The 236613-nt window shown below is 49.5% G+C and overlaps 5 protein-coding genes and 1 long non-coding RNA gene across 11 annotated transcripts; 5 read left to right on the forward strand and 1 right to left on the reverse strand.

The window, feature by feature from the left end:
• Nucleotides 1–22566: 22566 nt before the first annotated feature.
• FLNC (filamin C) lies at nucleotides 22567–149242 on the forward strand. Of its 5 annotated transcripts, XM_060279264.1 has the most exons (48): nucleotides 22567–23538; nucleotides 56576–56824; nucleotides 63612–63709; nucleotides 63963–64113; nucleotides 65444–65562; nucleotides 66658–66735; nucleotides 68268–68430; nucleotides 69531–69731; nucleotides 76829–76966; nucleotides 77989–78115; nucleotides 79557–79693; nucleotides 82212–82405; nucleotides 83340–83453; nucleotides 84403–84546; nucleotides 85278–85401; nucleotides 87443–87603; nucleotides 88724–88814; nucleotides 91284–91453; nucleotides 92813–92930; nucleotides 94634–94896; nucleotides 95703–96300; nucleotides 98196–98369; nucleotides 99517–99679; nucleotides 106222–106382; nucleotides 107184–107351; nucleotides 108782–108905; nucleotides 110818–110974; nucleotides 112211–112400; nucleotides 112905–112928; nucleotides 114598–114845; nucleotides 116204–116302; nucleotides 117190–117289; nucleotides 120810–120950; nucleotides 122196–122324; nucleotides 123850–124023; nucleotides 128122–128283; nucleotides 129491–129694; nucleotides 131948–132100; nucleotides 133432–133554; nucleotides 135363–135608; nucleotides 137379–137648; nucleotides 139402–139539; nucleotides 140162–140277; nucleotides 141414–141546; nucleotides 142605–142781; nucleotides 144966–145184; nucleotides 146380–146604; nucleotides 147812–149242. In XM_060279264.1, the coding sequence occupies exons 1-48, from the start codon at nucleotides 23184–23186 to the stop codon at nucleotides 147997–147999; spliced, it is 8199 nt and encodes a 2732-aa protein (XP_060135247.1). In that variant the 5' UTR covers nucleotides 22567–23183; the 3' UTR covers nucleotides 148000–149242. The 5 variants fall into 5 exon arrangements, with proteins under 5 accessions (XP_060135247.1, XP_060135248.1, XP_034984429.1 ...); XM_060279265.1 differs by lacking the exon at nucleotides 135363–135608; XM_035128538.2 differs by lacking the exon at nucleotides 116204–116302.
• LOC132592707 (uncharacterized) lies at nucleotides 43376–44345 on the forward strand. Its single transcript, XR_009558235.1, has 2 exons — nucleotides 43376–44066; nucleotides 44312–44345. It is a non-coding gene; the product is annotated as an uncharacterized LOC132592707 (long non-coding RNA).
• A 1442-nt stretch (nucleotides 149243–150684) lies between the features above and the next one.
• ATP6V1F (ATPase H+ transporting V1 subunit F) lies at nucleotides 150685–158184 on the forward strand. The gene is made up of 2 exons (XM_035128510.2): nucleotides 150685–150919; nucleotides 157024–158184. Exons 1-2 carry the CDS (start codon nucleotides 150762–150764, stop codon nucleotides 157223–157225), a joined length of 360 nt encoding a protein of 119 aa, XP_034984401.1. The 5' UTR covers nucleotides 150685–150761; the 3' UTR covers nucleotides 157226–158184.
• An 813-nt stretch (nucleotides 158185–158997) lies between these two features.
• SPMIP1 (sperm microtubule inner protein 1) lies at nucleotides 158998–166935 on the forward strand. The gene is made up of 2 exons (XM_035128215.2): nucleotides 158998–161967; nucleotides 165138–166935. The coding sequence occupies exons 1-2, from the start codon at nucleotides 161505–161507 to the stop codon at nucleotides 165245–165247; spliced, it is 573 nt and encodes a 190-aa protein (XP_034984106.1). The 5' UTR covers nucleotides 158998–161504; the 3' UTR covers nucleotides 165248–166935.
• A 1738-nt stretch (nucleotides 166936–168673) lies between these two features.
• Nucleotides 168674–177039, forward strand: LOC118077724 (interferon-induced protein with tetratricopeptide repeats 5-like). Of its 2 annotated transcripts, none has more exons than XM_060279269.1 (2): nucleotides 168674–168704; nucleotides 175366–177039. In XM_060279269.1, the coding sequence occupies exon 2, from the start codon at nucleotides 175517–175519 to the stop codon at nucleotides 176708–176710; it is 1194 nt and encodes a 397-aa protein (XP_060135252.1). In that variant the 5' UTR covers nucleotides 168674–168704; nucleotides 175366–175516; the 3' UTR covers nucleotides 176711–177039. The 2 variants fall into 2 exon arrangements, with proteins under 2 accessions (XP_060135252.1, XP_060135251.1); XM_060279268.1 differs by lacking the exon at nucleotides 168674–168704 and adding an exon at nucleotides 168717–169016.
• Nucleotides 177040–224183: 47144 nt separating this feature from the next.
• On the reverse strand, nucleotides 224184–232775 carry LOC118077725 (interferon-induced protein with tetratricopeptide repeats 5-like). The gene is made up of 2 exons (XM_035101439.2): nucleotides 232606–232775; nucleotides 224184–228920 (listed from the first exon to the last, which is right to left on the reverse strand). The coding sequence occupies exons 1-2, from the start codon at nucleotides 232608–232610 to the stop codon at nucleotides 227591–227593; spliced, it is 1335 nt and encodes a 444-aa protein (XP_034957330.2). The 5' UTR covers nucleotides 232611–232775; the 3' UTR covers nucleotides 224184–227590.
• Between the last annotated feature and the right edge of the window lie 3838 nt (nucleotides 232776–236613).

The raw sequence follows: 236613 nt of genomic DNA on the forward strand, positions 1-236613 counted from the left end.
TGCCCCCCCCCGACTCGGCACGATATTAATAGATTCCCCCCCTCCCACGTTACCCCTGCGCTCGACCATTCAGGAATCCCTGGAGGCAGCTGCTGCCAGGATGCCTCCCGGTCTTGCCCATCACCCCACCCTCTTTTGCAGAGAGATCAGCCCGCAGCAGGGAGAGGGGCCTGATCCTTTGCCTCACGGGGCCCGATTTGGAGCGGACGCAGCCGTTCGGAAACGGTGGCAAGAGCTCCCGCAGAATTTACTGCCAGACGTTCCTCTCCAAAGTGAGGCCAAAGATTTGGAAAGTGGGGGCTACTGAAAGATTCAGGGCTGGGACGGAAGGTTCCTGGAAATTCATTCACTTCACATACCCTGAAGAAGAAAAAAGTAGAACATTTTGGACAGCCTTGGGAGGGATTTAATGAGAGGGAGAAAGAAAGAAAGAAAGAAAGAAAGAAAGAAAGAAAGAAAGAAAGAAAGAAAGAAAGAAAGAAAGAAAGAAAGAAAGGAGGAAAAGGCCCAGTTTTCTGATTTGACACAAGCGAAGTTCTCCGTTTGAAACAGGTAGCAGTCAAAACTTAGGCACCTCAAATAAAAATGCCGAAAAATGTTACACACACACACAGTAACGGTGGTTGTCTTGGTTCAAATAATAATAAGAGTTTTAAATCTCGAATCCGGATTAGGGCAATACCTTCATTTGGGCAACCAAAATATCACAAAGCCGTTGAGGGTTTTACACTTGAATTTGGCTGAGTAGCAAATTGGTGACCTGTGCCAATCCCTGAGCACAGGTGGGATGGGCTGACAAGGCCTCACTCCCGTCAGAAATTGTGCTGACATAGTAGCAAATTGGCAGCCGGCTGCAAAGGTTAAATTTGATTGGGAAGGCTTGCTCAACAAACCCACTTCCTCCCCCCGTCGATAAGAAAAGTGATGGGGAAATGTCAATAGCATGCCTCTGAGCATGCACAGAGTTGCTCTTCCTTAGCACTGGGAACCATCTCTATAAGCATGTGGATGTGTCAGGTCCATCTGAAGTTCCAATATTAACCACCACAAAAGAATGGCCAGGCTGCCCAAGTAAAGCAGTCAGTGACCATTATCAGGTACCCTGGCAAACAAGATTTCTGCTATAGACCGCCTCCTTCTGTGATGTATGTATGATGTTTCTGGGGGTGGTCTTGGGCTACAAGGTGGACAATTTCAAAAGCCTATATAAGGGCTTGCACACCATTGTTTAGGGTCCCTCCTCCCTCCTGCGTGTGGTGAGTTGGGGGGGGGGGGCTGTTGCGACAGTTCTTTGAATAAAGATCAGGCTTACTAGCCGCTTTGCTTCTCAGTATTCTCTGGTTGGCCTCTGTTATTTTCTCCTGCCGATAGAGAACCTCCTTAAGGACTCTATACAGGCTCTTGGATACCCCATAAGGGAAAAGGAGCAGGTTTTTTCTATATCAAAATCATCTACAGGGACCCTGCCGGCAATTCTATAATTCTATGAATAAAAAGGATGGAAACAAAGAAATCGGCTGGCACAGTTCCCTGGAGGGCGAAATATCTCTTGGCAGATTTGCAGAAGCACCTGAGTGCTAGGAGATCCTCTGCAAAAATCTCTTCTCTCTCCCGTTGCCACCCGGTGACCCTGCTCACCTGATGGGCTTGAGGGCATCCTGAGCAAGTTTGCAGACGACACCAAATTGGGAGGGGTGGCTAATACCCCAGAGAGGACAGGATCACACTTCAGAAGGTCCTTAACAGATTAGACAACTGGGCCAAAGCAAACAAGATGAATTTTAACAGGGAGAAATGTAAAGTACTACACTTGGGCAAAAAATAATAATGAAAGGCACAAATACAGGATGAGAGACACCTGGCTTGAGAGCAGTACATGTGAAAAGGATCTAGGAATCTTGGTAGTCCACAAACTTGACATGAGTCAGCAGTGTGATGCAGCAGCTAAAAAAGCCAATGTAATTCTGGGCTGTATCAATAGGAGTATAGCGCAGGGGTCTCCAGACTTACCGCGCGGCGGGCCGGTGCCCGCCGCGCCGACCGCGCGGTGGGCCGGAGGGCAGGGGAGTGCGCGCGCAGCGGGCCGGAGGGCGGGGGAGTGCGCGTCCGTGCGCACACGCACACGCACACGGGCGGGATTTCTGGTGCACTTCCGGGTCGGGGGAGGCCCATACGCATGCGCACAAGCGATTTTCGGCGATTTTTTTGCCGATTTTTTAGATCGTCGCTGCGCCGCGTGCCGTGAGAGCGGGCGGCGGCAGCGGGCGGCGGGGGTCGTCGCGGACCGGATTGGAAGGCCGATTGGGCCGCATCCGGCCCGGGGGCTGTAGTTTGGGGACCCCTGGTATAGCGTCTAGATCAAGGGAAGTAATCGTACCACTGTATTCTGCTCTGGTCAGACTTCACCTGGAGTACTGTGTCCAGTTCTGGGCACCACAGTTCAAGAAGGATACTGACAAGCTGGAACGTGTCCAGAAGAGGGCAACCAAAATGGTCAAAGGCCTGGAAACGATGCCTTATGAGGAACGGCTTAGGGAGCTGGGTATGTTTAGCCTGGAGAAGAGAAGGTTAAGGGGGGATATGATAGCCATGTTCAAATATATGAAAGGATGTCATATGGAGGAGGGAGAAAGGTTGTTTTCTGCTGCTCCAGAGAAGTGGACACGGAGTAATGGATTCAAACTACAAGAAAGAAGATTCCACCTAAACATTAGGAAGAGCTTCCTGACAGTAAGAGCTGTTCGGCAGTGGAATTTGCTACCAAGGAGTGTGGTGGAGTCTCCTTCTTTGGAGGTCTTTAAGCAGAGGCTTGACAGGCATATGCCAAGAATGCTTTGATGGTGTTTCCTGCTTGGCAGGGGGTTGGACTGGATGGCCCTTGTGGTCTCTTCCAACTCTATGATTCTATGATTCTAAGAGGACGGTTGATGTCAAAGGTCACCTAAGCGTCAGCCAAGAAGCGTAAGCTGAGGCTGAATGGCTGGCAATTAATCCACTCCTCTGGCCCAAGAAGGGACCTGAGAGCCTCTCTCTGCCCTGGGAAGCAAACCCAAAGTGACTATGTGACACTAGAGGGCGGCGGGGGGGGGGAATTGGGCTGGCCTGCTGGCATAGCATGCCCTCCTTATACCTGCTGTGTCAACGTAGGGACGGCCGAGGGAAGGATCGCAGAATCACAGGACTGTAGAGTTGGGAGGGAACCCTCAGGGTCATCTAGCTCAACCCCAGTGCAGCGCAGGGATCACAACTAAAGCACCTGTTATAAGAAAAACTTCTCCCTTTCTCTTACGGGTTATCCAAGAGCCCGTATAGAGTCCTTAAGTGGGTCCCCTATCGGTAGGAGAAAACAACAGAGGCCAGAAGCAAAGGACGCAGGATTTACGTATAAGCTAAACAGGCTATCGCTCAGGGCCCCACTCTCTTGGGGGCCCCCAAAAGATTTAAAGGAGGAACAAAACCTGGATGTACATTTCCAAAATATAAGATAAAAAAACAAATAAAATAAAACCTACACACAGCAAGAGTGTTTTGTGTTGTGTAGGCTCCTATGATGTACCGGTAAGTCATGGGCCCCGCCTGCTAGCCTCCTCCCTAAAATATCCCTGGTTTGCTCCTTTCTATATATAGGGTGCCTACATTCTGCATGGACGGCAACAGGTGCAAATGGCTTGAGGTCCATCAATTACCATATAGCATATATTCAACACAAAAAACCAGCGACCATTTGTTGTTGACAAAGGACAGCTGGACATATCAATGGCCCCATTACTTTCAGTAGCTGAGGGCCTCATCAAACCGAAATCCGGCCCTGCGCAGACATTTGAAGTTCCAGTATTAACCATCACAAAAGAATAGCCAGACTGCCCAGGTAAAGCAGTCAGTGACCATTGTCAGGTATCCTGGCAAACAGGATTGCTGTTCAAACAAAATTAAAAAAATTCCTACCAGTAGCACTGTCACGGTCCGGTCGGCGGGCGTCAGGACCAGAGGCAAGATGGTGGTGAAGAAGCAGGGTCGAAGGCAGAGGCGAAGGTCCACGGGGCACGAAGCAAGGCGAAGGCAAAGCGAGGGTCCAGGAACAAGAAGCAAGGCGAAGGTCCACGGGGCAGGAGCAAGGCGAAGGCGAAGCAATGGTCCAAGGAGCAAGGAGCAAGGCGAAGGATCCAGGAACAAGAAGCAAGGCGAAGGTCCACGGGGCAGGAGCAAGGCGAAGGCGAGGCAGGGGTCCAAGAAGCACGGCAGCAACAAGGCAAGGGTCCAAGGAACAGGAGGCCAGATGCAACCAGGCAGGGATAGCGTTGCTGTGGCAAAGAGCTGAAGGGAAATGCTGGGCTTTTATCCCTCCCAGCTCCTGCCACCAGGTGCAATGAGATCTCAAGTGGCCTCACCTGGGTGATTACTCCTTGCCTCTCCAGCACAAGCCGAGGACTTCACCTGTGTGGCCACGACTTGCTTCTCCAGCACAAGTTGAGGCATGCCCCAGTCCTGCAAAGCACTACAGGCCCCAGAGCCTGACTCCTGCCCATACTCCTGACAAGCACCTTAGAGACCAACTAGGTTTGTCATTGGTATGAGCTTTCATGTGCATGGACACTTCTTCAGATACCTTGCTTTCTGTTCAAATATGATTTCTGCTGTAGACCTGCCTCCTTCTGTGATGTACGTATGATGTTTTGGGGGGTGGTCTTGGGCGACAGGGTGGGTGAGCCCCTGAGAGTCGGCCATCCAATCCCTGCTTGGAAACCTCCGAGGTAGGAGAGCCCGCCACCATCCCCCTGTCAAACAGCTCTTGCCGTCGGAAAGTTGTTTAATGGGAATTTGCTTCCATGTCATTTGAAACCCCTGGTTCGAGTCCTCTCCTCCGGGGCAACAGGAAAGAGACTCTCTCCATCTTCCATTGGACAGCCCTTCAGACATTTGGAGATGGATCTCGCCAAAGACCCAGCGTTGTCGGAGGAGCTTTGCGACATCTGTTGCCTCCTTTCTCATCCAAAATCTCTGCAGGACGTTGTTCCCACCTCACCACAATTTTAAATTCAATTAATAAAAGACCTCATGCATGCATGCAAACTCTAAGGAACAATGCTAATATAAGTAAGAATATCAGATGATGTGACGTATCCTATAATAGAAACCTTTTCAACATTACTATGGTATGAATACAAAACCCGTAACGTCAAAGTTATGCATTTTTAAATAAACCATGAAACATATATTAAATATCGATCTATTTTTTCCTTAAATAAATATATGAGTTAGCTCTGAAAACTAAGTATCAAATACCTGCTTATAAAAGTATTAAATGATTATTAAATACCTGCTCATGAAAAATGTAAAAAAAATATTTCTTTTATAGCAGCAAACGATCTGACCATAAATCTGCTATGCCTAATTATTTATTTTTATATATATATATATATATATATATATATATATATATATATATATATATATTTCATCTGCTCATTTCCTCCAGGTCTCCAGGTCAGGGTTTCATATAGTAGCAGACCAGCTTTATTCACCCCCCCCTTTTTTTTTTACTAAAGAGCTTTGTGGCAGGCAGAAATTCAACAGGTGTAGCAGCTGGACTGAGTTTCTGCTTGCTGGCTGTTTTAGGTGATAAACGAAGAACATAAGAGCCTGCTGGATCAGGCCAATGGCCCATCTAGTCCAGCATTCTCACAGTGGGTTACCAGGTAGATGACTTTGGGAAACCCACAAGCAGGATTCGAACACAAGAGCCCTCTCTCCTCCTGTGCTTTCCAGCAACTGGGATTCAGAAGCATTTCTGCCTCCAACTGTGGTGACAGAACAGAGCCCTCCTGGCTAGGAGCCATCAATAGCCCTCCCTTCTATTAATTTGTCTAATTCCCTTTTAAAGCCATCCATGCCAACGACCCTCCCTGCCTCCTGTGGCAGGGAGTTCCACAGTTTAACTCTGCACTGCATGAAGAAGGGTTTTCTTTGCTCTGTCCTGAATCTTCCAACACTCGGCTTTCTTGGATGTCCGCAAAAGTGACCGAAGAGCAGGCGGTGAGGTTTTCTTCGACGCAAAATCGTCTCGCCTCCCCGCGAACAAATTAGAATGAAAGCCCATTGTTCGCGTTGTCTAATCTCCCTGAGAAACAAATCGGGGCGAGAATGTGATATGTGCCTGCATTTTTATTAAATTTTCTGTTTTACAGTTTAGAATATTCATTTAAACAACCTTAAAATGTCAGTGACTTCCCTTCCCTTCTTCTCTTTCCGTGGTTCGTTTTACATATCACAAATCCCTTCAGGATTCCATTGTCACATCCATCAAAACTTGATTACACGGTTGAATTTATCTTTATGCTGCCAGCATTTTCAGCTGTACACAATTATTTCAAGTGTACACAATTTCCCCCCATATATTCAATACACATTTTCCAATCTTCTTTAAATCTCCTTGTCCTCTTATACTATATGTTAGATGTGCAAGCTGCGCATATTCCATCAGTTTAAGTTTTCATTCTTCTTTTATTTGGGACCTCTCTTGTTTTCCATTTTTGGGCTAACAAAACACCGGCTGCAGTAGTGGCATACATAAATAACCTTTTTTGACACCTGGGAATTTCCATCTGAATTATCCCCAAAGGAGTCTGGTTTTTTTTGGGGGGGGGAAAGTACTTTTAAACATAAATCTCTATGTGGGACAAGAAGCTACATTTAGAACTGGATATGGAACAACTGACTGGTTCAAAATTGGGAAAGGAGTACCTATGGGGAGGCTGGACTGATTAACTCACACAGGAGAAAGAACATTTGTGAAACTTTGACATTTATCTCAGCAGCTGGGAAATAATCGGTTGAAAGAGGAAAACATCTATGTGACTGTAAGGGAAAGATCTGGATTATTATGAACTCGGAGAGACGATTTGAACTTTAGAAAAAAGACGGCAGTGGACGGTTGCGAGGAATCCCCAATTTCTTGAAGCATGGGAACCCCCCCCCCCAAAAATTCTAGATGATTTGGCATAACATTCGGTTTGATTGATATATATGTGTATAATTTGAAATAATGAATGTGATATAATTGGTTTTAATTGGAAAATTAATAAAAATATATTTAAAAAAAAACAAAATTGGGAAAGGAGTACGACAAGGTTGTATATTGTCTCCCTGCTTATTTAACTTATATGCAGAATTCATCATGCGAAAGGCTGGACTAGATGAATCCCAAGCCGGAATTAAGATTGCCGGAAGAAATATCAACAACCTCAGATATGCAGATGACACAACCTTGATGGCAGAAAGCGAGGAGGAATTAAAGAACCTTTTAATGAGGGTGAAAGAGGAGAGCGCAAAATATGGTCTGAAGCTCAACATCAAAAAAACCAAGATCATGGCCACTGGTCCCATCACCTCCTGGCAAATAGAAGGGGAAGAAATGGAGGCAGTGAGAGATTTTACTTTCTTGGGCTCCTTGATCACTGCAGATGGTGACAGCAGTCACGAAATTAAAAGATGCCTGCTTCTTGGGAGAAAAGCAATGACAAACCTAGACAGCATCTTAAAAAGCAGAGACATCACCTTGCCGACAAAGGTCCGTATAGTTAAAGCTATGGTTTTCCCAGTAGTGATGTATGGAAGTGAGAGTTGGACCATAAAGAAGGCTGATCGCCGAAGAATTGGTGCTTTTGAATTATGGTGCTGGAGGAGACTCTTGAGAGTCCCATGGACTGCAAGAAGATCAAATCTATCCATTCTTAAGGAAATCAGCCCTGAGTGCTCACTGGAAGGACAGATCCTGAAGCTGAGGCTCCAATACTTTGGCCACCTCATGAGAAGAGAAGGCTCCCTGGAAAAGACCCTGATGTTGGGAAAGATGGAGGGCACAAGGAGAAGGGGACGACAGAGGACGAGATGGTTGGACAGTGTTCTCGAAGCTACGAACATGAGTTTGACCAAACTGCGGGAGGCAGTGCAAGACAGGAGTGCCTGGCGTGCTATGGTCCGTGGGGTCACGAAGAGTCGAACACGACTAAACGACTAAACAACAACAACAACAACAACAACAACAACAACAACAACTAAACATTTTTTCCCAATTCCTTATGGATTACTTCCCAATACTCTTACCCTTTTACAGGTCCACCACATTTAAAAGGACCTTCCTTTGCTGGCGGTGCTTGCCTGCCCAAGTAAAGATTGTCATCGCCATCAATTTATTTGTAGGTTGCCTTTTCCTGGGAAAAGCCAAGCTGGAGGCTGCTTAGGGCATGAAAATCATTGGAAAGGTAAGTCATCAGCAATGAAGAAAGCATATCAAGATTGCACACAACAAAGCTCAACATCGGTTGTAAGATCTAGAACAGTGATGGGCAACCTTTTGAGCTTGGTGTGTCAAAATTCGCCAAAAAACCGAGCATAATTCGGGTGGTGTATCACTTCGAGAAAAAACCCCATAATTTCGCGATATTTATAGTTTTAATAACAAAAATGTATAATTGTAATATATAGATGTATTTAATAAACCAAAAACTAATTGTTTAACCTAATAATTAGGTTAAATTAAACCTAACAAATTAAACCTAATAAAAAAACCCTTATTTATCACAAAGTGCCCAGAGTTGTTGAGCTTTTTGGCAGGAGCTGCTGACCAAAGTTTTGGAGGTTTTTTGGGGGGGTGTAAAAGTTGCTTTGCTTTTTTGGGGGGGGGATGTCCCAAAGCTGCTGCGCTTTTTTGGGGGGGAAAGAGAACAGAAATAAATGACGAATAATACCTTCGCTGGAACTAACATGCAGCACTGACATAGTCTGCCAAAATGACAAAAAAACCCGGCACAGAACGGGTTAAAAAACGAACGCTATTACACCCAATCATAGTCTGCCAAAGCGCCAGAAAAACAGCACAGAAAGGGTTAAAAACCAATCTCTGGCTACCAGCAAGAACAACAACAACAAAGGATCCAGTTTTAACAGCTGTAGCGTGAGGAGGAGCGGGAGAACAAATGGGGGGGAAACAACAACAACAACAACAGCGTGAATGGGCCGTCATCACTGATCTAGAAAAACAAAGATGCTAATAATTGATATCAAGAGCAGCAACAACTCCCCTTAAACAATACCCTAGCCCAATATTTTATTTGTCTTTCTTTCATGGGAGTGCTTTATAGAAATACAGTGGTACCTTGGTTCTCAAACGCCTCGTTCACAAATGCCCAAAACCCGGAAGTAAGTGTTCCGGTTTCCGAACGTTTTTCGGAAGCCGGACATCCAATGCGGCTGTCAGCTACTGTTTCCGGGGCGCCTGCACCAATCAGAAGCTGCGCCTTGGTTTCTGAACATTTCAGAAGTCAAACAGACTTCCAGAACGGATTAAGCTTGGCGCTTTTGTTTTTGCTATTTATTTTGTGTGTTTGTTTTTGAGGCTTTTTTGGTTCATTTGTTTTTGTGACTGTGTGGAACCCAGTTTAGCTACTGATTGATTGATTGTGAAACTGTGGAAATGGATAAAAGGCCCCCATCCAAACAATGACTATCACCAGGGCAGGTAAGAAAAAATAATAATTGTAATTTCTATAATCTACAATACTGTCAATTTTGTCAATACTAAAATTGACAATACTGTCAATTTTATAGCGCAGTACATTGATGATTGCTTTCGTTTTATGGATCCATGGCCTCGTTAGATAGTAAAATTCATGCTAAATTGCTGTTTTAGGAGTTGTCTTTGAAAGTCTGGAACGGATTAATCCGTTTTGCATGACTTTCTATGGGAAAGCGCGCCTTGGTTTTGGAACGCTTTGGCTTTCGAGCGGACTTACAGAACGGATTAAGTTTGAGAACCACGGTACCACTGTAATATCAGCAATCCTTTCCAGTTCCTGTTTGTTTGAAACAGGAATTGCAAAGGGAATGTCTAGAGGCCAGAGAGCGGGGTGTCCCTCTGGTGTCCCTCTTCTCTCCGACAGAACGATGTGTGCAGGGATGGGTGCCCAGACACGGTGTCCTTTGTCCTTTGGAGAAAACGTGGTCTGATATTCTAGCCGGCTGTGATTCAGTCTGGACTGACCTAGTGGGTTATTTCTATATAGGAAAGCTCCCGACGAATGCTATGTGCTGCCTTTGGCATTCTCATGCCAGTTGGAGCGAGGGGCGGCTTCTAGCGGCCAGTCTCCCCCCACCTGCCCATCACACACATATTTATGCACAAACATGAGTCACGCATGTGTTGCCTATGGCTCCAAAGGGCCTCTCAGACCCTCCAAGTGGCCCTATTTTCCAGGGACTAGTCCCAGATTTAAGTACAGAAGCTGTCCCGGTTTCTGACTTGATCCCAGAATGTCCTGCTTCTTCTTAAAGGTAAAGGGGCCCCTGACCATCAGGTCCAGTTGTGTCTGCCTCTGGTCTTGCGGCGCTCCTCTCGCTCTATAGGCAGAGGGACCCGGCGTTTGTCCGCAGACAGCTTCCGGGTCATGTGGCCAGCATGACAAAGCTGCTTCTGGCGAACCAGAGCAGCGCATGGAAACGCCGTTTACCTTCCCGCTTGAGCGGTCCCTATTTATCTACTTGCACTTTGATGTGCTTTCGAACTGCTAAGTGGGCAGGAGCTGGGACCGAGCAACAGGAGCTCATCCCGTTGCAGGGATTCGAACCGCCGACCTTCTGATCAGCAAGCCCTAGACTCTGTGGTCTAACCCACAGCGCCACCTTCTCCTTAGGACGTCCCTATTTTCACTGGAGAAACATTGGAGGGTATGGAATTATGTGCCACCCCCCCGAGCCAAGGAGATAAGTAACTAGACAACCTTGAGAAAACATCTGAAGGCAGCCCAGCATTGGGAAGGTTTTTTTCCATGTTTAATGGTTTATTATGCTTTATAGGGACATCCTATTTAACAACAACAACAACAACAACAACAACAACAACAACAACAACAACAACAACAACAACATGTGTCTGTGGGAAGCAGGGCGTTTATTGTTTTGCTGTTTTGTTTTTAATTATTTACTCATTTTTATCCTGTACAGTATTTTTTTTGTGAACCGCCCTGAGATCTTATGAGAAAGGGAAGCATATAAAACTAAATCATCCTCGTCCTCATCAGTGCTTTTTTCTATTAAAAAAATATTTATGTGTACTCTCATTTTCCTACTCATATTGAAATACTGCCCCTCAATGAGGCCAAACTTAAATTCACAAAATATTCAGGGGTATGTGTACCCCTGCGTCCCCCCAGAGAAAAAGCACTGATGATGACGATGATGACGATGATAATTTTTATCATTTATACCCCGACCATCTGACTGGGTTGCCCCAGCCACTCCAACATATATAAAAACAGCTTCCAACATATATAAAAACACAGGACTGTCCCCTGCAAAATAGGGACACTTGGAGGGTCTGTTGTTGCAGGTTCCCCATTCCTGAATTAGACTCTGTTCTTTGGCCACGAAAACACTTTGAGAATAGGAGCCCTCCTCTTTCATTACTTTTTTTTTTTTTTGGCACAGCAGGGTTCTGGAAATTACTTCAAGGAGAGCTAATCGGCTGGCCGGCGTGTGTGAGTGTCTCCCCAGGCGCACCGTCAAGTGTTTCGCAGATAAAAATGGACATGTTGGTAACATCCCTATTTTCGTATGGAGCATCATTGCCTGACTGAAAGCCCCCCCACCACCAGGCTCTGAGCAGACATGTACTTTGGAAGGCTCTGTCTCCAACAGCCTGGCCCACGTTGTTGTAAAAGCCAAGAAGCTGTTGTGCATTAAAAAAAAAGGGGGGGGGAACCTTGGAAAATTGTCATTGTCCTGCAACCTGCTTTCCAAAGTTGGTGCCAAAGGGCTGTGGCTCAGAGTATGTTTGCAGGGAAATCTCTTCTTCTTTGGCGATCCCTCGTAGCCGAGTAAGATTGTCTTCCATAAACACGGTTTTAACAACGTAAGTGACTGTGGAGGCCAATTCTGGATCCACACATCCTTCCATAGTGGGAACATTGGTTTCTGGGCAGGAGTTGATCACGGTGTGGATTTGCCAAGCGTGCCTTCCTCTTAGCACCTTTCTCCAATTTCTCAATGGAATTTGCTGGCCACCCATGAAATTTTCAGAAGTCGAACGGTCTTCCAGAACGGATTACGTTTGGTGACTGAGGTTCCACTGTATAATGTTTTAAGGCAGGCATCCCCAGACTTCGGCCCTCCAGATGTTTTGGACTACAATTCCCACCTTCCCCGACCACTGGTCCTGTTAGTTAGGGATCATGGGAGTTGTAGGCCAAAACATCTGGAGGGCCGCAGTTTGGGGATGCCTGTTTTAAGGGCATTATACAAATGTGACACTACCGGTATATGGCAACCCCAGGTGTCACCACTGAGAGGGGTGACAAAATGTTGGGCGGCACTCACCGCGGGACCTGCAGCGCACCCAAGCCACACATCTTTCCTGGGAGTGACGCGGTGGCTTGGGTGCCCGCAGGCTCCACGCTGCCCCAAATGGTTCGCCCGCTGCCTCCCCCCGCCAGCTGTGGGGCGGCTGGGTGGGAGGAGGCAGGCAGACTCCTCGGAAGCCCTGCGGAGCATCCTGCCCCAGCTTGCCCCACCCCGCGGGCAGCTGGCTCCGCCCCTGGGCACAGGTTCTGCCCCAGGCGCCCAATCGGCTTGCTCCGCCGCTGTGTGGAACCCCCCCAGGAGTCTTACAGAGAGAGGGGGTGGCCCAAAAATTGTGGGAATGCTCAGGGATGCAGGAGAGGGTATATTATTTGATTATATCCTATTCCAACTTGTGTTAACAAGTTCCACAATTTTAGCAGAGTTGTTGTTGTTTAGTCGTTTAGTCGTGTCCGACTCTTCGTGACCCCATGAACCAGAGCACGCCAGGCACTCCTGTTTTGTACTGCCTCCCGCAGTTTGGTCAAACTCATGTTCGTAGCTTCGAGAACACTGTCCAACCATCTCGTCCTCTGTCATCCCCTTCTCCTAGTGCCCTCCATCTTTCCCAACATCAGGGTCTTTTCCAGGGATATTCTCTTCTCATGAGGTGGCCAAAGTCTTGGAGCATCAGCTTCAGGATCTGTCCTTCCAGTGAGCACTCAGGGCTGATTTCCTTCAGAATGGATAGGTTTGATCTTCTTGCAGTCCAAGGGACTCTCAAGAGTCTCCTCCAGCACCATAATTCAAAAGCATCAATTCTTCGGCGATCAGCCTTCTTTATGGTCCAGCTCTCACTTCCATACATCACTACTGGGAAAACCATAGCTTTAACTATATGGACCTTTGTCGACAAGGTGATGTCTTTGCTTTTTAAGATGCTGTCTAGGTTTGTCATTGCTTTTCTCCCAAGTTACATCCCCCCTTTTAAAGTCACACAGTGGATGCATTGTTCAGCTTCGCTAAAACTTCTATAATAATTGTCCTGGTATTTTCTCCTTTATTCCCTCCTAAAAGATAAGATAAGACACTCCTAAAAGATAAGATAAGATAAGACACAGCACAGTTTTCTATAAAAGTATAAAAAGAGTTTACTCACATCATTCTGTTCACAACAGGATCCCAGAAGGCAGACTTAGCTTGGCAAAGTAATATACAGTCATACCTTGGTTTAAGTACGCCTCGGTTTGAGTATTTTCAGTTTAAGTACTCCGCGGACCTGTCTGGAACGGATTAATCCACTTTCCATTACTTTCAATGGGAAAGTTCGCTTCAGGTTAAGTACGCTTCAGGTTAAGTACAGACTTCCGGAACCAATTACACTCATACCTCGGGTTAAGTATGTTGTTTATGTTATAATACATAACAAAGTACGCTTCAGGTTGAGTACTCCGCAGACCCGTCCGGAACAGATTAATCCACTTTCCATTACTTTCAATGGGAAAGTTCGCTTCAGGTTAAGTACGCTTCAGGTTAAGTACAGACTTCTGGAGAACCAATTGTGTTTGTAAACCGAGGTACCACTGTACCTGGAAACTATCCCATAAGGAGATAGTTCCTTTGTCCTCTCTTAGCTGGAAGCCAAGAGAGCATCTTTGGCTAGGCAGATGTAGCTTGCTTGAAGAACGAAGTCAAAGAGAGAGAGATGGCGGCCAGCCTATGCCTTTTGTTACCTGCACAGGTGAGGCCACGCCCACCTCTAGTCACATGCAGAGGAAGTCTGTCTCAGCCCAGGAGAAACAGGAAGTTCCGAGTGGCTGGTCCAGACACCCCCTTCTATGTCCACTCTAGGGATGTTGTACTTGTCTGCTCTTGTGTTTCACATCCCACACGAATTTTGCAACAATAGGTTCCCCCAGCTCCTGCTCTGCGATTCGATGAATCCCCGGGGAAAGCGGGTGAGCTGGAAGCGATGCAGGTTCTGTGTGGGACGATATTGCTAGCTAGCCCATTGGCCTTGCATCAGTTGTCACTCGCTGCTGGGGCCTGAAGGTTCTCTGGTGGCTAGCGCAGCGCCGTAGGGGGTGAGTGGATCAATGTCCCAGCGGCAGCCCTGATTGGCCGAGGAAATGGGCCACAAGGAGGTCAAAGTCACTTCGCCAAATAATTCGTCGCTAGGCAGCTGGGATGCAGCAGCTCTTGCCTGAATGAAGGGCCAGGGTAGGAACCGCATCCTCAGAGGACGGCCGTCGCCTGATCTGAGGACATTTCACCCCTGAAACCTGCCAAAATTTTTCACCCAGATTTGCTACCTGCAAATGACAGGAGACAAGATTTTGGCTCAGCCCTAAAAACACAGAGATGGGTTTGAAATGAAGAGAGCAGCCAGGAAGCACTCGGATGCGGTGCTCAAACCGGCCACAAAAATGGCTTCTGTATCTTCTGATTTTATGGCAAAATCTTAATAAAAAAAAGTTTTAGCTGGTATTTGCAAGGCTGAACTTGTTTGTAGAAGATTATGGGGTTAAACCTGGAAGTATATTTGAGCTCTGTCACTGGATCTCCTGAAGGTTTGAAATTTTTTGGTGCTTTTAAAAAAAAATGAATGCAAATATTCCGAGTGGAAAAGGGATGTCGGGGCAGGTTTTACTTTAACCCAGGGGTTCCCAAACTTTTCGGGCCGCTGGTACGAAAATCAGGAAACAGAATAAGTGACCCGAGACCCAAGGAGCAAGAAGGGCCGGGGAATAAAAACCAAGGGAGCTGCCTTAAATTGAGCGTCGTGGGATTAAGGCACTGGCTGGCAGCAACTGTTCAGGGGTTCAGACAGGGAGTCGCTCCCAGCCCTACCTTGAGGTGTCGTCAGGTGGGACATTCGGCATGTTCTACCTACTGAGCAACGCAGCCCTTGTGCTAGGACACCTGAGGCCCCGTGAGCTCTTGGCAAGAAGATTTTCCATAAAAGGAGCCCCTCTTCTTCTTCTTTTTATTATAATTTTTTATTATACCTCAAACATCAATTTACATAATATAATAATAATAATAATAATAATAATAATAATAATAATAATAATAATTTATTATTTATATCCCGCCCATCTGGCTGGGTTTCCCCAGCCACTCTGGGCGGCTTACAACAGAAAAATGAAATAAAACAATTAAACATTAAAAGCCTCCCTAAACAGGGCTGCCTTCAGATGTCTTCTAAAAATCTGGTAGCTGTTTTTCTCTTTGACATTTGATGGGAGGGCATTCCACAGGGTGGGCGCCACCACCGAGAAGGCCCTCTGCCTGGTTCCCTGCAACTTGGCTTCTTGCAACAAGGGAACCGCCAGAAGGCCCTCGGTACTGGACCTCAGTAAACATATACATTACAATAAAAACAATACATACAATAAATACAATACATACTCTACCTGCATACATACCCAACACAGATACCCCATAAGTGTTGACTCCTCTCATTGTGTTATTTTACAATTTTAATAATTGAAACGCATTTCATTTTGTTATTCTGATTTCCCATTTTTCCATACTAGTTTTGCTTTACATTTCCTCCATTTTCTAGATTCGTTCTATATCTGTCAGGAGATTTACCTTATCTATCTATTTCTCGAGATACTCCTTAAAAATGACCCATTCCTTCTTAACTTTTCCTCTTATTCTCCCTGTTAACTTTGCACAGTGCAGATATCCAATCATTTTCGCTAACCAGTCTGTTTTGGTGGAGATGTTATTACTTTTCCAATTCTTGGCTATTAGAATCCTTGCTGAAAAGGGGCCCCCTCTTCAGTGACCGAGAGCTTGCTTTGCATGCCGACGAACCCGGGTTCAATCCTTGGTGTCTTCAAAACCTAGAGAAACCCTGCCAGCCAGTGTAGACAGCACTGGGCTGGATGCACCAATGGCCTGACAGTATAAGCCAGCTTCCTGTGTTCCTGTTTAGGAAGATCCATAGCTCAGTAGAGTAGAGCACCAGGTCCCAGGTTCTATCTTCGACATCAATGACTTGGATGATGGGTTTGAGGGCATCCTGAGCAAGTTTGCAGATGACACTGAATTGGGAGGGGTGGCTAATACCCCAGAGGACAGGATCACACTTCAAAATGACCTTAACAGATTGGACAACTGGGCCAAAGCAAACAAGATGGATTTTAACAAGGAGAAATGTAAAGTACTACACTTGGGCCAAAAAAATAAATAAAAATGAAAGGCACAAATACAGGATGGGGGACACCTGGCTTGAGAGCAGTACATGTGAAAAGGATCTAGGAGTCTTGGTAGACCACAAACTTGACATGAGTCAACAGTGTGATGCAGCAGCTAAAAAAGCCAATGCAATTCTGGGCTGCATCAATAGGAGTATAGCATCTAGATCTAGGGAAGTAATAGTACCACTGTATTCCGCTCTGGTCAGATCTCACCTGGAGTACTGTGTCCAGTTCTGGGTACCACAGTTCAAGAAGGATACTGACAAGCTGGAACGTGTCCAGAGGAGGGCAACCAAAATGGTCAAAGGCCTGGAAACGATGCCTTAGGGAGCTGGGTATGTTTAGCCTGGAGAAGAGAAGGTTAAGGGGTGATATGATAGCCATGTTCAAATATATAAAAGGAAATCATATAGAGGAGGGAGAAAGCAGACACGGAGCAATGGATTCAAGCTACAAGAAAGAAGATTCCACCTAAACATTAGGAAGAACTTCCTGACAGTAAGAGCTGTTCGGCAGTGGAATTTGCTACCAAGGAGTGTGGTGGAGTCTCCTTCTTTGGAGGTCTTTAAGCAGAGGCTTGACAGGCATATGTCAAGAATGCTTTGATGGTGTTTCCTGCTTGGCAAAGGGTTGGACTGGATGGCCCTTGTGGTCTCTTCCAACGCTATGATTCTATGATCTCCTTGTAGGGCTAGCAGAGAGCTCTGTCCTACAGAGAGCTGCTGCCGGTCCGAGCAGACCATATGAGGTTAGTTGGGCCAATGGCTTGGCTTGGCATCAGGAAGCTTCCTGTGTTTGCCAACCAAAGGGGCAGGAAGGTCAAAGTGGGTCTTGTGCCAGCGTGGCCCAGGTCCCGGTCTCTGCTCACCAGCCAAATCTGTAACTTTGCAGGACCCTCTTGCTATCGGTTGCACGAGGCATGACTTTGCCCTTTGGAAATGGCTAACCCCTGACATGCAAAGTCTATCCGTGTGGCTCACAGTCCCGTTTCCCCCCTGTCGTTTTCAACCAGAATTCCTGGCACGGCTCTGATTCACAGACCTGTTGGGATCTTCTTTCTGCGGCCAAAGGCCTGGCTTTTTGGCACAAGGAACAGTTTGGTAGCAAAAGACTCAGGGGGCGGGGGGAACCCCACAAATCCCTCTGACCCCGACTTGTCTCCCACCTTCCCAGCCTCTTGGAGCCAAGAGAGAGATTTTGCGCCAACCTCCTCTCCCGACATTTTGTGATAAAGACGGTCGCTTAATGGAAGCCAGCCCTGTTTTTGTTAAAGAAGAACCTGATAGATCAGGCGAAAGGGGACCTATCTAGTCCAGCATCTTGTTCCCAACCAGAAGCCTCTGTTGGGAAACCCGCATGCAGGATTCGAACACAAGAGCCCTCTCCCCTCCTGTGGCTTCCAGAAACGGGCATTCAGAAGAATTGCTGCCTCCAAGAGTGAAGGCACTGCTTAGCCACAGAGACTAGCAGCCATTGATAGTCCTCTCCATCAATTTATCCAGTCCTCGTTGGTGGCCTTCACTGCCTCTTGTGGAAGTGAGTTCCGCAGTTTAACTCTGCGCTGCACAAAGACAGACTTTTTTTGATCTGTCCTGAATCTTCCCACATCCAGCTTCATATAAATGAGTTCTAGTGCTACCATAAGGGGGGGGGACTTCTCTGTCCACTTTCCCCATGGTCGTGCATAATGTTATAATGTTCTGTCAGGTCTCCTCACAGGGAGTCCCTCCATCCCCTCGATCAGTTCTTATTTTTAATATGAGGCCTTATCTCTCTGCCCATAATAGCGAAGGTGGTGCCTCTGAGCACATTCAGAGGTCAGTGCCTCCCTCTCTCAGCTGCATAAGCAGGATCAGACCCATGGATGTGCGGCCAGATGGCTCGGTCATGATGACTTCAAGATAAACATTGACGCCTGTCTCTTTCAGACCCTCCGGGTGTCCCTATTTACCGGGGACAGTCCCGGATTTACAGAAGCCGCCCTGGTTTCCGATCTGATCCTGGAATGTCCCGCTTTCCCTTAAAAGGTAAAGGGACCCCTGACCGTTAAGTCCAGTCGCGGACGACTCTGGGGTTGTGGCGCTCATCTCGCTTTACTGGCCGAGGGAGCTGGCGTACAGCTTCCAGGTCATGTGGCCAGCATGACTAAGCCACTTCTGGAAAACCAGGACAGCGCGCGGAAATGCCGTTTACCTTCCCGCCGGAGCGGTACCTATTTATCTACTTGCACTTTGACATGCTTTCAAACTGCTAGGTTGGCAGGAGCTGGGACCGAGCAACAAGAGCTCACCCCGTCACGGGGATTCGAACCGCCAACCTTCTGATCGGCAAGCCCTAGGCTCTGTGGTTTAACCTCCCTATTTTCATTGGAGAAATGTTGGTGGGTATGGAATTAGGTGACCCCCCGAGCCAAGGAGATAAGTTGCTACACAACCTTTAAAAGACATTTGAAGGCAGCCCTGCATAGGGAAGTTTTTTTTTAAAAAAAGTTTGATTATGTTTTGATATGTATGTTGGAAGCCGCCCAGAGTGGTTGGGGTAGCCCAGTGACATTGGCAGGGTACAAGTAGTAAAATAATAATGTTGTTGTTTAGTCATTTAGTCGTGTCCGACTCTTCGTGACCCCATGGACCATAGCACGCCAGGCACTCCTGTCTTCCACTGCCTCCCGCAGTTTGGTCAGACTCATGTTGGTAGCTTCGAGAACACTGTCCAACCATCTCATCCTCTGTTGTCCCCTTCTCCTAGTGCCCTCCATCTTTCCCAACATCAGGATCTTTTCCAGGGAGTCTTCTCTTCTCATGAGGTGGCCAAAGTATTGGAGCCTCAGCTTCAGGATCTGTCCTTCCAGTGAGCACTCAGGGCTGATTTCCTTCAGAATGGAGAGGTTTGATCTTCTTGCAGTTCATGGGACTCTCAAGAGTCTCCTCCAGCACCATAATTCAATAATAATAATAATAATTTCTTTGTACCCCACCCATCTGGCTGGGTTTCCCCAGCCACCTTGGGCTGCGTCCAACAAAGATTTAAAATACATTAAAATGTTAACAATACATTAAAATTATCATCATCATCATCATCACCATTGAGTCGGATGTCCCTATTTTCAGTGGAGAAATGTTGGAGGGCATGCTCTTTTGGCTTCGGATGTGAAGCCATGCCACTAGGCGGGTGTTTGCGCTTGGGGTCGAATGGCGATCAGTCAGTGCCTTTTCTTTCCTGGGACTTCCTGTCGGACTCTGCACCCCACCCCACCCCACCCCCAGAGAAAGCTGATGCCCCTAAGAGGTGGGCCCCTGGGACGGGCTGCAGCGTGGAAGCTCTCTTAGCCCAGTGGGTGCTGTTTACAAAGCAAATCCCTATTTGAGCTACCCGTCCGGTCCCCACCCCCTCCCGACACAGCACGGCAGGGTGACTGCAGAGCTCATGGGCTATTCTGGGTGGCAGGAGCATCATAAGACAAAAATGAAACAGGGCCCAGGCCTCCCTCCCTCTCTCTCTCTCTCTCCTGCAGCTGTGCGAGGAGTCAGCTTTCAACCGTTCCATGAGAAGGCACCTTTTTTGAGCCACAACAGAAGTGACACCACAGAAGAGGAGGAGAAAACTCCAGCAGCTTCCAGTCGGCGGAATCTCACCCGTAAAAAAAAAAACGGCACATGGAAGCACAGCTCAATGGGGTGATATCATTTGCACACGCCCCCCAGGCGAGGGAATCACTGATTCCCTCTCTCCGATCCCCCCACCAGCTCGCTCCCAGAACCACATGTACTGGTACATCATCGGCCAGGACCCAGGAAAGATGTCACCGACCTTCTTAGGGACACATGAAGAATTTACCATACCCCTGAGTCATACTCTTGCTCCTTCTGGCTCACTTTGGATATAAATAGTATATAATAATCTGCATTTAAATAGATTTGGTTTTTTTTTAAATTCTTATAATCCCATTGGAGTTTAATTGCTTTTTAAATGTGAGCGAGGGGCGGGGGGGGGGGGATGAAAGTAACGGGAGGAAAGGAAGACTTCAAAGTATTTTAAGTATTTGCCGTGCACAGTGTGGGAAGGGATGGAGGAGTTTGGATAGTTTTGTTCCTCATTCATGGGTGGCAATGGGCGAGCAATGTGTGTCCGAGCAACGCCTGGCGCCTTCATTATATATTTTTAGGTGCCAGGGCCCAGGCGGAAATCTACCTCTTTAATCAGGCCTTGAAGAGCTTTTAAATGTGTCTGTGGCAAGGGGGCCTTATTGTTCTGCTGTTTTGTTTTTAATAATTTACTTGTTTTTATCCTGTATTTTATTCTGTGAACCGCCCTGAGATCTTATGAGGAAGGGAATATATAAAACATAATAATAATAATAATAATAATAATAATAATAATAATAATAATGCTGCCTGTACTGAGACTTCACTCTTTGGAGTAAAAGCTATCCCGCAGGTTACACCTGTATACTGTAACCTCTGCAAAGAGGGCAAGTCAAAGTAGATCAAGAAAGGGTGTGTGTGAGCTTGAATGCGGAAGACTCGGGTTCAAATCTCGCCCGTGCTGTGGCCTCTGCTATGGGCAACTTCCATGCGGCTTGCTGCTTGAGTATCAAGGAGTCAACTGATGACAGCTGCGTTGCACAAACTGGGCCTGCTTGTTTCCCTGAGATGTGTGTGTGTGTGTGTGTGTGTGTGTGTCTAAAGATTTCCCACCCCTGCAAACCATACTTTTCAGAATTCTAAAACACTGGGCCTTTTTTAAAAACAACAACAACAACAACACGGCGCTGTTCCACTTCTTGCGCTGCCGTAACTGCATCCACAATTCTAGTTACAGGTAGGTAGCCGTGTTGGTCTGCCGTAGTCGAAACAAAATAAAAAAATTCCTTCCAGTAGCACCTTAGAGACCAACTAAGTTTGTCATAGGTATGAGCTTTCCTGTGCATGCACACTTCTTCACACATATAAAAGCTCACACCAATGACAAACTTAGTTGGTGTCTAAGGTGCTACTGGAAGGAATTTTTTAAATTTTGCATCCACAAGTCATGGGTACAAGATGCTCAGTCATTCTGAACCTCCTCTCTCTTCTCTCTCTCTCTCTCTCTGTGTGTGTGAATGCTCTTATTGGTTCCCCTGAATTTAATCAGGGGGGCTTTCAAAGGCATCCTATTCCCCATCTTCTAAGAACTTACATTTCTGCTCCCGCCCCCAACAAACATTTTGCCCCCTCCCAGCTCCCCCATTTAAACTCCCACCCTTTCTAGTAGCAGTCACAGTGGAACCTTGGTTTACGAACACCTCGGTTTACGAATTTTCGGTTTACGAACACCACGGACCCATCTGGAACGGATTAATTCACTTTCCATTACTTTCAATGGGAAAGTTCGCTTCAGTTTATGAACGCTTCAGTTTATGAACGGACTTCCGGAACCAATTACACCCATGCTTCGGGTTAAGTACGCTTCAGGTTGAGTACTCCGCGGACCCGTCTGGAACGGATTAATCCACTTTCCATTTCTTCCAATGGGAAAGTTCGCTTCAGTTTATGAACGCTTCAGTTTATGAACAGACTTCCAGAACCAATTGTGTTCATAAACCGAGGTACCACTGTACTGGATCCAAAGAACTGAGGCCAGAGGCAAGAGAAGACAAATCCTAACAATATCCAACCCCCCCCCCTTTTGTGGACGAGGGGGGATCTTAAAAATAGCAACTGATACATCCCTAACTTTCCAGCCTGGAGAAGTGGGTTGGGGAGGGGGGGGTAAGAGCAGAGTGGAGTTTGTAACGGGGGGAGGAAATCTGCTCCTGGCAGAGCCAATCCCTGCCCCTCTGCTATCCATAGCGCCCAATCCTCAGCTCCCGAATTATCTCAGGGGGGACTGGAAGCCTGTTACTCATCTCTTCGTTGTATATGGTCACAGCGCAGGCATTCCTGGGAGTCCTTCCTCCTGACGTGGAACAAGGGGGTGGCTGGTTGGTTGGTTGGTTGGGGGGCGAGGGGTGGGGTGGGGGAAAGCTTTTTTAAAACGCCTCCTTCGCCCCGGACCTTCCACTTTTGAATGATCTAGGGAAACTTGCAACACACGCCCTCTTTCTCTCTCTCTCTCTCAATCTCTCTCTCTCTCTCTCCGCTGTCCTCCCTGCCTGTCTTTTCTCTCCTCCTCTCTTCGCTCGCCTCCGAAATCCCAGCTGAAAGGAAGAAGGAATCAGAAAAGGGAAACGAAAGAAAAGAACAGCAGCAGCCCAACCCGCCTTTGTGGATTTATTTCCTCCACCCTCGCTGATCTGTTTTCTGGATACTGTTTTAACCCTCTTCGGGGCGAAGCGCCGCGCGCCTCTCTGGATTTTGGGAAGGAAAGTTGGAGACCCCAGGAAGAACCCCCCCCAATTTAAAACAAACGAGGTGGGTTTCGAGCCCTTTCTTCCTCCTCTTCAGTCCACTAAGGGCTGCTCAGTTTCACCCCCCTGCTAGTCGATCCCAACTCGCCGCGAGCAACTTTTTGCGCCGCTTGGATTTTGCCTCTCCTTCTTGTCCCTTTCGCTCGCGCTCCTTCGCTCCCTTTTCGGAGCTGCTCTCTTTGAACGGACAGACCCACACTTCCTCCTTCTCGATCCCTCCCTCCCCGCTCCGAAAAAAAAAAGAATAATTCAGGATGAATAGCAACAGTTACTACGACCAGGCCCCCCAAACTTATTACCAAGAGGATCAGGAGGAGATGCCGGCCACCGAGAAAGACCTGGCGGAGGACGCGCCCTGGAAGAAGATTCAGCAGAACACTTTTACGCGCTGGTGCAACGAGCACCTCAAATGCATGAACAAGCGCATCGGCGACTTGCAGAAGGACCTGAGCGACGGCCTGAAGCTCATCGGTCTCCTCGAGGTGCTGAGCCAGAAGAAGATGTACCGAAAGTACCACGCGCGCCCCAACTTCAGGCAGATGAAGCTGGAGAACGTCTCGGTGGCGCTGGAGTTTCTCGACAGGGAACACATCAAGCTGGTCTCCATCGGTGAGTTGCTGGAGGAGGGGGGACGCGCCCTGGCAGGACGGAAGAGGGGGGGCGAGGGTAGTAGGGGATTCCCCCCCGGGGGGTCCAGCCCCCATTTCTACGCGCGCCCCCCACTAGCGAGCGGAGGGTGTAGACCCGGGGGGAGGCGCGCGCGCGCAGGTTATGTGTGTGCCTGTTTTGGAGAAGGGTGTGTTTGTGGAAACGGTTGGGCAGAGGATGGGGGTTTGTGGCTGCGTCTTCCGGTGTCACACAGGTCTCTTGGTCTGCGAGAGAGCAGCGCTAGCTAGGGCAAGGGCAATAGGCGCCCTCTGTGCCAGCTTTCACACGCCTGCTGGAAACTTTTCTCCGCCTCCAGGCCTATGCAGGGAATTCAGAATTGACATCTGGTTGTTGTTGTTGTTTTTAAAAATAATTAATGGTCTTTATGGTGTGCTTTTCTGTTGTTATTGCTGCGAACCGCTTTGATATATATATTTTACGGCACAAATATTTTTTTTTTATAAACAGACAGGTATTCGCGTTGGCTTTTTACTGGCCAGTTTGTATGTTAGGTTTCTTGCAGAAAAGGACAGCTGGCAGCTTTTTTTTGGCGGGGGAGGCTACCCTCTGATTGGCCGCCAGCTTCCCAGGTTACACAGAGCGCTACTTAGTCCCGGCCGAGAGGGATTACACGGTTGCATATGCAGCTGCTGCTAGTCGGTCCCACAGAGAGGCGGAGCTTCAAAACACTCTTTCTCGGAGCAGCTTCAGATGGGATGGAAGCTCTCTGGGTTAGACAGGCTTTCTCTTGGCCGTGGGCAGGGGCGGCAATGCTTCTGGGTTCTGCAGGAGAGGAGAGTGTTGCTCTTTCGCTCGGATCCTGCTTGTGGGTCTTCTGATGTTCCGATGTTCATATGGATGTATTGAAAATACACTGCGGCACCTAGAGATTTTGTGGTTCTTTGCCCAAGACAATGCAGTAGTAGCACAGTCGACTCGCTTGCCCAATTGCAAGGCCAGGATCAAGATGTTACTAATAGTACATAAAGCCCTTAACAGCTTGGGACCAGCTGACTCAGTTTGATCTGTGGAACCAGCACCATTAAGGGTGCCACATAATATTCAGACCACAGTGGAAATAAATTGGTCTTTTAGCGTGTGGCGGCAGCCGCAGAACCTAACTTTGGAACTCCCTGGCTATTGACACCAGACAGACTGTACCTTTCGGCGCCAACTTAAAATGTTTTGGTTAGGCAAATCTACCCAAACATGTAGAATGCTTGTAATCTCCTTTTGCTTAGTGTTGATGTTAGTCCTTTTTTTGGTCATTGAGAATGTGAAGGTTTTATTTCATACTTCTGAAAACCACCTAGAGGTAGTTGCGCTTTTACTATCAAGCTCTAAGGTAAAGGTAAAGGGACCCCTGACCATTAGGTCCAGTCGTGACCGACTCTGGGGTTGCGCGCTCATCTCGCATTATTGGCCGAGGGAGCCGGTGTATAGCTTCCAGGTCATGTGGCCAGCATGACAAAGCCGCTTCTGGCAAACCAGAGCAGCACATGGAAACACCGTTTACCTTCCCGCTGTAGCGGTTCCTATTTATCTACTTGCATTTTGATGTGCTTTCGAACTGCTAGGTTGGCAGGAGCTGGGACCAAGCAACGGGAGCTCACCCCGTCACAGGGATTCGAACCGCCGACCTTCTGATCAGCAAGCCCTAGGCTCAGTGGTTTAGCCCACAGCGCCACTTGGGTCCCCTATCAAGCTCTATATGCTATTAAATAAAAAACAAAGTCTATCTACAACTACTACTGCCGATAATTGAGCTAGCCCTTTCTGTTCACAACAACCCTTTGGGGTAGGCTGCTGTTATTCTCCTATGGCAAGTGCCTGAGACGGGGTGCAGAATAGTTACTTACAGCTGGGGGCAAAGAGCCTTTCGAGGCTGCCGGACTACAACTTCCATCACCCCAACCCCCAGTCCCTGGAACCAAAGTCCAGCTGCACCCGGAGGATTCCTGCAGATTAGCTGTGATTCCTGCATTGCAGGGGGCTGGACTGGATGGCCTTTGGGGGTACCTCCCAACTCTACAATTCTGTGATTCTGTAGCAACGGGGTCTCTCCACCCTGGCTCAGAGTATAAGCTGGAAAGGCTTCCTTCAAGCCTTAGCCACAAGCTCACCAGGCAATCTGGGCTCCTTTGGAAGGAAGGATGGGTTAGATGAAGTTGGGGAAATAACTAAATAAGCGACGCCCTTGTAATTTCAGCAACAGGGGAGGGGTGATAAGAGCAGCCTACCTTTCAGGGTTATTCATAGAATCATAGAGTTGGAAGGGACCACAAGGGCCATCCAGTCCAACCCCCTGCACACATCCTATATCCTTTTAAACGTGTTTGTGGGAAGGGGGGTTATTGGTTTGTAGTTCTTGTTCTTGCTTTTGAGGAGGGATTTCATGTTTCTCTCTTGTATTTTTATGCTGTGAAAGTGCCCCGAGATCTTTGGTATACAAATCTAATTAAAAATAAGGAAAGATTCCTGCGCTGCAGGGGGCTGGACTGGGCAACCCTTGTGGTTCTGTGGTTCTATGATTATATATTGCATGAAATTATATATTGCATATATATTGATTATATATTGCATAGAGCTGCACTTGTCTAACAGCAAGAGGTACCTGCTCTCCCACACTGGGGAGACACATCTCCCAAGTCCCTTGGATATTGCAGTGTGGGACAGAAGAATTCAAAATACGAGGGGCTTCTGAATCCTGGGGCTGTGGCCTGTGGGGATGATGACTCCCTGCTCTCTCTTATTGCAACTGCAGGCTTCCCTTTGCCGATTCTGAGCCCCGTTGTCATGGTGAACCTCCCAAGGCTTAAGCCTTAAGCTTTTCCCCCTGGTGTAGTGGTTAGAGTGTCGGACGAAAACCTGGGTGAGACCGAGGTTCAAATCCCCGCTTGGCTGCATGAAGCGCCCTGCGGCGGCTTCGGGGGCCGGTCACTGCCTCTCAGCTTGAGCTACCTTGCAGGGCTGTTTTGGGGATTAGAAATGAAGGGAGAGGAGAAACCAGGTAGGCCACGTTGAGCTCCTGGGAGAATAAAGTGGGATATAAATGCAGTGAATCCTTTGCCCAGCAGAACTCAGGCTTATAGACCAAGCTAAGCCTCTCCCCCCCCCCCGGTAATTATGATTATTATTGCCACTGCTGTGCTTTTATTAGAGTTGAAAAAACCGAAGGCATTCCTCTGATCCGAGCAGCTTGCAGTTTAAATTTGCTATCGGATAGCACTGGATTTAGGATGTTGTGGGAAGTTTCCCCCCACAGAGTGCTGAGCCGAGGGGGCACAAAATGATGTTGATGGTGGTAATAATAATAATAATGATAATAATAATAATATTGTGGGGTGCCTCAGGGTTCCGTCCTCTCCCCCATGCTTTTTAACATCTACATGCAGCCGCTGGGAGAGATCATCAGGGGGTTTAGGCTGGGTGTCCATCAGTATGCGTATGACACCCAGCTCTACCTCTCTTTCAAATCAGAACCAGTGAAGGCAGTGAAGGTCCTGTGTGAGTGCATGGAGGCGGTTGGAGGATGGAAGGCGGCTAACAGATTGAGGTTGAATCCTGACAAGACAGAAGTACTGTTCTTGGGGGATATGAGGCGGGCGGGTGTGGAGGACTCCCTGGTCCTGAATGGGGCAACTGTGCCCCTGAAGAACCAGGTGCGCAGCCTGGGAGTCATTTTGGACTCACAGCTGTCCATGGAGGTGCAGGTCAGTTCTGTGTCCAGGGCAGCTGTTTATCAGCTCCATCTGGTACGCAGGCTGAGACCCTACCTGCCTGCAGACTGTCTAGCCAGAGTGGGGCATGCTCTAGTTATCTCCTGCTTGGACTACTGCAATGCGCTCTACGTGGGGCTACCTTTGAAGGTGACCCGGAAATTACAACTAATCCAGAATGCGGCAGCTAGACTGGTGACTGGGAGCGGCCGCCGGGACCACATAACACCGGTCTTGAAAGATCTACATTGGCTCCCAATACATTTCTGAGCACAATTCAAAGTGTTGGTGCTGACCTTTAAAGCCCTAAACGGCCTCGGTCCAGTATACCTGAAGGAGCGTATCCACCTCCATCCCTCTGTCCGGACACTGAGGTCCAGCGCCGAGGGCCTTCTGGCGGTTCCCTCGCTACGAGAAGCCAAGTTACAGGGGACCAGGCAGAGGGCCTTCTCGGTAGTGGCACCCACCCTGTGGAATGCCCTCCCACCAGAGGTCAAAGAGAACATCAGTTACCAGACCTTTAGAAGGCATCTTAAGGCAGCCCTGTTTAGGGAAGCTTTTAATGTTTGATGGATTTCTGTATTTTAGTATTTTGTTGGTATTCCCCCAGAGTGGCTGGGGGAACCCGGCCAGATGGGCGGGGTATAAATAATAAATTATTTTATTATTATCTGCTCTAGCCAGATGTTTAAGTGACAATTAATCACAGTAAGTCCATCATTTGGAAAAAAAAGACTTTAGAGCCTTCTTGCCCCCAAATGGCAACTAGACATTTTGTTTTGGCGACTGCAACCTTGGCTTTTGGAGCCATTTGGCTCCAACTTATATACCTGAGTTTCTAAGACTGCTTGTTGAGAGGCGTTGCCTGTCAACAAGCAGTCTTAGAAACTCAGGTGTATAAGGTATAAAGTGGAGGGGAGGGCATAGCCCTAGTGCCTTGTAGCCACTGACTGGCATATCGTCCAGAATTCATCTATTCCAGGGTCTGGAAAGGCTTACCAGGCACAAGCCGGATCACTCCCTCTGGAGATCCTCCGTGGGCTGGACCGGCACAGCGCGACACCAGAAATTGCACAAAATGATGTTGATGGTGGTAATAATAATAATAATAATTAATAATAATATTGTGGGGTGCCTCAGGGCTCTGTCCTCTCCCCCATGCTTTTTAACACCTACATGCAGCCACTGGGAGAGATCATCAGGGGGTTTAGGCTGGGTGTCCATCAGTATGCGGATGATACCCAGCTCTACCTCTCTTTCAAATCAGAACCGGTGAAGGCGGTGAAGGTCCTGTGTGAGTGCCTGGAGGCGGTTGGAGGATGGATGGTGGCTAACAGATTGAGGTTGAATCCTGACAAGACAGAAGTACTGTTTGTGGGGGACAGGAGGCGGGCAGGTGTGGAGGACTCCATGGTCCTGAATGGGGCAACTGTGCCCCTGAAAGACCAGGTGCGCAGCCTGAGAGTCATTTTGGACTCACAGCTGTCCATGGAGGCGCAGGTCAATTCTGTGTCCAGGGCAGCTGTCTATCAGCTCCATCTGGTACGCAGGCTGAGACCCTACCTGCCTGCAGACTGTCTCGCCGGAGTAGTGCATGCTCTAGTTATCTCCCACTTGGACTACTGCAATGTGCTCTACGTGGGGCTACCTTTGAAGGTGACCTGGAAATTACAAGTAATCAAGAATGCGGCAGCTAGACTGGTGACTGGGAGCAGCCGCCGTGACCACATAACACTAGTCTTGAAAGACCTACATTGGCTCCCAGTATGTTTCCGAGCACAATTCAAAGTGTTGGCGCTGACCTTTAAAGCCCTAAACGGCTTCGGTCCAGTATACCTGAAGGAGCGTCTCCACCTCCATCCCTCTGTCCGGACACTGAGGTCCAGCGCCGAGGGCCTTCTGGCGGTTCCCTCGCTACGAGAAGCCAAGTTACAGGGGACCAGGCAGAGGGCCTTCTCGGTAGTGGCACCCACCCTGTGGAATGCCCTCCCACCAGAGGTCAAAGAGAACATCAATTACCAGACCTTTAGAAGGCATCTTAAGGCAGCCCTGTTTAGGGAAGCTTTTAATGTTTGATGGATTTCTGTATTTTAGTATTTTGTTGGTATTCCCCCAGAGTGGCTGGGGGAACCCGGCCAGATGGGCGGGGTATAAATAATAAATTATTTTATTATTATCTGATCTAGCCAGATATTTAAGTGACAATTAATCACAGTAAGTCCATCATTTGGAAAAAAAAGACTTTAGAGCCTTCTTGCCCCCAAATGGCAACTAGACATTTTGTTTTGGCGACTGCAACCTTGGCTTTTGGAGCCATTTGGCTCCAACTTATATACCTGAGTTTCTAAGACTGCTTGTTGAGAGGCGTTGCCTGTCAACAAGCAGTCTTAGAAACTCAGGTGTATAAGGTATAAAGTGGAGGGGAGGGCATAGCCCTAGTGCCTTGTAGCCACTGACTGGCATATCGTCCAGAATTCATCTATTCCAGGGTCTGGAAAGGCTTACCAGGCACAAGCCGGATCACTCCCTCTGGAGATCCTCCGTGGGCTGGACCGGCACAGCGCGACACCAGAAATTGCGCCTGCGCATGTCCGCTGCACCGGAAATCGCTTCTGCACATGCCCAGGCACCGGAAATTGCGCCTGCGCAGAATGATTTTTGGCGTCTGGGCATGTGCAGACGCAATTTCCAGAGCCGCGGAAGGGAGTCCCTGCGCCGGTTTAGCGCAGCACGCGGGGACTCTATGAGCGGGTGGCACGGTTTGGGGGCGGCTTGTGGGCCGGTTAAACGGCCTCCGTGGGCCGCTTCCGGCCCGTGGGCCTTAGGTTGGCGACCCCTGATCAATTCCCTCTTTTCAAGCCATCCTTGTCCGCAGCCTTTGCTCCCACCATGTGATAAGCGAAGGGGAAGGCTGGCTGGGGTCAGGGTAGCACCACTCAGCAAGAAGGAAGGAACAGGAGAGGGGAGAGATGAATGGGCTATTTACACGACTCTGTGCCAAGTCCAGCAGCCTGAATAAATAACACAAGGAATCATGAAGTTTCTGCGCATATTTGGACTCCCTCAACAATTTATTTGGCTTGGCTTCAGCTTGTCACGGGGGGTGGGGGTGGGGGTCTGTGTATAAGCGGCTCTGCAGACAGACTATTGGGCCCCTGCAAAAAAAAATTAACTATCCTACTTTCTTCCTGGCTTCCGACTTTTGCAAGGCACCGTTCACAGGTTTGAATGCCCTCCTCCTGCAACCATGAGGGCTAGTAACTTAAAACAAGCAAACCCACACGCAACCTCATAAAAAGCTGATATTTCCAGGGTGACAGTTTCGGCTGCCAAATTTCCTTTGGCTCACAGAGGACAAGATTTCAGCGGCTACTATCCAGGATGTGTTTTCCGGATTTTACAAGAGTGTACAACCTTACAAGGGTATGCTTTCTCCAGAGGGCCGGTCAATGTCTGGTTTTCAGCATCGTGATGCAGTATATAGAGGCATTGGCTGGCTTCACAGTTTCCCCCACATTGTGATTTTTGCCTAGGGCAAACACACCCACCATGATTCGCGATATATTGCCGGGTTAAAAATTAAGAAACCGGGTGGAAAGATGAAACAGTTCCAACAAAAGAAGGTTGGCAACGGAATATGCAGAAATGGTGAAACTTACCGGGAGAATTAAGAAATCACGACGAGAGACTCTTTATGACTGAGTGGAGAAGGTTTATTGATTATTTGAAGACAAGTTGTAAACAACTTAAAACGTTAGCAGGGTTGACATAAACCAGTGCAGTGACAGATAAAACGTTAAAACATTATCCATAACCAGTGCAGTGACTTATCAGAGAATATAATGGGAGGTTAATAAATAGATTTAAGTTTGATATGCAGTAGTAAAAAGATATAAAATAAGTAACCTCAGAAAAGAGGGGAGGGAAGTTGAAGAAAATGTGGATTGATGTAAATATTGGTTTTTTATTATCATTCGGCAAATATGTCCCCGCTGTGGAAGGACATGTGGAGCCGGAATTGTCCTCCATGGTCACTTACGGACTCATTGTTAAAACCGTGTTTATGGAAGACAATCTTACTCGGATATGAGGGATCGCCAAAGAAGAAGATGTAAAACGGAAAAAATTATATACATGATATATATAAACATTAAGAAACTGATATGATATGGACTGGTTTTGGAAAATATATCCCCCAGTCCTATTCTCCCAGCGCATGCATGTGCAGAAAAATACGTGTTGGGGTTTGTGTGAGAGATTACGCCACAGTCTCCATGTAGTTCCTCCACTTTCCCCTTTGTGGACATCTCTTTCTGACCGGAAAAAAATGAGAGTGGTTTTGGAAGCGACCCACATCAGGGAGGATTGGCAATTAAACATGATAGGATATACAGAGTTAGCAGGTCTAACACGTAAGATAAGACAGCAAGAATTACCAAGTATGTAAAGAGGAGGGGAGTCTTTGGAAAACAATTGTAAACAAGTGAAAACGCTAGCAACATTAAGGTAAATTCGACAGCATAACAAAGGAAGAATAAGGGGAGAAAGGGATCTCAATGGATCTATAAGAAGATGCAGGAATATTAGATAATATTAGTTTTGAATTTGAAAAACAGTTGAAAATGCAGAGACATGAATGAGGACGATTATCTCTAGACATCTGGAACATGAGAAGTCCCCCCCCCCAAAAAAATCATTATAATTGGAATATATAACTGGTGGTATTGTTATTGTCGTAATTTGGACCGATTTGATTTGATTTGATTTGTCCTTAATTGGAAGATTGTTATGGAAAATGAATAAAATTTTAACAAAAAATAATAATGCAGGAATGGTGGGAAAATCCAAAGAACCAGGGAAGAAGGGGAGTTGTTGAATGTTTTTATTAAAAGAAAGATACAGTATTAAGGATGGAGAAGTATATTTGAATGTGATTTTTGAAATGGTAATAATAATGAAAATTGTGTGTGTGTGTGTGTGTGTGTGTGTGTGTGTAAGTGACTCACATCTGCACACCAGCAGACTCCCCCGAAGCAACAACCTCTTCACCTCTTCATCACTTTGCTCTGCTCAGTCTACTCTGCCAAAACATCCCTCTCTCCCTTTGAAAGGAAATGTGCTCGACTGTGCAGAACAGGATGGAAGGAAGCCAGCGTCTTGGTGGGCAGGGAGACCTCATAAGGCTGGACGCTTGTCAACAAGAATTGTTCCCCCATGTTTTCCTTGGCTGGCGGTGGGGGGGCATGCGGAGGGAGGGGTTTTTGGGTCTCGAGGGCCCCTCTGCTCCTGGCTTGGTTTCTGCTCAAGTTCAGGGGGGGGGGGCAGCTGTGCGGTGCCAGCCTTGGTGCGGTGCCCCCGCGCCAGCCAAGTGTGGGAATTTTTCTCTTGCTTTAAAAGCAGATTAGGGCCAGGCGCACAGCTGGCGCAACCGTCAACAACAAGCTGAGCCAGCCTGGATCCGGCCAGAGGCGGCCCGTTTCAAGCACAGCGGCGCCGATGCCAGTCAGGTGCAGAAGGAACCAGAAAGAACGGCCAAGAGGTCACAGCCGCCGTTATAAGGACGGGCGAAGGGGCTGCTGGATCAGGCCAGAGGGAGCACCTTCTTGTCCAGCAGCCTGTTCTCACAGCGGCCAACCCGACGCCCGTTATGGGAAACCTGCAAGCAGGATTCGAACACAAGATCTCTCTCTCGCCTCCTGTGGTTTCCAGGAAGCATTGGAGCAGAGCCGTCATGCCCAGTAGCCATCGATAGCCCTCTCCTCCTGCATGAATTTGTCTCATCCTGTTTTGAAAAGCCTTCCAGGTTGGTGGCCATTGCTGCCTCCTGCAGCAGGGAGTTCCACAGTTCAACTAAAAGTCGCTTCTTCCATGTGTCCCGAATCTTCCAACATTCAGCTTCATTGGATGCCCACAAGTTTTATGAGAGAGGGAGAGAAACATTTCTCCAGCCACCTTTTCCATGCCATGCATGATTTTTTTTAACGAAAATCTCATCTTGTCGCCTGTTACTTTCCTTTCCCCTAAACTAAAAAGCCGCAGAATTTCTAGTTGGAAGGGATCCCTTGGTGTCATCTAGTCTAACCCCTTGCAAGGCAGGAAGCCGGGGACTCCTTCACTCCACAGCCATTTGCCAGAGTGCTGCAGTTACATCCTGCGCTGGTGACCCGGGGCCGGCCAGCGGGTTGGGCTACATGACCTCTGCGGTGCCGGCAGCAGTGGCATTTGGGCTTAGCGCCGAGTCCCGTCTTTGGAGCAAAGCGTCAGCTGGGGGTGGGTGGGGATCAGCTCCTCTTTCAAGCCAAGCCAGGGCCTTGACCCTCTGCCAGGCGGCTCCTGACCAGCTCAGTCATTCCTGGCTTCGCTTGGGGGGAACGGTTGCCGGGTCTACAAAAGTCCTCCTCTGATAAGATCACATCCTAGGAAGCAATGACTGCATTGGTAGCCCATTCCAAACAGCTGTTCCCGATCTGAGCAAGCGCCAGGGGTGGGGGGAGGCGAGGGAGGGAGGGAGCCCAGGCCGTTTTGGAAGCCTGGACTTTTTGGCCTCTAGATATATATAGCAGATCCAGAGTCGAGAGCTCGACAAAAGACAGCGTCCCAGTGTGCCGCGGCTGTGAAAAAGGCAGATTCCATGCAAGGGATCGTTGGGAAAGGAACTGAAAACAAAACAGCCGCTGTCATAATCGCAGTTAGGCAAATCCGCATTCAGAGCCGTGTGTACAGTAATAATAATAATAATAATAATAATAATAATAATAATAATAATAAATTCCGGTTCCGGCTGCCTCGCCTCCGAAAAGGTTCAGCGGCGCCTTGGTTCTCAAATGCCTTGGTACTCAAACAACTTGAAGTGTGCATGCACACGAAAGCTCATACCAAAATAAAAACTTAGTTGGTCTTTAAGGTGCTACTGAAGGAATTTTTTTTATTTAACTTGGAACCCAAACACTGCAAACCCGGTAGTAAGTGTTCCGGTTTGCGGACTTTTTTTCGGAAGCCAAACGTGCTCCGTTTTGAGTGTTACCCTGAGGTCTGTCTGTTTTTGCTATTTATTTTGCGTTTTGGTCTTTGCGGCTCTTTTTCGTTTTGTTTTTGTGACTGTGTGGAACCCAGTTCAGCTCCTGATTGGATTGATTGTGTGACTGCAGTACACCGTTTATTGCTTTCGTTTTATGGATCAGTGGTCTCGTTAGATAGTAAAATCCATGTTAAGTTGCTGATTTAGGGGTTGTTTTTAAAAGCCTGGAACGGATTAATCCGTTTTGCATGACTTTCTGTGGGAAAGTGTGCCTTGGTTTTGGAACGCTTTGGTTTTGGAACGGACTTCCGGAAGGGATTAAGTTTGAGAATCAAGGTACTACAGTGGTACCTCGCTTTAAGTACACAATTGGTTCTGGAAGTCTGTACTTAACCTGAAGCAAACTTTCCCATTGAAAGTAATGGAAAGTGGATTAATCCGTTCCAGGCGGGTCCGCAGAGTACTCAACCTGAAGCGTACTTAACCCGAGGTATGACTGTAATTGATACAGAAGGTTAAGGGGTGATATGATAGCCATGTTCAAATATATAAAAGGATGTCATATAGAGGAGGGAGAAAGGTTGTTTTCTGCTGCTCCAGAGAAGAGGACACGGAGCAATGGATTCAAACTACAAGAGAGAAGATTCCACCTAAACATTAGGAAGAACTTCCTGACAGTAAGAGCTGTTCGGCAGTGGAATTTGCTACCAAGGAGTGTGGTGGAGTCTCCTTCTTTGGAGGTCTTTAAGCAGAGGCTTGACAGGCAGATGTCAAGAATGCTTTGATGGTGTTTCCTGCTCGGCAGGGGGTTGGACTGGATGGCCCTTGTGGTCTCTTCCAACTCTATGATTCTATGATTCTAATTGGTTCCGGAAGTCCGTACTTAACCTGAAGCGTACTTAACCTGAAGCAAACTTTCCCATTGAAAGTACAGTGGAACCTCGGTTTATGAACACCTCGGTTTACGAATTTTCGGTTTGCGAACGCCGCGGACCCATCTGGAACGGATTAATTCACTTTCCATTACTTTCAAGGGGAAATTTCGCTTCAGTTTATGAACAGACTTCCGGTACCAATTGTGTTCATAAACCGAGGTACCACTGTAATGGAAAGTGGATTAATCCGTTCCAGACAGGTCCGCGGAGTACTTAAACTGAAAGTACTCAAACCGAAGTGCACTTAAACCGAGGTATGACTGTACTGTAAATGGTAAAACTGGAGGTAGCTTTTAAGCAACATTGCGCAGGGACTACCACGTTCAAACCCAAGGTGTTTGAGAACCAAGGTGCCACAGTAGTCAAATTTTGACTTGGACATTGATTTGATAATTGGGTAGTTAAGATGCAAAGAGAATCAAACAGTTAAGATGCAAAGAGAATCTCTCTCCCCCCCATCTCTTTAAGAGAAGCACCCACCCACAGCTCTTGAGAATCCTTGTCCCACCTGCTGCTTGTGGAAAGAAGACCCCCCGCATAACAGGGGGTTGGACTAGATGACCGTTGGGTGCACCTCGAGAATTGTACAATCCAGCCCCTTTCCTCAGGAACCAGGCAGTTCCATACCAGCTCAGGGTGTATATATAGAGAGAGAGAAGGAGAGGAGCTGGTCTCACTCCGGGAGATGCCAGGCATTCCCGAGGCTCCACGGCAAAGGCATTTGCGCTCCATTGTCTATCTTTGGTAACAGAGTCTCCTCCCGGCCTTGGGGGAAGGGCGGCAACTTTGGCATTGCCTGGCTGGCACCCCAGAGGCCAAGAGACTGACCTGTCCGTCGGGAAGCCCCTCAAATTTTGGCTCTGCTGTGATGTGCCCATTATAGGAAAGCCTGCCCTCATACACGAGCTAGGGTTGCCATATTTCAAAAAGGTTTTTTTCTAGACAACCCCAAAGTTGTTGGGTTCCAGGTTTGAATCCTGCTAGCACCTCCAGGTAGGGCTGGGAGAGTGTGCCAGCTGAAATCCTGGAGAGCCTGTTCATTGTGGCCAATACTGAGCTCGATGAACCCAGTGGTCCGACTCTGTATAAGGCAGCTTCTTGTGTCAAGAGGAGCCTGCTGGATCAGGCCCGTGGCCCATCTAGTCCAGCATCCTGTTCTCACAGTGGCCAGCCCAGTGCCTCTTCTGGGAAACCAGCAAGCAGGATTCGAACCCAGCTCTCCCCTCCTGTAGTTTCCGGCAACTGGTACCCTCATGCACTGCTGCCTCCAAGGGCACAGTCACCAACGATGCTGTAAAGCATACAAAAAGTTAAAACGCTATAAAGCAGATTAAAATCCTCACAAACTTTCTAAGCATCTGTGCAGGCCCAGCTAAATAGCAGCAGCAGCATCAGCAGCTTCCAGCAAAATATAAAAACCTAATGTTTAGTTTGGAGAAGAGAAGGTTAAGGGGGTGATATGATAGCCATGTTCAAATATATAAAAGGATGTCATATAGAAGAGGGTGAAAGGTTGTTTTCTGCTGCTCCAGAGAAGCGGACACAGAACAATGGATTCAAACTACAAGAAAGAAGATTCCACCTAAACATTAGGAAGAACTTCCTGACAGTAAGAGCTGTTCGGCAGTGGAATTTGCTGCCAATGAGTGTGGTGGAGTCTCCTTCTTTGGAGGTCTTTAAGCAGAGGCTTGACAGCCATCTGTCAGGAATGCTTTGATGGTGTTTCCTGCTTGGCAGGGGGTTGGACTGGATGGCCCTTGTGGTCTCTTCCAACTCTATGATTCTATGATTAATGAAACGTCAAACACTTAAAACTTCTCAATACAGGGCTGCCTTCAGATGTCTTCTAAAAGTTGCGTAGTTCTTTGTCTCCTCGAATGTTTCTCGAAGGTGCTGGAAGGAATACAGCGAAGATGACTGCCTGGTATCCCTACGAGGGGAGTTCCAAAGTTCCAAGGTGCCGCTATGCCAAATGAATGAGTTTTTACCAAAGCAGAACGGGTATTACTTGCAGTAGTGCCAGTTCTGGCTGATCGGGGTAGGACGTCTAATGAGTAAAGGGCAGACTGCAGGGTAAAGAAAGAAAGAAATTCTATAAGCCTATACGGTGCTTATAGACCACAAACTAGACATGAGTCAGCAGTGTGATGCAGCAGTTAAAAAAGCCAATGCAATTCTTGGCTGCATCAATAGGAGTATAGCATCTAGATCTAGGGAAGTAATAGTACCACTGTATTCTGCTCTGGTCAGACCTCACCTGGAGTACTGTGTCCAGTTCTGAGCACCACAGTTCAAGAAGGATACTGACAAGCTGGAACGTGTCCAGAAGAGGGCAACCAAAATGGTCAAAGGTCTGGAAACGATGCCTTATGAGGAACGGCTTAGGGAGCTGGGTATGTTTAGCCTGGAGAAGAGAAGGTTAAGGGGTGATATGATAGCCATGTTCAAATATATAAAAGGATGTCATATAGAGGAGGGAGAAAGATTGTTTTCTGCTGCTCCAGAGAAGCGGACACGGAGCAATGGATTCAAACTTCAAGAAAGAAGATTCCACCTAAACATTAGGAGGAACTTCCTGACAGTAAGAGCTGTTCGGCAGTGGAATTTGCTACCAAGGAGTGTGGTGGAGTCTCCTTCTTTGGAGGTCTTTAAGCAGAGGCTTGACAGGCATATGTCAAGAATGCTTTGATGGAGTTCCCTGCTTGGCAGGGGGTTGGACTGGATGGCCCTTGTGGTCTCTTCCAAATCTATGATTCTATGATTCTATGCTTATAGGCTTATATAAGCCTATAAGGGACGCGGGTGGCGCTGTGGGTTAAACCACAGAGTCTAGGGCTTGCTGATCAGAAGGTCGGCAGTTCGAATCCCCGCGACGGGGTGAGCTCCCGTTGCTCGGTCCCAGCTCCTGCCAACCTAGCAGTTCGAAAGCACGTTAAAGTGCAAGTAGATAAATAGATAAATAGCGGGAAGGTAAACGGCGTTTCCGTGTTCTGCTCTGGTTCGCCAGAAGCGGCTTAGTCATGCTGGCCACATGACCCGGAAGCTGTACGCCGGCTCCCTTGGCCAGCAAAGCGAGATGAGCGCCGCAACCCCACAGTCGGTCACGACTGGACCTAATGGTCAGGGGTCCCTTTACCTTTACCTATAAGGTGCTAGAAAGTTTATGCACAAACGCAATAAATAAATGGCCAGAAAGCTGGTTGCTCAGCAGCAAAAGGTTGCCTTGTCCCTGCCTTGGGGCTGGGCATCTTTTAGGATTGTGCTGGAGTTTTCTAAGCGTGCAGCTGGCCTTGGGGTGGGGCGGCATTCCCACGAACCCCAGATTTGGAAGAGAAGGAGGTGCCCCCTTTGCCGGGTGTGTGTGTGTGTCTTCCTGGAATCCCAGGAATCTTCCACCAGCCGCTTCTTGCCCTCAGCTGTTGGTGGAAGCCCGATTCATCTTTGTCCTAGTGGAATGTGGGAGAGGACAGGTGTCTAGCTGCAAGGGGGCTCAGAGATAGTCCTATGGCAAAACACGCCCCCTTTAACTTGGGGTCCCTAAGAGTGACAGAAACCTTATGGTCTAGCTGCTGTGAGATGAGGCACTGGTTCAACAGACACTTACATTCTTAGTCCAGTTTTTGTTTTTTGGAAGGGGGGGGGAGAGCAGACTTGCCGTGCAAGAGCGCCAAAAACGTTTCAGATTTGCAACCTGAATTTGCTGTCATGCAGCCAAAATCCCACTTGCAAAACAGCAGCACTCAGAAATCGCTTCTAGGTTTTTTTTTTGTTTTTTGTTTTTTGGCAAGTATGGATGCACAAGCACTTATTTCACGTGCAAATGTTCCCAGGGTGAAAACGCAAACCAGAGCATGCATGGATGATGTGCTCGGGTGTTCAGACAGCCAAGGCAGCGGGCAAAGAAACACTGGGAGGAAGCTCACTCCTTTAAGACCCTGGGTTTACCAATATAGGTTCTGGCAACCAATCAGAAGCTGGGGGAGGCAAGGGATCAGCTGGTTGGCATCTGTATTTGGGAGAGGTTCTGGGCGAACGACCAGGACAGGAACAAGCCCCTTGTCACCCTTGCAAAGAGGGCTGGGGGGAGGGTGAGCCTGCTATTTTGGGATCCGTGACCAAGAATATCAGGTGCTGAAAGGGACAGGCCACCAGGGTTCTGCTGGGGGCAGGAGAAGGTGAGGAAAGCGTGGGAAAGGGAGAAGAAATAATCTTCGCAAAAGAGTTGGGGGAAAAGGTTCAAGCTGCCTGGCCGTGTGTCCCTAAGATCAGGAGCCGGAACTCCTCAAACCGTTACATTTTTGAGCTCTTGCAACTCAGGATGGAGAAAAGAAAGCCCTTATTCACACAGTTCACCTGTGGAACTCACACCCTCAGGAGGCAGGGATGGCTGCCAACTTGGATGTCATTAAGAGGGGAATAGTGATGGGATGCGGGTGTCACTGTGGTCTAAACCGTGACAGAGCCTAGGGCTTGCTGATCAGAAGGTTGGCGGTTCAAATCCCCGCGACGGGGTGAGCTCCTGTTGTTCGGTCCCAGCTCCTGCCAACCTAGCAGTTCGAAAGCATGTCAAAGTGCAAGTAGATAAATAGGTACCGCTCTGGTGGGAAGGTAAGCGGCGTTTCTGCGCGCTGTTCTGGTTTGCCAGAAGCGGCTTTGTCATGCTGGCCACATGACCTGGAAGCTGTACGCCGGCTCCCTCGGCCAATAATGCGAGATGAGTGCCGCAACCCCAGAGTTGGGCACAACTAGACCTAATGGTCAGGGGTCCCTTTTCCCTTTAGTGAGGGAGGGGAGGGCTGTATGACTACCGGTACTAGTCAGGATGGCTTTGCTGTGCCTCCACACTCAGAGGTGGTGATGTTTCTGAATCCCAGTTTCCGGAAACCACAGGAGGAGAGAGGGCTCTTGTGTTCGAATTCCGCTTGCAGATTTCCCATAATGGGCATCTGGTTAGCCACTGTGAGAACAGGATGTTGGACTAGATGGGCTCTCCTTTGAACCGATCCAATGAGTTCATCTGACGTTCTTATTTTGTCGGTTGATGCATAATGTGTGGGTGTGTGCCTTAAGGTCAGACTAGAGGATCTTTGGGGATCCCACCCAGGGCAGCAATTCTGCTTGAATGAATGAATGAATGAATGAATGAATCTTTATTTGCATCAGCCATTTGCCATAGCAATAAAACAGCAATACAATATACAAAGAACAGAAATAAAAAGTCCATCATATAAAATACACTTTAGGGTTTTGAATCAATGGTCAGATAGTGGATCTTATTCTGATTGCCCCGGCTAAAAACCTTGCGGCCTTTGCAGTCATCGGCTCATCTTGATCTGCCCAGAGAAAGGACACTGGGGCAGTGGTTGGGCGACCTGGAATGGACAATAAAAGAGGGGTGATAAACACATTCCTCAAGTCTTTATAAAGAGTGCAAGCCAGAAGGGCATGCGCCACCGATTCGGGACTGCTGTCTCCACAGGGACAGAAGCGTTTTTCGTGTGGAATCTGTTGGAATTGTCCCTCAAGTACAGCCGAGGGCAATACATTCAATCTTGCGAGGGTAAAAGTGCATCTATATTTTATAATTGCTAGGTTATGCAGATAGGGGGCCAGAGAGTCGAAATGGGTAGGTGGAAAATAGTCATACCATGGGCAAATTTTCCTTATTGTGGCCAAGTTGTTCTGATGCTCGATATTGTTTTGTTATTTGTTGTTTAGTCGTTTAGTCGTGTCCGACTCTTTGTGACCCCATGGACCAGAGCATGCCAGGCACTCCTGTCTTGCACTGCCTCCCGCAGTTTGGTCAGACTCATGCTCGTAGCTTTGAGAACACTGTCCAACCATCTCGTTCTCTGTCGTCCCCTTCTCCTTGTGCCCTCCATCTTTCCCAACATCAGGGTCTTTTCCAGGGAGTCTTCTCTTCTCATGAGGTGGCCAGAGTATTGGAGCCTCAGCTTCACGATCTGTCCTTCCAGTGAGCACTCAGGGCTGATTTCCTTCAGAATGGAGAGGTTTGATCTTCTTGCAGTCCATGGGACTCTCAAGAATCTCCTCCAGCACCATAATTCAAAAGCATCAATTCTTCGGCGATCAGCCTTCTTTATATTCCAGCTCTCACTTCCATACATCACTACTGGGAAAATACCATGGGCAAAATTGTGGCCAAGTTGTTCTGACGCTCATTATCGTTTAGGCACTGGCAAATTAGACTGTTTGCTTGACTAAAACCCAAAGTGAGTAGTTGTTGTGGTGATGAACCACAAGAGTGAAGTTTTTGATAGTCCAGGCGCTCTTGTGACAATCCTGCAGCACTAGGGGTATTGGACCGGTGTGTGTGTGTGTGTGTGTGTGTGTGTATTTCAGTTTAGGCGAAGCCAAGAGTTAAATGTCCTACGCCAGATCCGTAATTCTGCCGAGGGAAGATTGGCCTCTAGGCGCAACGATGCGTTTGGGACATAGGGTGGTACAGAGAAAATTTGCCAGCTGAATCCTGGCAAGGCCTGATGCGAATGCACCCCCCCCCCCCAATATCCAAGAATGACAGAGCCTGGGGTTTTGGCTCCCTCCTGCCTTTGGGCTGGGCTGGGCAGCTGCTGGGCCAGGGAGTGGGGGCTGTGGGAAGGGGGGGGGAGGGAGGCATTCTGGGACTAATCCCTCTGACATCGGGCCCAACTGGGAGAGCGTAGTCTCTGCTCCCAGAAGCAGCTGCCGGGAGCAGCTGATGGCCATTCTGAGTTTTTGGCCTTCCTGGTTAGAGCGCTGGGGGTTCAAATCCCCCGCTCAGCCAGGAAACTTACTGGGTGACCGTATAATAATAATAATAATAATAATAATAATAATAATAATAATAATTTATTATTTATGCCCCGCCCATCTGGCTGGGTTTCCCCAGCCACTCTGGGCGGCTTCCAATAGAAATATTAAAATACACTTAATTTCTTAAAGATTAAAAGCTTCCCTAAACAGGGCTGCCTTCTTCAGATGTCTTCTAAAAGTCTGCTAGTAGTTCTCTTTGACCTCTGGTGGGAGGGCGTTCCACAGGGCGGGTGCCACTACCGAGAAGGCCCTCTGCCTGGTTCCCTGTAACTCGGGCCAGGCACTCACTCTCAGCCCATCCTACCTCACAGGGTCATCGTGGGGATCAAACGGGGACGAGAACTACGTATGCTGGGGCATTCCAGTGTGACTGTATTATTATTATTATTATTATTATTCCACCTTGAGCTCCTTGGATTAAAAGGCAGGATATAAAGCAAAAGACAGATAGATAACAAACCCGCGGTGTTTTTCGAACGAGGAGAGCGATGGGAAGACATCCCATAACAACAACAACAACAACTCTGGGTGACTTCCAGCAAAGATTAAAATACAATAAAATGTATAGTGCAGGGTATATAAATGGCAGCAAATGCTCCATTAAATGGCCATCGCTGTCTAACATCCCTGAAAACAGATCAAGGCGGAGGCTCAGAACAGAAGGAGGTCTGGACTTGCCCCAGGATGGGAGGCAGGAATTGGAGAGCCCTGTAGGATTTTAGCAGAGATGCTGCCTCCCCCCCCCCCCCGGCATCTTACCAAGACTGAAAGCAAGTTGAAGCTTCTGGCTGATGCTGGGTTTTTTTTGGGGGGGGGGAAATAAGACTCTGAGTGCACCAAACATCTGCTTGCAGCTGGGCTGGCCCCCTCCCTCAGATTCCCACCCCCCATCCCCTGAGACATTCTGCTGCATTTCTGACAGCTTATTTCATTGTTTGTATCTTACCAGCTTGGCAGGCGTCGTGTCACAGACGCAGGGGCCACCCCATTCTCTCTCCCCCCCCCAAAAAAACCCCTTTCTCCCTGCCCCTGGAAAAGACCCAGTCCTTTCCTTCCAGCTGACGATTCAGGTTACCAAACCCGTAGCAAACATATTTGGTTTCTCTCAATTGGCGCTGTCCAATTATTGGACTGTACTGTAATTCAAAAGGGACCCAGGTGGCGCTGTGGGTTAAACCACAGAGCCTAGAGCTTGCCAATCAGAAGGTTGGCGGTTCGAATCCCTGCAACGGGGTGAGCTCCCGTTTCTCGGTCCCTGCTCCTGCCAACCTAGCAGTTCGAAAGCATGTCAAAGTGCAAGTAGATAAATAGGAACCGCTACAGCGGGAAGGTAAACAGCGTTTCTGTGCGCTGCTCTGGTTCGCCAGAAGCGGCTTTGTCATGCTGGCCACATGACCTGGAAGCTGTACGCCGGCTCCCTCGACCAATAATGCGAGATGAGCGCGCAACCCCAGAGTCAGTCACGACTGGACCTAATGGTCAGGGGTCCCTTTACCTTTACCCTTTACTGTAATTCAAAACTAATAAAAATTATTACTTTTTTAAAAAAATTGGGGCTAGCCAAGAGGGGGCAAGAGCAATGGGGGGAGGTTCAAGAAGAGGCTTTTTAGAGGCACAGAACTGGGGGTGGGTGGGATCCTGTGTTGCAAGGGGGTTGGACTGGATGACCCTTGGGGTCCCGTCCAACTCTCCAACTCTATGACCAGTCTTCCAAACTCCGAAAACTTTGCCAGAAGATTTAAGCACTGTTTCCACTCCTTATTGGCCTGAAGACATGTGCTCTATATGATACAATACATCACGGATCTTGACCAATTTTTATTATTGTTTTGGGGTTCATAGTTGATAGCTTGATGACACTAGTGACCCAGTGTGCCGCAGCTGTGGAAAAGGCAAATTCCATGCTAGGGATCTCTCGGAAAAGAATCGAAAACAAGGCTGCCAGTCTCATGATGCTGTTAGATAATCTATGGTGCCGCCACATTTGGAATACTGTGTACGGTTCTGGTTAAAGGTAAAGGTAAAGGGATCCCTGACCATTAGGTCCAGTCGTGACCGACTCTGGGGTTGCGCGCTCATCTCGCATTATTGGCCGAGGGAGCCGGCGTATAGCTTCCAGGTCATGTGGCCAGCATGACTAAGCCGCTTCTGGCGAACCAGAGCAGCACACAGAAACGCCGTTTACCTTCCCGCTGTAGCGGTTCCTATTTATCTACTTGCATTTTGACGTGCTTTCGAACTGCTAGGTTCTGGTTAGCTCACCTCAAAAAGGAGATTGTAGAGTTGGGAAAAGTTCAGGAAAGGGCCACGCAAATAATCAAGGAGGTGGAGGGGACTCCCCTTCGGAATGAAGGCTGAAGTGTTTGGCACTTTTGAGTTTAGAGAAAAGGCAAGTTAGAGAAAAGGCAACATGATTGAAATTTATAAAGTTTATAATTAGGACTGGACGATATCTAACTTTTTACTTTGTGATATATCACCAGCTGAACATCGTGATATAGAGTGGTACCTCAGTTTATGAACTTAATCCGTTCCGGAAGTCCATTCTTAAACCGAAACCATTCTTAAACCGAGGTGCGCTTTCCTGAATGAGGCCTCCCGTCACTGGTGCCCTTCCACTGTTTGGATTCCATTCTTAGACCGAGGTAAAGTTTGCAAACCGGGACACTACTTCTGGTTTTGCAGAGTTCGTAAACTGAATAGTTCGTAAACAGGGCTGTTCTTAAACCGAGGTACCACTATACTGATTTATCACAATATACTGATATATTAAAGGTAGAGGACCCCTGACAGTTAAGTCCAGTCGCGAACGACTCTGGGGTTGCAGTGCTCATCTCGCTTTATTGGCCGAGGGAGCCGACGTTTGTCTGCAGAGTTTTTCCGAGTCATGTGGCCAGCATGACAAAGCCGCTTCTGGCAAACCAGAGCAGCGCACGGAAATGCTGTTTACCTTCCCGACGATTTGTCTACTTGCACTTTGACGTGCTTTCGAACTGCTAGGTTGGCAGGAGCTGGGACCAAGCAATGGGAGCTCACCCCGTCATGGGGATTCAAACCGCCGACCTTCTGATCGGCAAGCCCAAGAGGCTCAGTGGTTTAGACCACGGTGCCACCTGCGTCCCTTACTGATATATTACAATGTCTGAAATAAGGATGGAGCTATGTAGAGGCATCAGCTGGCTTCACGGTCCCCCCCGCCTCGTGATTTTTGCATAGCACACAAATACATAGTGCCAGGTCAAAAACTATGAAACCGATATTACAATATGGACTTCAAACCGGCTTTGGGTAATATATCGAAATGTCACCCAGTCCTACTCATAGTGCTGGACCTCTGGAGCGTACGGGGAAGCTGAATACCGGAAGATTCAGGACAGATAAAATACTTTCAAACTGTGGAACTCCCTGCTGCAGGAGGCAAGGATGGCCACAAACATGGAAGAGGATTGGAGAAATTTGAGGAGGAGAGGGCTATCGATGGCAATGCTTCTGAATCCCAGTTGCTGGAACCCACAGGAAGGGAGGGTGGTCTTGTGTTCCGATCCTGCTTGTGGGTTTCCAATAATAATAATAATAATAATAATAATAATAATAATAATAATACTGTAATATATTTATACCCTGCCCATCTGGCTGGGTTTCCCCAGCCACTCTGGGTGGCTCCCAACCGAATATTGAAAACAAAATACAGCATCAAACCTTAAAAACTTCCCTAAGCAGGGCTGCCTTCAGATGTCTTCTAAAAGTTGTTTATTTCCTTGACGTCCGATGGGAGGGCGTTCCACAGGGAGGGTGCCACCACCGAGAAGGCCCTCTGCCTGGTTCCCTGTAACCTCACTTCTCACAGGGAGGGAACCGCCAGAAGGCCCTCGGAGCTGGACCTCAGATAGAATCATAGATTCCCAGAGTGGCTTAACCGCCAATCTTAGCGCTGGGAATTGTAGCTCTGTGAGGGGGGAACAGGCGTCTCCTAACAGCTCACAGCAACCTTAGAATCATAGAATCATAGAATCATAGAATCATAGAGTTGGAAGAGACCACAAGGGCCATCCAGTCCAACCCCCTGCCAAGCAGGAAACACCATCAAAGCATTCCTGACAGATGGCTGTCAAGCCTCTGCTTAAAGACCTCCAAAGAAGGAGACTCCACCACACTCCTTGGCAGCAAATTCCACTGCCGAACAGCTCTTACTGTCAGGAAGGTCTTCCTAATGTTTAGGTGGAATTTTCTTTCTTGTAGTTTGAATCCGTTGCTCCGTGTCCGCTTCTCTGGAGCAGCAGAAAACAACCTTTCTCCCTCCTCTATATGACATCCTTTTATATATTTGAACATGGTTATCATATCACCCCTTAACCTTCTCTTCTCCAGGCTAAACATACCCAGCTCTCTAAGCCGTTCCTCATAAGGCATCGTTTCCAGGCCTTTGACCATTTTGGTTGCCCTCTTCTGGACACGTTCCAGCTTATCAGTATCCTTCTTGAACTGTGGTGCCCAGAACTGGACACAGTACTCCAGGTGAGGTCTGACCAGAGCAGAATACAGTGGTACTATTACTTCCCTTGATCTAGATGCTATACTCCTATTGATGCAGCCCAGAATTGCATTGGCTTTTTTAGCTGCTGCATCACACTGCTGACTCATGTCAAGTTTGTGGTCTACCAAGACTCCTAGATCCTTTTCACATGTACTGCTCTCAAGCCAGGTGTCTCCTATCCTGTATTTGTGCCTTTCATTTTTTTTGCCCAAGTGTAGTACTTTACATTTCTCCTTGTTAAAATTCATCTTGTTTGCTTTGGCCCAGTTGTCTAATCTGTTAAGGTCATTCTGAAGTGTGATCCTGTCCTCTGGGGTGTTAGCCACCCCTCCCAATTTGGTGTCATCTGCAAACTTGCTCAGGATGCCCTCAAGCCCATCATCCAAGTCATTGATAAAGATGTTGAACAAGACTGGGCCCAAGACAGAACCCTGTGGCACCCCACTAGTCACTACTCTCCAGGATGAGGAGGAGCCATTGATGAGCACCCTTTGGGTTCGGTCAGTAAGCCAGTTACAAATCCACTGAATGGTAGCATTGTCTAGCCCACATTTTACCAGCTTCTTTACAAGAATATCATGGGGCACCTTGTCAAAGGCCTTGCTGAAATCAAGATAGGCTACATCCACAGCGTTCCCTTCATCTACCAGGTTTGTAATTCTGTCAAAAAATGAGATCAGATTAGTCTGACATGACTTATTTTTCAGGAACCCATGCTGACTTTTAGTGATCACAGAGTTTCTTTCTAGGTGCTCACAGACTGTTTGCTTAATGATCTGTTTGCTTAATGACCTTAACAAACTACAGCTCCCAGGGTGCTTTGAGCATTTAAAGCGGCATGATCTGCATGCATGTCTGGTGCAGATGTGGCCTTAAGGGTTGCTGGAAAGCTTCCAAGAGCTTGGATCTGGGTTTTCTCCGGAACCGGGAAATCTGGCTTCCTCTCCTCCGCCACTAACGCTCACACAAGCCTGACTCCCCTGCCCACCTCATAGCTGAAGCCTGAGGTCAACCAGCTGCAACTGGGATAGAAAACTCAGCCATCTCTCCCTGCCTCTGGAGGGATGAGCTCAGTTGCAAGCTGGAAGTGTGTGTGTGTGCGTGTGCGTGTGTGTTTAGACACAAACCACGGGCAGAAAAAATCCCCTCCTTGCTGAAAAAACCCCTGAAATACAAAATTGCTGAAATACAAAATCACATCTTTAGTACAAGACATGGAACATTTGGCTCCTCTTGCCCCCAAACTCTGGGTTTGACCCCTCCGAGGTCCCAGGATGCTTGGAAATGTGTGAAGGTCCCCTTAGGGGGTGATCAATAACTGCTGGGGAAGAGGAGGGAGGGGGAAGCAGTTGCCATGGCAGCAGAGCAGGGATGCAGGGCATCATGTTAACGCAAGCCTTGTGACGTAGAGTGACAAGGCATCTGAAACATGAGATCTGCAATCTTCTGCCTGTTGGATTTATTAAGCCCTCTCTCCCTGCATGTGCTCTGATCCAGGCCACACCATGAATTATTTCCCCCGCACATGGGAACTCTGGCTGGGCCAGGAATATGCACACCCACCCTACAAGAACGCAGCATGCAGGGACACCCAGAACCCCGTCGAGACATTCCGAGATCCTTCCAGATTTGCTGTGAGATTTCACGCTAGGAGATACATCTCAGCTCACCCGCTTAAGAGTTTGCTGGATCAGGCCAATGGCCCATTGAGTTCCATCATCCTCTTCTCACAGGGGCCAACCAGATACCCCAATGGGAAACCCACAAGCAGGATTCAAACACAAGAGCCCTCTCTCCCTTCCTGCAGTTTCCAGAAACTGGGATTCAGAATCATTGCTGCCTCCAATTGTGGCAAGAGAGCACAGTCGCCATGCCTCTCACGATTAGCTTTATCTTCTTTGGCGAGCCCTTGTAGCCGAGTAAGATTGTCTTCCATAAACACAGTTTTTAAAGGAGAGTCCAAACCAGCCTGGTCTCCAATCTCCCCTCCCTTTGATCCAATCAGCGCGAAAATCAAGAAAGAGAAGTTGAAATCTCACCTCTATTAGATTCCATCTGATCTTTCTTGATTGGTTAACGGGGAGGTAAACACTCCACAATCAGATCAGCCCTGTCAGTAATAATAATAATAATAATAATAATAATAATAATAATAATAATAATAATATTTTTATTTATACCCCACCCACTGGCTGGGTTTCCCAGCCACTCTGGGCAGCTTCCAGCAAAAGATTAAAAATACATTAAAACATCATTCATTAAAAACTTCCCTATACGGGGCTGCCTTCTAAATGTCATGTAGTTGTTTATTTCCTTGACAAGTGATGGGAGGGCGTTCCACAGGGCAGGCGCCACCACCAAGAAGGCCCTCTGCCTGGTTCCCTGTAACCTCACTTTTCAAAGGGAGGGAACATCCAGAAGGCCCTCAGTGCTGGACCTCAGTGTCTGGACAGAATGATGGGGGTGGAGACGCTCCTTCAGGTATACTGGGCCAAGGCCGTTTAGGGCTTTCAAGGTCAGCACCAACACTTTGAATTGTGCTCGGAAACGTACTGGGAGCCAATATAGGTCTTTCAGTAGTTGTTATAATGTCTTGGCGGCCACTCCCAGTCACCAGTCTAGCTGCTGCATTAGTTGTGGTTTCCGAGTCACCTTCAAAGGTAGCCCCACATAGAGCGTGTTGCAGTAGAATCATAGAATCGTAGAGTTGGAAGAGACCACAAGGGCCATCCAGTCCAACCCCCTGCCAAGCAGGAAACACCATCAAAGCATTCTTGACATATGCCTGTCAAGCCTCTGCTTAAAGACCTCCAAAGAAGGAGACTCCACCACACTCCTTGGTAGCAAATTCCACCGCCAAACAGCTCTTACTGTCAGGAAGTTCTTCCTAATGTTTAGGTGGAATCTTCTTTCTTATAGTTTGAATCCATTGCTCTGTGTCCGCTTCTCTGGGGCAGCAGAAAACAACCTTTCTCCCTCCTCTATATGACATCCTTTTATATATTTGAACATGGCTATCATATCACCCCTTAACCTTCTCTTCTCCAGGCTAAACATACCCAGCTCCCTAAGCCGTTCTTCATAAGGCATCGTTTCCAGGCCTTTGACCATTTTGGTTGCCCTCTTCTGGACACGTTCCAGCTTGTCAGTATCCTTCTTGAACTGTGGTGCCCAGAACTGGACACATCACTTTCTTCTCAATCACATTGCATGCATCCTGGAACCAGAAAGCCTGACTCCCTGGCTATAGGCCAGGCGATGCTTGATCACTCTTATGTTTCCAAGAACACACAGTCCTCCGGAGGTCACTCCTGTCACCTCCGCCCATCACCTCCAGGACTCTGCCCAGCCTTCATCTCCTCTGCCACCTTCAGCCGATGTGAGGGATGATAAGACAGCAATTGTGCGCTCTCTCTCTCTCTCTCTCTCTCTCTCTCTCTCTCTCTCTCTCTCTCTCTCTCTCTCTCTCTCTCTCTCTCCTCTCCCCCCAAGTCCCCGCAAGACCCCTGGAGGCAGCTGATCGTGTGGGGAGCCTGCTTCTCCACCATCTCCTGCTGCAAACATCTGCAGCCCATTTCCTCCCTGGGTGTGATCCAACCGTATTTTCCATGTCCATCACGCCGAGTGGCCTGGCGCCAGCTCCCTTTCCCTTTGCAAAGGGGGTGCGTGTGCGTCTCTTCTCCCCCTTTCAGAGGAAACAGGCAGACACCCCAGGGGTTTTTTTTGGGGGGGGAGGAGGGTTTGCACGTGCTAATTCATGTCAACGGTTGCCTTGTATTCACCCAATGAAGCTGAATGCTGGAGGATTCAGGACAAAGCCAAGGAAGTCTTTCTCCACGCGGCGCATAGTTAACCTGCGGAACTCACTGCCCTGGAGGGGGTGATGGCCACCAGCCCAGATGGCTTTAAAAGAGGACTGGACAGATTCATGGAGGAGGAGGAGGCTATCGATGGCCAATAGCTGCAAGGGCCATGCTTTGCCCTCCACAGTCGGAGGAAGCGACGCTTCTGAGTCCCAATTGCTGGACACCCCAGGAGGGGAGACCCTGCTTGTGGCTTCCCATAATGGGCACCTGAGAACAGGGTGCTGGGCTAGATGGACCCCTGGCCTGATCCGGCAGAATCCTGATGTTTCTAAGTTCTTTGGAGCTGACAATAAACAAACAAATTGCAGGACCTCATGGGCTCCTACCACCTCCGGTGACCAGAGACAGCAATTGTCCCCCCGGTCCCTGGCCTTCTGTTAAATCAGGGTTAAACCCTACTTGTAAAATCCTGCAGGAACAGGATCCAAAAAATCCTTGCAGTTGGATCAGGCCAAAGTGGGGCCCATCCGGTCCAAGATCCTGTTTCCACCAGGGCCAACTTCTTGCGTCTAGAAAGCTGATGAGCAGGATATGAGTTTCTTCTTCTTCTTCTTCTTCTTCTTCTTCTTCTTCTTCTTCTTCTTCTTCGATCCCTCGTAGCCGAGTAAGATTGTCTTCCATAAACATGGTTTTAAAAATGAGTCCGTAAGTGACTGTGGAGGCCAATTCTGGATCCACACGTCCTTCCACAGTGGGGACATACGTAGGTTTCTGTGCGGGAGTTGACCACAGTGTGGGTTTGCCAAGTGTGCCTTCCTCTTAGCATGTTTCTCCCTTGCGTCCTGAGTTCGAGTGTCTTCAAAGCCCATGACACGTTTGGTAAAGGCTTTCTCCAACTGGAGCGCTCGCAGGCCAGTGTTTCCCACTTGTCGGTGTTCATACTACATTTTCTTAGATTCACCTTGAGACAGTCTTTAAACCTCCTTTGTTGACCGCCAGCATCACGCTTTCCATTTTTAAGTTCGGAATAGAGTAGTTGCTTTGGAAGACGATCATCGGGCACCCTCACAACTTGACCACACCAGCGTTGTCCCCCTTGTGATTCCCAGAAACTAACTGCCTCTGAGATTGGAGGCAGAAGAGCGCAGCCATCATGTCTGGTAGTCACATAGTCTCCGTAAATTTGTCTAATCTTCTTTCAGGATCATTGCTGCCCCTTACGGGGGCAGGGGCAAACCTTGGGGGTCTCAAATTCCAGGGGTGTCCCACCCGAAGCCAAAATTCATTGCCCCCCTGCCTCTCACCTTCCATTCTATATCATAGCTGCGCCACCCCCTGTGCCCCCCCGGCTCTGCACCCGCTATGATCGAACCTTCCACTCTGCTAAATCCGCCTCGGGTAGGAGCAAGTTCCATCCTTAAAAAAGAGAACTTTCTCTTATCTGTCCTTGCAACATTCAGCTTTGTTCGATGTCTGCGAGTTCTGGTGTCACAAGAGAGGGAGGAAACTGTCCTCTGTTCGCCAGGTGTAATATTATACACCTCCACCATGCGCCTTTAATCGCCTTTCCCCCAAATGACATCAACTATTATTGTTAATGTATCAGGGGCTCATGCGTGCCAAGGAAAAGGACAAGAAAGGGTTCGTTTCGGTGTGCTGTTTAATTGGGGTATGTTTTGTTCTGCAGCTGCGGCGCTTGTGAGAATGAGTCAGCAAGCATGTGAGAATGACTCAGCGCCATCTGCAGTGCAATAATAATAATAATAATAATAATAATAATAATAATAATAATATTTAAATGTTGGTTTGTTTAAGACATAGTCTTTATGCTATAAGGCAGGCTTCCTCAACCTCGGCCCTCCAGATGTTTTGAGACTACAATTCCCATCATCCCTGACCACTGGTCCTGCTAGCTAGGGATCATGGGAGTTGTAGGCCAAAAACATCTGGAGGGCCGAGGTTGAGGAAGCCTGCTATAAGGAGACTGTGTCTGTAATTGCAAGCACCTGAAACTGCATAATACTCTCAGTAAAGCAACAGATTCTTCTCTGTTCTTTTGGCGCACTCTCCTGGCATGAGTTTGGGAACTCTGCACATGCCCCCAACTATTATTATTATTATTATTATTATTATTATTATTATTATTATCCCCTGTGTCATTTTCCAGTCCCCTCAAAAATCCGGTATTTTCATTCACGCCTAGAGGGATCTCCTCTCTATTTTTTTGAATTGGAAAACTGCTGACATTCAAAATAAATAAATGGTAGTTGTTTTCCTCTTTGACATCTATTGGGAGGGCGTTCCACAGGGTGGGTGCCACTACCAAGAAGGCCCTCTGCCTGGTTCCCTGCAACTTGGCTTATCGCAATGAGGGAACCGTCAGAAGGCCCTCGGTACTGGACCTCAGTGTCCGGGCAGAATGATGGAGGTGGAGACGCTCCTTCAGGTATACTGGACCGAGGCCATTTAGGGCTTTAAAGGTCAGAACCAACACTTTGAACTGTGCTTGGAAACGTACTGGGAGCCAATACAGGTCTTTCAAGATCGGTGTTATGTGGTCTCAGCGGCCGCTCCCAGTCACCAGTCTAGCTGTCGCATTCTGGTTTAGTTGTAGTTTCCGGGTCACCTTCAAAGGTAGCCCCACGTAGAGCGCATTGCAGTAGTCCAAGCGGGAGATAACCAGAGCATGCACCACTCTGGCTAGACAGTCTGCAGGCAGGTAGGGTCTTAGCCTGCGTACCAGATGGAGCTGGTAGACAATACAGTAGTACAAATTACAATAATTTCATGGACTAAGTCAAAGAGCAGGATTTATGTTGTGATGTTTGGGTGAAGCGAGTCATACAAATTTCATACCCTCCAACATTTCTCCAATGAAAATAGGGACGTGCTATTCAATAAAAAAACATTTAAAAACTCCTCACGCAGGGCTGTCTTCAGATGGCTCGGGAGTCGGATAACTCCAACATTCCTCCAATGAAAATAGGGACGTCCTAAGGAAAAGCAGGACATGCCGGGGTCAAATCAGAAACCAGAATGGCTTCTGTAAATCTGGGACCACCCCTGGAAAATGGGACACTTGGAGGGTCTGAAACAGGGAGGCAAAGCCTTGACATCGCTGCCCCCAATAAAGGATGGGTGAAATGGACTGTTTTATAGCAGATAGGAGTTGTGAAAGAGTCATTTGAACATTGCTCTTTGCTGGACAACTTCCCAGAGCGCTCCTTGTCCTTTGAAGCCCCGTTTCTAAAGACTTAGAAATAATTGCACGAGGATCTAAGTCAAGGGTAGGCAAACTAAGGCCCGGGGGCCAGATCCGGCCCAATCACCTTCTCAATCCGGCCCGCGGACGGTCCGTGAATCAGCGTGTTCTTACATGAGTAGAATGTGTCCTTTTATTTAAAATGCATCTCTGGGTTATTTGTGGTACATAGGAATTCATTCATTATTATTTTTATTCCAAAATATAGTCTGGCCCCCCACAAGGTCTGAGGGACAGTGGACCGGCCCCCTGCTGAAAAAGTTTGCTGACCCCGATCTAAGTTACCTGCAGTTTGCCAGGCAGATCGAGGGTGAATTGTAGGAGTCCCAGATTTGGTTGCCAGGAGAGTGTGCTGGAGAACAGAGCGTGCTAATTTTCATGTGCCTCCTTTCAAAAGGAGCGGGAGTCAATGGACACTTGAATTCTCATCCCTTAGACTTGAAGGTGGGGCCGGAAAGTGCGAAGGGCAGCTTCTCTTGGAGTTCGGAGGCAGATCAGACCTGGGGGCAGGAAGAGGGTTCCTTTGCCAGGTTCGCTCAGGCTGCTTGGAGTGTTGCAGGAGTAGGTCCTGCGGAAATAATATCCGCACAAAAGAAATACTGAATCTGGTGGCTGAACTAGGAAGTCTCCATCTGAAGGATATTAGGAGCGAAACCAAACCTTGAACAGATTTGAAATCTGGCAACAATGTTGCTGAACCTGAACTTGACATCTGAAAAAGAAGTTACTGGGTTTTTGTTTTGTTTAAAGAAACTAGTACAGTGGTACCTCTAGTTACGAATTTAATGCGTTCCGAACGCACATTCGTAAGTTGAAAAAAATTGTAAGTCGAATCCCATAGGAATAATAATAATCCAACTGCGGACACGGAGCAATGGATTCAAACTACAAGAAAGAAGATTCCACCTAAAGATTAGGAAGAACTTCCTGACAGTAAGAGCTGTTCGGCAGTGGAATTTGCTGCCAAGAAGTGTGGTGGAGTCTCCTTCTTTGGAGGTCTTTAAGCAGAGGCTTGACCGGCATATGTCAAGAATGCTTTGATGGTTTGCTTTGATGGTTGCCGCTTGCAGCTTTGCCATAATGGGCATCTGGTTAGCCACTGTGAGAACAGGAAGTTGGACTAGATGGGCTCTCCTTTGAACCGATCCAACGAGTTCATCTGACGTTCTTATTTTGTGGGTTGATGCATAATGTGTGGGTGTGTGCCTTAAGGTCACAGGGGCCGTGCAGACTAGAGGATCTTTGGGGATCCCACCCAGGGCAGCAATTCTGCTTGAATGAATGAACGAATCTTTATTTGCACCACCCATTTGCCATAGCAATAAAACAACAATACAATATACAAAGAACAGAAATAAAAAGAAAGAAGATTCCACCTAAACATTAGGAAGAACTTCCTGACAGTAAGAGCTGTTCGGCAGTGGAATTTGCTGCCAAGGAGTGTGGTGGAGTCTCCTTCCTTGGAGGTCTTTAAGCGGAGGCTTGACAGCCATATGTCAAGAATGCTTTGATGGTGTTTCCTGCTTGGCAGGGGGTTGGACTGGATGGCCCTTGTGGTCTCTTCCAACTCTAGGATTCTATGATCCACCTGAATGCGTCCATCGCAATGCATTGCCACAGCTTATGTTTGTTATGAAGCAGATGAGAGATTGCTAAGGAAATGGAAAGCTGCCTTGCCCTCCGTACTGAGTGTTTATGGAAAGACTGAGCTCGGAGGGAAAGGGTTCGGCACTGTATTGCATTGTTGATCCCAGGAACGGCTTGAAAATGTGTCAGAGATTCCTAGGGCGGGGGGGGGGGGGGCGGGATTTCCCTGTAACCTTTTCACACACACCCCAAACCTCGGCCTTCCTGCCGCACATAGCAACCCAACGCACACACGAAACCTGTTCCCAACCTTTCCTTCCTTAGGAACGTTAAGATCTGGAGGGCTTCCCAAAGGTCATCCGCTCCAGCCCCTGTCGTTAGGAAGAGCCAGGGAGCAATGCACTTCTCTCTGATTTAATTTGATTTGTAGAAGTGTCAGCCTGCCACAAATCCACGCCATATAGCAAGGCGGTGTCTACGTGATAAAACACAATACGCCACAGACGCAGTGGAAAGTGAGAATCAAAACAACACTTTTGTAAGCTTGTCTATAAGAGGGACACATTGCCAGCTTTGCAACATTCCGATTCTGGCCAGCAAAAGCTGTTTCCTTCCTTTTAACCTTTCCTCCCCCCCCCAAGTTCTGTGTAACTTGAAAACTCGCCTGCTGCATTTGGGGCCTCCTGGAGGCAATCCTAGAATAAGTGCTTTTTTTCTTTTAAAAAAATGTTTTGGGGGTACTCTCATTTTCCTACTCATATTGAAATGCTGCCCCTCAATGAGGCCAAACTTAGACTCACAAAATGTTTATGGGTATGCGTACCCCTGCGTATCCCCAGAAAAAGCACTGCCTAGAATTGTAGAGTTGGAAGGGACCCCAGGGGTCATCAAGTCCAACCCCCTGCAGTGCAGGAATCTCAGCTAAAGCATCCATGACGGAGGGCCATCCAAACTCAGCATAAAAACCTCCAAGGCAGGAGAGTCCACCACCTGTCGAGGGAGACTATTCCACTCTTGAACAGCTCTTACTGCCAGAAAGTTCTTCCTGATGTTGAGTCAGAATCTCCTTTCCTGTAACTTGAAGCCGTGGGTTCGAGTCCTGCTCTCTGAAGCAGGAGAAAACAAGTTCCATTATTATTGAGAATTATGGGTTCAGTATAGTCTGAAAGGAGTCAGATTTCATAGATCTGTAGAGTTGGAAGGGACCCCAAAAGTTATCGAGCCGAACTGTAGAATTACTCTACAGATATTAAAACAAACCACGCAGAGTGCTCCTTGCCTTGTTGCTAACCCTTTCCCTCTCTGCCTTTCCTCCCAACAGACAGCAAGGCCATCGTGGACGGGAACCTGAAGCTGATTTTGGGCTTGATTTGGACCCTGATCCTGCACTATTCCATCTCGATGCCCATGTGGGAAGACGAGGACGAGGAGGATGCCAAGAAGCAGACTCCTAAACAGCGGCTGCTGGGCTGGATCCAGAACAAGGTCCCTCAGCTGCCCATCACCAACTTCAACCGCGACTGGCAGGACGGCAAGGCATTGGGCGCCCTGGTGGACAACTGTGCTCCTGGTGAGTAGGAATAAACCGCCGGATGGGGACTCGGGCTGTTGGCGTTCCTCATGCCTGGGTCCCTGGGTGGACTACAAATCCCATCGTACTTGACCTGCGGTCTAAGCTGCGGCTGTGGATGATGGGAGTTGTAGTCCACCCACACCAGGGTGATTACTCAGGAGCAAAGAACGCTACTTACCTTGGTAATGTCTGTGTTGGCTGCCAGCAGCTCTCCAGGGGTTTCAGATAGGAGATGTTCCCAGCCCTGCCTGGAGATTGAGACTTCGGCATGCCAAGCAGGTGTTCTGTGCCCACCGAGCTGCAGCCCTTGCCCGCTGGCTGGAAACATGTGTACCGGTTCAGAAATGGCCCCCTTCTGCTTTCTCCCCTACATTGATGCAAATTACAGTGGTACCTTGGTTCTCAAACTTAATCCGTTCCAGAATTCCTCTCCAAAACCAAAGCGTTCCAAAACCAGGGCTCACTTTCCCATAGAAAGTAATGCAAACTGGATTAATCCGTTCCAGACTTTTAAAAACAATACATTGCAAAAGCAGACAGACCTCAGCATAACACTCAAAACGGAAGTGTGGCACTCAAACCAGAGCACATTCGACTTCCGAAAAAATGTTCGCCAACCAGAACACTTACTTTTGGGTTTGCAGTGTTTGGGTTCCAAGTTGTTTGAGTACCAAGGCGTTTGAGAACCAGGGTACCACTCTACTAGAGTCATAGGAAGGGAGCCCCAGGGGTCATCCAGTCCAACCCCCTGTGATTCAAGACTCTTGGCTAATGCACACCCATCTCTAACATGGTTACAGTGGGGCTGTGCTTTTAGTCCTGCTCCTGAGGTGCCACGTTGTCTGTGTCCCGCCCCCCCGCCCCCCGTGGAGTGAGGGTGGATGTCCTCCACCCTCACTCCACGGGTGGAGGGCGGACATTAGGAAGAACTTCCTGACAGTAAGAGCTGTTCGGCAGTGGAATTTGCTACCAAGGAGTGTGGTGGAGTCTCCTTCTTTGGAGGTCTTTAAGCAGAGGCTCGACAGGCATATGTCAAGAATGCATTGATGGTGTTTCCTGCTTGGCAGGGGGTTGGACTGGATGGCCCTTGTGGTCTCTTCGAACTCTATGATTCTATGATTCTACTAGTCTCATTCAGCCCGTTAAGAAAACGGGCGCTAGAGGTGTGATGGGGCCGCGGCCTTCCCTCCCTTTCTGCGCTCAGCCGTGGGGCGCGCCGGGAACGCAGTTAAACAAAGCGCTCTCCCGTCATGTCCCGCGCCGAGTGCAGAGAGGGAGGGAAGGCTGCAGCCCCGCCGCTCCTCCCACGGGCCACATAGGGTTGTCAGGAGGAGGAGGCGGCGGACCAAGATGGTGGCATCGGACTCCGGGGCCGCGGCCCGCGGCGGTGGGGGGAGCCAGACGGGCTCCCGCCGCCACGGCCCCGGAGCCCAATGCCGCCATCTTGGTCCGCCGCCGCAGGGGAACGGGAGGCAGAGCATTGGGGGGGGGGGGGAGAGCGTGTGTGTGTGTGTGTGTGTGTGTGTGTGTGTGTGTACGTCCCGCCTCTTCGTCCAGTCCCTGTGTCCGTGGGGCACATGTGCATTAGCGCGGACACAGGGACACAGGGACTGGACGCAGAGACACAAGGGCTTTATTATATAGGATGATTCTATGTCTGCATGTAGGTGCCCGGGGAGAAGTCACGTGACCTCAGAGGCGGGGCTAAAACCTTTGCACCAGGATTGCCGAATTAGGATTATTTATGTTGCGGTCTTGGAGTCCTCCAGCTGCCGAGCGCTGGCCGGCGACTGTTGGGAGTTGTAGTTCTGAAAAGCTGGAGGGCGCCCGGTTGAGAAAAATCCGCCTTCTCCCATGTCTCCTCTTGGGCTGGTTTTGCTGCCGAACTCACCTCCTCTTCCAGGACTCATCAGCCTAAACACACTCTCTCAGATTTATGGCTGGGGGGGGGGAGGGAATCTACCCTCGGCTCAGGAAAAGCAAGCCAAATTTGGGCAAACTCGGAGGCCTGGACGGATATGCTTGGCAGTGGGAGTCCTTGGCTTGTTTGTGGGTTACATATCTTGCTGTGTATGTGGGTCTGAAGTGGCCTGGAGCCTCCCTAATGTTCAGAATTTAAATCCCCCCTCCTTTTTTTTTAAAAAAAAGCATCTGTGGAATTAAGGCAAGATTTCTCCGCAGGCAAACCTTGCTTAGCATCACCGATGTGGTTTTTTTTGAGCCACAGATCTCATTGCCACAGATACGGCTTGCTCACGCTGCTCCCCCGCCATGCGCTGTCACGCCGTGGAGTTGTGGTGCAGCGCTGCACCCTAATAATGATGATGATAAAAAAAATGCTGCCTATCTGACTGGCTTGCCATAAACACATACAGCACACATTTAAAGTGCATGGTTTTGCCCAAAGAATCAGTTCAGTTCAGTTTTTATTACAGCAAAAGTCAGTGATACAGAATAACATCTAACTATAGACCAATTAGGGACCCAGGTGGCGCTGTGGGTTAAACCCCTGAGCCTAGGGCTTGCCGATCAGAAGGTCGGCGGTTCGAATCCCTGCAACGGGGCGAGCTCCCGTTGCTCGGTCCCAGCTCCTGCCAACCTAGCAGTTCGAAAGCACGTCAAAGTGCAAGAAGATAAATAGGGACCGCTCCGGCGGGAAGGTAAACGGCGTTTCCGTGCGCTGCTCTGGTTTGCCAGAAGCAGCTTTGTCATGCTGGCCACATGACCCGGAAGCTGTCTGCGGACAAACGCCGGCTCCCTCGGCCTATAGAGCGAGAGGAGCGCCGCAACCCCAGAGTCGGACACGACTGGACCTGATGGTTAGGGGTCCCTTTACCTTTATAGACCAATTAGTCTTCTGAATGTGATCTGCAAACTATATACAAAACATCTGTGCCTAAAATTGTGTGAATGGTTGGACCATAATGATTTACTAGAAATTGAACAAGCTAGCTTTACATCTGGACGTTCCACTATTGATCACTGCTTAGTGTTAGATTATTTTATCTATAAATACGTGAAACATTGGAAAAAGTCATTGTATGCAGCCTTTGTGGACCTAAAGGCAGCATTTGATTCTGTGTCTAGGGGTAGGCTTTGGGCTAAATTGGCCAACGTGGGTATTAACAGAAGGCTATTACTTCTGATGATTAAGCTTCATGAAAATAATACCCTTCAGATAAGAGTTGCACAGGATGGCAGACTTTCTAGAGAAATCCCAGTTCAAAGAGGGGTTAGACAAGGATGTTTACTAGCTCCTTTTTTATTCAACATCTATGTTAATTCTCTGATCACATGCTGTCATGAAATTGATACCCACCCTCCTGTGTTCTCTAGTGGTAGAAAAGTACCAATTCTAATGTATGCGGATGACGCTGTTCTTCTCTCTCCCAAAGAATCATGGGAGCTGTAGTTTGCTAAGGGTGCTTGGAGCCCTGTGGGGTAAAAACTACAGTTCCCATGATTCTTTTTTTGGGGGGGGGGAGTTATGTGCTTTCGACAGTGGGGTAGTGCTTAGCAGGCATGGCCAAACTTGGCCCTCCAGATGTTTGGGGACTACAATTCCCATCATCCCTGACCACTGGTCCTGTTAGCTAGGGATGATGGGAGTTGTAGTCCCAAAACATCTGGAGGGCCGAGTTTGGCCATGCCTGGCTGAGAGTGTCAGACCAGGACCTGGGAGACCGGGGTTCGGATCCATGCCCAGTCATGAAGTTCAGTGGGGGATCTTGGGCCAGTCCCTGCCTCTTCGCCCAGCCTACCTCGCAGGATTGTTGTAGGGATAAAATGAGGAGGGGGAGAACCACGCACGCCGCCTTGAGCTCCGTAGAGAAAAAGGTGGGCTACGAATGCCATAAAATGTATGTTGGACGCGCTTAAAATATGCGGCATGGATCTGACCCAGCGGGCAGTGAGCCTGCTGTCAAAGAAACTACAGGGCTTAAGTGGCTGTCTTGTGGAGGTCTACTCAGAAGTAAGCCCCGCTGAGTTCATGACAGTTTGGCCCCAAGTAAATGGGGAGCAGGATTGCGGCCAAGTTAGTGGGACTTACATCTGAGTAGACACTTCTAGGATTGTTGCATTCTCAAAGGAGAGGTGCCTTTGCCAGAGAGCGACTTCCCCCCTCTGACAGGCAAAGGGACTGATTACATTGATGCTTAAGGAAATGGCACTCCACACACGGGCAGAGGCACTCTTGTCCTGGACAGATTGTAGGGCCGAATCCTGCTGCCGTTAAAATATTGGCGGGGGTGGGTGCTTGTAAGGTGCAATGAGTCCAGGTTCGAATTAAATGGAGATGGGGTGGGGGATACCCACCTGTCCCGTCCCCCCCTGAAGGCCTTTAGAGTAGACCCCACTCCCAAGAGCTTTCATTTCCTGCCTTGCAGGGGGTTGGACTAGATGACCCCCAGGGGTTCCACCCTCCCACTTTGAGAATCATGTGGTTCCTTGGCACTCGCATCTTTGGCAAGGTGGGAGGGTCGAGTGATGGACAGCTGAGCGCTGGGGCTGCCTCCCCCCCCCGGTCTGGCTGCCAAGTCAAGTTGTGCCGGGGAGTTTACCTTAACAGAAGCCGCAGCAGCCAGGCCTTATATGTCGATAGCTTCCCTCTGGGTCTGCCCCCTTCCCTGCCGCCTCCCCCCCCACCTTAGTTCTTGGCATACTTTCTCTCCTTCTCTGGGGATCCCCCCAGGCAGGCGTTGCCGCTCGGCTCTTGCAAATGTTTGGCAAGCCATCTCAAGCATGAACCTCTCTGCGGTGCTCAAGAAAGCCTCCTCCTCTCAGGGCTAGTGGCAGAATTGCTGTGCCCGGCAACTGGCGGAATCGTAGAGTTGGGGGGGGACCCCCAGTGGTCATTCAGTCCAACCCCCGGCAATGGTGGCACTCTGCTGTTCAGCGCAGCTGCCGTGCGTCACTCCAGAAAAAGTCGTGTCAGGAGAAGCGGATATGTGTGTGTGTGTGTATAATTAAATTTTCTATTTTACAATTTAGAATATTCATTTAAACCTTCTTCTCTTTCCATAGTTCATTTTGCATAGCATAAATCCCCACATATTTTATATAAACTAGACCAGGGGCCAGCATTTTTTTCAGCAGGGGGCCAGTCCACTGTCCCTCAGACCTTGTGGGGGGCCGGACTATATTTTGAAGGGGAAAGAAGAACGAATTCCTATGCCCCACAAATAACCCAGAGATGCATTTTAAATAAAAGCACACATTCTACTCATGTGTAAACATGCTGATTCCCAGACTGTCCGCGGGCCGGATTGAGAAGGCGATTGGGCCGGATCCGGCCCCCGGGCCTTAGTTTGCCTACCCATGAACTAAACCATTAAATATTCCAATATTACTTCCCTCTAAACTTATCTACACTGTTGAATTTCTCTTAATGCTGTCCACGTTTTCAAGTGTACACAGTTTCCCCCCTATATTCAATAAACATTTTCCAATCTTCTTTAAATGAATGTTCTTCTTGTTAAGTCCGCAAGCTGCCGCATATTCCATCAGTTTAAGTTGCCATTCTTTGGGACTTTGCTCGTTTTCCCTTTTTAGAGGAGAAATGGTCTTAGACCAGGCCACACATCATGGGCACGCCTGGCCCAAATCTTCAGGGTGTCCGGAGGCTTTTAGCCCTTGCGTCAAGGAAGCGCCCTCATATGGACTAGGAACTTCAGACCGCCAGCAGCTCTCTAAGGCAGGCCAGGGAGCTGCTTTTGGCTTGAGGGCCGTGTTCCTACTTAAGCAACCTTTCGGGGGCCACGTGTAGGGGGGAGGGGGGGTCCGGAAGCAAAAGTGGAGCAGTGAGTGTGACTCTTCATTTTGTACCTTCTGCATTTCCACCTGTCTGCATCTCTCCGTCCAAACAAGCGAAAGGTGTGGTAGCACCTTGAGGGCCTATCCTGGCTGAGCAAAACCATTCCGAGAAGGGGCAGAGCAGGGTCATTAAGCCCGGGGGGGGCTGGGGAGAGTCCCAGGGCCAGAGAGAGAGAGAGCAGGCCTTTGGGGGACTAGATGGCCTTTGGGGGTCCCTCCTGTGACATCATTCCCGGGGTCTGTTCCACGAAGGCCGGCCTCTTGCTCCCTTCTCTGCTGCAGGAGGATGAGCCCCACAAGGGCAAACAGGGCACTGCCCCACCAGTCACAGAATCGTGGAATTGGAATTGGAAGGGACCCCCGGGGGTCATCTAGTCCAACCCCCTTCAATGCAGGAATCTCAACTAAAACATACATGGCAGGTGGCCATGCAACCCCTGCTTAACGCAGGCATCCCCAAACTGCGGCCCTCCAGATGTTTTGGCCTACAACTCCCATGATCCCTAGCTAACAGGACCAGTGGTCGGGGAAGATGGGAACTGTAGTCCAAAACATCTGGAGGGCCAAAGTTTGGGGGTGCCTGGCTTAAAGCCTGCCAGCTTCCTTCTCCTCCGTCTTGCCCTTGCGCAACTTAGCAGAGAAGAAGCGGGAGGCAATGCCAGGGTGTGTTGGCTCCGCCTTCGACTGGCTCTGGCTCTGCCCACTCTTGGACCCCAACCATGGGCACCTGCCGCTGAGTCTTATCCAGTTCCGTGTCTTATTTCTCCCCTTTGCACTCCTTTCCTCAATCCAGTTCCGGTTCTTCTCGGCTTGCAACAAACCCTGGAGTGGATCCAGTTCCTTTCCGGTTGGATCGGGCAAGCTGTGCCAAGGGTGGCCACAATGCCCCTATTGTCTCTGGCTCTCCTGGCAGGCGCCCCCAAGGCCGGCGCTGCCCGTCTGACCCTGTCTTTATCTCTCCTTCCCACAGGCCTGTGCCCGGACTGGGAGACTTGGGATCCTAACCAGCCCGTGGAGAATGCCCGCGAGGCGATGCAGCAGGCAGACGACTGGCTGGGTGTGCCCCAGGTACTAGCTTGGCCCAAAAACGGGGCTTCCGAAGGGCTGAGCTCTCTGGACCAAAGCCACCCTTTCCCCCTCTGCCTTTAAAACTTGTCCGGTGGGCCGGTAATCCAACCGGCGAAGCCTCTTTTCGTGCTTTGCCTGTTGGATTTCCGCCCGTTGCTCCACGTGGGAGGAAAACCGCTGGTGGGGAAAAAAGGGGTGTTATTCCTCTCCGGAGCCCCACCTATTAACGTGGCATTGCTCCTCCTCTTTGCAGGTGATCGCCCCCGAAGAGATCGTGGACCCCAATGTGGACGAGCACTCGGTGATGACGTACCTGTCTCAGTTCCCCAAAGCCAAGCTGAAGCCCGGGGCTCCCCTGCGCTCTAAGCTGCTGAACCCCAAGAAAGCCAAGGCCTACGGCCCAGGTAAGTAGCCCTGGCAGAAGAAGCAGAGGGGCCAAGCGGTCAAGAGGGCAATGGCCAAGGGAATTAATTGCTCTCCTCTCCACCCAGCTCCCACATGACCAGGAAAAGGCCTGCCTAATACACTGGTGCCTCGCTTAACGAATGCCCTGCTTAACGAAATTTCTGCGTAAGGAAAGGATTTTTCGAGCGGAGGTTGCCTCGCTAGACGAATGCGTTTTACGAAAAATTCGTCTAGCGAATCGCGGTTCCCCATAGGAATGCATTGAAATTCAATTAATGCGTTCCTATGGGCAAAAAAAAGTCAAAAAAAATTCAGTGCATTCCTATGGGATTCGCTAGACGAATTTTTCGCTATAAGAAAAGACCCGTGGAACGAATTAATTTCGTCTAGCGAGGCACCACTGTAATAATAATAATAATAATATATTATTATTATTATTATTATTATTATTATTATTATTATTATTATTATTATTATTATTTATACCCCACCCATCTCGCTGGGTTTTCCCAGCCACTCTGGGAGGCTTCCAACAAAATATTAAAATACAATAGTCTGTTAAACATTAAAAGCTTCCCTAAACAGGGTTGCCTTCAAATGTCTTCTTTAAGAAAGGGATCAATCCAGATCAATCCACTAGAGAAGCCTTCTGTGTTCTGGAGTCTTATTTCCATTTCATAGAATCATAGAATGGGACCCCCGAGGGTTATCCAAACCAACCTGCTGCAATGCAGGAGTCACAACTATAGAATCCCTGAAGGGAGTAATTCAGTCATGTACCAAGGCAGGGTTTACAAATGCAAAGTGAATTAAAGGGCTGTGTTGCCGGAAGGCAAACAAACAAACAAACAACCCCCCCCCCCCCGTTTTAAAATAAACATTAGATGGGGAAGTCCGTTGAAAAGCATGGGATGAGTGAATTGCTGAGGAAAGCGGTTAAAGAGCCCACAAGCTAATCTGGATCATAGAATTGCAGATTCGTAGAGTTAGGTGGGACCCCCCAAAGGTCCTGGAGTCCAACCCCCCCCCCGATGCAGGAATCTCAACTGAAGCATCTGAGCTGATGAACGCTCGCCGTCTGATTTGATAAGCAGATCCGGCAAAAGGCTTAACAGAGACCGGGCGGAATCAAAGTTCCGGGAGCTTTGCTCAAGCAGACTGGGATGGATTCTTGATCATTCGTGAAGGAGGGGGTTGGAACAGTTTTTACGATTCTATGAGCATTCAGAAAAGGGGAAAAATAATAATAATTATGAGAACTGGGGAACTGGAAAGGGACGTGTTCCATCTGCTGTATCTCGGCTAACTCCTCTCTGATGTTCCTCGCAGGGATCGAGCCCCACGGTAACACGGTGCTGAAACCAGCCCATTTCGCAGTGGAAACGATTGAGGCAGGATTGGGAGAGGTGCTGGTGTACATCGAAGACCCGGAAGGACACACAGAAGAGGTACTGGGCTCTGCAGCCTTCTGCCCTCCTGAAAGCCCCGAGTTTGGTGGGATCCTGCGCCTGATCAAACTGAAACGGGAGGCTCTACAGGCAAAAGACGCGGCTGGAAATCCAAGTCTCCCCACCTCCTGCATTACCAAGCAAGGATGGGGAGCATGCAGCCCTCCAGCTGTTTTTTTTATATATTAATTTTCCCATGAAAACAAAGAGTTAAACAGAGATAGATTAAAACATACATGAACATAAGCATGAACACATATCCAACTATCCACTTCTTGGGGATATCTTCCTAAGTAACAAAAATATTTGGCCTTTGTTCTGCCGAACTCAGCTTCCCCATCCCCCCTACTTTGGTTTTATTTATCAAATTCTTACATCTCTCGCTCTTCTAAGTCCAAACTTAATTTGCTTAAATATACTTCATCAGCATCCGAATAAACTCAGTTGTTACGGATGCATGTGTTACCACATATCTGTGAGTGTTTTTAAGGTTTTACAATACGTGTTAAGATATTACGAAAATTTACACCACTCCTTTTGGGTTTTCTGATCTTTTTGTTCTCTTACCCTTCCAGTTAACTTAGCCAAGTCTATATACCAGGCACCCCCAAACTTTGGCCCTCCAGATGTTTTGGACTACAATTCCCATCTTCCCTGACCACTGGTCCTGTTAGCTAGGGATCATGGGAGTTGTAGGCCAAAACATCTGGAGGGCCGCAGTTTGGGGATGCCTGCTATATACTGTACTCTATCATTTTGCGTCTCCAATCTTCAATTGATGGAATCTCTGGTGTCTTCCATCGCCGTGCCAGTAGCATTCTGGCTGCTGTGGTGGCATACATAAATATTCTTATGTCATCCTTTTTTTATTTCATTTCCAATTAAACCCAACAAGAATAACTCTGGCTTCTTCGGGAATGTATATTTTAGCAACTTTTTCAGGACTACAACCCCCATAATCCTTTGCCATTTCCCACGCCAGAGTCTAGCAACAAACGGAAGGCCCTGTATTGCGGGACACCGCAGTAGGGACAAGGGCGAGGGTGGGTCTTCCTAGGAAATAATGTCTCCTGCTTTCGTTCCTCATCCACCCAGGCCAAAGTGGTCGCCAACAACGACAAGAACCGGACGTATTCTGTCTCCTATGTGCCGAAAGTGGCTGGCTTGCATAAGGTGAGAGACCCTCCTCGTCTGTAAGCATGGAATCAGAGAAGTGTAGAGCTGGAAAGGACCCCCGGTAGAATAATAATAATAATAATAATAAATTATTATTATTATTTGACCCAGGTGGCACTGTGGTTAAACCACTGAGCCTAGGGCTTGCTGATCAGAAGGTCGGCGGTTCGAATCCCTGTGACGGGGTGAGCTCCCGTTGCTCGGTCCCAGCTCCTGCCAACCTAGCAGTTCGAAAGCACGTCAAAATGCAAGTAGATAAATAGGAACCGCTACAGCGGGAAGGTAAACGGCGTTTCCATGTGCTGTTCTGGCTTGCCAGAAGTGGCTTTGTCATGCTGGCCACATGACCTGGAAGCTGTACGCCGGCTCCCTCGGCCAATAATGCGAGATGAGCACGCAACCCCAGAGTCGGTCACGACTGGACCTAATGGTCAGGGGTCCCTTTACCTTTACCTAATATATTATTTATACCTCGCCCATCTGGCTGGGTTTCCCCAGGGCGGCTATCAACAGAATATTAAAAACAGAAATAAAACTTCAAACATTAAAAGCTTCCCTAAACAGGGCTGCCTTCAGATGTCTTCTAAAAGTCAGATAGTTGTTTCTTTCCTTGACATCTGATGGGAAGGCTTTCCACAGGGCAGGTGCCACCACCGAGAAGGCCCTCTGCCTGGTTCCCTGTAACCTCACTTCTCGCAGGGAGGGAACCGCCAGAAGGCCCTCGGAGCTGGACCTCAGTGTCCGGGCAGAACGATGGGGTGGAGATGCTCCTTCAGGTATACTGGACCGAGGCTGTTTAGGGCTTTAAAGGTCAGCACCAACACTTTGAATTGTGCTCGGAAACGTACTGGGAGCCAATGTAGGTCTTTCAGGACCGGTGTTAGGAGGTCTCGGCGGCCACTCCTAGTCACCAGTCTGGCTACCCCATTCTGGATTAGTTGTAGTTTCCGGGTCACCTTCAAAGGTAGCCCCATGTAGAGTGCATGGCAGTAGTCCAAGCGGGAGATAACCAGAGCATGCACCACTCTGGCAAGACAGTCCACGGGCAGATAGGGTCTCATCCTGCATTCCAGATGGAGCTGATAGACAGCCGTCCTGGACACAGAATTGACCTGCACCTCCATGGACAGCTGTGAGTCCAAAATGACTCTCAGGCTGCGCACCTGGTCCTTCAGGGGCACAGTTACCCCATTCAGGACCAGGGAATCCTCCACACCTGCCCGCCCCCTGTCCCCCCAAAACAGTACTTCTGTCTTGTCAGGATTCAACCTCAGTCTGTTAGCCGCCACCCATCCTCCAACAGCCTCCAGGCCACTCACACAGGACCTTCACTGCCTTCACTGGTTCTGATTTAAAAGAGATGTCCAACCCTTCGCAATGCAGGAATCTTCCCTCGCAGGAGCGTTGTTCCAACCTTTGATCATTCTGCCCCTTTCTGACCCTTTGCCAGGGTGTGCCAGTCCAGGCTGGTTCCCTCCCCATACCAAAAAAATCACCCTCTTCCCCCCACTGCTTTCCTGCTCTCCTAGGTCACGGTGCTCTTTGCCGGGCAGAATATCGACAAGAGCCCCTTCGAAGTCAACGTGGGCATGGCCCTGGGGGATGCCAACAAGGTGACGGCCCGGGGGCCAGGCCTGGAGCCCGTGGGCAACGTGGCTCACAAGCCCACCTACTTTGACATCTACACGGCAGGTAAGTGGCCAGGCAGATGCCCCTGAGCCCGACTGAGTGCCCCCAGCACCTGATACATCCAGGTAGACTGCCCCTGAACGTGGAAGCTCCATGGCTAATTGCCGTCAATGGGCATTTCCCCTGGGGGTTGCTAGACCTCCAACTCTTGACTTGGAAGTCTCCAAGCTTGCCTGCACGGTGCCCCCATTGCAGGAGGCAGGGAGAGCGCTTTGTCCTCCAGATGGGCGAGAGTGCCAATAATAATAATAATAATAATAATAATAATAATAATTATTATTATTATTATTATTATTAAAGAAGATTGTGTATGTAGCTTGCGAGCTTCAGCTCAGCAGGAAATGGCTGCAAAGCATAGCTTAGACCAGGCATAGACCAGACATCCCCAAACTTCGGCCCTCCAGATGTTTTGTCCTACAACTCCCATGATCCCTAGCTAACAGGACCAGTGGTCAGGGAAGATGGGAATTGTAGTCCAAAAGATCTAGAGGGCCGAAGTTTGGGGATGCCTGGCATAGACAAACTCGACCTTCCAGATGTTTTGGGACTACAACTCACATGATCCCTAGCTAACAGGGCCAGTGGTCAGGGATGATGGGAGTTGTAGTCCCATCGGGTCGAGTTTGCCTATGCCTGGCTTAGACTCTGCAGGTCTGAGCTCATCCGCTCCTCATTCCCAATTAACTTCCGTCTCCAGGGTCTTTCCCAGTGACATCACCAGGGGCGATCCATAGCTCTTAGTTCCAGGCTGTGAGATCTCAGAGTCTGGGAATCTCCTCACTTGGCAACCCCAATATCCCAGCAGGAACTTCTTCCACCCCTTCCCAAAGCCATTTGAAACACGGATCGTGGGCCTCCTCGGGGGAAACGGCCGGGAGGGCGCAGATGGGGCCGGCATCCATGGGAAGGGCGGGGCACCTGGCACACGATTCTTCCGATAGCCAGAGTCCTTGAACTGTCAAGTTGGAAGGTACCCCCAGAGGTCATCCAGCCCAACCCCCTGTGAGGACAGGGGTCAAACACTAGATGGAGTGGATGGTGTGTGTGTGGGGGGGGGGGTTTGGATCCTGAGCCATGCCCCTCATGCCGCCTCTGCCCCACAGGTGCGGGGACCGGAGACGTGGGAGTGGTGATCGTGGACCCCCAGGGCCGCCGCGACACCGTGGAGGTGGTACTGGAGGACAAGGGTGACAGCATCTTCCGCTGCACTTACCACCCCGTCTTGGAGGGTCCGCACACCCTCTACGTCACCTTTGCGGGGGCTCAGATCCCCAAAAGCCCCTTCACGGTCAACATCTCAGAAGGTAAGTCCGTCTGCCGCTTCTCTCCAGGGGAACCCCTTCCTGTTCCTTCCTTCCTTCCTTCCTTCCTTCCTTCCTTCCTTCCTTCCTTCCTTCCTTCCTTCCTTCCTCCCTCCCTCCCTCCCTCCCTCCCTCCCTCCCTCCCTCCCTCCCTCCCTCCCTCCCTCCCTCCCCCTCCACATCTCCATGCTTGTCTTTCACCTCCAAAATACCACCCTAATAATTTCCTTAACACTCAACCAGCAGAAAGAAGCCTTTGCCGTCCTGAGAGTGTCGAGGCAGTGTGGGGTAGTGGTTAGAGCGTCAGACTACTAGGACCTGGGAAAGACCAGGGTTCAAATCGTTCCCCCCCCTGGCCCTGAAGCTCACTGGGGGACCTGGGGGGGGGCAGTGCCTGCCTCTCAGCCTAAGCTACCTGCCTCACAGGGCTGTCGTGAAAGTTGAAAGGGGAGGAGGAGAATTGTGTGTGGGATGATAAATAAATGAATAAATTAAATCGTCGTCATCAAGGGGAGCCCATGTGGTATAGTTGGTAGAACTCTGGATCCAGGGAGACCTGGGTTCAAATCTCTATTTGGGCACAAAGGGAGGGCGACCCTGGGCTGTTGCAATATCCCAGCTGGACCCTACTTCACAGGGCTGTTGTGAGAAAGCAAACAGCATAACCTCATGGATGCTGCCCCAAGATCTTTGGAGAAAAAGTGGAAAATAATAATAATAATAATAATAATAATAATAATACGGTGGTATCTCGACTTATGAACTACTCGACAACCGAATTTTTTGACTTACAAGTGGGGCAAATGGCTGCACGCTTACAAATTTCTCGACATCCGAACGGAAACCGCGGCGGTTTTAGATAGGGTTTTTTTTTTTACTTACGAATTTTTAGATGGGGTTGATTCGACTTACAAATTTTTCCGTTTCCAATGCATTCCTATGGGAAATTGCGTTTCCAATGGCGCTTTTCGACTTAACGAATTTTTCGACCTACAAAGGTGCCTTCGGAACGGATTAAATCCACTGTAGTAGTAGTAGTAGTAGTAGTAGTAGTAGTAATAATAATAATAATAATAATAATAATAATAATAATAATTCCCTTTGTACCTTAATAGGGTAGGGCGTTCTCAACCTTTTTGGATCAAAGGGTTGACAGGTTTGGAAATATAAGAAACCATTGTGGTCACCATATACCCATTTCACAGAAGAAAAACCAGTGGTGTGCAGACCCCCCACTCCTCCCAAAACCTGTTATAACCCCTCAAACCCCACTGCAAGCAGATAAAAGACCCCAACCCCAAAATAAAACACTTGGAGAAGGGGCCATTTTGGGGACCCCAGTAAGAGGGAGTGGGGAGCCAGGTTGCCTCTGTTTCTCTCCAATATCGGGCTAACAGAGAGTATAGGGGCCCAGACCCTTGGGTGGGCGAGGGGTGCCCCTTCCTGGGGTCCAGACTCCATGGTACCCCAAACCGTTACCAAGCAATGAGGCTTGTCCAAAGAGAAGCCATTTTGCAACAGTGCGTCCTACCTTCTCCAGGTAGGAGTTTGGGGTCCCAGATGGGGCTACCAGCCCCCCCCCAGGCCCACAATGAGGGCAGGCAGGGCCCCCCAGAAGTGTGATTGGCACATCCATTCACCAAATTGAACTTTTTATCGGCAAACTCTGCGTTTTGAACGCAATAGGCTCTTTGTCAGCGATGGGAATTTTTCCTGGCCTCCTATAAAAGGATGTCATATAGAGGAGGGAGAAAGGTTGTTTTCTGCTGCTCCAGAGAAGCGGACACGGAGCAATGGATTCAAACTACAAGAAAGAAGATTCCACCTAAACATTAGGAAGAACTTCCTGACAGTAAGAGCTGTTCGGCAGTGGAATTTGCTGCCAAGGAGTGTGGTGGAGTCTCCTTCTTTGGAGGTCTTTAAGCAGAGGCTTGACAGCCATATGTCATGAATGCTTTGATGGTGTTTCCTGCTTGGCAGGGGGTTGGACTGGATGGCCCTTGTGGTCTCTTCCAACTCTATGATTCTATGATTCCTGCGTGATGAATTTATCTTTATTAATTTCCTTTTGGTTTCTGGGCTGAGATTGAAGCTGCCCTCCTTAATTTCCCCATTCAGGCCTCTGTGCCATCTTGGCGGGCATTGCTTCCGTCTCGGCCAAAGTGTCTCGCAAAATCCCTAGCCAATATAGTCCATATGCCCCCCTCCCTTGCATTTTGCATGTTCCTAGGAAACACGCCTGCAGAAAGGTCTGGAATCTCACAGCCAGCTCCCCTCTCTCCTTTGCAATGAAAAACAGGAATCTGTGACACACTAGAAGCTTCCTGACAACAGCATTCCCCTGGGCACGCAGCTGAGCTCTCCTCTCTAGCCTTAGTCCTCATTTTCTCACAAAAAAACCCCAACACTGTGTGTTTTAACCTGCAAAACCTTTGCCATTTTGTATCCTCTTTGGGACCACCGCACAACAGCCCTCCGAGGTCGGTTCTTAGGCTGCCGTCCTACTAGGGGCCTGAGTTCAACTGCCCTAAATGGGACCTACTTCTGAGCCTTATGGCTGCTGTGACCATTTTACAGGTCTGCAAACCGAGTCCGAAGCACAGTGACTTTCCCAAGGTCTCCCCGTGAGTTAGCAGGCTTGCAAACTCTTTCCCCTTAATCCCGGCTATTTGGGGATAGGTTGTGCTTCCTTCCTCGAAAGTGAACACACTCTGTGCGAGCTCAGAGGCTCAGAGTCTGACTGTTTTTTTGCAAGCAGATCCCAGGGTGGGGAACCAAGGGTGGGGAACTGGATCAGGCCAGTGGGCTGAATCCACAGCTGGCTCCACCTGTGGGGGGCCACGTTTGACTCAAAAGTGCCCACCTGACAATCACCTGATTTCAGGTGATTCAACTTTGGAGGAAGAATGGGGAGTGCACTTTTAGCATGCTCCGGGTTCCTCTTTTCCCACTTTTTTTTTAAAAAAATAATTTTTATTGAATTTTACATAGAGAGAAAAAGAAAAAGAAAAAAAAATTAAAAAAGAAATACAAAAATACAAAAAACAAAAATGTCAATGTTATCACATCTTATTTCTTCAAATTTCTTCCCTTCCCCTTCTTACAGTCCTTATTAATAATTAACTCTTACTATTTCCAAATCTTAGCTAGACACCATAAAATTACTTCTTGTGTCCCATTTCATAGCCTCATTCTTAAATAATTCTTATTCATTTTGTATAGAAGAGTGAAGGAAAGATAGAAAGAAAAAAACCCAAAATAAAAATAAAAAGACATAAGACATAATCTTATTTTCCAATTTCTAATCTAAATATTTCGGACTTCCTCATTTTCCACTTCTTGAGTTACTTATTAATCACTAATTATTGCAGTTTCCAAATCTAAAATTACCTTCTTTCTTCCAATTTACAACTTCTTTTAAACCATTTACCCTTCATACATCTCTTTACCTTTATTGCAGCCCGGTCTTGAATTAGGGTTGTGGCTGTGAGTTGACTTTACAGGTGGGTGTGGCTGGGGAAAAACAGCCTTGCAGGCCAAATTAGGATGCCCGAGGTTTCTTTCTTCTTTATTGAATTTTCTTTTTTGAGTTTATACACTGCCCTAGACCCGGAGGTCTCAGGGCGGTTCACGGGACAAAATCCAAATATTGAACCACAAGATGATTTCCCCGTGCCTGCCTTAGGTAAATGACTAGGAGATCAGCATTCCCATTACACAGATGGGCAAACTGAGGCCAAGAGCCCATTGCTTCCTCATCATGCCGGGTGCCAGTCTGTCTGCTTGGGGGGGGGGGAGGCTTCCAGCCGGGAATGGAGCTCTCCCTGCTTCACCACCCCATCAAACATCACTAACTCATCCTCTCCTCTCTCCTCGGACCCTCCAGCGCCGTTCCCCCCGCCTCCGCCCGGCGTCTCCCCCCTCCAGATCATCCCTCAGTCCGTCCGCACCCCGCCCGCCGACAAGGCCAAGAAAATCCCACCCCCCACCATGCCCAAGCCACGCAAACCAAGTTAGTAAGAGCAGGCCTGGCAAAGCCTCGCTTGTGCCCGCGCTTCCTGGCATGAGATGGCCCGTCAATGGCATGGAACGGGCAGAGCCACCGTGTCATCGTCCCCAACCCAGACTCCTGTTTCGTTTGTTTGTTTGTTTGGTTGCTTGGTTCGTGGGGTGGGGGAGAAGATTCATACATTTTCAGCCCTGCGTCCGCAGAGACTGCTAGGCGGTTTGCAAGGCAGTGAAAGACAAGCCCTTGCAAGACCTCAGCTGCTTTGACTGCCAGCTATACCAGGCGAGAAAGCCTCCCCAAATAAAGAGGAATGTGCTACCCAAAATGTTAATTTTATTTCAAACAACCCCGGTAATAAGTGGGTTGGCCATTCAAAGAATGGCAAAAAGTAATAACAAAGTTCATCTGGCAAGGGGAAAAAACCCCCAAGAATTAAATATAAATTACTTACAGATACAGTACTAAGGAAAGAGGAGGTTTTTCTCTGTGAGATTTGAAATTATATTATGAAGCATCTTGCCTATGTTGGTTAAGGGATTGGATTTTGTTTAAAAATACAGATCTTTTAGATCTGAAAGGATATGAGAAATCCTCCCCATTACCCTCAACCAAGAGGTCCCCCCCTTCTCAGCTTGGGAGTCCCAGCCCAGCAGCTCTGTCAGACTGACCCCAGTGCCTTCCTTGATCTGCCTCGGGAGTTTTGGGTTCTGCATGGCATCGTGCTGCCCCCAACCAAGCCCTCTCCCATAGCTGCCCCTTTCCCACGTGCCTGTCGCTTGTGGCATGGACTTTAGGATGTGCATTTGAGAGATGTGCCTGCAGTAAAGGACCGGCATGCTTCACTTTGAGCTGCTGTGCCGCCTGCGAGCCGCAGCCTTTCCCCTAAGCGTCCCTGCGGCTTTTGCCTCCTCTGCCAATCTAAGGGGCACCCATCCACCGTGGGATGTGATCCATGAGAGGCAGTCAAGTACAACATTCCTTGAAATGCTAGAGAAGACATGTGAGGGGATGTTTGGTTCAGCCAGTCAAAACTTCCTGTTCCTCCTGGCTGGAGCATCCTTCCTTTTGCATGTGATAGAAGGTGGGCATGACCTCACCTGTCCAGGTAACAAAAGGACGAGTCACACAGCACCCTTCCCTCTTTTTGACTTCCTCCTTCGTTTGATCAGCTTTTTAGCCAGGACTGCCCTGCTAGCTATTCAGCTAGCAGAGGCACTTGGGGTTATTCCCCCATATGGGGTAGATCCACATGTACATATTCGTAACTAAGTCTGTGAACTGTCGTAAGTAAACTTCTTTGATTGACTTTGAGTAAGATTGTGGTGTCTTTTAAGAGGGATTCAAGGGAATTTACCAGGAACGTACAATTCAATCTGAAACAGGCTGAATTGTATAACAGTGAGAGGCTCACACGAGCCTGCAACCAGCTATCTGCTGAGCATGTAGAAAGGGAGATGCAAACTCTGCTAAGTGAAGGAACTTGCTAGCGCAAGTTAGGAAGGATATTAATAAACAATATATCCTCTCCTGCCACCCTGAACATTCCCACATCCACCCTCTCATTTTCATCAACCACTGCCAGCATGGCCAACAATTGTTATGTCGGTGGGAGTCCAGTAGCACCTCAGGGTGGGGGGGGAGCACCAGGCTGACTGTCCCTGCACTAAACCATCATTGCTAATTCATTTCCCTCCATCTTCCCCTCCACCTACCCCCAATGTCGTTCTTTCCCCTCTTTCATACACGTAAATATCCTTTAAAGGTGCTCGCCTGATACAACTGGGGAGAAGGACCCCACATTGGTCTAGGGCTCTAGGCCATTGATCTTCAACTGGCCGTTACTGGGTCGTGGCCCCGATTGTGGAGTTGTTGCAGCACGATCAGCATAAGGGCATGTGCTTAAAAAGTTAAGAAATGGGTGCCCAGGTGCATGTTTGGGTTCCAGGTGAGTCCTGGATCGGAAAAGATGGAAGGTTACAAAATTAGGCCCAAGAGAAGGTGGTTTAAGGCTTCGTGATTCTCTGCAAAGCGAGTTTCTGGGGAATAAGAAGAACATAAAAAGAGCTTGCTGGATCAGGCCACTGGCCCACTTAGTCCAATATCCTGTTCTCACAGTGGTCAACCACATGCCCCAATGGGAAACCCGCCAGCAGGATCTGAACTCAAGAGCCCTCTCCCCTTCTGTGATTTCTAGTAGCTGGGAATTCAGAAGCATTGCTGTCTAGGAGCCATTGATAGCCCTTTCCTCCATGAATTTGTATAGTCCTCTTAAAAGAGGACTTTAAAAAAGTCGGTGGCCCTCTCTGCCTCCTGTGGCAGGGAGTTCCACAGTTTAACCTTAACCTCCCAGCATTTAGCTTCACTGGCTGTCTGTGAGTTCTGATGTTATGAGACAGGAAGGAAACCTTTCCTCGCTCCCACGTTCTCCATGCTTATTTTTACGCACCTCTATGATGCCCCCGATTACTCGCCTCGTTTCTAAGCTAAAACGTTCCCATACGCTGCAACTTTTCTCCATCGGAGAGTTGCTGCATCCCATTGCTCATTTGGGCTGCCCCTTTCTGAACCTAAATGGCGTGGGTTTTTTTAGTTTCGCTTGCAACAGTGGGTCAGCGATGACCCCGCGGAGCTGTGGGCAACTGATGTAGGGCACACTTTGTGACTTCTATAGTTTTAAGCAAAAAGCAGAAAGGGAAACCCATGCCCGATGCCTGAGAAACTCCAGCTGGAGCCATCTAAAAGGGTTCCCTTTTCCGGAGGGAATAGCTGGTGCTTCAAATGGGCTGGATCTCCTCCACTGCCGACGACCCTTCTGCTTGTCTTGCTCGCGAGTCGCTGCATGGAGGGTCTCTTTCGAGATAACCCGGCCCCAGGTGTGCAAATGTCTGTTTGGGTGGCGCCCCGGGTACCTTGGCAACATTTTGCGGGTGGCAGGCATGTGGCACTCTTTGTGTGCCTTGCCTGCCGAATCCCAGCCCTCTCCCGAGAGCATCGCTGCGCATCCGGCGAAGCCAGGTGCGTGGAGAGTGAACCGTGTGGCCGGAACCCCTCTTTGCCTTCTAACCTGCGCTTTTTCTCTCTTCCTCTGCAGCGTGCAGCCCCAACGCCTGCCGGGCCATGGGTCGCGGGCTCCAGCCCAAGGGGGTGCGAGTGAAGGAGGTGGCGGACTTCAAGGTGTACACTAAAGGAGCTGGCACCGGGGAGCTGAAAGTCGTGGTCAAGGGACCAAGTAAGTGCTGGGAAATTTGCCCCAATCGAGGCCGGCTCTACCCTTTCTTTTCAAATTAATTTATTTGGTTTTACATATTAACATGTACTGTACCACGACACCTAAAAATTTTATATCCAACATAAATCATACAAAAACAAGATTCCAATGAATTCTCCTGGACTTCCATCCTCCCCTTTGTGGGTCCTATTATTAATCGATTCCTCCTGCATCTTTTATTATCGTCTAAACTTCTTCCGTTATGTCCAAAATTCACCATTAAAGTACTGGTACAAGTGCTTGTTCCAATCCTACTAACAGTTTTAGCTATTTACAATGGCTTTAAAGATAAATTATAATTTTTCCCCATTGCTTATTAAAATTTTGGTCTTCCTGATTTCTGATTTTTCCAGTCATTTTTGCCATTTGAGCATAGTCCATCAACTTAGTCGGCCATTCTTCTCTGGTAGGAATCTTATCTTCTTTCCACCTCTGGTCCAATAACACCCGCGCAGCTGTTGTCGCATAAATAAACAGTCTGCTCCTTCTGCTCCTTTCTGCTTCCTTTCTGCTCCTTTGGGATTTCAGCACCTACAATTCCTAATAGAAAAGCTTCTGGATTTTTTTGCATAATAATAATAATAATAATAATAATAATAATAATAATAATAATAATAATAAATTATTTATACCCCGCCTGCCCATCTGGCTGGGTTTCCCCCACCACTCTGGGCGGCTTCCAACAGAAAAATGAAATGAAATAATCTATTAAACATTAAAAGTTTTAAAGTATTGTCAGTCTTTCTTGATTTTCTTGATTTATCTTTCTGCAAATTGCTTTGAAGTCACACACCCCCCCCGGCAATCAAGCAGTGTATAAATCTTATTAAATAGATAAAGGTTCGTGGAAAGAGGTGGAAGAATGAAATTGAATCCAGAGAAGAAATCGGCCAACCAATCGCTCGATTGGCTGAGCACTTTGTACATGCCCAGGTTCCTGTATCCCTTCCATTCACATCTTTGCTCCTGAACCTTTTTCGCAGAAGGCACTGAGGAGCCGGTCAAGGTTCGGGACGTTGGCGACGGGGTGTACGAATGCGACTACTACCCGACGGTCCCTGGGAAATACGTGGTGTCCATCACATGGGGCGGCTACGCCATCCCGAGGAGGTAAGAACAAGGCCGTGTGCGGCACGGCGCGATCCTGCGCATGCAGAAGTGGTGTCCGAGGCGAGCGGAATTGAAGCTCTTGAGAATCTCGGCTGCCTTTCTTTCTCAAAGCAAGCTTCTAGTCCTCATCGATGTGAAAATATTTGGCTGATTAATATTCCGCAGCCTGATTAGTACTCGACAGCCTTTTAAATGTGTTTGCGTGAGGGTTATGGTTTTGTTGTTTCTGTTGTGGCTATTTATTTGTGCTTTATTTAGTATTTTTATCTTGTGAATCGCCCTGAGATCTTTTGATGAAGGGCAGTATACAACCAACAAACACACAAGACGTAACCGGCTGTGCTCTTATATAAATAAAATATATTATTCACTATATCATATCAAATAACTTAGAGAGTTCAACGGAAATAATTCATAAAGTTCAATGGAGTAAGCAGAAGACCCAGTAGATCTAGTAACTACTACTATGCCATAAGATCCACAATCTTATTAACATCACATATGAACTTGTACAAGTGATGAAGCCCAGGACAGCGAAAAAAGGCCAGTATTACAGAAATCCTTGTCTAGACTCTGTGAAAGGATTCTGTTGAACTGTAACAAGCTCCCATGTGGATTGTTTAGACTTTATGAACATACAAAGACACAGGTGGAATAGACACTAGTACATGTATGGACCTCGTGAATGAACTGATCTGTGAATGAACTGATTTACTGGGTCTTCTGCTTACTCCGTTGAACTTTATGAGTTATTTCTGTTGAACTCTAGAAGTTATTTGATATAATATACAGTACAGCGGTACCTTGACATCCGAACTACTCAACTTCCGAAGGTTTCGACTTCCGAAGTCGACAAACCCGGAAGTTTTTTTGCCGCACGCGCATTCTGCGCCTGCGCAGAAGCGGCGCGTGGGGTCGGCGCATGCGCAGAAGCGCGAAATCTCGTTTCGCGCATGCGCAGAACAGGCACTTCGACAGCCGAAGACTTCAACTTACGAAGACGGCCGTGGAACGGATCGTCTTTGTAAGTCGAGGTACCACTGTAGTGAATAATACATTTTATTTATGTAAGAGCACAGCCGGTTACTTCCTGTGTGTTTGTTGAGCGTATTTGACATAACCACAGGTTTGATGTTGTTTTGCAAGGGCAGTATACAACAACAGCATTTCTTTGAAAAGGGAAATGTCTAGTGAAATCTCTGCAGCCAGGAGGACTGGAGAAAATGCTCAACTCTACAACTCTATGGGTGTTCTAAGAATTCTGCAAAATGAGAAACATATTTGCACTTTTTTTATGCCACAAAACTCGATTTGGGTGTTGCTTGAGGGCGCTAGTGGATTCTAGGGTGGCTGGTTCCAGCTTGCAGGACTGATTCCCAGCCTGGCTCCCAACCTTGTTGCGGTGTGGACTTAAATCTTTTTCTTTCCGCCCCCCCCCCAGTCCCTTTGAGGTGCAGGTGGGACCAGAGGCTGGAGTGCAGAAGGTGAGGGCCTGGGGCCCTGGCTTGGAGACTGGCGTGGTGGGCAAGTCGGCAGATTTCGTTGTCGAGGCAATTGGCACAGAAGTGGGCACCCTTGGTAAGTCACAAAGGGGGGGGCAAGGGGGGTTGGGCTGGGTGCGGTTTGGGGGGGGACATTTCTCACTCTTGGAGCCACCACTGTGAAACACCAGTGAAGCAAAATCTAGTAATTTTCAGGAGTGCTCTTATTCCATCGGGCTTTTCGGGTTGCTCAATTTGGGATGAAACATTGGCGTTATCTACAGCCCAATTGCTTGGGGTTTAATATAATAATAATAATTATTATTTATACCTCGCCCATCTGGCTGGGTTTCCCCAGCGACTCTGGGCAGCTCCCAACAGAATATGAAAAACATAATAAATACATCAAGCATCAAAAACTTCCCGATACAGGGCTGCCTTCAGGTGTCTACTAAAAGTCAGGTAGTTGTTTATTTCCTTGACATCTGATGGGAGGGTGTTCCACAGGGCGGGCGCCACCACCGAGAAGGCCCTCTGCCTGGTTCCCTGTAACCTTGCAGGGAGGGAACCGCTAGAAGGCCCTCGGAGCTCGATCTTTAGATGATTCCAGTGCTTTATCACGAATCGCTCCTGCTAGCAGCAAACTCAAGTGTTGCGTGCAGAAAGAAATTGGGGGAACAATTGTTCATAGAATCATAGAGTTGGGAGAGACCACAAGGGCCATCCAGTCCAACCCCCTGCCAAGCAGGAAACACCATCAAAGCATTCCTGACAGATGGCTGTCAAGCCTCTGCTTAAAGACCTCCAAAGAAGGAGACTCCACCACACTCCCTGGCAGCAAATTCCACTGCCTAACAGCTCTTACTGTCAGGAAGTTCTTCCTAATGTTTAGGTGGAATCTTCTTTCTTGAAGTTTGAATCCATTGCTCCGTGTCGGCTTCTCTGGAGCAGCAACCTTTTGTGAAGCAACTTGTGAAGCAACTTTTTTAAAATTCAGGACACGTAAAAGGAAGCCAGTCTATGGAACTCCCTTCCACAAGGGGGCAAGCGAGGGCCACCCACTTGGCTGGCTTTCAAAGGGGATTAGATGCATTTATGGAGGAGAGAGCTATCAATGGTTGCTAGCCACAGGGCCGTCTCAAGCATGTCGGGCGCCCTGGCGCCGTGGTGCGGAGATCGCTCTAGCGCCCCCGCCCTGGTGGGTGGGGGCAGCGCACAGCACGGCTTCCGTGCCCTGGCGCCCCGCCGCCACCCAGCCTACCCCTAGAGCCGGCCCTGGCTAGCCAGGATAACTACCGGTATGCTCTGCCTCCACAATGCTTCTGAATCCCAGTTGCTGGAGCTCACAGGAGTTACTTTGGTGCTCAGATCCTGCTTTCAGGCTCCCCATAATGGGCATCTGGCTGGCCACTGTGAGAACTGGAATGAATGGACCACCGGCCTGATCCATCAGGCTCTACTTATGTTCTTGAAAGGGGAGGTATCGACATATCTACAGAACGGCAGAAGTAGCGTTGAATGATAAAACTTAAATACCAGGCAGGGGCCACAGCCTAAGCCCAAACCGGCAAGAAACCCAAATCTTGAAAGCCATTGACAACCGAGCCTGCTCTGTGGCTGTGGGCAGTGCCGGATTTATGTATAAGCTCAACAAGCTGTAGCTTAGGGCCCCACTCTCTTGGCCCCCCCCCCCAAAAAAAAATTAAAGAAAAAAACCCTGGATGTACATTTCCAAAATATAAGATAAAGGAACCAATAAAATAAAGCCTACATACAGCAACAGTGTTTGTGTTGTGTAGGCTCCTATGATGTAAGTCATGGGCCCCGCTTGCTAGCCTGCTCCCTAAAATATCCCTGGTTTGCTCCTTTCTATATATAGGGTAGGGACCCAGGTGGCGCTGTGGGTTAAACCACTGAGCCTAGGGCTTGCTGATCAGAAGGTCGGCAGTTCAAATCCCTGTGACGGGGTGAGCTCCCGTTGCTCGGTCCCAGCTCCTGCCAACCTAGCAGTTCGAAAGCACGTCAAAGTGCAAGTAGATAAATAGGAACCGCTATAGCGGGAAGATAAACGGCGTTTCCGTGTGCTGCTCTGGTTCGCCAGAAGCGGCTTAGTCATGCTGTCCACATGACCTGGAAGCTGTATGCCGGCTCCCTCGGCCAATAATGTGAGATGAGCGCGCAACCCCAGAGTCGGTCACGACTGGACCTAATGGTCAGGGGTCCCTTTACCCTTTACCTTTATATATAGGATGCCTACATTCTGCATGGACTGGTTGCAGGGCAACATGGGCAAATGGCTTGAGATCCCTATGAGGTCCATCAATGACCATATAGCATATATTCAAGACAAAAAAACAGCAGCAATTCATTGTTGACAAAGGACAGCTGGACATATCAAGGACCCCATTACCTTCAGGAGCTTAGGGCCTCATCAAACCGAAATCTGGCCCTGGCCATGGAATGTTTGTTTCAATCTTTCTTTCCGGTGTGCTGCAGTGAAGTGGGTTGCGAGCAGTCCAGGAAACCGTGGCTTGGTGATCTGCCAGTCCAGGAAACCGTGGCTTGGTGATCTGCTCTCAGCCTGACCTGCCCTCTCTCTCTCGCCTTCCCTGCAGGCTTCTCCATTGAGGGTCCCTCTCAGGCCAAGATCGAATGCGACGACAAGGGCGACGGCTCTTGCGATGTCCGCTACTGGCCGACCGAGCCGGGCGAGTATGCTGTGCACGTGATCTGCGACGACGAGGACATCAAGGACAGCCCCTTCATCGCTCACATCCTGCCCGCCACCAACGAGTACTTTCCAGAGAAGGTAGGTGTTTGCCAGCCTGGCCAGTCGGAGGTAACCTGCCTCGCATGGCCGGAGTCTGTGCCAATCGCTACCACGCTCTCCAGAAGCCATTGGTTCCCTGCGAGATTCCTTGTGGATGGGCACCTGGACGGAAGGGGCATCAGGAGAACCTGCTGGGCCAGGCCAATGGCACCCTATAGTCCAGCTTCCTGATTTCGTAGTGGCCAAATCAGGATTCGAACACAAGACCCCCCTCCCCTCCTGCGGTTTCCAGCAACTGGTATTCAAAAGCATTTACTGCCCCCAACTGTAATTATAATTACAATTGCAGTGGTACCTCGGTTTAAGAACAGTCCGGTTTAAGAATGGACTTCCGGAACGGATTCAGTTCGTAAACCGAAATACCCTGTATTACTTTATTTATATCCTGCCTTTTCCCCTAGCTTACAGAGGAAATAGAAACAACTAAAAACATAGAAAACTCAATCATTAAAAACAATCACTAATAGAAATCTATCTATGTATTTACGTATATACATAGATATGAAAGATCTATTAAAACATTCAGATAATAGCAATAGAAGCAGCCCTCTCCTCCATGTGTTTGTCTAATCCTCTTTAAGAGCCATCTTTGTTGGTGGCCCTCACAGCTTCCTGTGGCAGGGAGTTCCACAGTTCAACTACGCATTGCGTGAAGAAGGGCTTTCTTCTCTCTTTCCTGAATCTTCCAGCATCGAGCCTCACAAGTTCCAGTGTTACGAGGAAGGAAGAAAAGCTTCTCTCTCTCTCTCTCCACCCTCTCCAGGCCACATTTCATTTTATGAACTCAGTCTAAACTAAAATGTCCCAATCGCTGCAACCGTTCGCAGGAGATGCAGAAGCCTGAGGGTTGTCAAACAGTGCCCTGAGGTTGCTCCTGCCTCTGCTAACTCCCTCCTCTTCCTCTTTGCACCAGGTAAAAGCTTTCGGTCCAGGGCTGGAGCCGGTCGGCTGCATTGTGAACAAGCCGGCAGAGTTCACCATCGACGCCAGAGGGGCAGGGAAGGCGGAACTCAAGATCTACGCCCAGGTAGGTGGCAAGCCAGGTGTACCGACTCCTCATCTGTTTTTGTTTGTTTGTTTGTTTGCAAAGCTGGTCACTCTGGGATGCTATTTCTTGAAGCGGCTTAGGTCAGGGACCAGAGTAGTTTCTTTTCTTTCTTCAATTTTATTTTCAAAGTTTCAAAAAGAAAACATTTTTTTTTGTGCACACGCACACACACTTTTCTACATTAAACCATAATTCATATCAGTGCCTTTATGGGGTTCCTTGAACCCCCAGACTTCTCCCCACCCCACACCTTGGTTTCCAAAATTTATCTTCCTTTTAAAACTGCATCTAATTACCTTTATAAGGGACGCGGGTGGCGCTGTGGGTTAAACCACAGAACCTAGGGCTTACCGAGCAGAAGGTCGGCGGTTCGAATCCCCGCGACGGGTCCCAGTTCCTGCCAACCTAGCAGTTCGAAAGCACCTCAAAGGGCAAGTAGATAAATAGGTACCGCTCTGGCGGGAAGGTAAACGGCGTTTCCGTGTGCTGCTCTGGTTCGCCAGAAGTGGCTTTGTCATGCTGGCCACATGACCCAGAAGCTGTACACCGGCTCCCTTGGCCAATAACGCGAGATAAGCGCCACAACCCCAGAGTCGTCCGCAACTGGACCGCAAATGGTCAGGGGTCCCTTTACCTTCCCTTTAAATTCCTTTAACGAAAATGATTACACTTCAGTTTTATCCTTTATCGTTTTAAAGCACAAGTGCTCTGTCAATCCTGCTGACATTTTTAAATGTTTACATTGCTCTTTAATATATTCTATAAAATTTTGCCTTTCTTTGTTGAATTTATTATCCTCTTGTGCCTTGGTTTGCCTTGCCATTTCCGCATATGAGACTTCCAGAGTTATTTCTTGGCTGCTCCAGAGGGTGGCAGAGAGAGAGAACCCGGCAGCCTGCTGTTTACATGAGAGGCCTTTTCTTTCCAGGATGCTGAAGGCGTCTCCATTGACATCAAAATCAAGGACAACGGCGACGGGACCTTCACCTGCGTCTACGTCCCCACCAAGGCCATCAAGCACACCATCATCATCAGCTGGGGAGGAGTCAACATTCCCAAGAGCCCCTTCCGGGTGAGTGTGGGGTTCGGCAGAGAATTGTTGGAAGGGTTCCCTGGGGGTCATCTAGTCCAACCCCCTTTGCAATGCAGGAACCGTTGCTCAAGAACCCCGGCAGGTGGTTCTGCTTAAAAAACATCCAAGGAAGAAAGAGTCCGACACCTCCCAAGGAAGACCCACTGTCGGACAGCGCTTGCCGCCAGAAAAATCTTCCCAGTGCTTAGCTGGAATCTGCTTTCTTGTAACTTGGAGCCTTGGGTTCGAGTCCTACCCTCCAGAGCAGCAGAAAAAGAAGCTTGCTCTATCTTCGTTGGGGCAGCCCTTCAGATATTTGAAGATGGCTCTCATATCTCCTCTAAGTCTCCAGGCTAAACATACCCAGCTCACCTCTGTACACCTTCCAACTTGTCAATCTCCTTCTTCCTCTGTCAATCACCCCAGAGACAGGGAGGGGGCATTGCCTGGTGGCAAAGCAGAAACTGCCCCCAGTACCTGCCCCTGGCCACGGTGTCACCACTGAGCTCTGGTGGTGAGTAGCAACCGGTCATCTTCTCATTTCCCACGTTAGCCTAAATCTCTTTAAACGCTCCCTAATCTTGCGGCTGTCACCACATCTTGTGACAGCGAGTTCCGTTAGTTAACTGTGTGATACGCTTCCTGCAAGACTGTGCTTCGCTTCCTGCCCCTGCGGAAAGTCGCCACTCTCCTAAACCTTTCACGTTAATCCTCCCTCTTCTTCCCCACAGGTGGCCGTGGGCGAAGGCAGCCACCCCGACAAAGTCAAGGTCTACGGCCCTGGCGTGGAGAAGACGGGTCTGAAGGCCAACGAACCCACGTACTTCACAGTGGACTGCAGCGAGGCAGGGCAAGGTCAGGATCCTCAGAGGAGTGCCTTGACTCAAAAGGAAGCTGCTTTAATCCGGACTCAGAGCCATTGTTCCGTCTAGCCCAATATTGTCTACACAGGCCGGCAGCATTTCTCTGGAGTTTAAGGGCAGGGAAGCTGTTCCGGGAATCTGGGAGGGCTAGATCCAGGACCTTAGCACCACGGTGCTCAGCTGGTTGGTTTCCAGGGGGTACTTCTGGGACGTCCTGCCTTAGGGGTCATCTGGTCCCCACCAGCTGTTAGAATAATCAAATTGTAGAGTTGGAAGGGACCCCCAAGGGTCATCTAGTCCAACCCCTTGCAATGCAGGAATCTCAGCTGAAGCATCCAGGACAGATGGCCATCCAATCTCTGCTTTAAAACCTCCAAGGAAGGAGAGTCCGCAACCTCCTGAGAAAATCTGTTCCACTTTTTAAGGATTTCAATCAGGGTTGTGTTGCTATTGTTATGATTTAATACAGTCGTACCTTGGTTCTCGAATGCCTTGTGACTCGAAGGTTTAGGCTCCCAAGCGTTGCAAACCTGGAAGTGAGTGTTCCGGTTTGCGAATGTTTTTTGGAAGCCAAACGTCCAACGCGGCTTACAATTGAGTGCAGGAAGTTCTTGCAGCCAGTCAGAAGCTGTGCTTTGGAAGTCGAATGTTTTTGGAAGTTCAAACGGACTTCCGGAATGGATTCTGTGCGAGAACCAAGGCACAACTGTCTTGCTATTAATTTGTCTGTTCCCTGCCCTTAAGCCTAAGGTTTTGCATTAAAACACAGTGTTAAAAACAGCTTCCAATTGGAAAAGTAAGGTGGGTCCTAAAAACATGCGCTAATAATAATATGAAGACGAATAAGAATACAATGAAGGTAGAATCACAGAATTGTAGAGTTGGAAGGGACCCTGAGGTTCATCTAGCCCAACCCCCTGCAATGCAGCTGTCCCAGACGGTGATCAAACCTACAACCTTGGCAATATCAGCACCATGCTGTAACCAACTGAGCTATGTTGGACCCACCTCTGTAAGGAGGAAGTTTCATGGCTTTGCAGACATGGAGAAGGACCACTCTCAGGGTGCCACCCTGATTGGGGGCACCGATACTGCCCCTTCTGCCCATCTTAGCACCTCAACGCTCTTTAAGGAAAAAGGTGGTCTCTGAGTTACAGTGGTCCCTTGGTTCTCAAACTTAATCCGTTCCAGAGGTCCGTTCCAAAAAAAAAGCGTTCCTTTAAGGCCCGCTTTCCCATAGAAAGTAATATGGATGAATCCCTTCCAGACTTTTAAAAACAACCCCTAAAACAGCAATTTAACATGGATTTTACTATCGAACGAGACCACTGATCCATAAAATGAAAGCAACAAACAGTGCACTGCAGTCACACAATCAATCCACTGGGTTCCACACAGTCACAAAAACAGAACAAAAGAAAAAAGAGCCGCAAAAACAAAAATGCAAAATAAATAGCTTTTATTTTGGAACACTCAAAACGGAAGCGTGGCACTCAAAACAGAGCACATTCGGCTTTCGAAAAAGTTCGCAAACCGGAACACTTACTTCCGGGTTTGCAGTGTTTGGGTTCCAAGTTGTTTGAGTACCAAGGCGTTAGAGAATCAAGGTCCCACTGTATTTAAGACTTTGAACACTAACGTGAGCACTTTGAGTTGGGAACGAACTGGCCACCAGTTTTGCAACAAGGGTCATAGGGAAATCCAAAGGCAAACCCAGCCAGTGCATTTTAGACTGCCTGAAGTTTCCAAACCGCCTCCGAGGGCAGACCCACGTAGAGCGCATTGCGGCAACCCAGCCCGGGCATTACCGGAGCGTGGTGCACAGCCCTGTCTCCCGCCTTGCCTGTGATGCGTCTTTGGCAGGGGGCGGGCAGCAGGGGGAATCAAGGGTGGGGCTTTGGGAGGCGCGTTCTGTAGGGCCCGGCCACCCTTGACCACTTGGGACCAGCACCCCTGGGTGCTGACCAGAGCTCGGCCCTCGGCCGCCTTTTGCGCATCTCATTTGTCTTGCGGCTCCTTGGCTGTCTTTGCAGGGGACGTGAGCATCGGGATAAAATGCGCCCCCGGCGTGGTGGGCCCGGTGGAGGCCGACATCGACTTTGACATCATCAAGAATGACAACGATACCTTCACCGTCAAGTACACCCCGCCCGGTCCTGGGCGCTACACCATCATGGTCCTCTTTGCCAACCAGGTAAAAGGAAGCGAAAGGGGCGAGGGGGCTTAATTCCAGGTGAAATCGCGGGTAGGCTTAGAGTAATGTCAGCAGCAAAGGGGATATTGCAGATAAAATGAGAAAAGGAAGCTCTGGATTGCTTATAATGATGCAGCAGCCGTTGTTATTCGGAGGAAACCATGGGAGGGAAGTCAATTGGGAACGTATTGTTATCATCAACACGCGATGAGTTGTAGTGTTGAAAATTATAAATAACATTTGTATTATAAAAAAGAGAATGGATTGGACTGGGGGCGAGGCTGGGAAGAAGGAAGGGAGAAAATGCAGTGCTTAACAGTGCTTAGTTTATCTTTCAGTTGCTATTCTGTTAATGTTAATATTGTTTTAAAGATTATAGATTAGATTAAATTGTTTTTATAGATTATACAGTATGAGTAAACACTGCTCTAAAGATCACATGCTGATATGTTTAGACTAAACTAATAATAATAATAATAATATAATGATAATAATAATAATAATAATAATAATAATAATAATAATAATAATAATAATAACGGTATTATTTATACCCTGCCCATCTGGCTGGGTTTCCCCAGCCACTCTGGGCAGCTTCCAACAGAATATTAAAATACAATAATATATTAAACATTAAAAGCTTCCCTAAATGTCCCTAAAGCTGATCTCGAATATATTTAACTAAGGCACTGACACAAGAATTACAATGCAAATAAGAACCTTAAAGTAATAAAGATGGTGAGCACTGGTGCAGCAATGTCACAAGGGTGTCTTACCACTCACCCATTTCCCTTAAAAAAAAATGGGGGGGCCCCCAAGAGAGTGGAGCCCTAAGCTATAGCTTTCTTATACATAAATCCGGCACTGATTACGGGGACACAGGCCACCCCATAGCCTTCAAGACCAGAGTCCGCTCCTCAGCACCTGGGCGATCAAAAGCGCCAAACACTCCTTTTTTCGGAAGATAGGTGTGTGTGGGGGGATGTCTGGGCGGAGAGAGGGGGCATCTCTGCCTATTCCTGCAGCCAGAGGCCAAAGGGCAGATAGAGCGCATGATCTTGCAGGCTAGAGATGTGATCTTTGCTCACCCCATTTCTCTCATTCGGTCCCCCTTTTCCAGGAGATTCCCACCAGCCCTTTCCATATCAAGGTAGACCCCTCCCACGATGCCAGCAAGGTGAAGGCCGAGGGGCCTGGACTCAGCCGGACAGGTGAGCAGCGGCCAATGAGAGGTGGGGGGCGGGGGGGGAGTCCCACTCCAAAAGATCGCCTCCGAGAGTGCAGCCCTGCCTAGAGATGTCATGGGGACAGGGGACCTTTTGCATGGAAACAGATGCCCTGCTATTGAGCTATTGCCTTTCTCCAAAAGATGCAAGATTCTAGTCCTCATGGGTGCACACAAAAGGTTGATGTAATGGGAACAGAGCAGGGGTCAGCAAACTTTTTCAGCAGGGGGCCGGTCCACTGTCCCTCAGACCTTGTGGGGGGCCAGACTATATTTTGGGGGGGGGGGAATGAACGACTTCTTATGCCCCACAAATAACCCAGATATGCATTTTAAATAAAAGCACACATTCTACTCCTGTAAAAACACGCTGATTCCTGGATTGTCCACAGGTCAGATTTAGAAGGTGTTTGGTTCGGATCCGGCCCCCGGGCCTTGGTTTGCCTACCCATGGAATAGAGGAAGGTGCTTTTAAAAAAAACCAAGACGGACCCTTAGTCTGTCAAATTCAGTGCTGCCTACACAGGCCGGCAGCTGCTCAGGCTGCAGACATAGAATCGTAGAGTTGAATCAGCAAAGCTAACTACTAAAACAAGAAAACTTAGCGATGACTGCTTTATGGAAAAATGGAAGCCGTTTTCATACTGTTTTAAGAAATATTATACAGTGGAACCTTGGTTGTTGAACACTTCGGGAGTCAAATGTTTCGGCTTTCGAACACTGACAACCTGGAAGCGAATGCTTCCGTTTTCGAACGCGGCTTCCGAGGCGCATTTCTCCATTTTATCAGTTGTCAAACGTTTCGGAAGTCAAACAGCCTTTCGGAATAGATTATGTTCGACAGCCGAGGTCCCATTCTAGTATGATGAATTCGCGAGCAGAATTTGAACTATGAGCAACAGAAATAAATAGAGATTATTGTATTATTATGGCTATATTTTAGATTAAAAACACACGGAATATGGGATGCAAAGTTGAAAAAAAGAAATTTTAATTACGTATTGGAATTTGAAGAAATTTAATAAAATATAAAAACAGAATTGTAGAGTTCGAAGGGCCATCTAGGGGCCATCTAGTCCAACCCCCTGCAATGCGGGAATCTCAACTAAAGCATGCATGACATAGGTACCCTTGTCTCTCTGCAACCAGATCCTGTAGCCGAGAAGGCACAAATACAGGATGGGTGACACCTGGCTTGAGAGCAGTACATGTGAAAAGGATCTAGGAGTCTTGGTAGACCATAAACTTGATATGAGTCAGCAGTGTGATGCAGCAGCTAAAAAATCCAATGCAATTCTGGGCTGCATCAATAGGAGTATAGCATCTAGATCTAGGGAAGTAATAGTACCACTGTATTCTGCTCTGGTCAGACCTCACCTGGAATACTGTGTCTAGTTCTGGGCACCACAGTTCAAGAAGGATACTGACAACTTGAACGTGTCCAGAAGAGGGCAACCAAAATGGTCAAAGGCCTGGAAACGATGCCTTATGAGGAACGACTTAGGGAGCTGGGTATGTTTAGCCTGGAGAAGAGAAGGTTAAGGGGTGATATGATAGCCATGTTCAAATATATGAAAGGATGTCATATGGAGGAGGGAGAAAGATTGTTTTCTGCTGCTCCAGAGAAGCGGACACGGAGCAATGGATTCAAACTTCAAGAAAGAAGATTCCACCTAAACATTAGGAAGAACTTCCTGACAGTAAGAGCTGTTCGGCAGTGGAATTTTTTGCCAAGGAGTGTGGTGGAGTCTCCTTCTTTGGAGGTCTTTAAGCAGAGGCTTGACAGGCATATGTCAAGAATGCTTTGGTGGTGTTTCCTGCTTGGCAGGGGGTTGGATTGGATGGCCCTTGTGGTCTCTTCCAACTCTACGATTTTATGATTCTAAGGTCCTATGGGGTGGTGTTTGGTGGGGAGGATTGGAGCTGCGGCCATAATCCTCAGTACAGGAATCTGCAGGCTGAGCAGAGAAGCCTGTAGAGCAGCATTTCTCAACCGCTGTTCCGCGGCACACTAGTGTGCCGCGAGACGCTGGCTGGTGTGCCGCGACGTGCGGCGACGAGAAGGGCGATTTGCATTGTCACGTGCCTGGCGGCCACCAATAATCAGCGCTGACCCGCCGGAAAGCAATATTTCTCCTCCTCTTTCCCAAAGCTCAGTGCAAACGAGCCTGGCGGCCGCCAATGCACACTGCTACCCCGCCGGAAAGCAATATTTGGCAAGTGTTTCTTACAGTCATAATTATAATATAGGGCGGCACAGAGTTAATTTTTTAAACTTTTTTAATGGTGGTGTGCCTCGTGATTCTTTTCACGGAACAAGTGTGCCGTGGCCCAAAAAAGGTTGAGAAACACTGCCGTAGAGGAGTGCCCTCCTTGGCTTCCTGCAAGGGGGGGGGGAAGCTCTGGCGCCAGAGGAACTGAGGGGCTCTGCCCCGCTGTGGCCTTCCCTTCTCAGGTGTGGAAGTCGGGAAGCCCACCCACTTCACGGTCTTCACCAAGGGGGCTGGCAAAGCCAAGCTGGACGTGAACTTCGCCGGCGCCACCAAGGGAGAGGTTGTGCGGGACTTTGAGATCATCGACAACCACGACTACTCTTACACCGTCAAGTACACGGCTGTGCAACAGGTGAGGTGGAGACCGCCTGCCCCCCGCCCTCTGCCCAGCGCACTCTGTCCAGCTGGTTATCCAGCAGAAGCTGCCCATGTTTCTTAAGGGACACCTGCACCTTTAGTTGAAAGCTTCCTGGCCCTGCTTCCTTTCCTTTCCCTGGGAAACGTAGGCATTTTGGGGGAGGCAGGGATGAAGGCAGAGGGGCGCAGTGGAGCTTGGGATCTGTAGTGGGTCATTGTCAGTCCCATCAAGGTCCTGTGATTGTACGAGCTTTCTTGCACCGTCAGCTACTAGCAGTCGGAGGCAGTGATCCTTCTGAAACCCAGTTGCTGGAAACCACAGGGAGGGAGAATTGCTCTTGCGCTCAGATCCTGCTTGCAGATTACCCAGAACAGGCATCGTCTGGTTGGCCCCTGTGAGAGCAGGAATACTGGTCAAGGCCTCATCCAGCTTGCTCTCCTCTCCGTTCTTGCCATACGGTCCTGCCACACAAAATACAAAATAGGGTGTTTCTTTACGATGGGCTGACTTAGCAAAAAAAACCCAAAGCAAACTGTGGCTCGGTGGGGCACCGTGAGCTAGAAAGGCAGTGAGAAGCCTTCCTTTTAGAAATTCTAGGTGCCAAAATCCCAAATCTAGGTGCCGAAATCCCGGATGTTACTGGCCCAAAGATGGACTATGCTGAAATGGCAAGAATGACCGGAAGAATCAGAAATCAAGAAGACCAAAATTTTAATAAGGAATGGGGAAAATTTATAATTTATCCTCTAAAACCATTGTAAATAGCTAAAACCATTAGTAGGATTGGAACAACACTTGCAGTTTAATGGTGAATTTTGGACATAATGGAAGAGGTAAAGGGTTTGGATGCAGGAGGAATTGATTAATAATAGGACCCACAAAGGGGAGGATGGAAGTCCAGGAGAATTCCTTGGAATCTTGTTTTTAATGATTTATGTTTGATATATCTCTGTAAAATTTTAAGTTGAAAAACCAAATAAACAATATTTTATTTCTTTTTTTAAAAAAAGAAAGGCAGTGAGAGATACGAGAGAAGAATGTCAGGAAAAAACTCACAGGATCAGGCCAGCATCCTGTTCTCAGGACCTGAGGGCAAAAGCAACTCTCCCCTCCTGTACCTTCCCCACGATGCTGGAGAGTATGGGTAGCCATGGTGTCTAGTAGCCATCGAGAGCCTCTCTTTTGAAGCCATCCAAGTTGGTGGCCCTCATTGCCTCATGTGGCAGAGAGTTCCACAGCTCGGCTGTGCCCTGAGTTGGCGATGCCGACCGCCATGCTTGGGAAGGCGAATCCAGGCCACGCCCCGTATCTTTTCGCGTGTCTGACGCTGATCTCTTCTCTCCTGCGACTTAGGGCAACATGGCGGTGACCGTGACGTACGGGGGGGACCCCATTCCCAAGAGCCCCTTCCCGGTGAACGTGGCTCCGCCCCTCGACCTCAGCAAGGTCAAAGTGCAAGGGCTCAACAACAGTAAGTGGGGTCAAGGGGGGCAGTGACCAGCAAGGGCCAGTTTCGGGTTGGGGAGGCTGCCTTGTATCAGGAGACTGGTCTGTGCCCTGCAGGAGTTTCATGTTGTGCCCAGAAGAATGACTGGCACCCCAGTGTGACTTTATTGCCAACTAGCTGGCCTGGCCACGCGTTGCTGTGGCTCATCCCTGTGACCGCCCCCACCCTGTTCCAACCAATGACCTATTCTGCCCCCTTCTCCCCCCCCGGCTCATCCCTGTGATTTGCCCCACCCTGTCCCGACCCATGACCTATCCCACCCCCTCGGTCCAGTCTGCAAAGCCGAGCCAAGATGCTGTGGAGAGGAAAGTTTCCTAGCTGCAGTACCAGTGTAGCCATCGCTAGAGGGCGCTGTTTTGCAACCTCTCCTGTGCTCCCAGCATCCCCGGCTGTCTGAGTTTTGTGTTTGGGAACAGTAGGTTTTACCCGCTTTACCTGCCATAGGTGTGACATCTATTTACGGAAACTGTATATGGTCACTTGCATATTCGCTTGGGATGTTGTGTCCGAATTTGAACGCAATCGGTCAAGTGGTTTCGGAGAAAAGTGGAGACACACCCACATGGCCAGTTTACATTTTTATATACAGTCATACCGGTACCTCGGTTTAAGTACGCTTTGGTTTGAGTACTTTCAGTTTAAGTACTCCGCGGACCTGTCTGGAACGGATTAATCCACTTTCCATTATTTTCAATGGGAAAGTTCGCTTCAGGTTAAGTACGCTTCAGGTTAAGTACAGACTTCCGGAACCAATTGTGTACTTAAACCAAGGTACCACTGTACAGGGGTGCCTCGACTTACGAATTTAATCCGTTCCAAAGGCACCTTCGTAGGTCGGAAAATTCGTAAGTCGAAAAGCGCCATTGGAAATGCGATTTCCCATAGGAATGCATTGGAATCGGAAAAATTCGTAAGTCGAAGCAACCCCATCTAAAAATTGGTAAGTCGGAAAAACCCTATCTTAAAACCGCCACGGTTTCCGTTCGGATGTCGAGAAATTCGTAAGCGTGCGGCCATTTGCCCCATTTGTAAGTCGAAAAATTCGGTTGTCGAGTCGTTCGTAAGTCGAGGTACCACTGTCTATAGATGCCGGAAAATCTGAAATGAACTTTAGGCGCCTCCCCTTTGACCTTGAAGTCTACCCCACCCCCTGCCTTTTCCTACACAGCTGACTTGGGATGAATGTCGAGTTCAGAGAAACAGGGGAGATAAAATTCTTCCATTCATCCAAAGCTCATTCGCCGATGGGTGCCAAATGGAAAATACGACCACTTCAATTTTATGTATTTGGGATTAAGCCTCATGGGGTTTACTTCTACTTTGACATGTGTTGGGTTGAGCTGCCTCCTGGCATAGGTGGCAACTCCCTGGGCCCCTGGGTGCCCGAGCACCCACAAAATTCCCCATGCAAGGGACCGGGCACCCACAAATTTCAGTGCCAGAGTCATGCATGCTGCGTGGCACCGACAGCCCCTGGCACCCACGCTCATGGGGCCAAGTTGGCACTCCTGGTAAACGTAGCAGCTCATGTCTAGCAAGTTTTCTCTCGTCTGGCTGCGGAGGTCTTGCGAAGGCACTGTGGCCCACTCTCTTGCGGCTAAAATCCTCTTGCCTTCCTAACGTCCCTCTCCCAACCAACTGCGCCCCCTTTTCCGCCCTCCCCGCAGAGGTGGACGTGGGTCGCGACCAGGAATTTGCCGTCAACACGAAGGGAGCCGGGGGCCAAGGGCAGGTGGATGTGAAGATCAGCTCGCCCTCCCGCCGCCCCATCCCTTGCAAGGTGGAGACGGGCACTGCCAACGACATCCACACTGTGAAATACATGCCACCTGAGGAGGGGCCCTACAAAGTGGACGTCACCTATGACGGGCATCCGGTGCCAGGCAGCCCTTTTGCTGTCGAGGCCGTCATGCCCCCAGACCCATCCAAGGTGAGCATGGAGGGTAAATATGGATCTAGAATCAGGGATCAGCAAACTTTTTCAGCAGGGGGGCGGTCCACTGTCCCTCAGACCTTGGGGGGGGCGGACTATATTTTTTTTGGGGGGGGTGAACAAATTCCTATGCCCCACAAATAACCCAGAGATGCATCTTAAATAAAAGCACACCTTCTACTTATGTAAAAACACCAGGCAGGCCCCACAAATAACCATAGCTGTCAAGTCTCCCGTATTCCCCGGGAAACCCCCGTTTTTCCAGCTGCCCCCAGCCAAAAAAACCGGATTTTTTTGTTTCCCCCCGGTTTATTCTGGCGCGGCAGCCATTTTGGAACTGGGCGGAGCATGCTCAGAAGCGACTTTTGATGCTGCTTTGCCCAGTTCCAAAATGGCTGCAGCGCGACTTCTGGTCTGCTGCTTCCGGTCCAGTCCCTTATTTCTCAGGCCGGAACTTGGCAGGTATGCAAATAACCCAGAGATACATTTTAAAGAAAAGGACACATTCTTTTCATGTAAAAACACGCGGATTGAGAAAGCAATTGGGCTGCATCCGGCCCCCGAGCCTTAGTTTGCCTACCCATGGTCTACTCTAGACTTTTGTCTTCTGGGTTTCTGGGGTTTCCCCCCTGTTGTTATTCTGTCTCTCACAGCTACAATAAACCTACCATTAAAATTATGGACTGGTCAGTTCTTCCTCAGAGGGCAAACGAGCAAATTTAGCAGGGGATCAAATACTTCCCCCCCCCTCGATGCAGATCTGGGTTTCTAACCTTGCCCCAACCCCGTTTGCTCCCTTCCAGGTGTGCGCTTACGGCCCTGGGCTGAAGGGTGGCTTTGTGGGGAAGCCGGCCCCCTTCACCATCGACACCAAGGGAGCTGGCATGGGGGGCCTGGGCTTGACGGTGGAGGGCCCTTGCGAGGCCAAGATCGAGTGCCAGGACAACGGCGACGGGTCCTGCTCCGTCTCCTACCTGCCCACCGAGCCCGGCGAGTACGCCATCAACATCCTCTTTGCGGACGCCCACATCCCCGGCTCGCCCTTCAAGGCGGACATCAAGCCCGTCTTCGACCCGTCCAAGGTGACGGCCAGCGGGCCCGGCCTGGAGCACGGCAAGGTGGGCGAGGTGGCCACCTTCATGGTGGACTGTTCCAAGGCGGGCGAGGCCGAGCTCACCATCGAGATCATCTCGGACTCGGGCGTCAAGGCCGAGGTGCTGATCCAGAACAACAGCGACGGGACCTACAGTATCACCTACATCCCTTCCTTCCCGGGAACCTATACCATCACCATCAAATACGGCGGGCACCCCGTCCCAAAATTCCCGGCCCGCGTCAACGTGGACCCTGCGGTGGACACCAGCAACGTCAAGGTCTTCGGGCCAGGAGTGGAGCCGCGAGGTATGCTTTGCGGAATCGGGGAATCGTAGAGTTGGAAGGGCCGTCCTATACCCCAGGGGTGGCTAACTCTCTCTCTCTTTTAAAAGTATTTTTATTGGATTTTATACAGAAAAGAAAGAAGATATAAAATATGAAAAGACAAAAATAAAAAGCAAAAAGCAAAAAAACAACAAAAAACATTTCTTTAACAATATCCATTATAAATCTTGATCTGATGACTTCCTCCTTCCCCCCCTTCCACGCTTCTATTCTTAACTAATACAGCACTCTCTACTTCTTAAATCATCTCCTTTTTCTAAAATACACATTGTAACTGTTAATCACGTATTCCTAATATCCAATATTACATTATATTCTAAAAATCTTATTGCTCATTTTGCAATTAAACTTGTTCCCTTCTTATTATATCTTGTTGCTTCTTCAGCCAGGGGTGGCTAACTCTCAAGAGGCTGTGATCTACTTTCAGAATTAACATCTGGCAGTGATCTATCCGCTTTTTTTAGGGGTTCAGCTCAAACTTGTTGAGCTGATTGGGGAGGAAGAAAGCCCCCCTTTTTAGGGGTTCAGCTCAAAGTTCTTCAGGTTTTTGGGGGATGATGGAAGCACCGTTTTTGGGGGGTTTAAGGTGCAGGCTTTTGGGGGGAGACGAGTTCTGTTTGGGGGGGGGGGAAGGCAAGGGAATTAGGGGTTAAGTCACTCACAAAAACGTTGCTATGGATGAAAACAGCCACACAGAGGGAACTCTGTCTTCCCTTCCTGAGTTCAAACAACAATGGAGGGTGGGACGGGGGGGTGGGGCAGGGGTCAGATTTACTGATGCAGAGGAAAGGGAGCCAGAGATCGACCGCGATCTACCAAAACATCGTGGGGATCTACCAGTAGATCGCGATCGACCTATTGGACATCCCTGCTATACCCTTTAAAAATGTGGCTCTTTTCTGGGCCACATTATTGGGTTGTTGTTTTTATTCTGATTATGAATCATAGAATCATAGAATCATAGAGTTGGAAGAGACCACAAGGGCCATCCAGTCCAACCCCCTGCCAAGCAGGAAACACCATCAAAGCATTCTTGACATATGGCTGTCAAGCCTCTGCTTAAATACCTCCAAAGAAGGAGACTCCACCACACTCCTTGGTAGCAAATTCCACTGCTGAACAGCTCTTACTGTCAGGAAGTTCTTCCTAATGTTTAGGTGGAATCTTCTTTCTTGAAGTTTGAATCCATTGCTCCGTGTCCGCTTCTCTGGAGCAGCAGAAAACAACCTTTCTCCCTCCTCTATATAACATCCTTTTATATATTTGAACATGGCTATCATATCACCCCTTAACCTTCTCTTCTCCAGGCTAAACATACCCAGCTCCCTAAACCGTTTCTCATAAGGCATTGTTTCCAGGCCTTTGACCATTATGTTGTGATCTTTTCTATGAACGGCCCTGAGATCTCTGGGTATAGGGCGGTATATAAACTCAATTAATAATAGTAATAATAATAATAATAATAATAATAATAATAATAATAATAATAATCCCTGCAGGATTCCAGTGCAGGAATCTTTTCCCCAGCGTGGGGCTCAAACCCACAGCCCTGAGATCGAGAGTCTCATGCTCTCCTGACTGAGCCATCGTAGAACCATAGAACTGTTGGGGTGAAAGCCGCCCCTCAAGGGCCATCCTTTTCAACCAGGCCTTTGGCTGGTTGACATCCGATGACCTTTTAAATGTGTTTTGGGAGGGGGGATTATTCGTTTGTTCCCGTTCTTCTCTTGCATTTTTTTGCCGTATCGTATTTTTTTATGCTGTGAACCGTCCCGAGATCTACGGACAAAGGGCGGCCTGCAGATTCAGTAAACAAAATAAAGGAAAATAACAGCATATCGCCCACGTCTCCCCAGGAGTTCTGCGTGAGGTCACCACCGACTTCACGGTGGACGCCCGCTCGCTGACCAAGACCGGGGGCAGCCACACCAAGGTGCGCGTCATCAACCCCTCGGGCGCCAAGACGGACACGTACGTCACCGACAATGCGGATGGCACCTACCGAGTCCAGTATACCCCCTACGAGGACGGTAAGAATCTCCTGGTCTCCCTCCACCTCTAATTCCCTTCCACCCCTGATGCCACGTGCCAGGCAGGCCTTGGCCAGCCAGGTGACCGCCAGATGTTTTGGACTGCGATGTGCATCTGTTTTAGGCAGTCTGGCCATTTTGGACAACAAATCCCATCGGGCTCGGTGCCATATGGCTGCCCTGGTTGGCACTGGAGGAAATTCTGGAAGCCAGGGGGCACGCCATACGAGCCAGGGGCGGTGGGTGGCAGTGGCGGCGGCAGTAGGAGTCTGCCAAGGGTGGGAGGGGCGCCACCCTCGTGAATGGACGGGGAGGCCTTTAAATAATAATAATAATAATAATAATAATAATAATAATAATAATAATAATTCATACCCCATACCCTGCCCATCTGGCTGGGTTTCCCCAGCCACTCTAGGCGGCTTCCAACATAATATTAAAATCTATTAAACATTAAAAGCTTCCCTAAACAGGGTTGCCTTCAGATGTCTTCTAAAAGTCTGGTAGTTGTTTATTTCCCTGACATCTGATGGGAGGGCGTTCTATAGGGCGGGTGCCACCACCGAGAAGGCCCTCTGCCTGGTTCTCTGTAACCTCACTTCATAGTTAGTTTTGCCAATCTTCTTTGGCGGAGGCTTCTTTCTTATGTAGGGGCTGTCTGGTCTTGGCCTGGCATCCACTCTCAGACACAGGAACAAAGTTTTTCGCTTAAACTTCCTCGCTTTGGTAAAGGTAAAGGACCCCTGACCATTAGGTCCAGTCACGAACGACTCTGGGGTTGCGGCAATAATCTCGCTTTACTTGCCGAGGGAGCCGGAGTTTGTCCGCAGACAGCTTCCAGGTCATGTGGCCAGCATGACAAAGCCGCTTCTGGCGAACAAGAGCAGCACACGGAAACGCCATCTACCTTCCCGCCGGAGCGGTACCTATTTATCTACTTGCACTTTGCTGTGCTTTCCAACTGCTAGGTTGGCAGGAGCTGGGACTGAGCAACAGGAGCTCACCCCGTCGCAGGGATTCGAACCCTAGGCTCAGTAGTTTAGACCACATTGTCACCCATATCCCATACTTCCTTGCTTACTCTGTGTGATTTATCGCTGGCTTGCTCCTGACTGCCTTGCTTGTGCCTGACTCTCGTCCTTCTCAGGTGTGCACCTGGTGGAAGTCACCTATGACGACGTCCCCGTCCCCAAGAGCCCCTTCCGAGTGGGGGTCACCGAGGGCTGCGACCCCAGCCGCGTCCGAGCCTATGGCCCCGGGCTCGAGGGGGGGCTGGTGAACAAAGCCAACCGCTTCACAGTAGAGACCAGGTAGGCACAGCTTTTCTCCTCTCTTCATCTTGGGGTGGGGGGCTAGGAGGGCAGGGGGGTGTTGGTCAAGGAAGAGGTTGAGACAAGGACTTTAAAAAAGAATGGGGGAAATTTATAATTTACCTAGGAGACCATTGTTAGCAAATTAAAACTTTAGGTGGACTCAAAGATACCCCCGTAAAGTAATGAAGACTCTGGATAATTTGGAAAAATGGAAATTGTGGAGAACATATTGATAGGTAGTTTAAATTCTGTTTTAAGGATGGGGGGGAGTCACGAGATTCAGAGAGTTCTCACAAAAAAAGATTATACAAACCGTTTGAATGTAAATTTGTAATGATAAAAACAACTAAAGATATTTCTGAATAAATAATAATAACAAATAAAGATACCAGTTTTTAAATAGAACATACTTATACAGTGGACGCTCGGGTTGCGAATGTGATCTGTGCAGGAGCCATGTTCGCAACCTGCAGCGATCGCAACCTGCGTCTGCGCATGCGTGGGTTGTGATTCGGTGCTTCTGCACATGTGCAAAGATGGATTTATCACTTCTGCGCATGCCCCAGCACCGAAAACCGGAAGTAAACCATTACTGTGTTCCTGGGGGTTCGCAGGGGTACACATACCCCTAAACATTTTGTGAATCTTTGTACTTTTGTCCATTTACGTACTGTATTTATCTTTCCCCGATTCAAAGTATAAAATGGTGATTTTCTTGAGTCAAATTGAGAGTACCCCAAACATTATTTTAAGAAAAAAAGCACTGCGTATTAAAATATCCGCATGCCGCCGTGCCATAAAAATACATAGATATCAACATCAGTTTTACGGCGATAAAACCATAAAGTAACTGCCTTTTGGTTCCAGAGGGTACAGCTACTATTGGTTCATTTAAGCTGCTGTATTTGGATCCTCTGTCTTATTGGTTTCCTCCAAAAGGCAGCACTGTGATTGCTTGATATTGTTCCCTCCAAAATGTATCCCTTCCTAGCTAGTCCCCTGTCCCTATAAATGTAGCTTTCCTCTCCTCAGTCTTCAGTCTTGTTCACTTTAATAAAGAGCTGTTACTAGAGAACTGTCTCCAGCATGTTTTGTCAAGAGAGCTGAAATCACAAACCCCACGTCACAACAACTGGCGACGAAGGTGGGATCCGGAATGCTGAGGAGCGGTTAAACACAACCCTGCCTCAGAGTCCGGATTGCAGCTGAGAACAAGACTCACTGGCCAGCTGAGAAGACGACCCTGCCCGCTAGGACAATGGAGAGTCCAAGGGTATTGGAGCCCTTCCAGCCATCAGAGCCCCACACCTGGGAAGACTACGTCGAACGCTTCGAGTTCTTTGCAGTGGCTCAAGGGATCACCGATGCCAGCAAAAGAAGGGCCACATTCCTGAGCTACTGTGGGCCCGAGACCTTCAAGCTGGCCAAGGCATTACTTGCTCCAGCGAAGCTGAGTGAGACATCTCTCAAAGATATTCTTGCCTGCCTAACAAGCCACTTGGCGCCTACTGAGACCAAGATGGCCCGGCGGATGGAGTTCCATAAGAGGCAGCAGCATGCTGGGGAGTCTGTATCCACATTTCTGGCTGAACTCCGGAAGCTCGCTCAGCACTGCGGCTTCCAAAATCTGGAAGAGACTCTCCTGGATCGGTTTATTGGTGGTCTGAGCAGCAAGAAAGCCAGAAGACGCATCGTGGCTAAAGAAGAGGTTACCCTTGCTTCAGCCTTGAAAGAGGCCACCGCCACGGAGAATTATGAAAGAGAGGAGCTTGATGCCAGTCGCAAGGCCACTAAGCCACAGATAGAAGTTGCGCATGCCATGGACGAGCTAGAGGCTACTCCGAGCCAGAGCCCAGTCCGTGGGGTCGAGTCGGTGCGTCAGGCCTGCACAGTGCACAGAGATCGCCGAGGCAGTTGCCCAGGTTGTGGCGGAAACCATGAAAGGAAGAGTTGTCGTTTCAGGGATGCTATCTGCCGGACGTGCGGAAAGACGGGTCACATCGCCAGGGTCTGTAGATCGGCGGCGTCGGGAGCGACAGGAGCACCTAGACTGGAGCATCGCAGACCGCCCACAGCAACTCGTTTTCTAAAGGACTGCCACTACGTAACGGAGATCAACGGGAGGGCCGTGCAGTTTCCAGCGCAAGGCAAGGCACACGTCAAGGTGAAGATTGAGGGTCAGCAGTGCGACATGGAGGTGGACTCCGGATCCGCATTCACCATCGTGTCGGACCAGACCGCGAAGACATTCTTCCCCAGGGGTAAGTTGCCCCCTCTGGAGCCCTTTCCGGCAACCTTGCAGTCGTACTCAGCAGGACGCATCCATGTTATGGGAATGTGTGCCATGAGAGTACAGTTCCGGGACAAACAGGCTGTACTCAAACTGGTGATTGCGAAGGGCAGTCGCCCCAGTCTCCTGGGCACTGACTGGTTCCCTGCCCTGGGACTGAGTATCTCAGGGCTTAATTCAATCCAAACCTGCCCTGAGATGAGTGAGGTATTATGCAAGGAATTTGCTGGTCTCTTTAATGGAAAACTGGGTTGTTATAAAGGGCCCCCAGTTGACTTCGAGTTGGACCCCGGGGTGGCTCCAATCCGACTCAAACCAAGGCGAGTGCCATTTGCACTGCAACCCAAGATCGAGGCAGAGCTGGATAAATTGGTCAAGCAGGGAGTTCTCTCACCCGTGGACTCTGCTAAGTGGGAGACTCCAATCGTCACACCCCTTAAAGCAAATGGGGAAGTCAGGATATGTGCAGATTACAAATGTACTATCAATAAGGCACTCAGGGGAAACTCATACCCCATTCCAGTCGTATCACATCTGTTGGCTAAACTGGCTGGGGGCAAGGTGTTCGCCAAAATTGACCTGGCACAAGCTTACCAACAGCTGCCAGTAACCCCACAATCAGCGGAAGCACAGACTATTGTCACACATAAAGGGGCGTTCAGAGTTAACAGATTACAGTTCGGAGTTTGTGTGGCCCCAGGGATTTTTCAAGGGCTCATGGAACGCCTGTTAAGAGGTCTGCCGGGGGTCTTGCCATTTTTTGATGATGTTTTGATTGCTGGAAAAGACCCACAGGAACTGGTTGCGCGTGTCCGTGCAGTGTTGCTCAAGTTCAAGGAGGTGGGGTTGCAACTGAAAAAAGAAAAATGCAGTTTTGGGGTGCCAACTGTGGATTTCTTGGGGTTTAAAATTGATGCATCAGGCATCCACCCCACAGATGCTAAGATTAAGGCCATCATCGAGGCACCACGACCACAGAACAAGACGGAGTTGCAGTCATTCCTGGGACTTATTAACTTTTATCATTCGTTCTTACCCCAGAAAGCTTCGGTAGCTGAACCATTACATAGACTATTGCAGAAAAAGAATGTGTGGCGATGGGGGCGGGAGCAGCAGAAGGCTTTTGACTCCTTGCGAGGAATGCTGAGTAGCAGGAGCGTCCTTGCTCATTATGATGAGTCAAAGCCGCTGGTCCTGGCATGTGATGCCTCTCAATACGGTCTGGGGGCTGTGCTGAGTCATAGGGAACCGGATGGGTCGGAAAAGCCCATCTCTTTCTATTCCCGTACGTTGTCGCCCACAGAGCGCAACTATGCTCAAATTGATAAAGAGGCACTGGCTATTGTGTCCGGAATCAAAAGGTTCTATGATTATTTGTACGGTCGCCATTTCTCCATTGAAACGGACCACAAACCACTGTTAGGGTTGTTCAACCCAAACAAACAAACGCCACAAATTCTCTCCCCCAGAATGTTGCGTTGGTCAATATTCCTGAATGGGTTCCAGTACACCTTGACCCATGTGCCGGGGAAACAGTTGTGCCATGCTGATGCGCTGAGTCGATTGCCCCTTCCTGGCGGGAGCAATGAGGATCCTGCTCCGGCGGAGCACATTATGATGCTAGAAACACTTCCGGGGGCTCCTGTAACAGCTACGGATATAGCTGAGAAAACTAGGAAAGATGCTGTTCTCTCCCGTGTGCTCACTTGGGTGGGGAGGGGGTGGCCAGGTGGTCCGCATGAAGAAAAATTCAGGCCTTATGCGACAAGGCAGCACGAATTGTCCATGCATAAGGGTTGTCTCCTATGGGGAGATAGGGTGATAATCCCAGCACCACTGAGAAACAGGGTTCTTGAGACGCTTCACATGGGACACCCGGGAATGGTCAGGATGAAGTCGCTAGCCCGATGTTATGTGTGGTGGCCTGGAATGGACCAGAACATAGAACAATGGGTACGAACATGCAAGGCATGCCAAGAGGTGCGGCCAGAAGTGGCCAGAGCACCAGTCCACTGGTGGGAGCAGTCCAGGACTCCCTGGAGCCGGCTGCACATAGATTTTGCTGGGCCATTCCAAGGGAAGGTCTTTTTGGTTATCGTTGATGCATATTCCAAATGGTTAGAAGTGGCGATGGTCCCTAGCATGGCATCAGCTGCCGTAATCAAGGTGTTGAGGCAGCTGTTTGCAACCCACGGGTTACCTGAGACCATTGTATCAGATAATGGGGCAGCTTTTGTATCCCAAGAATTCAGGGCATTCTTGGCTGATAACTTCATAAGAGGGGTCACATCCGCGCCCTTTCACCCATCCTCCAATGGGCAGGCTGAGCGCATGGTAAGAACAGCCAAAGAATCCATTGCGCGCTTAATGGAGGGTAACTGGTCGGCTCGCATTGCGCGAATGTTATTTTTGCAGCATGCGACGCCGTGTACTGCGACGGGCAAGTCGCCAGCCGAGCTGCTCTTAGGTAGAAGACTGCTAACGGTGCTGGATTATGTCCACCCAGATAAAATGCCAAACCGTAATTCAAGAGCAACCCCCCAGGCTGAGACTGACACAACAAGGTATCTCGCCCCTGAAGATCTGGTCTGGGTGAGGAACTATTCACGAGGTCCGCGGTGGGTGGCCGGTGTGATCACCCGGGCTAGTGGACCTGTGTCCTATTATGTGACCTTGGAAAATGGGCAAGTTTGGAAGAGACATATAGATCAGCTGAGGCGCCGGGCGCTCAGCAGGGAGGAGTCAGATAATTCATCCCTGGCTAATGACGCACAGCTGCAAGACCAGAGTGAAAATGGTCCAGAGGTACAGTCACCAGGGGCTTCAGCAAATGAACCAGGGTCTGCTAGTCCTCAGGATGACGAGGTACAGGTCGGGGACCCTGAGATGTCTGGGACTCCATCTGTTCCTGATGAAACCCCTATAGCAGCCCCTCCACCACAGGTAACACCCAATCCAGAACCTGCAACACCTGTTGTCAGGAGATCAGGTAGAAGTTGTAGGACCCCACAGTACCTGAGGGATTACGTCTGCTGTGCTCACTAGGGGGGGAGGGGTGTTGTGTATTGAGTCAAAGGATTTTATATCTGTATTATTATTGTCTGTATTTGCATTAGGATAAAGTAACTGCCTTTTGGTTCCAGAGGGTACAGCTACTATTGGTTCATTTAAGCTGCTGTATTTGGATCCTCTGTCTTATTGGTTTCCTCCAAAAGGCAGCACTGTGATTGCTTGATATTGTTCCCTCCAAAATGTATCCCTTCCTAGCTAGTCCCCTGTCCCTATAAATGTAGCTTTCCTCTCCTCAGTCTTCAGTCTTGTTCACTTTAATAAAGAGCTGTTACTAGAGAACTGTCTCCAGCATGTTTTGTCAAGAGAGCTGAAATCACAAACCCCACGTCACAACAAAAAGCATTTTTAAAAAATTATAGTCGAGAGGTTAAGGTGGGTCCTAAAATATACATCTCAAGGCAAAGAGGGGTGTCTTCAGCATATAATGATTCATATTCATTATATTTTTTAAATTTGCATAGTGCCCTTCATCCTTCACAACATAGACGTCAGTAAGGAAGGTGACAGGGGCATCTCTGTGGGGAGGAAATTCCTCAGCTCAGGGGCTGCCACCGAGAAGGCCCTGCCCCGAACCTCTTGAGGGCCACGGAACTACCAAGAGGGCCGCCTCCATAGCGAAGGAGTTGCTCTTTCAGATATCGATAGATTTAATGTATCGATAGATTTAATGTATTTTTAATCTCTTGTTGGAGGCTGTCCAGAGCAGCTGGGAAAACCCAGCCATATAGGCGGGGTATAAGTAATAAGTTATTGTTATTATTATTGTTGTTGTTGTTACAATGGTACCTCTGGTTGCGGACGGGATCCGGTTCCGGAGGTCCGGTCAGATCCCGAGGTTTCCGCAACCTGAGGACTGCTTCTGCGCATGCGCGCACGGTGAAACCCGGTAAAATACTTCCGGGTTTGTCGCGTGTGCATCCCAAAGTTTACGTAACCAGGGGGTGTTACGTAAACAGAGGTACGACTGTATTGTTATTGGAGGCCTTAGTCGTTCTCTTGCCCTCCTCGGGCCCAGGGTCCTCTTGGGACGCTCGCCAAAGTGTTCCGGAACGTTCCACGCAAACGGTTGTGCCACTGGCCGCAGAGAATCCTGGGAAATCCTCACATTTGGGACCTCCTTACGTCTTCGTTAAGGCTTGCTGGAGGCTCCCCTCTGACGGCACTGTTTTCTCCCCAGGGGCGCGGGGACCGGGGGCCTGGGCCTGGCCATCGAGGGGCCGTCGGAGGCCAAGATGTCCTGCAAGGACAACAAAGACGGCAGCTGCAGCGTGGAGTACATCCCCTTCACGCCGGGAGATTACGACGTCAACATCACCTTCGGGGGCCGCCCCATCCCTGGTAGGTGGAGGGCAGGACTGCGCTTGGACCTTCGGGGTGTGTTCTGGAATCAGAGGATTCTGGAGCTGGGTCCCCCAAAGGTCCTCTAGTCCAACCCCCTCCGGCAATACAGGAAACGTTCATCATTTTTATCTTGCCGTCCACTTTGCCATTTCCGCATAGCCAGGGTGTATTTGATTTAAATCAAATCGATTTAAATCACGGTTTAAATCACTGGTCAGTAAGACTCAATTTATTTATTTATTTGTTTACAACATAAATCCACCACAACTCAAATACGCAAATCCACCACTATTAGACACAAACATAACATAAAATAAAATAAACATAATCTAAAATATAAAAAATGACAAAATAAAAGACTTCCTTTATCCTGTACACGGCCTCCTTGTTTCCTTCTCATAAACTGTTTCCTTTTTGAGTTGTTATTACATAGAATCATAGAGTTGGAAGAGACCCCAAGGGCCATCCAGTCCAACCCCCTGCCAAGCAGGAAACACCATCAAAGCATTCTTGACATATGGCTGTCAAGCCTCTGCTTAAAGACCTCCAAAGAAGGAGACTCCGCCACACTCCTTGGCAGCAAATTCCACTGCCGAATAGCTCTTACTGTCAGGAAGTTCTTCCTAAAGTTGGTGGATTTTTCAAATTGTGACGTCAAATTTTGAAATGTTGAAATGATTGCAAAGCTAATGAAATGTATAAATTTGAAAAGTATAAACAGAAAACAGAAAACGAAAACAAAATCACAATATACAAAATACGTAATCAAAACTTCCTTCCCGTTTGCTTTTCCCTCAGGGAGCCCCTTCCGTGTCCCGGTCAAGGACGTGGTCGATCCTAGCAAGGTCAAGTGCTCGGGCCCCGGGCTTGGGGCTGGCGTGAGAGCCCGTGTCCCCCAGACCTTCACCGTCGACTGCAGCAAGGCTGGGCTGGCCCCCCTGGAGGTGAAGGTCTTGGGACCCACAGGTATGGAGATCTGGAAAGGAGGACCAACCACCTCAGTGATTTCGCTTGCTATCCCCCACCCCTTTTTGACCACCTTGGGGGTGGGGGATGCGGGGGTCCTAAGCCGCTCTTTGTGGGTGCTCCCCTAGGAATCCCCTATACCAGGGGTGGCCAACTCCCAGGAGACTGCGATCTACTCACAGAGTTACAAAGTGGCAGTGGTCAGGTCAAAGTTTTAGGGAAGGGTAGAGCCACATTTTTTGGGGGGGGAGGCGCGCAGCAAAAATGTTGAGCTTTTTTTATGGGAACCAAACTTGTGCTTCTTGGGGGGGATCTACCAGTGATCTACAACAGATGTCCCGTGATCTACCGGTAGATCACGATCTTCCTGTTGGACATGCCTGCCCTACACCATGGGCAGGCAAACTAAGGCCCGGGGGCCGGATCCGACCCAATCGCCCTCTAAATCCGGCCCGCGGACGGTCCAGGAATGAGTGTGTTTTTACATGAGTAGAAGGTGTGCTTTTATTTAAAATGCATCTCTGGGTTATTTGTGGGGCATAGGAATTCATTCATTTCCCTCCCCAAAATATCGTCCGGGCCCCCACAAGGTCTGAGGGACAGTGGACCGGCCCCCTGCTGAAAAGGTTTGCTGACAGTGGTACCTTGGTTCTCAAACTTAATCCGTTCCGGAAGTCCGTTCCAAAACCAAAGCATTCCAAAACCAAGACGCGCTTTTCCATAGACAGCAATGCAAAACGGATTAATCCGTTCCAGACTTTTAAAAACAACCCCTAAAACAGCAATTTAACATGGATTTTACTCTCTGACGGGACCATTGATCCCTAAAATGAAAGCAATAGTCAATGTGCCGAAGTGTAAAATAAATATTGTAGATGACACAAAGATGACAAAAATTTAAATTTCTGATGATAGACATTGTTTGGAATGGGGGGGGGGACTTTTTATCCATTTCCGCAATCATACAATCTATCAATCAGTAGCTGAACTGGGTTCCACACAGTCACAAAAACAAATGAACCGAAAAAGCCTCAAAAACAAAAACGCAAAAGAAATCGCAAAACCGAAAGTGCCAAATACAATGGTACCTTGGATCTCGAACTTAATCCTTTCTGGAAGTCCGTTTGACTTCCGAAATGTTCGGAAACCAAGGTGCGGCTTCTGGCACCCCAGAAAAAATAGCCGGCAGCCACAGTGGATGTTTGGCTTCTGAAAAACATTTGAAAACCAGAACGCTCACTTCCGGGTTTTCGGTGTTTGGGAACCAAGGCGTTTGGGAACCAAGGTATCACTGTAGAGGCATCCGGGTGGCCAGGATCCTTACTATGTCCTTATCGCTGCAAACACTTTGCCGGAAAGGTGAACGGGCTTAGTTTCGGGCGCTCTGGGTCCCTTGAGAGCCTCTCCGACCCTCTTTCCTCCCCGCCCAGGGGTCGCTGAGCCCACCGAGGTGCGCGACAACGGAGACGGCACCCACACGGTGAAGTACACGCCGGCCACGGATGGGCCCTACACGGTCGCTGTTAAGTACGCCGGGCAAGAGGTGCCCCGCAGGTGAGCAGAGAGGAGGGAGACCCAAGCGGGGGGGATCGGGGGGGAGAAAGCAGCTTCCCCTTTGGGGCTTAGGCCCCGCGAGTCTTCGGCAGGCGGGATTGACGCTAGACATCCCGTGAAGCAGGGATCATAGAATAATGGAATTATTGGGAGGGAATTATCTAATTCAACGCCGGAATCTTTTGCCCAATGGGGGTCTTTGAACCCGCAACCCTCCTGTTCTACCAGCAGAGCTAAAAATTTGGAAGATGAAAGAAAGTCCTTGTTCGCACAGCGCAGAGTTAAACTGTGGAACTCCCTGCCACTGGAGGCAGCCATTGCCACCGACTTGGATGGCTTAAAACGAGGATTAGACAAATTCATGGGGGAGGAGAAGGCTTTCGATGGCTGCTAGCCACAATGGCTTCACAGCTGGAGGTAGCCATGCTTTTGATTTCCAGAAACTGTAGGAGAGTTGCTCTTGTGTTCGAATCCTGCTTGCGGGTTTCCTGCAGGCTTCCAGTGTTGGCCAATGCGGGCACAGGATTCTGGACCGCTGAGCATGAGACTCTTGATCTCACTTTCAGGGGTTCGAGCCCCATGCAGGGCAGAAAGATTCCTGCATTGCAGGGGGTTGGGCTGGGTGACCCCTGGGTACCCTCCAGCTCTGTGATTCTGTGTCCAGATGAGCCCCTGGCCTGACGCAGCAGGCTTTTCCTATGTTCTGAGAAAGGAGCCTGCGCTTTCCTGAGTTGCTTTTCTCCTTCAGCTGTGCCTGCCTTTCTCATGCCCCCCATTCTGCCTCCCCCCACCCCAGGACCGAAGATAAATATGTCCCCTGGCAAATGTCTGGCCTGCCAGGAATCTCGCCCGCTGTCCTTCCACCCCCACCTCCCTCCCATGCGGGCAGATTGAGTGGCAACTCCCTTTTTAGCCTGGCCTCAAGCCCCCCCCCCCGCCCTCTTGGCAGCACATGGGCAAATTGCCCCCAGGACCCGGCTAGATCATTGCTAGGCCCTAGAAGCTTTTGGACTACAACTCCCATCAGCCCCCGGGCAGCACAACTATTTTGGACTACGGCTCCCACCAGCCTCAGTGTCATATGGCTGCAGCTGGCTGGGGCTGACATCCAAAATGACTTCTCTTCCTGGGGCTGATGGGAGTTGTAGTCCAAAATGACTTCTCTTCCTGGGGCTGATGGGAGTTGCAGTCCAAAATGACTTCTCTTCCTGGGGCTGATGGGAGTTGTAGTCCAAAATGACTTCTCTTCCTGGGGCTGATGGGAGTTGCAGTCCAAAATGACTTCTCTTCCTGGGGCTGATGGGAGTTGCAGTCCAAAATGACTTCTCTTCCTGGGGCTGATGGGAGTTGCAGTCCAAAATGACTTCTCTTCCTGGGGTTGATGGGAGTTGCAGTCCAAAATGACTTCTCTTCCTGGGGCTGATGGGAGTTGTAGTCCAAAATGACTTCTCTTCCTGGGGCTGATGGGAGTTGCAGTCCAAAATGACTTCTCTTCCTGGGGCTGATGGGAGTTGTAGGCCAAAACATTCAGGGAGCCCCAGATTGGCAACAGCTAGTGTGCTTAGACTGGCAGCTCCTCAGAGGGTCTCGGCCAGGGACCTTTCACATCCTGGCAGGATGCCTTTAGATATTTCTTTTACATCCCCGCCTTTCTCTCCAAGGAGATCAAGGAGGCTTCCGTAGTCCTCCTCCCCATTCAGTCCCACGAAAACCCTGCAAGGTAGGTTAGGCTGAGAAAAGGCAGTGGCTGGACCAGCAAGCTTCAGGGCTGAGTGGGGGATTCGAACCCAGGCCCCTGTCCTCGATTAATCCCCACAAGAACCCTGCGAGGTGGGTGAGGCCAAGAGGCGGGGGCTTGGGGACATGCTGATGGTCTGACTGGCTCTCACTCCTCGGCGGTCACTTCTTCCAGCCCCTTCAAGATCAAAGTGCTTCCGGCGCACGACGCCAGCAAGGTCCGAGCCAGCGGCCCCGGGCTAAACGCCTCTGGCATCCCCGCCAGCTTGCCTGTGGAGTTCACCATCGATGCCCGAGACGCCGGCGAGGGGCTGCTCACCGTCCAGATCTTGGTGAGTGTTGGGGGCTGGTGTGGCAGCTTGGGGGGCTCCCTGCTTTGCCTGTTCAGGTGCAGGGGCTGATGGGAGTTGTAGTCCTAAATAGCTGTGCTGGTTCTGGCTAATGGGAATTGTAGTCCAAATGGGTGTGCTGGCCGGGGCTGATGGGAGTTGTAGTCCAAAATGGCTGTGCTGCCGGGGCTAATGGGAGTCCAAAATGGCTGTGCTGGTTCTGGCTAATGGGAGTTGTAGTCCAAATGGGTGTGCTGGCCGGGGCTGATGGGAGTTGTAGTCCAAAATGGCTGTGCTGGTGGAGGGGGCTGATGGGAGTCCAAAATGGCTGTGCTGGTTCTGGCTAATGGGAGTTATAGTCCAAATGGGTGTGCTGGCCGGGGCTGATGGGAGTTGTAGTCCAAAATGGCTGTGCTGCCGGGGCTAATGGGAGTTGTAGTCCAAATGGGTGTGCTGGCAGGGGCTGATGGGAGTTGTAGTCCAAAATGGCTGTGCTGGTGGAGGGGGCTGATGGGAGTCCAAAATGGCTGTGCTGGTTCTGGCTAATGGGAATTGTAGTCCAAATGGTTGTGCTGGCAGGGGCTGATGGGAGTTGTAGTCCAAAATGGCTGTGCTGGTTCTGGCTAATGGGAGTTGTAGTCCAAATGGGTGTGCTGGCCGGGGCTGATGGGAGTCCAAAATGGCTGTGCTGGTTCTGGCTAATGGGAATTGTAGTCCAAAGCATTTGGAGGGCATCTGGTTGGCAAAGGCAGTGATATGGGGGTGTTCTCAAGTGCCTGCCCTCCTCCTGACCTCATGAGCGGAAGTGAATTGGGCTGCGTACTCAGTGCCGATTTCTAAGAGCTGCATTTTGTATACACTCAAAAGCACTCTCTTTCTCGTTGCATCGTACAAGCCCTGGCATAGGGAATGGGGGTGGATAAAGGGTTCTGGGGCCTCATCCACCAGTATGTTTGGACCGTGGCTTAGAGAAGCCTCTGATCTTCAACTCTCCCCCCCCCCCCCGGCAATTCATAGAACCATAGAATTGTAGAGTTGGAAAGAGCCAAGCAAATGGCCACGCAGCTTCCGGAAAAGGAGAAAACAAGCTTGCTCGATCCTCTCCAGGGCAGCCCTTCAGATATTGGAAGATGCTTTTTCATATCTACTGACCTTGCCACCGCCTGGGGGTTGCAGTCTGCCCACTGACACCTCCCTCTCTCTCTCTCCCCACCCCCCGCCATGTTTTGGGTTCCCCAGGACCCCGAGGGCAAGCCCAAGAAAGCCAACATCCGGGACAATGGGGACGGCACCTATACTGTCTCGTACGTCCCGGACATGACGGGCCGCTATACCATCACCATCAAATACGGGGGCGACGAGATCCCCTACTCGCCCTTCCGCATCCATGCCCTGCCCGCGGGCGACGCCAGCAAGTGCCTGGTCACAGGTAGGAGTCTCCCTATGCCCGCCTTGCCAACCCTCGTCCAGCTGGTCTCATCCTCCAGAGTGGGGGCAGCGCCAGAAAGCAAGTTGCTAGTCCTCATGCCCTCTCTGCCTTCTCTCTCCCCTGCCTCCTATTTGCCTCCATCTTGTGCTGTCTTTGGGGAGTTTAGAGGCCCGAGGGGACGACCGGGCAAGAGAGAGGCACTTCTCCAGGCGACCCGTATATCGGGCCTTCGCCCCGGCTTATTTCATTTATTGCTTTTTATTTCCTCGCTGCATCTGTCTCGCCCGAGTCCTGCGCTCTAAACTTTTGCACGGAAGTTAGAACAAAGTTTTGCAGGGAATTTGTATGCCACACAAAATTTAAAATACTTTTTTTGGAGCAAACGATTTATAATTTTTTAGAATAAAATAATAATGCTGCAATCGGCCTTGATTTGCTGCCATTGCAGTTATATGCGACTTCCTGCTAATTCTCACGGCTGTGTCCTTTTCTTCTTTTCTGCAGTGTCCATAGGAGGCCACGGACTGGGTAAGTACCCGTGCGGCCCCCTCTCCTGGATCTTGGGGGGTGGGTGGGCACATGGTAATATCCAGGTACCCCAATCAAGCAGCGCCATTCCCGTCCCCTCTTCCTGCCCACCAGCCTAAGAACAGAGGAGGAAGCCTTAGGACAGAATTGCAGAACTGGAAAGTCACCCTACAATGGCAGGCAAATTTTTCTGCAGATCTGGGGACATGAGGAGAGATTCACGCTAAAACGCTGGTGCTTTCCAAATGAAATGAAATTGCAAACTGATACGGAAATGGCAGAGAGAGAGAGAGAGCTGAACTTAAGATCTGCAAAGATGAGAATCTGGGCTCATAGCTCTGAGTGGATGGTTTTAATTGATGGGTTTGCATCGCCATCTGGTGGTGAGCTAGCCCAAACACGATTCCGAGCCCGTTAGATCAAATTAATCGCTTTAGCAGATCCTGTCTTTTATGGCCACGCTGCAGCCCGGCGATTCCCAAACATTTTCAGGCCGCCATCTCCCTTGGTTCCGAAGATACATCACCCCCATTGCTCCCTCCCCTACAAAAAGCATTATGCACAACCCTCTAAGGAAGATAACGGCACGATAAAATTCAAAATGTTCGTTCCAAAATCCCATTGAATACTGAACATCTGGACAGCAGACAGCATCGTCATAGAATCACAGAGTCAAAAGCACACTTACAAGTTCGGAGACGGCACATCTGTCGGCCCCACAACTCTCAGCTCCTCCTGGGTGTATAGGGACCTAGGTGTAAACCACTGAGCCTCCTGGGTTTGCTGATCAGAAGGTTGGCAGTTCGATTCCTCACGATGGAGTGAGCTCCCATTGTCTGTCCCAGCTCCTGCCAACCTAGCAGTTCGAAAGCACACCAGTACGAGTAAATAGATCAGTGCCGGATTTACGTATAAGCTAAACAAGCTATAGCTTCGGGCCCCACTCTCTTGGGTCCCCCCAAAAAATATAAAGGGGGGGAACTGGATGTACATTTCCAAAATATAAGATGATAGATAGATAGATAGATAGATAGATAGATAGATAGATAGATAGATAAAATAAAACCTACATACAACAACAGTGTTTTGTGTTATGTAGGCTCCTATGATATAAGTAATGGGCTCCACCTGCTAGCCTGCTCCCTCAAATATAGCATATATTCAACACAAAAAACAGCGGCCATTATTGCCTTTGACTGAACTGTCCAGGAGTCCACATCACCTGTCCAGGTGTGGACCCAATGAGGCTAACCTCAGCTTATGTATCTCTCTCACCTGAGCTGCATGCAAGCAGGCGAAGACTATGCCATTGTGTAACCTGCTTCTGCTCCTTCCCCTGGTCCTGGGAGACAGCTGAGCAGGAGAGCCCTTGACTCTGAACCAACCTGACTTATGTCTCCCTCCTCCTGCACCTGCGCTTCCCTCTCCAATCCTGCAGCTTCTCCTGCCTCTGACTCTTGTCTCCCAGCTGCCAGGGGCTCCCCTAGATCACCGATCCCTTCTCGCAAGTCCCCGCTTCACCCGGTGTCTGTCTGCTCCTCCACGTCCAGCCGGTCCCTGACATCGAATCGCTTGGGGGAACCTCCAGCAAAAGCTTTTCCGTTTGGCTGAGTTCTCTTCCTCCCCCCGCCTTACCCTAACCGAGGTGGTCTCCGTCCTTTACCTGCAGGTACCTGCCTGGGCCCCACCATCCAGATCGGGGAGGAGACGGTGATCACGGTGGACGCCAAGGCAGCGGGGAAAGGCAAGGTCACCTGCAAGGTGTCCACGCCGGACGGAGCCGAGCTGGACGTCGACGTGGTGGAGAACCATGACGGCACTTTCGACATCTACTACACGGCCCCTGAGCCCGGCAAATACGTCATCACCATCCGCTTTGGGGGAGAGCAGATCCCCAACAGCCCCTTCCATGTGGTGGTGAGTTGTGGGGCGCAACCAGGGCAGAACGGCTACCTGGGTCAAGCTGGGGTGGTACAATTGTAAAATCAGCCACCATGGGGCTTGTGATAAGTAGGGAGAGGAAGAGAGCCTTCTTGGAGTCTGCTCTTTATTTTATTTACTTTTTTCGCATTTGTATCGCACCTTTCTCTCCAAGGAGCTCAAGGTGGCATATATGGTTCCTCTTCCCCCCCTCCATTTAATTCCCATGACCACCTTGCAAGGTAGGCTAGGCAGTAAAAAAAAGGGGGGGTTGGGAGGGCAGATCTTGAAAATGACATGTTAGGCAGTTAGCTTAACGTCTGTCACTGGAAAACTAGTGGGAAGTATTGTTAAAGATAAAATAGCCAAGTACATAGAAGAACAAGCCCTGCGGAAGCCGAGCTTTGCAGCATGGCTTCTGCAAAGGAAAAGCCTGGCTCACAAATGGTTGTTTGAGAGTGTCAACAAGCATATAGATAGAGGAGATCTGGTTGACATAGCGTACTTGGACTTTCAAAAGACTTTTGACAAAGTCACTCACTCGGCAGTCAAGGAATAAGAGGTCTTCTTGTGGATCAGGAATTGGTCAAGTTGCAGGAAGCAGAGAGTCGGAATAAATGGACAGTTCTCCAAATGGAGAGAAGGGGAGTCTCCCAAGGATCAGTCTTGGGACCTACGCATTTAAACTTGTTTAGATCCAGAGTTGGGGATGGGCCATTGAGTTGGCCAGGTTAGCTGATGACACTGAATTGAATTGTCCAGGGTCTTCAAAACAGAAAGAGATTTGTGAAGAGCTCCGAAAGGACCTCTCCAAACAGAGGGAAGGAGTCAAAAATGTCAAACGCAGTTCGATGCAAACAAGTGTAAAGTAATGCATGTTGGGGAGGGGGGAATATATATTAATTTCACATATACGCTCATGAGGCCTGAACTACCAGGAGGAAGACCTTGGGGTCATAGTAGCCAGCTCAATGAAGATGCTGATGTGTCTTGGCAGTGAAAAGGCTCAGAAAACGGCCACCAGAATTATAAAAGGGGTTGAAGAGACAACCCTGTGCAGGAAGGTTTCATTAAAACTTCTCAGCGTACAAGGTTTGCTTTGCTTTCGTCGTTTTCCTCTCCTTCTTATTTCTTGTTTTCTATTGTACGTTGAAAAGTTTTGATGGAACTATATGCAAAACATAAAAATAAAAACATAAACCGCCGGCTCTTGCGGCTGCTGCTGGCCTGTGACTCCGGCATGAGGTCGGGGGGAAGCAGAAAGGGTCCCGGGCGGCCAGAGGTGGCTCGGACCTCGCGATCAAGTTTGCACCATGCTGGCTCCGGCCCTGACCTGTCCCGTTGCTTCCTGCCAGGCCTGTGACTCCATTCCCCACGTCGAGGAGCCCTGCGACAGCGTCCAGCTCCGCCAGCCCTTCCCGGCGCCCCACGCCGGCGGCTACCCCTCGCACTGGGTACCGGGAGCTTGTTCTTGCCTCTCTCAGACGCCCTGTCTGCTCCTGCTGCCTCTCTCCCCATCTCTCTCCGTCTCTCGGGAAGAGGAGAGCTCAGACCCCCGTCTCAAACCCTACACGCTGCAGGCCCAAGGGACTGGCGCTCGGCGTTCCTTAGGGATTTCACAAAACTTTAGATTCGGGAGGGTCCCCTGAGGGTCATCTAGTCCAGCCCGCTTGCAGTGCGGTGGTATTTGTCCACTACCTTTTAGGCTGCCACTGACGCAGCCCGGACGCTGAGACGTTTTTGCTCCTTCCGGGGTTTAGCTACGCACGCCCATCTCTCCAGGTTTTGGGGATCCCACTGGCCCTTTGGGAGCCTGCTCGGGGCACCCCCAAACCGCCTCAAATGCCGTTTCAACACCACGGCTCCCCCTGGCAATGCATGGGGTCTGTGACGTTAGCCAGAACCGCTTTGCAAGGAAGGCGGGCTTGGAAAGGGACTAAACGTTGCCATGTAGACACACACAGAGAGAGACAGACAGACTTCGAGAACCCCTGGTTTCTATACTTAGCTATTTTTAGCTGTTTGTTTCCCCCAACTGGCAGCTGACGGGTCCAAGGAGGAGATGGTGGCGCTAGCCCTTTTCTTATGCCCAGGGTGGCGGCCCAGACTGCCCTCCTTCTGTGGGGTGCCTACTCTCTCGCTGCCCCCCCTTTCCTTGCAGCTCTGTGCCTCTTCCTCCAGCGCTGCTGCGGCGGGTGTCCCCCGCTCTCCTCCGCCCTCGCTTTGCCCTCGGGTGCTCTCTTTCCCTCCCTCTGCCTGTACTTAGTCCTTTCTCTCTCTTTATCTCCCTCTCTCTCTCCTTCTCTCCTTTCCGCCCCCTTCTCCCCCCTCCCCTCACCAGGCTACGGACGAGCCCGTCGCCCCTCCAGAGACCATGGACTCCATGCTGCGACCCTTCAACCTGGTCATCCCCTTCACCGTCCAGAAGGGGGACATCACAGGTAGGGGCACCTTCCCCCCCAAACAAACATCTGGAGAGCCCCAGGGCTGGCAGAGGGCTTGGGCCGCTTAGAGACGGGGAGGGCATTTATTCGCGTACAGAGGTGCCTTGGTTCTCAAACTTAATCGATTCCAGAAATCCGTTCCAAAACCAAGGCGCGATTTCCCATAGAAAGCAATGCAAAACGGATTAATCCGTGCCAGACTTTTAAAAACAACCCCCTAAAACAGCAATTGAACATGGATTTTACTCTCTGACGAGACCATTGATCCATAAAATGAAAGCACTAATCAATGTACTGTACTATACAATAAATAAGACAGTATTGTAGATGATAGGGACCCAGGTGGCGCTGTGGGTTAAACCACAGAGCCTAGGGCTTGCTGATCAGAAGGTTGGCGGTTCGAATCCCTGCAACGGGGTGAACTCCCGTTGCTTGGTCCCAGCTCCTGCCAACCTAGCAGTTCGAAAGCACCTCAAAATGCAAGTAGATAAATAGGAACCGCTACAGCGGGAAGGTAAACGGCGTTTCCATGTGCTGCTCTGGTTTGCCAGAAGCGGCTTTGTCATGCTGGCCACATGACCTGGAAGCTATACACCGGCTCCCTCAGCCAATAATGCGAGATGAGTGCGCAACCCCAGAGTCAGTCACGACTGGACCTAATGGTCAGGTGTCCCTTTACCTTTATTGCAGATGATAAAAATTAAAATTAATTTTATTTCTTCCCCGCACTGATGATAGTCATTGTTTGGATGGGGGGCTTTTATCCGTTTCTGCAGTCACACGGTCAATCGCTCCGTAGCTGAACTGGCTTGCACACAGTCACAAAAACAGATGAACCGAGAAAGCCTCAAAACAAAAAAAAGCAAAATAAATAGCAAAAACAAAAGCAGCAAATATAAGGTCCAAATATCACCTCGGAACACTGCAGTCAGAAGCGGAGGGCTTGAATTACAATGGGGGGACGCAAATTAGCGGCGCAACAGAAAAGACAGGGCGATGAAAAACGGAGCACGTTTGGCTTCCGAAAAAAGTTTGAAAACTGGAACACCTACTTCCGGTTTTGCAGTGTTCAGGTTCCAAGTTGTTCATAAACCTGTTTGAAAACTGAGGTACCACTGTACTTACAAAGATATTTATTTACCTCTGCGTCGTAGAAATTCGTAAGCCGCCCTGGATCCGTAGATCTTGGGGTGGTTCACAGCGTAAAATTACAATGTAAGAAACGCAATAAGTAAGAACAAAAACAAACCTTTGAGTTGCCTGTGCAAGAAAAAGCAACCAACAATTGTTAGTAAGGTTAAAGCTTACTGGGAAATGATATATAATGAATTGAAAAGGATGTTTAAAATAAAGTTTATATAAAAAAACGAACCCCCAGAAGCTTTCCTTTTGGGATTTATAGGGACCGAACTACCCAAACTGTATAGAGATTTATTCATGTACATGAATAAATTGGCAAGAACGTTACTTGCCTAAAAATGGAAAGAAGTAGAGGTCCCAGCAAAGGAAAAATGAATACAAAAACTTATGGAATATGCAGAAATGGTGAAACTTACTGGGAAAATGATAAATCAAGATAGCAAACTTTTTGTGAAAGGATGGAAATGGTTTATTGAATATTCACAAATAAATTGTGAACAGATAAGAACATTGGCAGGAAAATTGTAACAATCCTGTAGTTTTATAAGAGTATGTATTTAAAGTAGATGAACAAATGAGTAAATTAAGTTAATTGGGATATGAAGAAAATACTGAAAATAAATTTAAGGAACTGCAGAAAGAGGGGGAAGGGAGTCGAGTTTTGAAATGTTAAAATGATTGTAAAATTATTGAAATGTATAAAATCGAAAATCATAAATAAAATAAACACATAATAATAATAATAATAATAATAATAATAATAATAATAATAGTGAGCACTTAATTGCCTGCATCAGCTTGGCTTAACATGCTGTGTTAGTTGTTTTTTGTTTTTTTAGAAATAAAAGTATTTATTGATGTCACTGCAAGGGAGTGATGTCACAATAAAGCCACAATATAAAAATAAACCTGAGTGACAGAGTAGGAATGCGGAGTTAAAAATTGTGTTGTCTAATAAGATTTTGAAAGGTTGGAAGTGGGAATGAGTTGGCAGCAGGCATATTCAGATATATTCAGATTTGAAGTGTCTTCTGTGGAAGCAACTTCCATTGCAAATAGTGGTTTACATCTGAGCAAGTAAAGCATGGTTATGGCTGAGATGCCTGGATTGCCAAATCCAGAATTTGTCGTAACCTGCAAGGTTCCCACCGCCTCCAAAAATCTGAGCTGCGGCACAGAAGTTCTTTCTCGCTGCAAAATCAGTTCCAAGCTTCCTTGAGCAATATAATGTGGAGTTCACAGGCCCTCAATAGCGAAATAAATAAAGAGCCCACACGTTTTGAGGGCCATTTCAGTAGGGTAGCCCTCCTGACCAAGGAGAACCAAAGTTAGTAGGGCGGGCTTTCTAAATTCATCCCAGAAGCCTCCAGGGGAGGAAGCAGAAAGCAGAGGCCAACTCCCCACAATCCATGTTTTGTGCTATGACACCCAGCCGGGAATTGTGCATGCTCAAACCAGTGGCCAAGAAAAACCATCACGAAGGTTGCTGGCCTAAAAATACCATTGATTCAAAAAAATCCCAGGAGAGCTGCCTGCTCGGGTCAAACACTGTCCCTTTGTGATTTAGCTGCGTTTTCCAAAATTCTCCTCTTCCATACTAGGCATGGATTGTCATAATAATGGGGGTTTGTTGGGAAAGAAAAGATGAGAGCAGCCCCCCCCCCCGCCGCCAGTGCCGGATTTCTGTATAAGCTAAACAAGCTATAGCTTAGGGCCCCACTCTCTTGGGGGCCCCCCAAAAAATTTAAAGGGGAAAAACCAATAAAATGAAACCTACATACAGCAAAAGTGTTTTGTGTTGTGTAGGCTCCTAGGATGTAAGTCATGGGTCCCGCCTGCTCGCCTGCTCCCTAAAATATTCCTGGTTTGCTCCTTTCTATATATAGGGTGCCTACATTCTGCATGGACATGGGCAAATGGCTTGAGATCCCTATGAGGTCCATCAATGACCATATAGCATATATTCCACACAAAAAACAGCAACCATTTGTTGTTGACAAAGGACAGCTGGACATATCAAGGGCCCCATTACCTTCAGAGTTTAGGGCCTCCTCAAACCTAAATCCGGCCCTGCCCCCAAATTATGGGGTGGGCGCAACTCTTAGGAACACAGCAGGCTTCCTTCCACAGAGTCAGGCCATCGGCCCACGTAGCTCAGCATTGCCTGCACTGACTGGCAGCATCTCTCCAGGGTTTCAGACTAGGATCTCTCTCCCAGCGCTACCTAGAGGTTCCCTGGGTGGGGGATTGAACCTGCGACCTTCTGCGTCCGAAGCCAATGCTCTGGCCCCGAGCCATGGCTGTTTCCTCATACCTTCAGGTCTTAACAGCATTCCCTTTCCCTCCCCTTAACACCCTCCCCCCCCCCGGTCTCCAGGCGAGGTGCGGATGCCTTCTGGCAAGACGGCACGACCGCACATCACCGACAACAAGGACGGCACCGTGACGGTCAAGTACGCTCCCGTGGAGAAGGGTCTGCACGAGATGGACATCAAGTATGATGGAAACCACATCCCAGGTGAGAGGTCCAGCCAGGGATTCTTCAGCTTCGATTCCTGCATTGCCCGGGGTTGGGGTTGGGCTGGATGACCTCTGAGGATCCCTTCCAAATCTGCAACACTATGGTTCAGTGGTTCAAAGCATTTTTGAAAGTCACTGCATCCCAAGTGGCCCCGGTCTCCTTCCCACTCTCCTTCCCCGTGGGGTTTCTGCCGTGAATTTTGTCACGAACCGCACAATTGTGATCTTTAAAGCAGTTTGTGTGGTCAGAGCAACAATGACACAAAGGTGGAGCTCACAGACCCTTGAATTGCAGAGGCTTACATAGAGGAATCCTTAGCTGACATATTTGTAGAAACTGAGTCACATTCTCAGAGGAAAAGCACGCCTGCGTTATCAGAGCAGGGAACGGCCACCGAGACCACATAACACTGGTCCTGAAAGACCTACATTGGCTCCCAGTACGTTTCCGAGCACAATTCAAAGTGTTGGTGCTGACCTTGAAAGCCCTAAATGGCCTCGGTCCAGTATACCCAAAGGAGCGTCTCCACCCCCACCGTTCAGCCCGGACACTGAGGTCCAGCGCCGAGGGCCTTCTGGCGGTTCCCTCGTTGTGAGAAGCCAAGTTATAGGGAACCTGGCAGAGGGCCTTCTCGGTAGTGGCACCCAGCCTGTGGAACGCCCTCCCATCAGATATCAAGGAAATAAACAACGATCTGACTTTTAGAAGACATCTGAAAGCCATCCTCTTTAGGGAAGATTTTAATGTCTAATGTTTTACCGTGTTTTTCATATTTTGTTGGGAGCCAGATGGGCGGGGTATAAATTATTATTATTATTATTATTATTATTATTATTATTATTATTGAGCTGGATGCCAGATTCAGTGAGCAAAGCCCTAGAATTGAATTGAATTTGGGAAAATTCAGGACAAACGAAAGACAGTTTCATGCCCACTGGCAGTTTTTACATCTTCACATGTACTATCCATGCATATGCTAAAATTTCTACTGCAGCTTTGCCCCCCCCCCCCAGTTGCTCACTGGGGTTTATTGGGGTTTTTGCTCCACCCTGCTCAGAGTAACCCCCCAACCCATTCTCCAAACTCCCCCCTGAATTCCCTGATCCCTCTCTCTTGTGCACGTCTACACGTAAATTGGCACTCATTTCCGAGCATCCGAAACAGAGGGAATTAGAGTTCTTTCCCAAGCAGCCTGGCCTGGTGCTGGGCCCTCCCGCTGACGTCTCTTATCTCTGCGCCTAGGGAGCCCTCTCCAGTTCTACGTGGATGCCATCAATGCCCGCCACGTCAGTGCTTACGGGCCTGGGCTGAGCCACGGCATGGTCAACAAGCCAGCGACCTTCACCATTGTCACCAAGGATGCTGGAGAAGGTAAGGCTGGCGCCTCCACCTGGCGGCTCCACGGTGTAGCACATCCCAGTCTAAAGCAGTTAAAGCCAGCTGCAGTCGTGGGAATCGGCAGGGTCCTCAAAGCAGATATTTCAGCATCTAAGGATTTCGGGGTCCTAGTGGACCACAAGCTTGGCATGAGTCCACGGTGTGATGCAGCAGGAAAGAAATCGAATGCTATTCTAGGTTGCATCGACAGAAATCTAGGGTCCAGATCAAAGGAAGTCGTAGTCCCACTCTCTTCTGCCTTGGTGAGACCACCCAGTTTTGGGTGCCACAATTTAAGAAGGATGTTGACAAACTAGAAGGTCCGCAGAGGAGAGCGACCGAGGTCTGGAAACCAAACCTTGTGAGGAAGAGTTGAGGGAGTTGGGGATGTTTATAAGCCCGGAAAAGAGGAGATATGATAGCCACCTTTAAACATCTTAAGGTCTGTCACATGGAAGAGGGAACAAGCTTGTTTTCTGCTGCTCCGGAGGGCAGGACCCAAAACAATGGATTCAAAGGACAAGAAATGAGATTCAGACTAAACATTTCTGATGGCAAGAGCTGTTTTGACAGTGGAATGGGCAGCCTTCGAAGGCGGTGGACTCTCCTTCCTCGGAGGTGTTTAAGCAGAGCTTGGGTGCCCACCTGTCGGGGATTCTGTAGCTGTGACTCCTGCATTGCAGGGGGTTGGACTAGAGGACCTTTGAGGTCCCTTCCAACTCAGAAGGTGCTGCACTTTCCTTCACTTGGAGGTTTTTAAGCAGATGATGGACGGGTGTCTGCCGGGGATTCCGTAGCTGTGATTTTTGCACTGCAGAGGGTTGGGCTAGTTGACCCTTTTGGGTCCTTTCCGACACCCCAGCTCTACGGTTCTACGCTCTCTGGTGTCCATAGCCAAGGCAAAGTTGCCCCAAGATCCCCCAAGTGATGGAGGAGGGAAGGTGGACCGGCTGGAACCCGAGGACAGGTGTGGAGGCGAGAGGGATGTCAGGCAGGGCCGTGTCCAATCCAGGGGACCTTGCATGCGTGCAGCCGACTGACAGAAGGGCAGACAATGAAAGGGAAGAGAGAGAGAAATGGAGCACTTCTGTGGTTTCTGGGTGGAAGGGGGGGCAGGGCATAGCTGCCAAGTACCCCGTTTTCCCCGGGAAACCCTCGTTTTTACTTACCTTTCCCCGGTGGTCCCCCGTATCACTTCGTCTCCCGTTTTTCTCCGTTATTTTCTCCTGCTGGCGCCATTTTTTTCTTTCCGATTTGCCCTTCTATGGGCACAAAAAATGGCTGCCGCCGGCTTCAAAAAGTCACATCTACGCATGTCCGGAAGTGCATAGACGCTACTTCCGATGTCGGCAGCGGCCATTTTTGGTGCCCATAGAAGGGCAAAGCGACACCGGAAGTTACGCCGACGCAACTTCCGGTGTCACACGGCTGCCGGTCCCGGATTCTGCAGTCCGGGACTTGGAAGGTAAGGGCCAGGGAGGGCCAGTCCTGTAACACAGCTGCCTTCTCCTCCCCCCAGGCGGCCTGTCGCTTGCTGTGGAGGGTCCTTCCAAGGCGGAGATCACCTGCAAGGACAACAAAGATGGCACCTGCACCGTCTCCTACTTGCCGACGGCCCCCGGGGATTACAACATCATCGTGCGCTTTGACGACAAGCACATCCCCGGCAGCCCCTTCACCGCCAAGATCATGGGTGAGCCTTGCTCTCCAATTAATATGCGACGGCGCGACGGCACTTCTTCCCCTGGCGCTGTTGGGCCCGCCCTCACTTCGCTATAGCGCACCCCCCTCACAGAACTCCAATGACCCGAATTCCTACAAACTACCCCAGATTATGGGGGGGGGCTGGTGTGAGGGGAAACTTAATAATTTGGAGTATTGGGCAGGATTTGATCAAATAAACAAGAATGGTTTCATTAAACGAAGGAGGTTTATGACACAAAGTGGGTAAAAGATAGGATACTTCAGATTATTTTGTCATTTCACTTCAGTTCTTTCGCAGTTGTTGCACAGCCGCGTAATACTTTGGTTCTTAAACAAGGTGGTATTTCCCGTCATTTGCACACCATAGCTGCCAAGTCTCCCGTTTTCCCCGGGAAATCCCCGTTTTCCCAGCTGTTCCTAGCTGGAAAAATGTTTTTATTTTTATTTTTCCCGGTTTATTCTGGCGCGGCGGCCATTTTGGAACTGGGCGGAAGATGCTCAGAAGCGACTTTTGATGCTGCTCTGCCCAGTTCCAAAGTGGCTGCAGTGCGACTTCTGGCGCGCCGGCCATTTTGGAACTGGGCAAAGCAGCATCAAAAGTCACTTCTGAGCATGCTCCGCCCAGTTCCAAAATGGCGGCAGCGCTACTTCCGGTCTGCTATTTCCGGCCTGGCCCCTTATTTCTCTAACAGCAACTTGGCAGATATGTTGCACACCCCTTAGACAACTCTACTCCTGAGGTATTCCAAGTAGCAGACTCAAGGGATCTCCACACCCCTCTTAACTGGTTTGGGGAGTCTTCTGTTTTTGTAGAATAATCTCTCCCCTCCAGCAGCGTCGCAATAGGGAGGCGATGGGGGCGGGTCACGCCAGGCTCCACTACGGGGGGCAGCGCGGTGCCCCCTCACAGGGCCGGTGCTAGGTTTTTTTGCGCCCTAGGCGAGATCACCTTCAGGCGCCCCCCACCCCACCTTCCCACTCGGTGATTGGCCAAGGAGGCGTGCGAGGGGAGGAGCCTGGAGTGTGGAGCGTGTCCTCCGCTGCCCCGCCCCGCCCCGAAGGCCGCACACTCTTTTTCCCTTTCCTTTTTTTTAAACCCGTCTGCCTAACAACTGGGCATGTGCACGCTCAGGTTCCCCCGCCTCCCCGCCTGCTTCGATTGATTGGTTTGAGCGCCCCCCCATTTCTGGCTCCGTTGTGTGGCGCGGCCCTGCGCCCCCTGCAGAGCATTGCAGCAAGCAGCAGCAGGAGCGAAAGCGGTGGCAGCCGCGGCAGAGAGAGTGTTTGCGAGCGGGGAGACACACCAGCTCCTCCTCCATTTTGGCGCCCTAGACAACTGCCTAGTTCTCCTTAATGGACGCACCGGCCCTGCCCCCTCGCCACCTCCACCGACGGCCGCCGCTACCGCGACAGTGGTGCAACCGCCATCGTGGAGGCCCCAATGTTGCTGGGCTCGCTCCTTGCTTCTTCCTGGTGGGGCGGAGGCAAGGGGCGGGCCAGAGAGCAGCGTCAGCGGTGGATGCTGATGCCCCTCGCCACTCCACCTGAGCAGGAAGTAGCAGCAAAGCGAGCTACGGATCGGGTTGCCGGCGGCCCTGCTCTAGCATCGGGATCCTTGGTTCCGGGCACTGGAGCACTGCCCCCGGCAATACGCTCCGCAGTGCGCATGCGCAAGGAACCCGCTCCGTCGTGCGCATGCGTCATGACATAGCGACGTTACGTCACAATGTTGCGTCACGACGCATGCGTCACGGCGGAGCGGGTTGCCGCCCCGGGCAGCAGAGAGGCTCTGTCCTTCACCCTAAGCTCAGAAACTCCTTTCTCTAGCTTGTGGCATATTCCTCAGAGGGGATGTTTCTACCCAGAACCAACTCCGTCTCATTTCCCTCCCTATCTCCCAACCTCTAGCCCAACCTACCAACTGCCTCTCAAAATCCCACCTTCTGCCTGCATCCAATCCGCTGGCAACCGCAGGAGGGGAGAGGGGTGCTCTCGGGCTCAGATCCTGCTCGCTGGCTTCCGATCAATAGCGTTTTAAAAAAAGAAGTGCTGGCAAGCCGAGAAGCCACGGAGCATCATGCTCCTATGGGTATGGAGTTTGTGGGGTATGGAGGCACACAGTCAGCCAGAAGCTGTGAGCAGGCAAAGAGTCCTTGTTCTGTTGAGTCTTCATCCGGAGGGCTATTTCATGAGCCTTCGCTCCGATTTGCTAAAGCCCCCCCCCCCAATTAAGGCAGTCTGGAAGTGCCTTAAATGTTCTAAAAGCCCATCTTTTCTAAAAGCCAGAGTTTTCTAAACGCACTTCTTCCTGCGGCACACAGTCAGCCTGTGGAACTCCCTCCCACAGGAGGTGGCCACAGCCACCAACCTGGAGGGCTTTAAAAGAGGAGGGGACAAATTCAGGTAGAAGTAGAGGGCTACTGAGGGCTCCTAGCTGCAGTGGCTCAGCTGTGCCTCCACAGTCAGAGGCCGCATTGCTTCTGAACCACGATTTGCTGGAAACCGCAGGAGGGGAGAGGTGTTCACAAGAGGCTGGACTAGCTGGGCCATTGGCCTGATCCTGCAGGCTCTTCTCATGCTCTTCTTTTTAAAAATGTATTTAATATATTATTAATATATATATATATATTTACAAAATATTTTAATATAAAACTCTGCAAAATTCAGTAGTATCAAAAGGCATTTGATTACAGTACAGTGGTACCTCGGGTTACGAACTTAATTTGTTCCGTAGGTCCGTTCTTAACCCCAAACTGTTCTTAACCTGAGGTGCGCTTTCGCTAACGGGGCCTCCCGCTGCCACCGCGCCGCCACCGCGGCGATTTCTGTTCTTATCCTGGGGCAAAGTTTGTAACCTGAGGTACTACTTCCAGGTTAGCGGAGTTTGTAACCTTGAAGTGTTTGTAACCCGAGGTACCACTGTATTCATAAATGGTCTTGCCTATCAGAAGGTTGGCGGTTCGAATCCCTGCGGCGGAGTGAGCTCCCATTGCTCTGTCCCAGCTCATGCCAACCTAGCAGTTCGAAAGTACACCAGTGCAAATAGATTACTAGATACTGCTGCGGCGGGAAGGTAAACAGCGATTCCATGCGCTCTGGTTTCCGCCACGGAGTCCCGTTGCGCCAGAAGCGGTTTAGTCTTGCTGGCCACATGACCTGGAAAGCTGTCTGTGGACAAATGCCGGCTCCCTCGGCCTGAAAGTGAGATGAGCGCCACAACCCCAGAGTTGCCTTTGACTGGACTTAACCATCCAGGGGTCCTTTACTATTAAAAAAAAAAACAATGTACGTAGCCCAAACCCAATGTTAGATGCCTGTTGAACACATGCAGTCATGAAATACAGCCAAAATAGGTAACCTATGGACAGAAGGTAGAGACTAAAGCTGTATAAAAGGTAAACCCCCCCCCCCCGGACCATTAGGTCCAGTCGTGACCGACTCTGGGGTTGCACACTCATCTCGCATTATTGGCCGAGGGAGCCGGCGTATAACTTCCAGGTCATGTGGCCAGCATGACAAAGCCACTTCTGGTGAACCAGAGCAGCACATGGAAATGCCGTTTACCTTCCCGCTCTAGCGGTTCCTATTTATCTACTTGTACTTTGACGTGCTTTCGAACTGCTAGGTTGGCAGGAGCTGGGACCAAGCAACCCCGTCACAGGGATTCGAACCGCCGACCTTCTGATCAGCAAGCCCTAGGCTCTGTGGTTTAACCACATCGCCACCTGCGTATATTGTATATACACACCTGTATATTGTGATGTAAATGTTAACGGTTGGGCAAGGCGAGGTCACGAAATGAGGCCCCTGTTCTACCGAGGGAGAGGAATCAGAATACATTGGATATCCTTCGGGTTACGCACACCGCAAGTCTGGAAGTATTTTTCCTGGTTTCACCGCACGTGCATGCGCAGGAGCACTCTACCGCACTGCACGCATGCGCAGAACAGGCACCTCCGGTTGCGAATTCCTTGGAACCCGACTGGAGCTCCGGAACAGATCCTGTGCGCAACCGGAGGGACCACTGTATTCCTTCTTGCGTTCCTCACGTTGTGCTCGGTCTCGCTCACGGACTTCCCCTTCCCAGGTGACGACTCCATGCGCACCTCCCAGCTGAATGTGGGAACCTCCACCGACGTCTCTCTGAAGATCACCGAGAGTGACCTGAGCCTGCTCACGGCCAGCATCCGGGCGCCGTCCGGCAACGAGGAGCCCTGCTTGCTCAAGCGCCTGCCGAACCGGCACATCGGTGAGTTTGCGGAGAGTTTTCTCCCTCTTTTTTGTTGCAAATTTTGCTCACCGCCAGATGGAAACCTGTGAAAACTTGCAAAGCTGTGCTCTATTGATGTCTTACATTTCAACCCCACCTTTCTCGAGGGGGGGGGGAGCCACAGTTCTGCTGCTCCTCCATTTTACCCCCATGACGACAACCCTGCGAGGTAGGTTAGGCTGAGAGAGACGGAGAGACTGGGCCAAGAAGAAGAAGAAGAGTTTGGATTTGATATCCCGCTTATCACTACCCGAAGGAGTCTCAAAGCGGCTAACAATCTCCTTTCCCCTCCTCCCCCACAACAGACACCCTGTGAGGTGAGTGGGGCTGAGAGACTTCAAAGAAGTGTGACTAGCCCAAGGTCACCCAGCAGCTGCATGTGGAGGAGCGGAGACACGAACCCGGTTCCCTAGATTACAAGTCTACCGCTCTTAACCACTACACCACACTGGCTCTCAGTGTGAGTGGGCCAAGGTCACTCAGTGAGCTTCAGGGCCAAGCGGGGATTCGAACCCTGATTTCTCCCAGGTCCTAGTCCAGCACTCTAACCACTATGCCACTCTGCCTTTTTGCAGTAACTGCACTGTGGCTACTTCAGACATAAACGTAACGTCTTCTCTCATTCTGGCTTGCCTCTTCCTTTCTCTATGCGAGTTTGAGGATTGAAGAAATTTACAGAAAGTGGGATTGTTGGGTGTTATTTTGGAGTGGATGTTTTGAATAATTTTCTATATATAGTTGACAGAGGAAGAATCCGAAGTCCTCTTCCACTCCCTTTTTTCCTTCCTTCCTTCCTTCCTTCCTTCCTTCTCTTTTTTCTTTCTCTCCCCCACTTTCTTCATTTTGCCTTCCTATTGTTTTGTGTTCTTAATTAGATTGGTGGTTTTTTTAACCTTATGTTGCCATCTTACAGTTACTTTCGCTAATCTGATAAGAAAAGGCATAAATAAAAATTTAAAAACTAGATTAGGTTTGCTATAAAAAAGTTATTGGATATTAACCTTTGTTTCTTCTTTCAAACTTTCATAAAATCTATTGGGGGGAGAAGTTCCTTTGCTTGTCAGTCGGTGGCGCTATTGCTGCACCAAATTGCTTTGGAGCTTGGATGGGGAGCCCCAGCGTCTGGGGGGGCTTTGCTACTGCTGCTCCCTTTCCCCCTTGCACTGACTCTTCCCTCCCCCCCCAGGCATCTCCTTCACCCCCAAAGAGGTCGGGGAGCACGTGGTCAGCGTGAAGAAGAGCGGCAAGCACGTCACCAACAGCCCCTTCAAGATCATGGTGGGACAGTCGGAGATCGGAGATGCCAGCAAGGTTAAAGTCTCAGGAAAGGGGCTGGTGGAAGGGCGCACCTTCGAGGTGTCCGAATTCATCGTGGACACGCGCACCGCAGGTGAGGGGAGTGTTGGGATATTCCATTCCGCTGTCTGTGAGCCTAAGTTCTTGTGAGGCTGAACTCAATACCCTGTCGTTTTCACTTACGGATTGTGAGTGGCTGGTGCAACTGTTTCAGGATGTCAGAGTCAAGGTGACATATCCTATACAGGTGTATCAAGACAACAGGTCATGTTTGGCTTTGCAAGCATCAGAGAGTTGCGAGCAAAGAACCAAGTACTTGCAGATCAAGTTACATCGTGCAAGGGAGAATATCCGGAAAGGACTGTATTCAGGTGTCCTACATGCCAGGTAACGAGATCCCTGCGGATCTGTTGTCCAAAGTTGTTAACAGGGAACAACTTCAGGTTTATGTACAGAAGTTACACTTGGGTTGAAATACTGTAGCTTAAGGTTACATGGAAAGGGGGAGGATTTTGCCAGCAAGGTTAAAGTCTCGGGAAAGGGGTCCGAATTCATCGTGGACACGCGCACCGCAGGTGTGGGGAGAAGGGGGCATGGAGATGCGCCCATAACCCCAAAACCCCACGCCTGTTTGTCTTGGGATAGAAATCATGGCATCGTACAGCTGGAGGGAACCTCAAGAGTCACCAATTCCCAGAATCTTGACTCAATCACACACGATTTTAGCTTTTTGTAGTTCGTCCTCCGCGTTCTTCCCTCGGCGCACCTTCTTCGGAATGACCCCGGGAGCCCATCCTCATTAGGGAACCTTTCTTCCCACCCGAGGGCCGCGTCAAGCTTCCGGGGGCCAAAAGTGAAAGGGGGAGGAGCAACAAATACGACTTTCATATGAGAGGCTGGTTCCTACCCCCCCCCTGCCCCCCACCCATGGGCACCATCCAGACAAGCATGGTCAGATCTGAAGAGCATCTTCCAGCCAGGCAAAGCCACTTGAGGCGGGTGGGAGAGAGGGGTGTGGCCTGCGGGGAGGGGGCGTGGCCTGGGGAAAGGTCGGGTGGAGAAGCCCCTGGGAGGGAGGTCGCTCCTTTGGAGGAAATTGCTTCAATATTGAAGGCAGGAAGATTGGGAGGGAATTCAGGACTTTAGGCGGGCTCAGCATAGAGACCAGCCCAGTTCAAAAAAAGAATCACTGTTTTATGTGGGATGCGATACATAAGTAGCAGTCAAGTACAACTTTCCTTGTTTTCCTAGAGTGGACATGCGGGGGAATGTTTGGTCCAGCCAGTCGAAAGCTTCCTGTTTCCTCCTGGTTGGGACATACCATATTTTTCCGTGTATAAGACTAGGTTTCCCCCCCTTAACAAATAATGTCCAAAATTTGGGGGTGTCTTCTACACAGAGGCCATCTCCCCCCATTTTCTTAAATCGGAGTCCCCCCAAATAGGGGTCGTCTTATACATGGGGGCGTCTTATAGATGGAAAAATACGGTACTTCCTTTGCATGTGACTAGAGGTGGGCGTGACCTTACCTGCCCAGGTAACAAAAGGGCAAGGCACGCAGCAGCACCCCTCTCTTTGACTTCTTCCATCGTTGGAGCAGCTTTTTAGCTAGAATTGCTCTGTTGGCTCTCAGCCAACAGAGGACACTGGGATTATCTCCATATGGGATAGATCCACATGTATATACTTTGTAACTAAGTCTGCCTTCAGGGACCCAATTTATATAATTGATTGTGGCGTGTTTATTCTTTTAAGAGGGATATAAGGGAACTCACCAGGAACCTTATAGTGAGAGGCTTACACAAGCCTGCAACCAACTACCCGCTGTGCGTTTAAAAGGGGAATGTGAAACTCTGCTAAGTAAAGGAACTTAGAATCATAGAATCATAGAGTTGGAAGAGACCACAAGGGCCATCCAGTCCAACCCCCTGCCAAGCAGGAAACACCATCAAAGCATTCTTGACATATGGCTGTCAAGCCTCTGCTTAAAGACCTCCAGAGAAGGAGACTCCACCACACTCCTTGGTAGCAAATTCCACTGCCGAACAGCTCTTACTGTCAGGAAGTTCTTCCTAATTGCTCCGTGTCCGCTTCTCTGGAGCAGCAGAAAACAATCTTTCTCCCTCCTCCGTATGACATCTTTTTATATATTTGAACATGGCTATCATATCACCCCTTAACCTTCTCTTCTCCAGGCTAAACATACCCAGCTCCCAACTTGTTAGGGAGGATATTAATAAACAATATATCCTCTCCTGCCTCGCTGAACATTCCCCCAGTTTAAACGATTCAGCTCTCCCGGAGCGAAGGAGACGCCTCTGACGCTGTCTGCTTCCTTCCCCTCCAGGTTATGGCGGCCTCGGCCTGTCTATCGAGGGCCCCAGCAAAGTGGACATCAACTGCGAGGATATGGAGGACGGGACCTGCAAAGTCACTTACTGCCCCACGGAGCCCGGGAACTACATCATCAACATCAAGTTTGCCGACAAGCACGTGCCAGGTCTGTGCCTCCCCTCCGGCCGCCGGCGTGTCCTCTGTGTGTCCTCTGTGTGCAGACTTCAAGGTTCTAGTCCTCAGCTTCCCGGCCTTCTCTGCTTCCCCGCCCCACCAGCGACACTTGCAAAGCGTGACCTGCCCCAGCCTCTCGCAACGGAGGGGAGGCGGCTGCAGGTCACTTGGGAAAAGAGGGTTAGGCAAATTCCCGGAGGAGGAGAGGGCGGTCAATGGCTCCTAGCTAGGATGGCTAAGTTCTGCCTCCACAGTTGGAGGCAATGTCCACCAACTGAACGGCAGTTGATGGACCTTGCAGGAGTACGGAGAGGGCTCTGGTGTTCGGATCCAGTGGCGTCTGGTTGGCCACTGTGAGAACAGGGTGCTGGGCTGAATGGACCGTTGGCCTGACGCAGAAAGCTCTTCGGATGTTCTTGTGGAACCTCCAGGTTCAGAGGCAGTCTATCCAGATTCCTAGGTTCTTAGAGGTACAGTGGTACCTCGGGTTAAGAACTTAATTCATTCCGGAGGTCCGTTCTGAACCGGAAACTGTTCTTAACCTGAAGCACCACTTTAGCTAATGGGGCCTCCTGCTGCCGCCACCGCCGCCGCACGATTTCTGTTCTCATCCTGAAGCAAAGTTCTTAACCCGAGGTACTATTTCTGGGTTAGTGGAGTCTGTAACCAGAAGCGTCTGTAACCCGAGGTACCACTGTATTTGGTCGCTGCGGGAACAGGATATCACCTTAGATGAGCCGTTGGTCTGATCCAGCCGGGCTCCTCTGACGTTCTTGGGGGTGAATCAGAAGTCAAAGGGAGGGGGAAGAGGGGGAGCCCCTTGGCGGCCTCTCTTTCCACACCAAAGCAAGCAAATGTTTCTTTCTTTATCGTCTAGTCTTTACCTACCAGATCGCCTTTCCCCACACTTGCCCAAGGCTGGCACTCCTGCCTGTGCCGCCACATACACATTCCACATTCGTAAGAACTCGATTGTCCAGCATGGCAGCCCTGGCCCTTTGGAACTCCCTGCCAATTGGTATTCCTTTCGGCGCCTGCGAGAAACATCCTAGTTGAGGCGCTCAGAGAAAGTTGGCGAGGATTTCAACCTCGTTTGCAGGATTTCTCCTTTTTGGACGCTTTAAAGCGTTGCTGTAAGGTTTTAATTGCCTTACCTTTTTGTAAACCGCTTTGAGGTTCCCCCTGGCCCCAGAAAAACAAACAAAGCGGTATATCAATTTTGTGAAATTTCACCCCAGAGCCGAAACCCAGCTGCCTTTTGGATGTAGCTTGGGATGCCACCGGGATCCCGGGGTAACAGCTATGCTATCGCTGCCTTTCCAGGAAGCCCTTTCACCGTGAAGATGTCGGGCGAGGGGCGCATGAAGGAGAGCATCACCCGCCGGCGCCAGGCACCATCCATCGCCACCATTGGCAGCACGTGTGACCTGAACCTCAAAATCCCAGGTAAGGGGCACATCTTGGGGAACGGGGGGTAGGGGGCAGCTGAGGGCCCAGGACCTGAACAGGCTACGGAGCATTATTACCACCAGAGGACTTTGTTTCCACCCCCCCCCCTTCCCACCCCCTTCCTCCTTTCTGCTCTGTCACCAGTGTGGTCCAGACTGGAGCCAAAACAACACCCGTTGCACAAATCTGGGATTCCAGAATTTTGAAGAAGAAAACCCTTTTCTCCCTCTTTAGTAACCCTAGAGGTCGTAACCATCCAAAGAGCCTAGTTAAAACCATGCGTAGTTTCGGCATTTTGCCGAAATGGCAAAAATGACCAGAAACCGAGAAGACCAAAATCTTAATAAGGAATGGGGGAATTTTTTAAATCTCATCTTAAAAATCATTGTAGACAGGTAAAGTCGTTAGCGTGATCGGAATATCACTTGTAGTTTAACGTTGGATTTTGGACACAAAGGAGATGCAAAAGATTTGGGTTATTATAAAAGATGCAGGAGGAAAGGACTAAGAATAGGACCCACAAAGAGGAGGAGGGAAGTCCAGGAGATTCTGTGGAATCTTGTTTCGATATTGTATGTTGATATGTTACTGTAGAATTTGAATAACCCAAATAAATAAATTTACGAAAAAAACAACTATGCTTAGTTAACCTGCCGCAGGAGGCAGTGACTGCCAACTTGCATGGCTTTGTGGCTTCATGTTCTGGTTTTGGCAGACGGCCACCTGTTCCTGCCACGGGGCCCCCAGAGCCACCTAGCCCATCCTTGGTTCTCTGTCCTACATTCTAAGTATTGCTATTGCTGCAGGATAGATAAGAGTTCCTGGGGTTTCCCAAAAGGCAGAGAGAGTTGTTGGAATCATCTTCAGAAATGATTCACTTCCTCACTTGCCTTTTCAAAAACTTGCATTTGCTTAGCCCCTGGTGACAGAAAAAAGCCCGCCCAGATCAAAGTCGGTAGCAGCACCTGTGGCAATGAGGACTAGCCACTTGCCTTTTCAGAACCAATGTGCAAAGGCTTTTGCAGTTAGAGGCGGCGGATCCTTTGCCCCAGGGAGAGGGGGCTTCTTCTTGTGGGAATGTTCAGGGTGGCAGGAGAGGATGTCCTGTTTATTAATATCCTTCCCAACTTGCGCTAGCAAGTTCCTTTATGTAGCAGAGTTGCATTCCCCCTCACAGTAGATAGCTGGTTGCAGGCTCGTGTGAGCCTCTCACTATTATACAGTTCAATCTGTCTCAGATTGAATTGCACGTTCCTGGTAAATTCCTTTGAATCCCTCTTAAAAAGAATAAAGACGCCACAATCTTATACAAAGATGATAAAAGAAGTTTACTCACATCAGTTCACAGTTGGATCCCAGAAGGCAGACTTAGTTACAAATATGTCCATGTGGATCTACCCCATATGGGGGAATAATCCCAGTGCTTCCGCTAGCTGAGAGCTAGCAGAGCAGTCCTAGCTAGAAGCTGGTCAAACAAAGAAGGAAGTCAAAAGAGAGAGGTGTGCTGCGTGACTCGTCCTTTTGTTACCTAGACAGGTAAGGTCACGCCCACCCACCTCTAGTCACATGCAAAGCAAGGATGCTCCAGCCAGGAGGAACAGGAAGTTACGACTGGCTGGACCAAACATCCCATCGCATGTCTTCTCTAGCATTTCAAGGAATGTTGTACTTGACTGTCTCTCATGGATCACGTCCGACACTTCTGGTGCAAGGACCACCTCGGAGGACCCTCTTTCTAACCCTCCTCTCTCCTCCCTGTCTTACCCCCGCTTCTCCTTCCTCCATCGCTGCCGCCGCCCGCACAGGGAACTGGTTCCAGATGGTCTCAGCCCAGGAGCGGCTGACGCGCACCTTCACGCGCAGCAGCCACACTTACACGCGCACCGAGCGGACGGAGATCAGCAAGACGCGGGGCGGCGAGACCAAGCGAGAGGTGCGGGTGGAGGAGTCCACCCAGGTGGGCGGGGACCCCTTCCACAACGTCTTCGGAGACTTCCTGGGGCGCGAGAGCCTCGGCTCTTTTGGAAGCATCGCCCGGACGACCCAGGAGGGTGCGTGGGCCCCCGTGGGGCCGCAGTGTGCCGTGCGGGGTTGCATGGGCCTCTCGTGTGCGGTTTTTTGCACGGCGGGGGCTAGGAGTCGGGCAGAGATGCGCCTGCGAGCAGGCAGACATTTTGAAGGTTCACTCTACACTTATTGCATGTGCACCCCAATTTTTGGATGGAGGAGCTCAAGGGGGGGCTATGCATGGTCCCCTCCCCTCCTCACTTAATCCCCACAACAACCCTGAGAGCCAGGATTTTTGTTTCGGGGCCCCAGAAAGTTGTTCAGCTTCGGGGGGAGATCCATAGTTGTCCATAGTTTTCCCTTTTCTCGCGAGGAAGCCTGTTCAGCATAAGGGAATTTCCCTTTAAAAAAGGGAGAACTTGACAGCTATGGGGAGATCATAGGCAAAAATCCCCCCCCCCACAAAAAAGAGGACATTACGGGGGCCAGGCTTCTGAATTGAGTATTTTTAATGCTTTCCAATCATTTTTGAGGAGTTGTCCCCCCCTGCCCCTCCTTGGCCGCGCCCATGGGGTAAAGGGACTTGGCCCCTAGGAGTCGGCTCCTATGCCATGAAGAATTTCAACCGAGTTGAAAGAGTGCGACAGGGAAGTCCATGTCCAAGCCAGGTGTCTGCACCTTGGCGGCTTGGAGAGGCAGCCCCTTCTAGACGTTGCAGGAGAATTTTCCTTTTTTTGCTACTCACCGCTCTGAAGCTCTTGATATCCTCTCCCTGCGTGTTTGTGCGTGTGTCGATTCAGTGCTCCGAACGAATTTTAAAAATGCACCAAGCTTGTTTATGCATGGTCACAGTATATTTGCGTGTTTTATCCCAGCCCCAACACCTGATCTTTTGCATGACTCTGAATATTCACACAAGGGGTCAAGGGAAAGGGTGGCCAGGACCAGAATCTCCTCTAATTTTAAAGCTTTCGGTGGATGCATCTTATTTGTTTCCAAACTTGCAATCATTCCCCCCCCCCCATATAGATTATTTTATTGAGATTAGTATAGTAAAGTAAGTAAGAAAGGAAAAGAAAGGGGGGAAATGAAGAGAATACATAAAAAAACATTTTTAAAAGCAGAGGAAAACAGCTATCACAAAACAACCAGATAAGGCTACAAAGCTATATAGTATATATTTAGATGGATAAACTTATTGTTTCCGTCAAGGATGTGTTAATCCACGTATTACTATGGTTTCGACAAACACATTCTAAATATTAAATTTGTCCCTGCATAGTCTTCACCTGAAAGTGATCCGTTGATGGGTTGCCAGAGTTGTTATGTCATTTATCAATTTATCGAAGGGAAGCCATCTTTCTCCTTCCAGTGTTTCACTGTCAGTCTTTTTGCAGATGTGAGGACACGGAAAATCCATTTAAATTGACTAATTGCCAGGCCCCATATATTCGCTATATAGTTTAAGAGGATGCTACCTTCCGAAATTATTAGTCCTTTCCCCACAATGATATTTATACACCCTAATATTCCCCCCCCCAAAAAATTATGCCAGTACTGGACACTGTATAAGCACCTGTTTTATCCCCCTACTGCATCTCCAAACTGCAGTCATGAGGACTAGAAACACGTTCCTTCTGTTTTGAGCAATCGGAAACAGGAGCATCCTGGGGGGGCGGGTGCTCGGGCTGCTCTGATTGGTGAGGCTGCATGCGTGTGAGGCTGCTCGGGATTGGCCGGGCCTTTTTGCAGGCTTTTGATTGGCTGACAGCCTTCTGATGGACTCTTCCCCTGTCTTCTTCCTCGCGGTCCAGGTGAGGCGGGCTTGCAGGCCATGACTGCTCAGGTGACCAGCCCGTCGGGGAAGATGGCGGAGGCGGAGATCATCGAGGGGGACGACAGCGCCTACTCGGTGCGCTTCGTGCCGCAGGAGATGGGCCCCCACACCGTCAACGTCAAGTACCGAGGGCAGCACGTCCCCGGGAGCCCCTTCCAGTTCACCGTGGGGCCTCTGGGGGAAGGAGGCTCCCATAAGGTGCGAGCAGGAGGCACCGGCCTGGAAAGAGGCGTGGCCGGCGTCCCAGGTAAGAGAGCACATGATAGCCTCAATGAATGAATCTTTCTTTGTGTCAGCCATCAGCCATAGCCACAAAACAACAATGGGATACACAAAGAACAGAAATATAAAGTCAATGATATAAATCACACTTTAGGGTTTTGAATCAATGGTCAAATAGTGGATCTTATATTCTGAATGCCCCGGCTAAAAACCTTGCAGCCTTTGCTCATCTTGATCTGCCCAGAGAAAGGACACTGGGGCAATGGTTGGGCGACCCGGAATGGACAATAAAAGAGGGGTGACAAACACATTCCTCAAGTCTTTATAAAGAGTGCAAGCCAGAAGGGCATGCGCCACCGATTCGGGACTGCCGTCTCCACAGGGACAGAAGCGTTTTTTGTGTGGAATCTGTTGGAATCGTCCCTCAAGTAGAGCCGAGGGCAATACTTGCGAGGGTAAAAGCGCGTCTATATTTTAGAATTGCTAGGTTACGCAGCTAGGGGACACAGGAAGGAGGGCTGGGTGAGACCCACATGCAGGAGATCAGAAGGCGGCAAGTGACCCTGGAATGGATGCTGAGGCTTAAGCTCCAGAGTGGGCACAAGCATGCGCCTTTGGGATTGGTGCGCCAGAGTGCTGTCCTAGATCGGTCCTCTTTGGCATGATCCAGGAAGGTCCTCCGATGCTCTCATGTTGCATAATGTTGTAGTAGACCATGCACCCCAATGGGCCAGCCTCCACTGCGGAAGACCCTCCTGGGGGACCAGGATGGGATCTGGGGAACAGCGACTCTCTTAACATGCCTGACCCGGTTTGACTCCGAAAAAGTAGGCCCCCTGCCCTCTTTCCTCAAGGGTCCCAGGGTTGTAGAGTTGGAAGGGACCCTGTGGGAATGTTAAGGATTGTAGGAAAGGATATATCGAATTAAGTCTTGTCCTTTCTTCACTCACGCTAGTGAGTGATGTAGCGGAGCAGGTTCCCCTCAATATAGCTGGAAGCTAGTTTGCAGATTCGTTTGAACCTTGGTGTCCCCTTTTGATCCCTCTTAAAAGAATAAAGTCACGGGAGTCTTTCTGAGTAAAGTAAAAAAGTTTGCTCACATTTCAGTTCACGATTGGATCCCTGAAAGGCAGGCTTTACTTGGTGGTTAAACAAAGAAACTGGGAGTTCATCTCATGTGGAGACTGGACTCACGTGCTGCTGGCTGAGAGCCAGCAGACAGCAAAATCACATTAAGACAACAAAATGGCTGCAGGAGATCAGCATGGCAGCAGAAAGAAAGACAAGACTAGACTGAGAAAATGGCTGCGCGACTCAGCTATTTTATAGAGTCAGCCAGAGCAATGCCCATCTCCCAGGTCACATGGAGGGGGGGGGAAGCTCCAGACCAGTGGAACAGAAAGTTACACCGACTGGATGTCCCCCTGCCTGTGCCCATTCTAGGGAAATAAGGAATGCTGCACCAATTGATTACACCCCACAACCCCAAGGTTCATCTAGTCTGACCCTCTGCAATGCAGGAATCGCAACTGAAGAATCCCTGGCAGATCTGCACAGAGCGAGGCAGGGATGAGGAAGTCATGAAACCTATCAGTTTTCCTCAGCCCCTAGTAGTCCCAGGAATCGCAGCGGAAGAATGATAGAATCGAAGATTTGGGAGGGGTTCCTAAGGGTCATCCAGTCCAACCCCCTGCACTTCAGGAATCCCAAACGGAAACGTCCCTGACAGGTGGCCCTCCAACCTCTGCTTAAAAGCTTCCTCTTCTTTTTCTCCCCAGCCGAGTTCAGCATCTGGACGCGGGAGGCAGGGGCCGGGGGTCTCTCCATCGCCGTAGAGGGTCCCAGCAAGGCGGAGATTGCCTTTGAGGACCGCAAGGATGGCTCCTGCGGGGTCTCCTACATCGTCCAGGAACCAGGTAGGGTATTTGGGGGCAGGGGCTTTTCCGCTGCCACGGATCACGCTGCTGGTTGATGCCTCTGGGCTGGGGGGGACCGGACCACGAACAGACGCTTAAGCCCCAGCATAATTTTATTTGTTCCAAAGGATTCTGTGCCCGCTTATCTTTCACAGAACCCATGAATTAGCTTGGATGCCCACGGGCTCTAGATGAGAAAGGGAGGGGAACGGGCGTCTCTCCACATCATGCGTGATTCTATAAGCTTCTATAATTTGTGTGGTCCTTTGGAACTCCCTGCCTATTGACGTCAGCCAGGCGTTCTTCTCAGCACCCACAGAAAACATTCTTGTTTAGGCAAGCCCACGCAGAGTGTTTCTGTACGTTTCAGTCTGTTTTTAGCATATTGCCGATTTCATCTTTCGAATGTTTTAATCTGTCCTTTTGACCGACAATTCTGCTGTTCCGTTCCGTTTGCAAACGGACTGGAGTTTTTCTCTTGCAGCCAAGCGGTGCATAAGTTTAGTGAAACGAAATAAACCCTGTCCCCCATTTACTTACCTTTTCCCTAAACGAAGAAACCCCGAATGCTGCAAAGGGGAATTGCTGCACCTCCGGTCTTAACCCCTCCTCTCTCCGTCAGGTGACTACGAGGTGTCCATCAAATTCAATGACGAGCACATCCCCGACAGCCCCTTCGTGGTTCCCGTGGCCTCGCTCTCGGACGACGCACACCGCCTGACGGTCACCAGTCTCCAGGTACCGGCCTGCCCAGCCTTGCCCAGCCTGATGCCCCCTGCAGGAGGAAAAGTGTACCCCCCCATAGGAGTCCTGGAGGGCTTCCGATAGATTTGGAGAACGAAAAGGATGGGGCAGGAAGGGACAGATTCAGGACACATAAAAGGAAGCGCTTCTTTATGCAGCGCATAGTTAACCAACGTAATTTTCTCCCCCAAGAAGCAATGACGGCCACCATCGTAGTGTTAGAAGGGACCCCATGGGTCATCTAGTCCAACCCCCTGCAATGCAGGAATCTCAGCTAAAGCATCCAGGACAGATGGCCACCCAAACTCTGCATAAAAACCGCCAAGGAAGGAGAGTCCACAACCTCCAGAAGGAGACCGTCCCACTGTTGAACAGCTCTTACTGTCAGAAAGTTCTTCCTGATGTTTAGTCAGAATCTCCTTTCTTGTAACTTGAAGCCATGGGTTCGAGTGCTACCGTCTGGAGAGAATCGTTCGGGGAATACAGTGGTACCTTGGTTCTCAAACCTAATCCGTTCCAGAAGTCCGTTCCAAAACCAAAGCGTTCCAAAACCCAAGGCGCGCTTTCCCATAGAAAGTAATGCAAAACGGATTGATCCTTTCCAGACTTTTAAAAACAACCCCTAAAACAGCAATTTAACATGGATTTTACTATCTAACGAGACCATGGATCCATAAAATGAAAGCAATAAACAATGTACTGCAATCCATCAGTAGCTGAACTGCGTTCCACACAGACGCAGACACAAAAACAAAACAAAAAAGAGCCGCAAAAACAAAAACGCAAAATAAACAACTATCTGATTTTTAGAAGACATCTGAAGGCAGCCCTGTTTAGGGAAGCTTTTAATATTTGATGAATTATTGTGTTTTAATATTTTGTTGGAAGCCGCCCAGGGGTATAAACAACAACAACAACAACAACAACAACAACAACAATAATAATAATAATTTATTATTACCAGCCATAATGGCTTTGCTTCCACAGTTAGTGCCAGTAATGTTCCGGATTCCCCAGATTTCATCAGAATTCCAAGGTCGCCTGCCACCTTCTAACCTGTAGGGCAGCCCCCCCCCCCCCGATCTCCTGTATGTGGGTCTCACCCAGCCCTCCTTTCTGTGTCCCCGCAGGAGACTGGCTTAAAGGTGAACCAGCCGGCTTCCTTCGCGGTGCAGCTGAATGGGGCTCGCGGTGTGATCGACGCCAAAGTCCACACTCCCGCCGGCGTGGTCGAGGAGTGCTACGTCTCAGAACTGGACAGCGGTGAGTTCACTAGGTGGCGGCGGCGGCGGAGGAACCAGTCTTGTTTCCCCATGCCCAGTGGTTACGTCTTCGGTTTTTCATAGGGACCCCCAGAGGCCATCTAGTCCAACCCCCGCCAGTGCACTTGAGCCTCGATACTAGATGCGCTTGCCCTTGGGCCGACCCGGGATCGGCTGCTTCAGTGCTGCCGCCGCGGCAAGCGAGGGAAAGTGCACGGCGCTTACCCTCGGGTCGGCCCAGATTGGCCCTCTCAGTGCTGCAGCCGTCACACACTTTCTCCTGCTCGTCCCACGCGCTGCGCTCGCCCTCGGGCCGGCCCAGGATCGGCCGCCTCAGCGCTGCCGCCGCCTGGCATCCCCAAGCCAAGCGAGCAAGCACCAGCGCCGCCAGTCCCTCCGGAGCCCATAGGAACACATTAATTAAATTTCAATGCGTTCCTATGGGAAACGGTGCTTCGCAAGACAAATTTTTCATAAAACGAATTGACCAGTGGAACGAATTAAATTCGTCTTGCAAGGCACCACTGTACATTTAGAGAAGACTGGAAAATGTTTATTGATTATATGGGGGGAAATTGTGTACACTTGAAAATGCTGGCAGCATGAAGACTGAATGGTTTAGTTTATATAAAATATGCAGGTATTCATGTTACGCAAATGAACCGTGGAAGGAGAAGAAGGGGAGTCATTGATACTTCAAGGTTGTTTAAATGAATATTCTAAAATGTGAAACAGAAAATTTAATAAAAATTATAGAAAGAAAAGGAAAGATAAGAAAGGCAGATGTAGATGGAGACCCAGGTGAGTCTAGACCAGGCATAGGCAAACTCAGCCCTCCAGATGTTTTGGGACTACAACTTCCATCATCCCTAGCTAACAGGACCAGTGGTCAGGGATGATGGGAGTTGTAGTCCCAAAACATCTGGAGGGCTGAGTTTGCCTATGCCTGGTCTAGAACCTGAGGCCACGCAGAACCTGTCCCTGCCCTCTAGGGGGGGCACGACCTCAGCACCCACGCTTTGCGCAGCTCCGCCTGACACCCCTCTTCTCCCTCCACAGACAAATACGCCATTCGCTTCATCCCCCACGAGAACGGCGTCCACTCCATCGACGTCCGGTTTAATGGGAGACACATTCCCGGCAGTCCTTTCAAGATCCGTGTTGGGGAGCAGAGCCAGGCCGGTGACCCAGGGCTCGTCACAGCCTATGGGCCAGGCCTGGAGGGCGGAACCACAGGTAAGCACCCCATCCTCCTATCAGGTGCCATCGAGCCATTTTTCTGTCTATAAGACGCCCCCATGTATAAGACACCCCCTCTTTTTCAGGACTCCAAATTAAGAAAATGGGGGGGGGATTACCCCAAGTTGTTGAGCTATTTTTTAAGGGGGCGACTGTCAAAAATCACTCACCCCGCAGGACCAACACAGCCGATTGCAGACGCGTCAATGAAGCAACCAATTGTCTGCATGCGCACCAAAAGTAAACGCCCATCGCCCACCCAATCATAGCTGCCAAGTCTCCCGTATTCCCCGGGAAACCCCCGTTTTTCCAGCTGTTCCGAGCCGGAAAAACGGATTTTTTTTTTTGTTTTTCCCCGGTTTATTCTGGCGCGGCAGCCATTTTGGAATTGGGCAGAGCATGCTCAGAAGCGACTTTTGATGCTGCTGTGCCCAGTTCCAAAATGGCTGCAGCATGACTTCTGATGCGACGGCCATTTTGGAACTGGGCACAGCAGCATCAAAAGTCACTTCTGAGCATGCTCTGCCCAGTTCCAAAATGGTGGCAGCGCTACTTCCAGTCTGCTACTTCCGGTCCGGTCCCTTATTTCTTGGCAGGTATGCACCCAATTGCCACAGCAGCCAATAGCCTGCGGAACTTGCCGCAACAACAAATCACCCGCCAAAGCGCCACTGACCATCTCCGGCTCACGGCAGCCACCGATCGCCAGTCCTACCTCACTACTGTCCATGTATAAGACGACCCCAATTTTTAAGCTTATTTTTTCAAGAAAATAACCTAGTTTTATACATGGGAAAATATGGTATTTAGGCTGTAACGGCTGCGATTCCTTGCAACTGACCCCCCACATTGACCACATTTCATGTGTTGGACCGTTCTTGACCCAATTGGCAAGCCTATAGTGGGTTAAACCACTGTGCCTAGGGCTTGCTGATCAGAAGGTCGGCGGTTCGAATCCCTGTGACGGGTTGAGCTCCCGTTGCTCGGTCCCAGCTCCTGCCAACCTAGCAGTTCGAAAGCACGTCAAAGTGTAAGTAGATAAATAGGAACCGCTACAGTGGGAAGGTAAACGGTGTTTCCATGTGCTGCTCTGGTTCGCCAGAAGCGGCTTTGTCATGCTGGCCACATGACCTGGAAGCTGTACGCCGGCTCCCTCGGCCAATAATGCGAGATGAGCGCGCAACCCCAGAGTCAGTCACGACTGGACCTAATGGTCAGGGGTCCCCCTTTACCTTTATAGTATCACCAGCCAACTCCCTTATTCCACCCGATTAACTTTTATTATAATTATTTTATTATTATTATTATTAGAAGCACACACACCACCCTGCCCCTTCTTCAGCCACAAACGAGTGGCTTGCACCAGATCGGTCGAAACAATCAGAGAAAAAGGCAGCCCCCACCTGCAGCGGGCTTGCAGGAGACGGCACAAAAGGAACAAGGGAGGAGGAGGGAAGAGGAAAAGGAGCAAGCTCAGGCCCCAGTTGTTACAAATTACTTAGCTATATATATATATAAATATAAATATACCCCAACAACTGACAAAGCAGTTTAAGAAACATGATAGAACAATGAAAATTAAGTTGATGGACTATGCTGAAATGGCAAAAATGACCAGAAGAATCAGAAATCAGGAGGACCAAAACTTTAATAAGGAATGGGGAAAATTTACAATTTATCTTTAAAAAAAAACCATTGCAAAGTTAAAACTGTTAGTGGGATTGCAATAACACTTGTAATGTAATGAAGAACTATGGAGATATAAAAAACTAGATTACTATAAAAGAGGCAGAAGGAAAGGACTAAGACCCACAAAGGGGAGGAGGGAATTCCAGAAGATTACTGGGAATCCTGTTTTTATATACAGTACGTTATGGTGTGAATGTAAATTTTAATATGGAAAATCCAATAAATAAATAAATCTGAAGGCAGCCCTGTTTAGGGAAGCTTTTAAAATTTGATGAATTATTGTATTTTAAATTTTTTTGTTGGGAGCTGCCCAGAGTGGCTGGGGAAACCCAGCCAGATAGGTGGGGTATAATAATAATATATTTGGGGGGGGGGGGAGAACAATGAAATTATCAGCTGAGGAGGCGCTCCGTGGGGCTGGCCTTTCTCAATTTCTCCCCACTCCTCTGGCAGCTCAGAGTTGCTTAACCCCCCTGTCTCCTCCTTTGGCAGGCGTCTCTTCCGAGTTCTTTGTGAAGACGCGGAACACGGGGTCGGGGGCCCTCTCGGTCACCATCGACGGCCCCTCCAAAGTGCAGATGGACTGCCAGGAGTACCCTGAGGGGCACAAGGTCACGTACATGCCCATGGCGCCCGGCAACTACCTCATCTCCATCAAGTACGGCGGCCCCCAGCACATCGTGGGCAGCCCCTTCAAGGCCAAGGTCACAGGTAGGTACCCTGCAAGCAGGGCCGTCTTAAGTATATCCGGCGCCGTGGTGCAAAGATCCCTCCGGCGCCCCCCTCCCGTTTCCCAGAGTTGCCGACCTTTTTAGCTTTGCAGGGCTGGAGGAGGCGAGCAGCAGCTGGAGGGTGGCTCTTCCGGTGGGGAAGAGGCAGAGGCTCCGGGCGCGGCGCTGCTTCAGCGAGGCGAGGCGGGCGAGGGCGGCGAGCTAATCCCGGAAGGCGCCACGCTCTGCCTCCGCCTATTCCCTGGCGCCCTCCAGAACTTGATGCCCTGGTGCCCCGTGCCACTTGCCTCTATGGGCAAGACGGCCCTACCTGCGAGACGGGCACCTAGCTCCCATAAGGGGAGGCGCAGGGGCCAACCTCCTAGTGGCCAATTTTGGGAAAGCCGCAAGTGGGATCCGAGCCCCGAGAGCCCTCTCCCGTCCTGCGGGTTCCAGCAACTGGGATTGCAGAGGTGTTGTAAGCCAAAAATAGCTTATCTCCTGAGTTTACGGCAGGCTTCTTCAACCTTGGCCCCTCCGGATGTTTTGAGACTACAATTCCCATCACCCCTGACCACTGGTCCTGCTAGCTAAGGATCATGGGAGTTGTAGGCCAAAAACATCTGGAAGGCCGAGGTCGAGGAAGCCTGGTTTACACCAATAAAAACTCAGAAACGTGAGGAGTTAGGAGTCCAGCGTTGTTTATTGCAAAGCAATAGGTTACATTCGGATCGTTCCGCGTCCAGGCAGTGGTATTTATAAAGTTTCAAACAATGCCTTTCAGTTTTCACCAGTCGTGTACATCATTACCTCATTTCATGTTTAATACACATGCGCGATAAGCATTGGCAATTTCTGCTGATTAAGTTCTGATTCCCACCACGTTCTGTTACGCTGTGTTAGTGTCTTGCAAAACCATCAGTTTCATAAAGCAACATACTACCATAATTTCCCTATTAGAAGCACACTCAAGGATTTACAGGGGTACACCTTATCGCGTTTATTGTGGCCCTTTTGGGCCGCCACCACCACCGAGGCAGATCCTAGGAGCCACCCATAGCCCACGAGTTTGCCTAATCCACTCTCGGAGCCCAGTGGCTGTCACTGCCTCCAGTGGGAGGGAGTTTCAGAGGTCAGATATTTTGAAGGAAGCCGACAGGGTCTCTTCATTGCTGCCTCTCCATCCCTTTCCCCAGGACCCCGCCTGTCCGGCGGGCACAGCCTCCACGAAACCTCGACGGTGCTGGTGGAGACGGTGACCAGGGCCTCCTCCTCGTCCTCTTCCTCCTCGGTGGGCGGCAGCTACAGCGCCCTGCCCAAGTTCTCTTCTGACGCAAGCAAGGTGGTTGCCCGGGGGCCTGGGCTGACCAAAGCCTTTGTCGGACAGAAGAACACTTTCACTGTGGACTGCGGCAAGGCTGGTAAGCATTGGGGGAATCTCCGGAGAGGGAAGGAACAGTGCCGGATTTACGTACAGTGGTACCTTGACATCCGAATGACTCGACTTCCGAAGGTTTCGACTTACGAAGTCGACAACCCCGGAAGTCTTTCCGCCGCGCGTGCGTCCTGTGCCTGCGCAGAAGCGGTCCACGCGGTCCACGCATGTGCGGAAGCGCGAAATCGTGCTTCGCGCATGCACAGAACGGGCACTTTGACATCCGAAGACCTCGACTTACGAAGAGCGCCGCGGAACGGATCGTCTTCGTAAGTCGAGGTACTACTGTATAAGCTCAACAAGCTATAGCTTAGGGCCCCACTCTCATGGGGGGGCCCCCAAAAAATTAAAGGGAAAAAACCTGGATAATAAAGCCTACATACAGTAACTGTGTTTTGTGTTGCGTAGGCTCCTAGGATGTAAGTCTAAAATATCACTGGTTTGCTCATTTCTATATATATATAGGGTGCCTACATTCTGCATGGACGGGTTGCATGGCAACATGTAGCGTGAAGCTGCAAACTGCAGTGCAGCCCAGTTGAATGTAGGTCAAGCTGTTGTACCTGTTATCTAATATTAAAGAGTGCTTGTAGACTGATGATCAGGTAGCATAGACTAAGGGTATGAGTCTTATGCCTACTGATTGATTTCATGGAATACATAATTTATTTATTTTGATCCCATTATAAAACTATTTTAGAAAATAAATTCACCTTTATTATCTAGTAGGCCTATGCGTGCTCTGGTACATGGGGTCACGAAGAGTCGGACACGACCAAACAACAACAACAAAATATTATTATTTACTACTGTAGTACAGTTCCCTATTACGCCCACTTGCTACTATAATACTATATATAAATATTATAATTATATTTATTCTTAATTGTACAGGGTGAGTCCTTTAAAAGAGGCCCCGTGGATACAGCGTACACATGTTCCACGGGGCTTCTTTTAAAAGACCCACCCTGTATTTCAGTTCAACAATTTGAGTCCCTTGTTTGTTTGTTTGTTTGACTTCCCTCTATCTCTTCTGCATTACTCTTCTGTTTAAGTAATCTGTATTTGATTATTAGCAAGAAATTCCCCTTGTATCTGGGAAGTTAGTCCAGGCCCAGCCGAGTGTTGTTGTTGGAACCATGTTTTGTGAGATAGTTTTTAAAGCAATCCCAATTATTCTTATTATTCTGCAGGTACCAACATGCTGATGGTGGGGGTCCACGGCCCCAAGACCCCCTGCGACGAGGTCTACGTCAAGCACATGGGCAACCGTGTCTACAACGTCACGTACACCGTCAAGGAGAAGGGCGACTACATCCTCATCGTCAAGTGGGGCGACGAGAGCGTCCCCGGGAGCCCCTACCAAGTCAACGTCCCTTAGGAGGAGGGGGGCTGGCACCTATCCCCCCCTCCGGGCCCCGCCCTCCGCCCACCACGCCAAAGACTGCTCCCCTCCCAAACCCCTCCCTATGTCGCCCCAGGGCGGGGCCGGCGCCACGAGGAACCTTGGGACAATTTGTTTCGCCTGTTTTGGGGTGCTTTATTTTTTTTCCTTTTTAACTATTTCTCCCGGCTGTGAAGGTGTGGGGGGGCGGTGGGAAGGGCAAGGGGTGTGCACCATTGTAGCTGGGAAAGGATGGGGTTCACAATGGGGAGGGGGTAAAGGGGAGGAAACCGGAAGTCGCGGAGGAGGAAGTGTCGGTTGTTGCCGTTCACCAGGCAGGGGGCATCTTCATGTGGCGGGCCGCCCCCTCCCCCGACAGTGGAGCCACAAAGGTTCTGCTGGGAAAAGGGTGGAGATTGTGTCCCGTCCCAGGGAGCAGGCTGAGGAAGGCAGAGCTCGGTAGGTTATGGGCCCAGTTTTTCCAGACCGCAGGGGCCGGGGAATCTGTCTCCCGGCGCCGTTGAACGAGTCTCGCCTTTTCGGAGATGTGGAGGGCCAGCCCAGAGGAGGAAGCGAGGAGGAAGGAAGGAGGGGGAGCAGAACGCAGGGTTGTTTAGAAGACTTCTGCTGGGACCAGGTGGACCGGGGTCACCTGTGATCCTCCGAACTATAGGAGCAGCTGCCCCGTCAAGTGTTGACGGCGAGGGTTGATTGGAATGATGCCGTTTTGAGTGAGAGCGAAGGCTGGGTGGGGTACTGTCTCCCAGGAAGATGTGCAATGCGACCACCCTGCTCGTTGGACGGGGGTTTATGCAGCAGACCTTCTCAGCCGACCAAGGCCAAAGTTTTGGGGTTTCCCCCCACCCCATAGTAGACCCGTTGAGGGTTTTCTGTGCCTTCTGCTTCCCACCCCGTCCACAAACTGGTTTGCTGTTGCTGGGTATGGGGGCGGCCCAAGCCAGAGAGAGAGAAAGAGAGAGGAAAGCCTTTTTATATAGAAGACGACGAAGAAAGGGGGCGGGAAAGAAAAATAATGATAATAAAGAAATATTGGGGAAACGGGATGATAAGGATCCTGGCCCACATGGGCGGGACTGTTTGTAACTGACAGCCCCTCGAGGGAGGGGCTTTTTTATAGCAATGTGTTTGTGGTTGCATGTTTCCTATGGTGGGCAGTGGGAGACCCAGCCTGCCTGCCCCCCCACCCCCGGCAATAAAGATGACTTGCTTTTAAAATGCAGTGGTGTGGCCTGTTTTTGTGTGTGGGTTTGCTGGTTAAAATCCCGCAGAGCATATCCAAATTCCCTTTTCTTTCAGTGGGATGCCTGTAAGACTTGCAAGTGTAGCCCAATCTCCCATTACCAAAGAACACAGTCCCGGTTCAGACGTAACCCTAAACCGTGGTGGTTTAACAGACACCAAGAACAGACCCCCTACAAGACGAGGGACGAGGATGAACAACATTTTGAGATGCGAACAATCATGAGAGGGAAGGAGACAATCAGGAAGAGAGTTTTAGGAAAAACAGGAGGCCGTTCTTATTGCACTGGGATCAGCATAAAACAAATTAAGCTACAATTAGGGACAGGTTAAGTGTGATGTAATTAATTGCAAACCTTAATATCTTTATAATCATGAATTATGGATGTGTGTAAATTAAAAACTCAAAAAGAAAAAAAAGGGTTGGAAAAGGGAGGGCGCCGAGTTTACCCATAATGCCAAGCCACAGTTAAACCATGGTTTGTAAGCTAACAATAAACCATTGCTTCACATTGTGGTTCGTTGCCGGTAAGCAAAGCGTAGAATTGTAGAGTAAGAAGGGGACCCAACCGTCACTTAGTCCAACCCCCCACAACGCAGGAATCGAAACTAAAGAGTCGCGGCACATAGAAACATGCACAGCTTAAGAATTCCATGCCATTCCATGGAGTGTGCAGTGTTGGGAATACCATTAAACGTCAGGAAAACTATTAACTGGATATGACAAAGGTGGGACCCGAGCCAATGCATTCAAATGACAATAAGGAGATTCCAAGTCAACATTAGAAAGAACTTCCTGATGGTAAGATCCATTCGACAGCAGTGGATGGGCGTTGTTGCATATGGAGAAGCCTCGGGGCCGGATTTAGATTTGATGAGGCCCTAAGCTACTGAATAGGTGACCGGGGTGACGTGGTCTAAGCCACTGAGCCTCTTGGGCTGGCCAATCGGAAGGTCGGCGGTTCGAACCCCCGCGACAGAGTGAGCTCCCGTTGCTCAGTCCCTGCTCCTGCCAACCAGCAGTTCAAAAGCACAGCAGCGTAAGTAGATAAATAGGTACCGCTCCGGCGGGAAGGTAAACGGTGTTTCCGTGTGCTGCTCTGGTTTCGCCAGAAGCGGCTTAGTCATGCTGGATCTTTTCTCGAGTGAAAAAAAACCATTCCCCAAAAGGTCCGGCCAAATCAAAGGAAAGAAATAAAAAAGGCGTCTAGTTAACCCGGAGTAAAAACAACCCATGTGTCACTCTTCCTTTTTCTTATCTCTGTGGAAGAGGCTGCCCTTCTGCCCTTTTCCCGCCAGCTTCTTCACCCACGAACACGCAAGCGCCGCAGGAGAGCAACGTTTCCCCCCCCCCGCGGGCACCGCGCCTGCGCCTCCCCGCCCCACGGTTTTCCCCGCCCGCCGCATAAAACCACCTTACGGCGGCTGCGCGGGGCCATTCTTAGCGGAAGTGCGCTCTCATTCCCTGCCCTCGTCCGTCAGCCGCTGCGGGGTCTGCCATGGCCGGCCGGGGGAAGCTCATCGCAGTGCTGGGCGACGAGGACACCGTGACCGGGTTCCTGCTGGGCGGCGTCGGCGAGCTCGACAAGCACCGGCGCCCCAACTTCCTGGTGGTGGAGAAGGAGACGGCGCTGGCCGAGATCGAGGACGCTTTCCGGTGAGGGCCGCGGGGGAGGGGGCGAGGTTGCCGTGGGAACGGCGCGGGAGAGACCAAGGCGCCCCCAGGCACGGGGGCGTCCTCGGGCGAGACCATTCTGCGGCCACGGAGGTGTCCTCTTTATATATGTGTGTTTTAAAAAGCTCCACCATCCGCTTATTATCCTTTTCTGAATTTTATTGACGTTCCCCGCCTTTTCTCTCTCCTCCAAGGAGCCCCATAGGGCAGGCATAGGCAACCTTGGCTCTCCAGATGTTTTGGAACTACAACTCCCATGATCCCTAGCTAACAGGGCCAGTGGTCAGGGATCATGGGAGTTGTAGTTCCAAAACATCTGGAGAGACAGGGTTGCCTATGCCAGTCATGGGGGCACTGACCTGGCTCCCCCCACCCCTCATTTCACCTCTCCCCCCAACAACAGCCCTGCAAGGTAGGCTGGGCTGAGAGATGCAAGGTCACCCCCGGTGGGTGACTGGTGGGATTCGAACCTTGGTCTCCTAGGGCCTGGTTCTCATAAATGGGGCTTATTTCTGTTTCTGTCATGCCTGTTTTCTGTTTCTTACGTTGCAGGTGCTCTGCCCTGCAGCAGTGGCCCTTCCCAAAGCAGAAGGGGAAACAGACAGTGGGAAGGGTGGATCCTGGGCCTCGGAGCTTGGGCAGCCTTGCCCTAGGGACGTGGGTGGCGCTGTGGTCTAAACCACCGAGCCTCTTGGGCTTGCCGATCAGAAGGTCGGCGGTTCGAATCCCTGTAACGGGGTGAGCTCCCGTTGCTCGGTCCCAGCTCCTGCCCACCTAGCAGTTTGAAAGCACATAAAAGTGCAAGTAGATAAATAGGGACCACTACAGCGGGAAGGTAAACGGCGTTTCCATGCGCTCTGGTTTCTGTCACGCTGTCCTGTTGCACCAGAAGCGGTTTAGTGCTGCTGGCTACATGATCCAGAAAGCTGTTTGTGGACAAACACCGGCTCCCTCGGCTTGAAAGCGAAACGAGCACCGCAACCGCAGAGTCGCCTTGGACTGGACTTAACTGTCCAGGGGGCCTTTACCTTTACCTTACCCCGGAGGTCTGCAAACGATTTCACCACTGTCCCTCAGACCTTGTGGGGAGCCAGACTATATATTATTTTTGGGGGGGGGGGGAATGAACGAATTCCTATGCCCCACAAATAACCCAGAGATGCATTTTAAATAAAAGCACAAATTCTACTCATGTAAAAACACGCTGATTCCCGGACTGTCTGCGGGCCGGATTTAGAAGGCGATTGGGTCGGATCTGCCCCCCAGGGCCTTAGTTTGCCTACCCATGCCTTAGGCTGATGCCAAGCATAGTTTAGGGGTGGCATCTGAACCTGGGCCGCTGACTGCAACCCAACAAAAGCCGGCCGTATTTACGTCCCACTGCAATTTCATGGTACTTGAGTTGCCTCCTGAAGTCTGTGATTCCTGCATTGGACTAGATCAGTGGGTCCCAACCTTTTTTTGACCGTGCCCCACCTAAGCATCTCTAAAATCCTGGTGCCCCCACCCCACCCCCTGACATATAATTCTTATTATTTGAAAAGCGAACGTGGAGGAAGCCTGAAAGGCCATTCACTGTTAATAACTCGTCAGGGTGGATTTGATTTAAATCAAACTGATTTAAATCACGATTTAAATCACGATTTAAATCACTAGTCAGTAAGGCTTGATTTAAATCATAGTTTTCTACATAAAGACTAATTCATGCTGGTATAACTTTAATATGCAAGTAGATGAAGATTTTTAGAATAACAACTTTTCATATTAGTTTTTTATCCCCAGTTTAATGGGTTATTCATATTTGGACAACTTTACTGTTGTACTTAGGAAGGAGAAAAATAATCATTAACTTAATAATAACAATTTAAATAGATTTATTCAACTGAAACAATAACATTACAGCATATGTTATTTGCTTAAACAAACATCCATGTTTGTTAAGTAATTTGGCTAAACAAAAACAATATATATATATTTTAAGAAACTTAGACTGTCAGCCCAGCCTACACATGAAAAACTTAAATGCTGTCCACTCCAAACAATCAGAAAAATATTGTTTCTATTCTATTCACTGAACTTCTTGAAACTTAGCACTGAAGGGGTTGTTTCTGTATTCAAAGGTTTGTAGAACAATAGGATTAAGGTATTTTTCTCAACTCTGTTCATGTTATAACATTTTTGCTGTGAAGAAGAGGCATGTGATCTCTGTTGAGTCAAATTCAGTTTTGAGAACTGCAAAAGTAAACCAAGCACCTGTGATAATATCTTGTAGGCAGAGAAACTGCCCAATAATCTTACAAAAACCTCTGGAAGAGCATGACATTGTGAATGGATTAATGGAATTTATTTACCCCCAAAATTAAACATATACAACCTTATTCTACATAATTTAAAAACTAATCTATATTTCTTGATGGAATAACCTTTGGATGGTAATATATTTTCCTCAAAAAACATTTTATTTTAAAAAAAACAATTTAAATCAAAAAAATCGATTTAAATCAAAAAAATCCGATTTAAATCAAAAAAATCCGATTTTTTTGATTTTTTTAAAAAAATCATTGCTTTTTATCCACCCTGTAACTCGTTCTTGTATTGCCCCCCTTAAAAATCAAATTGCCCCCCGTGGGGCGTGTGCCCAGTGTTGGGAACTGTGGGACTGGATTGTCCTCAGGGTCTCCCCCCCAAAACCCTGCAATTCTAAGCCCCTTGGCTGCAATATTTCTGTTGATAGCCGCCTTTTGTGTACACTGCAGGCATGTCCAACAGGTAGATCATGATCTAATGGTAGATCACTGGACATCTGTGGTAGATCACTGGTTGACCATTGGCTCCCCTAAAAAAACCTCAACCATAGAATCATAGAGTTGGAAGAGACCCCCAAGGGCCATCCAGTCCAACCCCCTGCCAAGCAGGAAACCCCATCAAAGGATTCCTGACAGATGGCTGTCAAGCCTCTGCTTAAAGACCTCCAAAGAAGGAGACTCCACCACACTCCTTGGCAGCAAGTTCCACTGCCGAACAGCTCTTGCTGTCAGGAAGTTCCACTTTGCCCTGCACCCCAAAAGAGGGTGTGTGTGTAGATCACTGCCAGTTTTTAACTCTGTGAGTAGACCGCAGTCTCTTTCCGGAAGAAGCTGGGTTCAGGCAGTGCTCTGTTTACACACAAGCACCCTGTCCCAGCCAGGCCCTTTGGATCCGGCCACAGCTGCCCTCCACCAGCCCTCTCTGCTCCCTGGCACCCAACGAAGGACCTGCCTGCTGTTGCTGTGACCTTGAGGAAGCTCCTTGAGGCAGATCCTTCTGCTGGATGTGCCCTTTGCTGTCCTGGGGGGGCTGGTAGCTCTGTGGGGGGCAAGTTACCCAACCTTGGCTGGTGCATACAAAGCAGGGAAGCCTTACTGAATGTCGGGCTGTGTAAATAGGCCTGCCAACATTGGAGACCACCAATTTACATTGGGAGGGGGAAATCTCTTCTCCCAGCGCTTTCCCCGACCAGTGTGTCAGAATCAACTCCCCGTTCTCTCCCGAGGTAACCACGTAGCCTCTTGGGGAGGCATGAATGATTCTCTGTCTTCGAGGGGTTTATATTCAATTTCCTTCCAAAGTTGGCACTAAAATGGGCAATCCATATTTAAAGTATTAGAGGAGGTTGCTTGTTTCCGGAGCTGCTTTTGCCTTCCGGAGCTTTGCGTTGATCTCGGCTCCGGATTCCTGAGAAATTCAAGGTGATGCTTTCCAAACGCCTGTGCTGCCCTTGCGTTGGAGCAAAGGTGTAAACGGTGGCAAGGCTTAGTGTGTGCCATCTGGGTTGCTGGACTCAATCTCCAATATTAATACATTTCTTCTTTTCTTGCCTTTTCTTACTGCTTCTTCTTGTAAGTTTCCTGTATAGCACAATCCTTAGGGAAGAAGGTCCCCAAGGTATCGAGAACAACTCGGCTGTTGTGGAAGCCCTTCGGGGTGAAACAGGGAGATATCCGGAAACCTTGTTCTGCCCGAGTGAGCAGTTTGTACCAGCCAGCTTGTGCCAGCAGTCCACATCAGCGGTGTTATTCTCGATACCTTGGGGAAGAAGCAGTAAGAAAAGATAAGAAAAGAAGAAATGTATTAATGTTGGAATTAGCCCCATAGGTTATTGTCACAGAAGGGTGTTGGCTACTCCCGAGTAAGCACTCCACACATCCCCTGGACTTTCAGAGTTTTATTGTGCATGCTATATACAGTGGTGAGATGTTTCAAATCATGTCTGCTCTGCATGGGGCAGAAGCCCGCAATGGCGTCTCGCGGGCTCTGATCCCCCTTTTACGACTAGGCATCCAAACGCCCCTCCTCCTTGCTCTACGGCAGGGGTCCCCAAACTAAGGCCTGGGGGCCGGATGCGGCCCAATTGCCTTCTAAATCTGGCCTGCGGACAGTCTGGGAATCAGCATGTTTTTACATGAGTAGAATGTGTCCTTTTATTGAAAATGCATCTCTGGGTTATTTGTGGGGCATAGGAATTGCTTCATATTTTCCCCAAAAATATAGTCCGGCCCCCCACAAGGTCTGAGGAACAGTGGACCGGCCCCCTGCTGAAAATGTTTGCTGACCCCTGCTCTACGGGTCCTCCGTGGTCCCAAACCAGACTCCTGAGGTGCCTTTCTACCTACTTCCTCCCTTCCAGCCCCTGCTGAAGCTAGCTCCGCCCCTGCTTCCCTGCTCCCAGCCTGGAGCTGAGCCTCCAGGACTCTGCAGAGCCCTGGACCCTTCTTTACCACTTCCTGTTCCTGGTTTTCCCTCCCAGACTTGCTGCTCTCCCAGCTGGTAGAAGTAAGCAGAGTGGGCTGCTCTCTGCAAGCCCTCTCTCTTACAGTTATGCACCGTACATATGAACTGTATGTGTTGCATATACTGGACTAGACCTTTATGATAGGAAATAACCAGTAAAAAAATTTCAGTTATTATCATTCAGCCTGTTGCACTTTATGTATTGTGACAACTGTATATCCCACTGCATGCCACTCTTTCAGTAACTGAGCTTGCAGTGGGACAGAGTCCGCTTCCGAGATTGCCCCTCCTTCAATCCAGCGTGGCTTCTGCTCTGGTCTTGTTGAATTATTGCACATCTTGCAATAATAATAATAAATAATAATAGTTTATTATTTATACCCCACCCATCTGGCTGGGTTTCCCCAGCCACTCTGAGCACCTTCCAGCAAAATATTGATATACAATAATTCATCAAATTTTAAAAAGCTTTCCTAAACAGGACTGCCTTCAGATGTCTTCTAAAAGTGAGATAGTCGTTTATTTCCTTGACATCTGACGGGAGGACGTTCCGCAGGGCAGGCACCACCACTGAGAAGGCCCTTGGAGCTGGACCTCAATGTCTGGGCTGAACGATGGGGGGTGGAGACGCTCCTTCAGGTATACTGGTCTGAGGCCGTTTAGGGCTTTCAAGGTCAACACCAACACTTTGAATTGTGTTCGGAAACGTACTGGGAGCCAATGTAGGTCTTTCAGGACCGCTGTTATATGGTCTCAGCAGCCGCTCCCAGTCACCAGTCTAGCTGCCCCATTCTGGATTAGTTGTGGTTTCTGGGTAGCCCCATATAGAGCACACTACAGTAGTCCAAGCGGGAGATAACCAGAGCATGCACCACTCTGGCAAGACAGTCCGCGGGCAGGGAGGGTCTCGGCCTGCGTACCAGATGGAGCTGATAAACAGCTGCCCTGGACACAGAATTAACCTGCGCCTCCATGGACAGCTGTGAGTCCAAAATGACTCCCAGGCTGCGCACCTGGCCCTTCAGGGGCACAGTTACCCCATTCAGGACCAGGGAGTCCTCCACACCTGCCCGCCTCCTGTCCCCCACGAACAGTACTTTTGTCTGGTCAGGATTCAACCTCAATCTCTTAGCCGCAATGCAACCCTTTGAGATATAAATGTGACGTTTCCCCCTTGTGTGTTGTTGCAACCGGCTCCAGGTGCCAGTAACTCAGCCGGCCTGGCGTCTGTCTTCCGTTCCCCAGGGCACCTTTCCCAGAGAGTGCTAGGGACACCAGCAGTGACCCCTTTCTGCTCTGCCGTTCTCTGTCCTCAGGAGCTTCTTGTGCCGCGACGACATTGGCATCGTCCTCATCAACCAGTACATTGCGGAGATGATCCGCCACGCCATCGACGCCCACACCAAGTCCATCCCGGCGGTGCTGGAAATCCCCTCCAAGGAGCACCCCTACGATGCCTCTAAGGACTCGATCCTGCGTCGCGCCAAGGGGATGTTCTCCGCCGAGGACCTGCGATAGACCAGCTGCTCCTCCACCATCTACTCTTCCGTCAAGAGCTTTCCCTCCCTCTCCTCTCCTCTCCTCTCCTGTTGCTCGGGCACATTTACGGCCATCCACACCCTTCCTCTTGCTGCCCAGGGGTCAATTCCTGTGGTCGCCTACATTCCTGCTGTTTGGAATTCCTAGCTCTGTAGTCTGTCTGCTGTATTTTGGGAGCAGGGAGGGTGGGGGCAGCTGGGAGCTAACATCACACTTTCTGCTGCAATCATAGCTAGAGCTGTGTTCGCGTTCCCTCGGGTGCCGTAATTGACCAGGGAGCCTCTCCATATACTCCTAAGGCACTTTCTCCCACCCCACAAAAGGGGGGGTCCAAAGGTATATTTCTCAGCAGAATGATTTGGGATCTTTTGAGGGACCGACATTTCTGTGTCCTTCAGGACTAAAGTCCTGATCCCTGGTTGTTGATGGAGCAGTACACTTACAACCCAAATCTACACACACACACACTCCTGTCTGTGAAGTGCAAACCGGTGATCTTTAATTAAACTGAAGGGCAGAACATGCAGTTCTGTTCTTGCAGATTTGTGTCTTCAGGAGTAAATGTTACGATACCTCGTCAGAGGTGGTGCCGCACTGGAAATAATTTCTGCCACTTTCACTCTGACGTCCTCCGGCAGACCTCTCTGTAGCCCCTGATTTGCCCAAATATTCTCCGCTGTACCGCTTGCTTCTTGCAAAAGTCCTGCCTGCGGGTGAGTCTCGGAGAGAAAATCGACACCCAACCATTTTCATCTGTGCTTTTACCCTGTTGTGACTTGTGCTGTTTGTTTTGTTCCGAGTACAAGATATATGTGATCTTTAATAATAGCTAATTGTAGTTATATTTTTGTGATTCCTTGTGAATGAACCTGTTAAAAAATTGAGGGGAGGAACCAACACTTAAGGAGCGCCCTCAATAAAAACTGTCTGTGAATCACTCTCCTTTTTCCACGGGTATTTTTTTCCTCATCCCCGTCTCATGTCCAGAGCCAGGAACTATTTTCAGCTTCGGTTGTGTGGGTCATTCTTTCCCTGGAACTGCAATGAGGAAGTTCTCCAGCTAAGTTGCCCCACAGGTCGGCTGAGCTGGCATCGAGGCAAGTCAGCAGCAGCAAGCTCTCTGCTTCCCCCCCCCCTTTCCCTTTGTCTTTTGACGCAAGCTCAGCCTTTGCAAGACACAGGGTGCTATCTGTGTCTTCGCCCATCGGGGTGAGGGTCACCCATTCATAACGGAAACAGCAACCACGGGGAAGATTGCAGGGTAATGTCAAATGTCACCTTATCATGGGGTTTTCCTGCAACATGGAGGAGATGCCCCCCGCCCCCCCCATCATAAAAATAAATACCTCTTTCTCTTTTTTTAAAGTTATGGATGGCGGCCAAAAGGGGTACCTAGGGTGGAAATGCAGTTTCCTTCTCAAGTTCATGGGATGGCCCTCCAGCTCCTCTAATAATAATAATAAATAATAATAATAATAATAATAATAATAATAATAATAATAATAATAATTTATTATTTATACCCCGCCCATCTGGCTGGGTTTCCCCGGCCACTCTGGGCGGCTTCCAACAGAAAAATAAAACACAATAATCTATTAAACATTAAAAGCCTCCCTGAACAGGGCTGCCTTCAGATGTCTTCTAAAAATCTGGTAGTTGTTTTCCTCTTTGACATCTGATGGGAAGGCGTTCCACAGGGCGGGTGCCACCACCAAGAAGGCCCTCTGCCTGGTTCCCTGCAACTTGGCTTCTCGCAACGAGGGAACCGCCAGAAGGCCCTCAGTGCTGGACCTCAGTGTCCGGGCAGAATGATGGAGGTGGAGACGCTCCTTCAGGTATACTGGACCGAGACCATTTAGGGCTTTAAAGGTCAGCACCAACACTTTGAATTGTGCTCGGAAACGTACTGGGATATATTGGAAACTGGATTTATTTACTGGAAACTCTGGATTTATTTTATTATTTATTTATTTATTTTATTTATCGAATTTATATACCACCCTATACCCGGAGGTCTCAGGGCGGTTCACAAAAAAGATCACAATATATAAAATAAAAATAAAAATAAAAACAATACCCCAATAACGCCCCCCTCCAAAGAGTCACATTTTAAAAGGGTATAGGTTGTTGATCAGGTTAACCAAAGGCCTGGTTGAAAAGGAACGTTTTTGCCTGGCGCCTAAAGGTGTGTAGTGAAGGCGCCTGGGGTGAACTTCCCTGGGGAGAGCATTCCACAGACGGGGAGCCACTGCAGAGAAGGCCCCGTTCTCGTGTTGCCACCCTCCGGACCTCTCGAGGAGGAGGCACACGAAGGAGGGCCTCAGAAGGTGATCTCAGGGTCCGGGTAGGATCGTATGGAAAGAGGCAGTCCTTGAGGTATTGTGGTCCTGAGCCGTTTAAGGCTTTATGGGTCAAAACCAGCACTTTGAATTGGGCCTGGAATCTAATCAGTAGCCAGTGCAGTCGGACCAGGATCAGCGTAATATGCTCAACCCGTCTTGCTGTCCAGTGAGCAACCTGACCGCTGAATTCCGCACCAGCTGAAGTTTCCGAACTGTCTTCAAAGGCAGCCCCACTTACAAGGCATTGCAGTAATCTAACCTTGAGGCAAAACAAGCTTTTTAGAATTTATTGAATTTATTGAACCACAATATCAAACAAAGCAGAAAGATCAAAGTGGAAATGGTTTGAAGAATATATGAGCAAACACTGTGCTAAAGACAACATGCTGATATGTCTAGATTAAGTCTGTAAAGTTGATTCAGAAAACAAAATATTCAATTCAATTCAATATACTTTATTCGACCGATAGTCAGAAACAAAAAACATTTCTCAATACAAAGATAAACATATAAAACTGAAGGCATCAGAGGGATACATAAAAATTTAAAAATATAAAACTGAAGGCATCAGAGGGGTTCATAAATGGGGTATGACCGCGCTACTAAACCTCCTACAGATAACCCACATCAAGACATTCGATTATACGTTTCCGACACTTGAGCGCCAGGAAGAGGAATTTAGCCACTGAGAAGGTTATTTTCCCAGTGGGCTTGTTGAACAAATATGCCGCCTGCCGTTCTCTTGGTCGGGAACTAAACTGAGATAAATACGGGTCTATAAGATATTGCCTTAAATCATTATAAAAGGGACAACTCAGTAGAATGTGTGAAAACAAAATATTAGTTAAATAACAATATTAAAGATGAGAGTTACAAACTGAAATATAAATAAGAATATAATAAACATAGACATGACAAAGACTGGTGGAGGGAAGTCACATAGGTGTAACATTTATGTTTGTACAGTGGTACCTTGGTTTACAAACACAATTGGTTCCGGAAGTCTGTACTTTACCTGAAGCGATCTTTCCCATTGAAAGTAATGGAAAGTGGATCAATCTGTTCCAGACGGGTCCGCGGAGTACTCAACCTGAAGCGTACTTAACCCGAAGTATGAGTGTCATTGGTTCCGGAAGTCCGTACTTAACCGGAAGTGAACTTTCCCACTGAAAGTAATGGGAAGTGGATTAATCCGTTCCAGACAGGTCCGCGGAGTACTTAAACTGAAAATACTGTACTCAAACTGAGGCGTACTTAAACCGAGGTATGGCTGTATTTTTGTATTCTCGGTATTTGAATGATTGTAGTTGTAATGTGTGTGCATTGTATATAATAAAATTAATAATAATAATAATAATAATAATAATAATAATAATAATAATAATAGAGGTTACCAGAGCACAGACAACAACAGGAGTTAGGCCAGGGGCCAGCAACCTTTTCCAGCAGGGGGCCGGTCCACCGTCCCTCAGACCTTGTGGGGGGCTGGACTATATTTTGAAAAAAATAATGAATGAATTCCTATGCCCCACAGATAACCCAGAGATGCATTTTAAATAAAAGGATACATTCTACTCGTAAAAACACGCTGATTCCCGGACCGTCCGTGGTCCGGATTGAGAAGGCAATTGGGCCGCATCCGGCCCCCAGGCCTTAGGTTGCCTACCCCTGTCCAGATAAGGGCATAGCTGGGCCACTGAGGACCCCTTTGCCCCACCCCCAACATGCCTTTTGCAGGAGGGTGAGAAGACCCATGACATCACAAGGGGCTGCTTGAAGTATCTGTGAGGCGCTGCCTGCCCCAAGGAGGGGCTCCCCAGGGATGCCCACACCTGGGACGCTGACTCTGGCTTGCCGGCCAGCTTGTGGCATTGAGGGCAGTCCTGGGGCGGTGCCCGTAAGTCCCTGTGCCAGCCATGGCGCGGACGCTGAACATGGACACCCTCCAGCAGAACTTCTGGAAGGAGGAGTACAACAAGGAGCTCGTCATGCGCTACCGCTGGCACCAGAAGTACGGCGCCATCGTGAAGGCCAAGCAGCAGGCGCAGAGGGAGCGTCGGAAGAAGGCCGTGGACAACACCCTGCGGCTCCCCTCTGTCAAGCCGGCCCCGCCGGACGTAACCCCCCAGCGCCCCATCCTGCCTCCCACTGCAACCCCGCCATGGCTGGCGCGGGAACGAGACCTGACCGGGGTGGACGCTGCGATCCTGGAGATGGAGATGAGGCCTGCGCCCCGGGAGCTGCGCAGCCTCCTGTACCAGGGCATCTCGCACGAGGATGAAGGGCGCAAGCGCTACCTGAAGCTGCGCCTCCTCTTGAACCCGGAGGACAAATACACCTTTCCGGTCACCACCAACTTCAACTACGGCTGGCAGATGGGTGAGTGGGGCCGGGGGGGGGAGTGCGGGAGGAAGGGGTGCTGCTTGCGGGTCAATTAAATATAGGGGGGGTTAAGCCCCACCATGTACAATTGATCCCATGGCGCCCCCTCAGACAACCAATCCTAGGGGTTGGACTAGATGACCCGCAGGGTCCCTTCCAGCTCTACAGTTCTATGATTCTAAGTGAAGCCGCAGGGCCCCACAGCTGGACACCCAATGAAGAGACCTCCTTAAAAATCCCCGGAATTTTCTTTTACCCCAACCCTGCCAAACTGTGATTCCCAGCACCCTTAACAAACTACCGTTCTCAGGTTTTTTGGGGGAGGAATCCTTGGACTTTGGATTTACAGTGTGGAGGTGACCTGAGCTTCTTGCCCCGTTTCCGAGCGGTAGCAGTGAAACTGAAGATTCGGGACAGAAAAAGGGAAGGACTTAATCGTGCTGCGCAGAGTTAAACTGTGGAACTCCCTCCCACAAGAGACAGTGATGACCACCAACCCGGATGCCTTTAAAAGAGGGCTGGACGAGTTCATGCAGGCTGTTGGTGGCTTACAAGTCGGGATGCTCTGCCTACACGGCTTCTGAATTGCTGGACGCTGCAGGAAGGGAGAGTGGCTCTTGTGCTCAGATCCTGCTTGAAGGTTTCCCTGGGGGGGGGGCATCTCATCGGCTCCTATGGGAGCTGGGTGCTGAGATGTTAAAATGAGTCATTCTCCAAAAGGGACGCAGGTGGCACTGCGGGTTAAACCACAGAGCCTAGGGCTTGCTGATCGGAAGGTCGGTGGTTCGAATCCCCACGACGGGGTGAGCTCCCATCGCTCGGTCCCTGCTCCTGCCAACCTAGCAGTTCGAAAGCACGTCAAAGTGCAAGTAGATACAGTAAATAGGTACCGCTACAGCGGGAAGGTAAACGGCATTTCCGTGTTCTGCTCTGGTTTGCCAGAAGCGGCTTTGTCATGCTGGCCACATGACCTGGAAGCTGTACGCCGGCTCCCTCGGCCAATAACATGAGATGAGTGCCGCAACCCCAGAGTCGGTCACGACTGAACCTAATGGTCAGGGGTCCCTTTACCTTTTACCAAAAGCCTGAAGCTTCTCTTCTGGGGATATTGGGGACAAACGTACCAAAGAATATGATCAAACTATTTATGTACGCAACAACAGCCGCCAGAATCCTATAGGCCAGGTACATCCAGCTCCCAAGAGTCTCCGATCTACTCCCAGTATTAAAAAAACAGCAGTGATCCATAATGATCTGTATTCTGCTCTGGTCAGACCTCACCTGGAGTACTGTGTCCAGTTCTGGGCACCACAGTTCAAGAAGGATACTGACAAGCTGGAACGTGTCCAGAAGAGGGCAACCAAAATGGTCAAAGGCCTGGAAACGATGCCTTATGAGGAACGGCTTAGGGAGCTGGGTATGTTTAGCCTGGAGAAGAGAAGGTTAAGGGGTGATATGATAGCCATGTTCAAATATATGAAAGGATGTCATATGGAGGAGGGAGAAAGATTATTTTCTGCTGCTCCAGAGAAGCGGACACGGAGCAATGGATTCAAACTACAAGAAAGAAGATTCCACCTAAACATTAGGAAGAACTTCCTGACAGTAAGAGCTGTTCGGCAGTGGAATTTGCTGCCAAGGAGTGTGGTGGAGTCTCCTTCTTTGGAGGTCTTTAAGTAGAGGCTTGACAGGCATATATCAAGAATGCTTTGATGGTGTTTCCTGCTTGGCAGGGGGTTGGACTGGATGGCCCTTGTGGTCCCTTCCAACTCTGTGATTCTATGATTCTATAAGACAGAGCTGTCCTGCCAGGCCTTTTGCCAGGGGGTACTCTGACCTATTTTCCTTTGTATAAGAAAAAGCATGAAGGAGCCCTCCCAGCCAGTTCACAGGTCCCAGTGAAAACAGTTGGTCCTGGCAAGTATTAACCTCTCTCAATCTTAACCTGATAACTGCCGTTTGTCCAGATTTTAATTTGTCTGAATTAACTTCAGGGAAAGGCTGTCTTGGCAGGCGCAGCGCCCTGCCCCGCCCCCTGGCGGCCCAGCGCCCTGGCGCATTGCGCCACCCAGCCTTGCCTTAGGGCCGGCCCTGCTTCTTCTTCTTCTTCCCCAGAGTTGTTGAGCTTTCTTTTTTTTGTTAGGGAGGATTGAACAGAGTTGTTGAGCTTTTTCAGTGGCCAAAAATTGATAACCTTAAAATCCATCCCTTATTAATGCTCAAGAAAACTATCGCCAGCAGCAAACACCAAACGACTGCACGCTTTACGCAGCGGAGGGACAGAGAAAGGGAGGGTGGCCGGAGACATTCGCTCCACAGCTTTTCTCATCCAGCAATCTATAACGGTCCCATGATCGACTGCGAACTCCCAGGAATCTACCAGTTGGTCTCGGTCGACCGGTTGGACATCTCTGCTGTAGGCGCAGAATTGGGAGGAAGAAGAAGACCCAACTGAAGAGGAATGGCATGCAAAACTAATGGGCTCTGCAGAATTGGCAAAGTTGACGCCGGGAAGGAGAAATCAAAACGGCGAACTCTGTGTTGAAGAGTGGCAAGTGAAATCGCGGGCAGGATTTGAATTATGAGCAGTGGATTGAAAATGACAAGAGATGCGTTAGAGGAAATATTGTATGTATTAGATTTAGTTTGACCGGACTTACAGCTACAAATGAAACATTTTAAATGTGTTGTAAAGTGCAATATACAAATGTGACAGAGGATGGCGACAGTGAGCTATGCCAAATTTAATGTATTTTTCAAAACGTTGTGGTTTTTTTAAAAGAATTTTTGCAGTGGTTTTTTTTAAAAAAAAAATATGGGTGTAGATTCCACCATAAAGTGCAGCAGAATAAGGGGTGGCATAAAAAGATACCCCAGAGGTAAGGGTGGGAAGTTGTTTTGTTTATTTTGCAAGGGGGATGTAAATTGTATTTCATAGAATCATAGAGTTGGAAGAGACCACAAGGCCATCCAGTCCAACCCCCTGCCAAGCAGGAAACACCATCAAAGTCTTTGAAGTTAAGTTGCTAAAGTTTTCCATTATTATTATTATTATTATTATTATTATTATTATTATTATTAGACACTGGAGTAGGTGGGCCACCCTCTGGCCTGATCCAGCAGGTGGCTTTTCTTTTCTTCACCCTGACCCGTTTGTGTCTCCCCAGGGAAGCTGGCCACCAGCCACATCGCCCCCACCCCCAAGTGCCGCATCGACAGCTTCTTCCGCAAGAACGGCGCCTTCTCCCTGCTCCACCCGCGCGACGTGGCCCTCTGAGCGAGACCCGCCTGCTCCCCCAGCTTCGTACTTGCAAACAAAGCTCTACCTGTTTTATCACTCAGGTCTCCTCCTCTGGTGCCTTTCCTTGGTTTCCTTCCTTGACTCCCAAACACCTGGAGAACGGGCAGGGCCAAGGGCCACTTTGATGGATATGGCTGGGGGAGGAGCCTTTTGGGGTTCAGGGCGGGGTAGAGGGAGGAGCCTGTGTGTTTCGTGGGAAGAGGGCGGAGCCTAGTGCAACTTGTGAAAGTGCAATTGTTCATTTTGGCCTGAGCGCAAGATACCAGATTTATTCAACGGAAGCGCTTGAGATCAAACCCAGAGGGTTGGGTTTTGTTTGGGTTTTTTTAAGCCAGATTGGGTGTTAAGAGTTGCCAACTGCTGAGCGTCTTTAACACCATAGGCACCTGTGTTGAGGGCCAGTTGGGTAGGAGCAATCCTTTTCATTGCATTCATCATCATCATCATCATCATCATCATCATAATTCATTTTATTTCTTATACCCCGCCCATCTGGTTGGGTTTCCTTACTCTGTTGTAGGATGAACACTTTTATTTACGTAATTGTTCCATAAAATTTACATGCCGCTTGATTGTTGACAAGGGGGGGGGAAAGCCTAAAGAAAAGGGGAAATAATAATAATAATAATAATAATAATAATAATAATAATAATAATATTTATACCCCGCCCATCTGGCTGGGTTTCCCCAGCCACTCTGGGCGGCTTCCAACAGAAAAATAAAATACAGTAATCTATTCAACATTAAAAGCCTCCCTAAATAGGGCTGCCTTCAGATGTCTTCTAAAAATCTGGTAGCTGTTTTTCTCTTTGACATCTGATGGGAGGGCGTTCCACAGGGCAGGCGCCACCACCGAGAAGGCCCTCTGCCTGGTTCCCTGCAACTTGGCTTCTCGCAATGAGGGAACCGCCAGAAGGCCCTCGGTGCTGGACTTGTGTCTGGGCAGAACAATGGGGGTGGAGACGCTCCTTTAGATATACTGGACCGAGGCCGTTTAGGGCTTTAAAGGTCAGCACCAACCCTTTGAACTGTGCTCGGAAACGTACTGGCTTCTCGCAGCGAGGGAACCACTCTGGGCAGCTTCCAACAGAATATTAAAATAAAATAATCTATTAAACATTAAAAGCTTCCCTAAACAGGGCTGTCTTCTAAAAGTCTAGTAGTTTTCTCTCTCTTTGACATCTGACGGGAGGGCATTACATAGGGCGGGCGCCACCACCGAGAAGGCCCTTATTAATGCATAGGTGTTATAAGAAAAAAACTGCTCATTTTCCCTTATGGGGTATCCAAGAGCCCGTATAGAGTCCTTAAGTGGGTTCACTATCAGTAGACGGAAATAACAGACCAACCAGAGTATTTTTGAGAAGCAAAGCGGCTAGTGAGCCTGATCTTTATTCAACGAACTGTTGCAACAGGGTCCCCACTCACTACACGCGGGAGGGAGGAGAACCCTGAACAATGGTGCGCAAGCCCTTATATAGATTTTTGAATTTGCCCACCGTGTAGCCCAAGACCACCCCCAGAAACATCATACATACATCAGAGCCAGTGTGGTGTAGTGGTTAAGAGCGGTAGACTCGTAATCTGGGGAACCAGGTTCGCGTCTCTGCTCTTCCACATGCAGCTGCTGGGTGACCTTGGGCTAGTCACACTTCTCTGAAGTCTCTCAGCCTCACTCACCTCACAGAGTGTTTGTTGTGGGGGAGGAAGGGAAAGGAGAATGTTAGCCACTTTGAGGCTCCTTCAGGTAGTGGTAAAGCAGGATATCAAATCCAAGCTCCTCCTCCTCCTCCTCCTCTTCTTCTTCTTCTTCTTCTTCTTCTTCTTCTTCTTCTTCTTCTTCTTCTTCTTCTTCTTCTTCGAAGAATTCAGGTAGGTAGCTGTGTTGATCTGCAAAATCCTTCCCCCCCAAAATAAAAAAAACTGTCCAGTAGCACCTTAAAGGTAAAGGGTAAAGGGACCCCTGACAATTAAGTCCAGTCACAAACGACTCTGGGGTTGTGGCGCTCATCTCGCTTTACAGGCTGAGGGAGCCGGCGTTTGTCCGCAGACAGTTTTTCCAGGTCATGTGGCCAGCATGACTAACCCACAGTGCCACCCATTGTTTGGGGTATAACAGAACATGCACATGAAAGCTTATACCAGGCATCCCCAAACTTCGGCCCTCCAGATGTTTTGGACTACAATTCCCATCTTCCCCGACCACTGGTCCTGTTAGCTAGGGATCATGGGAGTTGTAGGCCAAAACATCTGGACGGCCGCAGTTTGGGGATGCCTGGCTTATACCCAGAACAACTTAGTTGGTCCCTATTGTGCTACTGGATTATTTAAAATTATTATTTTTTAATCATAGATTCCTGTTTGCCAGGATACCTGATAATGATCACTGATTGCATTGCCTGGGCAGCCTGCCCATTCTTTTGTGATGGTTAATACTTTAGTTCCTGAATCCACATGCCATACCAATGACAAACTTAGTTGGTTTCTAAGGTGCTATTGGAAGGAATGTTTTATTTTGTTTGAATCCACAGGCTCACCCTATTCATACGCAATTACGCCCTTAAGACTGGATTTGCAAGCAAATATTTGCCTCCCTTACTGCAGAGGAATATCTCAGGTCACTGGGAGAGTCAAAATGGCTTCGGGATTGCTCTCCCATACTATTTCAGACACATGGTTGATATATTTAGATGTGTGTGTACCTATTTATCTACTTGCGCTGGTGATTTTCGGACTGCTAGGTTGGCAGGAGCTGGGACAGGGCAACGGCAGCTCACCCCATCACAGGGATTCGAACTGCCGACCTTCCGATCGGGAAGTCCAAGAGGCTCGGTGGTTAACTTTAGACCACTGCACCACAAACCTTTATTTGCAACCTCAAAGGGGGTTCATCGAAAAGCTTAACACACTTATTCGCAATGCCACAAAACTCCAGCCTGCAGCCTGGGCAGCTTTTAAGGCGCTGCACTGAAATGGAGACTCAAGGAGGGAGGCCTTTGACTAGCACCTGCCAAGTTTTCAGCCCAAGGTGGGCATCGTTGTCTGGGTGCTCTGTAACAAGAACGCAGCCATGCCCCTCACCCTTGGAACCTCCCCCCCCCCTTGCAGGTTTCTCCTCTGTGGCCAGCCTGGGGCTTACTTCCAAGTAGACATGCCTGGAATTGGGAGAAAAAGAGAAACTAGCTACGTAATTCTGCAAAGCCTGGCAGAGGCTCGGAGGCAACTGTTTGGCTCAGAATGCTCCACTGCGGAGTTGAGGAGACCTTGCAAGGAGTGTGGATTACCGATCCCTCCCGACCTTCTGGACATGGGATCGGGATGGGAAGGAGAGCCTGGGGGGTGCGTGGGGGGGGGGACCGGGGAGCGGACGGGGGCGCGAGCAGGCAACGATGGAAAGCAAAATGAGCCGGGAGGAGCCTCGCATCATTTGCAGGTACAATTTTGCCTTATGGCCCCCCCGTTTAAACCGTGATTTATTCATTTCCGCGAGTGGCCGGCTTAAATGTTGCGCTTGGAGGCTTTCCGAGCAGCCAAGCAACATTCCTCTCCAGAAGCAAGAAACGAATCTCTTTTGAGGTTCGGTTTCTATTCTGCCGGAGTGGACTCACTGCGTTGCTATATAAATTGAGAGAGCGAGGCAAAGGTTTGCTGACAGAGGTAGCTTCCTGCAGACTGCTGGACCACTGGCGAGGGAAAGTTTGCTTCCTGCGAAATTCAACCTCCTCTCCGGGAAAGGAAAAATGAGGTAAGCAGTGACTCCTGCGTAGATCAGGCTCCTCCTGCTGCTTAAAGACCTCCCGTTCTGCATTTTGTGCAGCTGGAGTTAGAATCCTAGAATGAATCATAGAATAATAGAATCATAGAGTTGGAAGAGACCACAAGGGCCATCCAGTCCAACCCCCTGCCAAGCATTCTTGACATATGCCTGTCAAGCCTCTGCTTAAAGACCTCCAAAAGAAGGAGACTCCACCACACTCCTTGGCAGCAAATTCCACTGCCGAACAGCTCTTACTGTCAGGAAGTTCTTCCTAATGTTTAGGAAGAATGGGAGAGATGGGAGGAGGGGAACCCCCCCCCAAGCATAGCCTACTCCCTGCAATGCAAGTTGGATGTTGCTGGACCCCAGCTTCAGCAGCCAGCATGGCCAAGGGCCAGGGGCAACGGGAGCTGGAGCCCCGCGACATCAGGAGAGCAGCAGCTGTGGCTCAATGGTTAGAGCACCTGCTTTGCATGCAGAAGATCCGCCCGCCCCCTGCCCAGGACAACAGACCAGCCCGAGGCGTCTGCAACTGAGCGAAGCCAGGCACCTCGTGATGTACCCCATTCAGAGTATTTAGGAAAAGAAGCACCAGTAATTTTTCCCTGTAGCACCCTCCCACCCAATGAATCCTGTTAACTGTAGTTTACACATCAGAGCCGCATTTTCAAGCATCCTTCAGTTCCCAAGATTCTGGTAGTGCGTGCACACTTTAAATGTGCTTTGAAGTATGGTGTGCACACAGTCTCAGAGGCATGCTGCCTGTGGCACTGGAGATCATAGAATTGTGGAGTTGAAAGGGACCCCAAGAGTCATCTAGTCCAACCCCCTGCAATGCAGGAATCTCAACTAAAGCATCCATGACAGATGGCCATCCAACCCCTGCTTAAAAACCCCCAAAGGACTTTTGTTCTCCTCGAATTCCTGGGCAGCGCCTGGCACTTCCCACTTGGAAATACTTAAATCCACTTCTGCATCACACACCAGATACTCTAGGAAGCCCACAACCATGACAAGACAGCCACCCCAGCAACCGGAATTCAGATACATACTGCCTACAAACACAGAGGTTTCTTGTTGTTGTTTAGTCGTTTAGTCGTGTCCGACTCTTCGTGACCCCATGGACCATAGCACGCCAGGCACTCCTGTCTTGCACTGCCTCCCGCAGTTTGGCCAAACTCATGTTCGTAGCTTCGAGAACACTGTCCAACCATCTTGTCCTCTGTCGTCCCCTTCTCCTATTGCCCTCAATCTTTCCCAACATCAGGGTCTTTTCCAGGGAGTCTTCTCTTCTCATGAGGTGGCCAAAGTCTTGGAGCCTCAGCTTCAGGATCTGTCCTTCCAGTGAGCACTCAGGGCTCATTTCCTTCAGAATGGATAGGTTTGATCTTCTTGCAGCCCATGGGACTCTCAAGAGTCTCCTCCAGCACCAGAATTCAAAAGCATCAATTCTTCGGCGATCAGCCTTCTTTATGGTTTCTAGGTTTCTAGGTGGCTGTTATAGCTAATAGCCACAACAGAACTTTCATGTTCATGTCACACACATCCTGTTAACATCAGCCAAGCCTGTAGCCATCATCACATCTTGTGGCAACAAATCTCATAGTTTAACTATGTACCGCAAGGGCAGATATTGTGGCACACCCCGTATTATGTTGTTGGACTACAATTCTCATCAGCTGCTACCAGCCCCCATATCCGATGGCTTGGGTTGGTGGGAGTTGTAGTTCAGCAACATCTGGATTGTACGGGGTGAATAAATTTGTGCCTATGAATCTCCCACCATTGTGCTTCATTGGAGGACTAGTGTTACGGAAGATGTGCAATGACGGCCATCCCCTCTCTGTGGCTGTTAATTGCCTACATTCATTAAATGCTACGTGAGGTATATTTACATTGCAAGCGTATGCATGTCTACGCAGAAGTGCACCGCGTGGGGATTCAAGCGGACTTGCTCCCAAGCACATGGACGATTGCAAACCTCAGGCTACCAGCCTATTCACTGATATATCCTGCTGAAAAATCCCACACATGACTTGGGAGAGGACGGCACTTTGAAGTTGCAATGCGATACACACTTTACAAGTCATGAGGCTTCCTTTCTGAACAGGCAGCTCTGGGGCTGCACTATACACAGATTGCAAAACAAAAAGGCTCCCCAAATGCAGGCACCCTCGAAATGCCTTTCCCCCCTGTTTAGGGAAGCTTTAAATCTTTAAGAAATTAGTGTATTTTAATATTTCTGTTGGAAGCCGCCCAGAGTGGCTGGGGAAACCCAGCCAGATGGGCGGGGTATAAATAACAAATTATTATTATTATTATTATTATTATTATTATTATTATTATTATTATTATATTTTGCCCGCCAACTTCTCAGCCACATGAGACCAGCCCAACCCCGCTCATTCTCGCCTTCGCTGCCGCCCCAAGCAGCCCTGACTTCCAGCATCTCCGCTGGTACCTGCCGCTGGGCCACCTCCAAGTCCCGATAGTACTTCGCGGCCAGCATGGCCGCCACCAGCGCCAAGACCAGGCCCAGCAAGGGCAAACATGGCAGAGGAAGGCGCTGGGAACTCTTGCCGCCAGCCTCGTGCTCAGCCTTGCCGGGCGCTGTTTCTGGTGGAGTGCGGGGCGGCAAGGCCTTGGGGGGTCCTGGGGCCTCCCCCAGCCATCGTTCACCACCGCGGCCGCTTCTCTAGACTCCAACTCTCGGGTCCCAGACTCCCGGCCTGACGCCCCTGAGAGCCCAGCACCTTGGCGCCCTGCACCACTATGGCCAATGGGTAAGGCGGCCCTATAGATGACCCTCGGGGTCTTCTGCAACTCTAAAATTCTTTGGTCCCCAGATGACATCTCCAGGTAGGGCTGGAGATAGGTCCGCAGAACTGTACAGTTGGAAGGGGTCCCATGGGTCATCTAGTCCATGCAGGGATCTTTTACTCAACGTGGGGCTCGAACCCACAACCCTGAGATCAAGAGTCTCATGGTCTACTGACGGAGCTGTTATTCTGGCACTCTATGGCCAAATCTAGAGAGTAGGAGGAAGCACCTGCTCTGGGTGGGCGGGACCTAGAGGTAAGAATGGGTGGGGCCTTGATGCAGAGCGTAAAGTGGGCGGGGTCTAGATGTAAAAGTGGGCGGGGCAACAGGTGTGAGCCTTCCTTTTTGGCAAGAGGCCACATTCCGGTCACACCCAAGTCTAAATCCTAAATCCTCTGAGCCCTTTTGAGCAAAGAACTGCCTGCCTGCAGGACCCCTTCACCCTTTCTGTCTCTTTTTTTATTTACAGTTTTTATTAGATTTTTCTAACTTACATTTCAAGATATTCAACTTTAACAACCTCAAAGCAAGGACTTCCCTTCCTCTCTTTCTGTGGTTCGTTTTGCCTACCGTGCATCCCTGCATATTTTAAATGACCTAAACCATTCAGTACTGTATTCCATTGTTACACCATCAAAACTTATTTGCACTGTTGAATTTATCTTAATGCTGCCAGCGTTTTTAAATGTGCACAATTTTCACCCATATAATCAGTAAATATTTCCCAATCTTCTCTAAACGTATGTTCTTCCAGTTCTCTTATTCTGTATGTCAAATCTGCAAGCTGTGTGTATTCCATTAATTTAAGTTTAAGGTTACCAGACATCACCGTTTCCCAGGGACAGCCCCCGGATTTCCAAATCAGTCCCCTGACAAAATCCGTCTATTTAGTAGGAAATTGAAAAGTGTCCTCAGATTAATTGAAAAAATCTGGTAACTTGAGGCTTCCGGTTGACCACGCCATCTTGCTCAGACGGGGGTCCGCTCAGCGGAGCGGACCTCGGCGCTTCAGAGGTGGAGGGAATCGTTCCAGCGAAGCGAAACCTCCTTAAAAGCCCCAAATCGAGCTTTTTGGGGACGGATTTTGCCTGGCGGCGCCAAAAGCGGGCTCTCTCCTCCCCGGATCGGCTTTGTTTAAGCCCCTGAGAGCGAGGAGGTGAACCGCGGCGGACAGGCTGACACTGCTGCTCTGAGAGCGCGAAGCTGCGAGTCTGGGAAGTGGAGGTGGCCAATTCTTCCAAGAACATTCAGCAAATGAATAGACTGTGAGTAATTTGGATTCTTTGGAATGTAAATTAAGGCAACAATTTGGACCTGGGAGAGAGGGGAAAAGAGGAAGCCACCCCCCCCCCCCTACGGTAACATAAGAGACAGTAAACAGAAACCCGAAGCCGTAAACAGAAGATTTTAACTTAAAAGGATTCCTCAAAGGCATCAAAGAGAATCTCCCCTAAACGCAGGGTAAAAGGGGAGAGAGACTGTGGTTGTGAATGCCCTGCAGAAAGAGGTTAAGACTAAGAAAGACCTTTCTTTTCCTCGGGAGCCGGCAGCCCAGACAACCCAGTGAGCTGATCAGGATTTATAGTTAAATTTTATTTCTATCTTTATCTCTGGACTTTTTGGAAATTCTTTTTTGGTCTATATGCTTTTGAAATGTGAGTTCGAACTTTATTTTTAAGAATGCAGCCAGCTTGTTAAAATGGAGTCGAGAAAATAGACTGCGATCATATTCCACCCCATGTGACAAGTTTTGACCTTGACAGGACTGAACTATGTCAACAAAAAGGTACCCGCCTGAGTTTCAGCGGACTGTTTTGACCTTAATGTGGGAAGCAAGAATAGAACTATGTCAAGAGGAGACACAACGGCAAGAGTTACAGCAACAATTCCAGATGGTGATGGCAGAATATGATTTCTTAGAAGATGAAGCTTTTGAAACTGAAGAAGACGAATGTGAGAATGACAATGATGGTGATTGTGATTTGGAAGGAAAAGATGAAGATGAGGACTGTGATGATTTAACACAAAATGAAGCTCACCACGAAAAAAATGATGATTTTACTCTACAAAAAGTTGGATGGAGTGCCTCCCCTTCGAGGGGGGCACGATTGGATTTACTGGAACTCCAGAATGACCACAGGGAAGAAGGAAAAATTAAGCAGAGAAGAGAAGAAGCTCAGGGGTCTGATAGGGAGGCCTGGATGGCAAAAGACTGTAAACAGGGGGTGGGGTGAAGGGAAAGTGAAGTTGTGATTGTAAGGATGGGTTAATAGGATTATAACTGGACTGCTGACTATGGAACTTGCTGGATTGGTGGGGTGGAGCCGGTACTCGGGGGGTGTAAGGTTAGTTTGGGAATAGTTATAGGTTTAAAAAGTGAATTGATTCTGGAAAAAGGTGAAAATATGGAGGCCTATAGAGGGGGTAAAAATTAGGCACGGGAAGAAAAAATGGGAGTTTGATTTTTCAGTGATTGGACATTAGGCGAAAATGATAATAGTTAGTTTAAAAGTGGTATAAGATATAAAGGTGTATGTTATAAAATATGAACTATGAAACTGTTGAAGATGATAAATAAGGGAGGAAAACCGGGGAAGGGGGGAGGGTGGGGAAGCCCACAAAATATGGTTTAACAATTATGAATTTAACAATTATGATGAATTTTTTTTTTGTTTTTGTCTTTTTTCCTTTTTGTCTTTTTTTTTCTTCTCTTTTTTCTCTTTTTCTCTTTTTGTATTTTTTTTGGTATGACAATAGATGGTTGGATGGATGAACTCCTGCGTACTGCCCTGGTTCACTGGAGCTCCCTGGTGGCAGGGGGGGGGGCTTCGGGGGCAGGGGAGGGGGAGGAGGACAGAAACCCAATCATAAAATGGACCACTTCCGACTGTTCACCTGCGTGGGATACTTCTGTGGCAGGGGAGGACCCATGGAGGGGGGTGGGAAGAAGGTGGAAAAGGTGTTTATGTATGTACCATCTTTTGTAATTTGTAAAATCAATAAAAATTATGTTTTTTAAAAAAAGAAAAAATCTGGTAACTTTATATTAAGTTGCCATTCTCCTTTGGTTGTGACTTCGCTCGTTTTCCATATTTGGGCTAGCAAACCCCGGGCCGCAGTTGTAGCATACATAAATAGCCTTTTTTGATACCTAGGAATTTCTCTCTGAATTATCCCCAACAAAAAGGACTCTGGTTGGTTTGTGTTTTTTTTTGAAAGGTACTTTTAATCATTTCCCCCCAATTCATTATACAGTCGGTCCTTGGAACAGAATCCATTCCGGAAGTCTGTTTGACATCCAAAACATTCGACTTCCAAAGCGTGGCTTCCGATTGGCTGCAGGAAGAACGTTTGAAAACTGGAACACTCACTTCCAGTTTTCGATCTTTCGGGAGCCAAAATGTTTGACTCCCAAGGCGTTCGGGAGCTGAGGTACGACTGTATATCATTTCACGAGTGTCGCTCATACTTTCTCAATCTCTCTGTCTCCCTCCTTCCCTGCGTCTTCCCTCTGCAGCCGACCCCTGAGGTCAAAGCTGGAGAGCTTGCAGTGCCATTTCACCTGGGATTTCGAGATCAAGGACAAGGTGGATGCAGTGCACATCCTACAGGTTCTGGCCCCAAAGGCCCAGCACACCCCACACCGCAATCGAGGCGCCTACCTTGCCATGAGGGCCTACCTCCAGCACCTGCAGGGGAACTACGAGGAGGCCCTGGGCAGCCTCCGAGAAGCAGAGGGGGCTCTGAAGCAGGACCACCCTGCCAACTTCTCCCGCCAGGCCCTGGTGACCTACGGCAGCTACGCCTGGGTCTACTACCGCTTGGTCAATTATGACATGGTGGACCTCTACCTGGGACGCATCCATGACATCTGCCGGTCCTTGGCCAGCCCAGAGGCTTATTCTGCGATGATCCCCGAAATCCAGGCTCAGAAAGGCTGGTCCCTCCTGGCCGGGGGCTTCCGGAACGGGGATGAGGCCGCAGAATGTTTTCGGAAGGCGCTGGAGGTGGAAGAGTCCAATGAGGAGTACCAGGCTGGACTGGCCGTCTCCGTTTTTGCCTCCTGGACTCATTCCTCTAATGCTGAACAACGGGAAGAAGCCCAGAAGTTGCTGGAAGAAGTCGTTGCTCGCCAGCCACAGAACTATGAAGCCAAAGCTTATTTGGCTCGGGCACTTAATGTTGTGGACACGGAAAGAGCGCTCTGCCTTGCGGACAATGTTGCCCGGGAGAGCGTGAACCCCGAAGTCCTCCGATACATCTCCAAGCTGTACAAGCCACAATCCCTTCCCCTTGCCATTTCCATTCTGAAGAAGGCCATCACCCTAGATCCCGGCTACCATCTCCCACACCACAACCTTGGCCTGTGCTACCTGAAGCAGTTGGGGAGACGTCCAGGCGATGTCAGAGAAGAAGCCGTCGAGGCTGCCATCGAGAGCTTCAAGCGCTCTCTGGAGAAGGATCCTTTTTCCATCTTCCCCCGGCTGGAGCTGGCGAAGGTTTACGGCGAGAGGTCGCCGGCTTACGAGGAAGAGATCTACGTGAACCTGATGGAGGAGCTCCCGGGAGCCAGCAAGAGATGCCAGCAGTCGATCTACATACACTGGGGGGATTTCCTCCTCCACAAGAAGGGGATGAAGAGTCAGGCCCTAGAGATGTACCAGGCGGCTGCCAGGATCCCCGGAGACCATGCATCTGACAGGAAGCAGCTGGAAATTTGCCTGAAGAAGCTGGCGAGTATGTTCAGGGAAGACGGAGAAATGGACCAAGCAAGAGCGGTCTACAGCTTCCTTAAAGAAACGGGGCTTCAACAGGGCGGATGGTGGCAAAGGGGTTTCTGGCAAAAGAATAGACAGCAGTGAAAGACCTTCATACACACACATTTGCAAAGAGGCAGGGAGTTGTGGCTCTTTCCTTCCAGTTTTGGCTCTTCCTGCAGCCTCAGAGCCCCTGGATAATAATAATAATAATAATAATAATAATAATAATAATAATAATAATAATAAAATTTATTATTTATACCCCGCCCATCTGGCTGGGTTCCCCCAGCCACTCTGGGCAGCTTCCAACAAAACATTAAAATACAGAAATCCACCAAACATTAAAAGCCTCCCTAAACAGGGCTGCCTTAAGATGCCTTCTAAAGGTCTGGTAATTGTTGTTCTCTTTGACCTCTGGTGGGAGGGCGTTCCACCGGGTGGGTGCCACTACCGAGAAGGCCCTCTGCCTGGTTCCCTGTAACTTGGCTTCTCGTAGCGAGGCAACCACCAGAAGGCTCTCGCCGCTGGACCTCAGTGCCCAGGTAGAACAATGGAGGTGGAGATGCTCCTTCAGGTATACTGGACCAAGGCTGTTTATGGCTTTAAAGGTCAGCACCAACACTTTAAATTGTGCTTGGAAACGTGTTGTTGTTGTTGTTTAGTCGTTTAGTTGTGTCCGACTCTTCATGACCCCATGGACCAGAGCACGCCAGACACTCCTGTCTTCCACTGCCTCCCGCAGTTTGGTCAAACTCATGTTGGTAGCTTCGAGAACACTGTCCAACCATCTCGTCCTCTGTCGTCCCCTTCTCCTAGTGCGCTCAATCTTTCCCAACATCAGGGTCTTTTCCAGGGAGTCTTCTCTTCTCATGAGGTGGCCAAAGTCTTGGAGCCTCAGCTTCACAATCTGTCCTTCCAGTGAGCACTCTGGGCTGATTTCCTTCAGAATGGAGAGGTTTGATCTTCTTGCAGTCCATGGGACTCTCAAGAGTCTCCTCCAGCACCATAATTCAAAAGCATCAATTCTTCGGCGATCAGCCTTCTTTATGGTCCAGCTCTCACTTCCATACATCACTACTGGGAAAACCATAGCTTTAACTATACGGACCTTTGTCGGCAAGGTGATGTCTCTGCTTTTTAAGATGCTGTCTAGGTTTGTCATTGCTTTTCTCCCAAGAAGCAGGCGTCTTTTAATTTCGTGACTGCTGTCACCATCTGCAGTGATCAAGGAGTCCAAGAAAGTAAAATCTCTCACTGCCTCCATTTCTTCCCCTTCTATTTTCCAGGAGGTGATGGGACCAGTGGCCATGATCTTGGTTTTTTTGATGTTGAGCTTCAGACCATATTTTGCGCTCTCCTCTTTCACCCTCATTAAAAGGTTCTTTAATTCCTCCTCACTTTCTGCCATTAAGGTTGTGTCATCTGCATATCTGAGGTTGTTGATATTTCTTCCGGCAATCTTAATTCCGGTTTGGGATTCATCTAGTCCAGCCTTTCGCATGATGAATTCTGCATATAATTTAAATAAGCAGGTAGACAATATACAGCCTTGTTGTACTCCTTTCCCAATTTTGAACCATAATTTCCCCAATTTTCCTGGGCCATAAGGTGGTTAGATTGGTCTCAAGTAGGGCCAGGGCCTTTTCAGTACTGGCCCCAACTTGGTGGAACGCTCTCTCACAGGAGACCAGAGCCCTGCAGGATTTGACATCTTTCTGCAGGGCCTGAAGACAGAGCTGTTCTGCCTGGCCTTTGGGGTGGACTCAGTCTGACCCCTATGTTTTCCTCCCTTATGGTTTAGATTTGGGCTACTTTAAAATGAGGCTGCATTTAAAATTTTAAAATTTTAACTGTATTTTAACCCGTATTTTAATTAATTGTTTTTCTTTCTTTTACGTCTTATTGTAATTTTACTGGTGTCAGCCACCCTGAGCTTGGTTTCGACTGGGGAGGGCGGGAAATAAATAAAATTTATTATTATTATTATTATTATTATTATTATTATTATTACCGGTATTATACTTCAGGGGTTGAAATGCCACAGGGGGTGCTTGCACTGAGACTCTGCTGTGTCTCAGCTGCACAACAAACACCAGGGGGGACATGGGAAGAGAGCCATGTTTCGGGAAGTTTCCCTGTACCAGTCTCAAGCCTGCCGTTGTCTTGCTCGGCACCCACAGATTTCAGCAAGGCTTGTTCAAGAGAACCAGGAAACCTTTAGCGGAGCCCTGCAGTGCCAGATGATTTTGGGAATGCTCAGGGTGGCAGGAGAGGATATATTGTTTATTAATATCCTTCCTAACTTGCACTAGCAAGTTCCTTAGCAGAGTTTACATCCCCCTTTTTACATGCACAGCAGATATCTGGTTGCAGGCTCGTGTGAGCCTCTCACTATTATACAATTCAATCTGTCTCAGATTGAATTGTACGTTCCTGGTAAGTTCCCTTGAATCCCTCTTAAAAGAATAAAGACACCACAATCTTATTCAAAGTCAATAAGAAAAGTTTAGTCACATCAGTTCACAGTTGGATTCCTGAAGCCAGACTTGGTTACAAATATTTACATGTTGATCTACTCCATATGGGGGAATAATCCCAGTGCTCCTGCTAGCTGAGAGCTAGCAAAGCAGTCCTAGCTAAAAGCTGGTCAAACGAAGAAGTGAAAAAGAGAGAGGTGTGCTGTGTGACTCATCCTTTTGTTACCTGGACAGGTAAGGTCACACCCACCTTCTATCACATGCAGAAGGAAGGATGCTCCAGCAAGGAGGAACAGGAAGTTTCAGCTGGCTGGACCAAACATTCCCTCGCATGTCTTCTCTAGCATTACCAGGAATGTTGTACTTGACTGCCTCTCATGGATCACGTCCCACAGATGAGACCATCTCATCCAGCACCCCTTCTTGCTGTGCCCCCCCCCAGATGCCCCTGTGTGAAGGCTGCAAGCAGCTGCCGTCTCTCCTCTTGCGCCACCCAGAACCATGAAGACCCTATTGGAAGGGCAAAGAACATAGGAGTGTAAGATTTTGAAGGGAGGGAAGGGAGCCAAAGGATCTAGAGGGGCCATGTTCGGCTCCTAGACCTGAGGCTCCTGATCGGCTGGCCAAATTTTAAATTCCAAGTTGAGGACCACCCTGTTCCTCCTGGTTCCTCTCATCCCACCTGGGTTTGTAGACCAGGGAACTGCAGGAGGGAGGACAACTTGGAACCTAACCTTTAGGAAAAGGGGGACTTTCCCAGGAAACTGCCACCCAGCTAGCAGTCTTCTTCCGGAACAGCCATTGATGCTTGTTTGCCTATGTGACCGCCCAAACCCATCGGAGCCCAATCGACTGCTTCAGTAGGTGGAACTGGCCCTATTACGGGGCACTGTGGAACTCCCTGCCATTTGACATCAAGCAGGCGGCATTTTCGCTGTACTTTTTCTGGCCCCTGCTAAAAGCGTGCTTGTTAAGGCAAGCCAACTCGGATGCTTAGAATCATAGAATCTTAAGAGTCAGGAGGGATCCCGAGGGCATCCAGTCCAACCCCCTGCTGCATTGCAGGAATCTCAGCCAAATGATCCATGACAGAGGGCCAGCCAACCTCTGCTTAAAAGCCTCCAAGGAAGGAGAGTCCAACACGGCAAGTCAAAAGTCAAAGGGGGCAGGTCAAAGGGGGAAGGGAAAACATCACAAAAAATGGAATGGAAAGTTGATAATTTATTATTATTATTATTATTATTATTATTATTATTATTATTATTATCTATTATTGGAAAAAAATTGTTATGTATTGGAACTTTATTTGGAATTTGTGGGAATTTATTAAAACATATTCCAAACCATTTTCTCTCTTCCAGATTTCTGTTGTAGTCCGCCCCTTCTCGTATGTACGTATGATGTATGGAGGGGTGGTCTTGGGCTCCAGGGTGGGCAATTCAAAAGTCTATATAAGGGCTTGCAGACCTTTGTCCTGGTTCCCTCCTGCCTCCTGTGTGTGGCAGTGAGCACCCTGTAGCAACAGTTAATAAAGACCAGGCTTATAGCCACTTTGCTTTTGTATAACCCGGTCTCTGTTCATTTCCCAATCGATTTGAACCTTAAAAGGTATGCTCTCTCCGAAGGTCCAGTCTTCCTTAACCCCTTGAAAGGACCCCTCAATATTCTTGTTTCAATTGATGAGCCAGCCAGGAGGGATCGGTTTTACCAGGAATTGGGGGTTCTGAGGATCGGTAAGCCCAGAGCGCACCCAGCCTCTTACGGGGGGGGGGGGATCCCGTTCCCCAGCTGACCCAGTTCCTAGTTCTAACTGGGATTCTCTGCTGGACCAACCAAGAAAAGCAACACTGATCCATCCGGCTTGGGGGGGGGTTGTTTTCTTGCCCTCCGACCAATCCCTCGAAGTTTGTCCAGATCGGGTCGTGAGTGGTGATTCAATTTTTTAAAATTTTTTTTTTTTAATCGGGCTCCCGAAAGGATGGACAGCGAGCTTGCGAAGTGAGTATAACAGGGGGACACGGGTAGTGGGCAGACTCCTCGAACCGCAGCAACCAAAAATTCTTTTCTATCCTCCCCAATTTGATCCCTCGGAGTCTGCCCAGATCGAGTTGTGGGGTTTTCCTATTCCTTCTTAACCTTACCATCCGACCCGATCCCTCGGAGTTTGGCCAGAAAGGGTTGTGTGAGTTCTGTCTTTTCCCCTTCTTTCATTCTCTCTGCTAACCTTTCCAAACGTAGCCGCCCCTCCCTCATGGCGACTCATGTCAGACCCCTTGAAGGGATCTCTCAATACAGTGGAACCTCGGTTTATGAACACCTCGGTTTACAAATTTTCGGTTTACGAACGCCGCGGACCCGTCGGGAACGGATTAATTCACTTTCCATTACTTTCAATGGGAAAGTTCGCTTCAGTTTATGAACGCTTCAGTTTATGAACAGACTTCCGGAACCAATTACACCCATGCTTCGGGTTAAGTACGCTTCAGGTTGAGTACTCCGTGGACCCGTCTGGAACGGATTAATCCACTTTCCATTACTTTCAATGGGAAAGTTCGCTTCAGTTTATGAACAGACTTCCGGAACCAATGGTGTTCATAAACCGAGGTACCACTGTATTCTTGCTTCAAAAGGGAAACCCATTGAAGGCTTTCGAAAAGTTGAAATAGCAATAGGCTTAGAAACACATGGAAAAGGTGCCCCCCCCCCAAGGAAAGCAGGCAGAGGGGGGGATCCGAGGGGCAGGTTCTCCTCCTGCTCTATTCACATGTCTCCAGGCTGTTCTTGCTCGGGAATCTCCTCTCCTTCGGCCACCAGTGGGTTCAGGAGCTCCTTGAATCGCAGCATGTTCCTGCGGGATGGAGAGAGAGATCTCGTGTGGCATTTACACACACCCCTTTTTTTCTCCAAGGAGTTTGAGGTTTGCCGCGCAGGTTTCTCCCCCTCTTCATTTAATCCCCACAACCACTCAAGGCTGAGTGGCAGGGGGGCTGATGCCCAAGGCAGCAAGCTTTGTGTCCCAGTGGGGATTCAAACCCAAGGTCCTAGTCCGACACTCCACGCAGACAAATGGGATGTAGCCTGGTTTTCAGTTGGGTTCCCCCCCCCCCCCCCGCCTTGGGGAGCTCCCACCTTTGCCCCAGAAGTGTTTACTGGCTGGGGGAGGGGCATGCACTTTGCACATGCTCGAAAAGAATCCTCACTTTGCATGCTTTGGGGTGGCGTTCTCGTGTAAGGGGAACAAAAGATGGCATCTCAAGCTTCTCTCACCCCCCTGGTTTCTCGCTTCTTTGCAACTTCCCCCAACCTGGTGCCCTCCAGGTGGTCTGGACTATAATTCCTAGCAGCCTCAGCCGACACGGCGGGCTCTGCACCCATGCTGGCTGGGGCTGACGGAAACTGTAGTGCGAATCCTCTGGAGAGCGGAAGGTTTGGACAGGCTGATAGATTGCCAGAATGACGCCAGGCTGGACGGACTCTTTATCTGACCCAGCAGCTGGGCTGCTCCTGCATTTTTAGCCTGGGCACCTTTCATAGAATCATAGATCTGTGAGGTTGTGGGGAACCCCCAAAGGACATCTAGCCCAACCCCTGCAATGCAGGAATTGCTACTGAAGAATCCCGGAGAGGTGGCCATCCAACCTCTGCTCAAAAGTCTCCAAGGAAGGGGTGCCCACCGCCTTCTGAGATCATCCTTTCCAGTGCTGAATGGCTCGAACTGCCAGAAAGTTCTTCCTGATGTTTAATATACTTTCTTGTAATCCATTGGTTCAGGTCCTAGCCTCTTTTCCGTGGGGCAGCCCTTGAGATAGTTGAAAATGGCTCTCGGATCTCCTCTCAGTCTCCTTTTATCCAGGCTAAAGGTAAAGGTAAAGGGACCCCTGACCATTAAGTCCAGTCGCAAACGACTCTGGGGTTACGGCGCTCATCTTGCTTTACTGACCGAGGGAGCCGGCGTTTGTCCGCAGACAGTTTTTCCAGGTCATGTGGCCAGGATAACTAAGCCGCTTCTGGCGAAACCAGAGCAGCGCATGGAAACACCGTTTACCTTCCCGCTGTAGCGGTACCTATTTATCTACTTGCACTTCGACGTGGTTTCGAACTGCTAGGTTGGCAGGAGCAGGGACCGAGCAACGGGAGCAGGGCCGTCTTAAGCATACCTGGCGCCCTGGCGCGCCGGATCCCACCCTGGCTGTAGGGCCAGCCCTGGGCCAGGGGGCGCTGCCCACCCCCTGTTGCGACGCCCAAGCACGCGGCGAAGGCGGCCCCAGGCCCGCACGCCTCCGGAGAGCGGCCTGAAGCCGCTGAACAGATGAGAGGCGCGCCTAGGCGCCCCTAGTGGCCTGGCGCCCTGGTGCCCCGCGCCACCGGACCCGGGCCTAGAGACGGCCCTGAACGGGAGCTCACCCCATTGCGGGGATTTGAACCTCAAACCTTCTGATCGGCAAGCCCTAGGCTCTGTGGTTTAGACCACAGCACCACCAGGTTAAACATCCAGTATCCAGGCTAAACATCCCCAACTCCCTCAATCGGCAATTTTATCATCTTGCTGGCCCTCCTCTGCACACTTTCCACTTTCTTAAACTGGGGTGCACAGAACTAGACACAGATTAGGGGTCCAGGGCAGATATTGATCTCTCCCCCCCTCCTTACCTCTCCCTCTTGGACTGCATGACATAGGTCCGCTCTCGCTTCACCTTCTCCAAATGACGTTTCACTGCAGTTCTCTGTCCAGCCTGGTCTTGCTGGAATGGAAAACGCAAAGTTAGACTGGTTCCCCTCACAGCTGCCAAGGAGACGTTTCTTAGTACACAGACATGGCCCAGGCAAGATGATACCCAAACCCACCCATGGAGCCATCCCAGTAAATCTGCAAGAACAGAATAATGTCCTAGAACCTGACGTTGGAAAACCCAGAACAGGGGCCTATGCAGAGATGCGGTAGGCACACTCTTTCCTGGGCGAGCGGTTCAGTTGCATGCCTGCACTGGAAGTGACGGAAGCGGGGTCACCTCTTCTGCTGAGATGGAGAAGGAGCTGCTAGGAAGGAGGCAGAAGGCAGAGCCCCTATACCGTGCAGAGACACAACAGGCACCCTCCTCTGTGGGCGGGTATTTCTGGACTCACTGCGACCTCTAATTTCCTGCAGGGTGCAAGCAGTTCTGATGTGGCACGTTGCAGTATGACTCCACTTTATGGAGATTTGGTTTCAAGGGTTCCCCATAAAAATGATAATTGTGTTGGAGCTGTCGCCATGGCCGGCGGCTGAGGAGGAAGGGGGGGGGAGAGAGAATCCCAGGTAGGTGTGGGGGACTCCCTGGTCCTGAATGGAGTATCTGTGGCACTAAAGGACCAGGTGCGCATTTTTGACTCACAACTGTCCATGGAGGTGTAGCTCAATTCTGTGTCCAGGGCAGCTGTCTACCAGCTCCATCTAGTACGCAGGATGAGACCCTCCCTGCCTACGGACTGTCTCGCCAGAGTGGTGCATGCTCTGGTTATCTCCCGCTTGGACTAGTCCCAATGTGGGGCTACCTTTGAAGGTGCGTAGACTGGGAGTCATTTTTGACTCACAACTGTCCATGGAGGCGCAGGTCAATTCTGTGTCCAGGGCAGCTGTCTATCAGCTCCATCTGGTACGCAGGCTGAGACCCTACCTGCCTGCAGACTGTCTCGCCAGAGTGGTGCATGCTCTAGTTATCTCCCGCTTGGACTACTGCAATGCGCTCTACGTGGGGCTACCTTTGAAGGTGACCCGGAAACTACAACTAATCCAGAATGCGGCAGCTAGACTGGTGACTGGGAGCCGCCACTGGGACCATACAAAACCGGTCCTGAAAGATCTACATTGACTCCCAGTACGTTTCCAAGCACAATTCAAAATGTTGATGCTTTAAAGCCCTAAACAGCCTCGGCCCAGTATTCCTGAAAGAGTGTCTCCACCCCATCGCGGACACTGAGGTCGAGCTCTGAGGGCCTTCTGGTGGTTCCCTCCCTGCGAGAAGTGAGGTTACAGGGAACCAGGCAGAGGGCCTTCTCGGTGGTGGCACCCGCTCTGTGACCCTCCCTTCATATGTCAAGTAGATAAAGAACTACATAGCTTTTAGAAGACATCTGAAGGCAGCCCTGAATTGGGAAATTGTTTTAATTTTTTTAAAATTTTGCAAATGTTTCACAACTATACGGGGTATAAATAATAAATTATCATTATAATTATTTCTCAAATGACCTTGGCACCCACAGACAACCGACCTGAGCCTGGAGAAATGGCCTCACCTGGCCCTCGTACTCTGATGGGAGAGGCCAGAACTCCGCCGGACTGCTTCCCAGAAGGTCGTCCTCAGATTTGCGGTGCTTGGCGATGGACAGCCTCTCTTGGAACTGAAAAGGAAGAGAGGGTTCGTTTCAGCATTTCCCGGTGGTTTACATCTCCAGCTGGCACAAGCTGCCCACTTTCCCCCATCTCCAGCAATAAGGATGAGATTCACCGAATCATGGGGTTGGAAGGGACCCCCAGGGGTCATCTAGCCCAACCCCCCCGCAATACAGGAATCCCGGTTATAAGACAACGAGATCATGCAAGCCCCATGGGTTTGTTTGTGAGTGAGGGGGCTCCTCTATATCAACCCCCATTCTCTGAGGGGGCAGGTGGCAAGTCAATCAGCCAGCCCCAGAACGCGCGCACAACATTGATATCCCACATCCCCCCCCCCAAGCAACTCAAGGTGGAATGGATTTCCCTGTAGGTTAAGCTGAGAGGCAGTGATTGGCCTGAAGACCACCCAGGGAGCTACATGGCTGAGTGGAGATTTGAGTCCTGGTCTCGCAGGTTCTAGTTAAAACACTTGTGGGTCTCCCAAAGTGAGTGGTACCGCCCTCTGGTGGGCATCAGGGATTACCTACAGGGGTGCTGAGAGGCAAGGGGGAAGCAGGGTGTTGCTGGCTGTGTAAAGAATTCCTGAAAGCTGGAACCATGGACTCACAGCTGTCCATGGAGGCGCAGGGCCATTCTGTGTCCAGGGCAGCTGTCTACCAGCTCCATCTGGTACGCAGGATGAGACCCTCCCTGCCCACAGACTGTCTTGCCAGAGTGGTGCATGCTCTAGTTATCTCCCGCTTGGACTACTGCAATGCGCTCTACGTGGGGCTACCTTTGAAGGTGACCCGGAAACTACAACTAATCCAGAATGCGGCAGGTAGACTAGTGACTGGGAGCGGCCGCCGAGACCACATAACACCGGTCTTGAAAGATCTCCATTGGCTCCCAGTACGTTTCTGAGCACAATTGAAAGTGTTGGTGCTGACCTTTAAAGCCCTAAACAGCCTCGGTCCTGTATACCTGAAGGAGCGTCTCCCCCCCGTCATTCAGCCCGGACACTGAGATCCAGCGCCGAGGGCCTTCTGGCGGTTCCCTCCCTGTGAGAAGCGAGGTTACAGGGAACCAGGCAGAGGGCCTTCTCGGTGGTGGCACCCGCCCTGTGGAATGCCCTCCCATCAGATGTCAAGGAAATAAACAACTAACTGACTTTTAGAAGACATCTGAAGGCAGCCCTGTTTAGGGAAGTTTTTAATGTTTGATGTTTTATTGTGTTTTTAATATTTTGCTGGAAGCTGCCCAGAGTGGCTGGGGAAACCCAGTCAGATGGGCGAGGTATTATTATTATTATTATTATTATTATTATTATTATTATTATTATTATTATATTCCCCAAAGCTGGTACCATGGGATCAAGTTCACCAATTTTGTTGTATTAATTAGAACAGCTTTTGCTGGGCTTTGAATAAGTGTGCAATTGTTACCGTTTTCAAATTTATTGAGTTATTATCCTCCTTAGCGGGTCATGCTATTCTGAATAACTGGAGATGAGTTCATGGAACAAAGGGGGCGGCAGCCCTAAAATGTTTGGGAGCTTCTGCTCTAACCATTGCACCACACTATCTACGTAGATCTGTGCACAGATAGGACGCAGGATAGATAGTGCAGCCTTCGCCAACCTGGTGCCCTCCAGAGATTCTGAGCTATGACTCCTGCCAGACCCAGCCAGCATGGCTGACGGGAGTCGTAGTCACCCAGTGGGCACCACGTTGGGGAGGGCTGCGTCAAGAAGAGCTGGCGCCTTCCTACACAGACAAAACACGAGGTGGTCTGTGTGTGCACATGCGCAGCAAGTCAGAGTTTGGCGCTTTGTGCTGTCGGAGGGCACAGCCATAATAATGCTCTCCTGAGCAGGGCATTTCAAGGGTGCGGGGTTCGGAACGAGAGGAGCCCCCCCCGACTGCCTCCCTGCCATGCTCCTGGTCTCACCCGCAGGGTCTGTCGCTCCCTGTCTCGCTGGTGCCGACGTTCTCCCTCGGCCTGAAGTTCCGCCAAGCGCCGCAGAGCCGCCTCCTTCTCCTGGCGGGAGAGCCAGACAAAGGCCTTCTCCCGGCATGGTGGGCGAGGGCGGGGAGGCTGTGGGCAAGGGCGGGGGGGCAAGGTGGGGGGAGTGCAAAGGCAAAGGCAAGTCAGGAAGGTCTTCCGCACCCCAAAGGAAAAGCTCCCCACCAGCACAGGGGCAGCAAACGCACCCTCCAAATGTTGGCCGGACTCTCAGCCTCTGTCTTGCCTAACCATTGGGCATGCTGGCTGGGGCGGACGGGGGTTGTAGTCCGGCAAGATCCGGAGGCTGCCGTGTTGGCTGCTGCTGTGCTGGTAGCTCTAGCCCACCCATGACACACCTGGGACCTTCTAGACAGGGCCGGTTCAAGACATTTTGCCACCTGAGGCCGAGGACAAGCTCAGCATCTGCCGCCTGAGGCCACAGTCTCCCTCTGCCTCCTCTCAGGACCGGCCCTTCTTCCAGATATTCTGAGCACAGCTTGACGGTTTACAAAACCATCCCCCAAATACTCTTGCCCCACTTTCTCCCCAGGCCAGACCTCTCCCTTCCTCGAGCGCTTCCTCCCAACTTTGAACCTCCCTGGATGGAGTGCAGAAGGGACAGGTGAGCTGTAGAAATCAGCCTACCTTGCAAAGAAAACATGTAGCTGTGTGGGGCATGGACAAATTTTGTGCCTACACACACACACATACACACACACACACCAGTATGTGGCCCTGCAGGAGGGAATGTGGCCCTCAGGCAAAAAATGTTCTCCCTCCTTGACGCAGAAAATTTACGGTGTGAGATCGATAAAAGCAAGGGCTGCATTTTCCTTACCTGGTGCCCACCTGCCTCTTCTGAAGACGCACTGTGGGAGCTGCCTGCCATCGCCCTGGAGCCGCCGTCCACCTCAGAGTAAGCAGCCGGCTCTTTCCAGAATGAAGAGATCATAGAGCCTGTGGAACTCGTGTCAACTTCGCCGTCCTGGTGCGGTGCAGAGAAAGGAATTAAGGCAGGGAGGGTATCAGAGTGGCGACAGTGCAAGACAGTTTGCTGCCTGTGGCAAAGGACAAGATGGCACCTTCTGCCATTCCACACATAGCTTCAGCAGTGGCAATGAGGCAACACTCTTGGGGCAGTAGGGTAGGTAGGGGGTTGCGAAAATCTGTAGTCAAAATGACCATTATGTTTGCTAAATAAGCCTATGAAGAGTTTAAGACTCACAGAGTTCCTTTATTCCTGGAGAAGGCAGGCGTGTGTGGTGTCATGTTCCCTACACACTGTGGCAGAAAATAGGACAAAATATCTTAATCTTTCCCCCTTCCTCCTTGCCTCGGTCTCTCTCTTTCTTCTTTCAAGCCAGAGCCCAGACTTCATTTTGAAAACTAATTTTGCACTTTGTAACAAAGAAGTATTTTCACCTGCATTCACCTTTGATGCATTTGCTGCCTGCACTGAAATGTAAGTAAACCTTTTGTTTTTACCAAAACATGTGGTTCCTTCTTAGCAACGGGGGCAGAGAGGGAAAAGGTCCGCAAACCCCATATAAGCAGGGATAAAAGGTGAGATTACCTAATTCCTAGCTTCCAGTAAGCTGCAAAAGCGCATAAGTGCTTTTACTCTGCTAAAAGGGATCTGCAGCCTGTTTTCCTTCATCTTTCTCTCACACATGTGGGATAGGAGGTTTAAATTACATTTTACAGATTTAATCCTCGATCTATCTCCATCAAAGCGGCACACAGCTCTGTCCCTTCCTTCTCACTTTCAACAAATCCAGGAGGTGGCATTTCCCACTACTTTCTGGGCATAGCTGTCAAGTTTTCCCTTTTCTCGCGAGGAAGCCTATTCAGCATAAGGGAATTTCCCTTAAAAAAAGGAGAACTTGACAGCTATATTTCTGGGAGGAAGAGGATGGGGACAAACCCGTTCCCCCATTGTCTCTGGCACTATCTGCTGCTGGGCTCCTTGCTGTCCACCCTACCACTCCCAGTGGGCAAATGCCATCAAAGTCCTAAATACATACAGGTGTACTTGCTTCCTCCTTTCCTCCACTTCCTCCTGCCCCACAGCCGCCCCACTTCTGTGCCCTAAACCAGGCCCTGATCCCACCTGTCCCACACTTACCCAAGACACCCCAGAGCGCCTCTCGGGCTGGGCTATGCAGATGGAGCTCTCTCTGGACAGGCCCACGCCAAGAGCTGCTGGTGTCCACGCGGGCTCTTCGTCACGCTCCCCAGGGCTGGGGGGAGACAGCATGGCCATGGCGGTGGGCTTCCAGGTGCCAATGGGGGCCTGCTCCCACAGGGGAGATGCCTCCAGCCGTCTGCTCGGCGCTCCAGGCTCCAGATCTCCCCAGTCTGAGTGGTACATCCCAGGGGCTGAGAGCATCCTTGGTTGAGGTCCTTCACCTGGCAAGGCTTCCGTCAATCTCTGTTCCTGTGGTCCTTCCATCCCTTGAGAATCAAGGGCCCCCACCTCTCCCTGGAGCTCCTGTTGCCTGCACACCCGGCACAGCTTCATGCCTTTTAATTCTGAGAGATGGCGCTGCACCCCGTCTTCCGCCTGGAAATGCTCATCCATGCGCTGGACCTTGTGTTTCCTCTGATTCTGGCGAAAGAGGGTGTTTGGGTCCCTCACTTCCTTGGGAGTTCCCTGACGGTTTGGGAAATTGCTCTGGGGCAGAAGAGCTTGCTGCGGCTCTCGGGATGAGTGCATCTCCCTATCCTGAGAACATGGGTCTTCTTCTGCCCTCCTCATTCCCTGGGTGTCCTCAAGGTCTTGTGTCCTCGTCAGCTCCTGAGGATCAAGAGACTTGGACCTCCCCAGCAGAACTCCCCACAACTCCAAGCGATGCTGCTCGTGGGGCTCTGTGGGTGCTGGTTCCAGCTGGGCCACCCTCCCCTCAGCTTTAAGGGAACCCCACCCAGCCTGTGGCTCCATGCTTTCCTGCGACTGGAAAACGTGGGGATCAGTCACTCCTGGAACCTCAGCAGATGCCTCTGGTGAACATTCTTGCCCCGGGATTTTCTGAGGTGCCTTCAGCTTTGGCGACCTCACATGTCTTCCTGGGGGCTGACAAGGCCCCTCAACTCCCTTCTGGCTTGGGGGAGGCTGAGGGCTCCTCTGCTGACCTTGCCGTGTCTCAGGTGTCTCAATGGCCTCCTGATCTGTTGGTGGAGGCTGGCAGGACTCTGAACCTCTCCACTCCTGAGGAATCTCAAGGCCAGTGGTGGTTCCCTGGGGTTCAGTTGCCGCTTGCTTCTCTGGTTCACCGAAATCTCCATTTTCATGTTGCTGTCGGGCCTCCCCACTCCTCAGCCCTTGGGGCTGAAGAGCTTCCAGTTCATGGTACAGCCCTCCCAGTTCCCGGAGCTGCTCAGGATCAACCTGGGGGGCCTTGTGAGGAGGAAGGGACTGGGGCAAACTGACCGGCTGAGCTATGAACATCTCATCTCTTCGCTCCTGAAGGAAGTCCTGGCTCACAGGTGGAGATCTGGGGGATTTGATGCTCTCCGCCTCCATTTTGCAACCTTCTCTGTGGGAGTCAAGACTCCCTTGAGTCCCTTCACCATTGTCCAGTGTTCTCTGGTGCTGAGGAAGGTCCAGTTGACTTTGCCCTTGAGTGTTTTGTGACTTCTGCCCCACAAGTCCCTGAAGCGGCTCCCTCACCGGTTGGTCACGGGAGCTTTCTGGCCTTTGGACAAGACCATCTCCCCTTGTTGGGGTCCAGTGCCCAAGCGTCTTAGACTTCCTCAACAGGTTTCTCAGGAGCGGAGGGCTTTGTGCCTCCCTCTTTTGTTGAGGATCAAGAGACTGAGGCTCCACCAGTTCCTGGGGCTCTGGTTCCCTTTGCACAAACCCCTGGATCTGAAGAGTCTCGCTCTGAGAAGATTTCTGGAGGGGAAGCACCTCCAGTTCTTCACATTCTTTGGTAGGTGCGTTCAGCTGGGCACCCTTCAGTTCTTGGGGACAAAGGTCTCCTCCCCTGTTTCTCAGTGACCCCTGAACTTGGGGAGGCTCTATCTCCACCTGTCCAGTCTTCTGGGTCTCACACTCAAGTCCTTGTTGGAATTGAGGGCCCTCTATGTGTTTTGGAGGAAGTTCCTGAAGGGTTCCTGAATGGAGGACCGCTGCTCCTCTTAAATCCTGAGGTTCCATGTTTTGCAGATTAGTGGGATCTCCTGGTCCCTTTCTCTGGAGTTCCCTCAGGTCAAGAGACTTTGATTTTCCCAGACTCAGCCAAGGTGGTAGATCTTTTGTCTCCCTATGTGATAAGGGCAGCTCTGCTTGGGACGTCTCATCCTCCGTCAGCTCAAGAGTTTCTTGCATCTTTTCCTCAAGCCGAAGAAGACACGGTTGCCTTGCATCTGGGGGACCAACGCCCTCCAGATCCCTTTGCAAAAGCCCCTGAATCTGCAGAGGGTTCTGCTCCACCTGTGGAGCACCTGGTGTTTGGAAGGGTTCCTTTTCTTTCTGCCCTTGACACTGTTGGTTGTCTTCCTGCATTTCATTGGTGGCACCTGGATCCTTCTCTCCAAGCTTCTGCTGGGGGTGTGAGATCTCCTTGTCTCTCAACATCTTTTGCACAGAAGATCCATCTTCGTTCTTTGTAACCAACGTGTCCTGCAGAAGGTTCTTCACCACCTGTGTAGTTTTGCAAGATGTGACGTTTTCCAGCGCTTGGTTCTCAAGGACCTCAGGACAACCCTCTGCATATCTCAGAGCCTGGGGAGTTTCTAGTTCCTTTGAAGCCTGGCACCCAAAAGCTTGTGATCCTGACAGTTCCTGGGGCTCGAGAGACTTTGATTTCCTTAACAGAGCTCCCTGAGACTGAAAGGTTTCTTGTACACGGAAAGTTTGGGAAGATCTTTCCAGGGTGCCTTTCACCTCAGAGTGCTTGTCATCCATCTTGACCCCACAGCACTGTGATTCACAATGTCCCTTGGGATCCGCAGTTCCCTGGAGCTTGAGGTTCTCGGGATCTCTATGTGGTGAGCTCTCAGGTGGCCCCAGAAGCTCACGGGATTCCGGCGATCTCTCCAAGCGGCTCTGAAGATGAGAAGGGCTTTCTGCGCCTGGTCCCTGAGACTGAGGTGACCGTGATGTGGTCTCGGCCTCTGAGGCCTCCAGGCCTCTCTTTTCCTGAGATTTAAAGGCCCGAGTCTCGCTTTGTGGTTTCATCTGGAGATCTTCCTGAACCCGAAAGGCTGTGGTCTCTGGCTCTTTTTGAACTTGAGGGGGCTCCTGCTCCCTGAGTTTCTGTGGCTTCTGGGTCTGAAGATCTCTTGGGTCAAGAGATTTTGATTTCCCTAGTAATCTTCCTGGGGGCAGGAGACATTCAGCCCTACTGTGTCCCTCTAGGGCTGAGCAACCATTCTCTTCAACCCTCCCTAGAGCCTCAGCCCTTTCTAGGCTCAGCTCCTTTCGGGGAAGGGACTGTGCCTCATCTGAGGGACCGCAATCTTTTGTATCACACCCCAACACCCCCTGGGCCTGGAGAGATGTGGGTGGGGGGTGTCTGGCGTCTCGTCCCCCCTGGGGTTCCTGGGATGGATGGACGTGGCAGCAGCCAACTTTGTTGGAGTCACACATTTTCGGCACTTTCCCTTGTGACAGAGAAGATCCCCGTTTATCTTGCTTCTTTGAGGATCTCTTCACATCTTGGGGACCTTTTGCTGTGGGTGGAGATTTCTGGACAGGAACAGCGCTGGTCTCTTTCAGCACCCGAACATCATGGGCCTGGGGGGTTTTCCGGGGGGGTTGAGTTGCTTCTGCCCTCCGCAAGCCCTGAGACCCCAAGTCCACCTCAGGGAGAGTTTCCTGAGGCTGTGGAGATTTTGGGGCCTTCCTTTCCTCCTCCAGGACCTGAGAAGTTTCTGGTTCCCTCGGTTCCTGGGGATAAACAATATTCTGGTGCACATGTTTCGTTGACTTCTGGGCCTCTGTCTGTAGCTCCCCCTGGAGATGGGCTGCTGGGGGCAATTCTGTTTCCTGGGGCTGAGGAGAGACTGACAAATTCCCATGTTGCGTCTCTTGCTGGGCCACCTCCAAGGCCCACCACAGAAGAGGGGGTGTTTCTGGACTGCTACGTTTCTGGTGCTGAGGAACCCTTGGGTCCCCTTCTGGCCCTGACTGTGGCTGTGTGCCACCCTTCCCTAGGTCTGTTTGGGTGGCCTGTGATCTCCTTGGTTCTTTTAGGGTTTGGGGACTCTGGGAGGCTATTTCTCCCTGCTGCCCATAAGAAGCACCCTTCTCTGCCTGGATCTGGGTCTGAAAGGGACGTGGCCTCCTCAGCTCGAATGATTTCGCCTTCAGTTCTAGAACCCTCCACAGGAGGGGTGGAGATTCCAGGCTTCTGTGTTCCTCAGGGTGAAGAACCATTTCGGGCATTCTCTGGGCCTGAGACATTTCTGGAAGCTTCTTTTTGTCAGGCTGAAGGGCCTGTAGAGCCTCCGATCTTTGAGAAACTGTCCCTGGGTCCTCTGATGGCTCGAGCTCTCTTTGTTGGTGTGCTTCCTGGCTATCAGAAGCTGCTGTCTTCTTCTGTGGGGTTCCCTGGGCTTGGTGTGCTTCCAGCTCCCTTGTTTCTTGACTTGGAAAGGTCTCCCTCTCCCTTAGAACTGGAGCATATAATTCCTCAGGTGGGGCTCTCTGAGCTGGCAATGCTCCATTTTCTGCCTGGGCCTGAGAGGCCTCAGCTTCCCTCAGTTCCTGAGGAGTAAGAGTATCTGGAACTTTCCACCCCTGTGGCCTATGAGCTTCTGGTCCCACCGGCGGCCTTCTCTGTGACAGAACCACCAGTGACTTCTTCAGCTTGTGCTCTTCTGATTTCCTCATCTCAAAAGATTTCGACTTCAGTTCCACAGCCCCCCACAGAAGAGGAGGAGACTCTGGTTTCTGGCCTCTTTGGGGCCGAGGACCCCACATCTCCTTTTGTGGCGCTGTCTCTGGAGTCTGTCCGTCTTCCAGACTCTTCACGTCACAGGGCTGTGATCCTCCTGAATGTCTGGGCCATCCCAGCTCCCTCTTGGAAATTTCCTCGCTCTGAAGTATTTGTTGACTTCTCTGTGGAGATTTTTCAACTAGGCGGCTTTCCCTCTCCCTCATTTCTTGAGACATTTCTTGTCTCTGTCCTTGGGTGAGAACACCTGATTGTCCCACCAAAGTTTCCTGAGGAGTTTCTGATGTTCTCTCCCTCAGGCGATGACAGGCCTGCAGATCAGTTGGCATCCGTTTCTCCACTTGGGGATCCTTTTCTGCTTGGGGCCAAGGAGCCTTTGGTTCCTTCATCTTCTGGCAGTAAAGGATGCTCGGCCTTGGAGCCTCCGGTCGCAGCCCTGGACTCAGAAATACATCTTTTTTCCTCATCTCAAACGATTTTGCCTTCTGCCACATAATTCTCCACAGAAGAGGCGGAGATTCTGGACTTCTGCACTCTGGGGACTGAGGAACCTGTGTCTGCCTTTGTGGAATTATGACACCCTTTGCTCCCTCAGTTGAAAAGCCCTGTGTTTCATTCACATTTTGAGACCTAGTAACCCTCACCCCTTTCTGGGCCATCTCTTGCTCTTGAAAGGCCTCCTGTTCTTTCAGGGAAACTTCCCGATGGCTCTGTGGTTCCTTCTTTGCCTCAAAGTCCTCTGGTTTCTGGCATTCTTGGGCCTGAAGAGCTTCTGCACCCATTTGTGGGTGCAGGGGCTGGGTGCCAGGGACTTGCAGCTCCCTCAGTTCCTGGGGCCAAAAAGCTGGTGACCTCCTCAGCTCAAGAGACTTTGACTTTCTCCACAGATTCCTGCAGTGAGGAGGGGTTTCAGGGTGGGAAAGTTCTGGTCCTTGCTGGCCTTGTGGGGTTTCCAGGCCCTCTGTCTTCTCCAGGAGCACCCCCTCAGCTTGGGTCAGCTCCTGTTCCTGCTGCAGGCAACCATGATGGGACCTTCCTTGAGGTCCTCCTGGGATGTGAAGGCCTTCCAGCTGCCTCACACCCTGTAACTTTGTCATCTCCTCAGATTCAAGACTCAACGGCTCTGGGACCTGAATGAGGGCTTCACGGCTTTCTGGAAACTTCTGATGCTGTGGGCCCACCCTCAAATCATGGCTCCTCAGACCCTCCTTCTCCGTCTGTGAAGTTCCCTCAGCTTCCCGTTCCTGGGGCTGAAGAGCTTGAGGATATCCACATTTCTGAGGTCGACATACCTCCTGCTGAATCTGTGGCGACCCCCATGGCCTTGCCCTGGATAAATGCTGGGGCTCAAGAGATTTCGATTTCTTCCAGAGAAACCTCTGGAGTTGGGAGGGCTCCGGAAACCTCAGGTCCTGCTGGCACGGACTCTTGACATGTCTCGTGTCTGGATCCTGAAGGACCAGGGACTCCTTGTGGACATCTTTGTGGGTCTGAAGGACCTCCCATGGTGGAGTAGCCTCTGACTCTCTCCATTCTGGGGGTTCAGGGAACTGTGTCCCCTGGGTGTGAAAGGCTATTTGACTCCTCTCACTCTGTGGGACTACTGGTTTCTCAGATGCAAGGGGCTCCTGCTGAGATTCCAGATCTGAAGTCTCCCTCGTTTCGTTTTCTTGAAGGACTTCTGTTTCCCTCTGTGGAATATACTGGAGGTCACCATGGGTCAGGGCATCGACGGCTTCCATCTCCCTACCCTGCGCTCCTGGGAGGTGGGGCATCCCCCGTCCTCCAGGTGGGGTTTGCTGAGGGATTTCCGCATCCCGCAACCCTTGGGGCAGTGAATCCTGGCACAACAGGAACTCCAGGGACCCCAAGGATTTTGATTTCCTCAGCAGCGCAACCTGTGGCTCTAAGGTATCCAGACTCAACTCCCGGAGCAGAAGGCCTTGCTCAGCCTGAATCTCTTTGTCCTGAGGGAGGTTCCAGTTGCCTCCAGGAGCTACGGAGCCCTGTGGGGGCCCTGAATCTTGAAATCCTTTTTGCTTCTCACGTTCAGAAGTCTCTGGTTTCCTCAGCAAAGGCTCACCGTCTCTCTGAGGTATCTCATCTGCAGTAAGGGCTTCAGATGAGGACGGTTCCTGGGCGAGGTGCAACTCCCGCTCTGTCTGCAGAGTTCCCTAGAAATCAAATTAAAGTTAGTGAAATATACTCGGAGTCGAGAGTGAATTTCATGCTCTTTATTCAGCTCGTAGTCATCAAGGAAAAGAAGAGAAGAAGAATGCCCTTTTCCCAAAACCATCTGCTTATATACATTATTTTCACAATGGGCTTTGTGTGATTGGCTACTTCAGGGCTACACCTGTGGGCCAATCAGTTTGTGGATTGACTTCTGCCAGCAGCCTGATTGACTGCTCCTGCAGGCCAATCAGGTTGCGGATTCACTTCTGCCAGCAGCCTGATTGGCTTGCTCCTGCAGGCCAATCAGGTTGCGGATTCACTTCCACCTGGAGTTGGATTGGGTGGCTCCTGCGGACCAATCAGACTGCTGATTCTGGATCCTATTGTTCTATGATTCAGCTCAGTACATAACAGTTAGACTCAATGAAGTCCCATAAAACCAGATATGAGCACCTCCTCCTTCTGGAAACGAATACTGAGGAATCAGCACCTGTTATCTCTCTGGCAGGGACAAGCAGCGTGGCGGCCCTGTAGGTCTACAAGACCCTTAATCCATAGGAACATAAGCAGAGCCCTGCAGGATCAGGCCCATGGCCCATAACAAGGATCAGGGCAATGGCCCATTTGGCCCAGCACCCTGTTCTCACAGTGGACAAGCAGATGCCCATAGGAAACCTGCAAGCAGGATTCGCACTCAAGACACCTCTCCCCTCCTGCAGTTTCCAGCAGCTGGTATTCAGCATTGCTGCCTCCGACTGTGGACGGCAGAGCAAAGCCATCCTGGCTAGGAGCCATGGAAAGCCCTCTCCTCCTCCTCCAGGAATTTCTCTTTTAAGGCCATCTAGGTTGGTGGCCATCATTTCCTCCTGCGGAAGGGAGTTCCACCGTTTAACTCTGCACTGCGTGAAAAAGGACTTCCTTTGGTCTGTCCTGACTCCTGAATCTTCCCACATTCAGCTTCACTGGACGTCCACAAGTTCTAGGGTTACAAGAGAGGGAGAGGAACTTCTCTCCATGCCAGGCATGGGCGTACCCAGGATCAAAACTAGGGGGGGGGCAAGGGGAGGGGCCAAGGCACGGAAGGGGAGGGGCCACAAAGTGGGCGGGAACGGCGAACTCGCGCTCCGCCGGGCTGTGCCCCTCCCTAGCAGCAGGGCTGGTAGGCGGAGGTGGAGCCCAGCCCAGCGGAGCGCGAGTTCGGCGTTCCCACCCACCGCGCCGCGCTCCCTGGTTCCCCGCCGCGCTTGGCCTTGCCTGAGGGCGCGCCGGGGAGCTGGAGGGAGGGTGCGGCGCGGTGCGGCGGGAATGGCGAACTCGCGCTCCGCCGGGCTGTGCTCCGCCTCTGCCCACCAGCCCTGCTTCTAGAGTAGGGCAGCTGCCCTAACTTGCCGCATGGTGGGTACGCCCTTGATGCCAGGGACAATTTTCTTTAAAAGCTGTATCATGTCACTTACTGACACTCATCCAGGCTTTCTTTTGCACTGCGCTTTCCAGGTCCACACTTTAAAGCTCTGTGTCTGAGCGTGGGTTGTTGGGTGTTTTTTTGGTCCTGCCACTTTCCCCGGGAAAACCTGCATTTCACTGCAGAATCAGAGCAAAGGGCAATCTGTGGGGAACCAGATTGTCTTTCATTTATTTGTTCATCCTTTAGAAGATCCCATTCTAATAATAATTCTTTTACTTTAGACAGTATTTTTTTGTTACTTCCTAATAATACTTTTCTGTAATTTTGATTTTTCTTTTCCAAAGCCTGTTTTTTTTAACCCAAGGTAAAAACATTATTTAGTTGATGATATTGGAGCCAGCCCATGAGATGGTACCTAATTTCTTCAAACGTTTTCAATTTTAGCTGGCCCTGCTCTTGTCTTACTAGTTGGTTATACGTTGCCCAATTCCCTGACAGATTTATTTTTTTTAACTGAAAATGCTTCTAATGGTGACAGCCACCATGCTGTATATGGTTCCAACAAAGGTTGCTAAGTGGTCCACACCTTATATAAAGCGCTTCTAATGATGTGATTCATGAAGCCTTTGTGGACCTTTCCCTTGTTGCAACCTAGGTAGGCATGCCACCCAAATCTGTTGTTGAAACTCTCTAAGTCCAGGATGTCTAAATTTTCCAGCAGAATCCAGTCTTTTAACCATATTAAGCACTTGGCTTCATAATAGATTTTAAAATTTGGAAGTGCAAAACCTCCTCTTTCTCTCCTGTCTGTTAGAAGTTTATGCTTGATACGAGGTTTCTTTCCTTGCCACAAAAATTTATTCAAAGCCTTCCTCCATTCCTCAAAACAGTCTATTTTTTGTTATTATTGGAATTATCTGGAACAGGAAGAGTAGCTTGGGAAGTATACTCATTTTTATCATTGTCTTTTGCTCTGTTTCAATGGTAAAATGTGAGTTTTTGCACTGAAAGCGCTAGGACGAGAAGAAATCCACTCGGACATGGAGCGTTAAAGGACCTGTAGCTAGAAACACTGCCTGAAAGGAAGTCAGGACAACCCCTTACTTGCCTTTAACCTAAAAAGCCCCAATTTCTTTTTAAAAAAATAAAGAATCTTTATCACAAAACAATTTACATAGAACATAAACACAATGAAAAACAACATAAACAGACCATGGACACTGACAGCACCTCGTTTGACATTGCATGCCCTTTAACTTCCGATTCACCTCATTGTGCTTTGTATACCTTACTAGTCTATACGCACTTCATTTTTATTACTATTTTCAGTTAATTATCAGGGAAAAAATACTTTATAATTTCCTTTAACTTCAAGATTCAATCCAAATCTGTCAGGAGATTTGTGTCATTACAGTACTTTTTAAGATATTCTTTGAACATTGTCCAATCTTCACTAAATTTCTGGTTAGAATTTCCTCTTATTCTCCCAGTCGTCCTTGCAAGTTCTGAATATTCTATCATCTTTGCTTGTCAATCAGTTTTTTTTGGGGGGGGGGGGATTACATCGCCTTTCCAGTTTTTTGCTATTAAAATCCTCGCCGCTGTGGTTGCGTACATGAAAAGGGTTCTGTGGTTTGTTTGTTTTTTGTATTGTTTACAGTCAATTTCTGGGGCTGAGTTGCAGCCCAGCAACGCTTCAAGGGTCCCCTGAGCCTGAGGTTGCAACACTTCCATCTTCCCACATCCCATGGGGGTGCCCCATGTCTTGGGCCCCACTTAGTAAGTGGGTGGGCGAGCTTTCAAACTTACCCGTTGGCGGACAGAGCGCTGCTCCTCCTGGGGAGAGACGGGCTGCAAATCCCGGACCAGAGACGTCAGGGGTGCTTCCTGAAGTCGAGCGAGGAGTTTCTCAAAGAGTGCAGGGCAAGCGTCTCTCTCCTGGGGGTGAGACGGCAAGCGGTGAGCCTGAGCGACCGAGTCACGTATTGCTGTGGGTTTGTGGGTCTAGTATGGATGATGTCCTGGCTTCCTTCCAATTCCTGGGGTCCTGCACCCGGCGAGGGTTAGAATCCAGTGGAGGATTCTGTCGCTGAACTAGCCAGCCGAGGGCCTCAGCTGGACACCTAAGTCATCTCGCCAGAATCCCAAAAGAACGAGCTAAGTTGCGAGAACTGCAGCTAAGTAACGTGGGAACTGAAGGGGAGCAGCTGTCTGCATCTGGTGGCGCAGCAATGAAACTGCTAGCGCATTTGCAAAGCTAAGCAGGGTCCAGTATGGTGTCAGATTGGATGGGAGACCAAGTGCTGTGAATCCTGCATTGCAGGGGGTTGGACTAGATGACCCTCAGGTTCCCTTTCGTACTCTGCGAATTGCTTCTCTGCATCAAAACCCAGGTTGTAAACGTGTGCAAAAATAAACCATATTCCTTAAAGACTGTGGTCTCTGCTGTGCCTCCTTCCAAAGGAACACAGACCCTGGTTAAGGGCCAAGACCCCTGGAATTTTACCACCCCTTGGCAGAGATGAGGAAAAGACCTGAGTGCAAAGGAGGTGTTAGTATTTCACACCTCTGATGCTGCAGATGAGATGCCTGTCTGGGAAGAGTGTGGGAATGGAAGACAGTCTTATCTCTGTATGTACTATTGTACTGTACTTTTGTTTTTACGTGTTTCTGTTTCTTCTCTCGGAGCTGGAGAGAGAGAGAGAGGACACCATGATTCCTCTGTCTGTACACAGTGTGTAAATAAATACGTAGATTAGCTCTATGATGCCTCACACTTCTTGCTGTGTTATGCTAGAAGATTAGTGTGCATATATCATTTGATATACAGTGGTGCCTCGCTGGACGAAATTAATTCGTTCCAGGACTCAATTCGTCCTACGAAAGTTTCGTCTAGTGAGGCACCGTTTCCCATAGAAATGCATTAAAAGTTAATTAATGCGTTCCTATGGGCTCCGGGGGAACTGGTGGCGGCGGCGGCGCTTGCTCTCTTGGCTCGGGGAAGGCAGGCAGGCGCCACAGCGCAGATCCGACGAGGCTTCTCATCCAATCTGTGCTCTGTCGGTCGGGGTGGGGGGGAGCGGAGGACCCTCTGCTTCCCCCCCCCCACTGCCCGGGGATCGGACGAGGCTGGAGAAGCCTCGTCCCATCCCCGCAGTGTTGGGCGGGGGGGGAGCGGAGGATCCTCCGCTTTCCCCCCTACACTGCCTGGGGATCGGAGTCCCATCCCCGCCTTGTCGGGCCGTGGGGGGGGGGGAGCAGAGGATCAGGGAAGGCAAATGGCGAAAAGCTCCCGTCACGCCGCACTTCGGCTCAGGGACTGGCTTGGCGGCGGGGGGGAGATTCTTCCCCCCGTCGCCAAGCCAAAGCCGGCTTCCCTCGGCAGCCGCCGCCGCTTTGTGCCAGGCGGCGGGAGAAGCGGTTCCTCTGTTTTTCCCGCTATCGCCTGGCACAAAGCCGACATTGGACGGGGCTTCAGAGAGGTGCAGCGCTTCTCCGAAGCCCCTTCCTATGCTCCCAGGTGTCCGTGGCGTGGCGGCGGGGGGAGAAGTGGGGGAACGGATCCATTCCTCCACTTCTCCCCCCCTTTTTCCCACGCTACAGCCTTTGTGTTCCGCTGGTCTCTGCCGGTTGCCCCTCACCGGCAGAGACCAGCGGAACACAAAGGGGAATGAGCTGCAGCGCAAGAAGAAGGCAAAGGAAGATCAGCTGAGAGGCGCTGTCAGCTGTCAGCGCCTCTCAGCTGATCTTCCTTTGCCTTCTTCTTGCGCTGCAGCTCGTTCCCATTTCGCTAGAGGAATGCCCTGTAGGTTTTGTGATCGGAGGTTTTTATGGCCACGCTTCGCAAGACGAAGCGGCGGCCATAGAAAACCTCGTCGTCTTGCAAGGCAACCTCCGATCGCAAAACCTATTTGTATAGTGGAAAATTCGTCTAACAGGGCATTCGTCTAGCGAGGCACCACTGTATGTCGCTGAAGCGCACTGGAGAAGAAGCGAAATGCCTTTTCCAGAGCTGCGCATACCGGAGGATGCTCGGAGTTCGGGGGCTGCAGGGGCACCCCAGGGCGTTTTCCAACAGGAGGAGGAGGAAGTGGGCAAAATGTCATGTGGGGACGGAAGGGGAGAAGTCATGCTGGCTGGCTGGAGGAGGCCGTGACAGAGAGACATAGGGATGGTGCTTTAGAAGACACCTGAATCCACTGCTGCAATGCTGGAGAACTCTCCATAAAATTCAGATGTACTGTATCTCAAGGGGGATGCCACAGGGAAGAGGAAACAAGCTTGTTTTCTCCTGCTCTGGAGGATAAGACTCGAACCCATGGCATCAAGTTTCAAGAAAGGAGATTCTGATTAAACACCAGGAAGAACTTCCTAACAGCAAGAGCAGTCCGGCAGGGGAAGGTTGTGGACTCTCCTTCCTTGGAGGTTTTTAAGCAGAGGTTGGGTGGCCATCTGTCATGGATGCTTTAGCCGAGATTCCTACATTGCAGGGGGTTGGGCTAGATGACCCTTGGGGTCCCTTCCAACTCTACAGTTCTATGGTTCTATTATTCCTTTCATGAGCCCCGGATCTTTTGGGGCCCTTGGAGTGAGGCGGTTGTTCCCCCTTCCCACCCTCCATGCCTCGCTTACCCTGTCATTCGGGATCCCAGCCAGGCTCTCCAGGGTGCGGCTCAGCTCCTCCTGCTGCTCTCGCTGCAGATCCACCAGCACTGCAACGGCCCCATCCTGCCACGTCCCCTCCGCCCCGCTGGCTCTTCCTGGCTCCTTCAGCACCCGGGCGATGGCCTCGCACAAGGCCGGCGACGGGTCCTCTCTGCCGCACTCTGTGGGGCATGGCAGGCAATGTGTTAACGCAATGGGCGAGGGGACAGAGAGGCAAAAGCGCCGAAGGAAAGTCAGAGCTGGTGTGACGTGGGAGTTTGTGTGTCGGACCAACAGTTGGGAGAGACCAGGGTTCAAATCCATGCTCCCCCAACCAGTTGCTAGTTAGATGGACAAAAGCCAGAGTTGAGTGTGCCTGAGAGCTAGAAGCTGATAGGAGGCGGCCGGTTGAAATCTGTGCAAGAGAGACATGCTTGATTTCGACTTGGATCTAAGGCTGTGTATATGTGCAAATGGGATGTGGGTGGTGCTGTGGTTTAAACCACAGAGCATGGGGCTTGCTGATCAGAACGTCGGCGGTTCGAATCCCCGTGACGGAGTGAGCTCCTGTTGCTCTGTCCCAGCTCCTGCCAACCTAGCAGTTCGAAAGCACGCCAGTGCAAGTAGATAAATAGGTACGGCTGCGGCGGGAAGGTAAATGGCGTTTCCATGCACTCTGGTTTCCGTCACGGTGCCCCGTTGCGCCAGAAGCGCTTTAGTCATGCTGGCCACATGACCCAGAAAGCTGTCTGTGGACAAACGCCGGCTCCTTCGGCCTGAAAGCGAGATGAGCGCCACAACCCCAGAGTCGAATTAGACTGGACTTAACCATCCAGGGGCCCTTTACCTTTTTACCTATATGTGTAAATAAAGCCATATATCCTAAAGACACCACAGTCTCCACTGTCCCTCATTCCAAGGAAACCAAACCCTTGGAAGAGCTGGAATTTCTCCCTCTCTCCCCCCCTTCTTTCTTTCACACTCCTTCAATTGCTGTACCTGCTCCCAAAGGGGTCGGTTGCTTTCTGCCACGGCCTCTTTCGTGGGCACCCTCTGACTCAGCAAGAGCCAACAAGATCTGGATCAGGCAGGATCTGTCCCTCTCTTGCTGCAGCAGCAGGCGGTCCATCAGCACCTGCTATGGGGCGAGAAGCAGAAACACACGTGGCCTCCGTGGTCCCACATCTACAGTTCTATTGTTCCACGAATGCACTACCCAAGCCCAGGTGGCGAAAGCAAGGGGAGAAGGTTTCCATACTGGGAGCCACATTCAGCCAGGTCCAAAGGCCCTGACCTTGGATACATAAAACGGCCATGCATTTGAAGCAAGTTTCTTATTTTATGCGCCTTCCCCCCCCCCCATCTCGCCTTAATTATGGCAGCATTATTCAAACAGGACAACCCGCCTCCTTTTAAAAATAACCCCCTTCTTTTGTGGGAATGTTCAGGGAGGCAGGAGAGGATATATTGTTTTATGAAATCCTTCCTAACTCACGCTAGCAAGTTGCTTAACTTAGCAGAGTTTTACATTCCCCTTTTAAACGCACAGTGGTTCACTTGTTGCAAGCTTGTTTAAGCTTCTCAATATTTACACAGTCTTGTGAAAAGTACAGTGGTATCTCGGTTTATGAACACAATTGGTTCTGGAAGTCTGTTCATAAACTGTAGCGTTCATAAACTGAAGCGAACTTTCCCATTGAAAGTAATGGAAAGTGGATTAATCTGTTCCAGACGGTCCGCGGGGTACTTAAACTGAAGCGTTCATAAACTGAAGCGAACTTTCCCATTGAAAGTAATGGAAAGTGGATTAATCGGTTCCAGACGGGTCCGCAGAGTACTCAATCTGAAGCGTACGTAACCCGAAGCATGGGTGTAATTGGTTCCGGAAGTCTGTTTATAAACTGAAGTGTTCATAAACTGAAGCGAACTTTCCCATTGAAAGTATTGGAAATTGAATTAATCCGTTCCAGATGGGTCCGCGGCGTTCGTAAACCGAAAATTCATAAACCGAGGTGTTCATAAACTGAGGTTCCACTGTATATATAAAAGAGGTTTACTCACACATTCAGTTCACAGATGGATCCCTGAAGGCAGACTTAGTTACAGAGTATATACATGTGAGTCTATCCCATATGGGAATAGTCCCTTTGTCCTCTGTTGGCTGAAAGCTGGAAGCCAACAGAGCATCTCTAGCTAAAAAGCTGCTGGCCCTACGATGGAGAGGAAGTCAAAAGAGAGAGTGTGCCTTGTCCTTTTGTGTTACCTGGGCAGGTAAGGTCACACACCCTCTAATCACATGCAAGAGGAAGTATGTCCCAGCCAGGAGGAAACAGGAAGTTTTATACCACCTGGAGCAAACATCCCCTTTCATGTCTACTCTAGGAATGTTGTACTCGACTGCTATCTATGTGTCACATCCCACATTTTTTGCCAAAGGGGTTTGCAAAAAGTAAAGCGCAAAAAGCAAAGCTGTGAAAAACGCGCAGCTTAAAGGCTCCTGCCAACCTATCCTACCCACTGACGGAGGAGTGTGCCTGCCGCCTCTCTGAAGGATATACTGTTATTCAAACTGTTGGATCGCTGCATTGATCATTGAATGGTGCGTTTGACCACTGCCTGGGCAGTTTCCTAGCAGAATGACCTCCCCGGAAAGGGATGTGCCCATTTTCTCTCTGTATGAGTAACAGCTCTGGGCTTGCCTCCTTCCATTTGCAGGCACGCACAGATCAGAGGCTCATGAGAAAGCAGAGAACAGGCTCTTCAAAAGGCAGGAAGCTGACAGGCACACTTGGGCCCTTTGCCTGGTGTTACATGTTCGCCTCTAGCTGGCGAGCACCAATATCCCATTTGGCTGATCCCATTTGGTTTTACCACCATCAATCTTCCTGACGCAGGTTTGGCCTCCTGCCATGCCGACTCTGGTCCACGCCCTGCGGCAAGCCGCAGCCGAGCCAACTCCAGGTGCCGAGCGCCGGGTTCGATGGGCTGCGAGTCCCAGAACCTGCCAAAGGAAGAGTTGCACAGAGTCAGCCGTGAACAGGAGTTGCCTGTGTTGATCTGAATTAGCATCTAAGCTGCTTGCTTTAGCTGTGCTTCCTGCATTGCAGTCTATGATTCTGCAAATTAATTCAAATGTATTAAATCTGTGCAGGTGTGTGCATCCTTTCCCTCTACACCTGTGAAGGAGGCTTGTAATGCAATCGCTGGAGCACCAAGGTGGATAATTCTTCTTTTCTTATTGGGGGTGTACCATAGCTCAGTGGCAGAACACCTGCTTTGCATGTAGAAGGTCCACGATAGGGATCTCCAGGCAAGACGGGCTGAGATTCACATTCTCTCGATAATGATTCAATGCGCAAGAAACTTCAGATATACAGTAACATACAACTCTCCGCATGGGAGAAGTTATGGAAGGAAGATTTAAAATTTACTGCGTGTAGTACATTGATAGAAAATTATATGAAGATGATGTATAGATGGTATTTAACTCCCAGTAAGCTAGCAAAAATGCATAAGACTAGCTCAAATATATGTTCGAAATGTAAAGAAAAGGAGGGCACCTTTTATCATATGTGGCGGACATGCAACACGATAAAACATGAAATTGTTTTTAGTTTGTTTAAAGGTATTATGAGAGAAGTTGCAATATTATAAATTGTGACTCATTGTTGGTAAAAATTATAAGTTAAGGGGAGAAATAATAGAAGGATTAGATATCGGAAAATTTTGTTAGAGATATGAATTAATTGTTTGATTGTTAATAATATAAATTGGGGGTTTATAGATTGGTATTGAATTGAAAAGGTATAGAATGAATTGTAACAAGAGGTTTAAAATATGGTGAGAACTGCTTAAAGGTAAATTTTAATAGGGACCCAATGAGGGGAGATCTGAGGAAGTTCACAATGTGATGAAAAGGTTAAGAGTAATATTCTTTTTTTCCTTTTCTTTTTCCTTTTTTGTATTTTTGCTGTTGTTGCTTGTTTTTTCTGTTTCTTTCTATTATGTGATGGTGAATTATTCTGTAAGGGTGGATTATTAATGTGAATTGATGGTTTTTGTTTCTTTTATAAAATCAATAATTATTTTTTTTAAATAAAATAAAATAAAATACACAACACCATTGAGACGTTCTCCCTGTCCCAAGGGATGGCTTGCTTGTGTAGGCCACCCTGCACACACACACACCCCAGGGGAGTCCTGGAGATATCATAAAGGCCACCCAACGGGCTCACCTTTCTCCCAAGAACAGCTCTATTGCAAGCAGAGCAGCTGGGAATGACGCCTCCTGCTGGACGAGCTCCGTCTGTGCGTGCAGACGTAACAGTTGGCGCGAGGTTTCTGGGTTGCTGCAGAGAGAGAGAGAGAGAGAGAGAGAGAGAGAGAGAGAGAGAGAGAGAGAGAGAGAAGCAGCATAGGGGATCCATTAGCCCAGTGTTGCGTGCACTGACTGGCAGTGGCTCTCCAAGGTTTCATGGAGGCGCCTCTCCCAGTCCAAACGGGAGATGCCATTTGGGATTGAACTTGCGACCTTCTGCATGGGCAGCTGGCGCTCTGCCACTGAGCTATGGGCCTTCACTTAATGGGAAGGCAAATCACGGCCTTGATCCATCTCCCTCCATACCTGCCAAGTTGCTGTCAGAGAAATAAGGGGCCAGGCCGGAAATAGCAGACCGGAAGTCACGCTGCCGCCATTTTGGAACTGGGCAAAGCAGCATCGAAAGTCACTTCTGAGCATGCTCCGCCCAGTTCCAAAATGGCCACCGCGCCAGAATAAACCAGGGAAAAACAAAAAAATCCGTTTTTTCAGCTAGGAACAGCTGGAAAAACAGGGATTTCCCGGGGAAAACGGGAGACTTGGCAGCTATGTCTCCCTCAGTACTCTCTACACCAACTGGAAGGCTCAGCGCAGTTGTCCCTGAAAAATAAGCCTGGGCCATCTCTTTCTCTCTAGTTCCATGCCTTGAGGAGAGCTCATAGCAGATGTTTTGCATGCATCTAGGCTGCACCAACAGAATTCTAGCATCCAAATCAGGGGAAGTTACAGTCCCCCTCTATTCTGCCTTGGTCAGACCACACCTGGGATATTGTGTCCAGTTCTGGGCACCCCAATTTAAGAAGGATGTTGACAAGCTGGAAGGTGTGCAGAGGAGGGAAGCCAAGGTGACCAAGGGCCTGGAAATCAAGCCTGATGAGGGACAGTTGAAGGAGTTGGGTATGTTTAGCCTGAAAAAGACTGGGATTGAGAAATGAGAGCCATATTCCAATATCTTAAGAGCTGTCCCATGAAAGATGGAATGGATTCGCTCAGAAGGTGGCGGGCTCTCCTTCTTTGGAGGTTTTGGAACTGAGGTTGGATGGCCATCTGTGAGGGATGCTGGAGCTGAGATTCCTGCATTGCAGGGGGTTGGACTAGATGACCCTCGGGGTCCCTTCCAGCTCTACAATTCTACGATTCTATGCAGAAGGTCGCCAGTTCAGTCATAGCAGAGCTGAGAAAGGCCCACAAGATGACATGGAAAAACAACCCAACACTTTCTGCTCCGGAGACGTGTCCCTCTTCCAAACCTCACCTGCCGCCCTGGAGGTGCCGGTGGGTCAGCAGAGCCGCCGTCTCTGCCTGCCTCCTGCGCCGCAACTGCAGGAGGGCATGGGCGGCTGTGCCCTCTGCGGCCGAGGGGTCAGGGGGTCCCCCGTTGGTGTCGCCCGCCTTCGGTGCCTGAGCCACAGATCTGGTGAGCAAAGAATGTCGCACAAAGTTGGAAGGTTCAGGACAGATAGAAGAAACCACGTCTTCGTGCGGCACAGAGCTAACCTGCGGAACTCCCTTCCACAGGAGGGATTAGAAACATGAATAGCGCAGAGGGCTAACAATGGCTGCTGGCTTTGCTCTTCCTGCAGCAATACTGTTTCCCAATCCCAGTTGCTGGAACCCACAGGAGGTCCAGCACCGAGGGCCTTCTGGCGGTTCCCTCATTGCGAAAAGCCAAGTTGCAGGGAACTAGGCAGAGGGCCTTCTCGGTGGTGGCACCTGCCCTGTGGAACGCCCTCCCAACAGATGTCAAAGAGGAAAACAACTACCAGACTTTTAGAAGACATCTGAAGGCAGCCCTGTTCAGGGAGGCTTTTAATGTTTAATAGATTATTCTGTTTTAAATTTCTGTTGGAAGCCGCCCAGAGTGGCTGGGGAGACCCAGCCAGATGGGTGGGGTATAAATAATAAATTACTATTGCTATTGCTATTGCTATTATTATTATTATTATTATTATTATTATTATTATTATTACAGGAGGGGGGAGGGGTCTTGGCCTCCCATCCTTCTTGCGGCTTTCCCACTGGGGCTCTCGGTTGGCCACTGCGAAAAGAGGAGGCTGGATTGGTGAGGGTTCAAACCCTGACCTCCCAGGTTCCACTCTGAAACTGCAACCATACCCTTCTGATGTTCTCATATTCCACAGCTGTAAGAGGGGACAAGAATTGCTTGTGCAGTTAAAGCTAAGCTGTGGCAGAGACTTATTGGTGATGGCTCCCCATTTCTGTGGAACTCGCTCCTAACAAGGTGCACCCATCTCCTGCTTTACAAATTTGTGAGGAAGAATAATAATACTGTAAAAAAAAAGACATTCCTGTTTACCCAGGCCAGGCATAGCCAAAGTACATTTTGGGGGCCCGGCCTGTTTCATCTGGCCCCTGTGGCAGTTTATTTTAGGTCAAATCCTAAAAAAAAACCCTCAAAAAGTTCAACCCTAAATAAAGCTCAAGAACTTCATTCCCAAAAAAGCTCAACAACCTTGGTTTACTTCATCAAATCTGGCCCGCTTTGAAAAAAGTTTGTCTGAAAGATATTTCTCCTGGGAACCTCAAATTACTGGCTGCAGGGATATGTGATTGATTTAAAATGTTTTTAGATGTTCTTAATTTTTTCAAAGTGATCTTTCTTTTATTTTTATTTTTTTTAAAAACCTGCGGTTTTCCTCTTTTGGGGTTTGCTGTCCTGGGCTTCTTTGAGAAGAAGGATGTGCTAGGAATGTAATGAATTAATGTAGTTGTATTTATTTATATTCTGCTTCTCCCCCCAAAGTGGGGCTCGAGGTGGTTTACGCAGATTAAAACAACACAGATTAAAAAAACGCCTATGAAAGATAATCTTAAACAAGCAATTAAATGCCAATAAAGTTAAAACAACATTTTTTTAAAAAATCTGTTAAAATGCAGGTAATAAATGAGTAAATGATGAAACATAAAAGACACTAGAATCAAGGGAAAAAATGAAGAGATGTAGAGATGTAGCTTACCTGCTCTGTGAACCAGTTTCAACTCTCTTTAACCAACAGCCTGGGAGCTGGGGAGGGTCGGTGAGATTTGGCGTTTCCCCCTTCTGCCCCCCCCCCCCTGAACAATTTCCCAGTTACCTCCTTGGGTCCCCATCAGTGCCGGATTTACGTATAAGCTAAACAAGTTATAGCTTAGGGCCCCATTCTCTTGGGGGGCCCCAAAAAAAATTAAAGGGAAAAAAAACATGGATGTACATTTCCAAAATATAAGATTAAAAAAACAATAAAATAAAACCCTACATGCAGCAAGAGTGTTCTGTGTTGTGTAGGCTCCTAGGATGTAAATCATGGTTCCCGCCTGCTCGCCTGCTCCCTAAAATATCCCTGTTTTGCTCCTTTCCATATATAGGGTGCCTACATTCTGCATGGACTGGTTGCATGGCAACATGGGCAAATGGCGAGAGATACCTATGAGGTCCATCAATGACCATATAGCATATATTCAACACAAAAAAACAGCAACAATTTGTTGTTGACAAAGGACAGCTGGACATATCAAGGGCCCCATTACCTTCAGGAGCTGAGGACCTCATCAAACCTCAATCTGGCCCTGGTCCCCACGCCCCCAAGTTGGCCTTTCACACATGCACTGAGCGCACCTGACTTCGTGTTGCGCCCCAGGCAGGCTGGAGAGGGGCAGGATGCTCCCCTCGCGCAGGCCGAAATCCACCAGGGTCTCCAGCTCGGAGAGCTTGTCCTCTTTTGCAGCCTGAGACAGGGAGGTCCAAACCGGATGCCCTGTAGTGGGGGGTAGGAAGAGAGAGGGAGAGAGGGAGAGAGGGAGAGACCCTAACTCTACATGTTCATGCACACTTCGTCAGATACTCTTGAAACAGAGGAGCCAGACCCTTATGTATATACAGAGGGTGGTGAGGGTGGGTGGGAATGGGTGATGGGCTGGTAGGAGTGGTAAACCTGTTGATGGCTGTTAACGACTGCTGATGACTGCAATTGGTCCTGCGGGGAAAAAACAAGGGCAGGACCAACCCCCCCCCCCCCGCAGGACCAATTGCAGTCATCAGCAGTTGTTAACAGCCATCAACAGGTTTACCACTCCTATCAGCGCCTCATACTCCGCGCCTCAGCGCCAGGGTGCCCGAACTGCTCGAGACTGCCCTGGTCATGGGTTAAAGCCCCACATCGCACAGAAAGATCTATAATTCTATGGAGCACAGTGTTTAAGATACTATTTTATCCTCTGCAGATTTAACATAGAATAAGAGAATAAGGGACCCAGGTGGCGCTGTGGGCTAAACCACTGAGCCTAGGGCTTGCTGATCAGAAGGTCGGCGGTTCGAATCCCTGTGGCGGGGTGAGCTCCCGTTGTTTGGTCCCAGCTCCTGCCAACCTAGCAGTTCGAAAGCATGTCAAAATGCAAGTAGATAAATAGGAACCGCTACAGCGGGAAGGTAAACGGCGTTTCTATGTGCTTCACTGGTTTGCCAGAAGCGGCTTTGTCATGCTGGCCACATGACCTGGAAGCTATATGCCAGCTCCCTCGGCCAATAATGCGAGATGAGTGCGCAACCCCAGAGTCGGTCACGACTGGACCTAATGGTCAGGGGTCCCTTTACCTTTAAGAGAACGAGAAGAATGCACATTTAAAGAAGACCGGAAAATGTTTACTGAATATATGGGGGGGGGATTGTTATTATACAGCCTATTACGTTTATGTGTTTTTTTCAATTTGATGTTACATAGGCTTCATCTCCTTTTAGCTTTATCCCAATATTAATCCTTTGTTCAGTGTTTATAACTGAGAATTTTGGTTTTTCAAACTGCTTCAAGGTGTTTTTACAATCAAGTGGCATATACATTTTGCCAAAATGAAAAATCCATTAACCTAGTGCAGGCATAGGCAACCTTGGCTCTCCAGATGTTTTGGAACTACAACTCCCATGATCCCTGACCACTGGCCCTGTTAGCTAGGGATCATGGGAGTTGTAGTTCCAAAACATCTGGAGAGCCAAGGTTGCCTATGCCTGACCTAGTGGATCACCACATCTTGGTGGCCCTTTCTCTTAAGCGAGGGGATCTTCTTTTGTCTGGACGTCCAGCCTACTGGCTTGCATTTGCCTCCTATGGGTGATCTCCTATGGGTGATCACTGCCCCCTTCCCCAGATGTGACTCCTGCTCTGCCCCACTGCTGTGCCCCCACCTTCTCACCATAGTGTGCCTGCAGCATCTCGGCGCACAGTTTCCTCTGGAGAACCCGGTATTTCCGCTCCAGCGCTGCCAGCAACCCGGAAGCCTCCTCCGCAAGCAGGGTGCTCAGACCCCCAGAGTCCCACCTGTGGCAGAGAGAAGGCAGCTGAGTTGCTGTTCTGAGACCTTGCCCCTCTTTAAAAGGCATATATGCGCCTTGCAAGGTATGCCCTCTGCTTTGACCCTGGCAAGGGTGAGAAAGGCAAAGGCATTTTGCATGCTCACAGTCTCGTAATGGGAGGTGACATGAGAGCAGCCATCTTCCAATATCGGAAGGGGTGCCCCATGGCAGATGGATCAAACTTGTTTTCTTCTGCTCTGGAGGGTAGGACTCGAACCAGTGGATTTAGGGTACAGTGGTATCTTGGTTCTCAAACACCTTGGTACAAAAAGAACTTGGAACCCAAATACTGCAAACCCAGAAGTGTGTGTACAGGTCCGCGAACATTTTTCGGAAGCCGAACATGCTCTCTTTTGAGTGCCACACTTCCGTTTTGAGTGTTATGTTTCCGATTTGAGTGCCACACTTCTGATTTGAGTGTTACGCTGAGGTCTGTCCGTTTTTGCCATTTATTCCTTTTTTTGTTCTTCTGACTGTGTGGAACCCAGTTCAGCTACTGATTGATTGATTTTGTGACTGCTGTACATTGTTTATTGCTTTCATTTTATGGATCCATGGTCTCGTTAGATAGTAAAATCCAAGTTAAATTGCTGTTTTGGGGGGTTGTTTTTAAAAGTCTGGAAGGGATTAATCTGTTTTGCATGACTTTTTTCTATGGGAAAGCGCGCCTTGGTTTTGGAAAGCTTTGGTTTCGGAATGGACTTCCAGAACGGATTAAGTTTGAGAACCAAGGGACCACTGTACAAGGAAGGAGATTCCGACTCAACAGCAGGAAGAAGTTTCTGACAGTAAAAGCTGTTTGGCAGTGCAACAGACTCCCCAGGTACTTGGAAGGTAGCAGACTCTGCTTCCTGGGAGGTTTTTTTGGATGGCTGAGATTCATCGCCTACAGTTCTACGATTCTAAACCATTTTGTGGTTGTTTTTGAAAAAGCCAAACGGGATATAAATTCTAATAAATAAAACAAAATAAATAAGACCACGATCCTCTTACAAAAGCCACCAGGGAAGGGGGGGGGAGTGCATTTTGCAATTAAAGGCAGAGCTCAGAAGAAGTCTCCTCCATTGCCTTTGCTTGCAAAATTGCTCATTTTTCTCTCTCCCTTCCCCGTCATTTCTGCAAGCCCGGCAAGGATTTTGACCATCAGATGCCAACCATGCGACATCGCAAGACCTTGTGAGATTGACAAGCGAGTTTCCCTGCCCACCTGTCAAAGCTGGCGCTGCGAGGAAGAAAGTTTCCTCCTCCTGCTGCTGCTATAGACCCTTACTTGAGAGTAAGTCTCTTCCTTTGAGCAGGGAGACCTACCGTTCCAGCGGTTGCTCATCCCATCTCCTGATGCCCCAGCGATACAGGGGGCTGCTCCCCCTTCCGCTTGCACCCTTCGAGAGAGAGAGAGAAAACCTCAAGTCAGCGGGGCTGAACAGAAGGGCATGCATTTTACACCAGGGCTTGGGGACCTGCGTTCAAAGCCTTCGTCTGCCAAAGAATCAATGCATGTGCCGAGTTACTTTCTTCCTACCCTGGTCTGTACTAAGGGCCTACCTTACAGGGCTGTTGTTGCCAGGACAAACCCAAACAGTGCCGTAATGTGTTGTTCAGTTTTCATAACCCCTGATTCACTTTCTGATCCCAAAGGGTGCCGTTCTTAGCTGTAACGGCTGCAAACTGGAGGCCACAGAGGACCGACCTTTGTTTTTTGACATAATTTTAAAATTGATTTTCACAACTTAGCCAAATTTCAATATATGTTTTTCTTAAAATTTCGACTTCCCACCCTTCCGCTGTTCATTCCGCTGTTCATAATTCGAACCCGGCACGCATTTTCACTTGAATGTAACAGTTCTTCAATTAGTCCGAAAAGGGGCTCCACTCCTCTGTGAACAGTTCGCCTCTTTTATCTGATAGAGGACCAGCTGTCTGGGGGCTGATGGAAGCCATTGCTCCACAAGATCCTTGGGTGGGGGGGAAGCCTGAACTAAGGAGACGGGTGCTGCTGAGCAGGAACTAGATTCCTCATTTTGCAACTTGGGCTACTGCCATGTGCTTTCTACGTGGGGCTACCTTTGAAGGTGACCCAGAAACTACAACTAATCCAGAATGCGGCAGCTAGACTGGTGACTGGGATCGGCCACCAAGACCATATAACACTTGTCCTGAAAGATCCAAACTAGCTTCCAGTATGTTTCCGGGCACAATTCAAAGATTTGTGGAGGGTTTGTTCCTTGGCCTGTTCTTCTCTCAAAGATATCCCACAAGGCAGCAGAGGCATTGGCGTAGAAAGCCGCTCGGGCACCCGGAGCAGCAAACCCGGGGGCGGGGGCATGCTACATACAATGCATGCATCGCTATGTAGCTATGTATGTAGTGACGCAGCTGGGAGTGGGCGGGAGGGGATGCTTCTACCGTGTTTCTCATATTATAAGACATGTCTTATATTTATTTTTTCCTCAAAAAAACACACCATGGCTTATTTTCAAGGGATGTCTTATTTTTATTACAGTACATGGGTAGTGCAGTATGAGTAATTAGTGGAATAGATCTGGGTGCCCAATGGGAAACCAATGCAACCTATTGGAGATTTAGGAATTAGCAAGCTATCTCTTAGTACCCATTGCCAATGTACTCCTACAGTTCCTACACATCATCATCATCATCAAACCTACCTTAATGCAGCTGGGAATTCTTTTAAAACCCCATTTGTTGATCTTTCCTATGGGCAAGTCTGAATTTGTGCGTAGTCTGACCCCAAGCTATTTTGGCACCTGCTGATGCATAAAAACCCCACCAGAGCCTCCTTCTAGGAACGAACAAGCCATACATAAAATTAAATTCTATACGGTAGCCGCTTGCCGCCCTCTCATGACAGGGGTGAGAGGGAAACCTCTCCTGGCCATTTCCTCACCTCCCTCGTTCGTTCGCGCGCCTGCCTGTCTGCGAGCGGGGCTTCGCGCACCGCTTGCAAAGGCTGTAGCCGGGTCCCGGGGCTTTGCGCGGCCCGTGCAAAGGCTGTAGCCGGGTCCCGGGGCTTCGCGCGGCGCGTGCAAAGGCTACAGCCGGATCCCGGGGCGCCGCGCGCAAAGGCTGCAGCCGGGTCCCGGGGCTTCGCGCACCGCGCGCAAAGGCTGCAGCCGGGTCCCGGGGCTTCGCGCGCCGCACGCAAAGGCTGCAGCCGGGTCTCGGGGCTTCGCGCGGCCCGTGCAAAGGCTGTAGCCGGGTCCCGGGGCTTCGCGCGGCGCGTGCAAAGGCTGCAGCCGGGTCCCGGGGGTTAACGCAGCAGCAGCATCCGGTTCCGAGCAGCCCCCTTCCTTTTCCTCTTCTTTGCCACAGACCTGCGGTATGGCTTATTTTCGAGGTATGCCTTATATTTTGCCACTTCAGAAAAATCCTGCCATGCCTTATTTTGCAGGGATGTTTTATAATGTGAGAAACATGGTACCTGCCAACCTCCAGCCTCCCGGTAAAAAGCCTCGCTCGGCGCGGCAGCGGCTGGCTGGCTCACCCACCTGCTCAGCCGGCGCGGGCTTTGCTTCTTCCTTCCTGCTGGGCGGAGCCGCGGAGGCATAGCTGCCAAGTCTCCCGTTTCCCCCGGGAAACCCCCGTTTTTACTTACCGTTTCCCGGTGGTCCCCCGTATCACTTCGTCTCCCGTTTTTCTCCGTTATTTTCTCCTGCCGGCGGCCATTCCCCCCCCCCCGATTTGCCCTTCTATGGGCACAAAAAATGGCCGCCGGCGGCTTCAAAAGTCGCATCTACGCATGACCAGAAGTGCATAGATGCGACTTCCGGTGTTGGCGGCAGCCATTTTTGGTGCCCATAGATGGGCGGGGCGACACCGGAAGTTGCGTTGATGCACTTCCGTTCATGCGTAAAAGCTACTTTTGAAGCCGGCGGTGGCCATTTTTGGGGCCCATAGAAGGGCAAAGCGACACCGGAAGTTATGTAGACGCAACTTCCGGTGTCACACGGCTGCCGGTCCCAGATTCTGCAGTCCGGGACTTGGAAGGTAAGCGCGGAGGCGAGGGGTGGGCCAGGGAGGCCTCATCTCCGCAGCTCCGCCCAGCAGGAAGGAAGAAGCAAAGCGTGCGCTGGCTGAGCAGGTGAGCGAGCAAGCCAGCTGCCGCCGCACCGAGCTAGGCTTTTTACCGGGTGGCGGGGCTCGGCTTGGGAGTCGGGGGGGCGCCGAGTGTAATCCCCTCCAGAGTGGCACCCGGGGCCGGCCGCCCCCAACGCACCCCCCTTGCTAGGCCACTAAGCAGTTTTCCGTCTCCTAAACGGGCTCCCTTCCTAAGTGAGTGAGCCCACCTGCCTCTTACTTCCCTCTACAACATGTGCAGGAATGGCCTTCTTGACCGTTGGACCCACTCTTAGTCCATAGCTGCCAAGTCTCCCGTTTCCCCCGGGAAATCCCCGTTTTTTCCAGCTGAAGTGCGACTTCAGGCACGGCGGCCATTTTGGAACTGGGCAAACCAGCATCAAAAGTCACTTCTGAGCATGCTCCGCCCAGTTCCAAAATGGTGGCAGCGCTACTTCCGGTCTGCTATTTCCGGCCCAGGCCCTTATTTCTCTGACAGCAACTCGGCAGGTATGTCTTAGTCTCTCCTGCTCCATCTGCCGGAGCCCTGTCTTCGCATGCAGGAGATATCCACACCTCATCCGTGGGGCAAAACACACCTGTCTCATGACAGTCTCATCCCAGCTCGCCTTTCCTATTGGTGGGTGAATGATCCGGCGTTCATGATTTATGTGCGTGCTTTATACATCTCCCACCTTCTTCTCCAAGGAGCTCCCGGTGGCAGACGAACCTCCTTCCCTCCTCCCTGAAGTCCCACAACAACCCTGCGAGGCAGGCTTGGCGGAGGGAACACAGCGACTGGCCCCCAAGGTTGTCCAGTGAGCATTGAGGCCAAGCGTGGAGCCGAACCCCGCTCTCTCCCGGGTCCTAGTCTATCGCTCATTGAAACCACCGAAGCAGATGGTCTTCACTGCCCTCCTGCAGCAGTGAGTTCCATAGCTGAACTACTTCTAGGCAGTCCACCTTCTCCCAACCACCGGGGCCCGATCCTGATTCAGACGGCACCGAGGCTTGATTCCCGAGCAGTTTCCATCCCGGAGTTGCTTCCCTCTCCTACCTGCTCGCTGAAGCAGCTCCTTCTCAGCTCAGTGCGGGGTCTGTCCACAAGCAGGAGGGGTGGTCTGAAAAGCCAATCCTTGGGGGGTGAGGGGGGGGAGAAGTAAGAGGAAACAGGGTGAGGGGCCTGTGTTACTCCCTGGTCAAGCAGGCAAGCTGGCCCCCTCAATAATGCCCCGCTTTGTGGCTGCATCTGCAACATGTGGGTCCTGCTTTGCCCCTGAACCCCATAAGCTCCTCCACCTTGGACCACCACCCGTCAACCTCAAGGTGGAGAACCTCGGGCCCTCTGGGGGCAGGTGTGGCCCTCCTCGTCTCACTGCCTGGCCCCCAGGACCCTTGCTGGGCCAATCCCCTGCCACCTGAAGCAACCGCCTCACCACGCCTCCTGCATGGGACGGTCTCCCGTCTCTGCTATTTCCGCGGCCCAACCGTTACCTCAATGTCTCTCCAGGAGATGCCGGGTCCCCGGCTCCTGAGGAAGTCTTGCCAGGCCTCCCCTGCAGGGTGGGCATGCGGCACCTGGGCCAGGAGCAGCTCGGCATCGCGGGCAGAGAGGTAGCCGTCGTGGTCGGAGTCCAGGAGTTGGAAATCCCAGTGAAGCTAGAGAAGGGTATCTCGTATAGATATCTATGTATCAATATTTGCATATTGATTTTATGCATGTATGATGTTCTGTTGAAAGCAGCCTGGCCGTCTTTGGAGGAAGTGGTACAATGGTGTTCTCAAACGCCTTGGTACTCAAATAACTTGGAACCCAAACACTGCAAACCTGGAAGTAAGTGTTCCAGTTTGCGAACTTTTTTCGGAAGCTCCGTTTTGAGTGCCACACTTCTGTTTTGAGTGTTACGCTGAGGTCTAATTACAGGTAGGTTACCGTGTTGGTCTGGCGTAGTCGAAACAAAATAATTTTTTTTCTTCCAGTAGCACCTTAGAGACCAACTAAGTTTGTCATTGGTATGAGCTTTTCGTAACTGAAGAAGTGTGCATGCACACGAATTTAGCCCCACCCCAACACGTGGCGTTTGTAGGAGTTCCGCTTCTTCATTTCTACTTTCCTTCCGCTACAGGGGGTGCCGAGGAGCCCTTTCGAAATAGACCACCCCACCATTCAGACTTGGTCAGAGGATGAGAGAGAGAGAGAGAGAGAGAGAGAGAGAAATGGGGACCTCCGAACTCACCTGCTGCTTCAGGTAACACTGCTGCCCTGCTTCAAGCAGCACCTCCAGGAGCTTGTCAGAACAGCAGCCGTGCCATGTGTGGCTTCCAAAGACCTGGGAGGCAAAGAAGGCATGTTGTGCAGATGCAGGGCCGTCTTAAGCCCATCCAGCGCCCTGGCGCTAGGTCCCTCCAATGCCCCCCTCCAGAGCCTCTCCAAGGGCCTGGGAGTGCCAAGCGGACCGCGGAAGCAGCGGGAGGCCACCTCCGAGGACTCCACGCTGCACCTCCTTCTCGTTTCCCCAGCGCTGGGTTCCGCTCACTCAAGCTTCGCCACCAGCGCGCGCACCGCGGGACCAGCAAGAGCTGCTTGGGCGCTGTGCGCGCGCTGGTGGCGAAGCTCGACTGAGCGGAACCCAGCGCTGGGGAAACGAGAAGGAGGCGCAGCGCGGAGTCCTCGGAGAAGGAGCGCAGTCCTGGCCAGATCGCCGGAACCCTGCGCTCACTTGGCGCCCTTCCAGCGCCCTCCAGCGCCTGGCGCCGTGGTTCTCCGCGCCACTAGCCTCTATGGCTAGGACGGGCCTGTGCAGATGCCTGGTTATCGTCTTCCAAAGCAACTCCTCTATTCCGAACTTTAAAACGGAAAGCGTAATGCTGGTGGTCCACAAAAGAGGTTCCAAGACTCTCTCAAGGCAAATCTAAAAAAATGCAGTATAAACACCGACAACTGGGAAACACTGGCCTGCGAGCGCTCCAGTTGGAGAACAGCCTTTACCAACGGTGTCACGGGCTTTGAAGACACTCGAACTCAGGATGCAAGGGAGAAATGTGCTAAGAGGAAGACACACTTGGCAAATCCACACCGTGAACAACTCCCACCCGGGAACCAATGTCCCCACTGTAGAAGGACGTGAGGGATCCATAATTGGCCTCCGCAGTCACTTACGGACTCAGTTAAAACCGTGTTTATGGAAGACAATCTTACTCAGCTCCGAGGGATGGGATCGCCAAAGAAGAAGAAGCTATTAACAGCATCTTTTCCTTTCTCAGAGCCCATTGCTGGGCCACGGTTTTCGCCAGGCGGCTGTGGCGACACGATCAGGCAAAAACTGGGAATGAGGTCAGTTGTGGATTTCATTTAGGGCCCCGCTACCTCCTCCCAGAAGCGGCTTAGTCATGCTGGCCACATGACCCGGAAGCTGTCTGCGGACAAACGCCAGCCCCCATGGCCAGTAAAGCAAGATGAGCATCGCAACCCCAGAGTCGTCCGCGACAAGACCTAACGGTCAGGGGTCCCTTTACCTTTAATGTGGTGGCTTTTTACTTGTAAAATAAAATAAAAAATATTTCCAAAAAAAGAGAGAGAAAAGAAATGGGAGGGACCCAAAGCTCTCTGCAGCCAAAGAAATCACATCTAAAGAACCCCTTATAGCTGGCTATCCAACCCAACTGTAAAGCTGTAACAGCTCAGTGCAGAGCAGGGTACTTCTGCCCCTCGGCCGCTTTCCCGTATCCAGAGCCATCTCTTCTGGCCGCAGTGGGAGAGCGAATGCTGGGTCTCCGCCAGGAAGTTTGCAACCATTTGCAATGCTTTGATGACGCAGAAAGGGGGTTGCAACCTCACCTGGTGAACAGCCGTCTGCAGCTGGGCCCTGTCTGCCGGCGTCCGGAACAGGCCAGGCTGGAGGCGCCGCAGATCCCCAAGGCCCCAGCCACCCAAACCAGACCCTCTTGCGTCCATCCGGCGAGCCGGCCTGCTCCTGCAATGGGGGACAGTCGGAGTCATCCTCCTGTTCTCACCGTGGACAGACAGGTGCCCCCTTGGCAAAGTGGGGCCCATGGAGCCAAGCACCAGAGCTCTCTTGCAATTCCCAGCAACTGGCAGCCTTGCTGTCTCCGACTACGGAGACCAGAGCATCGCCACCGTGGCCGGGAGCCATCGACAGACCCTCCAGGCAGGACCCAGATACGTACCCTGCAATTTCTGGGTGCTCCAGGACGCAGGTGGAGGGTGGGGTGAGAGCCAGGAGCTCCCCTGGGCCGGCTGACGTGGCTTTTCACTGGCAGTACAAGATCCAGGCAGTGCAATGCTCAGTGCAAGATCTCAATTATTCATGGAGTGCCCAGACGCCTTTGTCTGTTGATATATGAGATGCTCGAACACCACAAGACGGTGGAGCCAGGAAGGCGGCATTCAGATGCCAAATAATCCTCTTTCCACATTTGCAAGAAATCAATCTTTCAGCGTGGCAGCCCTTTGGAACTCACTGCCTATTGATATCAGGCAAGTCCCTGCGCTATCCTCTGTTTTTATTTTTGGCTCCTGCTAGAAATATTCTTTACGGCGGGGTGAGCTCCCGTTGTTCAGTCCCAGCTCCTGCCCACCTAGCAGTTCGAAAGCATGTTCGAAAGGGAAGTAATAGTACCACTGTATTCTGCTCTGGTCAGACCTCACCTGGAGTACTGTGTCCAGTTCTGGGCACCACAGTTCAAGAAGGATACTGACAAGCTGGTACGTGTCCAGAAGAGGGCAACCAAAATGGTCAAAGGCCTGGAAACGATGCCTTATGAGGAACGGCTTAGGGAGCAGGGTTTGTTTAGCCTGGAGAAGAGAAGTTTAAGGGGTGATATAATAGCCATGTTCAAATATATCAAAGGATGTCATATAGAGGAGGGAGAAAGGTTGTTTTCTGCTGCTCCAGAGAAGCGGACACGGAGCAATGGATTCAAACTTCAAGAAAGAAGATTCCACCTAAACATTAGGAAGAACTTCCTGACAGTAAGAGCTGTTCGGCAGTGGAATTTGCTACCAAGGAGTGTGGTGGAGTCTCCTTCTTTGGAGGTCTTTAAGCAGAGGCTTGACAGGCATATGTCAAGAATGCTTTGATGGTGTTTCCTGCTTGGCAGGGGGTTGGACTGGATGGCCCTTGTGGCATAGCTGTCAACCCTCCCTTTTTTTGCGGGAAACTCCCTTATTCCAAGCCACAGCTGTCGGCCTTCCCTTTTTTTGCTGGAAATTCCCTTATTCCAGTGCCATTTCCCGCTGCTATCCTGGATTGTTAGATATACCGTAGACCAGGCTTCCCCAAACTTCAGCCCTCCAGATGTTTTGGACTACAATTCCCATCATCCATGACCACTGGTCCTGTTAGCTAGGGATCATGGGAGTTGTAGGCCAAAACATCTGGAGGGCCGAAGTTTGGGGATGTCTGCCGTAGACTGCCCCCAGGACAGGTGAGGCTGCTGCTGATCCCTTATTTTCAAATCTGAAAGTTGACAGCTATGCCTTGTGGTCTCTTCCAACTCTATGATTCTATGTCAAAGTGCAAGTAGATAAATAGGTACCGCTCCGACGGGAAGGTAAACGGCGTTTCCATGCACTGCTCTGATTCGCCAGAAGCGGCTTTGTCATGCTGGCCACATGACCTGGAAGCTGTGCGCCGGCTCCCTCGGCCAATAACACGAGATGAGCGCGCAACCCCAGAGTCGGTCACGACTGGACCTAACGGTCAGGGGTCCCTTTACCTTTACCCAGATGTTTGGAGAGTTGGTGTGGGTATTAATCTGCTTCTTGCTTCTTTGTTTCATGAAATTTGAGCGCTGGTTGATAGTCGGAAACCTGCAAGTGGTTTAGAAAAAGGTAAAGAACCCGGAACAATTTGGAACCCCGCTGTAAAACACGCAAAAGCTAAAATACTGGAAAACATTAAAAGCACCTCAGGAAAGTAAGAGGGCTTTTAAACCAGAAAGTATATAAAGAATGGAAAATATTTAAAGAATATCTAAAAACATATTGTTCAAATAATAACCTCCTTGCGGAATTAAACTGATCCTTGTAAAGTATACTGTACTGAATAACTGTTATGAGATGAGAATACAAGAAGATTAAGCAGAGTAATAGAAGGATGTGTGCTAAGTATAAAGGAAAAAAAGAAAAACACAAATCCAATGCGAAGAATTGGAAGTTTTCTTTATTTAGAAATTTGAGAAATGAATCCATGTGACGGTAAATTATGGTTTTGTACACCGTGTCTATTTTTTCCCTTTCTTTTTTCTTCTTTTTTGTTCTAACTTTTTATTTCTCTTTCTTGATCTTATGTATGTATGTATGTATGTATGTATGTGTGTATTTTAACCAAATAAAGATGATAAATATATATTTTTTTAAAAAAGCACCTCGATTTTCCCGCACGTAGTGGTTATGTAAGAAAGCTTGGGTATTTTGGGAAATGATATAGGACGAGATAATTAAAAAAAGATGTTTAAAGTGATTAAAAGCATAATAATAATAATAATAATAATAATAATAATAATAATAATAATAATACCCCGCCCATCTGGCTGGGTTTCCCCAGCCACTCTGAAGCTTTTCTACAAGGGACAGAAGTTCCAAAAAAGGTGGTTTCTTATGTAACGGAAGCAGCCGGGATTCATTACGCCCAGAAATGGAAAGATGAAGGTGTGAGTTTAGGGGGGACACTGATGTGGAATAGGATGTCCCTATTTTTATCTGAGGAATGTTGGCGGGTGTGTGCTTGCCACCTGCTCCTCACGAGGGGCTGGCACGTAGCCACTGCTTCAGTTCATAAGAACATCCAAGGAGCTGTCTGATTGCAGGATCAGGCCCAAAGTGGGAAGCTCACAAGCAGGGCATGAGCAGGGTAATCCCCCACCTTCCTAATGTCTCAAAACCCTAGAGCATGGAACTGTCGAGTTGGAGGGGAACCCCAAAGGTCCTCTAGTCCAACCCCTGCAACTAAACCATACAGGACCGGTGTTTGTCCTTGTGGTGTGACAAAACTCTTCCTTTGCCTGAAAGAAAAACAACTTCATGAGCTGAGAGCCCTTTCTCTCCTGACTTTCCTCTTATAGGTTTCAGTTTCCAGTCTTTCCACAGAAGCTGCTACCGTATATCTCGGCTGAGTCTAGTCTAGGGGGAAAGACCCCCCTTCCTTGGCGGAAGCCTTAGCAATGATCCTGGGGAAAGGCAGAGCGAAGCAAGCAAGCGCCCACTTCTCCAAATCCTGCTTCTGTTAGGTTGGGAGGGAGGGAGTGTGTCTGTTCTCTAAGCCACCATGTCCCAATTCCAGATTATTTCCTACTTTTCAGACTGCAGAGAGAGCCAAGGAGGGCTTCGGGGTTCCTCTGCCTGACGTAACTGGAAGCCTTCTTCGGAACGTTCAAAGAACTATTATAATATGATGAATTTGGAAGCAGGATTTGAACAACAGAAAGAATAAGAGATTATTGTGTTATGATTAGGATATAATAATAATAATAATAATAATAATAATAATAATAATAATAATACCCAGCCACACTGGGCGGCTTCCAATAGAAATATTAAAATACACTAATTTCTTAAAGATTAAAAGCCTCCCTAAACAGGGCTGCCTTCAGATGTCCTCTAAAAGTCTGGTAGTTATATAAGAGTGAAGACAGGGGGCAGCAATGGGGGGGGGAATGGAAAACATCACAGAAAATGGAAGGGGAAGTTGATAATATATTATTATTATTATTATTATTATTATTATTATTATTATTATTATTAGAAAAATTGTTATGTATTGGAACTTTATTTGGAATTGGTGGGAATTACATGAAATATATTCCAAAAAATGAAAATGAAAAATAAAATCACTTTTGACTTTCGACTTGCGGTGGCAGACTCTCCTTCCTTGGAGGATTTTAAGCAGAGGTTGGCTAGCCCTCTGTCATGGATCCTTTAGCCGCAATTCCAGCAGGGGGTTGGACTGGATGCCCTCGGGATCCCTCCTGACTCTTAAGATTCTAAGCATCCGAGTTGGCTTGCCTAAACAAGCATCAATGGCTGTTCCGGAAGAAGACTGCTAGCTGGGTGGCAGTTTCCTGGGAAAGTCCCCCTTTTCCTAAAGGTTAAGTTCCAAGTTGTCCCCCCTCCTGCAGTTTCCTGGTCTACAAACCCAAGTGGGATGAGAGGAACCAGGAGGAACAGGGTGGTCCTCAACTTGTGATTTAAAATTTGGCCAGCAGATCGGGAGCCTCAGGTCTAGGAGCCGAGCGTGGCCCCCTAGATCCTTTGGCTCCCTTCCCTCCCTCCAAAATCTTACACTCCTATGTTCTTTGCCCTTCCAATAGGGTCTTCATGGTTCTGAGTGGCGCAAGAGGACAGACGGCAGCTGCTTACAGCCTTCACACAGGGGCATCTGGGGGGGGGCACAGCAAGAAGGGGTGCTGGATGAGATGGTCTCATCTGTGGGACGTGATCCATGAGAGGCAGTCAAGTACAACATTCCTGGTAATGCTAGAGAAGACATGCAAGGGAATGTTTGGTCCAGCCAGCCGAAACTTCCTGTTCCTCCTTGCTGGAGCATCCTTCCTTCTGCATGTGATAGAAAGTGGGCGTGACCTTACCTGTCCAGGTAACAAAAGGATGAGTCACACAACACACCTCTCTCTTTTTCACTTCTTTGTTTGACCAGCTTTTAGCTAGGACTGCTTTGCTAGCTCTCAGCTAGCAGGAGCACTGGGATTATTCCCCCATATGGAGTAGATCAACATGTAAATATTTGTATCTAAGTCTGGCTTCAGGAATCCAACTGTGAACTGATGTTAGTAAACTTCTCTTGTTGACTTTGAATAAGATTGTGGTGTCTTTATTCTTTTAAGAGGGATTCAAGGGAATTTACCAGGAACGTACAATTCAATCTGAAACAGATTAAATTGTATAAGAGTGAGAGGCTCACACAAGCCTGCAACCAGATATCTGTTGTGCATGCAAAAGGGGAATGTAAACTCTGCTAAGTAAAGGAACTTGCTAACACAAATTAGAAAGGATATTAATGAACAATATGTCCTCTGCTGCCACCCTGAACATTCCCAAAATCATCTGGCACCGCAGGGCTCCGCTGAAGGTTTCCTGGTTCTCTTGAACAAGCCTTGCTGAAAACTGTGGGTGCCAAGCAAGACGACAGCAGGCTTGAGACTGGCGCAGGGGAACTTCCCGGAGCATGGCTCTGTTCCCATGTTCCCCCTGGTGTTTGTTGTGCAGCTGAGACACAGCAGAGTCTCAACGCAAGCACCCCCTGTGGCATTTCAACCCCTGAAGTGTCTCTTATGAATGCCCACCTCACTTCTGCAATTAGTTGGAAGGGACCCAAAGGCTAATCTGTTTCAACCCCCAGCAATTCCTACTTGGCTTTAAACTGTTTGCAATATTGTGCAATGCCATCTTTTGATATATTAATAACTTCCATGGCTGCAACCCGCCCTGGGACCTTAGGGTGACGGGCAAGCAATATGTGGTTACCATAATCTTAATACTGTTACGTGCCTTGGAATGAGCGACAGTGGAGACCGTGGTGTCTTTAGGATATATGGTTTATTTGCACAACATATATACAACCTCAGCCCAGGATGGAAGGACTCACAGACTTAACACCCCAAAAGGTCTTGCTTCTTCCATACTGACAGCCTTGGAATCAAGCACAAAACAAACTGATCATTGCATTGAATTCCTCTGCCAACAGCCTTTGTCTAACTCAGGGGTTCCCAACAAAATTTTCTCGAGGACCCCTCATCGAGCCGCTATTGTGACAAGGACCCCCATTAATTCCTAATCCTAAAATTAAAAAGTGAGAGCCAAATTAAGAGTCTTTTTATATTTTATATTTATACGTTTTTTTTTACAGTTCTTCCTCTTCACCTGTAGGCCTTTGTCGTTTTAACGAACCACTTTTTAACCAACGGTCCATTTTTAACTACACGAACTGTAGCTTTAACTACTGTTTTGCAAAGAGGCAGCGCGCGCCAGGGAGGAGGGAGGGGAATGGAGAAGACAGGGTACCTGCGCAGTAGCGCACAAATGAAGCCGACGCGCGCAAAGCATCTTGGGGAGGTGAGCGTTAGTAGAATGCGTGCGCTGCCTCTTTGCAAAACAGTAGTGTTTGTAAAGCGCCACCTAACGGCATACAGCAGAACTACTGCCTCTAATTCTAGTTTTGCGCTGGACTCTGCTCATGCAGGAAGCAGCCAAAACAAAAAATCTGTTATCATACGAAATATATTTAATATATTTTTTATTCTGATAGCATCTTGCGGACCCCTCTGGCATAGCTCGCGGACCCCTGGGGTTCCGCGGACCACCTGTTGGGAACCACTGGTCTAACTCGAGTCTCCAGATGCTTTTGGACTACAGCTCCCATCATCCTTGACCACTGGTCCTGCTAGCTAGGGATGATGGGAATTGGTAGTGCGGGGAAAAAGTGCTTAGCGTGGCAACTACTGCCATTATTCCACAAAGAAAGTCGCTCCTTGGTTCAGCAATGGAATCCTCCGTTAGATTTTAACCCTTGCTGGATCCAGGACTTTCCGCCTGCAACTAAAAATAGTAAGAATAGTAATAGTAATAAAAGCAATGCATCTTCTACAAACAACTACACTTTATTGCAGATAAACACAACCGGAAGCTTCCCCCTGTTTAGTGCGGGGAGGGGAATGCAATGAAACTTTAAGGAAACCAGCTTTTCCCCAGCAAAATCTCCTGTCAGAGGTCTTGAAAGATCTACATTGGCTCCCAGTACGTTTCCGAGCACAATTCAAAGTGTTGGTGCTGACCTTTCAAGCCCTAAATGGCCTCGGTCCAGTATACCTGAAGGAGCGTCTTCACCCCCATCGTTCTGCCCAGACACTGAGGTCCAGCGCCGAGGGCCTTCTGGCGGTTCCCTCGCTGCGAGAAGCCAAGTTGCAGGGAACCAGGCAGAGGGCCTTCTCGGTGGTGGCGCCCGCCCTGTGGAACGCCCTCCCACCAGATGTCAAAGAGAAAAACAGCTACCAGATTTTTAGAAGACATCTGAAGGCAGCCCTGTTCAGGGAGGCTTTTAATGTTTAATCGATTATTTTATTTTTCTGTTGGAAGCCGCCCAGAGTGGCTGGTGAAGCCCAGCCAGATGGGCGGGGTATAAATAATAAATTATTATCATCATCATCATCATCATCATCATGGGGCTCAGAGGCTGCAGGAAGAGCCAAAACTGGAAGGAAAGAGCCACAACCCCCTGCCTCTTCGCAAATGTGTGTGTATGAAGGTCTTTCACTGCTGGGCCCTGCCACTCTTTTGCCTCCTAACCTGAAGCCCCGTTTCTTCAAGGAAGCTGTAGACAGCTCTTGCTTGGTCCATTTCTCCATCCTCCCTGAACATACTTGCCAGCTTCTTCAGGCGAATTTCCAGCTGCTTCCTCTCAAATGCATGGTCTCCGGGGATCCTGGCAGCCGCCTGGTACATCTCTAGGGCCTGACTCTTCATCCCCTTCTTGTGGAGGAGGAAATCCCCCCAGTGTATGTAGATCGACTGCTGGCATCTCTTGCTGGCTCCCGGGAGCTCCTCCATCAGGTTCAGGTAGATCTCTTCCTCGTAAGCCGGCGACCTCTCGCCGTAAAACATCGCCAGCTTCAGCTGGGTGAAGATGGAGAAAGGATCCTTCTCCAGCACGCGTTTGAAGCTCTCGATGGCAGCCTCGACGGCTTCTTCTCTGACATCGCCTGGAGGGCTCCCCAACTGCTTCAGGTAGCACAGGCCAAGGTCGTGGTGTGGGAGATGGTAGCCAGGATCTAGGGCGATGGCCTTCTTCAGAATGGAAATGGTTCGGGGAAGGGATTGCGGCTTGTACAGCTTGGAGATGTTTCGGAGGACTTCGGGGTTCACGCTCTCCCGGGCAACATCGTCCGCAAGGCAGAGCGCTCTTTCCGTATCCACATCCTTAAGTACCTGAGCCAAATAAGCTTTGGCTTCATAGTTCTGTGGCTGGCGAGCAATGACTTCTTCCAGCAACTTCTGGGCTTCTTCCCGTTGTTCAGCATTAGAGGAATGAGTCCAGGAGGCAAAAACGGAGACGGCCAGTCCAGCCTGGTACTCCTCATTGGACTCTTCTACCTCCAGCGCCTTCCGGAAACATTCTGCGGCCTCATCCCCATTCCGGAAGCCCACAGCCAGGAGGGACCAACCTTTCTGAGCGTGGATTTCAGGGATCATCGCAGAGTAAGCCTCTGGGCTGGCCAAGGACCGGCAGATGTCGTGTATGCGTCCCAGGTAGAGGTCCACCATGTCATAATTGACCAAGCGGTAGTAGACCCAGGCGTAGTTGCCGTAGGTCACCAGGGCCTGGCGGGAGAAGTTGGCAGGGTGGTCCCGCTTCAGAGCCCCCTCTGCTTCTCGGAGGCTGCCCAGGGCCTCCTCGTAGTTCCCCTGCAGGTGCTGGAGGTAGGCCCTCATGGCAAGGTAGGCGCCTCGATTGCGGTGTGGGGTGTGCTGGGCCTTTGGGGCCAGAACCTGTAGGATGTGCACTGCATCCACCTTGTCCTTGATCTCGAAATCCCAGGTGAAATGGCACTGCAAGCTCTCCAGCTTTGACCTCAGGGGTCGGCTGCAGAGGGAAGAGGCAGGCAGGGAGGGAGACAGAGAGATTGAGAAAGCGTGAGGGACACTCTTGAAATGATATAGAGTGGTACCTCTACTTACATTCATACGTATCCTTCGGGATATATACACGGCAAACACGGAAGTATTTTTCTGGGTTTCGCCGCGTGTGCATGCGCAGAAATGGCACCTCCGGTTGCAAATTCCTCGGGATCCGACCAGAGCTCCGGAATGGATCCCATTCGCAACCAGAGGTACCACTATACAGTTCCCAAACGCCTTGGGAATCGAACGTTCCAGCTCGTGAACGTTTGAAAACTGGGAGGGAGTGTTCCGGTTTTTGAACGTTCTTTCAGAAGCCGAACATCCAACGGGGCTTCCGATTGGCTGCAGCAGCTTCCTGCAGCCAATCGGAAGCTGCGCTTTGGAAGTCGAATGTTTTGGAAGTTGAACGGACTCCTGGAATGGATTCTGTCCGACTTCCGAGCTACAACTGTATAATGAATGGGAAAAAATGTTTAAAAGTACCTTTCAGAAACAAAACAAAACAAAACCCAGAGTCTTTTTGTTGAGGAAAATTCAGAGGGAAATTCCTAGGTAACAAAAAGGGCTATTTATGTATGCCACTACTGCGGCCTGTGTTTTGTTAGCCCCCAAATCGAAATTGAGCGAGGTCCCAACCAAAGGAGAATGGCAATTTAAACTGATGGAATACAGGCAGCTTGCAGATTCGAAATACAGAATAAGAGAATAAGAAGTATGCATGTTTAAAGAAGACTGGAAAAATGTATATGGGTGAAAATTGTGCACATCTAAAAACGCTGGCAGCATTAAGATAAATTCAACAGTGCAAAAAAGTTTTGATGGTGTAACAATGGAATACTGACTGGTTTAGGTCATTTAAAATATGCAGGGATGCACGGTAGGCAAAATGAACCACGGAAAGAGAGGAAGGGAAGTCCTTGATTTGAGGTTGTTCAAGTTGAATGTCTTGAAATGTAAATCAGAAAAATCTAATAAAAACTATAATTAAAAAAAGAGACAGAAAGGGTGAAGGGGTCCTGCAGGCAGGAATTATTTGCTCAAAAGGGTTCAGAGGATTTAGGATTTAGACTTGGGCGTGACCGGAATGTGGCCTCTTGCCAAAAAGGTAGGATCACATCTCTTGCCCCGCCCACTTTTACTTCTAGGCCCCGCCCACCCAGAGCAGGTGCTTCCCAATCCCCAGGTTTGGCCAAAGAGTGCCAGAATAACAGCTCCATCGGTAGAGCATGAGACTCTTGATCTCAGGGTTGTGGGTTCAAGCCCCAAGTTGGGTAAAAGATCCCCCTGTATTGCAGGGGGTTGGACTAGATCAGGCATCCCCAGACTGTGGCCCTCCAGATGTTTCGGCCTACAACTCCCATGATCCCTAGCTAAGAGGACCAGTGTTCAGGGATGATGGGAACTGTAGTCCAAAACATCTGGAGGGCCGAAGTTTGGGGATGCCTGGACTAGATGACCCATGGGGTCCCTTCCAACTCTACAGTTCCACGATCTTATCTCCAGCCCTACCTGTAGATGCCATCAGGGGACCACAGAATTTTAGAATTGCAAGGGACCCCGAGGCATGGGCGTACCCAGCGCGGGGTGGGGGGGCGCTGCCCCCCTAGAAGCAAAAAGAAAAAAAAACAGAACAAAAATAAATAAATGGAGGGGCGCTGCGCTGGCCAGCCCACCCGCTGCCCGCCTGGCGATGCCTGCAGGGCCGTCTCTAGGCCCGGGCTGGGGGGGGGGGCGCCAGGGCGCCTGGCCACCAGGGGCGCTGTGGGGATGACGCGGGAGGCGATTCTCCTCTGAGGCCGCTGCTGCTGTGCGCGTCTTCCTCTGGGCACCTGCAGCCAATCAGAAGCTGCGGGCGCCTCTGGCGCGACCCACAAGAAGAGATGGCGCCGCGCTCTTGCCCGCCCGCCTCGCGCTAGGGCCGGCAGCCGTGCTCCTCCTCCTCCAGCTGCTGCTCTGTGCGTCGAGGGGCGCACTGCTGCTGCCTCTGCTGGGCCGCCGGCCGCCCCATCAGGGCGGCGCCCTGGCCGCGAGTAGCACTCGCTCGGGGGGGGGGTGCGGGGGCGGATGCGCTGCTGGCCGGAGGAGCGAGTTGATGCAGACCCCCGAGTTGTGGGCCTGAGTCATGGGCCTTACGCTGCTAGGAGGGGCTGTATTGGCGTGAGAGCCGGAGCCCAGAATCGCCGCCGCGCCAGGGAGAGGAGAAGCCGGTCCCGGGCCTGCGCCCAGGGCACAGATGCTATCCGCCTGAGCCTAACCTCACAGGCGGAGCTGTGGGAGGCTCTGGGCCACGAGGGGCGGGCAAGTGACTGCTGGCATCTCATGGTGGGGTTGGGAGAGACTCCTGCCTGAAATCCCGGAGAGCTGTTGCTGCCAGTCAGTGCAGACAGTATGGGGCTAAATGGACCGATGGTCTGATTCAGTTACAGTATAAGGCGGCTTGAGAGGCTAAATGGCGCCCAGCAATTGCTTGCTCCCAGTAATTGCTTGCTCCCAGTAATTTCTTCACTGGTCATCACAGGTATGGTTTCTGTCACAAACAGCAAGTTTCTACAGATATGAAAAAGGTGCTTGATAATATTGAGACCATTTCAGTTCTTCTCTGTGGGACAGTAGTTTTTAAACCCCAGTGCTCAAACTTCCCACTGCTGTATGTTTTGCCAGAAGCTGATAAGACTGCACCATGCGCAGTGACTCCCAGATCTCTAAATTTAGTTCCAAATGTTTTGAGCTGGCTTCTGACATATCTTGTTTTGAGCCAACTACTCCAAAACTGGGCAGTCTGGCCGAGGGTCTGATGACGGAAATATATCTGCAACCATGTTTGTACTGGGTCGTCTTCAGAACTGCCAAATATGGGCCAAATTGGGCCAAATACAATCTCATATCTGCTACCTTGTGTATTTTCTGAAAAGGATTGTGGGGTATGTATGCAAACATTTAAATAGAATAAAGCATAAAAGTGATATTCCTAAGAAGGAACCAAACACCCTGCAGGGCCCTGGAACAAATAACTTTCTTCACCTGCAATGCAAAGCTCCCGCTCCCGAAGTGACTGAAGCTTGTTTACTTTGAGATCTCTTGCGACTGACAGCCAGAACCAACACTTGTTTACTGGGAAAAAAGGTCCCTTCAAGAAGTCTAGAGGAGCTTGCTCTGCAGGAAAACCTTCAAGCAGATCTTGCATAGCCCTCTCTTGTGGATGCTTTAGTTTAGATTCTTGCATTGCAGGGGGTTGGACTTGATGACCTGGGCTCCGTAGCCCCGCCCACATTCCCACTTTGTGGCCCCTCCCCTCCCATGCCTTGCCCCCGCCCCTTGCCCCCCTAGTTTTGATCCTGGGTACGCCCTTGCCCCGAGGGTCATCTAGTCCAACCCTGAGATCTTCTGCATGCGAAGCAGGTGCTCTAACCACTGAGCCACAGCTGCTGCTCTCCTGATGTCGTGGGGCTCCAGCTCCCATTGCCCCTGGCCCTGGGGTCCAGCAACATCCAACTTGCATTGCAGGGGGCTAGGCTATGCTTTGGGGGGGGGGTTTCCCTCCTCCCATCTCTCCCATTCTAGGATTCTAACTCCAGCTGCACAAAATGCAGAACGGGAGGTCATTAAGCAGGAGAAGGAGCCTGATCTACGCAGGAGTCACTGCTTACCTCATTTTTCCTTTCCCGGAGAGGATGTTAAATACTGTATCGCAGGAAGCAAACTTTCCGTCGCTTGCGGTCCAGCAGTCTGCAGGGCGCTACCTCGGTCTGCAAACCTTTGTCTCGCTCTCTCAGTTTATATAACAACGCAGTGAGCTCACTCCGGCAAAATAGAAACCGAAACTCAAAAGGGAGATTCGCTTCTTGCTTCTGGAGAGGAATGTTGCTTGGCGCTGCTTGCAAAGACTGCTCTGCTTGGCTGCTTGGAAAGCCTCCAAGCGCAACATTTAAGCCGGCCACTCGCGCAAATGAATAAATCACGGTTTAAACGGGAGGCCATAAGGCAAAGTTGTACCTCGGCTCTCCCCTGCAAACGATGCGGATGCGAGGCTCCTCCCGGCTCATTTTGCTTTCCATCGTTGCCTGCTCGCGCTCCCGTCCGCTCCCCACACCCACGCACCCCCAGGCTCTCCTTCCCATCCCGATCCCATGTCCAGAAGGTCGGGTTGTTGTTTAGTCGTTTAGTCGTGTCCGACTCTTCGTGACCCCATGGACCAGAGCACGCCAGGCACTCCTGTCTTGCACTGCCTCCCGCAGTTTGGTCAAACTCATGTTGGTGGCTTCGAGAACACTGTCCAACCATCTCGTCCTCTGTCGTCCCCTTCTCCTAGTGCCCTCCATCTTTCCCAACATCAGGGTCTTTTCCAGGGAGTCTTCTCTTCTCATGAGGTGGCCAAATTATTGGAGCCTCAGCTTCAGGATCTGTCATTCCAGTGAGCACTCAGGGCTGATTTCCTTCAGAATAGAGTGGTTTGATCTTCTTGCAGTCCATGGGACTCCTCCAGCACCAAAAGGTTAGGTTCCAAGTTGTCCTCCCTCCTGCAGTTTCCTGGTCTACAAACCCAGGTGGGATGAGAAGAACCAGGAGGAACAGGGTGGTCCTCAACTTGGAATTTAAAATTCCAATAAAGGAAAGGGGGAAAAAGAGAGAGGAAATTCTGAGGCAGTTGATGGAAAACGAAAAATTGCTAATCACAAAGCCAAAAGATGAAGATATAAAACAGAATATTAAGAGGTTACAGACACAATTTTCGATGCTGGTAAATCAAGAAGTAGAATGGAAAATCAAGTGGATGAGACAAAAAAATTTTGAATTGGCAAACAAATCAGGCAAATTGTTAGCATGGCAAATTAAGATGCGGCAGAAACAAAATTTAATTAATAAGATAAAAGAGGAGGGAGAAGAAATAGATGACCCCAAGGAGATAAGAAAGGTATTCCAGAGATTTTATAAAGGATTATACAGGAAGGAAAGAGAAGACAAAACTAAAATTGAGAATTATATCAAACAACATAGTCTACAGTCGATACCACCAGAAAGGAGAGAGCTATTGAATAGAGAAATAACAGTTGAGGAAATTGAGAAAGCGATAATGAGGATGAAAGTGGGCAAAGCACCAGGCCCGGACGGTATTGCTGCCAAATATTATAAAATGCTATCCGGACAGTTGGCACCAGTATTATGCAAAGTTATGAACAACATCCTAGAAAGTGGCATCATACCAAACACCTGGAAAGAAGCCTACGTTACGTTGATTCCGAAAAAAGACAGACCCTTTAAATGTTAAAAATTACAGACCCATATCACTTTTAAACAACGACTATAAAATCTTTGCAGACATTCTGTCGCAAAGACTGAAAGAGGTCCTGAACATAACTATCCACAGGGACCAGGCAGGCTTCTTACCAGGCCGTCAGATGAGAAACAACGTCAGAAATATTGTAAATATCATTGATTATTTAGAAGTCCGAAACGAAAAACAGGCGGCGCTCATGTTTGTCGACGCCGAGAAGGCGTTCGACAACGTCTCTTGGCATTTTATGCTTAAAAATCTAGAGAAATTGGGCGTGGGGGACATCTTTCTAAGAGGCATCAATGCAATATATACCGATCAAAAAGCCAAACTGGTGATAAATAAAATAAAAAAATTCCTTCAGTAGCACCTTAAAGACCAACTAAGTTTTTATTTTGGTATGAGCTTCTTCCGTATCTGAAGAAGTGTGCATGCACACGATAGCTCATACCAAAATAAAAAAATAAAAACTTAGTTGGTCTTTAAGGTGCTACTGAAGGAATTTTTTTATTTTACTTCGACCCAGACCAACACGGCTACCTACCTGTAACCAGAACTATGGTGATAAATAATAATCTGACAGACACATTTGACATCTCCAAGGGCACTAGGCAAGGCTGCCCCTTATAACGATACTTGAAGTCCTAAACAACCAGTTAAGAGAATCGTCGCAAGTGAAGGGGGTCAAGGTCGGAAAGAAAGAATATAAGCTCAAGGCTTTTGCAGACGATTTGGCTCTGACAGTTGAACATCCAGGGAAAGTTTGCTGGAAGCACTTAAAATTATAGAAGAATTTGGAAGGGTGGCGGGGTTCAAAATTAATAAGACAAAGACGAAAGTATTGGTGAAAAATATGAGAAGAGAAGAAATTGAACAATTGGAAAAGATGATTGGAATCGAGGTAACGAAAAGAGTGAAATATTTAGGAATCTGGCTGTCCACCAAAAATATCAATCTATTTAAAGATAACTATGATAACATTTGGAAGGAAATCAAAAAAGATTTGGAAAAATGGTGAAACTTAAAACTCTCCTTTATGGGAAGAATCGCTGCAATAAAAATGAATGTTCTCCCTAGACTTTTATTTCTCTTCCAAAACATACCAATAATTAAAGGAATTGGCCGATTTAAAGAGTGGCAGAAAATCTTGTCAAGATTCGTTTGGGCAGGAAAGAAACCGAGAATCAAAATGAAAATTCTAGTGGACAAGAAAGAGAGGGGAGGATTTGCAATGCCGGAGCTGAGACTTTATTACGAGGCATCTTGCCTCTGCTGGCTCAAGGACTGGATTTTACTAGAAGGGTACCCTAGCAGGTTTGGCTGGCATGCCTACCTATGCCAGGGGAAAGTCAAAGCACATAGAGGCTTCTTGCACCATATCTTCAGAGGCCCAATCTACGAGGTATGGGAGAGGAACAAAGCCTTGCTCGAGAAAAAAACACCTTGGTGGGTAGCACCGGCAAATGTGTTGGCAATTCAGAAAATTAATATGGATAAAAAGGGGGTCACATATGAGGAAATAGTGGTTAAATCTAAAGAAGAATTTAAATTGAAGACATATGAACAAATAAAGGACAGATTGGCAGGATGGATACAATATCACCAAATTAACGATTTGTTTATGAAAGATAGAAAGAATTTGGGTTTTGAAGAAAAGAAATCTAAATTTCAAATTGAACTTTTGGGAAATAATCAAAAAACGTTGTCTAAAATGTATGATTTATTACTATATTGGCACACAATGGATGAGGCAGTGAAGGAATCAATGATAAAATGGGCAATTGACATTGGGCACAACATAGAATTGGAGGCATGGGAGAAACTGTGGCAGGAAAATTTAAAATTTACCGCCTGTACAGCCTTAAAGGAAAACGTTATGAAGATGATCTATCGTTGGTACTTGACCCCAGTTAAACTAGCCAAAATGTATAGACTACAAAATAAGGCTTGTTGGAAATGCAAAACAGCTAACAGAGAATTTTTCCATATGTGGTGGGGGTGTCCTAAGATAAAAATCTTTTGGGAAGCGGTTTAAAATGAACTTAAAAAGATACTTAGGTACACCTTCAAAAAAAAAAACCCCGAAGCTTTTTTAGTGGGGCTGTTAGACAATGAAATCAAAAAACTGGCCAGCGATTTTTTCTGTATGCCACAGTGGACGCGAGGCTACTAATCGCCCAAAAATGGAAGTTACAAGAGGTACCTCAGATTACGGAATGGCAAACGAAGCTACTAGACTTGATGGAAATGGCTAAGCTAACCTATAGAATAAGGGATCAGGGTGACGTGAAATTCCATAGAGAATGGAGTAAGTTTGTAGACTATGCAAGAAAGAACTATAATGGAATGAAAACGTTGGCGGTAATGAGCTAAATTCTTCATT

The sequence above is a fragment of the Zootoca vivipara genome, chromosome 10 (genome assembly GCF_963506605.1).
Source record: "Zootoca vivipara chromosome 10, rZooViv1.1, whole genome shotgun sequence".
Taxonomy (NCBI): Eukaryota; Metazoa; Chordata; class Lepidosauria; order Squamata; family Lacertidae; genus Zootoca; species Zootoca vivipara.

Excerpts from the sequence above, each read along its gene's own strand:
- FLNC (XM_060279264.1), top strand. The coding sequence starts at position 23,184 with ATGAATAGCAACAGTTACTACGACCAGGCCCCCCAAACTTATTACCAA. Across the intron at positions 23,539-56,575 it reads CATCAAGCTGGTCTCCATCG|ACAGCAAGGCCATCGTGGAC; the intron begins GTGAGTTGCTGG and ends TCCTCCCAACAG. Across the intron at positions 114,846-116,203 it reads ACAGCCCCTTCCATGTGGTG|GCCTGTGACTCCATTCCCCA; the intron begins GTGAGTTGTGGG and ends GCTTCCTGCCAG.
- ATP6V1F (XM_035128510.2), top strand. The coding sequence starts at position 150,762 with ATGGCCGGCCGGGGGAAGCTCATCGCAGTGCTGGGCGACGAGGACACC. Across the intron at positions 150,920-157,023 it reads GAGATCGAGGACGCTTTCCG|GAGCTTCTTGTGCCGCGACG; the intron begins GTGAGGGCCGCG and ends CTCTGTCCTCAG.
- SPMIP1 (XM_035128215.2), top strand. The coding sequence starts at position 161,505 with ATGGCGCGGACGCTGAACATGGACACCCTCCAGCAGAACTTCTGGAAG. Across the intron at positions 161,968-165,137 it reads CAACTACGGCTGGCAGATGG|GGAAGCTGGCCACCAGCCAC; the intron begins GTGAGTGGGGCC and ends GTGTCTCCCCAG.